Here is a 243,793-nt window from a genome sequence, read left to right on the forward strand (position 1 = left end):
ACAAACTTTATGAATTTCATGTCCTTAGTAGGCATAATAACACGTCCTTGGAAGCGCAACCAACTTGAAGCTTTGCTAAAAACTCGCTTTTCGAAAAGGCATTGAGGCACTTTAAGCAATTATGGTTTTTACACCTGTGTTTACTCAATCGAGAGAATGGGAGTCGGTATATGTCCTTGATCCAAACATAATGATAATTGCCTTTCTCTTTCTTTTTCTAATCTGAGAACAGCAGCATGTTTACATGCATCTTACGCTTACTGGCAAATTTTTGGAATTGGAGGGGTCCAAAGACAATATGCTTGTTCTGTTCATCTGACTTTTGTTTCTCCAGACCATAAAGATGAACCAATATTCCGGTATTCTGCACCTCAAGTTTAGGTATGTCCTGGATCTTGATGGGGAACTCGATACCATCAAAGTTATACCCTCCAGGGACAGTATCTTTACCCACATGGTATCTATCTGTATGCTGCGGAGTTTTCATGTAATTTCTCTAGCAAGCCTGGATTGACCACGAAAAACAAGCCTGGTCCTCTTTATTTTTGACATTAATACGTAACTTCTTATTTGATATATATTTAGGAAGATCGATATATGTATGTATGTATCAAACTGGGGACCTAGAAACGATGGAGAGGCTTCGACCCACCGTAGCCTTCAGTGGTTCACAACCCCCCAAACAGACCACAGCAGTCCACCCACACCATCGCCACCCCACACTGAATCAAGGGTTATTGGTGCAGTTCGGCCCCTTCAGACGGGTATAGCCTCAAATGTTTGCGTGGTAGAATAATTATAGTGTACGCTTATGTGGAAACGGTGTTCGCGCAGCAATCGCCGACATAGTGTAACTGAGGCGGAATAAGGGGAACCAGTCCGCATTCACCGAGGTAGATGGAAAACCGCCTTAAAAACCATCTACAGGCTGGCCCACACACCGTACCTCGACACTAATCCACCGGGCGGATTCGTGCTGGGAACCGGCAAAGCTCGATATAACTTGACCCACCATTTAAAAGATCATAGATGTGTGTATGGATGTTGAGATGTAGTACTCTGAGAGCTTTACCTGACCCTGTAACTTCCATCTCACAAAAACAGGCCAGTATAACACTCAAGAAGGACTCATCACATGACTTGACGACTGATATGCTCCGAGATATCACGCCATTCTCCCCCCCCCCCCCCCCGCCCCAAATGTATTGAAGACTCTTTTCCTCAAAATCGCCTTGCTGTTTGGGGGGGAGGGGGGGACGCATTAACTCACAGCTTAGAACAGCAATACATTTAGTGACAGGATACCACAGATCACTAAGGACTTGAGGAGTTCTGCATCTAACAGGGGAAGGCATACTTCCAGAAACCTGGCTCGGTGTCAGTCCCCTCCTGCTGGATTCTCAGCTCTGATGAAAGAGATTCACCCCTCAAAGGCCTTAGCAACCGCCAAGTATTGTAATGGTGACATGACGCCACTGACCAGCTGTGCTTCGCTAAAAAGACAGGAGAAAGAATTGACACTAGTCACAGCTTCATCATTGTTACCACTACTAATATTGTTACTACTACTGCTGCCACCACTACTAGGAGATAAGGTCCATCTGGTTGATGATGACGCTGGGGAGGAGCAAAGGGGTATGCGCCAAGGCACACATACCTTTCGTTGACGAGGATGAGGTAACGGAGGAGAAGTAGGAGGAGGAGGAGGAGGAAAAGGAGGTGCTTCTGGATCAGGCCAGTGGGAGCAGCCTTGCTGTGGTGACAGCTCTTGATGCTGCTGCTGTTGTTGTAGGCCTGACCTACTAGACTGAGGGTGAGAGCCTGTCGCTCTCCCTGATGCCCAATCCACAGACGCCAGAGTGGCGCTGAGGCGGCGGCGGGTTCTGGCTGAGCGGCAGGCTCCCGCGCCACTACAAAAGGAGCCATACATTTTGAGACATGTCTCGTTGGACCATACTTCATGGCTGTTGTTTTGACCGCCCCCCCAGCACCAGCGCCACGGCATGCTGCAGCTGTGGACCGGCACCACTATAGAAGAGGCAATAACGAAAAAAGTATAATATTCCAAAGAAGAAGTAGAAGATGATGATGAAGACGAAGAATACAAACGATCACATCATTATAAGCAGAGTGACTGGATATAAAACATACATTTTACACTCTGGGTCCATGGCACGAGTATTTCATCCACATCATCAGGTATCTCCGCCACCCTATCAGGAAAGCCGTCCTCCTCTAAAAGGGCCAAATCATGACGCCTTTGCTTTCCATGATATTATTCTCACATAGTCTTGGAGAGCAAGACATTCCAGATTCTATAATATCCCAATGCCATGTAATTTACAAAGAGTAGCGCATATTGCATTGTAACGAGAAAAACATGCCTTTATTCTCGCCCTAACGTAATATTATCGATATTTGACAGCAATTAACCATGCTGTGATAAATTTGATCGGCAGGTGAGAGTAGCAGGAAGATGGGGCTGCAATTTTGATATCAAATTGATACACAAATTAATCAAATTGATCAATTAATTACCCCCAGTCCACTTACACCCGCCCATCCCCATCCCAACCGCAGATGACATCACGTCTTTCCGTCAACTTGCACGTGGGTCCCCGGCCCCTCCCCTTCCCTTCCCCTCCCCTCACCAACCCTATTGGCGGGAATTCCGAATTTTGACGGGAATTTCGAATTTTGGTGTGAATTTCTTTGTTCCATGGCTGTGCTAATGTCCTACCCTAACCCCCACCCTGGAATTGGCAGGAAATTCAAAATTACGGTGCCCTGTTCGGGACTCGAACCCTGTTCCTTCTGGACGCAAAGCCCAAGTGCACTCCTGACACGTGGAAACTGTCCAGATGCAGGAGAGGAATATTAGGTTAGTGTACTTTATTTATTTTGGTTTGGAAACTGAAGTAAAGATCGGTCCTAATTACGTAATTAATCATGGAGATCGTTCCTAATAACACTACTATATGCATTGTGTTACACAAGGACTGCCTAAAATTGCAATACAGCTCAAAAATTGACGATACCATACAACTGGTGTTATCCTGCTGGGAGGAAAATTCCCAATACGACTCGAAACTAGTGGCAGACATACTAAAACTCTACCCTTCACCTGCAAGCTGGCGGGAAGCAGAGGCGGAGTGGCAAGTTATATCTCTATTTCTTTGATTGGAATTGTGTTCAACTGACGAAATACTGGTGTTGGACGGAGAGGACTTTAATACATGTATTACCTGTAAGCATACAGCCGAGGAGTCTACCTATCGCTGTTTACTGTTACAGCTCTCTACAGACGCATGTTTGACAATCACCCTGCAGCCCAGGTATTCAAAGCCAATACACGCTACCACTACTGATGGGTTCACTGTTCTAATTACACATTGAAATTGTCGTGAAAAAAAAAACAGCACTTGTGATCAATGGGTCATTATGCAACACATGTACTGGCGAAAATCGTCGTCATAAAAGATTGCAGAGGGAGTGGCTGTTGCAGCCGTGTCCTCCTTGTCGGGTACTCATGAACTAATCATCTTAGACGCAGTCTTACCCTCCCCCCTAATCACTCCTCATCCCTCCCTCCCCTCACCGTAGATAGGGAAAGAGGCCTGTTCTATATCGCCACTGATCCTTCTGGTGGCACTGACATACTGTCTCCAGTCTGCAGAAATCAGTTACAGATAGACAAAAGACAAGAAGAAGACACTTCATGCAATCTGTTAAACATATTTCTCGGAAAGAGTAGATCCCCTCTCTGGAACAACAACGAAATTCTGGAGAACTCTGCAGATGTCTGTTGTTTGGAAACACACCGCCTAAAGGGGGCCGCAGCCCCCGGAACTGCCTCTCGCCGGTCTGGTTGCGGAGTTTTCAGTACGATGCGTCCCCAACGAGCACGTCGCTGTGCGGTCAGCGCTATCGACGCCGACAAAAGCTACACGCACAATAGACTGTGGCGCTGGCCACCTCAGAACAAAAACATGATAAATGACTGCTATCCCAACCATGGATTGTTTGTCTAAAAGGGCAGTTGTGACCTCATACGGTACACGCCCACCAAGCCCCTAATAGTGCCCCAGCAAGTGCATACTGTTCTACAGGGGAAAACAATTCATTGTAACAGTTGTATTTAACGTCAACGCATCTCTTTTAATCGAGCATCTATTAATAGGGAAAACACAATCGTGACGTTAATAAATGTCCTCTTTCCACGAACACAGGCGCAGTCCATTTTCTTTTAGTTTTGTGTGCAAAATCGCTATATTTTTTACGTTTGACTGCAGGACACAAAGCGCATCTCATTATTTTGCGACATCAAACGAAGTGAAAAAAAGAACTACATCACCGCCGCCGAATACAGATGACCCGATTGCAGAGGTCTATACATGTCCACCCTGCATAAAATCGGAAAAATACTTCCGCTATTTTGCTGCGACAACTACCAATCACTGCAGAATGTCCTCATTATTTCTAAACCGTCATCGGAGTATAGAAAAAGCGAGACTTTAAAGTCCAAAGAAAAAACATCTATGCTAAGCAATTTCTTTCAACTTGATGGACAAATTAAATGACCTGAGAGTGTCTCTCGTGTTCAAAAACACTATCATTCGGATTCCTCAATGAGCTATAATTCAAGTGGTGTACACTTTATAATTAGACATTATGAGGTATGAAATAACATATGACTAGCGGTAACGCCTATTTTTAAACACACAATCATGACGGCAATGATAAAAACAGTCATGATTCCACGGGAATAGTTACAGACGATTTCAATTACTTTTATGTGCAGTATCTATGTAGTTTTGATAGAACTATATGCATCCGAGTTTTAACCAGTTCTATCACCGTTCTAATAGAACCTCATATAAGATTTTACCACGTCTCTCTCCTCCAACATATCGAAAAACAAACACTGTCTGCATGATGATATTGACCATATTACGTGTTCACGTATCACTCTATTGCTGTACTGGAGGAAGCAGTTAAATACATTGTTTATTCACTTGTAACAAATCCACGCAGTGTACGACTACAGCTTTATACACCCCATACACTTTGTTTTTCTACCATAACTTCGAGGTCTATGTTAGGTGGTAAACTGACATTAACATTTTAGACCCACTGGCTCTCACAGAAAGCTGAAAATCGCATGGTATAAACTATACAGCTCCCGCCACACATAGGTTGGTAGAAATAAAATACAGAGGCGATGTTTCCCATTGACAAAAATGTGGAACATAAGGAAACTGGAAGAGTTTGCTGCATTGAAGAGCGTTTCCAAGAGTTATCTGAAGGTGACAACCTATACTGTTGATCTCTTCTTCCACAGTGATGGGGTAGTGGATGTCTCAGTGCTACATTTTGAAGAGCATTGTTTCCTCATTTTGCAATCATGTACGTGATTACTGTTCCAGATCGCCAGAAGATGCTGTTAATAACACATGTGATGTAGTAGAAATAAACAGAGGTACTGTTACCTTATGGGTGAAAAAAAAATGTAAAGGGGATAGCAGCATATGGAAAAGGACAAGCCTGCAGCATTGAGGAACGCTTCCAAACAACAGTCTCAAAGTGATGACTTCTACATTTAATCCCATGATCCACAGTGACAAGTAACAGATATCCAGTGTTCCGCCTAGTTTCTGTCTATCCCAACCAAGCGGTGTCAGCCAATCTTTATGTTGTAATGAACAGCATACTAGCGGATGGGTGGTATGGGAAAGACACTGTTGATATGGGATGATGTACTGTAATATGCACCGCAGTTGATAACATGATCAATTTTAGCAATTTTACCAATTGTTCCGTAATTTCAATGCCAGCCAACGAAACAGCAGAATGCTTCCCAGTTTCTGTATCATCGTTAAATCAGCGCTCCACTACTTTGAAAGTACCATATACTAGATTGCGAATGCAGATAGACGGCTGTGCAGTACGGTTATACACACAAAGTATACCAGACAGCGTCCTATACCGATGCAATTAGGTTATCTACATTATTTCCAGCGCATCTATCGTAGTGCAGAATTTATGATTACGACTGGCCATGTTTCCGTGTGCTTGGGCGACACGGAGTGTTCTCGCATTAGTAGGATAAAGTCTGAGATTGACAGATCCTTCCCACATTTTCCTTGACCAATTCTCCATGTAACACGGTCGCCAATTTAATCTGCAACTGATCAGAAGTATGAGGGTTGTACACCTACTACATTCCACGTCTCATGAAGGAAGCTGTGTCCATAACTGCTGTTCAGCGAAGACTGTTATACAAATCAGTCTTACCAACAGAACCCATCCAAATACACAAGATCTGTCCGAGTGCCTGAGTGTCAAGGAGGGTAGCGCCTCTTATGGGTGTATAGCAGACGTGAGAGTGCTTTAACAGATGGTTAAGAAGAAACTTGTGGTTTATACATGTTGGGGCTCCAGATGATGGAGTTTGAAACATTTCACACAAATAAGCTGTGCTATCAGTTCTGAAACATTAGCTCACTGTCTAGAGTCAGTACCAGGAAAGTACCAGTATGAGAGAAATAAATGTACAGCGTAAGCACACACACTTATGGCTACACGGTTCTGAACCTAAAAATGCTATATTGATAAAGTCATATAGTTTCCAAAGTATTAGTCGTACGGAATGAAACGTTTTTAATACTTTAATGCAGGATGTATTTGTCCAACATCAGACATACAACCACCCTGCAAGTTTCCTACCCCAATCACTACGGTGACAAACTTTAAAATGATAAAACTACTTCCATCTACACTATTCTGGTGTCCTAGGAAGGCATTTTCAGTGTATATATACCGAACGAGCTGCTTATAAACCAACTAGAATTAAGTTAGTAGACTGCTGTTCTGTTTCTTAGGAAATTAATGGTTTTTACATGTCTTTTTAAGTCAGAAACGTATGTGGCCTCAATCACACTTGGCCATATCAGTTGTGCTTTTTATTTGTAGTAGTATCAGTTTAGATGGGTGCAGCTATGTGTCGCTAGGAAAAGCCGACATGAATGTTTCCGATAGCTGATAAATTGAGGCACCACCGACGCCCCACTGCACGAAAATGCGCACAAGGAAGCAGCAACTTCTTACGATCGAGTAAGCACAGTCTTTATTGCTGTTTGCAGTAGCATCACCACGACTCTGGTAGCATTCCTCCTCCACAAAGAAGTCCCGGTTTGATGGTAGGTAGTTTTGCTCATGTTTAGAATAATGTAGCAATTTCATCCTAACACCACGTCTCTCGAGTACACCCCCATCGCAAAATTAAAGGTGATATATGTGACATCGGTCCTCTCTCCTACAGAACATTAGGGAATGGCTTAAGTCTGATAGATGCATTGATTCTTCTCCTTAATACTTAATGAATAACATTGCTTGTGAGGACCAACCATAATTCTGTAATACCTATATCCGACTGCATGTGTGAGAACACAGTTATGGATTGGGACACATATGTTTTGCCTGCTTTAATATAGCATCTCTGCGTAATACTTATGTGGCCTCTATTGAAGTATGTGTTACGAAAACCCATGTAGTTTATAGGGGGAGGTAGAGGGTTGAAACTGAATGCAGCCAGAGCATAGTTTTTAAGCTTTTCTCGGTCTTGAGTGTCTAGGTACCCAACTCAGTTCCTTGCATTTCATGGCACTGTTTCTCTAATTTTATGTATTCTAGGTCAATTTACGTAATTTTGCAAAGTTTTTAGTGATTTTGCATATTTCGTCGTATTTCCGTCAATTTTACGTATTTACCATAAATTTGTCGTAATTATACCAGATTTTCCTCAATTTTTACCGGTTTATGTCATTTTTTCAAAATTTTTTGATATTTTTCCGTATGTACACGGTAATATTGCTCGCATACCGATGCGTTGTTTGATTTTATACAAGGATATTTGCGTGTCCTATAGACTAGCCTACTAAAAAATCCTAAGAATTCCCTTTTTACCGATGATCTACACGCATGCATTTTGGACAGGAATATCACGGAAAGTACAGTAACATTCGCCTTGTACCTAGATGAGACTCAATGAGTGGTGCAGATTGGAAACTCGCAGTCTGGGAAGAATCCATGTACTCTTTGGACAAACCAGAGAGCTTGTCTGCAGGCTAATGAGCAATGCACTTAATGGAAACTCCAAGTCTGGCACAGTTCTACACATTCATCTGACTTCCACTTTACTGTGCAGGTATCTGCAACAGAGAGCTGATAGGTGTACAGAGTTGATTTTTGCTGCTGGTCTGATTTCTTCCCCATAAGTATATGCTATTATTACTTATCAGATGAGCTTCACCGCTTTTGCTTACATCTTCCAACTCTGATACACACCTACAACCATGCCAGGACATCTACAAACTATAGATTTTGGGTATTTTTTTATCCTAGTAATAAGTTATTCGTTGGTTGCCTGTGTTTCGACTGCAGTTAGCATCCTGGAAAGTGAGAGTTTCCCTTTCCCATACTTACAGAGTGCGCATGCATGGCAACACAACTTATAGACAAAACAGTCAGCAAGTTATGAATTCTAACCACAACCGTCTGCCGCTCACAGCTCTACACACATACATGTAGAGACTATGCATACATATTAACAATCCCGAAGTCTCGATTTCAACCACTTGTACGTTATTTTCGACAGTGCTGCAACACCGCAAATATCGGAAAACTCTTCGCAAAACTATTCTGTAGAGGATGTAAGCACATTTAAATTCGTACGCTAAAGAGCGTAACATCTGCAATGCAAGTTATATTATCAACATTTCGTAACAATATTGTCTAGTGATTCTTGAGTTTCTCCCGGCGTATTTGATAATCAAAATATCCACGGGTGTGCTGCCGGTCAATAGTGTCCAACGGGCACAATATTTCGGCGATCATACATGTCGCCATCATCAGGTGAACTGACGGACTGAGCTCCTGTGAACGTGCCGGCACGGAGATCCGTACGCTATGGCTGCTCAGAGGGAACTGGGTTCGGTCGCGGTGGCGGCCGATTTAAATACCTTCCGCCCGCGGCGCGCACCCTCCGCCGTCCGCGCCCCGCGCCACGGTCGTGCGGTGGAACAGATTGCGACGGCGTCTGAGATGACGTCGGTGTGATGGCTCTGTCCGCCGTGGTCGTCACAACTATACGTTTGCTCGATTTACTCTTGATTAACCCAATCGCTGGTTCCCAAGCCTTGCTAAGATTATAGCCACAGTCACGGTTTATGAGGTCGTCATTGGTGCGAATTTCGATGGCCTCTCTAACAACGCTGTCCCAGTATCTCGACGTCTGTACCAGAATCCTCGTGCGGTCACACTCCATGGCGTGATTTTCCGACAAGCAATGTTCAGCGACCGCCGACTTGCTCGGATACATCAGTCGAGTGTGCCTCTGGTGTTCACGGCATCGATCCTCGACGGTACGCATCGTCTGACCAATATACGACTTGCCACATTGACACGGAATCTGGTACACGCCGGCCTTCCTCAAACCGAGGTCATCTTTGGCGCTCCCCACCAGTGCACGAGTTTTATTTGGAGGACAAAACACAGTTCCGACCCGGTGTTTCTTCAGAATGCGGGCGATTTTCCCCGAGAGTGCGCCTGTGTATGGAATAAATGCAGTGCCTACCTCCTCCCTCGTGACTTCATCCATCTCAACAGGTTGTGCTGCAGTGGTTGGGCGGAGAGCACGTTGAATCTGCCGCTCTGAGTACCCATTTTTTCGAAATACAGTTCTCAGATGTTCCAATTCCTGGGGTAGACTCTCTGCGTCAGAGATAGTGCGCGCCCTATGTACTAGAGTTTTAAGTACCCCATTCCTCTGTGAAGGGTGGTGGCAGCTGTCTGCGTGCAAATACAGATCAGTGTGCGTTGTCTTCCGATACACCCCATGACCTAGGGTTCCGTCAGCCCTTCTCTTCACCAAGACGTCAAGGAAAGGTAATTTGCCCTCCGTTTCAGTCTCCATAGTGAATTTGATGTTGGGGTGTATGGAGTTTAGATGTGTAAGGAAGTCAAGGAGTTTATCCGTACCATGTGGCCAGATGACGAACGTGTCGTCCACGTAACGGAAAAAACAAGTAGGTTTCCATACGGATGACGACAGGGCTTCCTCCTCGAAGTTCTCCATGTACAAATTCGCTACCACCGGTGAGAGTGGGCTACCCATAGCGACTCCCTCCGTTTGTTCGTAGTATTCTCCATTAAAAAGAAAGTACGTGGAAGTCAAGAAATGCCTAAAAAGTTCAGTGGTCTTCTCGTCAAACTTCTGACTAATCAATTCTAGTGACTCTCGCAGGGGCACCCTCGTAAACAAGGAAACGACGTCAAAACTCATCATGATATCTGACTCATCCAACCTGAAGCCATCAAGGCGTTTAACAAAATCCACGGAATTACGGATGCGATGAGGGCATTTACCCTCTCGGTTTTGCAGAAAGGTCTCAACTTCGCTCCCACCCCCAAGTTCACTCCGGTCGCAGAAATTGTTAGTGCTGTTGAACAGGTTGCAGCTCGACTTCCGCCAGAATCAGCCAAGGAAATACGTCGTGAAACTTGTCGTGCGTTCACGAAATCCAAGCCTATGAAGTCACATATCAGCTGTAAAGAGAGGGCGGCCATTCGTGATCTGAGGGAGCGCTCTGAAATTGTTGTCTTACCAGCTGACAAAGGCAATGCTACAGTTGTTGTCTCCCATAAGGACTACACTGATAAGATGCAGAGCCTGCTAAATGACGATTCCTACCGGAAGATCAGCGTTGACCCTACAAAGAAGGTGGAGAACAAGACGAGGGCGCTTCTCAAGGACGCAGATTTACCGGAGGGTGACGCTAAGAAATTGTTACCCCAAGGTCCGGTACCGCCTAGACTATATGGACTCCCGAAGGTTCACAAAGAGGGGGTACCATTACGCCCCATTGTCAGCAACATCAGGGCACCTACATATTTGTTGGCCAAATACCTGAAGGGAATATTAAGTCCTTATGTGGGTAAATGCCCTCATCACATCCGTAATTCCGTGGATTTTGTCAAACGCCTTGATGGCTTCAGGTTGGATGAGTCAGATATCATGGTGAGTTTTGACGTCGTTTCCTTGTTTACGAGGGTACCCCTGCGAGAGTCACTAGAACTGATTAGTCAGGGGTTTGACGAGAAGACCACTGAACTTTTTAGGCATTTCTTGACTTCCACGTACTTTCTTTTTAATGGAGAATACTACGAACAAACGGAGGGAGTCGCCATGGGTAGCCCACTCTCACCGGTGGTAGCGAATTTGTACATGGAGAACTTCGAGGAGGAAGCCCTGTCGTCATCCGTATGGAAACCTACTTGTTTTTTCCGTTACGTGGACGACACGTTCGTCATCTGGCCACATGGTATGGATAAACTCCTTGACTTCCTTACACATCTAAACTCCATACACCCCAACATCAAATTCACTATGGAGACTGAAACGGAGGGCAAATTACCTTTCCTTGACGTCTTGGTGAAGAGAAGGGCTGACGGAACCCTAGGTCATGGGGTGTATCGGAAGACAACGCACACTGATCTGTATTTGCACGCAGACAGCTGCCACCACCCTTCACAGAGGAATGGGGTGCTTAAAACTCTAGTACATAGGGCGCGCACTATCTCTGACGCAGAGAGTCTACCCCAGGAATTGGAACATCTGAGAACTGTATTTCGAAAAAATGGGTACTCAGAGCGGCAGATTCAACGTGCTCTCCGCCCAACCACTGCAGCACAACCTGTTGAGATGGATGAAGTCACGAGGGAGGAGGTAGGCACTGCATTTATTCCACACACGGGCGCACTCTCGGGGAAAATCGCCCGCATTCTGAAGAAACACCGGGTCGGAACTGTGTTTTGTCCTCCAAATAAAACTCGTGCACTGGTGGGGAGCGCCAAAGATGACCTCGGTTTGAGGAAGGCCGGCGTGTACCAGATTCCGTGTCAATGTGGCAAGTCGTATATTGGTCAGACGATGCGTACCGTCGAGGATCGATGCCGTGAACACCAGAGGCACACTCGACTGATGTATCCGAGCAAGTCGGCGGTCGCTGAACATTGCTTGTCGGAAAATCACGCCATGGAGTGTGACCGCACGAGGATTCTGGTACAGACGTCGAGATACTGGGACAGCGTTGTTAGAGAGGCCATCGAAATTCGCACCAATGACGACCTCATAAACCGTGACTGTGGCTATAATCTTAGCAAGGCTTGGGAACCAGCGATTGGGTTAATCAAGAGTAAATCGAGCAAACGTATAGTTGTGACGACCACGGCGGACAGAGCCATCACACCGACGTCATTTCAGACGCCGTCGCAATCTGTTCCACCGCGCGACAGTGGCGCGGGGCGCGGACGGCGGAGGGAGCGCGCCGCGGGCGGAGGGTATTTAAATCGGCCGCCGCCGCGACCGAACCCAGTTCCCTCTGAGCAGTCGTAGCGTACGGATCTCCGTGCCGGCACGTTCACAGGAGCTCAGTCCGTCAGTTCACCTGATGGTGGCGACATGTATGATCGCCGAAATATTGTGCCCGTTGGACACTATTGACCGGCAGCACACCCTTGGATATTTTGAATATTGTCTAGATTCTCCAGTAATAACAACAAACCAAGGCATCCTGCCGCGCCTATCGCACCTCCTCTTATACTCTTAAAGATACACGGCTACTGCACATGATCATTCCAGTTCCGCTATTTTGTGTGCTAGATGTCTGTTGGATAGAGGAAAAAAAATGGAAATGAACGTTTGGCGTCATTGGCCGGGAGGCCACCTTACGCGGCAGGTTCGGTGGCCTTGGTGCAGGTCTTATTACGTTCAACTCCAAATTGGGCGACCTGCCCGCCGGATGTGGATGAAATGATGATGAAGACAACACAACACCCGGTCCCTGAGCGGAAAAAATCCCCGACCCAGCCGGGAATCGAACGCGGGCCCCTTAGGCCGTCAGTCCGTCACGCTGACCATTCAGTTATCATGGCAGACGGATGGGGGAAGACAGTCCTTCATGAGTATTATTCTTATGGACAAGATGGTCCAGCACAGTAGTCATATGGTATAGTATAACACAGTACTCGAATGCACCCAGTGACTCACAACCATATATTCTACAAATTCAGTGCATTTGCTCTATTTTCTGGATGTGTATGTCTATGTGAGTGTCATGGATGGCTGTCATAAACCTCACCCAATCCTCTAGCTGGCGGATCCACCTTCGAACCCTATCACAGACATACTGCATTGCGGATTGTCGTCTAGACACTGTGCCGGATATAATGCGTGGTGGATCCAACAGTGGGAGGAGTAGGTTGGGTTTATTGGAGCCATCTGCAACACACACATGGACATAGCCATACAAAGAAATACATCAAATGCATTGCATCCGTAGAATATTTGGTTGTGAGTGACTGGATGCATTCGAGTACAGTGCTATACTATACTGTCTGACTTCTTGCAAAGTAGTGGAGGGGTGATTTAGTGATGATACAGAAATTGGAAAGCATTCAGCTGTTTCATTGGCTGGCGTTGAAATTACGGAGCAAATGGCAAAACTCCTAAAACTGATCGCATACCAGCTGTGATGTGTATTACAGTGCATCATCCCACATCAGTGGTGTCTTTCCCATCCAATCCATCCACTGGTATGCTGTTGATTACTGCATAATGACTGACTGACACTGCTTGGTTGAGGTGGAGAGAAACATGGCAGAACCCTAGACATCTGGTATTTGACACTGTCGAGCATGGGATTAAATGTATATATCATCACCTTGAGACAGTTGTTTGGAAGTGTTCTTCGATGCTGCAGACTCGTCCTGTTTCCATGCACTGCTATGCCCTGCACTTTTTTTTTTTTTTTTTTTTGCATCCATAAGATAACAGTACCTCTGTTTATTTCCACTACCTCGCATTGGTTATGAACAGCATCTTCTGACGATGGTCGACACCAGAACAGCAATCATGTACATGATTTCAAAATGAGGAATATAGATCGTCACCTTTGGATAGCTCTTGGAAACGCTTTACAATGCAGCAAACACGTCCAGTTTCCACATGTTGCGATGTCTTCCACATTTTTGTCAATGAGAAACATCACCTCTATGTTTTATTTCTACCAATATGTGTGTTGTGGGAGCTACATAGTTTACACCATGCGATGTACAGCTTTCTGTGAGAGTCAATGGATCGAACGTGTTAATGTCGGTTTAGCACCTGACACAGACCTTGAAGTCATGGTAGGAAAACAAAGTGTATTGTGGTGTACAAAGCTGTAGTCATACGCGGCTTGTGTGTCTTACAGGCGAAAAAACATTGTATTAAACTGCTTATCAAGGAATAATACAGGAACCGACTCTTATGACAGTTAGTCTGTTGGATACGGTCTTCCTCCAGCGCAGTCAACAAAACTTTGCACAGATCTGTGCAAGTAACTTCGAGTATTTGCCTCCAGTTCCAATGGAGCAATACGTGTATATGTAATATGCTCAATGTCACCATGCAGACAGCATTTATTTTTCTATATATTGGAAAAGAGAGAGGCGGTAAAATCTTACAGGAGGTTCTATTAGAAGGAGTGGTCTAACTGGTTAAACTTTGGATGCATATAGTTCTATCAAAACTATACTGATTTTGCTTATAAAACTAATAGAAATCTGCTGTGTCTATTCTCGTGGAATCTTAACTGTATTTATTATTATCATCATGATTGCACTTTAATTATAAGTGTTACCGCAAGTCGTATGTTATTTCATACTTCATCATGGGCGCGCGGGATTAGCCGAGCGGTCTATGGCGCTGCGGTCATGGACTGTGCGGCTGGTCCCGGCGGAGGTTCGAGTTCTCCCTCGTGCATAGGTGTGTGTGTTTGTCCTTAGGATAATTCAGGTTAAGTAGTGTGTAAGCTTGGGGACTGATGACCTTAGCAGTTAAGTCCTATAAGATTTCACACACATTTGAACATTTTTTGAACTTCATCATGTCTAATTATAAATGGGGGAATTAATTGATCAATTTTATTAATTTTCATATCAGGTTGCTATCAAAATAGCGCCAGCACCCCTATCTCCCTACTAGTGGTGTGCTTCCTCACATCTGATTGATGCAGACCCACCACTGCTAATGCACACAGGGGCAGAGTAAGAAGTGATTCCTCCGTAAATTCTGGTATATAAGTAAAAACTGCAGTAGCTAGAATCATTCTAGTACTAGATTGCTCACCTGAGACACGTAGAATGAAGCTATCATAGAGTCAGCCTGGTGCTGAGAGCATGCGTTCATATCAACCAGGGGATGTATTGAGTGTGCAATCCAGTACTACAATCGATGATGTGGTACTCCATCGTCAGTACAGCCATTCGACAGTCCATGTAACGTGTGATTTTCTTTTCTCCAGCTTGTGTGTGTGTGTGTGTGTGTGTGTGTGTGTGTGTGTGTGTGCACTTGCAGCTTATAAATTGTTGCTTTTGTTTCAGAAATACCGAAAGAATCCTCATCCAGCACACACGGTAAGAGGCACTATATGGGTCACTACATTAAAGCTAGCCAAATATCATCCACTGACAATGACATGACGGATGATAATGACAATAACTTAAATATGTGAGAAAGGGTACAGGAAGCACCCGACAACTTTGAGCTGAGATCGCAATGTAGTGACACTGACATCAATGATCCTTAGGTAAGCCTGACACATCTACTGCCTGCTTGCCATGGCATCATTCATCACGTGAGCACTGGGGATCGACCTGCCAATGTCCTGAGACACCTCACTCGCCACAGCTTTCAACCTCTGCCACCTCTAGTTACAATGGTACTCTGGCTAGCAACAGATTTCTCTACCTGCTTACTAAAAATGTAGTCATGCTTCAGGTTTAAAAAAATATTGTCAGGTTTCAAGCCACGTCAAGTGGTTAACAGCCCACGAGCTTTTGGCAGCGATCTTCGCTGCCATTGTCAAGTGGTTGACTGTCGTGTGAATGCCGCTGCCGTGCTTACACTGCACTCACACCATAAATGACAATGTTTTGGTTTTACTACCGCCGTACCCACTTAAATCCTCCTATTAGAGGATGCCAGAGCGTATTCAGCGGCAATCAACCGTCTTTATTAAGGGTGTTATCCGATATTTTGATCTCTATTGCTTCCTTTAATACGCTATTGCAGAAGCCGTTGGCCTGTTTAATAACAGAAGTATCGTCCAATGTAATTAGATGTCCGTTCTCGAGTGCACGCTCCGCTGCATCTTATTTCTTTTATCGCTACGTCGACGATACCTTTGTTATATGGCCTCGCGGACTTGAAAAACTGGAAGAGTTCCTTCAACACATTAACAACATCCACAAGCACATAAAGTTCACAACGGAAGTAGAGAAGGATGGTTCCTTGCCATTCCTGGATGTCCTTGTCTGCCGTAAGCCCAGTGAGTGTCTCGGTCACAGCGTTTACTGCAAGCCCACCCACACGGATCGATATCTGCACGGCACCAGCCACCACCTCCTAGCAGAGAAACCGTCTGTTCTGAGGACCTTGATACACCGAGCTGAAACCGTTTCAGACGCCGACAATCAGCCGAGGGAACTGAGCCACTTACGGAAAGTTTTCAAGGAAAACGGCTACAACAGACAAATTTCGCAAGCAGTTTCTACATCTACATCTACATTTATACTCCGCAAGCCACCCAACGGTGTGTGGCGGAGGTCACTTTACGTGCCACTGTCATTACCTCCCTTTTCTGTTCCAGTCGCGTATGGTTCGCGGGAAGAACGACTGTCTGAAAGCCTCCGTGTGCGCTCGAATCTCTCTAATTTTACATTCGTGATCTCCTCGGGAGGTGTAAGTAGGGGGAACCAATATATTCGATACCTCATCCAGAAACGCACCCTCTCGAAACCTGGACAGCAAGCTACATCGCGATGCAGAGCGCCTCTCTTGCAGAGTCTGCCACTTGAGTTTGCTAAACATCTCCGTAACGCTATCACAGTTACAAAATAACCCTGTGACGAAACGCGCCGCTCTTCTTTGGATCTTCTCTATCTCCTCCGTCAACCCGATCTGGTACGGATCCCACACTGATGAGCAATACTCAGGTATAGGTCGAACGAGTGTTTTGTAAGCCACCTCGTTTGTTGATGGACTACATTTTCTAAGGACTCTCCCAATAAATCTCAACCTGGTACCCGCCTTACCAACAATTAATTTTATATGATCATTCCACTTCAAATCGTTCCGCACGCATACTCCCAGATATTTTACAGAAGTAACTGCTACCAGTGTTTGTTCCGCTATCAAAGGATCCTTCTTTCTATGTATTCGCAATACATTACATTTGTCTATTTTAAGGGTCAGTTGCCACTCCCTGCACCAAGTGCCTATCCGCTGCAGATCTTCCTGCATTTCGCTACAATTTTCTAATGCTGCAACTTCTCTGTATACAACAGCATCATCCGCGAAAAGCCGCATGGAACTTCCGACACTATCTACTAGGTCATTTATATATATTGTGAAAAGTAATGGTCCCATAACACTCCCCTGTGGCACGCCAGAGGTTACTTTAACGTCTGTAGACGTCTCTCCATTGATAACAACATGTTGTGTTCTGTTTGCTAAAAATTCTTCAATCTAGCCACACAGCTGGTCTGATATTCCGTAGGCTCTTACTTTATCAGGCGACAGTGCGGAACTGTATCGAACGCCTTCCGGAAGTCAAGGAAAATAGCATCTACCTGGGAGCCTGTATCTAATATTTTCTGGGTCTCATGAACAAATAAAGCGAGTTGGGTCTCACACGATCGCTGTTTCCGGAATCCATGTTGATTCCTACAGAGTAGATTCTGGGTTTCCAAAAGCGACATGATACTCGAGCAAAAAACATGTTCTAAAATTCTACAACAGATCGATGTCAGAGATATAGATCTATAGTTTTGCGCGTCTGCTCGACGACGCTTCTTGAAGACTGGGACTACCTGTGCTCTTTTCCAATCATTTGGAACCTTCCGCTCCTCTAGAGACTTGCGGTACACGGCTGTTAGAAGGGGGGCAAGTTCTTTCGCGTACTCTGTGTAGAATCGAATTGGTATCCCGTCAGGTCCAGTGGACTTTACTCTGTTGAGTGATTCCAGTTGCTTTTCTATTCCTTGGACACTATTTCGATGTCCGCCATTTTTTCGTTTGTGCGAGGATTTAGAGAAGGAACTGCAGTGCGGTCTTCCTCTGTGAAACAGCTTTGGAAAAAGGTGTTTAGTATTTCAGCTTTACGCGTGTCATCCTCTGTTTCAATGCCATCATCATCCCGGAGTGTCTGGATATGCTGTTTCGAGCCACTTACTGATTTAACGTAAGACCAGAACTTCCTAGGATTTTCTGTCAAGTCGGTACATAGAATTTTTCTTTCGAATTCACTGAACGCTTCGCGCATAGCCCTCCTTACGCTAACTTTGACATCGTTTAGCTTCTGTTTGTCTGAGAGGTTTTGGCTGCGTTTAAACTTGGAGTGAAGCTCTCTTTGCTTTCGCAGTAGTTTCCTAACTTTGTTGTTGTACCACGGTGGGTTTTTCCCGTCCCTCACAGTTTTACTCGGCACGTACCTGTCTAAAACTCATTTTACGATTGCCTTGAACTTTTTCCATAAACACTCAACATTGTCAGTGTCGGAGCAGAAATTTTCGTTTTGATCTGTTAGGTAGTCTGAAATCTGCCTTCTATTACTCTTGCTAAACAGATAAACCTTCCTCCCTTTTTTTATATTCCTATTAACTTCCATATTCAGAGATGCTGCAACGGCCTTATGATCACTGATTCCCTGTTCTGCACTTACAGAGTCGAAAAGTTCGGGTCTGTTTGTTATCAGTAGGTCCAAGATGTTATCTCCACGAGTCGGTTCTCTGTTTAATTGCTCGAGGTAATTTTCGGATAGTGCACTCAGTATAATGTCACTCGATGCTCTGTCACTACCACCCGTCCTAAACATCTGAGTGTCCCAGTCTATATCTGGTAAATTGAAATCTCCACCTAAGACTATAACATGCTGAGAAAATTTATGTGAAATGTATTCCAAATTTTCTCTCAGTTGTTCTGCCACTAATGCTGCTGGGTCGGGATGTCGATAAAAGGAGCCAATTATTAACCTAGCTCGGTTGTTGAGTGTAACCTCCACCCATAATAATTCACAGGAACTATCCACTTCTACTTCACTACAGGATAAACTACTACTAACAGCGACAAACACGCCACCACCTTTCGCATGCAATCTATCCTTTCTAAACACCGCCTCTGCCTTTGTAAAAATTTCGGCAGAATTTATCTCTGGCTTCAGCCAGCTTACTTGCCCGAGGCCATCTAACCTAAAAAACCGCCCAGTCCACGCCACACAACCCCTGCTACCCGTGTAGCCGCTTTCTGCGTGTAGTGGACTCCTGACCTATCCAGCGGAACCCGAAACCCTACCACCCTATGCCGCAAGTCGAGGAATCTGCAGCCCATATGGTCGCAGAACCGTCTCAGTCTCTGATTCAGACCCTCCACTCGGCTCTGTACCAAAGGTCCGCAGTCAGTCCTGTCGACGCTGCTGCAGATGGTGAGCTCTGCTTTCATCCCGCTAGCGAGACTGGCAGTCTTCACCAAATCAGATAGCTGCCGGAAGCCAGAGAGGATTTCCTCCGATCCATAGCGACACACATCATTGGTGCCGACATGAGCAACCACCTGCAGATGGGTGCACCCTGTACCCTTCATGGCATCTGGAAGGACACTTTCCACATCTGGAATGACTCCCCCCGGTATGCACACGGAGTGAACATTGGTTTTCTTCCCCTCTCTTGCTGCCGTATCCCTAAGGGGCCCCATTACGAGGCCTGACGTTGGAGCTCCCAACTACCAGTCTGAGGGGCAACCTCTGGAACAAGACAAACAGCCATGTCCGGCCAAAGATCAGTATCAGCCTGAGACAGCGCCTGAAACCGGTTCGTCAGACAAACTGGAGAGGCCTTCCGTTCAGCCCTCCGGAATGTCTTTTGCCCCCTGCCACACCTCGAGACGACCTCCCACTCTACCACAGGTGAGGGATCAGCCTCAATGTTGGCAGTATCCCAGGCAGCCACAGTCGTAGCCCGATCGGGGGATGCGTGGGACGAGCTGGCCGTCCCCGACAAATCCCCATCCGGACCCCCACAGTGATGCCCATTGGCAACAGCCTCAAGCTGTGTGACCGAAGCCAACACTGCCTGAAGCTGGGAGCGAAGGGATGCCAACTCAGTCTGCATCCGAACACAGCAGTTGCAGTCCCTATCCATGCTAAAAACTGTAGTGCGAAGAACGTCTGAACTAATGTACAGAGAGCACAAACAAGTCGACACAAAATTTAAACGGTTATTAAAATACAAGATTGCCTAGTATATGCAGTAATGCTGCTACTTGCGCACTGCTGACACACTGCTCGGCGGCGGAAGGAGACTACGCGATTTTACACTATTCAGGTACTAAAACGCGATGCTACAACTCTCAAATACTATAATGCGCCCGAAATTTATGAATTAAACAATGCAAGTACCAAAAACACGCAAAGAAATTAAGAATTAAACTGTGTAACAAATAACTGAGCTAGGAGTATACGACTTTCTGCTGGCAGCTGCTTATCCAACGGCGGCAGAGAGAGTTTCATCTAACAAGGGGAGGCCGCCAATTGTGAAATTCAGATTCGATTCATACTGCGCATAATAAAAGCTCATGGCCAGAGGTGTAATGTGGCAAAGCACCAAGATGCACTTCTCAGCCGTTGTCGAGAAAATCGACAATTAAAAGAAACCGTTGCGCTGAAATACTCTCTACGATTAATTGTTTTCTACAGCGTCGGAACGCAGCGGTAAGCGCTCGGGTTTGTAATCGGAAGGTCGCCGGATCGAATCTCGCGCCATGCAATTTTTTTTATTGTTAGTGTTTTGTAATTCAAATATATATATATAAACTATTAATGAATTGCTTATGCATGTTGGTGAAGGCGTTTTTTTAACAGGGTGTACCAAAACTCTCCCGTCCGCACTGATTTTCGACGATGTTATAAGTTGCGCTAGGGACCGCATCTACCTTCTTTCGAAGTTAGCAGGCAACTACGCTGTTATGCGGCGACTCGTTTCGGCCCATTCAACATCTGTCCTTCAAGTGTAACGAGCGAGTAACGGAGTTTATATTTCATACCTGCCACAGCGAATTTGTGTTCGTGGGGTCTCATTTCTAATTCGAACGTTTGACTTACGTTATACGTATTCGTTTCGGAATATCGTTTCTGCGTCTTCCGTTAACATACGTGGTTAACATTATGAAGACAATTAATAACATTTGTGAAATACAACTTTGTTTGCGGAAAACATAATGATGTTCCAAGTCGCCAGTTTTTCCACGACAAACGACTTTCAACAACTTTTTATATGCATAATTGTTGCAACTGATTGCCAGGAAATATATATATATATATATATATATATATATATATATATATATATATATATATATACATCTGAATTACAAAAAACAAATACTAAAAAAAAAAAAATTGCATGGTGCGAGATTCGATCCGGCGACCTTCGGATGATGAACCCCAGCGCTTACCGCTGCGCCACGACGCTGTGGAAAATCCTCAATCGTTGAGAGTATTTCACCGCAACTGTTTCTTTTAACTGTCGATTTTCTCGACAACGGCTGAGAAGTGCATCTTGGTGCTTTGCCACATTACACATCTGGCCATGAGCTTTTGTTATGCGCAGTATGAATCGAATCTGAATTTCACAATTGGCGGCCTCCCCTTGTAAGATGCGAAAGCAGAAGGTCTCTGAAGAAAACATAAAGAAGATTGCATTTTTACCCTTTTGTGGCTCAATAACAGGGAAGATTAGCCGGCTCCTGAAGAAACATAAAATCGACACAGCCTTCAGAACTCCAGCAAAGACCGGGCAACTAATGAAGCCTGTGAAAGACGGTATAGGCCTCAGAACACCTGGAATATACAAAATACCCTTTGAGTGTGGGCAGTTTTATGTCGGTCAGACTGTTCACACTATTTAACAGCCCCTCATGGAACATGAAAGGTGTTTCCGCCAACGCTATTCCGAAAAATCGGATGTAGAGGAGCTTGCACTGGAGAACGGGCGCCGAATTGCATTCGACGATACTTTTGTCATTAATCGGACAATAGCTTCTGGAGCAGAGTAATAAATGAAGCAACAGAGATCAAAATACCAGACAACACTCTCGGTAAAGACGGTGGATTGCCGCTCAGTATGCCCAGGGCCCCTGTGATTGTGGAGTTGACGTGGACTCGGCTGTAGCGCAACCAAAACATTGCCATATATGGTGCGGAACTGGGCACAAGTGACGTCACTGGCGGCGACGCGGCTGTATATGCACAGCAGTGGCATTCACACGACAGTCAACAACTTCACAGTGACAGAGAAGATCTCTGCCAAAATCTCGTGGACACTTAACCACTTGATGCGACTTGAAACCCGATAATATTTTATTAATGGACATCGCACTCGTACATTACTCAGTGGTTGCAGGTGCATTTGAAGACCAGATTTCATTTGCTTGCATAGGTAACTCTACTGCTGGGTTCTGAGGTCCAATCCAATTCTCGAATGCATGTTTACCTATTCTGGGAAGGGAGCTTTCCAAAATCTTCAGCAATCTTTGGTATTCTGCCATTACGTGTGGTTTATTTATATACTGTGAACTGATGCAACCTGCAAAACAAGCTGATGGTTTTCAAGAGAAGACAATTGTCTATATTTAGGGGAAAATGGTATGATATTGCACGGGACCTCGTATTGCTGAGTGGTTTTGAAATTTTATTTTAGGTGTCACACAGGTTCATTTCTGTGAAGTGGAGCTACGAAGATCCAGTAAGTCACTGAGCCGAGTACTCCCCCTCTACTTCCAGTCACATGTTTTTGATACATTAAATTGGGGGTTCGCCTATATCCAGATTCCAGATGAGCAACAATGCCATTAGTAATTGGTCAAAGTCTTTAAGTTAATTTTGTTTGGTTTGATATATCCAGGCTTGTGAGAGAAATTACTCGACTCATCCTGAGCATCTAGGAAAATACCATGTGTTAGACACATGTTGGCATCGAAATACTGACTGATGTTGGCCTGCAGCTCTGTTTCAACGTACAATCCACAGGGGACTTTGTGAATGTATCCATAGGCATGCCACAGCAAATAAACCACAGGTGAGTGAGAAGTTCAGTGCATCTCAAGATTCGAGTTACATCCTGTATCTGAATGTAATAGACATATACAGGCATGCTATGCAACAATCTCTGCTGACTGGAGAGTTTTGATGACTGTCTGATGAATAAAACACTGGATTAGGTCAATTCAAGGATGTGGCTATGAATTATGGTGTGTGACATGTTGCTGAGGCAGAAATGACATATCCTAACCGTTTGGATGATGCGCACAGCGGTTTGTCACTATGTCCAGAGCGACTAGTTCTGAAAGATAGTTCCCTGCCAAAACAGATGGCGACATTTAGGATAGAAAGGTATACATCATGCATTATAGAAACCTCCAGTAATGTCTTAGTTTGGAAATAGAACTGATTAGAGTCATCTGCACAACTGAATTCAAGCAGTCATGCTAGTTGTAGTAGTATATTGATTTAAACACCAAACATAAGGGTTCCACAACATGAAATTATAAAAAATCCTTTTTAAATTTAATGATCTGCTTGTGATAGGAGCAAGTAGGATAGGAAAGTAGACTAGTTTTTTTTTGCATTTTCGGGGTCTATGGGATAGCATTTAAGGTAAAACTCATTTTTAACAAATACAAATTCCGATTTTCTTATTTATATTTTACAATTAAATGTTGGTTTTTAACTAGTCATAGAGAAATGTGTTGTTTACTCGTTCCAGTATTCCTTGATGAATTATTTATAGCATCACATTGAAGTTACTACAGTGAGTGGTGAGCCAGTCCTTAAATGAATTTTTAGAAGTCAGCAATGCAAAGATGGTTGAAAAATTTTTCCATTATTCAGACACTTTACCCTATTTGGCTACTGAACAGCAGTGCTGGAAGGGGTGGCCTTCATGCTGATGCTGCTATTAAAAAAATATAACAAGCATAATTACACATCCCTCACCTCCACTGCTTGACCTTGGCACATGGCCAGATGTCATGATTCGTGCTATGGCCATGGAGATAAGTAAGTGCTGATAATGCTGTAAGCGAAATATGACAAGTGCAGTTGACAAAGTTGTATCATGACACTGTCAAAAAGTGCTGAAAGATGCTGAATCAGAATTTTCTGCCAGATTTCCTACTAGCCTACTACTGTAGTGTATGCAGTATCTTGCCCTCTGCATGACTTGTCCAGCAGATTAATCCCCTTATCACCTTATTATAACAATTTTGAAGTTCTGTTTTGTGCCCACAATAGTTATATGTAGAGATGTATTGGACTTGTACCTTATACAAAATACTACTGCCATCTCTGATGCACATTCTATCACTCATGCTATGATACAGTATGGTATGAGGTTCATGTACTCTGTTGTATACCAGATCATGGGCATTCACCCACCTGTTGTCTGATGATTCCACAATACTTGCTTTGAAACTCTCCCCCATGGTCAATCTGAACATTGTCTGGGCATTAATTCATCCGTGTCTGCATCAACTGTTCAAACATTTGTACAATATCCTCTTTACAGATAATGCTACAGCAAATTTTGAATGTGTGTCAATAACCATGAAAGTAAATTTGAAACATTTATTTACCCTTGAATAGTGCATCATGACTGTAATATCACCCTACTACAGGCCATCTAGCCCATGTATTATAACATGACTATGAGGGAATGTTTTGTGTGCTGTTTTGTGTAGTTCTCGGATCTAAATCCCCTATTCAGTCACTCGTTGACCACGATGGCACCGAAACAGAGGACGACCGAAGAAAGGCAGAAATACTGAATTCAGTGTTCCGAAACTGTTTCACTGCGGAAAATCGTAACACGGTCCCTGACTTCAGCCGTCGCACGGACGCCAAAATGGAAAATATTGAAATAAACGATATCGGAATTGAAAAACAACTGCTATCACTTAGTAGCGGAAAAGCATCCGGACCAGACGAGATACCCTTAAGATTCTACAGTGATTATGCTAAAGAACTTGCCCCCTTTCTATCAGCAATTTATCGTAGATCGCTGGAAGAACGTAAAGTACCTAGCGACTGGAAGAAAGCGCAGGTCGTTCCCATTTTCAAGAAGGGTCATAAATCAGATGCGAATAATTATAGGCCTATTTCGCTTACGTCAATCTGTTGTAGAATAATGGAACATGTTTTGTGTTCTCGTATTATGACGTTCTTAGATAATACAAATCTCCTTCATCATAACCAACATGGATTCCGCAAACAGAGATCATGTGAAACTCAGCTCGCCCTATTTGCCCAAGAAATTCACAGTGCCGTAGACACTGGCGAGCAGATTGATGCCGTATTCCTGGACTTCAGGAAGGCATTTGATACGGTTCCGCACTTACGTTTAGTGAAAAAAATACGAGCTTACGGAATATCGGACCAGGTTTGTGATTGGATTCAGGATTTCCTAGAAGAAAGAACACAACTTGTCATTCTTAACGGTTCAAAATCTGCAGATGTAGAGGTAATTTCGGGAGTACCGCAGGGAAGCGTGATAGGACCTTTATTGTTTACAATATACATAAATGACTTAGTTGACAACATCGGTAGCTCCGTGAGGCTATTTGCAGATGACACGGTTGTCTACAAGAAAGTAGCAACATCAGAAGACTCGTACGTACTCCAGGAGGACCTGCAGAGGATTAATGCATGGTGCGACAGCTGGCAGCTTTCCCTAAACGTAGATAAATGTAATATAATGCGCATACATAGGGGCAGAAATCCATTCCAGTACGATTATGCCATAGGTGGTAAATCATTGGAAGCGGTAACGACCGTAAAATACTTAGGAGTTACTATCCGGAGCGATCTGAAGTGGAATGATCACATAAAACAAATAGTGGGAAAAGCAGGCGCCAGGTTGAGATTCATAGGAAGAATTCTAAGAAAATGTGACTCATCGACGAAAGAAGTAGCTTACAAAACGCTTGTTCGTCCGACTCTTGAGTATTGCTCATCAGTATGGGACCCTTACCAGGTTGGATTAATAGAAGAGATAGACATGATCCAGCGAAAAGCAGCGTGATTCGTCATGGGGACATTTAGTCAGCGCGAGAGCGTTACGGAGATGCTGAACAAGCTCCAGTGGCGGACACTTCAAGAAAGGCGTTACGCAATACGGAGAGGTTTATTATCGAAATTACGAGAGAGCACATTCCGGGAAGAGATGGGCAACATATTACTACCGCCCACATATATCTCGCGTAATGATCACAACGAAAAGATCCGAGAAATTAGAGCAAATACGGAGACTTACAAGCAGTCGTTCTTCCCACGCAGAATTCGTGAATGGAACAGGGAAGGGGGGATCAGATAGTGGTACAATAAGTACCCTCCGCCACACACCGTAAGGTGCCTCGCGGAGTATAGATGTAGATGTAGATGTAGATGTACCATTTCCATAGTGTCTTTCCCTAAGCTTTGAAATGACTGATATAACTTGATTTGTATCAGTCATATTCTTGGCAGTGACTGATTCTGTGAGCAGTCAAAGGAGTTCTATAATTTCATTGGAGTCACCATAACATATATACTCCAGAGATCGATTGTTCATTCTGTTATGCTGAATGTTGATACCATTATGTATGCTACCAGATAAATCCCTTTCATAATATTCCTGTATTTCCTACTATTAGGGATTTTTTATTCATCTATTTTCGTATCTACATTAGCCATATGTATTATTTGACAATATTTATTGGATCTTTGGGTAAATAGTTTCAGGGTTTGAGGTTTTCAAGAACATTAGCTTCAATTAATCCAGCACTCTTTCAGATTCTTTATTCCCAACATATATGTTCAAAATGGCTCTGACCACTATGGGACTTAACTGCTGTGGTCATCAGTCCCCTAGAACTTAGAACTACTTAAACCTAACTAACCTAAGAACATCACACACATCCATGCCCGAGGCAGGATTCGAACCTGCGACCGTAGCAGTCGCGCAGTTCCGGTCTGAGCGCCTAGAACCGCTAGACCACCGCGGCCGGCAAACATATATGTATTACATACTTGGTTAAACTTATTGGCTGCATACTCAACATATACGGTTTTTCCCTGACAACCACTTATGCCTAGTCTATCTCGCTATCCCTGTAGTGGCTAATGAAATCAGCAACTGTATATCCTTCTTCCTCTTCTCTGCCTCTTACTGAGTGCATGTGAGAGTCATTCAAGAGATTCAGCCACTGGTTTAAACGTTTCTCTGACTGACTGACGTCGTTCCAAATGCGCTACCCTTAGCAATCGCAATTTCTGTCGAATAGCCTTCTCTACCTTGATGAATTTTTTTTGTTGACATTGTGATGCATACTAAACTGACGTCAGAATAAGTGCAGCTTATATAATTTTTCATATATATATAAAACTTGTTCAGTATCTTTAACTTTTGCATTCAGTACTTCGATTGACTTCACAATCGCTCTAAAATCACTAATATTTTCAACTTCTACTTTTTTTTTTCTCCAGTTCACAAACCTTTCAGTTGCCTTGTGGCGTCGTATCGACCACGATTAACACCATCTTTGGACTCTTATTGCTCTGCCGAGCCTCCATGTTAGTTTTTAGTTCTGTTCTGTATCTCAAGCTGTGTACACGTTTATGACTAACTACAAAATATATCTCTATATGGAATTCGACCGATAATCGTATCCCGTTCCAATACTGGTGACACCGAAGTTTCTACGTCTTCTGCGCCGGGTGTTGTAAATCAACAGGTTATGCACTGTAACGTTCCCTGGAAAACTCACACAATTAATAAACTAAAATTTAATTGTACCACATACGCCGCTATGAAGCAATTTGTATATACTGTAATTATTTAACAAAAAATTATTATTTAATTTTGTGTAAAGGACATTCGTTATTATTGTAATATTTTCTGTAGTAATATTCTCGATGTATTTATGATTGTAATATTTCTGTACTCATAATGTAATTGCGAAATGTGTCAATATCTGCGATAACAAAAATGTAAAATTCAGCCACAGAGGAAAATAATGTTGTAAGATTACAAAGAGATGTTAATGGTCAGCAGTAGTATAAAAACCACCACGTAGTGTGTATTCTTTGTCGTCTCCCTGCAGAGCTGAAAGTGAGAGGAACCTGTGACGTAGCATTTTATGAATGGGTAGACTTCTTTTGTCTGAATCTAGATTTAGCCACCATTAGAGGAGAAATTACAAACTAATGTAAGTTGAATTGTTGTTGTGGTCTAAATACATTATAATTTATCAAAAGTGTGTATTATTAATGTAAATTAGCCTGCCCATGTCATCTATAATATTTCTTTAAAGAATTTTCAGCATTTTTAGCGGTGTTGCTGGGCTGTGCCGCGACCGAACGATTTGCAGCGGCGGCACATTTAAAAAATTGTTCCGCTAGGAAAAATTAACCAAACCCGGAAATCGGGAGCAGATATTTAACCATTTTCTGCTAATAGTGACAGTCTTGTGTTCCATAGCTAACGCTGGGAAAGAATTCAGTAAATATTAAAAAAAGCCACTGCATTTAGAAAATGTGTGCCAAGGCCGAATTATGTAAAGGATTTAATTCTCAACTAAATATTCTTAATCAGTTAATATGAATTCACGTAATTTTAAATGTACTTAATTCTGTGTAAATGAATTTTTATCACCACACGTAAATAAGGGGTTCTACAACAAAGTTCGTACTGACTGAAAGAAAGAAAACAAAAGAGCAAATAACAAAAAACAAATTAAAAAAAGGTAACTATTTATTTTTTAAATTTTTTTTTATTTCATTAAATTGGCGCCCAACGTGGGGCACGAATATGCAGTGGCCACAAAATACCCATGAGATAACTGGGGAATTATTGTAGTCGAACTTTGTTGGAGAACAACTAATATTTTTTCATGTATTGTATGTATTGCCTAACCAATATTGTGTGGTAATACCTGTATATGATTTTTTGCATGAGAACACTATATACCCAGAGGCAAGCTGAAGCAGAGAGCTCATTATATCGAAAAATTAATTACCTACCACAATACCAGGGGGCAGCTGCACCCAAGATAGATCACCATAAGGTAAAGCTACAGTGTAGTTGTCCTGTGGGTAGTAAAGTAGCCTCAGTGCAGTGTTCTCGGATCATTGGTGGTGTGCTTGTTGTTAGTGTTCTTTTTTAAAAATAGCAGGACATTTGAGTAGTTAGTCATTGTAGTATATAATAAGTGTGTTTCAACAAATGACCATTTCTTGTGTGATTATGTCAGTGAAACCTGAGTGTTAGGATATTTAGTTCAGATTTTGTTTCTTTTGTTGACTATGGTTAGATTGCGTAGTCAGAAAGATATAAACATGGATAATGAACAACAGTTAGCAAGCAGTGATACCGAGTTAGGAAGTGAGGCACAAAGTAATGTTAGTGGCGTAGTTAAGGAAGTACAATGTGAGAATCTGGTGGCAGAAGGGCAAGAAACGTTGCCACTGCCAGCCAGTGATTCAGTTGATAGTAGAAATACTGTACCACTGACAAGCACTAGACACGGACCAGAGAGTGGTGAGGTGTCAGAAGTGCAGTCATTAAGGGTTATGTTCGAGCGCATGCTTAATTTCCAAGCTGAATTTGCACGTATGCAAGCAGAACGCGATAGAGAACGTGATGCTAAACAAGCAGAGCGTGATCGACGCCTGCGTGAGAGAGACTTGCAGTTAATGCAATCTTTGGAAGCTATGCAAAGTGAGATTGCTAGTTTGAGACAAAACTATGAAACCATACCCAAAGCGGTGCAAGAACTGAGCGAAAGAGTAGATAGTATCCAAGTGGCTAACGCCAGTATCGTAGATGAAATTAGTGTACTGGCTAACAGGATAGAACAATTAGAAATTGACACAAGTCAAGTAATTGATCAGAAAATGTCCGAACAAGTGCACAAAATTGAAAACGAATGTATAAAAAAAATAGACGAGAAGGTGCACGCCGCGATTGAGGCCAAAGACGTCGGCTCCAATGCGGAAATGCAGGACCTAAAAAAGGCGGTGCACACTGACATTCCGCTGTGGCGGCGGAATGTCAACCGTCGTCTTGCGGAGCTGGAAAACAGCTTGCTGCACGGCGACGCACAGGCGTGTGTCACGCCAGCCAGGTCCAACAATGATAGGCATATAAGTACAGCAGTGAAAAATTGCGACTGCGAGACAGAACAGGCAACCAATGTTAGCGAAACAAACAAATGTCACTCCAAAATAGTGATTGAAGAAAGCCTGATTAGAAACCGACAGTTTCAGATCTTTACAACGGAGAGAATATCTGTTCACCCTGTAGTATTTATCAAAGGATTTAGAAACATTTTGCCTAGCGTTTGGAGTCATACACAGAAAATACAGTTCATTATGTCTTACATACAAGGAGATGATGCATTATGGGGAACCGAAGCAGCTGACAGTTGCGACACATATGAGCAATTTGAAAAGGCATTCTTGGCCAAATATTGGTCAACATGTATTCAGGAGAGATTACGGAAAGAGGTATATAATCCAGAGCCGTATTCTCCACGATTAGGCAATTTGCGAAAATATTTTGAGAAATACATTAGCAAGACCCGTTACTGGGACGAGCAGATTTCATCCCGGGATTTGAGCAGACTTTTGAAATCACACTTGCCGATACACGTAAAGGAAAAACTTATACACGTACCGGAGAACGACATGGAACATTTCTTGTCTGTTCTGGACTCAATTGACCTGATTCAGGAGGATGTTAAGGCAGCCTCTGAACAGGCTAGAAGTAACGGAAACGGTTACAGAAATGGTCGAAATAACACGCTTCCACCAAATAACGGAAACGGCGGAGGTAACTGTAGGAGACAAGATTATGTACAAAACGGGAATAGAGGTAGAGACCGGAACGACAATAGTCCGCCGATGAATAATGACCGGAAAAGGAGGTCTGATGACCGATATGAAACAGGCCCACCAAGCAATAGTAGATGGAAAAATGCCAGGGGGCCGTGGAACACTAATACCTATAACGATGCAAACCGAACTTGGCCACAGAACCAGAGGCCCAGTCCGGACCGGCAAAACAGTGAAAGATATGACAATAACCGACCGCCACCACAAAATGCGCCAATTGCGCAACCGTGGCGGCCGACGCAACACAACTTACACATAGTGGAGGTCAGCTACACAGAGCAGCCACACCCATCCACCAGTAATAATCCAACAAACTAGATTCAGCCGAGATACGCTCTCCATCGTCGGCTGAGGTTTGGAGTGAGAGCAGCCCAACACAGAACAAAACATCGGGAATCTGTATCCTCAGGTATAATGACGGGGTACAAATGGGACATGAATTAATAACCGAACCACCCACGTGCATAGAGGAGCACAAAGGCAAAGTACAAGCGATAATAGAGATCAAATTTAACAATACTGATGTGCAAGCAATCGTAGATACAGGTGCTACTGTCAGTGTCATGAGTATGGACTTATTCAGAGTACAGAGGAAAGAAAAGCGTATGCTGACTTTTCCTGTGAACAATTGCAAAGTCACTGGAACCATCAGTGCACAGCGACAAATAATTAAACTCCAAGTGCGGGTAGAGATGTATATAGAGGGAGAAGCCATAGCGTGCTCATTCCTGCAGCAAAAAACTTGACGCAATTCGTGGGTTTCCTAGCCCGAGAACTGAGAGGCAACTCAAAGCGTTTATAGGTCTTGCATCTTCTTTTAGACGGTTTGTTCCAAATCAATTAATGAATAACGAGTCGTTATTGAGCCTGTTGCGTAAAAATGCGCACTGGGTGTGGACAGAAGAATGTCAACACGCATTTGACGCTATCAAAAACGCCTTGGTGAATGCAAACATACTGCGACACCCAGACATGACAAAAGATTTTTGCATAGCAACAGATTCGTGTTCATACGGTCTGGGCGCTTGTTTGTTTCAGTGGGACAGGAGCAACGACCACACAACAATCAATGTAATCGGATTTGCCAGCCGCACACTAAACAGCTGTGAGAGAGCATATTCCGCTACCGAGTTAGAGGCTCTTGCAGTGGTTTGGGCGGTAAAGAAATTCAATTATTACATCTATGGCAAAGAAATCAAAGTATTCAGTGACCACCAGGCTCTGAGCTATTTAATGTCTTGCAAATTATACCATACCCGCTTGCTAAGATGGAGTTAGCATTGCAGGAATATAAAATTAAGATTATGTACCTAAAAGGACAAGATAATGTTGTAGCTGACGCCTTGTCGAGGCTCCCACTAGCGCAATCCTCAGTGTCAAAGATTTTGGAACAATCGGAGGAATATCGAATACTCTTAGTACAAGATAAGGTACATAGGAGGGACTTTTTACATATGTGTAAGAATATGTCTATATTGCAGGAAACTGATCCGATTTGGCGAGATGTCATTAGCAAAATTAAAGAAGGAACCAATCTTAAAAGTGTTCAGAATTTCAAAATAGTAGATAATATTCTGTATTATAAAACAGGTGTGTCAAATGACCATGGAGTCGTGTGTATACCGCAACAGGCTATCCCAGCTGTAGTGTGGCACACGCATTTAGCGTGGGGTCACGCTGGGATAGGCAAAACAATAAGGATTTTATCCAGATACTGTTACTTTAAGTGAATAAGCCAGCAGACTCCCACCATTATCAGGACTTGTCCTCTGTGCCAAAAAGCTAAGTTTAAAAATAAGTCCACAAGGTTTGAACTGCATCCTATAGTGCCTCAGCGGCCACTTCAGTTAGTATCTATAGACATAGCAGGACCCACCCTCGAGCCAGGGGTGGATTAAAGTACATTTTAGCGGTATATGACCTTTTCTCTAAATACTTAAAAATATACTGCCTTAAATCAGCCACCGCTCGTGGAATAGTTAAATGGTTAGGGAAAGAATATTTTACACAGGTGGGTAAGCCTGAAGCGATAATATCGGATAATGCTTCCTATTTTACAGGTCATACCTGGAAGAACTATTTACATGAACAGGATATAAAGCACATACTAATATCCCGTTTTCACCCACAAGCAAGTTTAATAGAGAGAACATTTGGAGAGTTAAATAAATTTTTCAGGTTATACATTGCATGTAAGCACACAAGATGGCCAGATCTGATACCTAAGTTTTTGGAAATTCACAACGCAACCCCGCATGTTTCTACGGGGTATCCACCAAACGAGATTATAATGAATAATAATAGAGTTCTGAATGAGTGGCTGGCACCTTTGCCTAAGGTCCCAGTCATTCCTGAGCCTAAGGAAGAGAAGATAAGGAAAGCAGGGTGCAACCTTACCAGGTGCGCTCAGAAAAGGAAAGAAAAATACAATCGACATGTGACGAATAATCAAAAACTTAGTGTTGGGGACTTGGTGCTCTTACGCAATCATCCTAAGTCCTCGGCATCCTTGAAACAGAATAGCAAGTGGCAATTGGTGTACAATGGACCTTTTAGAATAGTAAGTGTGCCACATGAGTGTAGCTATCTCTTAGCAGATCCCCATTCATGGAGAGTACGGGGACTGTATCCGCGTAAGGATGTAAAAATATTCCTACAGTAAATGACTAATAGTCCTATGTGTTATGTAAAAAAAAAAGGGACACCATTCTTTTGAAAATGAATGAACATTAATGATGTGTGATCTGTAGAGATAATGTACTAGTGTAGAAGTATTTAGTTATAAGAATATGATTGACTTTCTCTTTTGTTTATGAATATTTGTGTTATGTCTTTTTTTAATTAGTGTTAGCTCAAACATGCTCTAAATGTCTGCACAGATTACCTGATTAGTGCAATTATTTATAGTGTTAAATTGTGACAGAGTTCAGTCAGGAGGAACATTTTAGTAGTGATTAGTTTGTGTACTGCATAATATTCTATATGTGTGTCAAACTTGAAATATTTCTTGGTACAGTCTTTTCTATTATAGATATATATGTATATATGTGTAGCTGTCAGATTGACAGATTCGAACCCAGAATAATATCAATAATATGAGACCCTGAGAACTTTATTTTCAAACCAGTGTTATCAAAGAGAATAATGCACCCAGTAGTGACCCGAGGGCACCATGGGAGGCAAACTTATTGCAAATTTAAGTAGAGCAAGGTTACGCACAAAGAAGCTTCAATTGAAGCATGTGCAGATCCAATCAGTAAAAAAGAGCTAGCCTGATACAGTCCAAGTCAATTTTAGCCTACAGAGACTACACTGTAGTTACGTAGGACCTTGCAAGTAAAGTGAGACATAATTTCAAAGGAGTTATTGAACAATATGCCTGAATCCGGCTGGAATGCACAAATAAAATCTACTCGAACATAAATATAGATGATTTTTGGGCCAACTAATACGAAATTTTAATATTTGTTACCATGTACGCAAATATCACACACCTTGGTAAAGAGCGAACAAAGAAGTTACGAATGTGCTGTTACAAAAATTGCACAACGGACACTGTAAATGAAAAAAAAACTTAAACAAAAGTGCAGTATTATGTGGCAGAGACAGACAGTGACTGTTAAACGTGCAGCAATACGTCACGAGATTGTTTTGAACAAGCAATATGAAACTATATCATCGCCGTGTGTGCAAGTGGACAAGGAACTAGCACGACACGAACAGTGAGCCGATAACGGACGGTGGACCAAATTAGTGTCAAACTATAACTCTTTGTGTGTCAAGGGACGCTAGGAAAGCGCATTGACTACAGAGATGCATTTTGTCCTAAGGTGAAAACTTGCGTGTGACTAATGACAAGTCATGACATGGTGAAAAAATATTGTGTGCCCATAAAACGTGTTACTGTGACAACGAAACATTGTGCAAACCAGACTAGTGAAGGCCTACTGAATAATAACTGCCAATAACTGTGTGCGTTTTTTTCCCACAGCAGGAAAAATGCCCATGAGGAGAGAACACTGTTTGTGAACTTGTTGCATGTTTGCTGGAGCACTGCAAGAAGATGTCACACGGGCGAGCTGATATACAACGCGCATCCGGCTACCTCAGCCATGCAGCCGCCGCAGCAGCCCGTAGCAGACCTGACAGCCACACGCCTCTCCGCGCCGTAGCTGTCAACACCGGGGGCGGTAACCTACACAGAGCCGACGCACCGCGACGAGCGCCGCTCAACAATCACTCCGCACCGCTCACCAACTACAGCATTATTGACATATTCCAAAATATTTACACAAACTGCATAACATGTCGATGAACTCGATTTTTGATAAACATTGAACATATATTATGTAACCGTTGATGACAAACTGCTAAATCAATTCAAAAGAATGACTGTTAAAGAGACAAGATTAATCATGAACCAACTGGGATGGCTGGGCTCCGGCACAGTTTTGCCCAGGTTTCCTGTCTGCCTTCGCCCAAATGGGGGAGCCATGAACATATATAACCCTGGGACTAATTAAAAGAGCCATTCCATAAAAAAATACAGAATTGTAAAGAACGTTACTGGCACCATTGTGTCAAAGTATAGAAACTCTTAGCCAAATACTGCCAGGGGGCAATGTAACGTTCCCTGGCAAACTCACACAATTAATAAACTAAAATTTAATTGTACCACATACGCCGCTATGAAGCAATTTGTATATACTGTAATTATTTAACAAAAAATTGTTATTTAATTTTGTGTAAAGGACATTCGTTATTATTGTAATATTTTCTGTAGTAATATTCTCGATGTATTTATGATTGTAATATTTCTGTACTCATAATGTAATTGCGAAATGTGTCAATATCTGCGATAACAAAAATGTAAAATTCAGCCACAGAGGAAAATAATGTTGTAAGATTACAAAGAGATGTTAATGGTCAGCAGTAGTATAAAAACCACCATGTAGTGTGTATTCTTTGTCGTCTCCCTGTAGAGCTGAAAGTGAGAGGAACCTGTGACGTAGCATTTTATGAATGGGTAGACTTCTTTTGTCTGAATCTAGATTTAGCCGCCATTAGAGGAGAAATTACAAACTAATGTAAGTTGAATTATTGTTGTGGTCTAAATACATTATAATTTATCAAAAGTGTGTATTATTAATGTAAATTAGCTTGCCCATGTCATCTATAATATTTCTTTAAAGAATTTTCAGCATTTTTAGAGGTGTTGCTGGGCTGTGCCGCGACCGAACGATTTGCAGCGGCGGCACATTTAAAAAATTGTTCCGCTAGGAAAAATTAACCAAACCCGGAAATCGGGAGCAGATAAAAATTAGCAGTGATTTAAGAAAATGTTTTTCTTTTACAGCGATCCTGAGACTGACGGAATTTATTACTAGTTTCACATTTGTGCATTCATAGGCGGATAGTTAACGTTGAAATTTAACAATTTTGGTTCTTTCAAATAACTTAAATGTATAGTGGAGTGTGTTTTATCAGTGATAATTAAACGTCGGCTTGGCAAAATTTAACCATTTTCTGCTAATAGTGACAGTCTTGTGTTCCATAGCTAACGCTGGGAAAGAATTCAGTAAGTATTAAAAAAAACCACTGCATTTAGAAAATTTGTGCCAAGGCCGAATTGTGTAAAGGATTTAATTCTCAACTAAATGTTCTTAATCAGTTAATATGAATTCACGTAATTTTAAACGTACTTAATTCTGTGTAAATGAATTTTTATCACCACGCGTAAATAAGGGGTTCTACAACAGAGTTCGTACTGACTGAAAGAAAGAAAACAAAAGAGCAAATAACAAAAAACAAATTTTAAAAAAAGGACTACTTATTTTTTTTTAAATTTTTTTTATTTTATTAAAGCACACAACACCATGGCTGCTTCACCCAACACTTTGTTCAAAGATTTGGAAGCCCAACTATGACAACCAGGCCACTCCAATCCTTCGCCAACGCCCAGCTCTCCACTAATCGACAGTGATTCACGATCTCCAACCAAGTTAACCTCAAACTTTGTTGTTCTACAATGGTCGAGTGCTACACCGTTAACTCAAACAATGGACTCGGGTTTCATGTCGCCAGACTGTGCTCGCCAACATGTGAAATGCCAAGTGGATAATTTTCAGAACTGTGTAACTACCGATCGATCGTGTAATGTTCGAAGTGATCTACATTCGCACACACACTTTGACTCTCAACGGGCCGCAGCGTCGGTTACCGTCGTGCCGTGCGCAACGCTTGCCATTTATGCAGAAAGCACACGCTATCAACCGTTATCAACCTATTCCGGTTTTGCCTCACTCACAAACTAACGATGGATATTTTCATGCACCAAATTCCCCTTACTCACCCACCAGACCTGTTGCTCAGTTTTTTGACCATGTGGGCACGAGCACATCTTACAGCGCTTCACCTTCCAGGAACGTTTTACCGCAACAATGCGATCTTCAGCACGTTTCACCAGTAATTTATAGTCCAACCACACGTGGTGTGTTCCCGATGTGCACAGAAAACTCACACTTTTGTTGCAGGAAGTACCAACCCACCCTTCCCCCCTCACTGCCCCTCCCACACGCACTCAGGGCCCCGATTCCGACCATTCAGCCGCTAGCCTCTCCCACAGTTCCACCTGTGTCTGCCGAGCCGGCCTCCACGTCATTTCCGAGGTGGACAAATTCAAATCTGTACCTCTAACCTCTGGTCCAGTTTACAGGAGTGCCACACATGTTGCACAACCGCTCGTTCCCACAGTACCTCGTCGTGTTTTCGCTACACGTCAAGGTCAATGCAACCCGCCGTTCTTTCAGACGTGCTTGCCAATAACACACCTACGCCTATGGTGCTGGGCTGCAGTACGGCCCCTCCTACCACGGACCAGCAGGCCTTCCAAGATACACCGAAGCTGCCTTCGTCTCCCCCCCCCCCCCCCTGGCCGTCTGCCAAAGCTGCCCCCTTTATACAAGTACAACCCCGTATCATGGTTTGTGCTTTTGGAGCATCTGTTCGAGTTACATCATGTGTCCAAGGACAACTCTAAACTCCTATGTCTCATCACGCACCTCCATGATCACTCAGACTTAATTTGTGATCTACTCCTCTCACCACCACCTCCACCGAAGCACGAGTTCACAAAGAAAACAATATTGGACCGGCTCGCCTGGTCACTACAAGAATTAATCATCAAGATCAATCACAACTCTGGCGCCATCTTCCATTGCTTGTGAGTGAACATACGATGCCGGACTTTACTCTGTGGGCAGTATGGTCCACCAAGTTACCTACCGACCTACAGATTCAGCTACTACCACACTCCTTTGAGTCAATCGCCTCTCGTATTCGCATCACAGACCAGCTGTATGCACTGCTACTACAACACTAACCAGCACACCACTCACCACTGGTTGGCACAACTGCTCCTGTTTACCGTCCATCTGGCAGTATCCGCTCTCTCTCACCTCCATCCGAGCACTCAAGAATCACCCGCACACACATACATGTCAGTATACATCCCGGAACAAATCAGTGAGGACAAGCCTCCTCTGCTGCCGCAGTCACCGCCACCACCACATCCGGCTCATCTGTATTGTTGGTACTACAAGATTTTCGGCAATGATGCCAAGAAGTGGCGATTACCTTGCCAACACACAAACGCTGACCGCAGGATCTAGAAGACGCTGAGTCCTGCGGGGAACCTCACAGGCGTCCTCACACATTGCACTCCATCCATACATCCACCCGGCCGAGCGGTCGTTTATACGTGACCGATATTTCGTCACGGCTCGTCTTCCTAGTCGACACAGGCGCTGATGTGTCTATCATACCCACACCATTGGCTCCTCCCACCTTTCACTGACGAGGTCACTTCTACGAGCTGTCAACGCATCAACATTACAAACTTGGCTCTGTCTAAGTTACGGTGCACCTATTTCCTTCTCTGTGTTTTCCGTGGACTTTCTACATTGCTGACATTGATGAACCAATTCTTTGGTATGGATTTTTTGTCACATTACAAACTCTCTCCGAACGTGGTTCAGGGCTCAGTGCTACATCATCCCACTAACACTCGGATACTGTGCTCCCACACTTATGTTCCACATTCTGTTTCTCTTGCAACATGTGAGTTAGTACACGAGTGTTCCGCCGTCGTGGGCGACATTGTGACCTGCGTCATTAACCTACTGTCAGAATACGACTCGGCGGCAAAACTCCGCTGGGAAAATGACGAGCTGAAACAAAGAATAGCACATACTTATAATGAGCTTGTTGTGGCTCGTACCTTGCTGCTGAAACTGCAGTCCACAGTGCTGCCACCTAATCATGTTTCTCCAGCAGAGGCCAGCTCGGACACTCCTCAGCAGGTTAGTCCAAAAACATTAATTGCGTGTGACAATTCGCGTCCGGTAGACACGGAATCCCCGACGCAGTCGCCACGTTCAGTGCCATGTGTTTCAAACAGTGCTTCTAATGATAGCCGTGCGTGCGATACGACCACTCCCACCGCACAGGCAGCCGCCCCGCGTGTTGACAAACATTCCTTCTCTCTCGCTCACCAGCCACGTGCCTCGTCAGCCATCGCTGTTCCCCACGTGATGCCAACGCCTCTCTCGCCCGTGCCAGTTACCCAAGGCTAGGCTGACAACAGACAGTCGCTGCATGTCCCGACCCGCTCCGCGCTGCGTGCACAGCCGACCTCTCCAAGCAAGTGCACGCCATGGTCACATAATAGGCATGTGACATTCATGCCACCTTTTCCCATTCGCGCTAACGGTTCCGCCTCGTCGCACCCCACTCATCCAAAAACTTCACGTCACGACATTGGTCAGTCTCGTGTGCACTTCTCAGTTTCTCCCATCACTGACAGAATGACACACAAGATAGTTACCACTGCTGGCCCTACTATTAAGCACAAGGTTAGATGCCTCAACCCCATTAAGTTAAGCATGGCCCGGCAGCAAATTAATGAACTTTTGGAGGCAGGTATCCTGCAACCGTCATACAGCAATTGGTCTTCACCGATTCACCTCATCACCAAACACGACGGTTCTTTCTGAATGTGCGGTGACTGCAGATGCTTAAACGCTCATACCGTCATGGACAATTACCCAGTGCTGAACATAAACGATTTCACTCATATGTTATCAGGCGCCACAGTCTTCAGTGCTATTGATTGTAAATGTGCCTACCACCAGATTCACGTAGCACCAGAAGATATTTCAAAGACAGCTATTATCACGCTGCTCGGTTTGTTCCAATACAAGTTCATGCAATTCAGCCTGAAAAACATGGCACAAACATGGCAACATTTCATCGACTCAGTCTTACGACAGTTCGAGTTTTGCTTTGCCTTTCTGGTTGACATACTCATTTTCAGCAACTCAGCTGAGGAACACGAAAATCATTTATCCAAGGTCCTCCAGACCTCGAACACCAACGGCGTTGGGGTCAACAAGAACAAATTCCAATTGCGCCAGTCTTCTGTCACATTATTAGGTTACACCGTCTCCACAGACGAAAAACAGCCTCCCAAATCCTGCATTCAGGCCATCACGTTACTGCCGCCTCTGGCTACTCACAAATAACTCCGACGTCTCTTGGGCACAATAAATTACTACCGTCGGCATCTGCCTTCTGGCGCCGCCGTGAAGGCCCGCTGACAGACCCGCTGTCGGGCAAACAGACTTGAGGCCTTAAACCAGTTCGCTGGACTGGACCAATGCTGGAGGCCTTCAAGGCCCTAAAAACTTCCTTAGCTCATGCCGTGACGCTCGCCCATCCCGACCCGTCGGCCGAGCTGTTCATCAGTACGGACGCCAGCGACATCGCGGTTGGGGCAGTACTACAGCAACGCAAAGGCGACATGGTTTCTCCCCTTCATCTCTTCTCTAAAAAACCGTCTACCGCTCAGAAGAAATATTCCGCTTTTGATAGGGAACTTCTGGTGGTCTATGAAGCCGTCAAACACTTTCGCCCCGATGTCGAGGGCCGTTCTTTCTTCATCCTTACTGATCACAAACCACTAGCGGACGCTTTCTGCAACCCTCCTAAGAACCCACCCCCTCGACGTTTCCGCCACTTTGATTTAGTCTCTCAATTCACAATAGACGTTCGCTACATCAAAGGCACAGAAAACATCCCCGCTGATTTTTTCTCACAGATCAATGCTGTCTCATGCATCATCGACTTATCCAACCCGGCCACTCTCCGGGCCTCTGACAAGGAATCTCAAGCTCTCCTCAAAGATTCTCAAACATTTCTTGTGTTTACCAAAGCCAAGTTCCCTGGCGTTTTGGACGAGGTGTGATGTAATTCTTTTATCAGCATCCTGCGGCCGTTGCTCCTGCCCACATTGCGGTGGCAAGCCGCCGACGCCTTGCATAACCTCGGTCACCCTGGCGTCTGCGCCACCACATGGCTCACATCCGAGTGTGTCTTTTAGAAAAATATTAAATGGGACTGGCAGACCTGGGCATGCAGCTGCGTCTCTTGTCAACGCAACAAAATCGGCCGCCACACCTCCCCTCCGCTGTTTTTCATACTGTACTCGTTAAGCTACAATGGCTGCACGTCTCTGCCTGCTGTGGATACCCTACTTGATATGTAAGGCAGTTTAGATATAAAAGCATACATTTTGTTTCTTTTTTTAATTTCAGCTAACATTGTAGTATATATGAACAAGTACAAATATGCACATATTTCTTTAGCATCACCAAGTAGTAGTGTTGAATCGTGCATAATGTGTACAGAAGCAGTTCACATACAGAAATTAGTAGTGAAAACGTCCTCTGAAGTGTTCCTATCAGACAGCTATCAAGGCACATACCATACATTTCCAAAAATCCATACACATACTCCTACCACCCAAGATGGTCATTCACAGCACACTGGATGGTTGAGTTAGCAAATATTAAACTTCTCAATGTTCTTTCTTGAACGTGAGTGCATTTTACAATATTCTAGATGTTTTATATTTTAATGGTTCTTTGGTAGTCCCCAACACATACTGTATGACATCCCAGTAACAGAGGGGCCATTTGAGATTCGATCTACATCTACATGTATATGGATACTCTGCACACTTAAGTGCCTGGCAGAGGGTACACCATACTACCTTCACAATAAGTCTCAATTACTTCAATCTCGAACGGCAAAACGAACATCTATAACTTTCTGTGCGAACTATGATCTCTCTTATTTCATTATAATGATTGCTTCTCCCTATGTAGATCGGTGTCAACAAAATACAAGAGTCCGCCAGAAAAATGTGTACAGTCTTTCATTCCATGTAGGCTTTCACGGCCAGCGTCTTTATCAGTAAACTCTTCCGGGCTAAGTTGCCGTGGTCGATCAGTAGAACTTCTTCTCCCTGACGTTTTGTTCTCAACTACGGAGAACATCTTCCGAGGTGAGTCGACTCACCTCGGAAGAAGTAGAACTTCTTCTCCCTGACGTTTCGTTCTCAACTACGGAGAACATCTTCCGAGGTGAGTCGACTCACCTCGGAAGAAGTTCTCCGTAGTTGAGAACGAAACGTCAGGGAGAAGAAGTTCTACTGATCGACCACGGCAACTTAGCCCGGAAGAGTTTACTGATATGTACAGTCTTTGTCAGGCACTATCTAAATATCGACACTGTTGTTCGAATTGAGTTACGAGTGTGTTGTAGTATGGCCTTTGGCTCAACAGCTGTTGTTACTTTCATCTCAGTATTGAGAAAACAATTTGACTGGAGCACGCTTGACATTCGAACAACGAAAATGTATTGTGAAGTGGTTTTTCAAGTTTGATAATGCCGTTGAAGTGCAACATCAGTGGAGGCGGGAGTTTGTAACAGAACCGTCAACCCACCTAACAATGAAATGCGCCATTGACAAGTTTGAATTGCATGGAACGATTTGTGATATTGACAAAAGAAGATCAGGAAGACAGTGTACAGTTACAAGTCATGCTTCATCGGCTCTCGTGTTGGAAACGTTTGTTAATTCTCCACAGACGTCTACAACACAATGTGCATGTGGAGTGGGGGTTAGCAATGCAAGTGTATGAAGAATTCTGAAAGCAGCAAACTGGAAAGTTTACATCCCACGACTACTGCGTTAATGACCATGATCCTGATCGCTAAATGCAATTTTGCTAATGGTATTAGCAAATGGTAAATGATGATGAACAATTTCTGATGAAGATAGTATGAAGTGACAAGGCACAATTTAAACTTAGTAGAACCGTGAATCGGCAGAACAGTGTGTACTGGGCACCAGAAAATATGCACGTTTATGTGGCTAAAGTGGTCAATCCACCAGGGCTTCAAGTGTGGTGTGGACTATCATCTAGGTGCTTAGTATTACCCTTTTTCTTTGATGGTACTGTCACTGGAGAAGTATACCTGGAAATGTTATGCACATCAAGTTTGCCAGGTATATGTCTGCTTTATGGAGCTGTTGAAAAGGTCTTCTACCAACAGGATGGGGTGCCACCACACTACCACCAAGCTGTATGAGCTTTCCTGGATGACAATTTTCCAGGACATGGGATTGGACAAAGAGGGCCCACAGAGTTCCCTCCACGGTCGCCAGATTTAGCACCTATGGACTTTTAGTTGTGGGGAACTGTGAAAAATAACATCTATCGACGTAAGCCACGCATGCTAGACGAACATTGCCAGGAGGTTACAGCGACGTGTGCAGCGATCTCCACTGTAACATTGACTGTCGTAGTTGCAGGGATCGCTCGTCGTTCTGTTATGTCTATAGCAGCCAACAGTGAACATTTTGAACATTTGAAGTCACCATGTGCTAAACTGGAGGTTGTACAACATGTGTGATCAATTATTAAATGCAAAATAAACACATAAGTAATACTTTTCGTTCCTGAAAGGATGTATACGTTTCTCTGGCGGACTCTGTATTTTCACATTCTGAGGAGAATGTTGGTGATCGAAATGGTGCTTTAAACATTCCTCAACAGTTACTGAAAGATGAGAATCTTCCACACAATTTTATAAGTCCCAACCTTATGCTCTTCAGGCACTACCATTCTAGATGTTAGAATGCTATCTGTTGCGCTTCAAACTAGTACGAATTTTACATGAGAACAAGTTTCATGTCTTCGAAATATTCAATTAGCAACTTAAGTGTTATGCAAATGCTAAAGTCTTTGCAATCATTTGTCGATTTTGTTTTCGTTCTTTCTTCTTTTTATGTTAAGCATCCTGCATTTTCGAAGCGATTTAGGTGCAATTTTAATATGGAAACATCTGTTTAAAGGATGATGTGATCCCTACATTTCTCATACAATTGAGTTCAATACCATTTAGTGGGCATGTTATTTCCTGAAACAGGAATGCAAAGAAGTTAAGTGTAAGATGGGATTTTGCTGTGGGGGTTCAGCTTAGAACTATTAAAGCAATCTAGTGCTTAATGACAATCCTAATCTCATCATTATTATTCAACTTTACAGATGTGAAACGCTTGTGCAAGAAATATTCCTGTGTACAACCCATTCATGATAGTCAACTGGGACAGTTATATCGGTCAACATCATAGCATGGTTCCGAACCTAGTGATTTAAGAAAGTTTTAGTTCTTCAGTGCTAACATGTTGCATTTCATCTGTGAAGTGGTTGTTTGTGTTGATTTTATACCATGCCTTCATAGTGCCCCAAGTGTAAATCTATTATGACTTCTTCACCATGAAAGTCAATGAGTTATCTGTCGCGGTGTACAGTATTCGCCTCAAGATTGTCTTATGTCTCTACAAGTCACTGGAAGGTGTACAATGTATTTCACAATTCCTATTACAAGCTCCTAGAGGTCGTAGAAAGGACTTAGTAGAGAAAGTTTTGGTAAGAAACCTATGTCTGGAAATGTAAAATAAGTTTGGAGATGAGATCACTTTCGAATCTCCTGCTTTACAGAGTACACGCAGCAGACAATGAGTTCTGACATGAATGTGGTAGAGCAGCCCATGGTAAAGCAGTGTTCCGAGAAGTAATCATCGGGTTATCTTCTACATGATAAAGGATGTCCTCATTGAGAAAGCAACATGGTTCGCCCATGGAGAACCATAATCAACACTCCTAGAATGGATGTCATGAAATCAGGCACCTCAAGGTCACACATGTTCCCTGCAGCCTGCAAGCACAAAGTGCTGTTATTCGCTGGCTTCATAGGTTTGTTGCCACAAGCTCACTTTTCACAGTGCAGTAGGTCAGCGCCAGCTGAATTTTCAGTGTCTGTGCGATATTGTTTGTTCTCCTGTCGTCTCAGTCTTCCTCGGAACATTGTACTGACGTGTGTTTTGTAATGAGCGAAATGCAGGAACAAGGGCCTACATATAGTGCTATTACTGGTGGTGTACATAAAGGGCAGAAAGCCATTCAAATACAATCTAAAATTGTCGTATCAAATCTTGTGAAGTTTTTTACTGATCTGACTACAGCGACCAGGCCAGGAATAAAACAAATTTTCCACAAGTTCATAGAACGTAAGATGTTTCAATAGGTTCTGTCTCAGTTTCCATTTTCTAGCTCACTCACTCATTTCACTTGTTCACTCCCTAGAAAGTGAACACTTACCCAGTTCCTACTGAGACATCCTACTATAATCCACATTACAGGTCTAACTCATTTAATTTCATTTAAATTGCTCAGAAAAATTACTAAAAATGAATATTTTTTCGTATCACATTCACCAATTTTCAAAATAATTATTTTTTCATACAAAATGTGAATGTAATAAAATGAAATGTAATATCTTTATAAAAGTGAACTTAAAAAATTAAATTTAATACTGTTGTATAAAAGGTGAATGTAAGAAAGTAAATAAAATGAGTGTTAGAAAATTACTCATTACCCAAAATTTTCCTAATTCTTTCTTCTTGAGCAACCATGAGATTTTTATGAACTGTCGATTGTACATGATTTTTCAGTGTTTTTTTATCTACAGTTCTACCACATTCACAAGTAAGTTTAATTTTCTGATGTCATGATACACATTCTTAAAAATCCAACAAAATCCATCTTCTCGATACTTATGTTTATGAAATTCATTAATATTCTTTTCCTCTAGACAAAACCACACTGTTTTAGCTGTTTTGTATTGTCCATTTAAAGATTACAAAATTTAATAGGAAAAATAAAAATGCATTCTCAAAAACTCTGAAACTTTTGTTATCGAACACCTTCCACTCATTTAATCCTATAGACCGAGTTTCCAGCCTCTGACCTCCTGTACGTCAGTGCTCACGTAGATTTGCGTCTGAGTTAAGAGAGTACTCCATTATTTCAGCCTGAAATGCAACACGCACTCTTTAGGATAGGCCTCAAACCCATTGGTGGAATAGCGATAAATCGAACAGAAGAGAGGCTAGAAAACGTTTTTTCAGATGGCTAGCTCTCCTCCAACTACTGACGTTTTGATGACTCTATGAGATAATGGCCAAAAATCCTACAGTCTACCTACTCAGTTTAGAGGTCTGACACAGTAAAGTAGCTCTAAGATTGTATATATCATCATTTTATTTTGGATGTAAATAAACTATTTTCTTCACATTTTCGTATTTTACCATATCTGAAACGATGAAATGTAAGTAAGATGTAAAAGTTAATATGAATACTGAAAACAACTTTAGAACATAATTAATTTATGTTTAAATTGAAACATGTTCCCCTGTTATTTTCAATCTATCGTACATCAGCGTCATCTCTGAATGAAGTTATGAATTGCTTAGTTTGGCGCGAGAGAATTCATACCATAAACAGCACAAGAGAATGTTAATGTAACTTCACTCATCACGCGACCTTGCTTGTGGTGATGGAAAGTGTTGCAATGTCTTTATCTAGAGGCAACATACTGTAGATAATTAGGAATTGCAACCTTCCATCGATCTCACGCAAATGCTAACAGATTTTGAAAATTCAAAAAGAGCTATTCCGAAAAATGAAAATTAGATATCATTTTCTAATTAACATACTAAATTCATCAGTTTTTATATGCTCTTTCTTCCTGAAAATACTTCTAAACGAAATGCAAAAAAACTTTAAATATTTCTTTACTTTTTCTAATTTTTTATTCATTTATGTAGTTATTAATTTTCAGTAATTATTCTGTGCTTTGCATTGTAACTTAAATTATTCTTACCATACATTGTTACTTATGCTAAAGTATATGTAGCAATTCTTTCATTAAAAGTTGCACAAAGTTTCTTAGACATTTTCTGTGAAGATATAATGTTCATTCTATGAGTCATGTTAATCACATAGATGCGATAGTTCATTATGAAATTATATGGAGTTATGTTAGTGTTTAATTTGAGTAGTGTAACTCTGTTAAAATCTAGAAATGCATTGTATGTTTTGAGACAATTATTTGGAGGATTAACATTCCACATTCCACATTTCGTTTCTTCTATTCTTCAAGTAAATACTCCATAGATAAATGTGGTGAATAATGAAGAGTCAAGTAACTGATTATTTTTACGATTTGTCTGAATTGTAATGAATACAAAATATGGCATATCAGATTCCACTGAGTTATAGTAGTTCATTATATCTAGTTCGAAATTTTTCTTGACACTCATTACTGCAGCTTCTGCAGCTTGTATTTCATAAACAGATTGGAACCCTTTGGATTTTTCAGAATATTTTCTTGTTGTTCTAACCTGTAAGTTGGTTCATTTTTAACAATTGGCACACAAATTTCCATCGTTTCTAATACAGTTTTCCCTTCCTTAGGAAGTGTATCTTCAATTTCATCTCTGTAATCAGGCCATCTAAGAACTGCATCTCCAAAACAAGGAGACCTAGTAAAAATTACTATTAAACCTCCTTCCCACATAATTCCTTTATAACCTTCAAAAAAATCCACCAAGCACTGATAATGGATAAAGTCCTTTTTTTACCCCTTATGTCCCCATTATTAAGAATATGTCTTTCCAAGCTTACTTTATCAGTAACTGATGAAGTCAAGTATGACATAGATGTTGATGAAATAAAAGGATGCTCGATTCTAGATAAAATATAATTTCCTTTCTTTATGCTCACGAAATCGAACAGTTTCGCCACATAATTATAGATTAATTTTTATTGGATTTTCTGTCATTTTCTGTTGGGTAATATGATTATGGTCCATCTGAATTAGCGATAACAATTCTAAAGTTCATGTATAATTGCGCATGATTCTGATTAAACATTCTGTCTCCAATATTGATTTCAATCTCTTTACACTTGTTGGGTGCATTTAAATCATTTTGTTTTCTCATTCACACAGAATGAGTACAACTGATAACTTTCGATTTTCTTCATGATTTATTAAGGATGAAATTTATTAAGACATTTTAAAAACAACTGTTACATAAGCACCATTTCAGTCAATCAAATTATCATTTTCATCAGTGACAGTAATTTATAAATGTTGAGTATAGATCAAAAATTGGAATATCTACAGAATAATTCTGTTCATTAATTATTGGTCTTCCAAATTCAACGTTTGGTTTAAATGAAGCAATAACATTAGTTTCTCTATGAAAATGACCAGTATGTTTAACAAACATTCCATCAGAAAAATTAAAATTTATATTAGTTAATTCATTTAGAATAATTTGCAGAACATTTTTAGCAACAGTTTTTTCATTAGCTTCAATAATCTGATTATTAAATCCCAAAACTTGCCAAATACAAACTTCTTTATCCATAAATAATTTAACATCACTTTTAAAAAAAAACTCCACTAAAAATTTCATCTACTTTAATATGCATATTTGGCTTTTTCGATTGAATAAATGTTTGTAAATTTTTCTAACTAATTGGCCAACAGGCATTTATATCATTGCTACATGAGTATATAGTTTATCTTTTGAAAGAATTTTTATTTCAGCTTCACATTAAAGTCCATAATTTTTCGGTGTAATGTTTGGAGAAAAAAAGTAGAATAAAAACTAGCAAAACATTTTTATAAGTTTCTCTTACTGGAAAAGTTAATCTTTTTTTTAAAGGTTAACTTACACTTAACTGAAACAATTTAGTCATTTACTATTAAAAATTTTTGTTAAATGAATGACCGATTGAGAACCAAAAATAAGAAATCCAGAAACAAATCGAAAATAAACATTCTAAATTTTTACCAAATTTTATTTGATGTACAATCATAGAACCAAGTGGATGCGAAAAAAGACATGAAGCTGATAAAAAACTTCAGTTTGCTGCAAAAGAAAGAATTCATATATGTGATGCCCCCTCAAGACAAAAAATAGCTGCAACTACAGTTAAGGAAATAAAGCATTGAAAACGAATATTAGGAGTGGGCATCGATGTTGATGAAAATGCTTGGGTTCTTAAAATTTCAGTAGTGGTTAAACACTGCTATCGAAAACATATTAATCCTCATAAATTTTTTTATAACTGAATGACCCCTTGATTAATTTTACTCTGCAACCAAGTGGCAATAATAAACCGAAATCAATTAAATTCAAACTGAATAATGAACAGTTAAGTAGTATTCAACCACATTTAACAGATGTACAAAAAAGAAAGGCAGAGGAAGCAACAAAGCGTCCAAAACTGGTGGAAATTTACATATTATGTAACTTATTCCTGTTGTGAAATGATTATTGAATATCTAACAACAAAGAAAGTAGGTAAAGGTCTAACACAACACGAAGGTGGATTTCTTCCCATTACTGTTAGCTGTATTACCATATCTAGCATCCAGTGGTTCACTTTCTGGTGGTTTTGAAGCAACCGCAAATGCAGTAATTGACAAGAAAAAAGCTGACGCAGAATTGGAAGAACAAAAAAGTAAGATGACCAAATTTATGTTAAATGGTTGGGATTTGAAAATTTACACAACATTTGGGTAAATGGAACTAATGTAATTTTTTTTTTTAAATTTTTATATATAAATGGTAGCCATGATTGAAACTTTAAATCAGTTTCATAGTGATTATAATATTCATTCCACTAAGTGTTTTATTAAAGCAGATAAATGGTAGCTAAAGCAGCCTTTGAGGTGCTCCCAAGTACATTTTGATATTCGAAAAAAGTTAACAAAACCAGGCAATGTCAGAATTTTTTAAGGATTTTAATTCTGAATTGATGGAATTAATTGATAGCTATAGTGAGTTTTGTTTACTAATCATATATAAAAAAGTTATGAATGTTGTATGAAATTTTATTATAAAAAAGGAACTGAAAAGTTACTTTTATTGAGAAATAATTAATTTACAGTACAAATGAGAAAATTGAATCTTTCATTATTTCTGTCTATATGTGATCCTGATGTCAATGAAGATATAGTCTCTTAATTCATAAATCAATTAACAGATGAAAATGTGAATTACTTATACAATCTCAGTGGAGAAGAAATTCGTATTGTTAATGAATAATGTAAAAAAATGTTAGTGTATAAAGTTTATTCTTAAAATATCTGTTTTCTTTTTCCATATCTATATCTTTACCTTAATTTTATACCCCATTGACTATAGAAGTTCTTTGAATGTTCCTTTAAACAGACTATTTTTACCTGGTAATTCTTCAGACAATTCAGAAGCAATAGAAGCCAGTTTCTCTTTAGGTAAATTATCTAGCACAATACTTTTTATTTTATTTCTTTTGATCCAGTCATTAACTGTACAATAATTTCTCTTTGAATAACAATTGAATCGAATTCTATCAGTTCTTTATTTTGAATATTTGAATAAATTGTTTCTCTATTCGAATTAATTAGATCAACGTATTAGCTAGTATCTTGACAAAATAAATTAAAACTATACTTTAAATCCTCAAAATAAATTTTACACATTTGGTTTTCTTTATTATCTTTATGAACATCTAGAAATGTTCCATCTGTGTTTTCAACTACTTTGTAATTATAACATTCTCAACTGTAACAACTTAAAAATAGTTTTTTCTAGACTAATATTTAGTAGTGGCAACTTAAAATATTTTCATTTTAATGGTGTTATTTAGTACAGCTTTTAAATATAAACATTCTTCCTCTTTTTCTTCTAGTTGTAGTTGTAGTTGTTTTTCTTGTACTTAATTTTTTTTATTTTGAAAATTAATAGGAAGTTGTTTTGTTAGAATATGTTCATATTATTTTGTGTAGTTAAACTAATCAACTAATATATCCTCAGTCTTTTATTTCCTCAACAACTTCAGTTCTTAAACTCATTACATGTTTTTTTTAATTTCTAACAAACTCCATGTTTTTTTTAACTGAATTATTTGGTGTTAATGATTTGATCTCGTTTTGAATATCTTCATATTCTATATCTTGTGGACCATCATATTTTATTTTAGTATGTTCTAGATTATAATTTGTCAAAGATCTAATTAAATCTTGTTTGATATTTTTAAAATTTTCGGGGCTGCTGCTCCACACCGCTGGTTTTAATCTTTCAAGTGCCAGCGGCATAGCTCCAGCAAATCCACAATGAATAAAACATAAAATATCATCAGTGATCAAAACATTTTTGTTCAAATTAATGAATCCAAATATCTTTAAACCAAGAACCTAAATTTAATTGATAATTATACTTTTAATGAAGTTCAACTATATTCAGCATAAAAGATTCTGAATTAGATTACGCTGCAATAGCTGCCATTTATTAAAAGCAATTTTAATTTGCCTTCTAATTTTTAATAAAATTATGGTTTTTCTCAGTCTTATTTCAGTGGTAAAATATTTGACTGCTGAGTTTTATGTAAATTATTTAGTGTTTCCTGTGTTAGTGTCAAATATTTGACAATATGAAAATATGTATTACTCCAGGTTCTGTAAATCTTGCCATATCTGAAAATGTTCATAAATAAGGTTTAAAATTTTCAGAGTCTGTGAGCCCAGACTCTGCATTTCAGCAATGAGCAAAATTAAAAATTCTCACAGATATAGTTGGACTCCTCTGTAAAATAATTAAATCAGTTTTTATGTATATTTTTTGGTGTTATATTTTTGATTCGGTTTTGAATATATTCATAGTCCATAGTCTGAGGATCATCATGTTTGTTTTCTTTGTATTCAAAATTGTAAGTTTTTTTAAAGATGAATAAAATTTGATTTAATTTTATTATTTATTACAGGTTCTCTACTCTGTATTATTGGATGAATTTTGAAGCCCTATGCTGGGCTATTGGTTAAATTTCCCTTATTATTCTTTAAATTTTCAAGGTTGACGAATCTTGACTGTAGATTATTCATTAAATTTTCAGCTGACGCCACCACATTGACTGAAATTCCATAATGAATAAAACTCAAGATTTCATTTGTAATTAATCAATTTTCTCTTTTACAGTTAGAATTTTATAAGATTAATCTATTCACAAACATCATCATCTTTATCAGTCTGAGGATCATAACCAATAAACTGATTTGTAATAGACTTTTCATTATATGTTTCAATAACACTTCTACATTGGACATTTTATGTGTTGTTTTAACCATTCATCTATACACTCTTTATGAAATATATGATTCCAGCATGTTTTTATAAACTGGTGATTTTCAGTGCTGAAGCATATAGAAAATTCATATTTTTTAAATTGTTCCATCAATATTTCATTATGTTTAATTATTTTCTCTAAAAATTGTCTGATAGATTCTAAGTTCTTGAAATTATTCCCCATCAACCCTATCTTTAAATGCTATCAAAAATATTCTGACAATGTTTTTTCACCTGATATGCAATCTCAGTTAAATTTATCTTGAAATTCTCTCACAAAATCTTCAGACGTTTCTTGTCCATCTGATATATTCTCCCAGTTTCATTCACCTTGAAATTCTCTCATAAAATCTTATGATAATTCTTGTCTAAATGGTATATTCTGCCACTTTAATCTGTCCTTTAATTCTCTTATGTAATCTTCAGATAATATCTGATAACTTGATACGTACTTTATCTTAACATTCTCTTAGAAAATACTCTGATATCTTTTGTTCCCTCGATATATCTGTCCAATCAAACTTATCTTGAAATTCTCTTATGAGGTTCTCAGATAATGTTTCCATTCAAATGCACAGAATGGTTTTATTTTTTAATATAATCAACAACTATTAGACATTATGTTTCATTTGTTAAATACAATTTCTATCATTGTTTAAAAATGAATTTTCTACAAATGAAATGTATCATCTGAATAACTTATTGTTGGTTAGTTTTTATTCATTCACTATTTCATTGCACTGGCAAGAACTTACACTATACTCATTAATATTATTAATCATTCCTTCATTAATGACATCAGGACATTGTTGTTTTCTCATTTTAGAATAACCTGTAAGTCTTTATTCTTTTGGTCTAATTTTCAGTTCGTTGGCTTTCAGAATATTTACGTTCAGCATTTATTAGAAATTCGTATTATTACATTTCTACAAAAATGAAAATTACAAATCTAAAAAATAAAAATCCTAATAAAAAATTCTCTCTTAAATGGAATGGGTTATAGATCTGATAGACCACAAACCTATATATAATAATAAAAAGTATTTATGATTATTGGTGAAAAAAATAATCAATGATTTTGTGCAAATAAAGTTGCTGATCTTTTAAGGTATACTCATTCTCGAGATGCTATTAAACTCCAAGTTAAAGAATAGTATTGCAAAAAAGATTAAAATTTTACTAGTGATGAATCTACACTACCTAAATACATACAATATTCAACAAAATTTACAATCAAGCAGGTCTGTATTACTTACTTATGAGATCTAAAATTCTTTTTGCAGAAAATTTTCATGATTTGGTTTATGAAGAAGTTTTACCATCAATAAGAAAACATGAAGGATATATAATTAATAAGAACTAATATCTTTTTATAAAGGTCAGATCAATCATAAAAATTATTGTATAGAACAACTAGAAAAAAATAAACAGACTGAAAACTCATTAAAATAGAGAAGGAACAAATAGAAAATTTAAGAGAAATAATAAACAAAAGAAACAAAGAAATTTATTATCTCCAGTTGCACCTCAAACAGTTAAATTATTTGATGATGATTGTGAATGCATTTACTACGTTATTAAAACTCACAGAAAAAAATTACGAAAATAGATAGATATAAAAATTGTGAAGAAATGTTCAGACATAATTACAATCATAATTCAGTAAGTTTGTATTACAAATGAAAGAAACTTTAAGAATTATTTGTTGACACAAACATTTTAATATTTTAGATGATTACACTCAACAAAAATTGATTAATGATATAATAAATTTAGGCACAGCCTTAGGGCTGCTTAAGCAGCTGCACAATATGGTAAATTGGATTTGTATTTCCTATATGGAATATTGTATGGAAAATTTACCCTTTGCAAGTTTTAAACAAATGAAAAGAGATTTTAATTGATTAACAAAGCTATTTTATATTTTCTCTATGGAACTAAAGGACGTATGAGTATACTGCTACATATTTTAAAATTTATTCGTTATATAAGAGTAATCTTTTCTGTATGAAAATCCAGATGGAATAAAGATCCTAGCTGAAGACTTTTAGGTCTCTAAAAATTTAGATAAATGGAGTAATATATACTTTCAGGGTTCAACATTTTGACCTCCTACAATAATATATATTTTCATTATCATGAAATACATTATAAAACTTGTCCCCATAAAAAGTTTTGATTACAAATGATATTACAATATTAATTCATTATTGAATTTCAGGATTATAGGCTGGTGACCCTGGGAATAGAAAATAAATTAAATTTATCCTTTGATTATGAAGATTTCCAGGTGGCTGAAGGTTTGGCCACCTCTGAAAATAAAATTTTCATGTACTTTCCTGAGGTAAAAGTTTACCAATGTGTAAAAACACAAATTATCATGTGAATGAGGGTTTGTTAAGAGAATCAATATTGGTATTTCAACTAATACACAATCTTGGGATAGCTTGTGAGTTAGTGAGGAAACTTTAAATTCTGTGAACAGACCTCAATGTGCCAAAAAAGATTTTTTCGGTAGTTACAGAACTAGTATGTTACAAGATAAATTTAAATGGAATTATAGACTAGCAAATTAAAAATGTTAGAAGTAACAGAGGCAGCATTTCGTTTATGGGTAAAATTTATAAATATTCAGTTTGTTCATGATATTAATAATACTGATATTTTAATTACAAATAAATGATGAGTATATACACTTGAAATATCTAGTCATCTATGTTCAAAGGAACTAGATGAAAAAGGCGATGTGTAGGTCATGTATTTTTTCCAAATAAGAATAATGATCCTGTAGACATACATATGGATAAAGATGAGAATTGGTGTATGTAAATTGATGATAATACACCAAAATATCAAACAAATTTATTTCAAATTTTAGTACATGAAATTGGACACTCTTTAGGTGTATATTATTCATTGACTTAGGAATGAATAATGTGTCCATTATATAATGGTTCACATTTAGAATAATTTCAAGATGCTACTGTTCATATTCAGTTTTTATATAGTAAAAAACTATCAACACAAATAACTATACCAAAGTCTACACCAGTTGTACCAACAGTAAATTTAAATGAATCAGATAGAGCACCAAGTGAAATTAACAAATTTTATCACTTATTAATTATGAATGGAGTTCTATATGTTTTTTATCAGAAGTGGGTACAGTCAGGTGACAATATGAATTCACAGTTAATAACTAATTGGTTAAAACTTTTACCTCAAGATTTACAAAAAATACATGGAACGTATCAATCACCAAGTGGTGAAGTTATTTTGTTTACTGACAATATGATATATATGGCTAATTAACAAACATTACAATTATTCTGGGATATTTTAAGTCAATATCTGGTGCTGGCATACAAAATTTTTATTAAACAGTGTAGTCAGATTTATTCAGGTACAATATTTTTATTTCTTAATGAAGTTTTCTATGTGCTATTAGATAAGTATAATTTTATATATAAATCACGAGGAGTTGTAACTAGAGAATTTCCAGGGATACCTACCAGAAAGAAATCTACATTCAGATACTTAATGAACTGTTGCATTTTCAAGAACAATACCTTTTATGAATATAAAGAATTTATGAAAAAAGTAGTTAGAGCTCATACAATTGATTTAACTTCGTTTGGTATTAAATGTACAACATCAATCCGTAGTGTAATAAAATTATTAAAAGGTATAACATAAAAATTAAAGAATTTTGCATTTTTACAATTCTAATAATTTTTTTCTATATAAATGGAGTAGGTTCCACAACAACCAGAATAGTTATCTGTGAAATCCAAATTTTGTAAATACTGTAAGGCTGAGAAGTCAAGTTATAATTTGACTTCACAGAAATTTACAAAAGACAGATACATAGCGATGTATATACAATGTATAAATGAATATCATGTAAAAATTACATCTATAATCAAATTCCTTGCATATGTGGAAAAAATATTTCTAAATATTATTATGAAAATCATGTACAACAAATTCCTAGGAAGAACATTTGAAAGTATTAAGTCAATCGAAAATAAGAAACCAATACAGCAGCAAAGAATTATAAAGCTTATCAAGATATGAAAATTTTATATTGTCTCTATGTTAATACATCACCCAAATATAAGAACAATAACAAATGTAAATAATATGTTTTAGAATATGTGAAAAATAAGAAAGGGCAATCATCTCGTACTTCATTTTAAATATCTATTAAATTAGAATTCTCACTGATCGAATTCTGAAAAATTAATTTTTATAAATCTAATGTATTTTATTTTCAATAATAGTATGACCAAATGGAGCAGTTTGCATTTGTTCAACTTCATGATTACTGGAACAGAAACAATTTAAGAAGATACATAAAATTAAATTTGGCCAATCTATTTAGATTTATAAAAAGACATCAAGTCAGAAATTTAAATTGGAAACAATTACCTTTTTGTAAAATTAAAAATGATAATGATGTTTTCGAAACTAAAAAAGATAAAGCACTGAAAAAATATTTGCATTTTCTAATGACATCTTTGAGAAACAGAACTAGGACTAGTAATGAAGATATACCATTCCAAAATAAATTCCATTTTCTACCAATGTGTTTATGAAACAGAAAACTAGAACTAATGAAGAAATATTATTTCCTTTTTACATTAATTTCTTTGAGAAACCAGCAGAAGAAGAACAGTTAGACATTGTCTAGTTAATACAGCATTTAAAATCAGATTACAGACCACGAATATTGAAAATAATATAAACTCAAATGATCCTAATCATTTCTTAACTGTAGTGAAACCAAAAAGTTTTTTGTGAGTACCGAATGCAGACAAGCAGAATATTATGGAATTTCAGTTCCAAACAGATAATTGTAGGATCACAAATCACCTTCGATTTCGAGGACACAAAGAAAATATGCAGTACAAACGGATTTTGGGACTCAGTAATCAAAGAGTCCATAGAAATACGGTTACACGACAACCTAATCAACCGCAACAGTGGCTACCATCTGAGCACAGTCTGGGAGCCTGCAATCAGGAAAATCAGAGAAGAACGTTCCGTTCCACCAAAGGCCGCTGACGGAGCAGACAGAGACGGACTCCGGGACCCGAACCCCGTGTACGCGTCCCCCCCACCATCGGGCGATTCCGCGGGCGCGTGATTGGCAGGCCGCGACAAGCGGAGAGCGGTCCAGCAGAGACATAAGACCGCGACCGACGATATCCCGACACGTCGCCTGAAGATGATGGAGACGCATTCCATCGTAACGTTGCTATGAGATGACGATGCTACTCGGCTGGCAACCCGTGAAGACTTCGTATATGAAATTCGCCGAGAGAGCCTTTACTCGCATATAGATCGCTGGTAATTCAGTATAAAATGCTCATACACCATGGAAAAATAAAAGATACTTTTTACATTCGCCATAATGCATTTTATTTATTTTCTTACTTTCGCCTTTTATACAAAAAATTAAATTTTATTTTCTTATGTTCACCTTTTATAAAAAAATTAATTTTATTTTTTTACATTTACCTTTTATAAAAAATATTAAATTGTATTTTCTTACTATCACCTTTTGTATGAACAAAATAATTATTTCAAAAATTGGTGAACATGATACCAAAAATATTTATTTTTATTAATTTTTCTAAGTAATTTAAACGAAATCGAATGAGTTAGACCTGAAAAGTGGATTATAGTAGGATGTTTCAGAAGGTTCTGTATAAGTTTTGATTTTCTAGTGAACAAGCAAATTAAACGAGTGAGTGGGCTAGAAAATGGAAACTGAGCCAGTGCCTACTGAAACTACCTACTTAAAATGACAACAAAACTTTGTGGTATTACAGAATTGACAGTATTCGTATTAACAGTGCAGTAACATGAACAGAAGGATGTTAGGACTTGTTCTGCTCTCCAAGTAAGAGATATAGATGAAAACAGGAATTACTGTATCTGACGATTTCGAGAAGAAAGTTAGTGTTCAGAAATGTACTTTAATAGTACAACATAGGACAGTATCCGACAGCTAGAAAAATACAGCGTGATCTCTGTCAAAAAATTTATTTTTCTGGGTCAGAGACCTCCATTGTCTGTCTTCGCTGCTCACTTGGTGTGTTTGATTCAGAAAGTATAGTGATGGACAAAAAATTTTAATGCAATGCAAAAACACATTGCACCAATAACAACGAAGTTGTGTGTAAAACGCACTTTCTGCGTACTGAGGAGAATAATCTTCTAGCATACTTCAGTAAAACTTACGCTTCACAAGATTACTAACTAAAATATATTTTTCTCGATTTCATCGGAATTCTTGGCCTAAAAAAAGCGTAAGTTACTTTTGTATAGTGTATATTGGCGATTCAGGTGCAGTGATGAAGTGTCAGTAAGGGAATATTCTGTCATATTAAGAGGAGCCATCGGAACTAAAATCTTGGTGGCCGCACAGGAGTTGCCTTGCTCTGTTGTACACGGAGTCTCTCGTGAATAAAATACGTTCATAGGTGACACGATACATTAATAACGTCTTGGATGTTACCAAAATCGGTTTCGTAGTTTTCTTAACAACTTTCTCGCTGGAAGTTTCTACAAAGTCCAACAGAACGAAAATCCATCAGCGACGACATTTTTTTGTTACAGAGGCCGAAGAGTTTCATACCTCTTACGGTATTCTACCTTTTGCCCCAGAATTCTTCTATGTCATCGTGATAAAATATGCATCACATGCATCTATCTACTTTGAGAATGTACGTGTAGTATTTTCAGTCCAAATATGACAGTGGTTCTGTTTTTTCCTCGCTCTGACTGTCCCATTCTAGTACTGCCAAACCGACATGATCATCAGCCTCAAAAGATTCCAGATTGAATAACACATGCAAATCGACTTCTACAGATTCACTTCTCTGCATCTGTCTCTCTCTCAATTTACTATCGTGCTGCCTCCAGCCTCTCCACAATTCTTCGTTCCCCTATACCGCCTCCACGCCACCCGGCGTAATCAAGTAAATGCTGCTACAATTTGATTTGCACACCTCCGATCTCCCCACGATCATTACTATCATAAATTCATCTTCGGTCCTGTCTCCCTCATATCTAGTACTCAGTTTCTGGACCACAGTCGGGAGAAAATCTAGTTTCACACTTGCTGTCGCTGATTACGCCCATTTTGCTGCCCATTACTGCAGCATCTATTATTTTCCGGCGCATCTCTGCTCACTTGACCTCCACTATTGTGGGAATTAGGCTGAAAATTATTTATATCATGCTGGAAGCGCTCCCGATCAGTGCCTTCCCAGCTCCTATCTTCTCTACTATTCCCATAATATCTTGTAGCTCTGCTCCAGTAACACATTGCACCATCCTCCTGTTCCTCGAATTCAAGAAAACTCTCCATAGTTTCCGTGGGTTGTGTACCAAATCCCACTGTAAATAATCTGTCAAACGCCTTAACAGAGATGAAATCTCTGTCAGCATACCCAACGGTCTGTCCGAATGCAACAGTTTTTGCAGCTCAGACTCGCAAAATTCCCGCATACTGCCACGGTTACTGCTGTACCATGCACCGTTCAGGAACACGTTCTGCAGTTGCAGCTGATTTCCAACACCCCAATACTTATTTAGCAGTAGCGTGTGAAACCCGGAATAATAAAGTAAATGCTGCTACAATTTGATATGCACACCTCTGTCAAGCTGCCGTTTTACGAACTTGTCCTTCACCTTGTCGGACATACCCTTCACAAAACGATCCTTACACGAGGAAAAGTCTACCACGTGGTATTTTCCTTCCCCAAAAAGTGGATCAAATGGCTTTGAGCACTATGGGACTTAACATCTGTGGTCATCAGTCCCCTAGAACTTAGAACTACTTAAACCTAACTAACCTAAGGACATCACACCATCCATGCCCGAGGTAGGATTCGAACCTGCGACCGTAGCGGTCACGCGGTTCCAGACTGAATCGCCTGGAACCGCACGGCCACACCGGCCGGCTTCCTTCCCCACTAAAAGATTTTATTTTGGGACTTGCCACGAAATGCGTAGTCCCTTCATGATTCATAACATTACTTAATGTGTCCGCCAACCGGCCTGGGTGGCCGAGCGGTTCTAGGCGCTTCAGTCTGGAACCGCGCAACTGCTACGGTCGTAGGTTCGAATCCTGCCTCGGACATGAATGTGTGTGATGTCCTTAGGTTAGTTAGGGTTAAGTAGTTCTAAGTTCTAGGAGACTGATGACCTCAGATGTTAAGTCCCATAGTACTCAGAGCCATTTGAACCATTTTTTTCGTGACCGTAAGAGACGCAATGTCTGTCTTTCTTACTTCTGCATCTTTCGGGACAGCAAATGATTGAAATGGCTCTGAGCACTATGGGACTTAACATCTGAGGTCATCAGTCCCCTACAACTTAGAACTACTTAACCTAACTAACCTAAGGACGTCACACACAACCATGCCCGAGGCAGGATTCGAACCTGCGACCGTAGCAGCCGCTCGGTTCCGGACTGAAGCGCCTAGAACCGCTTGGCCATCACGGCCAGTCGCGACAGCAGCCTACAGACCGCTCGTCTTCTATTTTACTCAGTCCAGCTCTGCCTTCGACTCTGTTTTGCACTTGACACGTGGCCTATGCTGTATGTCATCGATTTCTGCACAGACTCCGTCTCTTTCTTCTTTTCGTTGCACTCTGTCTGCACCGAATCTATTCTCTGTCCCAAATAATTCTCGACAACAGTTATTCAAGCTGGCAGATTCTTCTCTACATCACTAACTTGCGACTTAAAACCCTCTAAAATGTTTTGGGTTCCCTCATTTCGATCTTTTAAATCCTTTCTAAGTTATACATTTTGTTCTTTCAATTCATCAGTCCCCTTAACCTGATTTTTAATCTCATCAGTTACTCCCAGTTAATGCATAACTTGCAAATGCGCATGAGAATCTTCTGATACCAACATCCCATCTCCTTCCCTAAAAATTTTCTTCTCAGCAGCTTCAGACTTATTAGGGCTCGTCATATTGCTTTCCACTCGATCTGCCCCACATTCACTGGGAGACTGCTTGATACCATCTGCCATAGGTATCAAGCTGCAAACGAAATAAAGCAAACAACGAATGCTACTTACCTTAACTTTGATCAGCGACTGTCGTGCTGCTGCTGGTGTGAAGTTGATGGCTGCGTGCGTCGCGTTGGCTGCCCAGAGTGGAAAGGAGAGCCGCACTGGAAGCGAACATTCATCGCCGAGATACGCTACGGTGGGCCGGTGGGAGGCAACGACAGCATGGCTGCTGCCTTGGGGCCCTATTCTGTGTCGTTCATACCGAGCGGTGAAGTCGGTTAGTCTCGGTAGTGACGTCATTTTCGGTTCTTTATCGAAATATCCTATTCAGTAGGCTTCTGAGACTAGTTACTGAACGGCCCTCCCATCGATTTTACGACAATTGTGTCGAGAGGTTTTGGATTTCGGTCTGGCCCTGTCGAAAGGTGAGCTGTGGTTTATGTACAACCATAATTTGTTATTTTAAACATTTTAACGGTTTTAGCTTTGGATTTAGTGATTGTGTTACTAAAAATCACCAGAGGACGCATCTGGTTGGAAAGTGATTTCATAATAGACTATTTTCCTTTGTTAGAAATATGGTTAGGTTAGGTTGTTACTGCGAATGATTACATAAAAAAAAGTTTTCGGTCAACATTCTCTCAAAATAGGTGTTATTTTTATGAAAATAAGAGTTTAAACATCATTAAATATCAAGATATCGGCTCTGCTTACGCGTATTGCGTGAGTGTGAACTGACGTTACTAGTGCCTTTGTGTACTTTTTCCCACAAATGGGTTGGTTAGTAATTATCGAAACGTGTTTACAACTTTCAAGTAACAATGGAAAGCAATTATGTGAAGCCTGATATTGGAAACCTTCCAAGCTATCACGCATTTATGACTTATGCAGCAACGTTTGGCCACGAAGTCAGCCTACGTTCCTCTACACAATACTACAAAAATTGAGTACTACATGTCTGTTGGTTGGCGTGGGGAATGCGATACGCAAGGTTATGGGTTCGCGCATGGGTGAATTCAAAGATTTTTTTTCCTCTTCACATATGCAGCATGTTCTGAGACATTGTTATTCGTGTTATTCGTGTAAGTCAAGATTTTTCTGCAATATTCGTTATACTTACATTTAAGAGCGCATTTCCACAGTAATGATTTCATGATTTCTGTGTGTCTAAAATACGAAATTTGAAGTTGCTGTGAATGAAACAACCGACAATGACCTTTATATTTTTTCTGGTCAGAAATAATTCATCATTTTTTCCGAATATGTAGCGATTTCCGAGTATGTGGTTAGACAGGAATCTCAGAGCACAACTTAAATTATTGGGAACGTAACTAGCAGCAGTCATCTTTATAATCTTGCTTGTCACAAGCACTTATCAGCTATCGAATCCTCAACCACAGTAGACAGAGATGAATGATCTCTGCCGTAATATTGTTAGGCTGTAGCACCATATACGAAACATTTTCTGTTGTGTCTAGACAAGACAGCCTAGACACAATGAGAGGAAGCCGAAAGCCACGCGCTTAAACTCACGCAGGTTGGCGTGAGGTCTGAAATAGGATACGTAATGAATGCTATAAAGAAAAGTACGTAGCTTCTGGAATACTTAACTTTAATCCACAATTGTAGAACATCGCTCTTGATGATACATGTTATAACCACAATATATATAGCAAAGGATTATGGCGCCTTGCTAGCTCGTAGCAATTGTAGCTGAAGGCTATGCTAACTATCGTCTCGGCAAATGAGAGCGTAGTTGTCAGTGAACCATTGCTAAGAACGTCGGCTGTACAACTGGGGCGAGTGCTAGTGCGTCTCTCTAGACCTGCCGTGTGGTGGCGCTCGGTCTGTGATCACTGACAGTGGCGACACGCGGGTCCGACGTATACTACCGGACCGCGGCCGTTTTAAAAGCTACCACCTAGCAAGTGTGGTGTCTGGCGGTGACACCACATTCCTCCCCCGCAAATCGGCGTACGGTTGTGTTATAAGGCTTCCGCCCGCCGTGGGGAGGACCCCATGGTGACGTATGCGACGAGGTGGGGAGCCTAACAACAGGCGAGGCTGTGCCACCCGCACCCGGCCATTCGATCCGAGGGGAGCTAGGAAACGCCTGAAAACCTAGTCCAGGGTGCACGCCAACATGCGGTGTATGCGCCCGGAAAGAGACAGGAGGGGCCGAAGATTCGACCTCCATCTGGTCGGGGCACCCGACGGGCGAAGACGACATCTGGTCCGGAGCGGGCAAGAGGTCCATGTCGGAGGACAGCTGGTCACGGGTAGCGATCGGCGGCGCGTGACCCAGGGAGGCGCTTGGCGCCTGCAGCGAAGCGTCCACTGCGGGCGGCGCCGGCAGGAGAACAGGCGGCGGCGGCGGCGGCCATGTGGCAAAATGGAAGGCAGCGTCGGTAACACCTGGGGATGAGGCGAGCCAGTAGATGGGTCCCCAGGGCGCTGACCGGACGGCACCGTCGCTGAAAGCAGACGGGGAGCGGCAGAACCCGTGCGACTACAGAGGCGCAGCTGATTGAGATGCCGACGCACCTCACCAGAGGCCCCCAAAACCAAATACATAGCGCGGCCGAGGCAGCAAAGAATGCGCCCTGCGAGCCAACGCCGTGAACCGCGATAGTTGCGATAGTATACAAAGTCGCCTGGGACAAAAGCAGGTGACGGCCGCTGCACAGGAACCTGATGCGGCGGATTCAGCAAAGACATCAAGGTTCGATGAGGACGACCGTGGAGCAACTCAGCCGGCGAGCGACCATCTCGAGGCTGAGAGCGATACGAGGACAAAAAGAGCAATAACGCGTCCTCCCGAGAATGCGACTCTTTCAACTTCAACATCTGTGACTTGAAAGTCCGGACCAATCGTTCAGCGGCACCGTTTGACTGAGGTGAAAACGGCGCGGATGTCAGATGTTGAATACCATTGGCCTTGCAAAATGACTGAAATTCTGCGGACATGAATTGTGGGCCATTGTCGGAAACAATAGTCTGTGGAAGACCTTCTATGCAAAAGATAGCAGATAACGTTTGGATGGTGGCTGAAGACGTCGTGGAAGACATCCTGACAACTAAAGGAAAATTACTGAAGGAATCGACAACAATCGATGTGTAAGCGTTGCCAAGGGGAAGTGGCTTTCGGCCATGCAAAGAATTTCCGCGGTGGTGCGGATTGTTGTTCAGCACACGCCATGCAAGAAGAGCACATATTCGTAATCGCAGCATCGATGCCGAACCAAGTACAGTGCTGACGAGCAAGTTGTTTCGTTCGCACTATACCCCAATGTCCTTGGTGGAGAAGCCGTAAGACGGAGGACTGTAACGAACGTGGGACCACGACCCGAGACTGATCATTATCAGAACGCAACAGCAAAACACCACGTCGTACAAAAAGTCTCTCCTTGTGAGCAAAAAATCGGCGAACCAACGGATCCTCGATCCGTGACTTTGACAAGGGCCATTGAGTAGCAACAAAACGCAAAACTGTAGCAAGGACAGGGCAGCAGCTGTGGCTGTAGCTATACGACGAAAATCAATCGGATACGATTCGACCACGTCATCGGTTTCCGCATCAATGAACATGCAAGCACGTTCGGACGAATCGAATGCTCTATCCTCAGCAACAGGCAAACGGGACAACGGATCGGCGTTTCCGTGCTTAGCAGTGGACCAATCGTAGCGGTACTGCGAGAGGAAAATAGACCAGCGAATGAATTTCTGAACCGTACGTGGAGGTACAGGCTTGTTCGGATGAAAAAGCGACGTCAAAGCTTTGTGGTCTGTGATGATGGTAAAGTGACGACCATACAAGAAATCGTGAAACTTAGTAACACCAAACACGAGAGCCAAAGCTTCTTTCTCGATCTGTGAATAATTTCTTTGCGCAGACGAGAGCAATTGGGACGCAAAGGCAATAGGGCGATCAAGCGAGCCATCTTTGTGCGCAAGCACAGCACCGATCCCGAAATCCGATGCATCTACCATCAACAAAAGGGGTCTCTGGGGATCGAATGGCGTAAGGCAAGTATTTGAAAGCAACGCCGATTTCAACTGGAGAAACGCGCGTTCGCATTCCGTCATCCAGATGAACGGAACACCTTTACGGCGTAAGCGACGAAGTGGAGCTGAAGTGGAAGAAGCACGCGGCACAAATTTTTTTTAATAATTAATTTTTCCCAACACACTCTGTAGCTGCTTCAAATTCTGTGGCGAAGGAAAGTTTGTATGGCACGGAGGTGCTCTGGACTCGGATGTACGCCTTGGGCATTGATTACATGTCCCAAATAGGGTAAGTCACGAGCAAAAAACATACATTTGTCCTTCCGCTGGTGCTCTGGACTCGGATGTACGCCTTGGGCATTGATTACATGTCCCAAATAGGGTAAGTCACGAGCAAAAAACACACATTTGTCCTTCCGCAAGCGACCATTTTGTCGCAAGACCTGAAATAATGTTCGGAGGTTGGCTAAATGTTCTTCTTCTGTCTTTCCGGAGATCACAATATCGTCCAGATAGTTTGCTGCAGTAGGGACCGAGGCACAAACAGTTTGCAGATATTGCTGAAACAATGCAGGGGCGGATGCACACCCAAATGGCAGTCTTTTGAATCGGTACAAACCAAGATGCGTGTTAACCTCCAAGACGCGCTGGGATTCGTCGTCCACTGGTATTTGCAAGTACGCATCTGCTAGGTCGAACTTCAAAAAATATTTACCCGGGCACAGTTTGTCAAAAAGATCTTCCGGGCGGGGTAAAGGAAAAGTTGCAATCACTAGTTGTGGATTCACCATAGCCTTGAAGTCCACACAAAGTCTCAATTTACCGGAAGGTTTTGGCAAAATTACGAAGGGTGATGCCCAGAGAGAAGCCTGCACACGTTCAATCACACCTTGTGATTCTAAATCGTTTAATGTTCTTGTGACCTCATCACGCAATGCATGGGGAACATTGCGTGCTCTGAAAAATTTTGGTTGCGCGTTTACTTTCAGTTCCAAATGTGCTTTATAGTTCTTAGCGCAACCAAGGCCCGGTGCAAAAATGTCTGCAAATTCTTCACATAGACTAGAAACACTGGCGGAAGGCACAGTCTGATTCACTGATAGGACCTGATGGACTATAGACAAGTTAAACAACTGAAATAAATCTAAACCAAACAAGTTCACAGCAGAAGAAGAACGAAGGACGTAAAATGACACAAGTTTTGTTTGTCCCTTGTATGTTGCAAGAAGGCTGCACTGTCCTCACACAGGGATATGCTGTCCTGAATATGTAGTTAGCTTAACATTTGCGGCACGCAAGGGAGGTGTGCCCAGTTGTTTGTACGTGTCTTTATTGATCAATGAAACTGCAGCTCTGGTATCGAGCTGGAATGGGACCACGTTGCCATGAATGTCCAAGTCTACAAAAAGTTTATTGTCCTGCTGACGACAAGAGCGACTGTTTTGTGCAACGTGAACAGACACTGGTACAGAATCACTCGCTACTAGACGTGATTTCCGTCGATGTCGACGCACACCATGTGTGGGTCGAACACAGTCACTGTGAGAAGGAGCGGCACTGGGCGGAGTGGAATTAACAACATGAATGTCCATGGGCGAAGGTTCACGAGCCTGAGTATTCTTGGTTCGATTCTTCGCGAAGCAAAGGGCCTGGAAAGGTTTTTAGTGTCCGCTCTGAGCTTTTTCTAGCAAACACTTTGAACATGTCCTTTTTTATTACAGAAAAAGCAAATAGCCTGGCGTGACGGGCAATGCTCACGCGAATGTCTAGTAGCACACCGCGGGCATGATTTCACTGCATTTGCTTGCTGCCGCGGGACACGTGGTTGAGATCGTGGCGGCAGCTGCGCGGACGGGCGCGAGGGCTGTTCACAGTTCCGTGCAGCTCGCCCGGCGGGCCGGTTAATGTGACACACGGCTGACGAAGTTTCAAATGATTCCTGAGCAAAGTCAAGTGTGTCTTGCCTATCCAATATGTCTATCACTTGTTGAAGGGAGGGATTGACTAGTTTCAAAATTTGCTCCCGTATACGAACATCAGAAACGTTCTGTGCAATTGCATCACATACCATAGTATCTGAATAAGGGAGTCCACATTCACACTCAAAAGCACAATCCCTGGTAAGGCCTTGCGAAGTTGCAACCCACTCCCTATTAGTCTGACCGGCCGTACATTTTGCACCAAAGAACGTATACCGTTTTGCAACTACATTAACTGATTCCTTGAAATAGGCATCTAAAGCAGACAAAATTTCTTCGTAGGACAGAGTTGCTACGTCGCGTCGGGGAAATAATTTCACTATCACACGGTACGTTTGCACCCCTACGCACGCCAATAAATGAGGCTGCCGCTCGTTACCTTGAATTCTGTAGGCGGCGAGATGAAATCCAAATTGGCGTGACCACTCCGTCCAGCTTTCCATCGCTGCATTGAATTGTCGAAAAGATGGTGCAACTGCATGTTGTGGCTGCGGTAGCGGTGGAGCTGTGGCTGCCGCATCGGTTTGCATTGCACGTTGACCCTGGACGAGCTGTCCAAGGGCATCCAATAACGCCTGCATCTGCTGATTCTGCAAGCGATAAAATTCGGACATACATCTGGAGATTGTGGCGAAGCCATGACACAAGTAATCTAAGCAAATATAAAGAAAAAGACCCTGTTTTTCTCGTCGCCAAATATGTTGTGTCTAGACGAGATAGCCTAGACACAATGAGAGGAAGCCGAAAGCCACACGCTTAAACTCACGCAGGCTGGTGTGAGGTCTGAAACAGGATACGTAATGAATGCTATAAAGAAAAGTACGTAGCTTCTGGAATACTTAACTTTAATCCACAATTGTAGAACATCGCTCTTGATGATACATGTTATAACCACAATATATATAGCAAAGGATTATGGCGCCTTGCTAGGTCGTAGCAATTGTAACTGAAGGCTATGCTAACTATCGTCTCGGCAAATGAGAGCGTAGTTGTCAGTGAACCATTGCTAAGAACGTCGGCTGTACAACTGGGGCGAGTGCTAGTACGTCTCTCTAGACCTGCCGTGTGGTGGCGCTCGGTCTGCGATCACTGACAGTGGCGACACGCGGGTCCGACGCATACTACCTGACCGCGGCCGATTTAAAAGCTACCACCTAGCAAGTGTGGTGTCTGGCGGTGACACCACATTTTCATTCATGAGATGCATGTTATAAACTTCGATGAACTGCAGGAGCTCTCGAAAATGCGTTTTTTTTTTTTTCAATTTTGTTTTTAAGACCCAAATTGTTGACGCATCATATAGGGAAGTGGGCTACTTAATCATTTGGATGTCTAGGAGGGTGTTGTGACCACATTCTGTTTATCTTGTTATTCTTTGAAACTCTCAGAATCAATTTTTCGAGTGTTTTTATAGATGTATTAGTACAACGTGGTACTACACACTATTCCTAACTCATTTTACGAAACGTAAAATCCAAAACACGATGTCAGTGTGAATGAGAATAAGATGACATAATGCGGCATTTACGACAATCTGCAGAATACAGTCAATTACGCTATCGTTATTATGCATGCGTGGAAACATGCTGTTAGACAAACTGTAAAAATTTTTATGCATTTGAGCTGAGAATCATGGAAATGGATATACTGCGCCTGATACTGTTAAGGAGGAGGCAAGGGCGATGAAAGCGGGAACATCAGCTCGATGGAATGCGGCGTTATGCCTTATGGCGATGTAAACGCAATTTTCCGCACTTGGTAGAACAGCGCGCCTATGTCGTCTGCTAGAGGCTTTCTGTTCGTGGCGCTGTGCATGCTGTGGTGCGCATGCGCGGATCTGCGGCCGCTTGCTTTTGATTGGCTTTCGTGACACGAACCAACAACAGCGCTTCGGCTCTTTAGACCCGAATGGTATCGCTACCGAAATGCATACTGAATAACGCAGGGACTCTAATCCGAGTACTAGACCGTTCGGTGCTATTGAGTACCGAAACGATCGGCACAATGACGGAAAGATACAGAATTGGCACCCTGGCTAGAGCCCAGAGTTTCGGTGTGTGTGGCTACGATGTGTTTATCGGACCGACATGGAGGAGACAACGATGGTGATGGATGCATTGTCACGATGAAAACAAATTGAACATGTGTCTGTAGCTCGTTTGTTGCAGTTCGCACCTAGTAATCCTAGCCTTCGAGTCTAGTTGCCCAGCGGCCTAGATTCTGGACGAGCCCCCAGTTGTGATGGTACGGGGAGGAACATATGTTAGGCTGCAAATCAAATACGATGGCTCTTGTTCTCACTGGGAATGATAAACTCAGCTAACCTTTCCCATGTGCATTAGTGATAGAAATGATGTAACAAAATTGCTCCTGTTGCTGTTAACCAGTATGACAATTAATCACTAGGTACTGCAGACCTAGGTGCAAATTGTGTGAAATGACGACCCACAACAACAATGTTCAATTTTCACTAATAAAAGTTTATTGTCTCTAAAACGTTCACATAAACTCAAAGACTGGTGAAATCAACTATTTCAATAAGTGGTTAAAGTGACTTGAGCCCCCAGTGTAGCAGCAGGTAAGCTCGCTATGTAAAATTTAACAAATTGAAAAACTGCTGACAAATTTTTAACTGTGTTCACTGCTGATCATTAAAGGAGAATAAACTGCAGACTAACTCGCACCTAATTAGAGTCAAACCGACGCACAATGCTAAATTCTAGGTGTTGATTTGCCTTAAAAATCGTCGCAGTCCTAACAGGTAAAACTGAGACAGAGTCCAACTTTAATGTTCAGAAACATGGCCTGAAACAAACTTCACACGAGACTCACAAGTCCAGACGTTCACCTAGCAGAAAATAATCGGACGTCTAACTAGGTCTTGAGTTTTCTAAGTCCAGTTACTGGACTACCACAAAACGTTTATCTTCCTAAAGCGTGCACAGCTGAAATCACCACTCAGCCTGACCTAGCTGTTGATTCAACTAGCTCGCACAGAATAGTCCCGGACCAGCATAGGTACTGCCCCAACCACGTCGTATGGTTGGCTGACGCCCTTATATAGCCTCGGTCCTTCTCCTCCTCGAAATTCTCATATGCATCACGTAATGAGGTTCACACTTTCACCAGCCTCACTTACATCTTTTGATACCGAGAACTTGTGAATGGTATGATTGCGTCATTAGCTGTGTGCTAAAATTCTAGTCTAATATGATATATTATATTAAATCCTACGTGTAATAGTTCGCCCATTAACAAACTTGAATAACTACAGACTTCATAGGAATGCTCAGAAATAGTTCTCTCTTTGTGCCGTTAAATATTATTACAATTATTAATTTGTCACCACTTCCATAACAGATTTTTATTGCTATTTTCGTTGCACTAGTCAGAATTCATATATCTTTAATAGTTCATTAGTCACGGACGAAACTAGGCAAAATTATAAACAAACAAAGGAAACACACGATAAAAATTATAAATCTTAATAACTAAAGATTTTAAACTGTGTGTTGCAACCTCCGCAATGCATACTGCCTTGCTGTATATGTACTTGGGTAGTAGATTTTATGTCAATTTTCAATTAATTCCAGTTAAAATGTGTCCCACTGCTAAATTAATTGCGCTATAAATCGTGTGAATGTACCAGTTGAAGCGTGTCGCTGTAAGCTATGAACTGATTTTTCGATTCATTCTTCATTCAATAATAAAAAAAAAACTTATTATACTTTTGCTGGTTGTCGTTACAGTGGTGTATCTTTCTATATACGATGATTGCAAATTGTATCTATGCGATGGCAGCTTCGTGGTGCTCTCCTCTTTCATATGACGTGTAGTCCTTCGTTGCATGGTTAACCAATGGCTTTGTATGATCTCAAACACGAAAATAGTTATCTGCCGTTGTGCGTTCAATGGCTGAGCTGCCGTCACGTTCGTATACCTCAACTCTGACACAGACACATGGCCCAACCAAATGACAGCACAGCAATCAGCATGGAAACGGGGCTGGCACTAGTTACTAGTTAGCGAACGGAGCAACTCAAACGCAGCAGCCCCCCCCCCCCGCCCCCCCTCCACACACACACAAACAAACAAACAAGCCCAGTTTGCACCTCAGCTATCACGTCATGGTGCAGGCGCCATTCAAACACCGCTCGCAAACAAACCCTCTATTATCTCAGTATTTCACTTGACAGGAATCGTGTTATTTGGCTGTATGTCTACCAACTGAGATGACTTATAAAATTTATCAGAATTTGGTTTTTAACAATATTCCTTTGAAGAAACCCAATAGGGATCCTATAGACCCTTCTGTCCAAAGCCTTTGTCTCTTTTGTTGTGAATTTTCAGTTTCAAGCTTGTTGGCGATTGCCTGTACTGGTAACATTCATATATACTGTTTTAAAAAATATGTTTAAGCTATCAATATCATATGCACCATAGGGTACTTGCACATATTTCCCACCACCTAACAATGTGATTTTAGGAATGCTGTTATGTATCTCCAAACTAGTCAATGCAATATTCCAATCTCCTCTCCTTAAATCAATTGGTGTAAAGTAATTTGCATCTAGAACTGAAGATCATCCTCTTAAAGTCAGAGTGGGTGGCAGCACATGTAAAGCTTAACAGCTGAGCAGGAGTATAATGATTGCTTTTATATATAATTCCTCTCTGCAACCATCAGATAGAACATGAGGCATAAATGTCTGCACACGTATGCATAGAAGTTTTGATAGCCTCAAAAATTGTGGAACTCATGGCTGCTGATAAAGTGGTAATTTAATGTTTCATGTGGGTGTAATAGATGCTATTTGGATTTTTCTTAACATGTCACCCAGTGAGGAGCGTGTCTTCCCACAACATCTAAATTTATAATCCCACATTCTTTCGTTTTTTCAAATTGTCTTAGGCAACGTATCTTTTATAATGTTCCACAATATCTTTGGAATGCAGAACGTTCTGAAGAATTTATATAGACTGATAATCGTAAGTGGCCTGTTGAGTAGTATAGCTTAAAGCTTGTTTTTCACTAATGAACAAACTTGGTCCATGTTGACATGGTTTTAAATAGAGTCTTTTTTCAATAATCACAGATTCCAACATTCTCTTTTATCCTTTAACTTTATCTAGCTGTCCTTGAACCCTTTTTGCATTTTTGACTGTTCAGGCAATGGTTGCTGCTCCTTCATCTAATGAATCAGAAGCTGAAAGTCCTGCCAGTATGCGAATTATGAATTGCACCCAATGATGTCTGAGTTATCAGTGTAACCTGTGGTGTCTAAACAAGTTTTCTTCGTCTTATTATTTTCTATTTCAGGGTGCATTTAGCTGCTAAAGATCATGATTGAATACATGATTTTAAACCTTTTTCGGTTTTCTTTAATAGACGACGAGTGGCATTCGTAACTTGCCAAAAATTTATCCCAGTACCCAGCTGAAGTTTGGCACACATTGTTTTATCAATGCAAAACGCAGTAGTATGTTGTCCTATCAAACTCGACTTTCAGTGTCACGTTCTGCTTTATTTTTATTTGAGGCAAATGCGAGATCATGTTATCTGCAAGTTTCACCCAACAGACTAACTTCTTTATCTGCACATGCTAACCATTACTTCAGTTTTGTTCCTAGCCAGCAACAGTGATATGTACAAATGTGTAATTTTACAGTCATTGTCTCGAAAATACAACCACTATCATTTATAATGCACTTCTTGTAGTAACCACAACCAACAGCGGGAACGCCTTGGGCTGCGGATCGGAGCCGCCAGGCGGGGAAGCCGCCGGCGGTGGAGCATGCACCACCGGGTAAACACAGGACGAGTCGGACGACAGACCAACGACAACTGACAACAACCGACTATGACCGACACATCAAGGAAGAGATAAACAACGGAGGCTTGTGGAAACCACAACACCAAACACCAACAGTAAATCCACTCAGAACCAGACCCAGGCAAATGTCAACAACCAGCAACGACCAGAACGCAGTACCGCCGAGATAGAAACGAAATCCAGAGCGAGTACCAGACTGGCTGGACTAGGGCAGAGCGGATCCCTATATACGAAACCGGAGGGAGCGGCTATTGGGCGCTGTCTGCACGTGGCTTAGCGGTGGCGCCCTCGCTGCGCGAGAGCCGCTGCGCGGAATAGCCGCCGCGGAGGCGGAGCCCTCTATGGGCTGACCACGTCCATTTGTTCTACCGCGTGTTCGACTTCCACGGCGGAAGGTACTAGATCCCTCCCCCACGAAATTGGTGCATAGGGGCGGAAATGCCCCAGACGATGCCGAGGCGGGTGGAACGAGGGCACGGGTTGTGAGACGTCCGGAGGGACCACTGGGAGAGGGGAGGGCAGACTGTCTGCGGCATCCATCAAGGTGTCACCAGAGGGCAGGGGGTCAGTGGCCGTCTCTATACCCCGGCGAGGCGGAAGGGGTGTTTGCAGAACCGGTGAGGAGATGGAGGTTGAAGGGAAGGGCATTGATGGCTGCGACATTGCGGTCCAAAGGGCGAATGCCATCTTTACTGAGCCAATGTCCTAAGTACTCCACTTCCGGTTAAAAAAAACTGTACATCTCTAGTCGACAACGTAAACCCGCAGCCTGCAGGGAGTGAAATAAGGTACTGAGGTTGCCCAGATGTTCCTGGCGCATGCGCCCCGTGACTAAGATATCATCGAGGTAATTGACACAAGCCAGTATTGGTTGCGTAAGTTGCTCGAGATACCGCTGGAAAATCGCAGGGGCAGAGGAAATGCCAAACAGAAGACGCTTGTATTTATAGAGACCGAAAGGCGTGTTGGTGACGACGATGGCCTGCGATTCCTCATCCAACGGCAATTGGTGATAGGCTTCTGCCAGATCAATCCTAGAAAAGTACTCGCCACCTGCCAGTTTAGCGAGAAGGTCTTCCTGTCGAGGAATGGGATAAGTTTCGACCAAAGGCTGAGCGTTGACCGTAGCCCCAAAATCCCCACAAAGACGAAGCGATCCATTGGGTTTCATGATGACCACTAACGGCGTTGCCCAGGCACTCGATTGTACTGGCTCGATAACCCCCGCAGCCTGGAGCCGATCGAGTTCCTGCTTGACGGCCGCACACAAAGCTACCGGAATAGGCCGAGCCCGACAAAAGCGAGGCCGTGCGTTCGGCAGTAAAGTGATGTGTGCCTGGAAATCAGAAACGCAGCCCAAGTCTGCCGAAAACAGGGAGGAAAAGGACGCACACAGATCGTCTAGGTCCTGAAATGGAACTGTAGTTGAAACGAACTGCACGTCGTCTTGAATGGAAAAGCCAAACCGTGTAAACGCATGTAGTCCAAAAATGTCCGAAGCCGACGGGTGGTCCACCACAAATAGGGTAAGGGGCCGGGGAACGTTTTTGTAGATGGCCAAGGCAGAAAACTGTCCACGGAGAGGGATGGAACCGTCGCACCCTACGAGAGGGTGGGGACAATTCTGGAGACCCGAGACGTGCATACGTCGTCAGATTGACCAAAGAAACTGTGGCCCCCGTATCGACCTGGAAACGGATGTCCTCGTTAAAGATGCGTAGGGTGAGGAATAACTTTTGAGCCAATGTGTCGGTCCGAGAGGCGACTGCGTGTAAAGCATGGACGGCCTCCTGTTGGCCCGCAGGGGCGGGACGGGGGCGGGTCGAGTGGCTACGACAGACTGATCGAAGGTGGCCTTCTTTCTTACAGAGCGAACAGGTCTTCCAGCGATGGGGACAGTCAGCTCGAGTGTGGGCCGAGAAGCACTGGGGGCACGACAGGAGGGGGCCACGCGGCCGACGTCGAGGGGCGACCGGCGGTTCGGACGCCATAGAGACGTCAGGCAGCGAGGAATCTCAACGGCGGTGCCCTCTGGAGACTGCGCCGCGCCGACGGCGGGAAGGAGTGGATCGGGAAGTGGACTCGACCGCTGCCACCTGGGGCCGCGCCATGAGACGTTCGTTCGCCGCTTGAGCAATTTCGAAGGAATGGGCAATACGCAGAATGTTTTCCAACGAGGGGTTGTCCAACTTCAACGCCGCAGTGCGGACCTCTGGATCGGGCGCCAGTTGAACGACCACATACCGAATTAACGAATCTGCATATGACTCCTTGCACTGCTGATTGGTGCACGTGAAGTTACATTTGCGGCTGAGGCCTTGCAAATCCGTCACCCAGGAACAATAGGACTGACCCGGCTGCTTGTAGTATTGATGGAATTCCAAGCGAGACGCAACCACGTGGTATCGCTAGGAATAATAGTTAGTTAGCAACACACAGATCTCGTGAAAGGAGAGAGCCACGGAGTCGGCCAACAGTGCCAACTTGCGGAGCAAGAAAAACGTGTCCGGTGAGGCCCAAGACAAGAACAACGACCGCTGCAGAGAGTCATCCGACACCTGAAAGGCCGTGAAATGTTGCTTCAGACGATGCAGGTACGTTTCCCAATCCTCTTTTGCGTCGTTGAACGGTGGGAACGACGGCGGACGTGGGAACGTGTCTGAAAGCAGGGTACCTGGGGAAAGAGGTGGGAGGGAATCCCGCTTATTGACCCTGTCCGAGAGCAACTGCAGTGAGGTCTGTAAGACCTCCAACTGCTGCTGCTCCTGTCGCATGAGCTGCTGCTGTTGCTCTAAGAGAGTGAGTAATTTCTCTTCCATATTCCTATGTTCCGTTTACCTCGTCACCAAATGCAGTAACCACAACCAACAGCGGGAACGCCTTGGGCTGCGGATCGGAGCCGCCAGGCGGAGAAGCCGCCCTCGGTGGAGCACGCACCACCGGGTAAACACAGGACGAGTCGGACGACAGACCAACGACAACTGACAACAACCGACCACGACCGACTATGAGCGACACAACAAGGAAGAGATAAACAACGGAGGCTTGTGGAAACCACAACACCAAACGTAAATCCACTCGGAACCAGAGCCAGGCAAATGTCAACAACGAGCAACGACCAGAACGCAGTACCGCCAAGATAGAAACGAAATCCAGAGCGAGTACCAGACTGGCTGGACTAGGTTTTTTTTTCTTTATTGTGATTTCATTCCCCTGCCCCATATGGGCAGGGGAGGGCTGTCAGAGGCACAATCCGCCGCTCTTCAGCCGAGTGACACGACAACTAAAACAAGAATAACATGATACATATATAAGGAGATAAAAAAGGGGAACATAAAACAGAGTAAGGGGAGAAAATGGAGGTAAAAATACACTGACATGTAGACGGTCATGGGGGACAGTTAAAAAAGTCACCAGAAAGTTAAAAAACACAGTTGGCGATTCTTAAAACACAGAGATGACACTGAATGCGCATGTACAGGTTAAAAGTTGGCCACAGTATTAAAAACACTCCGAAATAACACACTTAAAACCCACTTGGAGCACACACGATGAAGAATAAAACTACCAGGTGGGACCTGCCGAGGGAAAGGTCAGAGAGGATGGGAAAGGGGAAAAGGAGGGGAGATCATGGGGCAGCTGGGGAAGCGGCGGGATGAAGAGAGGAGGGGCAACCGTGGGTTCATGAAGAGGCAGGAGACACATGGGGCGGGAGAGGAAAAGGGATGACAGGGCAGGAGGGAGTACAGAGACACTGAAAGGAGGTACAAGAGATGGAGGGGGGAGTAGGAGGGGAAAGCCGCTCAGAAGGAGAGAGGGGAAGGAGAGGGAGTCCTGAGGAGGAGGCAGGAAGAGGGGGTTAGAGTTGGTAGGAAGGGTAGATGTCAGGGCAAAGCTCATCATCCGGGAAGGGTAGACGGTGGAAGTTGTGTTGGGAAAGGAGATGGAGGGTGTGGAGATGGAGAGAGGGAGGGACACAACGGTAAAGGCGCAGCAACTGATTGGGGGTGGAGAGAAAGGGAGACACCAGGGGGTGAGGGGGATCAACACGGTGGACAATATATACTGTGCGGATGTGTTCAAGGAAAAGGAGAAGGTGGGGGAAGGGGATGAGGTCGTAGAGGATGTTCATGGGGGACGGAAGGCGGATGCGGAAGGCGAGGCGCAGTGCATGGCATTCGAGGATTTGGAGGGCTTTATAGAAACGGGGAGGGGCGGAAATCCAAGCGACGCTGGCATAACAAAAGATGGGGCAGATAATGGATTTGTAGGTGTGAAGGATGGTGGAAGGATGCAGACCCCACGTCCGGCCGGACAGGAGTTTGAGGAGGCAGAGGCGGTTGTGAGCTTTGTTTTGGATGGTAAGGAGATGGGGAGTCCAGGTGAGGTGGCGGTCGAGTGTGAGGCCAAGGTATTTGAGGGTAGGAGTGAGGTGGATAGGATGGCCATAAATAGTGAGGTAGAAATCATGGAGGCGGAAGGAGCGGGTGGTGCGGCCTATGATGATCGCCTGGGTCTTGGAGGGATTAACACGGAGGAACCACTGGTTGCACCAAGCGGTGAATTGGTGAAGGTGGGTTTGGAGGGTATGTTGGGACCATTGAAGGGTAGGATAAAGGGCTAGGAAGGCGGTGTCATCAGCGAACTGGAGAAGATGAACAGGAGGGGGAGGTTTGGGCATATCAGCAGAGTACAGGAGATAGAGGAGAGGGGAAAGAACAGAACCTTGGGGCACGCCGGCAGAGGGGTAGAAAGTACGGGAGTTAGAATTGTGGATAGTCACATAGGAGGGACGATGGGAGAGGAAAGAAGCAACGAGACGGGCGAAGTTGATGGGGAGAGCATAGGTCTGGAGTTTGAAGAGGAGCCCGGGATGCCAGACACGGTCATAGTCGTTCTGGAGATCAAGGGAAACAAAGATAGCGGAGCGACGGGAGTTAAGTTGGTGGGAAAGGAGAGTGGTAAGGTTAAGGAGCTGGTCGTCGGCAGAGAAGGAAGGCCGGAAGCCACATTGGGTAAGAGGAAGGAGGCGGTGCTGGTTAAGGTGGCGGTGAATACGGCGAGAGAGGATGGCCTCAAAGACCTTACTGAACACGCAGGTGAGGCAGATTGGACGATAGGAAGAGGTAGCAGAGGGGGGTTTGTTAGGTTTAGGGAACAGCAGGACACGGGAAGTCTTCCACAGGTCAGGGTAAAATCCAGTGGAGAGGAGGACATTGTACAGGGTAGCAAGGACAGACAGGAAGGATGGGGGGGATTCCTTGAGGTGACGGTAGGTGACGCCATCATGACCAGAGGCGGTGTTGCGATTGGAGCGGAGGACGAGTGTGATGTCTTGTGTGGTGATGGGAGTGTTAATGTCTGAGGGGGGTAACCGATCCAAGTACTGGAAGCTAGGGGCGAGCGGGGGGACAGAGGTGTCAGTGCGGTCAAGGACGGTGGGGAAGAGGGAGTAATCAAAATGGGGATCGTCAGGAATGGAGAAGACCTCGGAAATTTTGGGAAGCAAAATGGTTAGCCTTACTGAGGTTGTCAGGAAAGGGTCGATCGTCATGGAGGATGGGGTAATGTGGGGTGGGATGGCTACCAGTAAGGCGGTGGAAGGCTGACCAGTACTTGTAGGAGTTGACAGGGAGGGTGGAGTAGAGACGTGTGCATGTCTGGCGCCAGTCCCGGCGTTTCTTTGCTGTGAGGAGGTTCTGGATATGTCGCTGTAATTGCCGGTGGCGGGTGAGAGTATCCCGGTCACGTGTGCGGAGGAAGGAGCGGTAGAGCCAGCGGGATTCACGCAGAAGAAGGACAGCCTGTGGAGGAAGCGTTGGGCGGTGAGAGTGGACGAGTTTGGTAGGGACATCAGCCTCCACAGCGTCAGTGATGGTCTTCTGAAGGAAGGAAGAGGCATGGGTGATGTCATCAGGGTGGTGAAAGGTAAGGGGGTGGCTTTCGACCTGTAAGGCAATGGATTCCCGGTAGGCATCCCAATTGGCATGGTGGTAGTCATGGACAGACTTTGGAGGGGCAGCTGGGCAGGTGGCTGCAGCAGCAAGACAGGTAGAGGAGATGGTGAGAAGGGCAGGGAGATGGTCACTACCGATGGGATCGAGGACATCAACGGCAATGCGACCAAGGAGGTTGGGGGAAGCGAGGATAACATCAGGGGTGGAGTTACTTTCAGGGCGGGTGTGCTGTGGGAGAGGAACAAGGTCACCATGGAGGGTGGCAAGGAATTGATGCCACCGCCGAAGGGTGGCAGGGTCACAGCTGTGGATGTTGAGGTCAGTGGCGATCACATAGGGGGAGAAGGTATGGTCAACATGGGAAATGAAGTCAAAGGGGAGAGGAGCTGCGGGGCGGATATAGATAGTTGCACAGGTGACGGTGAGGGAGGGAAAAAATAGGCTGAGGAGAAGGTGTTCGGTCGGGTCATTGAGGAGGGGTTGTGGCCAGACAGGGAGATGCCTCAGGTGGTCTATAGCGACCCCGCCTCAGGCTAGGGGAAGGGATTGTCAGTGCGGTGAAGGAGATAAGGGGAGATGCGGACAACACGGTGGGGTTGGAGGAAGGTTTTATTAAGGATGAAGGAGTCAACCTGGTGCTGGGAGAGGGTATGCATGAAGAGATATTTGTTCGCAGGGTGGGAGCGAATGTTGAGGTAGAGGAGACGATACTGTTGACGCGCCATGAGGTTGGGGGTGGGAAGGTTGCGGGAAGGGGAGAGAGGGGCTTAAACGAGGGTGTCTAGGCAGGTGAAGGTAAAGTGGGCCTGGTTGTGGGAGTACTTGGCGTAGGTGTTTAAGTGGAAAACTGAGCAGGTGGCAAGGGAAATCTGATGGAGTTTGTGGGGGCGCTGGAAGGGGTGGATGTTCTGCAGGACGACGGTGAGGAACCAGATGATGTCTTCTGCTGTAGGGGGAGGGCAGAGGGAATTTTTAGGGTGGATGGGTGGGTCAATGGGGCGAACGGGAACAGTAAGTTCAGGATTGGTGGGAGTGGGCTTGGCTTGGCATTTGGAGGAATAGGTGGGGTGAGGTTCATGGCAGGTGTTGCAGGACGGGGGGAGGGGGGGGAGGCGAGGTTGGGACACTGTTTGAGGAAGTGGGAGGCTTTACAATGGGGGCAGGTGGGTGGGTTCTTGCAGTTTTGGGTGAGGTGGTCATTGTACAGAAGACAACACTGGCAGTGGTAGGATTGAGGAGGGGAACAGGACAGGTCAACAGGGTGTCAGCGGTTGACAATCAGGGCTCCCTGCGTGAGGAGGTGGTCGATGGAGGAGGTGGACTCTGTAAATATACGCATGAGGAAAGTAGGGCCAGAGGAGTTGTAAATACGGCGGGCAGAGCGGACTTCCAGGGCGGGGTGGGCATTTAGTTCCGCCAACACCTCAGCCTCCGTGACCACAGGGTTGAGTTTTGTGATGATGACAGTGAGGGTCAGCGGACGACGAGGCAGTCGGGGTTGACAAGGAGAGGAGGATGTAAGGAATGGGGCGAGGGATGTGTGGGGCCCAAAGGTGATGCGGGGAAGGCGCCAGAGGAGATCAGTATGGAAGGATGGAGAGGGGGACTTGATGAGAACAGAGTCTCTGCGAGGGATAAGTTGGGTGATAGGTGCACTGAGGATGTACTTCCGGATTTCAAGGGTGAGGGCGCGGGCATCCAGGAATTTCGGATCAGGGTTGGCTGGGACAAAGGTATACAGGGAGGGGGCTGGAGAGGAGGGAGGTGGGGTGGTATCCATAGTGGGGTCAGCGGGAGGTGGGGCGGGCAGTGGCTTTTTGGATGAGGGAGTAGAGGAGAGGTCGCCACTGGGCCGTTTGGAAGATTTTTTGGCGGGTGTTGCCTGGGAGGAGGGATGAGGGACTGGATGAATGCGGAGGTGTTGGGAGGCAGGGCCCTCCTGTCAGGCAGTAGCACTGGATGAGAGGGTAGGGCGCTCTGTGGCGGCGACTGTGGCGCGGCGGGCGGAGACTCTGCCAAGGGAAGCAGTGGTAGTCGCAGGGGGGAGAGGGGGAAAGTCGTCTCGGCGGGCGACAGGAGCGGGAGGGGGGTTCGGAGCAGGGACAGAGGCAGTAGCAGGAGCAGCAGCAGGTGCAGTAGCAGGGGTAGGAGCAGGAGTGACGTACAGGTGGGGATATAGCGATGGAGATGTGACAGATGGGGAGGAGACTGTGAGTGGGGGAGGCGGATGAGACGGGTTAATCCCAGAGGAATCACTCCATGACGTTACAGTGGGGGCAGGTGAAGGGGAGGTGTAGATGATGGTGGTAGTTGGGGCGTCCATGATTGCAGGCGGCAGCGAACACCGAGAGATGGCGGCAGCGGCGGCGGCAGAAGCGGCGACCACCGAGAGACGGCGGCAGAAGAAGCGGCGAGTACCAAGAGACGGCGGCGGCGGCGGCGGCGGCGACAGAAGAAGCGGCTACCAGGCGGCGTCGGCGGCAGAAGAAGCGGCGAGCATCGAGAGGCGGCGACCAGGCGGCGGCGGCGGCGGCGGCGGCGGCAAGCACCGGGCGATGGCGACCAGGCGACGGCGGCGGCAGCAGCGGCGGCGGAGGAGGCGGCGGCGGCGGCGGCGGCGGGCAGCAGTGACGGCGTGCAGCCGGGCAACAACGCGACAGGCACGGTTGGGGCTCTTCCACGTCGAAGATACACCCTGAGAGTAGCCCAGGCAGTGCGAGTCCTCGATGAGGAAGTGAGGGAATCCAACCCTCGAATCCGGCTGGACTATGGCAGAGCGGGTCCCTATATACGAAACCGGGAGGGAGCGGCTATTGGGCGCTGTCTGCACGTGGCTTAGCGGTGGCGCCCTCGCTGTGCGAGAGCCGCCTCGCGGAATAGCCGCTGCAGAGGCGGAGCCCCTCTATGGGCTGACCACGTCCATTTGTTCTGCCGCGTGTTCGACTTCCGCGGCGGAAGGTACTAGACTTCTTACCATGCATGCTATTCTACTGTATAGTTTGAGAGTTTTCAAGCCTTGTTATGTACCACATCTTTGACATCCATTCTATAGTTACGTGACGAAGGAAAACCAAGCCATCAAAACAACATCTTGTTGCTCAACATCTCATGGCACACTCTACAAGAAACACATCAAGTCTAATGCTCCTTCATAATTAATTAGTGTAAAAACTTCCAGCTGTTTCGTTACCTCTACTGTCCTTTAGAATGTGTATTCTCAGATTCGTCTGCTGCTCCTTGCGTACTATAAATATCATTGTTCACCAGTTTGGTAAGTATGATTTCTCAATGAAGCTTTGTATTTTGAAATATGTACCATGTCACCTATGTTAAATTTATGTTTGCGAAGATCTGCCATTTTAATATGACTGTATACAGTACTTAGGTGCTCATTATCATTAATGTCACTTGGTTTCATGTTTGTTATTCATTGTACTGTTATTTTATACTGCTTAATTGTTTGTAAAAGGACATCAGTTTATTTGTGTGATACATAAAGATTAAAATGCATCCACATATGGGTTCTTGTCATTCTGTTCAAATGTTCCTCGATACTTGCTTTCATCTGCAAGAATATTGATTAATGTTCTATGTGGTACCACTCCATTACTGCCTTGAAATATCTATTACAAAACTCACTGCCATAATCGGTTTAAATGTTTGCTAGACAGCAAAGCGTCCTTGCCTGCAGCAGATGGTGCACTGCCTATGTAGTTGCCTTCCTCATCTTCTTGTATCAATCCCAAGCAAATTTGAAATAAATATCGATAGGCACTAAAATATTTATTTACCCAAGTATTATCCTTCATATCTAAAATATCATCGTGCCATAAGCCGCACAAGCTACATATTGTTATACAGCACGTTGTGGAAAGCAGAACAAACCAGGAAGATACTGCTTCACCTCTCACAAGCGAGGGGCTTGGATCGTAAACACTGCAACATGACCTTAATAAGGAAAAGATATCACGTCATTGCGACAGCGCAGTTTGATTTCGTAAGATATGGCGGAAAAACAACAAGTTGAAGCCCTGAAAGCCATTCTTGCGAAATAGAGGGGTGGTGAAGACCACAGATGAGCCCAGAAAAGTAGGCTACATTTGATCATTGTTGGCCAGACATAACGTCATTGCCTCAAACAAACAGTAATAAATACTCCGACTTCTGAGCATTGGTATCCATCTTTATTTGCAGTACACCAGCTTAGAGGCCGAACCTGTGATGTGCTGCTACTGTTTGCCAAGATGACTTCTTCTTTCGACACTGCTACCTGTCTGCCCTACCACACTCAGTCGCTGTGAGCTGACAACCTTGCAAAGACTGATGAGAAGAATTGGAGACTTCTACCTCCATCTTGCTCAGCCAGACTGATGGTGTCTGGCATAATATCCACCTGCCGCAGTAATCAGGAGGTCCACTAACTATTGCTGTGCCTGACTAGCACTTGTAAGCAGGCATCAACACCGTCAGCCTTTCTTGGTGGAAATATTGTGCTTTTGCTCATTTCCACACTGTGCAGAGCTGCTGAGAGATTACCAGAGCACACACCTTCGATGTCTACGAGAGTCCTCTAGTAAAGCACAGTCTCCATCCTGGACAGAAAGGTCTGTTGTGCGGCCTAAGCTGATCACCAACACACCCTACTGTCCGCCCGACACTGCGGCTAGGTGAGACCGACGCCGCAGGGCAACATCTGCCACAGATTTCTGAGACAGAGTCATCATGTTATCAAGTCCCTAGGCCACGCACTGCACTGCTGCCAGCCTTGGTGCCAACACACAGAAAAATACATGACTGTAAACTTTTATGTAGTAAATTCTTGCCCCGTTAACGTTGTGTCATTAGTGCCCAGCGCGCTGACCGGCCTGCTCCACCACACTTCACGCTCCTTCATCCCATCACAGTAGGATCCTCAATCCTGCCCCTACAAAATTGGCGTCAGAAGGATTTACGTCAGTGACAGTGGAGCCACGCTGCATCATCGTCATCACCATCTGGACTTTCATCCTGATATAATACCGTACGATGAGTGAGCATTTTTCTATTTGTCCTTCTGACTGCGTTCTTGTTTTTGGCCATGTCAAAGCACAGAGACATTAATTCCACTCTCACAGGGTCGTTTGTGAAACTGCAGGAACCTGCAGGCTTATCATTGTTTATAGGAAATACCAGGGACACTTAATTAAAGCCAGTGGGGTGCAAATTTTGTAATTTGTCAGACCATCAGTTTCCACACACTAAGTCAGTACCATTTATGTGTGATATTTGTAGAAAGTTTTGACAGGAGCACGGGTCTACTCAGAGTTACAGTTGGCTATGTTCCGGCGTAGGAAGTCGTTTATTATATTGTTGTATGCGGTATAAATGTAGCTTTCCTATATCTTTCTTTTGTAATGGCAGTAGTAGAATCCCCAAAATCGTGGATGCACGTGCTGCTACTGTGGGTAAAACTATCACTGCTTTAACAGAGATAGTAAAAACGAGCATGCAGGAAAATGAAGACCTGGATAAGCAAGTCAAAACCCTACAGGCTGCGGTACAGCAGTTGCAAACCAAGTCAGAAAAGGCTAAGATCGTATTAAGTCCACCCTCTCCTCCTCTGGATCCGTCAGCACCAAATTTAATAACGCCATTTTCCGGAAAACAACAGTGAATATCATTGTGTTCATTAGAGATGTATTAGCTACCACTGACTTGTGCAACTGGACGAATGAAACACGTTTACATATTGCTAACTTACAGTTAATGGGCAAATGTGTAATGAGGTACTTAGCAAAGCAGAAAAGTTCCAGGAGTTGGCTCTTCGTTTGCACCTGCGCTACCGGAAGCTGAGTAACTCGAGATTTTTTACAGAGAAACTGAGTAGCTTAAAGAAGAAGACGAATGAGTAATTGGAATCTTTTTCGGATAGAATCAGGAAAATTAATGCGTAAACATAAGAACCGACACAAAGGGCAGAACCTGATGCAGTTACTTTGCTTGAAGCTGATTATAAGCCTCTCAGAATTTTCTTATAGGGTACCTCTGTTTGATATGCCACCCAGAGGACGGAGAATTCATCTGAGATGGCATTAAGATCGCCACACGATTAGAAAAATAGATATTGCTACAGCAGGGCATAATGACCATAATAGAGCTAGGAGTTTTCGAGAATAGATATAAGTGTTACCAAATGTTGGTGAATGTTACTCTGCGTTTCTCCGACTAGACTTTTTGAATAAGCATCATGTCCAAATCGATCTTTCACCGTATACAAGTGAACTCAGTGGAATTTTGTTTCTGTCAGGAACAACAACTGCAAGAGAGGAAATGTCGCAAGGGGCACAAAACATGAAGGTATTACCAATTGAATTGCGAACACAGACACTAGAAACGGGTTCCTATGATAACATATCACCAGGTACAGGAAAGCTGCTTCGAATCATTGTAGATGCCGATGTACCCAAAAAGTGTTGTGTGTAGAAGAACCACAACAAAGTAACGAAGAGTTAGACCAAATGCACTGTTTTGTACACTGACGTATAACATGCATTATGGTTCCTTTTAGCCTAGGCAATGTTGGCATGGACAGGGTCAGTCTACCAAAAGGCTAGGACAATCTGGGTCAATGCAAATACTTTTCAACGATGGACGTAAGAAGTGGGTATCACCAGCTAGAAGTACTTCCAGGAGATAGTCTGAAAACTACCTTCACAACGCCGTCAGGCTCCACCACTACCATAGAATACCACTTGGACTTAAAACTGCACTGACTACATTCCAGAGAATGTTGGATGGCGCACTTAGCAGATTGAAACCTAAAAAAATTATAGTGTACTTACATTACAACGTATTATCGAGAACACGGAAGAAAACGTAAAACATTTGAAAGTAGTGTAGTGGGAACTTCTGCCACCGAATGTATCAGGATGACCAAATGTAGCGGGAAGAGGTAGAGGGCACCTTATGAAGACTCGTCTGAGCTTTCCAAGTGATTTATTGTTTCCACATAGAGTGCCATGTTCCCCTTGGTCTGCGTCACCGGGTCTCACAATGCTGAGGTCACCACTTCACTGTCTTCAAAACGGCTTGGCGTAGAATGGCTCCCTCACCGACCCGTGCACGCACTATGTGTCGGCCTTGTATACCAGCAGAATTGTGGCACCGTCAGGATGCCGGCAGTCGACTCAGCGGTCTGCGTCTCTGTCGACTCAGCACCGCTCGGTGTGAACCACAGGTGGCCAGCAGCGTGCCTCTCGCTGGCGTGGCTGAGATCATGCGACAACCAGTGCCCGTGATCCGGCGTCCGAATCTGCGGCCCTCGCCTCGGGATGCCTCCGGCGCGTGTTGCAAGCCAGGATAGCTGACCGCAGTAGCGAGCCGTGGAGTGGCCTGCCACTGACTGGCTACCGACCCTGCATTGGCCTCATAGGGTCGAACCAGTGACCCGCCGTGGACTGGAACACTGGCGCCCCTTCTGCTGCTGCGTGGAGCTGGTGGTGTGACACACCCCACCGTCCAGGAGAGCTGCCACACTTGAATGAATCTCGTTAGAAACCCGCACCTATTTATAAACGGCTGTGCGCCTCTGTTTTGCCATACGTGCCGCTTCGCGTCACATACTCATAACATGCTAGGTTGGCCAGTGGGCCCTTCTGCCTGTGATTTGCGACATGCAGCACCGCTTCATATACTCTTTCAGCAATTTCACGCCCCTGTGGCCTCTATTCTACTTCGCAACTGTTGCTATGCGTAACTCACTGCAATTTGGCCCACACCTGGCTGTAACTTGTGCTCAGAATATTGCACATAACTAACTTTCCCTGTCCTAAACGGTCGTGCCGCTACATTATTCCCCTCTTTCGAAAGACCCAGTCCCTGTGTCGACCCTTAACTAGCTCTTAACTTGTTTGGCACGGAACCTATGGCATATTTCCTTACTATCAGAAAACTTGAATGTGGTCTAGTGCCCCTTAAAACCATGACATCAAACAAAACGCAAAAATTCCTTACTGGACGACCACTGCTCGATCAACCCCTTACCTACTCGTCTCACGCCCTCGGTACCCAATCCACTGGGACTTGGACTACCCTTGGTTCCCTCTTGGAATTAGCTCTCCACCTGATCAGAAAGAACACAATACATAATAAAGTTAAGGCTGAGATGACACCTGGCACAGTGGTGCTCAAAATGAACATTATTTGCCGTTGCCTTTCCCTAGACTGAGCGACATGTTGCACAAGCTGTTCGGCTGATATGCGCCCGTCTTGCTCTAAAACGAACTGGTTTACGGATGTCAACAGATCTGGCTCCAGAGTTTGATTTAACAAGGTCAGATTCTGCCTTGGCTTCTGGCCAGTACAGCTGTGGCTGTGTACAATTCAATTGCGCGACTCCTGAAATTGACGCTGGCAGGTGGAAGGGTGGTCCTATTATGTTACACTTAGTTCCATTGATTAAAATTCCGCTCTCCTCGAGCTCTCTATGTTTCGTTTCTGCAAATACTCCCCGCTCAAGACAACTTGCTACTACCACCAAATTCTCATAGTTAGAGAAGATCCAATGCATCCCGGCCCGTTGCAAGCTCAATTTTGGCTCCACGATGTCCCTTGGACAGTCTATTCCTTTCCCCCTGTCTAAACATAACTGCACCATTCGGGTGTCCGAATTGGTACTTACTACCCTAGCTGGACGTACCGTTAACTTCACTCTATGGCAGCTTCGTAATTCCTCCCTTGCCATCTCAGCATACCGGTTTCTAGTTGCCGAGATCAGCAATACCTCTTCAGTTTTCACTTCTACAAACTTGCTCAATGCTCTTCTTTTCAGTCACCTGAGGACAGTGATCACCATCAGCCTTCCTCCCTCTTCAAAAGACTGTTGTCCCCAGCAGGCTCACAATACTCGAAAACACATATACGAAAATACAATGCCTAATTAATCTACGGATACCCGATGATACACAACAAGAAAACAAAAAAACTACAAATACGCTACTCCTTTCTGGATGGCAAAGCATATGCTACTTCATGCTGTACTCTACCTTCCTGGTTTTCTCTATGCTTACCACCTCTCCACTGTCTCTTTCTTCCTCTTTCCTTGCTGTGACACGCCTGGTATCACATCCAGGCAACCTTTAAATGGCTGCAACCGCCTAATGTGTACTATCGTTGTTCTATTTGGCAGTTGAAGCTTAACATTAACGGGGGATGTGGCTTCAACAACTTGGTATGGCCCTTGATACCTCGTGAGGAACTTCTTCATTTTCCCTTTTTGGGTATAGAGGCTGGACAGCATTACACATTGCCCCACTCTATACTGCGATAAACTTCCTTTCCGCTTTAATGCGTCTTCTTGCCTTTCCTAAGCCTTTGCATTCGCCTTTTGTACCTATTTCAAAACATCCCGAATTGTCCTTGCAAACTGACGTACAGATTCACCGGTCCTTCCTTTCTGTAGCTTCACTAAATCAAACGGTAACAGCATTTTTCGCCAGTACCCTACCTTGGTATTTGTATGGACTTTTGCATTATATGCACATACAGAATGCTCAACATCTTCCCGATTGTTCTGCGTACCCGTTCTGTCCTCCTGTTGGCCTGTGGATGCAACGCGCTCGTCCTCAACTTCTTTACGTTCAACAATTCACACAGTTCCTTCATTAAATCCGACATGAAGTTGGTCCCTTGGTCAGTAATTACTGTCTTTGGTACACCAAACTTGAAAATCCAGTTGCTTACTACCGCTTGCGCGACCATTGTTGCCTGTTGATTTGGCATAGCCACCATCTCCACATACCTCGAAAAATGGTCTGTTATTGTCAGAACAAATCTGTTCCCTGATGGCGTTCGCCTGAAAGGTCCTAAGACATCAATCCCCAACAAAGAAAACCCTTCCCGTAATCGTTTTAGCTTTATCCGTTCCCGACTCAGATCTGCTCTCTGCGCACATGGTACACAATTCTTGACATACTGATGCACATCTCCTTTCCTACCTCTTCACCAATACCTCTCCACCACTCTCCTATTCGTCGCTCTACACCCTCCATGACCACATAACACGTGATTATATGCTTCCTTTAAAATCTCATCTCTCAGCTTCGCTTGCACTACCACCCTTGTCCCTAACTTAGTTTCCCTCCACAGAAGACCGTCGTACATATTAAATTGTGGCTGTGTCCAATACAATTTAAAATCGTTGTCCACGTCCTGTAATTCTTGCCATACCGCTAGGTCGTAACCTATGACTTCTATTTTTGCCACCTTCTTACTTAGTGCATCTGCATTACCGTGCTTCTTCCCAGGCTTGTGCACCACCTCATAGTCGAATTCACTGAGCCTCAGAGATTATCTAGCTAGTCTAGTGGACGGATCCTTCAACCCTACCAGCCACTTTAATGCAGCATGATCTGTCACTGCCCGAAATCTTCTCCCATATAAATAACATTTAACATATGTGATTCCATAGATTACGCTAAGCATCTCCCTCTCAGTTGTTGAGTAATACCTCTCTGCTGCATTTAACTGCCTTGACGCATAGTTTACAGGATGTTCTTTCCCGTCTATTTCCTGACTAAGAACACGCCCTAGTTACTGATTCGGTGCATCGCATGCTAGTATAAGCTCCTTTTCAAAATCTGTAAACACAATAACCGGACTTGATGTTAACACTTCTTTCAGTTTGTCAAACGCTTTCTGACACTCTTCTGTCCACTCAAATTTCACACCCTTCCGTAACAATAGCGTCAACTGCTGCGCTAAATCTGCAAAACCCTTCACGAACTTTCGACAGAAATCGCAAATTCCGATGAATGACTGCACTTCCTTAACTGTTTTCGGTTCTCGAAAATCCCTTACAGCCTGCACCAACCTCGGATCTGTTCGCACTCCGTCCTTACTGATAATGTGAGCCAAATATTTTACTTCTTCTAATGCAAAATGACACTTCTCCAGGCTCAACGTCAAACAAGCTGCTCTCAACCTCATAAAGACTTCCCTTAACCGCTGTCTATGTTCCTCCATACTACTTGAAAACACTATAATGTCATCCAAATAGGCCAGACACTGCCGTGGTTTCAAATCCCCTAAAAATACTGTCTAGCAACCTCTGAAACGTTGCCGGAGCGTTTTTCAAACTGAATGACATTCTAATGTACTGGTAATGGCTTCCAGGAGTAGAGAACGCAGTTTTTGGACGATCCTCTGGAGCCACCTCTAACTGATTATAACCACTTCTCAAGTCCATCATAGAAAAGTATTGGCACTGTCCTAAGTAATCCAAAGTCTCCGATATGTTTGGAATGGGGTATGCGTCCGTTATTGTCATATTATTGAGGTATCAGCAGTCACAGCAGAACCTGTATTTCTTAGTTCCATCCATAGATTTTTTAGGCACAACGACAATGCCCACTCCCCAGCAACCATTACTATGCTCTATAATACCATCCGCAAGCTGCTGATCAATGAAATCCTCCACAGTCGGCTGCAAATACCCCGGTATTCTGTATGGTTTACGGTAAACAGGTGCTTCATTCCCTGTTGGTATCCTATGTTGAACTAATGGAGTTGCTGGTAACGGCCCTTGTGGAAAAAACAAATCCTTAAATTCCCACAATAATTCTTCCATATGCTCTCTTTCTCCTCCTTTCAAATGCTTAATTTTGTCACGCAATGCAGTTCTATCGGCAGTTTGTGGTTGATCGCTTTAGCTACCTCTCGAACACCAGTCTTCGTCGTCTGGCACATCCAAATTTGCTACTGAAACTCCTTTCCTCAAATCTGCGTCTACAGCACGTTCAAGTGAACTACTCGCCTGTCGTTCGCCTCCTGTATGCGTACAACACTAAGTTTCACAAAACAACCTGTGCGGCTGGTCCCAGCGAACGTTCGAGTCCTCCCTAGGTCATGGGTGTGTGTGTTTGTCCTTAGGACAATTTAGGTTAAGTAGTGTGTAAGCTTAGAGGCTGATGACTTTAGCAGTTAAGTCCCATAAGATTTCACACACACACACACACACACACACACACACACACACACACACACAAAACAACTCAATGGACCCAAAACTTCATTATCCTCCAATGGTTCAAAAAGACATACTGTACCCACAGGTAGATTTGACTCCACACTTACCAAAAGCAAGGTTTATCGTACACTGGTTGCACATCACATACACCCCTTTATGACGATCATTTTCCCGACGGCAGTGGCGTTTTTCAACACGATAATACGCCATGTTACAAGGCCATGAGTGTGATGGAGTGTTTCGAGGAGCACCGTGGCAACTTCCGATTGATGTGCTGGCCCCCTAAATCGGCAGATCCGAACCCAATCAAACACATTTGGGATGTGATTGAACACGATGTCAGAGCTCATCATCCCCGTCCCCAGAATTTATGTGAATTAGATGACTTGTCTGTGAAGATGTGGTGACAACTCCCTCCAGCGACGTAGTAAGGCCTTATTTCTTCCATGACACAATGCCTCGCACTTGTTATCGAAGCCAATGGTGAACGTACAGGTTATTAGATAGGTAGTCATAACATTCTGGCTGGTCAGTGTTAATCACATATTAACAATACTAAATCACTTTTCCCAATACATTGAAACGGTAGCAGTCCCAGACAAACAAGCCTTAGTAAACATTTGTATCCTCAAGTTCAGAATATCAGATATCATAATAAAAGACCAAAGCACAAACTTCATATCGAGTTTAATAAAATAGTCCACACATGCAAGTTAATAACAAGCCCTTTCCATCCACAAGCAAATGAATGAACAGAAAGCGTTCACAGGTCGATTTTCAAAAACTGGAGCCACTATGTTAAAAGCCCACACAATAATTGGAACACGCACCTAGCATTCATAATACGTTCACACCAGTAGCAACGTTTCACCATATGAGGTGGAATATGGCAGACAAATACTATCTCCTTTTGACATGATGAAGTCCAAGCTTGGAGCTAACAGTGAGTCAGTAACAGAATTCACTAAACGCTCGCATGGAGCCTGTAAAAGAGTAAAACGAGCCATTACAAAATCTGTCGAATCTCAGTAACAAATAGGTCAACGAATAGGGAAACTGCCACCAATTCACAGTTGGTCAGTGGATACTGTCAACCAATACATGTACACCAAAAGGCCAAATCTAAAAGTTTCACTGCTGTTCCCAAGTCACTGAAATGACATCAGCAGTAAATGTTAAGTTGCAGTTGCCACCGAAAACATCCGTTCACATAAGCAAGCAGAAAACATTCAAATGAAGTATTGATGCTTTACTACGAGTTTCATCAGTTGCACCAGACTCGAGAAAAACGTCCAAAAACGACAAGAAGCAGGTATCTAATGACGATCGAGAGACACTATATGCGTTACACAGCGAGATTGTAGCAGCAAGTAACATTGATCAGTAGACAGATATGGCAGTGATATGTTTCACTGTGTTTTATCTTTACGTATGTACTTCTTTGTTCTATTGTTCTGGTGCTCACTCTAAAAATGTTTTGGAACTAACTTGCCATGTTTGTAATTTGTGCTTTACTGTAAATATATTAAGTTATCTTGCAAGTACAGTACTTATTCTTTCTCGCCATCAGTTCTTTTTGCTTAAGGTAGATAGCTAAAGTGGTGACTTCAACTGCAATTTCACCATGCAAAGCTGCTAAGAGATTACCTGAGCACGCCACCCTTTCGAGGACTACAAGAGTGCTCTGGTAAAAGTGCAGTCTCCATCCTCGTCAGCGAGGTCTATTGTATGGGAGGTGCCGAACGGCAATGCAGCCTCCCTGGCCTCCCTGGTACTGAGGTTATGCGAGCCAGATGCCTCAGGGTGATGTCCCCCAGAGATTGCTGAGATAGCTTTAACAAGTCCTGAAGTAATAAGCTGCACTGCCGCTGGTATGGGCGCCTACATGGAGAAGAATACATGACTGTTAGCTTTAATGTAACAAATTCTTATTCCTCTAATGTTGTGTTATTAACATCCAGCATGCCGACTGGTCCGCTTCACCACACTACATGTTCTGTCATCCCAGTGCCTAGGGGCTTAGACTCAGGACAGTACAAAATTAGAACACGTGTATGCAGTAATGTTTCACATGCTTTGTAGAGTTCTGTAACTACCACTTTCATAATTACTTGATAATGCGTCTTTCTCCAAGCCCTGAAGTGACTAACATGAATTCATTCATATGACCAGGATTTCCTATGGTCACTGAGTCTGTGAACAGTCTTAATCATTCTACTAATTCATTGGGATAAATATAACATATGTACTGCAGAGATCGACTTTTAATGCTGAATGTCAACAACAGCACCTCATTCACGTGCCTCTAATGATGGTTAAGTAACGTTTTTGTATTTCTACTATGTGGCCTTTTTATCTGTCTTGCCGAAAGATGGTTCTTGCTATGTAGATCAGTCGTATGTAATATTCCCACATACATTTTAATTCTTGCGTCAAATATTCGTCATGTTTCGAAATCTTTAAGACTATTAGATTCAGTAAACCAGGTATTCTTTCAAACTCACTGTTACCAACCCTTATTGTGTACTTCCCAAGTGATTCTGTATCTTCCATCCATCTCGTTATTGCAGTAACGTTTAATGAAATCACCACTAGTACCTTATTCTTCTCCTCCCTTTGCATTATTAGTTGTTTGCAAAAGCCAGCCAAGAGTTTCAGTAACAGGCTTAAAATTGTCTCTGAGAGACTGGTCTCTCCTACTACGTCAGTCTTAGCAAATCTAATTTCTGTCATATCGCCTTATATGCTTCAATGGCATTGCATTTTATCTACATGTTGTTGTGCACCAAAAAGACTCTGAGACAGTATGTAACTAATATACTCTCAGACTATTTGTGACATTTTTACATCACTGTTTTCAATTATAGAACCCTTCTAGCTACCCTATTTATTGTATTACAAGATTTCTTGAATTTATGTTAATTTGTTGATCATTTGTCTTGGATTTTGTATTAATGCTCGTAGTATGTCTCTCTGCTTGGACATTTATGTTCTGAAACTTTCACTGATTATTTCAATTTTCGAGTCAACATACAAATGGATGTTCCGTCTGTGCAGCCTCTCAGGCCGAATGTGTGTGACATGTGAATTTGTCCATAGCCTATTGTATAATAGTACCATTAAGTCTTTACATTCCCATTTCATCTGCTAGTTTAATTTCAAGATCTATCTTCCAGTCTCTTAACGTTTTAAGTTCTTCTGTGGTGTTCCAACCTTTCCATTGCGGATTTCATGCTTTATATCATCGTATTAAATACTTTTGTACAGGTCTATATGAATATTGATTTATACAGGTTGGAGGGTTACAAACAGCCACTTGGAGGGATGCATAATGTTATGATGCTTCTATGAAGCACTTCAAAAATAAATATCCTTTTCTTTTTGAAACATGCCTGGTATCCACCTTTAGCACTATAAAGACCGATTTTGTGGTACATTAATTATTAAATTATGTAGTTGACACATTGGATTATATTTTTCGCCTGTTTATTTCTACACAGAAATACATTGATTCATCATCACTAATTCTCGCCCAGGACTGACATGAAACCAAGTCAATGTGGCTACCGCCACTGTTGCTTGTATGGCATCCTATGACATCCAACAATTACAAAAGGTTCCTATGTATTGTTTGAATTGTATTTAATTAAACTTACAGTCGAAATCTGTGTGCTCTCATAGAACCGATCACAGAGTTTAGTTTTAAATATTGTGGCAAAAAGTTGAAATAAATCGGGTTTTGCACCGAAATTACATGAAATATGCACTGTTGATAATTGATTGACTACATATTTTAATTACCTTGCAGTTATACTATGACTTTTGGTACCAACATGATTTCAGTGACTTTACATTTAGTGCTATTATTATTAGTACTACTTTTTTGTATTCTGTCCTTACAAATTATATTCACAGTATTTATTTACATCTAGTTTAACATACTTGAGTTTTCAGTACAACATTTCCATAAGTAGTTGAATTTGTATACTATGCACCTAATTTTTTCAAAAGTTAATTCATTTTCATAGATATGTCAAGTGTACGACAGCTGACGGTTCTGTATGTATATAATATCACATAAACATCGTGTAATAATACCATAATCCCCTAAACGCTTGGTATCAAGCTATTAGTTATATACTGTCTACTACATTACGATACCACTGTTTCTGTCGACAATGTGCTGTGTGTTGACGTGCTTACATATCGGTACATTATCTTTAAGAAAAACCCCTGGAAGGTTCGTCTGTATCATTCATCATTTAATTGTAATTTTTATCAATAACTTAAAACCCACACTGTGTGTGATCCAGCGAGCCCCACACAGAGTTCTAAATTCAGTTCCTACATGTGTTTAATAAATGTTTTAAATTGATATTATGTCGTTTGAAAGCAATAATGAGGTTTGCATTACACTTTACCACTTTACCAGCTGTTTTGGAATCCTGGAGTAGGTCTGAAACAAATAAAAAGCGTCTCCCCCATGTAATGATCAAAACAGAACTTATGAGGTAGACAAATATATGGAAACACTGAAAACACATCACTTTAGTCTAAGTTAAATATTTTCTATTTTTGTTGTGTTATTTTACTATCTGGAATATCATATTTTCGTAAAATGTTCTTTTTATTTCCAGTACTTGTTGACACGACTTGCAGTGTTCCATTTTGTTGGTAGGAAGTGTCCTTCAAACCGTCTTTTTGGACGCATATTGTTTTCAAGTCTGTACAACAAATATTTCTCTATTTTTATACATTTATTTGGGAATTTTTAATTAGCAGATTTTAGAAATAATATAAAGATCATAATGTTAGTAAAGAATGTCAAGTTTATCCTACCAAATCAATCACTTGCTTGCATTGCCCCTACGAGTCTCCTTTTTCTGCATTGTTTTCCTTTCAGGTAGCTCATTCTCTAAGTTTCAATAAACCAAAACATGGTGAAGAAATTTTTAATGTGTATTAGTTTTTTACCTGGGGAAGGCGATTAAGTAAATGAAGGAGATAAAGTTGCTGTCAGTGAACTGAATGCTTTAGATGACTCATTTGCAGGTGATTCAAATCATTTTTCTGTGAAGCAAAGCACTTTTGGTGGTGAACTTGACACTGAATAATTTTTGTTTCCTGTACTGATACGTTGGACAGTGATAGTGAAGACGAATGGAACCACGATTGTTCTTTCTTTGACAATGTGAAGAACAACTTTCAAGTAAGAAAAGAAGGAAAAGAAAATTTCTTTTTAGTCAGTAATCAAGAGCTTCATTAATTTTCTAAGGTCCTTGATGATGATATTAACACTCTCATTGTAAATGAAACAAAATTATATGGAAAACAAAATTATAATAGTAGAAGCCCATCAAAACGTGAGTGAATATAACTATTCAAGAAAGAAAAGCTATTATTGGATACGTCATTGTAATGGACATTCAACAACTTCCTACCCTCCCTAATTTTTCAAGTTCGCCCCCAATACTAAAAGTAAATCCAATCGCTGATGTATTCACGAACAAGAGATTTAAAAAGATTGTAGAGAATATTTACTATAGTAACAGTGAACCTGCAAAGCCTAGAAACCTTGCATAATATGATTAATTGCATAAACTGCAGCCACTGTCAAAAAGCTTCTGCAGAACTGCAGGAACAGTTACGAGCAATCAATATTTTTGTCAGCAGATGAATCGATGACTCCCTTCAAAGAAAGATCATCAGTGAAACAATACATGCCAACGCAGCAAGTGAAACGAGGCTATGTAGTGTGATGCTTGTCAGGTTCACTCACTGAATACATAATTCCCCAGTATGCTCATTCAGGCAAGTATTAAACAAATAGGCACATGACATTGGGTGAAAGGGTTGTTGCAGAGCTAATGAAGTAAAAAAAAAACCACTAAAAATAATGCAGTTGCTTTTGATAGATTATTCACTATTCTAAAATTAATGGAAACACTTTTGAAGAAGAGTGTGTCTGCATGCAGAACTGTGAAGACCAACAAGAAATTTTCACCCAAAACTATAAGGGAAAAGAAAATTGGCAAGAGGAGAATTCTAATTTGAGATGAAAGGAGCCATTTCTGCTGTGAAGCGTACAGATAACCAGAATATTATAATTTCTGGTTGATGTTGCCATAGTAAACAGCTTTATACATTGAAAATAAGTAAAAGAGAATGTGGACAGCTGCTTAGCTCACACACAAAACCTATATAGCCAGGCAACTGATCACTGGTTTCTCATCCCAGAAAAGATGAGACCAGAAATCTGCTTTTCTTACATAAAGTGCTAAAGTATGTAACGATTTTCGTCTTGTGGCTGTAGGGGAACACCAAGCTATTTTAGGAGAAACCTACAGTAGATGCCATCATTTTAGTACCAGGGCAGCAGAAAAGTTCACTTGTTGTGTTTGTGCAAAAAAGCAAATACCACTTTGCACAGACCCATATTTAAGAAAATTTCATAGCAAGTAATTAATAACAATAATTGTAACAAAACAAGTAACTTTTCCAAACAAATATGAAAGACATTCAAAATTATACCTTCATCATTTAACTCCATAAAAGGGCAGTACAAAGAATACTTCCCACTTCATTGTATGGACACCATTTTATAACTGCAGGAAATCTGCCTATTAACTACTGCCTGCTTTTCAATTATTAAAAATAACTTCTCAGTAAATCTATGGCAGTTCTGTGCATATATCTAGAGTGGTGGTGTCATATATGTTATTATGTACTAACATACAGCATGTATCAATACGGTGAGTAATATCCTCTTCTGTTGGCTGCATATTCTGACAAGCAAGCTGCACCAAATTCATATATAACTTCTCACAGAAGCTGTCTGCATATGGTTGCCAGCTGATGCATTCATAAACAGCACACTGGACTTCATAGCTCACATATGTTAAATCCTTAAATACATGTTCTTGAAAATGCATGCATTCTGTGTCATTAGATACTTTCACTGTTCATGAGAATTACTGTTGCAGACAGTACGATCATCTAGCACAACTCAGGGAGTCTGAGTATTTCTGATGAACATACCTGCAATTAGCATGAAATTATTGAACAGGTAGAACAACTCATTTCTAGATAATGTCATTTTACTACCACAATATTGAGAAATTCTGAAAATCATCACTGGATTGAAGAGGTGTTCTTATATCATTCTGACAAGAACTCGTTTACTCTCCCTGACATTCAAACTCTATGTTCTATGAAACAGCGATACTTTTGCCACTGAAGGTTCAGACTGTGGTTTCACTAGAGGATATTAAATGTCACCTGCAACGACGTCAACAAAGCATTAAATACATGTGTGTGCATGACCACACACACAGTAAGTGGTTGGTTTTTTGTTGTGTTGTGGCAGGTCGTGCATGTTACATGTTTACAGTTTAGCAGTTCATACATAACTGAAAACGTGTTTACTGTGGCACTGTATGCAGCCCATCAAAAAGTTCAGTGCAGTGTAATAAACCAGTCTATTGGAACATCTCATTAACACACACATCGCAATGGCTCATGACACACAGCGCTATCCCCCAAGGTACCATTCATCTTCTTTAAGATCATGGAAGTGTGTTGCTCATGAGGACTTGTGAAAAAAATTGCAGGTGTGCAGCACAGTCGTAGTTCATTGCCCTGACCCCGGAAGGAATGGTAGTGGCAAACAAGTCGATACTTGTAGGTGGCTGCATGAAAAAAAATACAAGTGTGTTCCAGGTCTTTTCACCTTGTGACACAGTCGTAGATCATCTCCCAGACTCTGGTCATGGAGTGAGGAGGTGCACATGAGGGTTCCTCTGCTACCCCCCTCCTGGCCCCAGTCAAAAGACAGTTCAGCAATTCCCAGTGCAAGCAAATGGCTCTGAGCACTATGCGACTCAACATCTTAGGTCATAAGTCCCCTAGAACTTAGAACTACTTAAACCTAACCAACCCAAGGACACCACACACACCCACGCCCGAGGCAGGATTCGAACCTGCGATCGTAGAGGTCTGCAAGCACTTTGTGGGTGGATGCTGCCTGCTCCAGTCCTCATGACGCAGGCTGTTCCATCATAATTGTGTATCTATATATATATGGCTGCAGATGGCTGCGTGATGCCTTTTCAGGGAGCGTTTCTTGTACCACGACTTGGGTCCACTCGTTCAGATAACTATGAACATGAACTATCATGTTTATGTCAACATTTTAGGTTACGAGATATTACCTTCTTTCCTGCATCTTCATGGTGATTATGATGCGTATACTTCTGTGCTCCAAGATGCAAACAACCCTGTTCACAGGGGTCCACACATACATCACAGGTTTGGAGAACATTCATGTATCCAGTTGTGTCTAGACTGGCCCTCTAAATCATCTAATCTTAATCACACAGAAAATGTCTGAGATTATTTGGAACAATGAATGAAATGTAACACTCATCACGCATGCAGTTTGGTAGTCCTATGGGATGTAAACATAAATGAGTGGCTTCCACTGGATATGGCATACTATTATAAGCTTATGGACTATTTCCCTTGGCGAACTTAGGCAGTTATCAATGTTAGAGGAGGCGTTACATACGATTAACATATTTTCTTTTGGACAATGGATAACATTTTGTGTGGTGTCCTTATAAAGTTTTTCATGGTTCGAGATCAACCCAACATGCACAGCTCATATATGTTACAGGCAGGCCAAAAACCGAGCACTTGAAATGAAATGCCCAAATTACTTTTCCAATATGTATACAAGACGATTCTTACTAACGTTTTCGAACCCCCAAAGGACTGTACACGACACTGAGACAACTAATTTAATATTTATTTATTTGTCGGTGGATCATTTCTTATAATGATATTGGACACTTCATTTTTACATAAATCTTGCATATACATAGCTAGTTACAAAAAGTAGTACCTATGCATATATTTCATAGAATATTCACAGAAAATGTCATTAAAGTACATTACAAAAAATGTATACATACACACACTTTAATTTTTTATTTCAAGATATTCTTTTACACTGTAGGGGCAGATATTGATCAGGCGTCTTATTAATTTTCTTTTAAAAAGAGACATACCTTCTACCATCTTTATACATCGTGGTAAACTGTTGTACAGTATGCGCTCAGCTTTTACAGGTTCTTTGTATGTTAATTTTAGCCTGCTTTCATCTATATGATAGTCATTTTTTTTTCTTGTATTATGTTCGTGATATTCACCATTTGGCAATGCAGTGCAGCTAGTTTTTAAGCAGATAATTGTTTCATATATATATATATATATATATATATATATATATATATATATATATATATATATATATTGACACTACTGTTAAAATTTGTAGCTCCCTGAATTTATTTCTGCAGGGTTCTCTTGGTGATACTTTTGCAATGCATCGTATGGCTCTCTTTTGTAATCTTTGTGTGTGTACATTTGCAGCATTTCCTCATGCCAAGATCCCATATGAGATGTGTGAATGGACTAGTCGATAGTACATTGTTTGTAGAGTGTGTCTGTTTACTAACTCTGACATTTTTCTCATGAGAAATATGCTTGAACCTATTTTGCTGCAAAAGTTATTTATGTGATTCTCCCATATCATATACCTATCCACTTTTACACATAGAAATTTGTAGCTGTCCGTCTCCTTTAGTTCTAGGTCTCCAAGCCTGACTGTGATGTTGCCCAAAGTGTGTTGTTTGTTTGCATGTATCTGTAAATATGTTGTTTTGGTTCCATTTATAAAGAGATTGTTTTCCCTGAAGTAGTTGTTTCCACTTTTCATACTTAGACTTCTCTTGCAGGTCATCTGTTGTAGAACTGGTAACAACAGTTGAAGTGACATCTGCATACATGACTACACTATCGGATACTGATTTGGTCATATCAAAAGTAGTGGACCAAGAACGGATCCTTGGGGAACTCCATATTTAACAATTTCATAATTTGAAAAGACACTTGTAATATTATTTTTCACTTTTTGCTTTATTTCTACACACTACTTTCCAGTTTCCAAAAACGATTTAATGATGCCTGCTGCTTTCCCCCTTATACCATAAAGATAAAGCTTGTCTATTAGGATGTCATGACGTACACAATCAAATGCTTTAGATAGGTCCAGGAACATACCACAGACTTTCTTCTGTTTATCAAGTGCCTTAGTTACCAGTGTTATGAATTCAGCTATTGCTGTTTTGGTCGATTTGCCCTTTCTGAATCCATGTTGTTCATCATTTAGAATATTGCATGTGTATGAAATTTAATATACTGTCTTTTATTATGGTTTATATTATTTTAGAGAGTACAGATGTAATGGTTTTAGGTCTGTAGTCTCCTGGATATTTTTTGCAGCCTCCTTTATGTATAGGGATTACTTTACTCTTTTTCAGGCTCATTGGGATTATCCCTTTTTCTATAGATTAGTTTATCAGACAGGTTAATGGCTTTACTACCCACTGTGAGCAGCATTTAATTGGTTTATTGGATATACCATCAAGTCCCTCAGTGTTTTTTTGTTTTTAGGCTATGTATTACTTTTACAATTTCTGATTCATTAGTTGGGGTCAGGAATAAGCATTTTGTCTCATGTGGAATTTTTATTGTGTTTATTTTGGAAATATTATTTTGAGTTATTAATTTGTCCACAACTTCGATATAGTGTTTGTTTACAGTATTGCTGACATTTTGTGCATCCCTCAGTAAGACACAAGTGGCAGCAACTGTTGGAAAATATCCCAAAAGTAGCAGACAAGTGTTGAACATGTGACATCACCACATCATGTGCTTGGCCAAACATGGAATGGCTGGGCTTGTCGATCTTACACTCACTAGTAGGGGAAGTGCAAATATCAGTGCTCTAGGCTACTCTGTTTTCGTTCTTGCATTATCTGGTGTGATGGAGTTTGGGGTAGTGGTAATGAGCCTGTAGACATTCACCTCTGTTACGGTGCTGCTAATTCCAATGAACGTGCAGAAAGACATATTGCAAAGAATGTTTCCCACATTATGTTTTACCTTCACATGTATTGTTTGCTACTGCGGATCATCGAATATGTGAAAAGGGGGCTCTGCACATAAGTAAACACTGAACCCAAAAAATGTATTGAGGAAGGTAACGAATTGGTCAGACATGCGGTTTTCTCCAGTCAATGTTAATTAACAAACAAGATTAGTGGATGAAATTATTTCTAGTTAGTTGCTGTTTGGGTTTTAAAGTGAATGCTGAAAAAGCATGTATTGTACATATGTGCAGTAGTGTGAAATCTCGTTTTTGTTTTGAATGTTTCAACATAAGTGTCACTACAACTTTTCCACTCGTACTGTATTTCAAGATGTTCCTGTCATGTGTGGATGTTTATCATTAATTTCAAGGTACCAAGGTTTGGAACTTGCCAGCAATTTTGGGCCTCACCTACATCTGAGAGACCAAATAGTGAAAACTGCTTTGGTGTGAGTACAGCAGGACTTTGAAACGAGTACACAACAAGGTGTAGGCCAATTGAGTGTTCTTTAAATTAGGTATATCCAGGTAGGTCGACTGAACAATGTGAACCAATTTGCTGCCCGTCAAGATCGCTGGATTTAAACCCACTACAATATGGTAAGTTTTTGGTCTACTGTACTTTACAATAAATCAGCGGATATCGCAAGACTGGTAAATTGTCTAATGCAATGAAAATAGTAATAACCTGACAAACACAAGACTCCCATGCGCTAAAGTTGCACATGTACATCCAGAGCCACACCGACATGAATACTTGACCTGGATTGGGATGATCAGATGTAACAGACCATATGGTGAGGTACATCATCTGGTGACCTCACATGTTCAACGTTTGTCATCCACTTTTGGGGTATTTCCGACATTTGCGGCCCCATGTGTCGTATGTTAAGTTACTTGTCTCACTGTCATCTAAGTCAGTTTGGAGGTTTTTAAACGTTAATAAGTATCGCATCATATATATAAACACCACAGATGTCCTTTCTGTAGACGTACACTCACACACCCATAAGGGTAAACTTGGATGTACGCATGTCAGCCTGACTTATAGTCCTCACACATACATACAGTTTCGTCAAAAGACATGATTTACTTTTATGAATGTTTGATGCATGATATCAAGGTAATGGCATATTGTCAAACTGACCCACGTAGATAGCTAAATGCGTTAAAGTGGCGCTTCCAGTATATGGGGAGGCGAACCTGATCCGGATCGAATCTGTCTCATGGATTAATGATGAGCGCTGGTGAGCCAGCCATCCTGGATTTCTTTTTCAAGCAGGTTTCCGCAGCCAACTCCATAAATACCATGCTGGTAGCCATGTCCCACCTCAGATACACACTACACAAACGTTTAAAAAAGTTCTCACAGTTGCATATAGGTTTACTCAAAATGCAGACAGATGGGTTGCTCAGATTCCATGCAAGGGGAATGGCGACATCAGGGACGGCATTCAGCCACCAACTCGAATACTTTTAAAGTGCAGTGAGTGTTCATCGATACAAGAGTATCATCAAGAGTGACCCAGGAAAGTATAATAGAACCTAACTTATTCTCTGTGTACATAAATGATCTTATAGGCAGGGTGAGCAGCAATTTACAGTTGTTTTATAATGGCGGTGGGGTGTATGGGAAGGTGTCACTGTGGAGTGACTGTAGGATGATGCAAAATGACTTAGACAGAATTTCTAGTTGGTGTGATGACTGGAAAAATGCTGTAAAAGTAGAAAGTGTAAGTTAATGAGGATGAGCAGGAAAAACAATCATATACATTCAAATACAGCATTAGTAGTGTGCAGTTTGACACAGTCACATCGATGACTAGTGGTGGTATGTTGAACCCTCTGCCATGCACAGTATGGTGTCTTGCGGAGTATGTAAGTAGAACTACCTCTTACTATTACTCTAACCCACATAACACAGTTGACCCCACAGGAGAAACAGGAAAAGGTAAAGATCGAAAATGCTGTTTTGCACTTTGGGATTAATATGTGATGTTAACGGTTCTCAGTGATCGATAGATCAGAATACAGCTAGTAATGCCCACTACAAATGTTGCCTCATGTAACTGTCCATCTCAGTCATATACTACTTTCGTGAACTATTCTGTTGTGCACAGCACTCCATTACATCATCCTTCTGGTGGAGCAGCGAGTGCAGGTCATAGCCATAAGTGAGTTATCAGCCTTTTACTTTGGAACATTACACTAAATACCACTCGTAGGCCTTGCTTTCATTGGAAGGTTCTTCTGGATGCTGAACGCCGCATTAAAAATGTTTGCCACAATCTATGAAATGGAGAAGGACGGAAGATTAGCAAACTAGCCCCTCTGTTTGACTCTTAGCTGTCTACAACCTTCCAATGACCCTCCAACACAGGTCAGCCATTAACCGATTCTAGAGAGCGATTCGAACAAGATGGTGATCCCAGTTACTTTTTGTTTATTTCTAACACTAACAGCTTTCGTCCTCATAATTATGTCGTTGTCTGCTATGTATAGCCTTTGACAAAAACCTGACAGCCGCAGAGACCAAGTCCAAGTAATTCACTTAAGGTGGTAATAAAATTGGCTAACCACTCAGTATCCTAAGCGCAGCTGTTGGCATTAACTGGCAACGCTCTAGCATGCAAAAGTCTTGGAGTAAATGTTGTTTTCCATTCGAGCTGTTCTAATGCTGAATCATCTCGTGGTACAGTGGTAAACGTCACGCAGTGTAAGCACAAAGTAGAGAATTAGAGCCCACTCCATCTTCCACTTTTAAATCGGATTTAGTCTGTCTCCTAAAAGTAAAAGTCTGATGGAAGGGCAAAGATAAATTACTTCACTTTCTATCCCACCAATAATATCAAGAACTTCCAAAAACATTTGAGTGAAAGAGTTCATGGCTCTCTGTCCAGATCAGTGCAATACCTGCTTGACAGTTTCCTCACGAGGCAGTGACGTCTGCAAACGGCCACCTAACGCCAGCTGTCATCTACTTAGGTGATACGACACATCTCTGCAGTTGCCTTATATTCCGTAGTGCATGTTTATGCACTCACATTAGCAATCGTAAAATTATTTATCATAGAAGTTCGGTATTCTGTTCAAAATATCTTTACAAAATCGATGTTAGTAGATGGTTCCATTATTCTAATTATTGCAGACTGAATGAGAGTTTCACTTTAGGATGACAAGTTCAAGGACATACTGCCAGCATTTTGTGTTACTTTTCATATGTTATGATAACTGCTTATCGGAGGCTGAAATCGAATTTTCGCTGCACACTTTCGCTGGTTTCATTTCTTCACGAGCTTGTAAGCACACTTCTTTTGCCATTACACATAGTTTTCAAGTACAGTTCACTTCTCTGATTTGAAATGTTATGTTATCCACAGCTTTCGGTATAGCTCCAACGACAGCAGTCTTTACAAAAAAAATGTTGTTAAGTACATAATAATCAAACGAACAAAATGTCTTAGATACTCAAGATGTTTATGGTATAACCACTGATGATTGTCTGCTCGTTTCTTATCTTGACCCTCGCATGTTTTAAGTTGAAACTGGATTTACCAAGTGCGAGACTCTCAGGATACAGATCAGCTATGAAAGAGTATTCTTCTTTCCACTGCTGTAATTGACACATAGCAGTATCACACAATATGTTTAAGACTCTGTGACAGTCAGCATACTTGCTCGAGCGGCTCACAATGACCTTTCTGTATTCACTTGATATTTTCTTGTCATTTCGGTTAAATATTCTGCATTGTCCTAATTTAAGGTGCGACATCGAGATAGTAAATTTAAGTTTATGAGTCCAGCCTATGTTTATGAGTCCAGAAGGGTCGTTACACACAGAAGCTACAACTAAACTCATCTTTTACGTTGCATATTATCTGTCACAGCTATCAATGGTTCAGTGAGGGAAATGAATACCATTTCTGGTCCTGTATGAGTGCTAAAGTGGTCGCACAGTAAACTGAAAGCTGTGTTAGCTGTCATTTCTAGTCTTTCTGGAGAAGTCCCAGTCTTACTGGAGAAAAGCGTTTTACCTCATCTGTGACAGAGCTACGAAGAGACAGGTCGAAAGTCAGTAAGGAATCTTAAGGAATCTTAGTTCAGTACCCAACAGATCTAAAGGTGAAGGTTTATGACAATACACAATTGCACTCTTGTTAATACCTGCTTAATATCTGCTTATGCTGATATAATCTTTAGTTTCTTTTGAATACATAATTTTATTGATGAAATTGTAGCGCTGAAAAGTTTGGTTATTGAGTTTCGTTACGGGTCTGCTCCTACTGTCGCATTTCAGTACTGTCATGGTAATCCTGTAATGTGACTACAGTATGACACAGGACTGCATCTAGACACAGGCAGTTTATAGATCAACCGTGCATAGTATTCTGTTAATTTATGACGATATGGGCACGCTCATGCTACAGGTGCCTTACATTTTATTAAAATCATCTTTCATCATAAGGTTATCAAAATAAGATGTAATTCATTTGCGCTAGCACAGTGCAAATATTACAGTGTTTTTCGTTTGTTGAGACAAAAGAGAAACATAAGAAAGAAATTAATAATCAGCAATAAATTCTCTTATATTATTTAAAACAATCTGACAATACTCAAGTAGTTTTTCAATTTCCCACCTGTACAGACCATGTGGTTCAGAGTTAATAACGTCATCAAGCGAAGTCTGAAGCGCATTTTTGCTCCAAAACGAATTTTCCTTCTGGTTCTTGTAGCAAGCTGCATGACAACATCCCAAGCAGAAACGCCACAAAATTTTTACACCAATTTGTTTTTTATAATAAATTTTTCCAACAGAGTTCAATTATATACGATACTTCACTGTTGATCACGTCACGTGGTGCATGAGCAATGGTTATACCACTGTATTAGCCCACAGTTTCGTGTGGAAAAGCAAACTATAGTAAAAATAACTTCGTGAGTGGCATTTTGAGTGCAGAAACATGCACTGCACATTATAGGCAACAAGTGCAATGCATTGTGACAAGATAAACAGACAAAACCTGGTGTAAGGAGACCAGTGACCAGCGTCCACTGCACACAAAGGAAACTCTTGAGCAGAAATTGTTCTGACCGAGACAGACAGCCACGAGCTCGTTAACAGAAATGTTTTTGAAAGATTTTCATACTACTGATTGTTAGAAAATGAAGTAATTTATTTTTTCGCTTCCATCAGACTGACATATTTGGGAAACACACGAAGTGCAATTTAAAAACTAGAGGAAGGAGTTGAGCTCAAACTTTCTAATTTGCGTTTTCATTCTGTGATGTTTAGTTATAAATCATGAGTTTATGCAGCACCAAAACAGCGTCAGTGGAAGAGAACACTTAATCCAGAAACTACCATATCCTGCAGCATTGCCAGTTCATGAGGGTGACGAGAATTGGAACTCCGAGCGACAGCCAATTTTATTGTCATCTTAAGTGAATGATTCGCATTTCATCTCCATGGTGGCGAGGCTTTATGTACAATGCAAGACGACTGCAGGGACTCTAGTTTGCTTGTAGATGTTTTCTTCAGCCCTGTTGTAGGAACAGCTGTCCATTATCAACAACTGTTTTTGTGATTTTTCCTGATTCATGGAACTATTTTAGCTCAAAAGTTTCTGGGCAACAGCTTTCATGTGGCATGTGGGCGATGGTACGAAGATCTAGTTGCTGGAAAACTGGATGTCACAATAAGACTCATTTAAAAAATTATTGGAAAATGGAACTCATCTAAGGAGATTATTTGGCACAGCCAATGGTGGACACGTTTATGAACAATATTCCTCTTTCTGAGTATCAGTATTTTACTCCACTTGTGAGTCATATACAGGGACAGTTGCCTGTACATACTAAGTGAAGGACACACTGGTTGAGGTGCTTAATTCATATCCAACTAGAACATGATGTAAGTACAAATAGAACCATTCTGATTTAGCTTTCATATCTCTTCAAGAGAAAGCCATAATGACGTCTTTGTGCAGGCCACAGCTGTTTTCATGCCCCATTCATTTACAATCATAGGACACTAAAATGCCAAAATAAATGAAGAAATTTGAGCACCTTATATTTGTGAGATGACTGGTGTCCTCTCACAGAATAGAACACACGTAAACAACTTTTCAGATAAGAACATAGATGAAGGAACCATTTTGACCCTGAATAGACTACTGAATTCCGCTCTTACTCCATCCACAGCACCTGTTGTGGATGTTATTTAGTGGCAAGAACTCAGAAAATATTGTACACAAGTTTCTGATGCGTTGGCCATTAATCTTGAGTTGTGACTGAGATCCTGCATGGTGTTTATTGCCCTTCTGATCCCACTGATTCCACATTTGGATGTCAGTCACGGGATTCCACATACACGAAAGCAATATCTTGGAACAATAAACTGCAGTCCCAATGGGCGAAGACCTTGCTGCTGTCAGATGTCGACAGATGCTGGCAGACATTTCGCCTTCTTATCTGTGGTATAAATAAATTTTCCCACAAATAAACTACATTCAAATACGGTTACTAAGTGAGAAGTTCAGTGCATAATCTATGCCTATAGACAGAATTTTGATAGTGTTACTCCTATTTGCATTCTGCTGTTGTGCTGGAATGCTAATCATTTGCATATATCTAAAAATTCAGCCAGTGAGTAGAAGGAGTTATCTTCTAGAAATTCTTTTAATTTATTTTTAAATGTTAGTTGGCTATCTGTCAGGCTTTTGATGCTGTTTGGTAGGTGACCAAAGACTTTTGTGGCAGCATAATTTACCCCTTTCTGTGCCAAAGTCAGATTAAACCCTTCATAGTGAAGATCATCCTTTCTCCTGGTGTTACAGCTATGCACACTGCCATTACCTTTGAACTGGGTTGGATTATTAACAACAAATTTCATAAGTGAATATGTATACTGTGAGGTTACTGTGAGGGTCCCTAGATCCTTAAATAGATGTCTGCAGGATGACTGTGGGTGGGCTCCAGCAATTATTCTGATTACACATCTTTGAGCAATGAATACTTTCCTACTCAATAATGAATTACCCCAGAATATGATGCCATACGAAAGCAGTGAATGAAAGTAGGCATAGTAAGCTAAATTACTGAGATTCGTATCAGCAAAATTTGCAATAACCCTAATAGCATATGTAGCTGAACTCAGACGTTTCAGCAGACCATCAATGAGTTACTTCCAGTTTAACCTCTCATCAATGGACACACCCAAAAATTTTGAAAATTCTAGCTTGGCTACAGACTTCTGTTCAAAGTCTATATTTATTACTGGAGTTATGCCATTTACTGTATGGAACTGTATATGCTGTGTTTTATCAAAATTTAAAGAGTTTGCTGGGAACCACTTAATAATTTTGTGAAAAACATCATTTACAATTACATCACTTAGTTCTTGGTTTTTATATGTTATTACTATACTTGTATCATCAGCAAAAAGAACTAACTTTGCATCTTCATCAATGTGGAATGGTAAGCCATTAATGTATATCAAGAACAGTAAAGGACCTAAGACCGAACCCTGTGGGACCCCGTACTTGATAGCCCCCCAGTTTGAGGAATCAGCTGTTGTTTTAACATTACATGAACCACTTATTTCAACTGTCTGCATTCTTCCAGTTAAGTATGAATTAAACCATATGCACACTGCCATTACCTTTGAACTGGGTTGGATTATTAACAACAAATTTCATAAGTGAATATGTATACTGTGAGGTTACTGTGAGGGTCCCTAGATCCTTAAATAGATGTCTGCAGGATGACTGTGGGTGGGCTCCAGCAATTATTCTGATTACACATCTTTGAGCAATGAATACTTTCCTACTCAATAATGAATTACCCCAGAATATGATGCCATACGAAAGCAGTGAATGAAAGTAGGCATAGTAAGCTAAATTACTGAGATTCGTATCAGCAAAATTTGCAATAACCCTAATAGCATATGTAGCTGAACTCAGACGTTTCAGCAGACCATCAATGAGTTACTTCCAGTTTAACCTCTCATCAATGGACACACCCAAAAATTTTGAAAATTCTAGCTTGGCTACAGACTTCTGTTCAAAGTCTATATTTATTACTGGAGTTATGCCATTTACTGTATGGAACTGTATATGCTGTGTTTTATCAAAATTTAAAGAGTTTGCTGGGAACCACTTAATAATTTTGTGAAAAACATCATTTATAATTACATCACTTAGTTCTTGGTTTTTATATGTTATTACTATACTTGTATCATCAGCAAAAAGAACTAACTTTGCATCTTCATCAATGTGGAATGGTAAGCCATTAATGTATATCAAGAACAGTAAAGGACCTAAGACCGAACCCTGTGGGACCCCGTACTTGATAGCCCCCCCAGTTTGAGGAATCAGCTGTTGTTTTAACATTACATGAACCACTTATTTCAACTGTCTGCATTCTTCCAGTTAAGTATGAATTAAACCATATGTGCACTGCCCCACTCAAACCATAATGATTTAGCTTATCTAAAAGAATTCCATGATTTACACAATCAAAGGCCTTTGAGAGGTCACAAAAAATACCAATGGGTGATGTCCGGTTATTCAGAGCATTTAATATTTGATCAGTGAAAGCGTATATAGCATTTTCTGTTGAAAAGGCTTTCTGAAAACCAAACTGACATTTTGTTAGTACTTTATTTTAACTAATATGGGAGGCTACTCTTGAATACATTACTTTCTCAAAAATTTTTGATAGAGCTGTCAGAAGGGAGATTGGGCGGTAGTAGTTTTTATGCAATGGTTTTACAATGGTATATTTCAGTCTATTGGGGAAAACACCCTGCTCCAAAGAGCTATTACATATGTGGCTGAGAATCCTACTTATCTGTGGGGAACAAGCTTTAAGTACCTTGCTGGAAATGCCATCAATTCCGTAAGAGCTTTTACTTTTCAGTGAGTTTATTATTTTACTGATTTGAGAGGGAGAGGTTGGTGGAATTACAGTTGTTTCAAACTGCACAGGCATGGCCTCTTCTATTAGTAGCCTTACCTCTTCTAGTGAAGATCTAGATCCTATTTTCTCCACAACATTTAAAAAATGATTATTGAAAATATTTTCAATTTCTGATTGTTTGTTAGAACACTTGTCATTCAGTTTTATGGCACTAAAGTCTTCCTGTGCTCTTGGTTGCCCTGTTTCCCTTTCAATAATATTCCAAATTGCTTTAATTTTATTATCAGAGTTACTGATCTCAGACATGATACACATGCTTCTGGACTTTATAATAAGTTTTCTTAGTACCGCACAATAGTTTTTATAATATTGAACAATTTCAGGGTCAGTACTCCCTCTTGCTGTTAGATACAGTTCTCTTTTACAGTTGCAAGATATTCTTATTCCTTTAGTTAGCCAAGGTTTTTTATATGTTTTCTTGGAATTATGTTTAACTATTTTCTTGGAAAAACAATTTTCAAATACCCTTAAAAATGTATCATGAAATAAATTATGTTTCAAGTTTCCATCAGGTTCCTTATACACTTCATCCCAGTCTAGCTGCTGTAGGCTTTTCCTAAAGTTTGCAATATTTGTATTGTTAATTGAATGCATTGCTTTGAAAGTCTGATATGATATACTGCATGGAGCTGTCATGTACTGTAACTAGCTGTGCACCATGATCTGAAAGACCATTCTCAACAGGATAAGCATTTATGTCCTTAAACTTATCTTGGTCTATAAAAAAGTTATCTGTCAATGTACTGCTGCTCTTTGTTATCCGAGTAGCAAAATCAATGCAGAGCTCAAATGGAAAGAACTGAGTAATACTACAAGGTCATTCTCCCTATTACACTCTTTCAGGGAATCAACATTGAAATCCCCACAAATGATAATTTGCTTCCCCCTGTCTGACAGATAGCACAACAAAGCATCCAACTTATCTAGAAATTCCCTGAGGGGGACCTATACACTGTTACAATTATGAAAGTGCCATCATTTAGTTTAAGTTCAGGGGCACATGCTTCCATATGTTGCTCTACACAAAATTGTTTAGTTTCTAAATTTTTTACATTGTGGAAGCTTTTGACATATATGGCAACTCCTCCTGTCATCATATTATCTCTACTTACATGTGCAGCTAATTTGTACCCATTGATGCTAACCTTTTGCATATCAGTTACAATGTGATGCTCAGACAGGCATAGTACATCTATTACATTCTCGGTTTCTATATCTTCTAAACAAAGCAGACGCTCATCAATTTTATTCTTCAATCCCCCAATATTTTGATGAAATATACTAACATCATTTTTCACTTTACTTTTGTGAGTATCTTGAACTTTTTTAACATCTTTAGCACTTGCTGGCTGAGTTTCCCACTGGACACTGATCTTACACTAAAAAAGAGTTTTCACCATGAGATGTAATTCCTCCCCCCTTTAAATTTCCTGCTATCAGCCCAGCCAGTTTACCCTTCCCTTTCTTGTTGAGGAGTAGGCCATGTCTAGTATAGTCCCACCTACAGAGTGAATCAACAGGAACCACACCAATGTGTGACCCTGTACCAGATCCAAGTAGCCGTTCCAACTCCAAGTTAACTCTCCTGACAGAAGAGCTCAAATGAGGTCGGTCGTGGCGCTCCAGAACCGACACAAACCCAACACTGGCATGACTCGATGTTGATGCAATCTTTGCCAGGTCACACTCTATGCTGTACCCCAGGTCTCTGTCAATATATAGCAAACTGAAAGGGGCCACATAGATGCCGCTATCTGTGGCTAGAGCGGTTGATAGCAGATCCATTCAGCAGTCCGCAGCACCCATATGTAAATACGGCCAGAGAAGCCGATAAAAGAGACGCTTTGCACCAAGATATCAATCTGTCCCTGTCAGTCAGACGCGTGTGTGCACTGTGCCTCAGATGGCATCACACCCGGTCATCTAGCAAACGCGTTTTCAGTAAAAGTAGGAAGTCATCTCTCGAGGACTGTACACCGACCTGGATCGCTTACATTTCATGGAAGTAAGTGTTTGTGTGCCGCCTGTATTGTTGAGAAAACTGCACGGCAAGTGGTGAGATCATTTTACACTTTTAAGGCAAACAATAACTTGAGGTGAATAGAAGTCAGGGCGATAGACCATTTTATCTGGTACTTCTCGTAGAGATCGTCTCTGAACTGTTAATAGTGCTGTTTCCGATAGGGACATTACTATTATTATCAGGAATATTATTATGTTTTGTGTGTGTGATCTTTTACTGAATGTATGAATTAGTTAAAACTCAAAACAGTTACTCATATTCATAGTTCCTGAGCCAGCTTAGTAAATAGGAAGTAAGGATATTATCTTTCAGTGAGCACAATGACTAATGTGGACTTGCGGACTAGAAATTATGGTCAGTATATTCTCCATCACTTTCTGGCTGACTGCAAAAATAGTTTCCAGGCACTTGTAAACGGCGCAGATTTTATTTGCCCACCACCCCATTGTGCGTGTATGTGTGTTTGCTTTGAAACTGGTTTTTTGCTCAGAAAACTGAGTCTGTGGAAAGTTTTACATCAAGATTCTTTGATTACTATAATCGCTTTCTAATGCAGTAACAGGATATCATGAATATGATTAGAGTTGCCAACACCATACGATACAATTCTTTGAGAAATAGAAAATAAGGTTTTCTAATAGGAACTTCAGTTGCCCTATTCGTGAGACATATTAACAAATAAATTTGCCATTAATATATTTTACACATCAGACCGATGATTATTTATCTTCTAAACATACATGCAAGGACATGACACATGTAGGGTCATCAGAGGTAAGTTTGATTCTGAAACTAAAAACAACCTGCAGTGATGTATTTTCATGAAACAAAATTCCATTCAATCTAAATCAATAAGCTTTTTATAGAGTGTACTGTCAAGAGAATTTTTGCAGATTGTTGAGGCCAGTATCACAATGAGTGAAGAACATATCGTCTGCATGTACTGCGTCGGATCTGATGAACGAGGATCATGTCATTAATAGTTACCTGAAACAAAAGATTGCAACACATATCCTTGTGGGTTCAGTGACTGACGGTATGTGGTATGTACCAATATTTTGGGAATTGATTTGCAATTAGAAAGATTTTTATCCCTTTTTATGTATTCTATTCACTCTAGACAATTTACGCTCTTCGGGTGAATATCTTGTTTGTATACTCTTACATATGCAATACGTTGAAGTTTAGACAATACAGTCCATTTACCGCAGGAATTTGGAAGACATGTCAACGATATCTGTCTAACGCAAATTATTTCATTTTGAACAATAATCACGTCGGTGCTGCAACGATATGGTGAATCACATCAAGTTCTATCCAAAATTCGGGTTAAACTGACGTGGCAAAGTAGACCGTCGCGTGTTAAGCTTGTATTACATGGTTGCCTACCGATCACTTACGAAAGTTATCTCTGAAATTAAATCACAGATCTTATATGTTTCAGGAGTTATTGTAGTGTTAGGCCTTACTGTCGTATAGGATGCAAACAATAATCAGATTCGTTTAGTTTGTATTTCGAGTGTAATTTTATTTTAGAACAAGTTGACGTTTGTAAAATAATAAATAAATAATGCTGCTCTGGGTAGATTGAACAAGTGACTCACAGATCTTGTGAATTCGAAAAACGCGGTTAGTGATCTCGGGAACTTTGTAATGCTTTCGCTTCGAAGAGAACGTTTAGGCCAAGAAAATTTCGTATACCAACTTTTAGACGATTGTCGCAATACTAAACGCAACATAGAAAGCTGTTCTTAATATAGTATCGTAGACACAAGTTGACTTCAGTTGTGGATTGATTCATGCCTGCCATATTGAAGTCTTCATGAAGGTTATTGCCTGTGTATACGTTTGTCCCTGATATGGAAGAAACCAAAATTATATATCACATTGATGACGAGGAAACGCCATACCTAGTGAAACTTAATATTGCCCCTGAACGTGTTACGCTTGCTGACTTTAAAAATGTACTTAATCGCCCCAACTATAAATTCTTCTTCAAGTCAATGGACGATGATTTTGGGTAAGCAACTTCAGTGAAGTATATGCGTGTGTGAATAAATAAAAATTGATAGACGTGTGTCATCGTGCTGTTGTTACCTTGACGCTGTTTGTAAAATGCTAAAATGAGGTTTTGAAAGTTTGTTGAAGTGTACGTGTAGCTATGGTTGCAGGAAGGAATGTTTGTTGACAACACACAAGAAATTGCTTGCCCTGCTGTAATGTGTTACATATATTTCGTGAGTGTTACATTGACCTACGCCTTTATTTTCAGTGTCGTGAAAGAAGAAATAATAGATGATGATGCACACCTCCCATGTTTTAATGGAAGAGTTGTTTCCTGGGTAAGTGAACCCGAAACTCTTTATTTCTTAGCTCGCTCAACAGAATAGCAACGCAGCTTGTGATATTTTCCTCATATGTCTGTACTACCTATGTTATGGACTTTCGGAAAAGAGAGATGACATTACGCAAAGGTCTCGGGTGAAGCGGTGGCTTGACAGTTACTTGGCCTTCAGTGTTTCCCAGTTCATCCTGTGTTAATGGTTATTAATTGAGCCCGGTGGGAAACTTTCACTACGGTCAGCTTCCTCTTAACATTCGTTTGTATGTAATTAGCAACCAACCAGCCAGCTGTTACTAAATAATAACTGTAGATGTGATGACAACCTTATAAACTTCCTTGCAGTTATTTTTCTGGCTCAAAACCTAATTTTTTAAGCCAAATACTTTGTGTATGTAGCAGTTCTTGTAGTTTAACCAATATTAGAGTCGTTTACAAAATTGTGTGTCAAACACTTAACACAGAATCATATGGATGTAATTCCAACAATATTGCGGTTTACTGTAATAAGAAACACAATTTTGCACTTATTACCTTGATCCACTTTTAGTTTAAAATATATAATTCAGAAATTTGGTACATTGCCTACATGAATGTACTGAAACACAAGCAGCAGAAACATTAATATACAAAAACACACAATTTACGTTTTAAACATGTCCTGCATGCTTATGTAGGTGTACTTTCTTATAATATTTTTGGAAAAAAAATCCCCCACTAAACTTGTTACTAAATACATTTACACCATATGACAGGCCCAGAGTAAATAAACTTTCATTTTTTAATGTTCTCAGTCATTTGTTTGCTTTGTAATGTGGATGTACTTAGAATTTATATGGTCCTTTCCAGTTAATCTAAGGTATTTAATTCCAAGATTCTAATCACACTCCTATTTTATTTGTTGTGGCAAACTGTATGTATACATTTGTTCAACAAGACTGCACTGTTCTTTTCAATTGTTGTGTAAACCTACATGGATTATACCCTCAGTAATTTGCATTTCGAAATGTAGCGTGTAGTAAAACCTCTGTAATAAGTTTTTAATGCATCTGATACCCTTTTTCTATGACATCACTGATCTCTATATTTTTGTGGAGGCTGCATATGACTTTGAGTTGCTAAGAAAAGTGTAAGTAGATTAGGCGATAGTAGATTATGAAAAGTGTGTCTGCATTTACTGTTTGGATACTTCCCTCATAAGAAATATGCTGGTGCTTGTTTTAGAGCAAATTTAATCAATACTCCCATATAAGATGATTTTCAGTAATAACCAGTAATTTGAGTTCCCGATTTCTTTTAGATCTGTATTTCTGGGCTTACGGCAGACTTCGTTTGTCTCTACTGATGTTTTTGATGAAATTGAGTATTAATGAAAGAAAAGATGACAATTACTGTACAGCGGTAGAGGTAACACCTTGTTGAAGAATGTTAATACTAGCACAGCTATCTGCAGTAGATTTGCAGTATGTGTCTATCTTTCTATAATCAGGTATTTCAAGCGGAGCAGGTATTGAACATAACAGTGGCAGTGTTTCTTTTGGCCTCAATATTATTTTGTAGACAAAAGTTTGTGACGACAGAGCAATGTCGAGTATAGCTCAAGGTTTATAATAGGTTAGAAGGGGATAGTTTGATTGTAAGTGAAGCCAGCAGTTATCATGTCACAAGTATTTGTTTGGCTACAGTTACTGAACAGGTTACTTTAAATTGTAAATTCAGCGTTATATTTTTTTTCTACGAAAATCTGTTTGCTGTATGGTGAATACTCCCAAACTCTTTTGATTTGGCTATTCATTGGTGTTGCATCATTTTACTGACAACATAACAACAATAATATTGATTGCTTCCAATTCTGACATTGTTTGTCATATGAACTATTTAGGCAGCTTCTCAATTTTTCCTTGAAAAAAGAATTCTTAATTCAAATATCTTAGTATCTACATTGATACTTCCAGAAACTCTTAATTCTATTTCTTCTTTTAGTAGAAGTGTAGAGTCACCTGCAAACATGTCAACGTAGACATCTGCTACTGAAAACAGTATTATTCGCACAGAAACTGAAGAGCAGCAGTCCCAGCAGTGATCCCTGAAAGATACTGTACTTAACCAGCATGCATTCACCCATTTTAGGATTCATTTTGCCACACTGCCTTTTTTCTGTGTATTTCTACAGATTATATCGTATCAATTGAGTAATTGTGTTAATTTCTTGTGGCAAATGCAATAAAGTGACTTTCAAAGCTTGAGAAGACTTTCAAAGATCGAGAAACAAATCATTCCTCACAAAGTAAAAAATTGATTCTGGTACACTCCATTACAATCTTCTGTACTTCAGTCACAGTGTTTGTAGTTTGCCACGTTTTACTGTTAATTAGTATTGTTAATAAGTCTTTCATGTATAACATTTGTTGAAAAATGCCAATTGAGTTGGTGTATTTTGACTTCTATCTTTTAATGCTTCGTTTAATTGGGAAGCATTATTTGGTATTACTCAACATGGTGAATTGGTTATCTGGCTGTAGCAAAAACTAAAGTGGTCACTTGACTCGGTACATTCTCGTTCCAATTAAAAGGAGCATGTATTGTTACCGCACAGTATGTACACCAAAAAGTGATTACAGGAAGTATCGTCACAGGATACTGTGACAACTCCCTTTTAATGCCATTAATTTTAGTGAGAATGTGAAGAGTGTGATAGTGTTCAAGAGAATGTGCTGGAAGGTGCTACTGCATGTTGACAAGCAAAAAATGGTGACATGTCAGATGCAGCAGGATTCAAGTATCTGCCAGAAAGTGGAAAAGTAAAGAGACCGACAACACTGCTAGTGATCTAGCAGTGCTCTCTTATTCTACTTGGATTGACTGGTATGTTCTTCCCTTCCAGATTCTCAGTCAGAGTTTCAGCTGTGTACAGCAATCTTATGATTTTTGAGATCACCATCAGTGATGTTGTGCTTTTGTTATGCCATCAAGTTTTGTGTTTAACTTGGAAAATCCGCAAGTGTGGCCGTTGAAAAGTTGAAACTGGTGTATGGGGCACATTTCTTATCAAGAGCACAAGTGTTTCATTGGCACGATTCATTTTTGGCATACCGAGAACACGTTGAAGGTGAAGTTCACACAGGGAGACCTTCGACTTTAAAAGCCGATAAAAACGTCACACATGCATGCGTTTTTGTGATCAGAACAATGATTAACAATAAGAGTGATACACTTTCACAGCACTACAAATTTTGACTGAGGTTTTGTGCATGTGAAAGATTTTTGCCGAAATGAGGGCAAAAAGAAATCACAACTGAGCAAAAGGGCAATCAAAGAAATGTTTGCACGTTTGCATTGATCTTGAGAGGATTGCCAATAATCAAGAATGGTTGTCATGTGATAAAAGATGATGAATACTGGATTTCTTAGTACAATCCAGAGACAAAGCTGCAAAGTGAGGAATGGCACACAGAGACATCTCTTCGACCAAAAAAAGCTGGAATGAGCAAATCCAAGATCAAAACAATCCTGATTTGCTCTTTTGACAATAGTGGTATCAGGCATAAAGAATTTGTTCCTTCGAGACAAACTTTCAACCAAGTGTTTTACAAAAATGTTCTTGAAATTATTAGGAAAAAGGTGAGTCAAGTGAAACTGGATATTGCAGACAAGTTGATGCTGCATCATAACATCCAAAGTTTCACAGACACTTCTATCACAGAAATTTTGACCTTAGAAAGCATTCCTATTATTCCACAGCCCCCCTATTCAACTGATGAGTCCTTTTGACTCTTTCTTTACCTGAAGTTGAAAAAGTCTTAAAAGGGTGTCATTTTGTGACTCTTGTGAACACTCAAAAGAATTTGGTCAATGTGTTAAAGGCCCTACCAGTTGATGATTTTCAGTGCTGCTACCAAGACTGGTAACAACTACTTTGTCAGTGTATTGATGCCAGAGGGAACTACTTCGAAGAGGACAATATTATAGTTTGAAAAAAAAGTAATAAATTAAGAAAATAAGAGCTTCGGTAGATCGAAAATAAATCTTATTACTTTTCTCACATCTCTCGTAGATTATAGGTAGATGTGTTATTAGACAACAGTGTCTTGTGATGTAATGAACAATACAAGGAAATACCATTTTCTGCAAAAACTTAGCTTTTGACACCCAGATCTGGACCTCCAGGCTAGCAAAAAAGCCCCAAGGAAAACTGTTCCCTCTATGGGCTATGATTTTTATGTACCAGAATGAATTTCATTATGTGTGGACTAGTGAACATAATTGACAAAAGAGGGTATTACATTATTTTTTATGAAAAAAAATGAAGCGTCAAAATTAAAGTGGCCAGTGTTTATTTAAATGAACCATGCATTCGCCCACACTATACTGAATAACTGTTGCAAAATGAAAGTGTGTTAAAGACTATTGTCAAACAACAGTGCCAGGCAGTGTTTGATTGTGGGTACAAAGTTTCATTTTTGTTCACTTCTGCTCTCTGAATTTCATGTAGAAATGGACAGATAAAATCAAAAATATGTGGAGGAAAGGTAAGCCAAAATTTTGCCATTAATTAAGGAGTGTCAGCCTTCTTCTTTTTATCCCATTGACAAACTTTTGTTAGAAAAGGCTCGCTTGCAACTAATGCTGTACCATTGAGACCTAAATGCTGTAGTACTCGTATGGAATCTTGCAAAGGATGAGACCAGTAGTTGTAAAACATCAGTCATCTGAAGTGGAAAAAAATATTTCCTGGTGGTTTTGCTGCTAATAAATAGTACGTCTTGCCTTGCCTGATTCAGGTCTTTCAGTGCAATGCTGATTCAGTGATTTGCATATCAGTCTTGTTGCTTTTATACCCAAAAAACTTTTTAGTTCACCTCACAGGGCTGAGGAGAGCTCCTTCGACCTTTTCAACAAAGAAAAAGTTGATATGGTCCTGAGGAACAAGACCTAGGACTTCAGCATTACTAGCCAAAAATGCTAACCTTCAGGACATACCATTAGTTTTCTTTTGATTTTGTGTTATTAAGTGTTACTGCTATGACATCAAAAGAATAGAAAGGCCATGTATCGTGCCAAAAATGTCTGTGATTACAATGGAGGAAACACTTTGGATGGGCAGGAAAGCTGAAAATAGCATAGATTAGAACAGTGTGTCTGCTGTTATCTGGAACTTAAACAGCAGATTACAAATAGAGAGACACAGCTGTGGAAAGCTGCAGTAGTTGCAAGGAAGGTAGTTTTACGGATTCTCCAAGCGAACTTTGTGAACAGCCAACGTGAGAGACACTGTTAATCTTGATTCTGTTCTTTTTGTAAATGAGAACTCCATTCAGTGACACACAAAGGTGTGTAGTATGGGACAGTGCTTCACTTGTAAGAGCACTGGAATGTATGGTAGTACTGCCTCCCCCTTCTGCTTCTCGTGCCTGCCATCCTGGCTAGGTAACCAGTTTGGCTTGCCGAGTAATAATTAGCAACTGGTTTTATCGTCATTATCCGACATGACAGCTTTTAGGCCTTATGCTCCTTAACCATTTTCTACCCACCCCCCCCACCCCACCCCACCCACCCCCCACCCCACCCCGCCCCGTTCCAGTGTAAGCACTTTATCTCCTTCCTTCTTAGGAGAAAATAAAATGCTGTAGCAAGATGCCTTTGTTTATTTGTAATGAAATAGAAAATACTGCGGTTCTAGGCACTTCAGTCTGGAACCGCGTGACTGCTACGGTTGCAGGTTCAAATCCTGCCTCGGGCATGGATGTGTGTGATGTCCTTAGGTTAGTTAGGTTTAAGTAGTTCTAAGTTCTAGGGGACTGATGACCACAGATGTTAAGTCCCATAGTGCTCAGAGCCATTTGAACCATTTTAGAAAATACTGATCAGAGAAATGAATGAAACGTTTAGAGGCAGGGGTAAAAACGATAAATGTTGTAAGGAAAGTGACTTTAGAGTAGTAACAAATAAGATTGTTCCATAAGTTAGTGTCAGATTTTCAGTAATTGTTTTTATTGCGTATAGTACAATACGTTTGCATGTAGACTTGTATACATGATTTCAAATCTTTGGCATATGTAACAGTTTTATTTCAGTGTTGTTCTTGTTCCTGTAGCTGGTGTCTGCCGAGGGTAGTAACATTTCTGATGGAACCTCTCAGTGCACTGAAAGTGTTGCCCCATCAGACATCAAAGTTCCTTTGGAAAGATCAGCTGACATCCAGTGAGTAAATGCACTTCAAATATATATATATATATATATATTTAATATAAAACAAAACTTCATGATGTGTGATTGGTGCCATTAACTGCTGACATGTAAATAGGCACTGACAGTCCTTAAAAATCTGTTTTTTTGTCGACTTGATAAATGGTTCGTAATGTTGTTTTTAACAAGATAATGCCAATGTCTCTCATTTGTAAATTTACTTTAGCACATTGAGGGATATTGGCTGAGATTGATGAGATGATAGTGAGTTCTTTTGTTTTCAGGATTTATTCTGTCCATTCATAAAATGTACACTCACATTGCTTGTGAGATGTGCTGATGTTCAAGGAAAAGAGACTATAAAGTTAACATTATTAAACATGACCAATAGAAACTTGCAACATATTCTTTTACTAGTAACAGTATTATCATTGGGTGTAATTACCATGATTTTAGAATACCCAAATGCTGTTACTTGTAACAATAGTGAAACAAAAATAATAGTCGTATCAGTGCTAGTTGGCGAGTAAAAAAATTAGTGCGCACTAACATTTTGACATGTTTTCTCGCCAACAGAGTAAATGAACTAAGATTATTAATTACAGATCTGAAGTCCACTATGGGCACCATCAAATATTAGATGCTGAGTTTCCACATGTTTATTAATTCAGCATACGACATGTAAATCTAAGTAATAATTTTGTACATGTCCCATTGTGGTGTGGTGTGTAATAGTGATGTCATAACTCTGCTTTATCGATATTGTGTTTATCCTACCAAACAGTATTAGGACAGTCTGTGCAACTTTGTCTTTGACTCGCTCATTATTGTCAAGCCACCCCAGCTGGGCACACAGCTTAAATTCCCTTCTCGTAATTGTGATACTAGATTCTAGAAAGATCTACACTACAATTTTTATAGATACTTCTCTGGGCTGGTATCTTACTATACCTACAGCCTTGCACATGTACCATTAGGTTAATTTTATTTATTTAGTCGTGTGTCCAGGCATCACTTTACAGTGAAACTAGATTTGTCATTGTAATACAGTGACAAAATAGACATACTCGCTGTCATAATTGTATGTTTATTAACTTCTATACCATTGGTCTTTTTAACAACCAGAATTTGGTTAATATATGTGGTATTGTGAAATTTTTGTGTTGTGCAGTTTTGTAAACAACAGGTAGCAAAATATATATTTGATTATACCATTATACAAATATGAGTCTTCATTCTGTTTTGTTAAATGTTTTGGCATTTTCTGTGAAGAATTTGTCATAAAATTTCACATTCAGAACTACAATCCATCTAATATTAAGTGAAATTAAGGGAAAAAGTCACATAGCTCAGGCTGTAGACATTTTTTTAGAACTTAAGTTTCTGAGAGATGTTTCTGTATTGTGCATAGTACATCTGGAAACATATGTGTGACTTCATTATGTAATAAGACATAAATGTTTTGCAATGGGTGTAATTGTGTACATGCTGCTTATTAGCTTCTGTTTCACTCACAATACCTTGTTTCATCTTTTTCCCTTTACGTTAAAATCATGTCTAGTTTATGGATTAAAATTATAGTGGCAGTTAAGGCACTGTTTCCCTTTAATGATATTTGTAGCAGTTGCTCACCCATGAGTGATTCAGTCTTTCCTATTGAGCAAGCAAGACTGGTGTCTATTACATGTGGGTGGCAAAGTTTTACAAAGGGCCATCGGTGCTCTTACCTGCTGCAAGCAATGGTAGGAAACTCAGGTTACAGAATAGTTGATCTTAGTAGCCAATAACAACGATATTTCAATTTCAATTGCCGGAGAAGCATGTACAGCATTTTGACATAACATCCTTTAGCGTAGTACATACCATTGTGCAATGCAACTGAGATTTTGCAGAAAAACATTTATATGCACAAGCACATAATAAATGATTTAACACAAGTGTTATCATTATTATATTCTTGCAGATGAGGTCAATCCATGCAACTAAATAAGACTATATTTTTGTTCTACATGCATTTCACTTTCTTATGACCTTTTGTTTGGTTACACGGATGGACCACATCCTCAAAATATGGAAACAACTAAGGAATATCAGAAAATATAAAAATGATAAAAACACCAGAGTTTTATTAAAATGAACGTATCGCACAAGGGCTTGTACACTGGTGATGCATACCCCATAAAATGCATAAATAAATTCTGCTGCACCACATACATATTCAGATAAATAGCTGCTAAAAAGTTTTTTGCCCTGTCTATTTACATGCAGTGATCGTATTGTTGACCAAGCGCCTTCGATACTGTTTCTGTTTGCACCTGTTTCAAGATCTTTAAATGTCACTCTGTGATTAATAGTGAAGTGCTTGGAACCTTCATCATTCAAACTTTTGTATTGCCTAAAACTGTTGGAAATTTCTGTGGTTCCTGGAAGTATGCACTCTTTGATTACACTCAGCAGCATCTTCTTTCAGTGTCTTTGGAACAACTTTGAAAAAACACTTGTGAGTTCCTCTTTTTTTAGTGTCTTTACCAACTCTTCTCCTTTGAAACATTGCAGTATTGATTTTGACAATAACTCTTTCACCACCAAGTTTCTCACTTTCCTTAAAATACATTTCTGTCACCCATCTGTGCAGAAGCTTCTCTAGTCTGCAACTGTCTTCTCAGATAATTGCAGCTCAGCAGGAATAAAAAAAAGTTCCAGCACCTTAAGCGAAAATTTTTGCGAATGTTGTAACTCACTCTCTAACCAGTCCTTTTGCAGCTCTACTGCACCCCATCTGTACTTTTCGTATGAGAAATAAGATTGATATCTCCACCACACTTCAGATGTATTCCGTGTGACATTAACCACTTGATATCATTTCCTTTGTGTTCCTTAAGGGCAAGGTCCATATGACAGTGTTTTTTGGAGGCCACAGCTCAAAACTCGATAGAGTGATAACAAATTGTCCCCATGAAAGAGTGCACTTTCTCAGGCTGAAGTTATGTTTCGTTATTTCTCATTTAATGTTTACGAGAATACCAAAAATGCAGCATGAACATCTATGGTTGCCTTCTAAGGTGATTAAAGACTGACAAAGTTGGCTTAGAAAATTAAAAGTTAATATCTGTAAAAATACACACACTTTCAGTAGAATCTTTGCTTGGGTTGCTAGGATGTAACACCCATGAGACAGCCTCATTCCCTTTCGATCTTTTCTGATGAGAAAGATCTATGCAGCACATAAGGAATTTATTAATGGAACTTAAATTAAAACCTATTCATCACTGCAAATAGTGTGTCAGGTTGAGAGACATCACACTTACATAGGCCTTGGACTATGCTACAGGTCATTCTGGGACCTCCACCTACATTTCGTATTCACATGCTTTGACTTCACCAACTCATAACCTGTTGCCTTCCGGTGTGACGTAGACTTTGGGCTACAGCACAGATTGGTCTGTTACCACAACCAGTGTTTTTGATTTCACAGTCGTTGACTTCACCAAATCCCAACCAAACTGTTTCCTTTAAACTTAACCTAGACCTTGGACCATTCGTCATGTCATAATAGAAATCCCAGCCATTTTGCAGTAGTGGGAAATAAACAAATGACTGTCCATTTGACAGGATTATTTCAGACAGTCTGTCATCAATATCAAAATTGCGTATTTTATACAAATTACTTGAGATCAGTCTGTATCAAAACAAAAATTTCCATAATTTAGACAGATCCCATAATAATTACTTCGACATAAAAATTGCCTAACTGCTACCTACATCTATAATAGAAATGACAAGATGAAGTGAAATTAGAAAAGACCACCCATATCGTAACTAATATTTCAACACACATGTTAATAGATATATGAATAATAGAAATGCCAATATGCGGCAATAGCAAAAGCTGAAGAAAGGACCATCTGCACAACATGAGTAATTCATTTGTGTCTGTCACCACAAGTAAAAGTACATATTTCGTATCAATTAAATAGTATCAGCCTGTCACCACTACAGGTATTCTTTAGTTTGTATGTATTCATTAATATCTATTTCAATATAAAATTGTTAAAGTCATACACATCAACAGAAATGCCCAGAAGGAATCTTTATTTATTTCACAACCATGAATATCCAGCCAAACCAGTATTTGAAGAAATAATGTGAGTAATTCATATTTTCTGGAAACCGCTTATAATTTGCTCTGGAAACAGTTGCCTCCAATTAGCTGCCACCAACCATAAAAGCACAGGCATTGCCAACATTTGTGCTACACTGCAAACAAGAGCAGTGTGTGGACGACACACAGTTATGTTTGCTCATGTGGACTATTGACATGTGGCAATTGTCATTTGGAACAGAACAATTATTTTCAGAAAAAAAATATGGAATGGCAAACTCTGTGCTTTGAAATTGCCATCAGTAACTAAATTAGCATCTTGACATGTGGCTCCCAAGTAGGTTCATACCATCTGGCTGAATGACTTTTTTATTTTCTGGGCACAAATTTCCTGCCTATTTCCTCTCACAACTTCTCCGTGGCCTCACAAGACTGAGAGGACTATATTGTAGATTTTCGAGGCACAGGCAAATTTGATTTTCTCTGGGAATCAAGTTCAAGAGGGAGTATCTCCCCGGAGTTTCACAAATTTCATTATATTGTAACTATTTGCTGACTGACACTGTATCTGCAAGGAAAGAAAGGCTCATCTATTTGGAGGTGGTCAAACATATGTAAGAGGACACACAGTAACAACTGAAAAAAGCTTCCCATGGTTTCTCTGAAAGGCCAATTAACTTGGGTTATTTGTAAACAGGTGACTGGGCACCTGTTCAAATTCAAGAAATGTGCTGCTTCTTGCAACATAATGGCTGGTTATAATTAAACTGGCAGTATTTCAAGTGCTGCAGTGTGGGCTGTATACATTGCAGAAGCTAAAACATCGTAGAGAGGGTCATTAATCAGTGTGCTTGTGGAGTACGCTGAAAATAATAGTTCCACTTTTTGCCACCAGGTGAAGATAATGGCACTGTAGGCATTCAGAACATGAAATGTTTCCTGCTTTGACGTCAAAGTGTGCTGTTTGTCGTTCGGCAACATGTGTTGATTTCTTTAGTGAAATGACAGTTGTGTAAAAAGTTAAGAAGGTTGAAGTTTTCCAACAAAACACATTAGCTATTGAGAAGAAAGACCATGCTTTGGTGGTAAAGTTGTTTTGTCAGAACGGCAGCAATAGCAGTACCGCATTGCAGGAATATTGCTGACAGTAACAGCTGCAAAGAGGCCCCATGTCAATAAATGGGCTAAAGAATATGACCAGGAAGTCTGAAGAAACAAGTGAATTAGGTGGTGCAGTAGGGAGAGAGAAGTGGCACATTCCCATGGCATTTGTTGATGAAGTTGATTTAGCTATAACCAGACGTGCAGCACATACCTCAAATTCTGCTGCCAGTGCTCGAGCTGCATCACAAGAATTCTCTCCCCCGTGGTCAGTAGTTCCCAAGAGCTTTCAGCAAACTTTGCACTGGTATCCCCACAAGATTCAAAATGTGTACCAAATGAAACTGCAAGATAGGCTACAACACAGTGACTTTGCCCTATGTTTTTTGGCATGCGTAGAAATGGATGACAGGTGGCTGGAGAATATTCTTTGCACAGGCGAGGCACATTTTACTCTGCACAGTGCCGTGGATTATACAGAACTTTCATGTGTGGGGTTCTACTCCACAATATGTGCAGGAACATCCACTGCACTCAGCTTATGCGACTGTGTGGTGTGGTTTCACAGGCTCCTTCGTTCTTGGTCCATTTTTTGTAGAGGAGATGACAGCTTGTGGTCCTGTTAGGTGTACAGTGGCATCTGCACATTATTAAGGACCTCCTTGTGCAACATGTGAGTCCAGCTTTGCAAGAACACAACTGTGTCAACACTACTATTCTCATGCAAAATGGGGAAACACCGCATGTTGCTTGCCAGGTGAAAGATTTGCTTCAAGAAATCTTTGGTAATAACCACTTCATCTCTGGGCAATTTCAACATGCGTGTCTTTCCAAATCCATTTGACTTCTGATTGTGGGGATATCTGATAGATCGTGTCCATCAGAGATGTATCTGGGCTACTCCTGCTCGGAAGGATAGCTTATGACAACATATTGCCCTGATTACAGTGAATATGCTGTGAGCAACTGTCGACCATGCCATGTTAACGGATGCAGCAAATTGCTGAGTAAGGAGACTATTTTGAACTCGTGTTGTAACTTGTAACCACGTCTTAATACATGTGTCAGAACCACTGTTGCTATGTGTTTGATCGTTCCTCCCCTTTTCCTGCATTCACATCGCGTTCCAACTGCTTACAGCACCATATTTTCACTCGGTAGCAGAAAGTGGAACTATTACATTTTTCAGCATACTCCGCAGGGAAGGGTCGTACTTGGGAGTTTCAGCATCCTGTGATGTATGCAGCCCACACAGCCACACTTGGAACACCACCAGTATAATTATAACCATCCAGTATCTCACATAATAAACATGAGAGGAAAATTGGAGAAATTTGTGTGTGCAAAGAGGAATACTAACAATCTCACTTGCCTCAAACCATCAGTGAATAGAACAGAAAGGACAGAAATGATTCTGTTACACCATATATTCTCTGCCACAAGCTATAAGATGGCCTGTGAAATACAGATGTATATATAGCTCTTAAACTGGAGTAGGTAGGTTTATATATAATACTGGTACTACCTGTCCTCCACAACTCAATGTACTGGAATGTGAAAGCAAATGTAGGTAATCCAGTAAGCATGTTTAAGCTCTTATTACCTATGAGTAGACATGCAATATTGCATATGATGATTGTTACTTGTTTCTTAATTTGCTATGTATAATTGTCTGCCAGCCCCCCCCTCCCCCCCCCCCCCCCATCCACCTAGTGGCGAATGCTTGAAAAATGTATGCACCTGTGATTGTATATAGGATAGCAGTGGGAAGTATTGTGATAACTGACTACTTGGCATTCCTGGGTTAATGACTCACGTAAATGCAGGTTTTCTGGCAGATCCCTCAATTAACTGAGGCCAATATTTCAGCAGTCCACCCAGTCATCATCATCTGTGGAATAGCAAGCAGCAACCAAATCATTCACACTGTCCAGTACAGATAAGTGGAACACATTAGTCATCCAAAATACCAGGCCACCTTCATCATACAAGATTACAATAATCTGAGAAATCACTGGTGGTGAAGCACTGATTAACTGAGGGACATTACATGAAATATGATGAAACACGAACTATTGCTGCATTTCTAATTATTAGGACCCGGTGCTTAAAGAGTTTATTGACAATAGTTTGGTTGAGAATTCTAATAATAGAAGCAGAGGTTCTCCATGGTGTTATGATATTGGGGAGCACTGCTAGCATGGAATTTGGTGTGTGTTCAGAATCCTTTGCTTGGTCTGAAGGTGGTGGCTGGCGTATGGCATTCCGTTGGTGAGCTACAGCACTGTTTAATCAGAGCATGGTGATGAGGTGGGCCACTAAAATATGTTTAGTTAAATACAGAAGAATAAAAATGTCATAACTAGTGGGATCCCTTCTTAGAAAACTGTTTGCTTGTAAAATTGAATAATGCATTAAAAGAAACAGGAAAAGTAATTTTTTAAAGAAATCTGGAGAGATAAACTATAAGAAGAAACTACAGGGTGTACATAAAGTCCAGTAAACACTTTCAATTATTTATTGCACAAGAACTAAACATTGTACAGATGTCATGCATATTGCATTTTGAAGAGAAACTCTGAAAGTTTTTTGATATGCAAACCATGAGTGACCCGGTAGATGTCAATATGGTAATCGAATTCTTGCCATACCTGTCCCAGCATGGCATCATTTCGAACTCCAACACACAGAAACCTCTCTCTGCACCTGAACTCGCCATGTTTGCGACTAGTGACCTGAACTCGCCATGTTTGCGACTAGTGCTGACTATTGGAAAATTAAATTACCAAACTATGCTGTGGCAGTATACATGGGGGGGGGGGGGGGGGGGGGGACCCTTCAGGTTCTCTCTTCAAATGACATATGTATAATATCTGTACAATGTTTGCTTCTTTTGAAGTAAATAATTGAGAGTGTTCCTGGATCTTATGCACACCCTGTATTTGTACCTCTTTTCTTTCTTTCTCCACTGTGTAGGTAGCATTGTTCATTTGCAGTAGTATCATTAGCGAGAACAGTTGTTGATGACCGACACCTCATTTTCAGTATCATTAACCCAGTTCATGGTGGGAGAACCAACATAGAAGACACTACATGCACAGAAACAGAGTCCATCATTAGCTCCAGACAAGGTATGTACAACAACTTAAACCAACATAAGTTCTTTCAGTGTGGACCTCATAAGAAGTTCAATCAAGTTACAAATTTGAAAGTAGTTTATATACAAACATGAAACCATTTTACATTATGTAATTTGTTTCATGGTTTTCTGTGATACATATTTAAGAGCAAACATGATGTGTGTGTGCAACCAGCAGCATTGTGCTCTTAGGGAGAGAAGCTACAGAGGATGGGCCATGGTATGAGATACTTCTCCTACATTTTGATGAAACTGTGATGGCGATACCTGACACAGTTGTCACACTGTGTGCACAAAGAATACAGGCAAAGGCAGAAATTCTCAGTGCATTTTTGTGAAATGCAATTTGCATAGTTTTGGAGTGTGTGGTTTTCATTGGTGATAGTGTGAAAATTAAAAAGTGTGATTGTGTGTAATTTTTAGAAATGAATAGTTTATTAGAAAGGAAAAAAGTTAATGTTGCCTTACCTTGCTTATTTCACCACAGACTGCTGAAGGAAAAACATTCAGGAAGGTTTAAATGTAATACTGTCATTAAATTACTGAAGAACTGATACAGAAATTTAAGTATTACTTTATAGAAGCTTGTTTTTCTTGTTGAAGTTTTCTTTTTATTTGTGAAGATTGGAATACCTATCATACAATGTTCCCACCTTTTCCTCTACAGTAAGATTTCGGCATATTTCTTAAGTGTGTGGAACAATTAGTCATAGATGTAATAACCATTTCATTAGCAATAAAGCACAATGAAAATACTATGAAATTTGAATCTGGCACCATGGGCTATAAACTCTTTCAAAAAATACAACTACGTAGAAGAAATAGACGAAGCATTGAGTTGTCGAGACACGACTGAGAATGTTACTTTTTCTAAGCTTTAGTACGAATCCTCCTTCGGAGGTATCAGAAAAGAGAGATGCAGAATCATTTGTCTGCCAAAAGGGCAATGCGCGAACCCTTAGATGATAACACTAGATGTGTCACAAAACTTAAAATAAATTCTACTCATATGTGAAGGCTGTCAGTGGGACCAAAGCTACTATCCAGACACTCTTGGGTGGCATAGGAAATGAAACCAAGGTTAGGAAAGCAAAATCTATAAATCTGGACTCAGTTTTCAGATGTTTCTTTACAAAGGAAACTCTGGGAGCAATGTCCCAGTTTAATTCTCATATCACTGGAAGCATGAACCATTACAGATACTAGGGTCAGTGGCACAGAGAAATACCCGAAATCACTAAAATTGAACAAATGTCCAGGGCTTGATAGGATAGGATCCCTGTCAGATTCTGAACATAATTTGTGTCTGACTGAGACCCTCTTTACAAGAAGTGCTATGTGAAACCAAATCATCTCTCTCTCTCTCTCTCTCTCTCTCTCTCTCTCTCTCTCTCACACACACACACACACACACACACACACACACACACACACACGCGCGCGCGCGACACCCTCAAAGCAATGACTCAAGGCATCCAGATGGATACAGTATTTCTTGACTTCTGAAAAACATGCTTGCTGTCAATTGTTTGATGGTATTATTCTCAAGTGAAATTTGTGATTGGATTAAGGAGTTCTTGATAGGGAGGATACAGCATGTTACGAGGGTTATTTGAAAAGTTCTCGGAAAGGAATAGAAGAAACTTTTTTTTTCCAATTTAGTTTCCTTGTAGATTAATGCACTTGGTCCAATGACATCCCAGTGCCTTGATCCCATCTCAAAAATGAGTTTCATCCTGGCCTGCAAAATAGTTCTCAAATCCGGCTATCAGTTCTTCATTTGAAGTGAATCTTCGTCCACCAAGAAAAAGTTTCAGCTTTGGCAAGAGATGGAAGTCTGACAGAACCATATCGGGTGAATAAGGCAGGTGTGGCAGCAATTCAACCATAGTTCATGTAATTTTGTCATGCCGACTGCACACGTGTGCAGGCACGTGTCAAGAGTCGCAGCACCCATCTTGTAGATAGTTTTTTCATTTCCAATTCTTCAGTTAAAATGTGATAAACCCTTTCATATGACATCTGGCAAGTGTGAGCAATTTCACGCACTTTCAATCACCAGTCCTCTGTGACCATTTTGTGCACTTTTGCAATGATTTCTGGAGTAGTGACACATCTTGACACAACACTGTGCAGATCATCATCTAAGCTCTCATGACGAAATTTAAATTCATTTGTCCACTTGACAACAGTTGAATATGAAGGAGCAGAGTCTCTCAGTGTATTCTGGAAATAGACATGAATTTCCTTTGCTGTCATACCTTTCTTTATGAAGTGCTTAATCACTGCTCGAATCTCGATTGTTTTTCCATCTCTGCAAATCACTACACCGGAACAACAGTAGAGCCACGTCACTGCCACAGCTCTCTTCCAAGAGCACTGATGGGCCATGTTTTTACAGACAACAGTCCAATAAATATCACATGAACAACTCATTACGCTAGTGCTGACCTCTCGTGGTGATTCAGAGAACTTTTCAAGCTACCCTCATATTTTGGATGAACAGTCACAAATAGCGGTAGAATTGGCTACAGTAGTACCCCTACGAAGTGTACTGGGACCCTTGCTGTTCACGTTGTATATTAACATCTTACTAGACAATATTAATTGTAACCTTGGATTTTAGTAGATGAAACATTTATCTATAATGAAGTGTTATCTGAGAAAAACTGTACAAATAGTCAGTCAGACTGTGATATGTTTCCAAGTGATGCAAAGATTGGCAATTTGCTTTAAATATTCAGAGACGAAAACTTTTGCACATCAGGAAATGAAAGAACGTAATATTCTAGAACTACAGTTTTGATGATAATGTACGGAAAGTTGTAGGTGAGAATTACGAATTATTTAGGAATAAAGGAGACGACTCACAAAAAGGCAGAATCGCTGCGTCGTCAAGAGTTACACAAACAAAAGGTACAGGTCTCTGCTAGCTTTCGAAATGAAATTCCTTTTTCAAGCTTGCAGGAAGACCATGTGCACACACATGTGCCCCCCCCCCCCCCCCACACACACACACACACACACACACACACACACACACACACACACACACACACACACCTCGCTACACCTACACCTGTCTTCCTACATTGTGCTTAGTCGACTGCCATAACTTTCCTGGGCCCTGATGACTGTACTGGGGTGGGGTGAGGGATGGCGAGGTGGGAGGCAGGGAGGGGGTTGGTGGGAAGTGTCTGCAGTGGGACTGGAGTTGGAGGTGCTGACTGGGTGGATTGGGCAGGTCTTTCACCTGGGTCTTCCATAAGGATATGATCCCTGTTGCAGGGAATTGGGGCTGGGAGTGGCATAGGGATGGACTAGGATGTTGTGAAGGTTGGGTTGGTGGCTGAACACTATTTTGAGAGGGAATGGAAGTATCTTGGGCAGGATGTCCCTCATTTCAGGGCATGATGATAGATAATCAAAGCCCTGACGGTTCAGTCGTTCCAGTCCCAGGTGGTATTGGGTGACAAGGTGTTCATTAGCTTCTTTATGGTTGGTTCTTGGGATGTATGGGAGGATCAGGTGTGTGGAGGGGGTTATGGCATGGGAGATCTGTTTGTGTATTAGGTCTGTAGGCTATTGCCGTCTGCGAAGGCCTTTGTGAGGCGTTCTGCATACTGGGCAAGGGAGTTCTCATCACTGCAGATGCGTCTGCCGTGGGTTGCCAGACTGTATGGGAGGGATTTTTGTGTATGGAATGGGTGGCAGCTGTCAAATTGCAGGTACTGTTGGTGATTGATGGGTTTGCTGTGGACTGAGGTGTGGATGGAGCCATCTGAGAGGAGGAGATTGACATCTAGAAAGATGGCACAATGGGTGGAGGGATTGAGGAGGATCAGGTGAAGTGGATGGGAGAGAAGGTGTTGAGATTTTGGAGGAATACGGATAGGGTAACAGCAATGAGGATAAGGTGTCCTGGCTTTGGGTCCAGATTATAAAGATGTCATCAACAAACCTGAATCAGACCAGGGTTTGGGATTTTGGGAAGCTAGGAATGTTTGCTCTAGGTGGCCCATGAAGTTTGCATAGGAGGGTGCCATGCAGGTGGCCATGGCTGTGCCATGAATTCGCTTGTATACCTTCCCTTCAAAGGTGAAGTAGTTATTGGTTAGGATGTAGTTGGTTAGGTGTACAAGGAATGAGGTGGTGGGTTTGGAATCTGCAGCGTGTTGGGAGAGGTAGTGTTCCATCATGGCAAGGCCATAAGCATGTGGGATATTGGTGTTTAAGGAGGTTGCATCAACAGCGATGAGTAGGGTCCCGGGAGGTAATGGTGTGGGGATGGTGGAGAGCTGGATCAGGACGTGGTTGGTATTTTTAATGTGGGAGTCTAGGTTTAGGATAATTGGCTGCAGATGTTGGTCAACAAGGGCGAGATTCTTTCGATAGGGACACTATAACCAGCTACAGTGGGGCATCCAGGGTTGTTAGGTTTGTGGATTTTGAGGGGCCATGTAGAAGGTGGATGTGTGGGTTGTTGTTGAGGTGAGTAGGGAGATGGATTCAGGGGAGAGGCTCTGGGAAGGGCCTAAGGATTTCAGCAGGAATTGGAAGTTTTGTTGGACTACTGAGAAGGGCTCACTTTGGCAGAGTTTGTAGGTGGAGGTGTTGGACAACTGGCAGAGGCCCCCTGCAGATGGTCACTTCGGTCCATCACAACAGTGGTGGAACCTTTGTTTGCCAGGAGGATGATCAGGTCAGGATACGTTTTTAGGTTTTGTAGGACAGTCCTTTCTTCTGCTAAAGGTAGAGACCTGGAGAAGGATGGTGATGCCAGGTTGGAAGTTAGGATTTCGTGAAAGGTGACCAGGGGTGGTTAGGTGGGAGGGTTACGGTTGGATGGTGGTATGAATTGGGACAGGCAGGGTTTGATGTTATGATTGGATTGGCTTTGGTTGGAGGGGTTGGTGGCAAAGAAGTGTTTCCACTGTAGAGAGTGGGAGAGAAGATCTTTGACAAGCCCATCATGGTTCAACCTAGGAGGAGGGCTGAATGTAAGGCCTTTGGATAGGACTGAAACTTCTCTGGGGCTGAAGATTTTGGTGGAGAGGTTAACAACAGTGTTGTGGGATTGTTTCAGTTCTAGATTGCGTGGAGTGTTGGTAGGCGATTTTGGAGGATGGGGTAGGCTGAAAAGGTCAGCTAGGCAGTGTCTTGGTGGTGCGAAGGGTTGACAAAGAGGAACACTGGGAATAGGATTGTGGTTGGATAGTGGTGCCCCAAGGCAGATCTAGAATTTCAGCAGGCTGGATAACTTGTGGAGGTGGTGTTTGGAATGTTCCTCTAGGTGTTAGAGTGTCAGGTTTTCAATTTGGGTGATGGAGGTGTAGGTAGTGGGGATTGCATAGTTACAATATTTTATGGAGGGAGTGAAGGTGTTTCATGGGCCATGGACAGATGTCTTTGTAGTACCAGGTTTGTGAGGAAAAGGGATTGGTGGAATCTGAAAAGGTGGAGGTCGACTATCCCATGAAGTCCTACTTACAAAGTTTCAAGAATCAGCATTAAGTGAAAAATCTAGGAATAATAGTGGTATGTGTGCAGTCTAACTTGAAACCCTAGGTGAGGAACGGTGAGAGGTGAGGAGTAGAGTAAACTGTTTGTGGTTGAACCCAGCATCTCCCACAAATAGTCAAGTGAGATTGCTCCCTATGTATCACTCCTCCAGGGATCATGGAGACTATTTTTAACCAGTTACAGCACTTGCAGAAGCGTTAAACGATCATACAGGAAGAAGCCCTAATAACTGGTAGACTGGGAAATTCCCTCTGCCATGCTCTTCACAGCAGTTTGAGGACTATATAGATTGTTGACTAGAATCGAAGGAGCAGTGTGGCCTTGTGGACTTCCATAAATCTACATTTGTATTCCACAAGCCACCATATGGTGTGTGGCAGAGAGAAATTTGTTGTATTTTCAGTTGGAGTAAACAGTGTAACGGTTGAAACAGTATATAAGGATGCTACTTTCTGGGATGAGTGGCCTTTGTGCTTCAGGAATGGCTGATTGTTGCTTGCAAGCCTGGGAATTCCTGGACTGCTGAGAACATTTGATAATTTGAGAACTTACCTTAAAGGAGCATCATGAAACAATTCATGGACTTCTTCATTTGTGAGATGTCAATAGATTTCCGCAAGAATTTGCGCTAATGTTTGTACATTCTGTGCTCACAGATAATAAGAAGCTGTCAGTATTGCACATTTTGAATTGAATGAATACTTCAGATTGCAACAGATGGACATCACTTTGAAGAAGATTCATTGTGTAACACAGAAATTTCAAAACATATTATGAAGTCATTTGTTAAGATAGTTGTGAATAAAAATAAGGTTTTTTGTTATGCGGATGTAATTCTAGTGTAACAATGTTCCATTGTTACAATTCATGAAAGGAAAGATGACTGAACAATTCCTGGTGCTGCTACACACTGGGACTTACTCTCAAGTTCTTTCCCCTTTTTCTTTTCTGTTGCTGTATCCATAAATTAAGAAATAGGTACAAAATTCCCTTGAACATAAACTGTTTTAGTCTCCACATCACAAAATTTTATAGCCGTGTTAAACATGTGTTCATTGTGTTTTATTTGTCATTCACCTGTGCTGGGTAAATTGCCATTTCCAAACAGCCTCCTTAAGACTAAAGGCACAGTGCCACATATTTCCATCCCATATTAAACTGAAAATTATGTAGCTTTAAACTTTGTGGCCATGGAGCCCCAATAAAAGAGTACCATTCCTGTTCTGCATTCTACTTGATGTCATAAAAGTCAGAGAGAGGAGAAATGTCCTCAAAGAAGATATAGTGTGACAGTGCTGTAGAGGTATAAATATCTTCATAGAATTGAACAGGAAAGTCACTCATTAATCATTAATGAGTAAATAGGTAAGTATGTAGGTATTCTTCTTCCAGAACATTGTATTTAATCAACACCAAATTTGAAGTAAATGGAATGGCAATGATACTGTTGGTCCCAAGTATACATCTTAATATGGGTAAAGTAATGGCACTGCAGTTATTTGCTTTTTAAATTCCCTCTTCAATGTAAAACTTATAGACCTACATGTAGACAAATGCAGACTTGATGTTGAGTTGTTGAACACCTGAAGTGCCAAAATTAATGATAGTAAAGGTGAACATTCCAGATATGGTTTGGTTAAATTCTTTCACCTAGTAGTAAGACAGTAATAAAGTTTGTTTCACTGCCACCTTCTAGTAAAAACTGGATGTTCACTTGTATGTTTAGAGGCATGCCACTCAGGGTAGTCAACAGCTAAGGCAGCCCACACATTGATCCTCAACTATGGCAGATATCTAGCTTGGCTGCTATATTTTTTTCCATATTAAGAGACTTGTTGCCTAGCATTTTAAAACAGGTCATATATTTCACAGTTTTTCATGTGACATAATTTGTTCTATTATTCCAAGCAAACATTGTATTCAGCAATAAAAATCAAATTATTAATAATGAGTTACAAAAAATTAAATTAATGGAAACAGAGGGTATTAGAAAAGATTATTAACAAATTGATGAAATTGAAAGAAGTTTAATGATAATAGGAAAGGTTAGAGAGGAGCTGTAGATTCCTGCTATCGAAGTCCAGCAGTGGGGAGTACCCTGGAAAGACATCTGCTGGTTCTTATTGTTACTAGGCTATGTGCCAATATCTGCTGTATAGGTTTTACATGACTGTAGGTACAATAACGTGTCACAACTTATATTCTAATATTCTAAGTGATTTGGCCAGTGAAGTTATCATCATTTGGTCCCCCCCCCCCCCCCCCCCGGAGCTAGTTTCGCCATCCTCCCTCGAAGTGTCTGTCCTGTTGATAGTTTTCTGTGTCCTGGGTATCATGTCAGGTCTTTTGTGTCATTTGCTTACATGTTGAAGGTGCAGGGCCTTTGAGATAGAGCTTGCTATGCTGTTGATGTATTTATATGCTGTTTTGTCTCTAATTGCATTGTACAAGTCCTCTTGTGTGTGTGTCTTAGTCGTCTAGCCCATGTGAGGAATGTACAGTGTATTACAACATGCTCTGGGGAATCTCTCTACACAAGTACGTTCTTCCCTTTCACCGAGATGCATGTGGTGTAAATGCATTAGGGAAGGGCTATGTCCAGTCAGGAAGTGGACCATCCTTCTGCGTTCCCTGATGTTGGAAAATAAGGCATAAACTCTCCAGCCCTTATCACTGCTATGCTATTCCTGTTGCTAGCCACCTCTGTAAGTGGTGCTTGTCTCTATTTCTTCCTCTATTATGGTAATTATCTTGTCAAGTCTTCCAATCTTGAAACAGTATGCTGTGGCCCAATTTCCGAGGGCGTAGTCTATTGGGTAGATTCCCAATATCACACACGGAGCTTAAAGTGGTGTGGTCCAGTCCTGAATAGCATGAGCAGCACACTTCTTTGCGATCGACTAACAGCTGTTCTGTTAGTAACAAAATGCAGATTGTGTGCCCATACTGACTGCAAAGCAATGATTAACTCAGAGATCGTGCAGTGGTATGTACAAAGTGTGACCATTGGTAATCTTAAGTGTTAATTGTTTACTGGCTAGTTGGTGTAATAGTCACTCAGCCTTGTCAGAAACTTTTGTTTGTGGTTACGAAATTTTAGTCATTCATCAGTGTGTATGCGATGGTTGTTGTATTATCCGCTACGGAAGTGTTACATAGTTGGATCATGGGATTTCTTTGTAGTTTGCCTTTTAAGATTGTGTAGACTGTTTTGTTGGCTGCTATGTTTAGTTTATTGTTTTTACACCAGTTGTTTGTCTGTTTTAAAATGTTGTTTGATTTATGTACTAGATTTGCTCTCAAGTTGGCTGCTACTATCATCAGTAAATTTTCTGCGTATGCAGTGACCCCAGTGGTGTGTTCACTTTGCTCTACCAGTTGTAGTAGTGATTCAGAGGCAATGTCCCACAAAATTGATCCACAGATAGTGCCCTGTGACTATCCATGTAGAAATTTTCTTCAAGACCGTGCGATCTCCAGCACGCCACTTTACTGTTCTGTCTTTACAGTAGTTACGGAGACTTAATGTATAACATTGAAGGTACCTGAAAATCTCTAAGGCGTGTAAACATTACAGGCCACCATTGATCATCAAATGCACCTGTGGTGTCTGTTAGGATTGCCACAATGTATTTATGTACTGAATCTCGAACTAAGTGAAGAGAACAGTTGATTGCATCATCTGTTGGTTTATTTATTCTATAGCCATATTGATGTTGACTTAGGCCCCTGAGTTGCCTGTGTGCCTGTAGGTGATTGCACAGGAGCTGTTCTTGGACCTTAGCTAGTACATTTAGTAGACATATTGGTCTATATTGTCGGCTACAGATTTTGGGTGAAATAGTACGTTCTACAATTCCTTTTGAATGTTGCTTCATCTGCGAAGAAACCAAACACTGAAACAGAAGTATAATGGTGAAAACACCACTCAAAGTTTACAGATTTTGAGTAATTGTTTGTTCAAGAGCCTGTTTACACTGAAGGGAATAGGGGCACATAGACAGTCCATTAAGTCCCTACCACGTAGTACTATGGCTTGCTGTTAATTAGGCAGACAGTTTTCTTGTATTATTTCATGGATTATTGACAACAGGCTGTGTGATACCCTTCTCCAGTCAGGTATAAATGTAATAAGGCACATTTTCACAGTTTATAATGTTAGAGACCCTGCCTCTGCAAGTTGCCTGTAAACAATAGCAAATTGATGTGTCCAGTGGTCTGGTGCACATGGAGTAATCTGAGCTCCTAAGTAGACAAGGATACTCTTTATTGGGAATAATGTAACATTGGAAACGTAGAAATTTCAGCATGTAGCATAATTAGGCTACTGTGACACTACTGTCTGTCATCATTTAAGAGATGAGATAACACTTGGTAAGTAACTGCCCAGTTCTTTAGTGAGTTACAAGAAGTGATAACACTTGCAAGTAACCACAGTTGTTCAGAGCATTACAAGAAGAAATAACACATGCCTAGTACCCACAGTTCTTTAGGGAGTTACAAGAAGAGAGAACACTTGGCAGATAACTGTTGGAATTCTGAAACCCTGGCTGGTGTCTGGATAGGTGTTGGAACTGCTACTGGGTGAGTGCTGTTGCAACCTGTGCTCATGCTCAGACAGGTGGGTTGCTGGGTGCAGCCATCACAAGGCCCAGAAGGTGAGTGTAGTTCTGCTTCTGAGTGTGTGCTCTGACTGATGAGCTGCTTGGTGCGGCGGGCGTTAAGCCTGAAGTGTACACTGAATGATTGCTTGTGCTCTAGTGGATGGAGCGTGGCAGCCTGCTGGTTACAGATGTACATCAGGTTGCCTAAGCGTTTGGCAAATGGCTGTACACACTTCACCCCTTCGTCCTCACAGAAAGATGATTGATCCATCTTGATAATAGCTGAAGATCCTAGACAGATGTTCGATGATTCAGCTGATGTCAGTGTGGAATGGATCTTCAGTACTCTGCCGTGCATTTACGGCCATGTCTGTAAATCCCACCTTCCTGATAGTGAAACGTGGGTAACCAACTACTGTTGAATGTCCACATGCCACTGCACTACAGCACAGTGCAGGTTGTAAGCACCCAAAACAACCAAAAAATGATTATTATTTAATGTAAGGGAGGTTGTTATAATATGTCTGGATGCTACTCAATTGCTTAAGCTTGGGGCATCATCATTTGACTGCAACTTCAACCAGATTCAGGGAGTTTCCATTCAGTATCGAATGAAGCTAATGTTTACAATCGGACCCAGAATCGTACATTCTTTTCTGTGTATGTAACTGGTAAAAGAAATATTTTTTCTATCTCTGTGTGTGTAACATTAATAAATCATACTGAGGTAAGCAACCTTTTCTCAAAATGTGTACAAGTATTTCTGACTCATCCTCTGCCCAATTTATTTGCTAACATTAATGTTGATGCTTTGGATGTGTTTTGTTGTTGAGTAACTTGAATAAAATATCTGTTTGGTATTGTAGTGGCAGCTACAGTAAATATTAATAATCACAAGATAATGCATATGAGCAGGAGGAAATGTTGCCAGTTTAGTCTCATCAAATCTGCCTTAGCCAGAGCAGATGAGAGACTTCAGTTTAATGGGACAAACTGGGAAAGTGTAATGCTTTTCAAAGTGAGACCACACAGATTGCTGAAAAACTTTTTCCATCGTCATGATTTGTGTAGTCCTTTTCATGTCGGAGACCTCTTCCTCAGTTCTTTCTTTATGGCTAGAAAATGCTACAAACAGCCAGCTGTGTAATGGTGATAAAAGTAAACCTCTCTCTCTCTCTCTCTCCAATTGTGAAAGGGACTTTGTAACATGGGTACATTGTACACTCTGTCAACATGCTTCAACGGGTCATTTCAAGCTTAGACTAAGTGTCCATAGTCATTCCGTAATGAGAAGGATTGTGAGCAAGGGAATCAGTCCATCCATTAAATTGGCATACACCACAGCTACATCATTTGAGAACTGAATGTCTGTTGTGAGACACACAGCCTTTGAAGACCTGCCCAGAGTGGTTGCCAGTGATAAAACACAAGCTGCTGAATGCACAACCCACGAGTTATATTCCATCCAGCATAGAATGCAACAGAACTGTACATTGTCTTTCTGGAGGCAGCTGGGAGGGTTGTGTTGGTGAGACAGTTCACAACCATCTCCGCATGATAAAGCTGGACTTTCTGTGGTGCATGAAGAATGTGGACAAGGGAGCACCTGGAGAAGAACGTGTATCAGTGGTGTTGCATTCTTTTCACTGACTAGTATAGGACTGGCTGACTCCTGGCGATTGTCATAGAAGGTACCAATTCATTTCTCAGTTGTGCAGTCCTATGAGAGCAGGTACCGGGATCAATCGTGTTTTTGGCCTGTATCACGTACTGGAGTCAGACACCTCTCATCAGCATTGTCGCAGAAAAAGCTGAGTAGCACTGTGGTGTAGTGGTTATGATACTGAACTGTTGCATGGAGGGTCGTGTTCCAAACTCACTTGGACTGTACAATTTAAATTTCTATATTTGGTTTGAGTACATTCTAGAAGTATCCACAAATGTCAAGAATCATTCTACTGGAATGTTCTGTAGCTGTGTGTGTTCCGGCCGGAGGCAGTTCGCTCCACGTTCTTGTATGTGCAAGTGCTGAGTAAACCTTCGTTAAGTGAAGTTAGTATTCGTCATTCATCTAATTACACCTTCTTCTATGTGATATTATTCTGGTGGAGACACCGGGTATTGGAACTTGTGATAACGCACATTATCGACGACACAGTGGCTCCCATCAAGCCACAACAAGAGCCACCGTTAACATGGCGAGAAACCAGAGTTCGAGCCATATTCAGCAGATCGCAATCTATTGGGGACAGAAGAAGAAGACATTACAATGACAGCAACTGTGTGTGTCACCACATGAGACATCCTTCCGGGTTCTCTGGTGGTGATGGCAATGATCCAAACAAGTGGCTGAAGGTAAATGAGCACATAGCCAAATTTAACTAATGGGATGAAACCGTGTGTTTGGCTAACGTATTTTTCTACTTGGATGGCACTGCCAAGCAGTGGTATGAGAACAACGAGGAGAAGTTCACAACCTGGGAAATATTCCAGGCGGAACTGCACAAGTATTTCGGTGACACACGATGACAGAAGTGCAAGGCTAAAGATAAATTAAAGTGCAGGGCACAGCGTACAGAAGAAACGACAGCATCCTACATTCAAGAGGTCTTGGGGCTGTGTAAAATAGTGGATCCTACAATGGAGGAGGAAGACTACATTGCACATCTCATGAAGGGTGTTGCTGAGGACATGTATCAAGCCCTACTCCTGAAGGAAGTTTCGACAGCAGACGACTTCATAAAATGGTGCCAGCATATCGAGACAGTGCATCAACAAAGAATTACACACAAGAAGTTTGAATGGCTTCCAAACGTTGTATCGATGTGTGTGATGGAGGAAGCAACTGATTTCACAAGTGTTCATCAGATAGCGAGAGAGGAAGTTCAGAAGGCACCTGGATTGCACGGCGAGCAAAAAACCGAGATGCTTCTAGAGGTCATAAGGGAGGAAGTGGAACAGACATTGAACCCAGTCTCTCGTCTTTCATTTCCCTTTAAAACGGTGAAAAAGTCGAGACCCAGATGGGGTTACGTTCCTACAATGCTGCATGAGGAACCTACTTGGCCACCAATGAAGACTGACATCTGGAGGACCCAGGATAGCCAACCACTGTGTTTCCACTGCAGACGACTGGGACATGTGGTGCGCTATTGTCGAGAAAGGCGGCGGATATTTGATGACGCCCGCACCAGAAGACAGCAGGCCGATCTTAGCTGACGCCAACTCCAGGGCGACGAAGAGGAACAAGATGATGTGGGTGCAGGACGACCTAGGTCACCATCACTGCAAGCTAGCCGCTGGAGAGGATGCTCCCCAACACTCCGATCAAGGTCTCCATTGACATTTAGAAGCTCCAGCCGATCACCTAGCCACTGCAACCTGGAAAACTAAAGGGTACGACCTTCCTTGGAGGTGAGGCCGCCAAAGAGGAAAAATCCTCCGCCATTGATCACTACAAAAATGATAGGAAACTACATCGATATCCTCATGGATGGCCGACCAGCCCAAGCTCTTGTGGACTCTGCAGTATCATATTCAGTCATTTCGGAGAAGTACTGTCGCCAGTTGCAGAAAACCGTATTCTTTGGCAACAAAATGTCTCTGCTGAAGGTGGCTAATGGGAAATATGTAAAACCTGCAGGAAGATCTGTCATTCATGTGGGTATAAGTGGCCAGACACAGCCCTTAGAATTCATCGTCTTACAAGAGAGTAGTCATGACGTCAATTTTGGATGGGACTCTTCAAAAGCTTCTCAGGCAATTATAGATTGTGGTCGCTCGAAGATTATGCTAGACGAGATGAGATACTGTGGACAGGAAGATGCGCATCCGAGTGTGTGGAGACTGTATGTGCTGGATGAAGTGATAATTCCGGCAGTCAGTGGTAGAAAGGTAACTGTCACGTGTCATGCCGTGCATCAACCCTTGGATCTCGTTGTGGAATGTAAAAGAAGCATACCACCGAAGAATAACTTGGTCATCCCAGCCTCTGTCGTCTCGTTTAAGAACGGATTCGGTGAATTGTGGATAGTTAACTGTTGCCTTGAACTGCAGATCCTTCCAAGACACATGTGCATAGCAAACGCTAAACCATTAATTGAAGAATAGCTAAGCATCATAGAAACCCCTCATGACAAGTCTGTGGGCAAAATTAGCGCTACCACTACGAGACAAGATCTTCTAGCTCAACCATCTCCAGATCTCACTAAGGAACAACAGAACAAGCTACTTGCCATTCTTCAAGAGTTCTCTGAATGTTTCAATCCACAGGTGAAGAGTAAATTAGGCAAATCGAGGATGAAGCACCGGATTAGCAGTGGAGACAATCAACCAATAAGCCAGAGAGCATACCGTATGTCAGCAATGGCATGTTGAATAATTCTCGACAAGGTAGAGAGAATGAAGAAGAATGACATCATTCAGCCTTTGCAGAGCCCATGGTCATCACCCGTGGTCCCCGTCAGGAAGAAGGATGGCACCTGGCCCTTTTGTGTTGATTACAGGAAGCTTAATAAGATAACTAAAAAGGATGTTTGCCCTCTTCCACGAATTGACAATACACTAGATTGTCTTGACAATACACTAGATTGTCTTGACAATACACTAGATTGTCTGAAGGGGGCTAAGTGTTTCTCAACCATGGACATGTACTCAGGATACTGGCAAATTGAAGTAGATGATGCTGATTGTGAGAAAACTGCATTTCATCACCCCTGAGGGCCTGTATGAGTTTAAGGTAATGCCGTTTAGTTTGTGTAATGCACCAGCAACTTTTGAATGGATGATGGAATGGAATTGATTGAATGGATGACATTATAGTGTTCTCAGACACATTTGATGAACGTATAAAAAGACTGAGGGCTGTTCTTAAGTGTCTCCAACAAGGCGGACTGAAACTTAATCCAAGAAAGTGTCTCTTTGGAGCAAAAGAAATGAAAATACTTGGGCACCTTGTGTCAAACGAAGGTGCGCAGCCAGACCCAGAAAAGGTGAGAGCTATAGTGGAATTTCCTATTCCTAAAAGTATTAGAGATATGAGAATCTTCGTTGGATTGTGTTCTTATAACTGTCATTTTGTCGAAGACTTCTGTATCAAAGCCAGGCAACTCCAAGAGTTGTTAAAAGCTGATGCTAAATTTGTCTGGGGTGGTGCTCAACAAGAATCTTTCGATGTGCTGTGAAAAGCTGTAATGACTGACCCTGTACTTGTTCAGTTTGATGAGAGAGCACCTACAGAACTACACACACATGCCAGTGGGTATGGGATCGGTGCTGTTCTGGTGCAAATTTCAGATGGAAAAGAGAAGGTTATAGCCTATGCTTCTAGGACACTTACAAAAGCCAAGAGAAACTACTCAACTAAAGAAAGGGAATGTCTTGCTGTGCTCTGGGCCATGTGGAGATTTCGACAGTATCTCTCTGGAAGGCCATTCACTTTGTTGGCTGACAGGTCTCAAGGATCCAACAGGACGACTCACCAGGTGGGCACTACGTCTTCAAGAGTATAACATTACCATAGTGTACAGAAGTGGGAGAAAACACCAAGATGCTGACTGTCTCTCAAGAAACCCTTTGCAAGACCATCAAGACTTTGACAAAGATAGTGACTGTCTCGCTGCACTCCAGGATGTCTGTGCCGAGCAGGAGGACGCCAAGATATCTCAAATTACACTTGCATTAAATTGGTCAGAGGATGTGAAAGGACAATCTAAGGTAATTAATGGATTACTTTGCAAGAAAAACTGTGATCCGTTTGGAAAGAGGTGGCTACCGGTGATTCCTAAACACATGTGCTTAGATGTTCTACGGAAATTCCGTGACACACTTGAGGCCGGACATTTAGGATGTATTAAGACGTACGATAGAATCTGCAAGAGATTTTTCTGGCCAGGTTTATTTAGGAGTGTCAGTAACTATGTGTCGCACTGTAGAGTGTGCCAAAGGAGAAAAGCAGTTCCTCAGAAACAACCTTGCCGACTCATACCAATTCCACCAGCCGAAATGCCTTTCCAGCGTGTTGGGGGATTGACCACCTTGGATGATTTCCAACGTCTGCTAGTGGCAATAGATGGATTATTGCTAGTACTGATTATCTGACACACTATGCCGTTATGAAAGCCGTGAAACCAGCTGAAGCATCCAAGGTAGCCAAATGCATCGTGGAAGACATTGTATTAAAACACAGTGCCCCAAGGTCGTTAATTACGGATCGAGGGAAAGTTTTTCGATCAAATCCTGTGACAGAGATAAACCTTCGGTGCAACATTACCCATTACATGACGACTGCCTACCATCCGCAAACTAACGGGCTTACTGAACGCCTTGATAAGACGTTGGCCGACATGCTATCAATGTTCGTCATTGTTGAGCAGAGCAACTAGGATGAGGTGCTACCTTTCTTGACATTTGCCTACAACACCACCAAACGAGACACCACAGGATTTACGCCATTTTTCGTGGTGCATGGGCACGAGGCGATGACGACGATGGACACTGGGTTTCCGTTACATCCTGATGACGTGGATGATGACTACGTCAGCCAGGTGTTAACCAGAGCTGAGGACCCTCGGCAGTTAGCTTGACTCCGCACGCTGCAGGCTCAAGAAAATGATTGACGAAGGTATGACGCGAGCCACCACCCTTTTGTCTACCAGCCTGGTGTCCTCGTCTGGATTTTCACTCGTGTTTGGAAGGTTGGTATCTCTGAGAAGCTTGTCAGGCACTACTTTGGACCTTATAAGATTGTAAGACAATTGTCTGGTGTTACTTATGAAGTTGAAGATTTAGACCCCGACGCAAGACGATGAAAGATCAGAGATATAGTTCACATCCTTCGAATGAAGCCATACAAGGATCCTGCCACCCAAGGTATATTCGAAGCTCTAGCGACAGGCAACAAGCAGAAAGGTGACGAAGAGTGTAGTGTCAAAAGAAGTTCGAAGATCACCACCAGGGCGAGCATCAGTCATCAGGAGTCGGAGTATGCTGGACTGGTGGCTCGTTCCCGGACTAGGAGAACGTAACACTGAGATGCTGTTCTCTTAAGGAGGGAGCAGTGTGACAGAAGAAGCTGAGTGGCACTGTTGTGTAGTGGTTATGATACTGGACTGTTGCATGAAGGGTCATGAGTTCAAAACTCACCTGGACTGTACAATTTTAATTTCTATATTCGGTTCGAGTACATTCTAGAAGTAGCCATAAATGTCAAGAATCGTTGTACTGGAATGTTCTGTAGCTGTATATATACTGTAGGTGTTCTGGCCAGAAGCAGTTCGCTCTGAGCTCTTGTATGTGCAAGTGCTGAATAAACCTTTGTTAAGTGAGGTTAGTGTTCATCATTCATCTAATTACACCTTCGTCTACGTGACAATATCCAGAGCAATTTGAGAGTTCCTCATTATTGTGATAGGATCCCCCGGCCTATTGTTTAGCCCTACAAGACAATATTTCATTTGTGGGTTTGTTTTTTTTCCGTATAATTTATGCGCATATGGATTTCAGCAGATAAACATCTTCTTTCAAGTGACAAGAATCAACTAAATGCAATGGTCGGCTAAAAATGCTGATATGAAACTGATTGAGCATAGTTGGGATCAGTTGCGTCTTTACTACAGCATTACCTGAGTCATCCTTACATGCTGTATAACATCAGGAGGGCCACTATCAAAGAATGGAATTGGCTTAAGCAACAATATGTTGACCACCTTGTGGACAACAAGCCAAGGGGATTCCAAGTATGTTACAGTGCACAGTTTCAAGCAACACGACATTGAGTGTTATTTTGATTACACAAATGAGCACTTTCAAACATACTTTGTTTACCTTTATTTTGGTTATTGTTTTATTTTTAATTTATGATAAAGTTATTTTTTGTTTTGTTTTCATTCCCTGCTACACTTGAATCTAATCCCCCACACATTTACAGACATGTAGATGGCACAAAACATTTTTTTATTAGTTTAGAATATGCTGGTGTAACTTACCAACATGTACAGCTTTGCTTCTTGTGATGTGAGAAATATGCTGGTGTAACTTACCAACATGTACAGCTTTGCTTCTTGTGATGTGAGAATCAGATGGGAGAGTGTATAGTTAGACATATGGCACCTATTAATGCAACAGATAGCAGGTAGGAGATATTGTTATCACGATTCTTCCAATATATGCTGATCAGAGATTGTCTCTCATATGCTGAAGGAGGTAACAGAATACTATACAATACTCCATATTCTCGACATCTAAGACCTGAAGAAAGTGCTTTCCACACTTGGTATCTTATTACACAGCTGGCTGTTACTGTCAAAGTTTCCTGTTCCTGTAACTGAAGGTGGCTGGGTTCTGCTGCTGCTCTAATGTGGGTTAATATTGACCTGTGCATCATGATGGGCATTGCTATTCAAATTTACTATTGTCTGCTGCAGTCTATAAGGGCATTGATAATACAACCACACCCACCAGATGCTTTGCTAGATTACTTCCATATCAATTCTTGGCTTGTGTTTGTGAACTTGGTACTAAATCACCACCTGCTGAACAAAGGCACATCCACTAGGGCAGAAGATGTGGACAGGCTATGACCGTTGGTTGTACAGGCAGTGCACATCATGTCCTTTGGACTTAAATCAGCTGAACCTCAATGTGTCAGAAGTACTAGGAGATGACACACTTTGGTACTTGTCCACATTTTTCTTTGCTAGTTATTCCAACTGCACTCTTATCCTCACTGCTGTATGCTGCCCACTGGTAAATAGTGATTGAGTTATATTATGGATGCTTTTTCCCAATATACACTTCTGTTTGTGAAAACGTAAAACATTAAGAAACAGTGGTCAGCAACATGCCACAATAGGAGGACATGTAGAACAGCGAAATCATAATAAGTGATTTAAATGGCAGAGAGGTGGTGTACACGCAGTCTGAACAGTGCCTTTTTTTTTGTGATCGGACAGGTCAGTGGCAGGCAACATTGTCAGTGCAGACCCATCATACAAAGTGGAAACATGTAACCAAGTGCCACAGTGCCTTCACCAACATCGTAGGGTGGAATATCGGCATGTGAGTGTGCTTGAATGGGGCAGATGATTTGTCTCTGGGAAGAGGGGCTGTCATTCTGTGACAGTGCGGCTCATAACAGGGCATGCTGCTTTTACAGTGTGGTGTATGTGGAGCCAGTGGAGAGAAGAGGGTCATACACAGTGCCAACAGGGTACCGAATGACACCATGTGACCACAGCAAGAGATGACTGCCATCTTGTCCGCTACACCGTAACAGACAGAATAGCATCGTCCACAGTGTTGGAGCGATGTTAGAGCACTGCAACAGGTGCCAAGAAGTCAGTGGCTCAACACCATCTTCTGTGAGCTGAACTGGTGGCACACATGCCATTGTGTCTGCTTTCATGGACCAGGAACACAATTGGGCAGCATAGCAGACAAATGTCAAGTGTGATGATTTGGGCTAACATTGCGATCTCACCTACCATGTCTTGAGGGCAATCTGAAGAGTTACCACCGCATTAGGGAGGTTTTACGGCCCTAGACACTACCCCTCCTGCAGGTTGTTCCACTTGCCATATTTCAGCAGGACAACACCCAGAAACATGTAGCAAGGAATGTGCAAGCATTCTTCAAAGAATGACAGGTACCACTGCTTCCCTGACCAGCCCATTCCCCTGACATGTCACCCATCGAACATGGCTGGGATATGCTCAGTCACCAGTTTGTTCATTCAGGTCCTCCTGCTGCCATAGTTGATGCTTTGTGAACACTCCTACAAACCGCGTGGTAGAGTATTTCCCGGCAGCATATTCAGGCACACTTTGATTCCACGCCACAGTCTCTGGCAGCTCCGATTGCAGCATGTCGTGGTGCTACCCCATACTGAATGTCCGTAGTCGCAGTGCATGTACATGTCGGTAATGCAAATCATTTGTGTCGTGTCATGTCCATAATCAGTGGAGTTGTGTCAGTGATCACATCTCTCAGGCTTAGTGTTTAACTTTTTTCCAAACAGTAGTGTAGCTATTATGTTGTCTTTTGGTCCACCATGTGTAAATGCAGTAGGAAACACCTCATATGCTGAAAAATTATGCCAGCAATAAATTGCACACAAAAATTCAAAGAGATTCCGGTCATAAGTCTGTAGAAGATCAGAATCAATTACAAAATAATTTAGACAAAATATCTGTATGGTGCTATAAGCAGCACTTGACTGTAAGGATGGAAAGTGTGTGCACCCTCCACGACAGCATTCTGTGTTGTTCAACTTCAGTAACCACACACAGCTTATCTGCATGCATCTCGATGTCCTCTGGTGGGGATACTATAGCAGCCTTGCATAATGATTACTAGATCTTCACCTTTTTTTTGGTGTTAGTGAAGCCACACTTGTGCATCACTTGGCTACGATGATTAGGCAACTCAGTCAGTCACCTGCATTGGCCTGACACAGCTGCAACATTTCTTGTGGTACTTTGTCGTGGTGGTTATTTTAAGTTGTGAATACTCGGAGAACCCAGTGGGTGGTGACCTTTGTCATGTGCAAAATTTTATGCAAGATACTGAAAACTGATCCATGACTTTTGTTCACTTCTTCCACTGTTGATTCAGTAGTAACATTATTGAGCACCAGGGCCTCCACTTACTTGTGATTATCAGTTCTTCCTGTAGAGATGATCTGCCACTTGTTAGGCTACATCGAAAGTGTCTGTGCCACCTAGTCAGTCATATGATGCTGCAGTGTTGCCGTCCAATTATCTCACAGTATTCCACTTCATCAATGAGCAGCACCTTTTTTTCTGGTATAGAGGCACACTGTGGTACAGTGGCAGAGGATTTCAATCTTGACTAGGACTGCAGATAATTACCTGCAAAGAGACTAAAAATTAATTACATAACTTCATTGTTTTGAGGTTATCATGCAAACTGTAACTGCGCCTCATTCAAAGCCCGTGCACATGATCTACAAATAGCATTATTACTAAATCTGCTGCATTATCACTACCTTGAGCACAATAGTATGTTTTTGATTTGACCCCGAAATATTTGAGGAAGTATCATATGTTAGTGGATCTTTGTTCTTTTGTTTGGCCGTCCATCAGTTTTGTGGTTTTCACTGTCAGTATTCATTTTTGATTGTGTTTGTCTTGTTACTGCCTGCAATGGTTCTATTGTGGTGACAATTTCACTGTCTACAAAAGCAGCATATGTAGTATACTGGATGCACAGTATCTGCATTGGAACAAGAAAGCCCTTTCCAACTTTGCACATATGCTCCCCGTAGAGCTCTCCGCCTAGTACTGGATTAGCAGCATGCAGAGGGAAAACTGGTGACATTGCAAAGTATTTTCCCTCTAACTAACTCTGGTTGTTGCAGCGATCCCCAAATCGAGATATTAAACACTCTTTATAAAATGGCATGTAGAAAGCCCTGTGCTTGTAAATGCTGTGGCCAGTACTTTGAATACGGACACCGAGAATCCACTCATGGCAATGATAGGATCCACTGCAGTCATTTCCAATTCAATTGTTCAAGAGTGTACTTACATCTACATCTACATTTATACTCCGCAATCCACCCAACGGTGTGTGGCGGAGAGCACTTCACGTGCCAATGTCATTACCTCCCTTTCCTGTTCCACTCGCGTATGGTTCGCGGGAAGAACGACTGCTGGAAAGCCTCCGTGCGCGCTCAAATCTCTCTAATTTTACATTCGTGCTCTCCTCGGGAGGTATAAGTAGGGGGAAACATCCAGAAACGCACCCTCTCGAAACCTGGACAGCAAGCTAAATCGCGATGCAGAGCGCCTCTCTTGAAGAGTCTGCCACTTGAGTTTGCTAAACATCTCTGTAATGCTATCACGCTTACCAAATAACCTTGTGACGAAACGCGCCGCTCTTCTTTGGATCTTCTCTATCTCCTCCGTCAATCTGACTCGGTACGGATCCCACACTGATGAACAATACTCAAGTATAGGCCGAACGAGTGTTTTGTAAGCCACCTCCTTTGTTGATGGACTACATTTTCTAAGGACTCTCCCAATGAATCTCAACCTGGCACCCGTCTTACCAACAATTAATTTTATATGATCGTTCCACTTCAAATCGTTCCGTACGCATACTCCCAGATATTTTACAGAAGTAACTGCTACCAGTGTTTGTTCCGCTATCATATAATCATACAATAAAGGATCCTTCTTTCTAAGTATTCGCAATACATTACATTTGTCTATGTTAAGGGTCAATAAATTAACTGCAGCCACAGATTCAGTTGTGCTTTGGTAAGTTGTTATCCTAAACTTTTCTTTGTGTTGTTTTGATCCTTGGTTCATTTATTTGCTTGATTTAATAACTTCTGCTATTCATTATACTTGTATTGTAAAAAGACAAATAATTTCAGTGCACATACTGAAAATTTGTTCTTTACACATTTTTTAGAGAATTTATTTGCATATTTATTCTTTTGAATGTTTATTTTTATGACTTACTTTAGACATGCTTCATATATTTTGATTGCATTATTTTTATTGTTCAATATTTCTAATTACTGCTGTTATTTATTTTTTATTTTTTATTATTATAGGCCATCATAACATTCATAAAGGCTCTAGACATCATGGCGATAAATATGAAAAATACAATAAATACAATGGTAAGTGCATGGAACATGGAACACATTTTTTTAGGCTTTACTTAGGCTGTTTGTGTGTATAAAATGTCTTTGCCTTTCCATTACGTTACTGCTTTTGTCCCTGTCCACCCTCCCACACCTTTCTCTCACCCCTACCCTTCCCTCTCACACTTCAAGGGGCTCACAACTGTTTTGTGAGCATATGTGTGGTGAGCATGGGACTGCAAGCAATTGCAGTACTACTTCCTTTTCTGTTTTGCAATTTTATTCTACCGAGCGAGGTGGTACAGTGGTTAGCACACTGGACTCTCATTTGGGAGGATGATGGTTCAAACCTGAGTCTGGTCATCCTGATTTAGGTTTTCCATGATTTCCCTAAATTGCCTCAGGCACATGCCGTGATGGTCCCTTTGAAAGGGCATGGCTGACTCCCATCCCAATCCTTCCCTAATCCGATGGGACCTATGACCTTGCTCTTTGGTCCCCTCCCCCCAAATCAACCAACCAATTCTATTCTCTGGCTATATCTTTCCTCTGGCTTATTCTCAAGGACAGACTTCCTGCTGACAACCTAGATCGATCTTAGGATTTCATTTGTGGCTTCTCCTACATTATTTGCACCAAATATTTTGGTTAACTTTATTTTGGCCCCACGTCTGGATTTGATCTCCACCTTCACAAATACTTTACAGATTGTTCGAGCTGTGCGAGGAATGTGACCCAATACCAAGTATGGTAACCAGTCCACCATATTTGCTCCCAGAAAAGGTCAAAACCGTGTGTTACCGCAGTGATGTGGAGCTGTATTTCCCTACCGTCAATACCTTGTTTTAAATGCCGGCATTTAGTGCATATATCTCTCCGGTGTACATTTGACTCAATTTGTGGAGAGTGTGGTTGGTCACTTCATCAAAACTCACCATGTGTGCTACCACTTGTCTGTGTCAGTTGCGTGAACAACCACCATACCCAATCATCAGAGTGTGCTAACCTACTCAAGGAATGTAAAATCCAGCAACTGAAGGTCACAGATTGTCTCTCATATTTTGAAGCCAGAAAAAAAATGATTGTTTGTATCCAGTGTCAATGATATTGACATTTGCAAGTGCTGTGGCCTGGTAGTTGGCAGTACATGGTGTATTTACTGTTTTAATGTGGACACCTGGTAGTTTTACCAATAAATTTGACTATGGGGTTCTTTCTTGGGAACCCTCTCCCTGGAAATCCGTAAATCAGAGGCCCAACCCCAACCCCAACCAGTGGCTGAAGGAGCCAGGAACTGTGGTCTCATGGCTACCCACTCCTCTTCTTTTCCTACACCCACTGTGGGTAAGCCCTCACAAGAATTTCAGCTATGGACCTGGAGGTGCCAGATCCCCCCATCCCGTTGGGAATTGGAACCGATGTTTGATGATGATCCACCCCCACCAGTGACAGGCAGTGATCTTGGGATACGACCTGTCCTGGCTGCTTGAAGCCTAACCAGGACACCCTCAACAGTGTGATCCAATGGAACTGCAGTGACTATTACTGTCACCTGCCAGAACTACAGTGTCACCTGCCGGAACTACAGGAACCAATTTCCTTTTGTTCTGTGGTATGTGTTGCTTTCCGAGAAACACACTTCACTTGTGACTACTCCTCAACTCTTCATTGTTACCATGAAATCTGTCAGAACCATAGTGGGTCCAAAAGAGTGTCTGGTGGGGTATGTACATTGGTTTGCACAGATGTCGTCAGTGAGTGGGATCCCCTCCATACCGTATTGGAAGTAGTAGCAGTACAGTTGTAAATGACCCTCGCGATCAGCATTTGCAACATTTATTTGTGCCCATATAGGGTACGTACATAACTTATGACCACCATAATCCAAAAACTCTCCCAATTTTTCTCCTACTTTGGGATTTCAATGCGCACCACCCACTGTGAGGAAGTACTACTTCATGTGGTTGGCCGCCTTTGATTGACCACCTTCGTTATGATCTTGATCTGTGTCTTCTTAGTGGGCAGTACTTTTACCCACTTCAGAGGTGGCTATGCACTGTATCAGCTGTAGACCTTATGATCTCTTCCTCCAATCTTGTGGCTTTACTACAAGGACCACTACACAACGATCTTTGTGACAGTGACCACTTTTCAGTGATACTGTATTATCACCGCCCAACACACCAATGATCACTTTGAGCTCTTTGAAGAGCCAGTTGGTAGTTCTGTACCTGTGTTGTCACCTTTGCGCCCTCTGTCAGATTGCATCAACAAGATTATGCGGGTCAGTCACCAGTGAGATCACCCATGCCTCTGGAACTGCTATTCCCCTTCCTGCAGTGTCACTTCCACCACTGGCTCATGTCATGGCGGACAAAACACTTTGCAAGCATTATTCAGGATTGTCAGCGAATCTTGTAATGTCTCAAGTGACATCCTTCATAGACCACCCTCCTCACCTTTAAGTGGCTTTGTGCTAAGGCTCACCATCTGATTAAACGCAGTAGGACTGAATGCTTGAGGCACTAGATTCCACCGGCCGGACTGGCCGAGCGGTTCTAGGCTCTACAGTCTGGAACCGCACGACCACTACGGTTGCAGGTTCGAATCCTGCCTCGGGCATGGATGTGTGTGATGTCCTTAGGTTAGTTAGGTTTAAGTAGTTCTAAGTTCTAGAGGACTGATGACCTCAGAAGTTACGTCCCATAGTGCTCAGAGCCATTTGAACCACTAGATTCTTTTCTTGGGAACATATACCTCTTCGCCTCAGAGGTGGTCCAATCTCTGTAGTCCTGTGGACCACCCAAGATCAATGACTAGTTTGGTTGCTTCTTTCATTGTGATATTTGTACTAGTGCGTCAGATCTTGCTGAACACCCTGCAACCCACTTTGTGACAGCTACAGCACCTATTTCTTAGCTGTCTTATCTGTCAAATGAACAAATGACAAGTAAGAGGCATCTCCCTGTATGAACCTTTCACTGACAGGAAACTACTTCAGGCTGTTGACTCATCACATACCGCCACCTCAGGCCCCTATTCAATTCATAATCCAATGATACATCATCAGAATGTTATTCAAAGATTCTACTCAGGATCTGCAATTGTATTTGGTTAGAATCTGTTTTCTGTTTGTAATGATGAGATATCATCATCCAAATCCATAACCAGTCAAAAGTCAACGTCCATTGACAGCTACCACTCAGTTAACCTCGCCAACATGTGCTGCAAACTGCTTGAAAGGGTGGAGGTCTGACAATTGTGCTGGGTTCTTGAATCATCGATTGTTTTGTCCCTCAATCATCATGGTTTCGAGGAGGGATGTTCCAGAATCAATCATCTATTTGGGTTGGAAATAACGATCTGGCAAGTCTTTCCTAAATGTGACCACCTCATTACAGTCTTAGGGCATGCAACACAGTTTGGTGCAATCACATTTTACTTGACATCAATGGCGGGGGCCTTTGAGGCTCCATATCAATTATTATTCATCAGTTTTTATCTCACCAGTTGTTTTCGGTTAAAGTTGCTATATCACTCAGCTCCACTAGAGTCCAAGAGAACGGTGTCCCATAGGGCCCTGTGTTGCCACTCTTTTCCTCGTTACCATTGACAGGTTAGTGACCTATTTTGGACCACTGGTCATCCCTGTGTTGTATGTCGACGACTTTCACATTTGGTTCAGCTCCCAATCTGTAACCTCGGTTGAACATTTGCTCTGAGGTGCCTTTGGGCTTGGATACTACCCCATCGCTGCCATATATCTTGTGTGAAAACATATGTCGTGCATTTGTCGTCTTACCACGGTATTAGTTGACCACAGTATTATTGCACCTGGGAGTGAGGGAGGTTTGGTCAGCTTAGCATGAGGCAGCAGGTAATTGAATTTGATAGTATATGCACAGCTGACCTGACTGGAACTGAAAGAAGCATTGACATTGTGATAAGCTTTACTTAATCACTATTTTACTTGTTTACTGTAATATCACTGCATGTTTCCAATAACGGTAAAGTGCAGTAATGTTGTGGTTGAGTAGTTCATACTGACCCAGAACACTACTTGGGCACCCAGCACTTGGACATTGTTGCAAAGTCCAGATTTTTAGGATTCCTCTTTGATCAAAAAATGACATAGCTGTTCTGTATTTGTAAACTAATGATAGCTGCATGTGAAAGCTTAACACTATCTGCTTCCTTGCCCACACATCTTAGGGTGAGGATTGTGCTACTTTCCTCCATATTTACTGGCCCCTGATCTCATCCTAACTGAACTGTGGTAATTAGGTTTATGACTCGGTGGTGTCTTCAGCTTAAAAAATGTTGGACTCAGTCCATCATCTGGCCACTGATGCCTTCTGGACTAGTCCAGTAGACAGTCTCATCAGTGAAGCAGGGATTTTTCCCTCTTCATTTCAGATGGTACCAGCTCATACTGACTGTTGCAGTTGCCAACTGAAAATTTCCTAATCACCCAACTTACCAAATTCTTTTCACATAGGAAGGACATTGACCTACAGAAACCCGCCCTCAGGTGGTAATGCCACTTTGACTGCACATCCTCCCGTTTTTTTCCTGCAAGCACCCACCCCCCTCCCCCCCCCCCACCCCCAAATCCTTGCCCTTGTTTAGTACTCAAACCACAAATTGTCTGATCTTCTTCAAGGAGCTATAGTTTGTCACCCTCAGACATTTCGGCATCTGTTCCTTTCAGTTCTTCTTCAAGAGTTTCAAGGAGTTAGTGACATTTACACTGTTTGTTCTAAAACCACATTTACTCCGGTTGTTCTAACACTACGGATAAGATGGGAGATGTAACAGCATCTCCCACTGATCAGAAACATTTGTTGCTGGGAACATATAGAGTGTTTATAGTAGAGCTGATTGCCATTAAAAGAGCCCAGTATTTTGTCAGTAACCTGCCCCAACCATTTCTTAATTTGTAGTGACTCTGTGAGCAGTCTCCAGGCTAATGATCAGTGTTACTCTTGTCACCCTGTGATAACTGCTGTTCATGACCTTAGTCATACTGCCTGCTCATTTGTCTTTCTCTGGATCCCAAATCATGTGGATATCCCATGGAGTGAATAGGCCAGCCATTTAGCTACTGAGCCAATTACTCGCCCAACATTCGTTTTGGCAGTCCCGGATGTAAATAAGACCTCTCCTCACTCGAATGTGGAACATCATTTGCTAGGCTACTGCTGCCACTAATATACTCTGCACTATCAAAGAGACTACTGATGCATGTTGCTTCTCCTCCAGTTTCTCCCAAAAGGAACCCACCATCCTAAATCATACTGGGTTAACATGGTGTTTCATCGTGTATAATGAGCCGCCGGTGGCTTCCCCTTCTCCGGTGGCTTCCCTCTCTCATTCCTTCCCCTTTCCGTCCCACTCTCTCATTCCTTCCCCACTCTCACCCCATCTCTCTCTCTCTCTCTCTCTCTCTCTCTCTCTCTCTCTCTCTCTCTGGATGAGTATTGTGAAATGTAATTATTAAAGTCTTCTTTACAATTTGGGAACTTTATTTGTTAGATGCTCTTTCTCTTTTTGTCACCTCTCATGTAAAATCGTGTTTTAATTGATAAACTTTATTAGCATGTGTACTAATTTATTGATTAACTGTTCGCTGTTCAATGCTTCATGTATAAGATTTTATCAATTTATACAAAAATATATTAGAAATCTAATACTTTCTTAACTTTTATTTGTCTGTCCTTGTTGAAATTCATAGTCCTTATGTGTATTTGGAATAAACTGCCTTCAACTATTTACATCAGATTTTAAAATTTTATTGAAATATTTTTATTTGCAGGAAAAGTTTGCTATTGTTTTCCATTTTAGCTCTCCCCTCCCCCCCCCCCCTTTTTCCCTTTTTTTCTGCATATGGTCTCTTGGCATGTGTTGTATTAAACTGTTCGAAGTTCAGGGTTTTTTACTGTCCTCTGGAGAGAAAATAACATTATTATTATTAATGTGTGTGTGTGTGTGGGGGTGTGTGTTTAATCTTAGAAAGGTAGCTATTAAACAAAATTCTACACCCATATGTACAACTGACATTCAGTGCCCTATCTGTATGCTGCATGGTAGGTTATAATCAGAGAAAATGTATGCAATAATTGATTTTATGAAATTATTATTATTATTATTGCTGCTATATTCTAATCTCTCTCTCTCTCTCTCTCTCTCTCTCTCTCTCTTTTCTAATTGTCTCTCAATCTCTCTGTTTACTATTACTGAGAACTGTAATTTAACAGATGTTAATAAAAACCATGTTTTTTTTTTTTACGTGAACAATGGAAATTATTTTGGTACAGCTTGTTACTTGGTATATATCTTTATTTGTAAAAAATATGGTTTTTTGATGATTAAAATACTCTGTTTAATATTGGTCCCTGATTGAGAATAAAACTACAGTGTTATTCGAGATTGTAACAAATTTTGGTTTTTGTTTTGAATTGTTCATTACATGTGCATACACTTTACTTGGGTCTTCTCTTGCTTCCAGTATGTGTACATAACAAAAACTTCACGTGTTATCAAACTTGCTGAATGTCTTCCGATCTTGGATCTTCAGGCAATTTCCATTAGGATTATAGGGCCTTGTTGTTGACATCATGCTGGCCGCGGTGGTCTCGCGGTTCTAGGCGCGCAGTCCGGAACCGTGCGACTGCTACGGTCGCAGGTTCGAATCCTGCCTCGGGCATGGATGTATGTGATGTCCTTAGGTTAGTTAGGTTTAAGTAGTTCTAAGTTCTAGGGGACTGATGACTACAGCAGTTGAGTCCCATAGTGCTCAGAGCCATTTGTTGACATCATACACATATACCCATGTTCCATCACCTGTTATAGTCTTCTTTAGAAGCTCTTGATCATTGTCAGCTTCATTCAGCAATGCCTTAGCGATGTCTACCAAGTCATTTTTGGTCGAAATTCAACAATTTCAGAACAAATTTTGGTGATACATGTTTCATGCCCAAAACATCTGAAAAAAATTACTTGGCATGAACCAAATAATATGCCAACATCATCAGCAACCTTTCTAATGATGATTCGGTGGTTTTCCAGAACCATTTCCTTCAATTCTTCCATACTGTCATTAGTAATTTATGTGCTAGGGCGTCCGGGACAGTCATCATCTCCAACATCTTTTAGACCCTCCTTGAAATGTTTTTATCCCTTGTAACTCTTATCTTACTCATAGCGGATTCACCAAGAGCCACAATCAACATTTCGAGTGTGGTGCTGCACTTAATTCCATTTTTTTGAGCAAAATTTAATGCTAATTCTTTGATCCACCTTTATCTAAAGTAAAAATTTGCCTGGTGCTTGAAAAGTTTATAACCTTTTCAAGTGTGAACAATAAACTAAATTGAAAACAGCTGAAAATACAAACATACATCAGGAACATGTGTACCAACAAGATAAAAAATTTGAAGATCAAATGCATAAAGCCTGCAAGCTTAGAAAACTTTCTTTACTTTTTGATCGCACCTCGTATAGTAGAAATTATTTATGATAATAGTTTTAAAATATTTTCGTGATTAATTTTGGTCTGTATGTTTAAAACAACCAAGTCAGAAAGCAACTTTAACTGAAAACAATCAAATATTTTGCTTGTTGGATTGTTCAGTGTTCACATTACCCGTGAAGTCTTCTGTGCTTGACAAGATGTCTACCATGAAATTGTTTAGTGCTGTGTTACTACTGTCTCACTTTGAGAGACTGAAAGTGATTTGTGATGTCATTTAGATGTATACATGTCCTGGACACTATCATATAGTATACTTAAAACACACAGACAGCTTTCCAAAGTAAAAACTGTCGGTTATTGTGCAACAGTGTAATTTTACCAGATGAATAAGTTGAGTCTTTGCAGAGTGAATGTCATTGTGTATTGCTCACAAAGTGGTGGTGGTGTTTATTTTATGATTTTACACAGAAATCCATCATTTGTTATCACCTTGCTGGTTAATTATGAAGGTCCAATTTATGGAAAAATCATAAAACTTGTTATTTTTCTTCATAAGATGTGACTTTGTTAAATTCAGTCTCACAGGAGCTGCTTGGTGGTTTACTTTTTTGTAGCTGGATTAGCTGTGTTCGAAGGGTTGGAAGCGCAAGATCATCATCTGTGAAACAGATTTTTGGAAAAATTAATTTTATATCATGTAAGAAATGCGGAAGGGACAATTGGCAATGTGCACAGGATTTTTTGTGTGCCTTTACAATAACTGCACAATGACTGGATTCTATAACTCTTCTCAATTGCTTTGAAGCATCAAATTTCACAGGATACATACATGTCCTCAGGTTTGGAGGCGATATTCAAAAGCTGTTACCCAGCTCAGCACATTTGTGAGACATTGCCATTATTACCGACATAGATGGAAAGACAGATAATAAATGTGGCACCATAGTTTTGGCACTGCATTTATATTCAAGAAGAATATGGCTCAAATATTTTCAGGCTATTGTAATTACACTGTTGGCCATCAGAATTGCAATGCCATGAAAGTGATCTGCAGCAAATGCCAAATTGGTATTAAGTATACTACGTGCTTGGGTATGCAGGTGATCAGTATTTCACTGCAACCACACACAGTAGATAGGAATAACGCCTTCTACATTCTGTATTTAAGGAAAGATTACAAAGCAATTTCCTCATTCAAAAATCTTATTTGTATGTTGCTGGTTTGTGACAAGATTGTGTTATTCCCTGTGTAAGGAAGAGAGATTTTGACGATCGTGTTGCAGTTGGACAGCAGCTGTATTGTAGTGTATTGTGAATATGATTTATCATTCCACAATATTACTCACTTTCCTCCAACTGGTGAACTGATCTATCCACACAGCTATAGAGGGACATACAGTTAAATGAGGACTCTGAACTAAGGTGTAACTTCATATTTTCACATTGACAAAAATTACCAGAATGTAAGATGTTTCAAGTAACACACAAAAATCCTAGGCCAAAGAAGGAAACATAGGGTCCGTTATCTGGCACATTGCCACTGCGTCACTGATTGGATATTATATTTATTTTCCTCTGTCCTATAAACGTGCATACCCAGTGAATTTCTTTATACCTGTTGTGCAATCTCTAATCCAAACCATGGTTCAGTTTGCCATTTTTCACGTGTACAAAGTAGTGCATAGTTTTATTTTGTACCCATAATGTCGCTTCTGAAAGTGTTCTCTAGCAGAGTAATTAGTATACCTTTTTGATATGAGGAAACTTATAATGATTTGCTAGAGTAGCATTTGTGTTGTGATGAAATAGTATTAGTTTTATTACCATTTTGATATGAGGAAACTTATAGTAATTTGCTAGAGTAGCATTTTTGTTGCTATGAAATAGTATTAGTTTTATACTTTTTTAAACTTTGAAGGTGTTTAAACTTAACTTTCTGTATTATTTTCTTTCTGACGTGTTCTATTAATTGTGCTCTTCTGTTTCTTCTGTGATGTAATCTTCTGTGATGTAATCATCTGTAATATCACTCTGCATATTTCTTCTCTTCTCTCTCTCTCTCTCTCTCTCTCTCTCTCTCTCTCTCTCTCTCTCTCGTCAGCTTAAACTTTTTTTGAATTCTTATAAAATTAATATATGCTGTTAGCTTTGTAAGTAAATATGTATTACATTGTTTATGAACAGTAAATGTTACGAGGATTGCAGAATTTTGTAAGTATTGTAAAATTTTTCAAATAAAGTATGTGGATCTGTTATTTTGCATTGCAGGACTCCGCATAAATGGCCACTCAAAACATCGTTCTGGGCATGGATATGAGTCATCATCAATGCTCAGTTCTGACTTGGAATCCACTAGTTTCTTGGAATCTGAGGATGATGTATCCAGTAGAATTACGACAACAACAGGAAGAGCAACGAATCTGTCGGTTGACAGGCAAACTCTTGGAACAGGTAAGTGCATTAAACCCGTTTTGAGCTGTTTATGTTTGAACTCTTATAATTTGTCACGATCAAGAATTGCATGTATATGTTGATGTCTTCAGCTGGTGTAATATAATTCTCTCTCTGATGGAGAAGTTTCTGCTCATCAATTTGACACACAATTAGCCTGAGAAGCAAGTGGCTAACATTTTGAATCTTTGGAGTAGTAGATTTAATTTTTTGTGCTTACTCTAAAGCACAAAAGCTAATTTCTTGATGGTTTATAAAATGAGAATTCATCAGTTTTCTCTCTTTGTCCATTTGTGAAATGAGTAAGTGCTCCATGTCAATAAGGGCTATTAAACCCAAACAGAGAAATCTGAAGAGCCTTGCTTTGTGTGATAGTCTGGTGGTGGTGGTGGTGGTGGTGGTGGTGTGTGTGTGTGTGTGGGGGGGGGGGGGGGTGCATGAGCGTGCGTGCATTTTTTCAAGAACCATTAATATAGTCTGCATTAAAGCATTAATTGATAGTCCCTTTCATCTTTTTCTTAACAAGTTATTGTTCAGGAAAAAGACAAAGGTAGTGTACATTAAAAAGAAATACTTAAGTTTACTACAAAAAAAGAGTTCACTAACTGTTTAAATTTTCTCACCATTATTTCATAGGGCTTTTTGCAATGTAAATGAACAAAGCAGCCCTGAAGGATAGTTATTGACTACCTAAATATAATATGCAGCTATGAAAATAAACTTATCACTATTTAACTGTAAAGGATACTGCTGATTTGTTGAACACTTAGTAAATTCAGTAGCTAATCAAGGAGAAATTTGGAACAGAAATTGAAGTTTTAGGGTTTGTCACTGGAATTCTGTGAGACAGATCAAAATAATTGGAAGATAAGTTGAATGGTATGGGGTCGCAAAATGAACTCCGACAAAAGTAAAACAAGGGTAATGGAATGTAGTCAAATAAATAGAGACGCTGGAGGCATAAGATTCTGGAATCAAACCTCCAGACCTTTGGATCCATAGTCTAGCAGCATGGGGGGGAGCGGGAGGAAAATTTGACTAAAAGAAGGAATATGCAGGAGTCATCCTGAGGTAACAAAGTGCAGTTAATTTGATAATGTAAGAAAGTTAGGGGTAAAAAATTATCGAGGTAGACTGAGACTTGTCTGTTATAAGTGGTTTCAAGAGCATGTAGGTTACTGAAGTTATGCAGTGATGACAAGACTGGTACAGGATAGACTAGCTTGGCACCACCTCCTCCTCCTCCTCATTAAAGTCTGGGCATTATATGTGTTGTGATGTTTCTAAACACAGGAAGCAAGTGTGCTGGCATGAATTTGTTGTTGTCTATTATGAACCATATTAATACATGTTATAACAATGTTCAAAGTGAAATTTTGACAGTAGCATTCAATCTCTTAGTAAATTTGGAGACCAATGGGCCTAAAGAGGCTCTAAGAATTCTCTCGCTTTGACAAAGTATCCAACTTTTGTTTTATGTTAGTTTTTTTTTTTTTTTTTTTTTTTTTTTTTTTTTTTTTTTTTTTTTTTTTTTTTTTTAAAATTGGTAATTCCTTGAAAGTAACACACCTACATGTAAGCTGTTTGTCCATCCTTGCCTAACTCAAGGTGAAACTGTCTGATTTATCTAGGGTAATATCCTTTGGTTTTGGATTACTGTAGTTCATTGTCGTGCATTTATTCCAGAATGTAAGAGATGCATCTGAAAAGTTTGGTGAATGGTCTCATAAAATACGTGAAACAAGTGTTACAAATAAAATACTTTTACTGACCTTGAAGGTAATCACCATTTGCTACAGCACCGTTCTGACATCGGTTGTAAAGCTGTTAGAAACTCAGTAAACACTGCTTGTGGAATCGGTTGAAGCACCATGGTCACCTATTGTTGGAGATGTACAATGTCTGTGACTATTCATGAATACTTTCACTGTCTCTACGTACCTTCAGCCCTTCTGCTTTCATTATCAAAGACAACCGTTGATTGTCTGCAAGTGTCTGTCATACATTTGTGTCATCGTAAAATGGAGCAATGCATTAACATGAAGTTTTGTTCCAAATTACAGAAAAAGCAATGGAGACTCGAGGACTGTATCTGCAAGTGTATGGTGTTGAAGCAGTGAGTAAAAATGGCGATTTTGAGTGGTTTAAGAACTTTACAGGTGAAAATGATGGTGTCGAGGGTGAGCCACATTCAGGTCAACGCACACGATCCCAGAAAACATTAGACTAGTGCGACAGATGCTTGCAGATGATTGGCAGCTGTCTTTCTGAATAACAGCAGAGGTGTTGAAGATAAACAAAGACATTGTAAGCACTATTGTTCATGAACATTTCCAGACAATTCAGATATCTAACAACAGATGACCATGGTGCTGAGAGCTATTCTACAGGAAGCGTTTGCTGACAGTTTCCAACAGCTTTACAACCGATGTTAGAACTGTGTTGTAGCTAATGACGAGTGCTAGGAAGGCCAGTAAAAGTATTTCGTTTCTAATTCTTGTTTCCTTCATTTTGTGATACCATTCACCAAACTATTCAGATGCACCTTGTAGTTTGATAAGTTTTGTTTCCGATTGTATGTAACTCTTCAGAAGCACAAGATGTAGGACACAATTTGACTAAGAACAAAAAGAAATTGGGCTGAAATGAAATGTCCTCAGTTACACATTCACAAAATCCAGTTGCACCAGCTGTAATGATTTGTCTTGCAGCTTGTATCACCAGAATGAACTTAACTGAATGGCCTCTTATGTGGCCAGGGGGAAAGGTTTCATCAGACATGATCATTTCTTTGAATTGTGTGAAGTATTGAGTTCTACCACACCACATTCACAGTCTTGTTGCTGTGGTTATCCTAGGAGTCTCTCACATGTCCTAAGAAACTTCAGGCTTATGTTGTAATAATGCTTGGTGATATACAGAGAATGAGCTTAAGATAGTGTTGCTTCAGAACTAAGATATTAATTCTAGTGTGTTCCTGTAATACAGCCACAGAGTAAAGAGAATGGTTTAAGTTATGGAAGTTTTAAGATCTTAAAATTTCTATTTATCACTGACAATGGGACTGCACTTAATTGTCATGACCAATTTCGCCCAAATTTGTAGTATATGCAGAGCTTGGCCAGAAATGAAAGTAGCATAAGTGGGAGCTCCAGATAGCCAAGCATTTAGAAAAAACACATTTTTGGTGTGGGTCGGGTGAGATGTCAGCCACTAATGTCAGCTTAATTTATAGCCAACTGTTGGTGCAGTGAAAAGAGCAAAGCACGGTAGTCCAAGGGTCGTGGGGGCAATTTCAAATTGACATATGAAGGACTCTGCAAAAAGTAAGTCGTAGTGAACATATCTGTGGAAACTTAGGCAGAACCCCTCATGGTGATTGCCCATGTGAAAAACTTTCACTGTGCACAAACTGCCCAGACCTACACCATCCCAAGTTGTAAGTATGCTTGATTTTTAAAGATAAGACCTTTAAGTGCTGTCATACTTTGAATCCTAAATAATACGAGCAAAAGTTTTGCTAAATTTAATAGTAGCAATTTCTCTGTTCAAATTCAATGACAATTCCATAAATTAGTATGCTGTTTGAGGGAGAAGTTACCACATCCCTGGAACATTTCCAATACCTTATCAGTGGAAACCACTCTGCTGATGCGGCTGGTGGCTCTCCATTCTTCTCCAATGTCAGTGGAGGGGTGGTGTATCCGCCCCCTCTCCCCAATATCCCCATAGCAGTCTTCCTCAATTATTTTAACTGCCTCACACATAGTCAGTGGCAGAAAGGAGTAAGAGCTTTGGGCCATATAATAATACCAATGTATTCATGCCCAGATGTACAACCAGACAAGCCCCCAAAAGAATTAAAATCTTTGAACAAAATTGAAAATGTAAAGGAAAAGAAAAGAAGTAAGTCAAGAACCTGTGTGACAATACCATTATATCTTGAGTCTTTCCCTACAGACCAACTATCTGTAGATATTGCTGTTCCACTAGTCGTACAGGAAGCCTGGGAAGCAACAGTGATTTGAGAGGGGATTTTGGGCAAGGCAATTTGTTTAACGATGAGACAATGGAGCTGTAACAGCTATTATCAACATCTGGCTAAAATCAAGCAGTTAGTGTGTGTTTTCCCCATAATATGTGTTGCTGTGCAAGAATCTTTGTTATTGGAGGGTCACCTGCCTACATTCAGGAACAACCATGTTTTTAGTAACAGTAGAGATATCGCAATGAGGGCTTAGAAGGTATTTGCACATTGGTACAGTCATCCACTTTTAGTAAGAAAGTACTACAGAATACTGCTTTTGAGGTCGTAGTTGTTAGAATCTACCTACCTTGGTAATGATTTGCAACTTGTACCTCCAACCCAGATAGATATATACACTAGGCTGACAAGTCATGGGATACCTCCTAATATCGTGTAGAACCTTCTTTAGGCCATCATAGTGTGGCAACTCGACATGTCATGGACTCAACCCAAGTCCTTGGAAGCCCCCTGCAGAAATATTGAACCATGCTGTCTATGTAGTTGTCCATAATTCGGAAGTCTTGTCGGTGCAGCATTTTGTTCACCAACTAACCTCTCAGTTATGTCTCATAAATGTTTGACGAGATTCATATTGGATGAAGTGATGGGCCAAATCATTCACTCGCATTGCCCAGAATGTCCTTCAAACCAGTCGTGAACAAATATGGCCTGGTGACATGTTTGGGAACATGAAGTTCATGAATGGCAGCAAATGGTTTACCAGTAGCTGAACATAACCATTTCCAGCCAATGATTGGTTCATTTGGACCAGAGGACCCGGTCCATTCCATGTAAACGCAGCCCATTTCATTATGGAGCCACCACCAATGTGTACAGTATCTTGTTGACAACTTGGGTCCATGGCTTTGTGGGATCTGCATCACACTCGAACCCTATCACCAGCTCTTACCAACTGAAATTGGGACTTGTCTGACCAGGCCACAATTTCCCAATTGTATAGGGTCCAACTGATATGATCACAAGCCCAGGAGAGGTGCTGCAGGCGATGTGCTATAAGCAAAGGCACTCACGTCAGTCATCTGCTGCCATAGCCTATTACTGCTAAATTTCACTGCACTGTCCTAAAGGATACATTCGTTTACATCTCAAATTGATATTTGTGGTTATTTCACACAGTGTTGCGTGTCTGTTGGCACTGACAACTCTCCTGCAAACACCACTGCTCTTGGTCATTAAGTGAAGCCAATCGGCCACTGTATTGTCTGTGGTGAGAGGTAATGCCTGAAATTCGGTATTCTCGGCACACTCTTGACACTGTGGATTTCGGAATATTGAATTCGCTAATGATGTCCGAAATGGGATGTCCCATGCATCTGGCTCCAAGTACCATTCTGTGTTCAAAGTCTGTTAATTCCTTACGTGCTGCCATAATCACATTGGAATCCTATCCACATAAATCACCTGAGTACAAATGACAGCTCCGCTAATGCCCTGCTCTTTTATAACCTGTGGACACAATTCTACTGCCATCTGTGTATGTAGATATCACTATTCCATGACTTTTGTCTCCTCACCTACACTAAAACCCTGTATTTACAAATATTCTTTTAAGGAATCCACACTTTTCATGAGTATTCTGCCAGTTCCTATTACATTTCCATAAGAACATAGTTACTGACATATGGGTTTAAGAAACTGTGCTTTAAGGGAAACTCTGTTTTCAAAAATTATATATTAAACAGTTCTCAAACTGAAACCCAGTTATGACATTCTTAACATTTTTTAACAAGTTTTGTGAAATTACTGTTACAGAAAATGTAATTCACAATTTTTCCCCCATCAGATGTTATAGTTTTAGATTGATAATTTCAAACATGTCGATTTCCACGCATAGGTCACTTTACTCAACATCCCAGAAAATGTTTCTATCTATTTCTCACATTGTGTTATTTATTGGAATGTTGAATTCTACACTGCAAAGTTTGCGTAGTTGTGGCTTTCAAATGCCACTACGCAGATTCAGCAGAAGCTGACAAGCATTTGTGATGTTGAAGACAATTAGAATGTTAAACTTGTCGACTTTTTAAATAAATATGATTTGGCACCATCTTCTCTGTAGGCCATGAAATGAAAAAAAGAAGGCATTCCTGAATGCTGAAAATCACTGTCCTCCTACACTTAAAAAAGAGAGAACATTCATGCTTCAGATTTTAAATGAACCTACATACTTTTCAGTTAAACTGCATAGTTATCTATTAAAATCAAAATTTTTGTGGTTATCTGGTATAAAGCTACATTCAGTTTTCCCCTCAGTTCTGCCATATCCACGACGCTAAAGTAACAATGGAGAACAGAGAAAGAATAGCTGCAGTTTGTTTTGTGGTTGAAGCTGTGTTGCTTCTTTATTTATTTCTGGATAGCAGATCAAAAGTTGTTTATTTTCTGCAGTACAACTTCATGTCAGCCTACAGAAAGTTCTAGTTTTTGTATTAAAATTTCTTATACAGCTGCTTTTTTCCCCACACAATTGGAATATGAAATACATAGTCATGAACATTCCAGAAGCTTTCAGTAAAATCCAAAAGCTCATCTTTTTTTCTATGGAGTTAATGATGGTAACAGGATAGGTTCAGGTGACAGACAACAGTAAGTGTAAAAAGTGTGGAATTACTGGAGGGAACGGAGTAGTTGACAGTCACTAAAGACTAGTCTCTCGCCCAAGCAGATAACCAGTTAGATCTGGTAATTTTACAGTTTATTACTTAGGTGTGACACCATACGTGATAAACTGCCCAGCTTAAATGTAGATGTGCAGGCTCCTTAAGGACTTAAAGACCATCCTCTTAAAATAAATAAAATAAAAATAAAAAGGAAACTGCCATAACCTTTCTTACCAAAATATAAGTGTATAAAGGTAAGCAGTAGACTTGAAAAGTAGCGAACATTGGAAAATGAATATTTTGATACAGTTAGTATCGGATTTGGGTCTAGAAAATTTTTGTTGCTGATGGAACTGTGGTTTACTGTAATTTATAGGATGTTTTAAAAATTGCTTTCACAAACTTTAGGGGCACCGTGTTTCTTCCTGGTAACTGTACAAGTCACCTGTAGATGTGGTCATAATTCATCCTGTGTAAGCTAAATACAGAGAGAAGAGATGATGATTATTATTATACTTCCGCATGCTGTTGCAGATATTCGAGCAAGTGTGGCATTACAGGACTTGGTTGCGATGATGACATCCTAGCTTTTGCACATCAGATTTATATAAGTGACTGTATGATGCTTGTGGAAAGAGCTAATCAGAGATAGGTGAAAGGGGGGAGGGGGTGGTGGTGATTGTGATGATGATGAAGAGGCAAAGAAGAGGAGTATTCAATTGCACTAAGCTTTTACACATTCCATGTAGATGAGTTGGCTCTAGCCAGTGTCAACCACCTACAGCAACACTTCATGTCAGTACGTTATTCTGACGCGGAAAAGGAAATTACACTTACTGATAAATGCCTATTGAGTTTGTGAAAAATGTGTGGTATTAAAATATATTTTAGAACTTGCTAGGATTAAGTCATGTGCATTTGTGATTAAATAGTGCTACCTATATGTCTTAGAAATCTCCAAATTATGTTTGTGAGTCACTTAATTAGCATGCTGGAGCTAAATCCAAATTTAACTGAAAAATATTTTAGTCCCCAGAGATTTGTTAAAAAGTGGTTGTACTGTATTCATACGTATTATAAAAATGGATCTATGTATACATGTACATATGTTCCACCTCTCCTCCTAAACCATTTGACCAATTTCAACCAAACTTGGTATACCTATCGCTTACTGTCTGGAAAGAATCACTGTGGGGATACAAGAACCTCCTACCTGTCAAGGGGATGGTTGTGGGTGTGAAAAAGCAGTATAGCCCACCACACGTGAATACCCATACTTTAATCAACCATTAATTGAGGCTGAGAGCACTTAGTGAATTGCCACAAACTTTACACGCTACTGTAATTTCAAACAATCGTGAAACTTTTTCTCACAGACAACCTCCAAAAAATGATAAAAGGAAAAAAGTTTATCGCTTACTACATTTTCACTGTTTGTACAGTAAAACTGCAAAATGAAGAATGATATTTTAATTTATTACTTCTTTACTGCTAATTACATTAGACCCACATTTGCAGACAGTATTTTCATATACCACTGAATGTACCTGCGAAATTATATCATTGTATGATATACAGTTCAGAAGATATGGCATCATAGACATTGACCAGTATGAAAATGAAACTACAGAGTAAAATTCACTAAAAATACCAGTGAAATATGTGTGGTACATGTTAAATATGTGTGAGGTATATTTGGATGTGCATATGTGGGCAAAGGCCCAGAGGGAAAGCTCATCTCAAACCCCTGGAATTATTTCAACCAAATTTGGTACACACATGGAGTTATACTCTGCAAAGAAATATTGTTGGGGTAAGAACCACCAGCCTCCTGTTGGAGAGGGGGTGGTGATGCAGAGAGAGAAGGAAGAGGAGGAGGTTGGACACAGATGGGAAGAGGAGGGATTGACAGAGATGGGAGGCAGGAGGAGATGGACAGAGAGGAGTAGGAGGAGATAACAGAGATAGGGGAAAGAGGAGATGGATCAATAGAAGATTAAATACATACCTGGGCAACACTGAGTACTCAGCTAGTATTTAGTAAAGACATGGAAGAACTATATAATAGTTACCCCTTCCCTGGTGGGTGATTTCAAGGAGACCTCACACCACTAGTAATCTAATTTTAAATGAATGACAGAGAGCAAAACTAAATCATTTAATCAAACAACAGAAGCAGAATTATTGAAACAGTATGAAGTGTCGATTAATGGATGTAAAAAAGATGCCAAAGTGTGGACAAAATTGTGACATATTGACAGACCTTCTATCCCTGCAGGAATATCTGCAGTGTTAGCTTCAGGAGTATTTCATACTAATCTTTTCAACATAGCCAAACTACTGGTGAGTTGTTATGCTGAAATGCCATCTCAAAAAAACCACAGATTTTACTTGGAATCAAATTTTAGCAGGACATAGTATTGTATCTTTTAACACCTGACAGATAGAGATGTATAATGCCCTTTTACAGACTTCACCACCTTTGTGACGATTTTTGACAACATTTGGCAAGGGGAAATTTTTCCCAACCAGTGGGCTGAAAGTACAATTGTACCATTGGACCAAGATTGAAAATTGGTAAATCAATCACTCACTCACTCACTATAGACAACTTCAGACCAATCATTTCAGTGATGACCATATGTAAAACCGTGGAATGAATGAATGATTGGTTGGTCATAGATTTCTTTGGTGTCTGGAAAAAAGAAACCTGCCTTTAACATTTCAGTGCAGATCGAAGGTTCAGATCCACAACCAACCAACTTTTATGACTGGAGTTTGCTGTCAAAGAGGCCTTCACACTTGGGTGACACCAGCTTGTAAGGCAACTTACCATCTGTTGTTAAAAATTTGTCATCCCATTGGCGTTTCTGAGTTAAAGTTGGTACAGCCATTATTTATCAACATGTACAGGATTCTACAGGGTTCAGTCTTAAGTGTTACCATCTTCGCAGTTACCATAAATAGAATTTCTACTGTTTCGGGATGAAATATGTTGGCATCCATGTATGTCAACAACTTGTGTGTGTACTACAGTTCCACTTTAGTATTCTCAGTGGAATATCATCTTCTGACAGCCTTTCAGAAGACATAGGCGTGTGCCCAAAATCAAGGGTATAGTTTTTCGCCTACAAAATCCTCAGTCATTCACTTTTGCAGAATTTGATCAGCCCACCCGCACCTTGTCAGCTTACCTCAGTCCAGACAGTAATGACAAATCATACCTCACTATACTTGAAGTCTTATGTTATTAGTCTTTATCACCTGTTTTACAAGGTTGGCTTGATATGTCTGGTAAATTTCTGTGAAAGAATTGAACATTTTTGTTGCGACTTCATGATTGGTAAGCTTGATTATTCCAGGGAACATATAAAGAATTTCAACAATGTACAGCATTCAGTTCATTGTTGACAGCCATCTGAATTGATCAGTATGTCGACTGCGATTGAAAATGGAGGAAACAGAGTTTCATGCCATTATTAAACATTTTCATGCTGTGGCTTTCCAGTTATGGTCACCGCAAAGGAAACTAGTGACAGAATCCCTGATATGGTAGTGAAAGACCACCAGATGAAAATTCATGAGGTTGCTGAGACTGTAGGCATCTCAACTGAGGGATGCATAATATCCTGCTTGGAGAATTGGCTATGAAGAAGTGTGAGGGGTAGGTGCCGTGATTGCTCAGTCAACCAAAAGCAGATCCAGCACAATGTTTCAACACAATGTCTGTTGATGTTTTATCACAATTCGCAAGGCTTTTTGTGTCAGTTTGTGACGTTTGATGAAACCTGGATCCATCATTACACACTAGATCAAAACTGCAGTCAAAACACTGGACAGAGGCTGGTGAAATTGCACTGAAGAAGGCAAAGGCCATTTTGTCAGCTGATAAGGTGATGGCCAATTTTTTTGGGATTCCCAAGGAATAATCCTCATAGATTACTTGGAAAAAGGCAGATCTATAACTGGACCCTATTATCCATCATTGTTGGAGCATTTGAAATTTGTGGTGGCTGAAAAAAGACCAAGTTTGACATGCAAAAAAGTGTTCTTTCACCAGGATACTGCATCATCTCTCACATCAGTGATGACAACCTCAAAAGTGCATGAATTGGGCTTTGAATTGGTTCCTCGTCCACTCTATTCACCAGACTGAGGCCCAGGTGACTTCTTCCTGTTCCCTAATTTGAAACTTTGTCTTGCTGGGAAGAAATTTTCGTCAGATTAGGAAGCAATAGTTGCAATCAAAGAGTATTTTGTAAAGTTTGACAGAACCAATTTTTCCAAGGGAATGAAAAAGCTGAAGGGCCACTGGACAAAGTTTATATCTCTCAAAGGAGACCATGTCAATAAATAAGGTGAGTTGTTTATGAAACCAACATTTTTCTTGCTTTTTTACCAGACTTATCAAATCACCCTTGTATATCAAATTATTTTTCCTGTGTGTGTGATGCCTCTCGTAGTGTCATTTCAGAAGGAGGAAGGAGGTATAGTTGGGACTGTAGGCTATTGTGCTGAAGAAATAAAAATATGAATTTACCATAGGATATGTTTTGATGATATTGAAAATGTTTTTGTTGTTGGTGGAAGCATGTAATACCATGAAACCTGTATACTGCATGTCTCTTATTCTGTACTCAAAAAAATTATCATCTTTTGTGTCATAGTGCAGTCAACAGTTACTGGTTTTTTTACTGTATAGTGAATGTTAATTGCTGTACATTCCCTTATAGGCTCTCTTACAACCCCAATTGAAGAGTATAGCAGGTAGTATGTTTACAGCATGTGTCTTAGGATTTAACTTTATTTTTCTTCTCATTTTGATAGATCACAGTAGTGTTTCAAGACTGCATTTGGGACGAAGGCGGCCTCAGCGGAGGAGAAGACATAGAGCTCCACCAGCTGTTTCCAGAACGTCATCATTTTCGTCCATCACAGATTCTACAATGTCCCTGAACATCATCACTGTTACACTCAATATGGACACTGTAAATTTCCTGGGAATAAGTATTGTTGGCCAGAGTAACAAAGGAGGTGATGGAGGCATTTATGTTGGCTCTATTATGAAAGGGTAGGTCATCATTTTCTTATTGTTGTGAGTAACTACTACTTTCTATAAACACAGTCTTGTGGCTTTTAAGAATTCTTGACAAATTTAAGAATTTGTGCCGTTTAATTTCTGGGAAGAATTAGATAATGTGAAGTTATGTATTTCTCACAGCTTCAGTGACAGTGACCCTTGCGTTGGGATTGTAAATAAACGTTTCTCCATGAAAAATGGCCGTAAGATGGGAGTTCAGTTACTCATAGTAAATGTCATAAAGTATCACACTAGCTAGTAAACCAGAGTAAATTTTGTTAGGAATGAGTAGGCATGATTTTTTTTCATGCAACCAACCCTACCACTGATATATGCATGATGCTTTTGTGACTGTGATGCATGCCACTTATGTGACTGTAATCACTTTCACACTTTGTGTGCATTTTAGAACTGTTCTCAGATTTTGAAAATAGTGAATTACTCAATCATATTTCCAATTAGACATGGATTTGCCCACTCCTTCCTTATTACTTCTTTTGTGTTTCACACCGTTGGCCCCATGTGATGACAAAACATAGTTTACAGTGTCCTTGCTCAGTCCTTATATTCTACCACTGTGGATGTTTATTGTCCTTTGCCATGTAGCCCTTAATTTCAGACCTTATAAGCTGTGCGATTAAAAGGAAACCGTGACAATCTTGGAATCCTGGGACCATATTTTTTAACTAGTTCATCTGTAACCTATTAGAGGCAACTATTGTTTATTGTAAGACAAGAAATATAATAAATTACCTTTTCTGCAGTTTTCTGATATTGGTTTTTTTCTGTTGCAGCAAGTTTTGCTGTAACTATTTGAGTGTATATTATCAGTAAACTCCTTTTTTTTCCCCATGAGCTATTGAAAGCCATTAGAAAAAAATGTTTTATACTGTTGAAAAATATAGTTATTTCTGAATCTCAGTAGATAATAAATGTGTTGTGTGTTTACTGTGTACTATCACTTACCAATGCAGTGCACTCAAAACATATTTCCACCTGATTGGAATGAGATATGCTGCCCATCCAGCGTTAAAAATAATTTTGGTATGTTAGCCACATTCTGTACACAGAAACATATGACTAGGTGTGCATTGAACGCAAGTACTCAAATAATATGTGCAACTGGGGGAGGAGAGGGGCCCTCAAATGTTTGGTTGTGATCTCTCCACCACCACCCTTGCCCTTCTCATACCATTACACTCTGTCCTACGTGACAGGGCTCTTCATGTGTTCAGTATTCAGTTTCAGTATATTCACCATTGACTACTTACAGTGGAATAGGTCTGAACATTAAATATGCAATTAACAATAACTTTACAGCAAAGTTTTTACAGTTTAATTCCACTTCTTTTAGGAATATTCTTATATACTAATGTCAATGATTATTTCAAAATATTCTGTTATCTTATAAAATGGGTGTTTGAGTAACCAGTCATAAATCTTACGTTTGAAAATATTCCTGGTCAGTGACCGAGCAGATGCTGGAAGTTTATTGAAGAGTTTTAAACTTATTATTTTGTGTGTGTTTGCCGTCTTTGTGAGTCTGTGTCTTGGTTTGTCGAAGTCAAGTTTGCCTCTGGTGTTGTGGGGATGTATGTTCTCTCTGGTCTCGAACTCGTTTAAGTTGCTTTTGACATAAAGCAGTGCTGTGTAGATGTATGGATTCACAACAGTTAATATCATGCAAGACAAGCAAAACACAGCATGTGGCACACTAGTAAGAACTGCAGTTAGTTACTGCATTACACATATCATTTTATGCAGTGAAATAGCAGCCACAAAGATATTTTAATTGGAGTTTAATCTTCCTTTGTTCCTTTCAAGATAGTTTTTTTATATTTTTTTATTTCAGAGCAACATAGACATGTTTGTGCTACTATGAGAAAATGTAATTTCTCTCTCTCTGTCTCTCTAATAAATAATTTGAATTGTTTTAGGGGTGCGGTAGCCTTAGATGGTCGAATTGAACCTGGTGATATGATACTTCAAGTTAATGATATTAATTTTGAGAACATGTCCAATGATGAGGCAGTTCGTGTACTTAGAGAAGTTGTTCAGAAACCAGGGTAAGCCAAATATTTGTACTACACTAATATAGTATATATTACCATTTAGTTTCATGATAATATGTAGTGAAAATTAAGAGCTCCATTAAATTTGTTTTTGTGTGATGTTTTTTTTTAAATCTAATGCAATTGAATAAACAGAGTGGAACTGTTATACATAAATCCTACTCGGTGAAAAAGTATTACAGCTGTCGATCACTACATACCATTATGCATTGTGTGTATCATTTTACTAATATTGTATTTGTCTTTAGAGTCAATGGCAGTGGTTGGATTTGTAACCATGATACAGTCAAATTTATTTTTATTTTGTAGACTTACTCAAGACAAGAATGTCAGTAAAATGTGTAATGACAACACTGGGCACAGTGCAACAGCTGGAATATGCACCAATAATATTGTTTCCAATGTAGGAAAAAGAAATGCATGATTTACATATTACAAAAGATAATTTTATACTTGCATAAAGATTTGAACAAAGAAAAAAAAACTGTATATACATTTTCTCTTTGATTTCCTGTTGCAATTTAAAGAAATCTTATCAACAGCAATGGAATGAATCATACCAAATATTAGACAGAACTGCCCCCCCCCCTCCCCCATGTTACACAAAACAGGTCGGAACACTGTTGCAGAAGCAATGAAAAAAACATGCCAAATTTAAAAGAACGCATTGTTACAGAAGCTCAAAATTCAGTGTGAACTTTAATGTGAGATGCTTTTAATAGTTTCCACAGTGAAATTCTGGCAGAAAATTCAGAGAGATTCTGGTCATATGTGAAGTTAAGTAGTGGCAAGACAATCAATACATTCACTGCACTGTAATGGTGGTAATGTTACCAACGAAGTGCCACTAAAGCGGCGTTATTAGAAACTATTATTGGAAATTCCTTCATCAAAGATGATGAAGTAAATATTCCAGCATTCAAATCAAGAATTGCTGCCGATATGAGTGACTAAACTAGAGATCCTCAGTGTAGCAAAGCAGCATAAATCACTTAAAAAAAGTCAAGTCCTCTGCTCCAGATTGTATATCAGTTAAGATTCCTTTCATAGTATGCTGGCACAATAATCCATACTTGTCAACCATATACAACCACTTGCTTGACAGAAGATCTGTACCTAAAGACAATGTTGCACAGGCAACACCAGTACTCAAGAAAGGAAGTAGAAGTTATCCAATCAGTTACAGACCCGTAGCATTGCTGGTGATTTGCCGCGAGATTTTGGAACATACACTCTATTCGAACATTATCAATTACCTCAAGGGTAAAATAAAAAAATAAAAAATAAAATAAACAATAAACTGTTGACACACAGTCAGCCTAGATTCAGAAAATGTTATTCTTGTGAAACACAACTAGTCCTTCATTCTCACAAAGTAGTGTGTGCTATTGATGGGGGACCTCGGATTGATTATGTATTTCTAGATTTCCAAAATGCTTCTGATATTGTTCCTCACAAGTGGCTTCTAATGAAATTCCATGCCTATGATGTATCATTTCAGTTATCCAACTGGATTTGTGATTTCCTGTCAGAAAGGTTACAGTTTGTAGTAACAAACAGAAAATTGTCAAGTAAAACAGAAGTGATACCTGACATTCCCCAAGGAAGTGTTGTAAGTCCTCTGCTGCCCTAATCTATCTAAATGATTTAGAAGACAATCTGAGCTGCCCTCTTTGATGGTTTGCAGATGATACTGTTATTTACCATATATGTAGTAAAGTCATTGGAAGAGCAAAACCAATTGCAAGATGACTTGAGACAAGATACCTGTATGGTGTGAAAAGTGGCAGTTGACTCTAAATAAGGTAAAGTGTGTTGTTATCCACATGAATACTAAAAGGAATCCATTACATTTCACAATAAATCACACAAATCTAAAGGCTGTTAATTCAGCTAGATACACAGGAATTACAGTTATGAACAACTTAAATTGGAACGATCACATAGATAATTTTCTAGAGAAGACAAACCAAAGACTGTGTTTTATTGGCAGAACACGTACAAGATGCAACTGGTCCACTAGAGAGTGTCTATATACTATGCTTGTCAGTCCTTTGGTAGAGTATTGCTGTGCAGTATGGGATCCTTGCCTCCTTCAAAGGAGGACATCTCATTTTCTATTATAGCAAAATTAGGGAGAGAGCATCACAGGTATGATATGCGAAATGGGGTGGGAATCATTAAAACAAAGATGTTTTTTAGTGTGGTGAGATCTTTTCGTACAGTGTCAGTCTACAATGTTCTCCGAATGTGAAAATTTTTTAGTGACGCCCACCCCTACATAGGGAGGAATGATCGTTGTAATAAAATAAGAGAAATAAGAGCTCACATGGAAAGCTTTAGATGTTTATTTTTCCTGTGTGCTGTCTGAGAGTGGAATGGTAGAAATACAGCATTAAAGTATACCCCTTGGCATACACTCAAGTGTGAATTGCAGAATAGTCATGTATATGTAGAAGGATAGTGTCAGAAAGTGGGAATAGAATTTGTTTATGGTACATTTTGTAACAAAGTATTGATTCAGAGTATGTGTGCATTAGTTGTAAAACCTGTATGAGAAAGACTAAAAAGATAGTACTTAAACAATTACATGTGTGTTATGCTTTAGGACATGCATACTTAGAATTAGTATTTATTCCCTTATGTTACTTGCAGTCACATGCAGTGTTAAATTATTGTTTCACTTGTAAATTTTTGTTTTGCCTTTATATTAACTCAAAGACTTTTAGTTACATTATTAATTTGTGTTTAAAATTTGTAACTTTCAGTCCTATAAAACTAGTGGTTGCGAAGTGTTGGGATCCAAATCCAAAAGGTTATTTTACAATTCCAAGGACAGAACCAGTACGACCAATTGATCCTGGTGCCTGGGTTGCCCACACAGCAGCAATAAGAGGTTGGTGTTCACATACCATAGGATATCTCATGCTGGCAGAAACATGTACAGGGTATCCCAGAAGGAATGGTTGAGATTCTGGGATATGACAGGAACAATCATTTGAAGCAAAAAAAGTCTAGTAAGCATGGGTTGTAAAATACATACCTTAAGAGCCATGAGCAGTTCTTCATCTTCACTACCGTGAAACACATTTTTTCTACAAGTGTTCATAGCACTTAAGGTATGTGTTTTAGACCTCATGATTTCTAGACTTTTTTCCTGTTTTCGTCCATACTTTCTAAAAAATGGAAAACAAAGCGCTTGCAGGAGAGAGATGTCTCACAGTATCGAAGATTTAGTATTGCTCATGGCTCTTAAGGTATGCATTTTAAAGTCCATGTTCATCAGACCTTTTTTGCTTCAAATGACCGTTCCTTTTTTATCCCCAATACTTATCATTGGGCCTGTGACACCCTGCATATACAAGATAGTCACAAAAATTGTTTGTGATAATAGTGTCATTGACACTGTGTGCAGAGTTGATTTGTAATTTTTGTTAATGAAACCTAAAATTTAATTCTTATGAATATTTTAGTATGACATTCTTAAATAATCCTGCTGTCAGATTGGAAAATCACATGAACATTTGTCAGTCTCATAATTATGTAGTTCTTGTTATATTTTTAACTGATTTCTCTGAGTATGCAATGTGGCGTAGTTGTTAAAATACTTAAATTCATGGTCAGGAGTACCGGTTCCCTATTGGGCCATCCAGATTAAGGTATTCTTTGGTTTCCATAAATTGATTGACAAATCCTTCGAAAAGGGCACAGCTGATTCATTTCCCAGTCTGAGCTTATAGTCCATCTGTTATGAGATCACCAAGAGAATATTAAATCCCAGTCTTCATTTGTTAATTTCTGTAAATGTTTCTCACTTTGCGTAGTGGGAATGATCATAAAAAAACTATTTCTGCTTCCTGTGGTTGCTCAAATTGTGTTGTCTTTTGTGCCAATTTCTGTTGCTTTTTTAGGTATGGTTATCTGCTATCCATATTATTATTCAGTATTGGGACGTCATCGACAGCTAAGAATGGCTCCATTATTTCTCATATCTTCATATATTTGCCTCAAATATAAAAATGACAGATAGAAGTTTGGCTCAATTTCTCTTTAAAAAGACTGTCTGTCAAGGACAGAATAGGAAGCATTATTTTTAAGGGATCAACCACTTAATTATATACCTATAGCTATTTATGACAATTTTACAAATTTCAAAAGTTTACTTCAGTATTTATACAGTTTTTATATTCTGTTTTGTTTGCTTCCAGCTTGATTTTTTTACTGCCTTTGGCTATTTTGTTATGAATCCTTTCATAGACTTTTAATGCATATTGTATTGGAGTAATTTCTGTGTTAATTACATATCCTCCCTAAATATAAGCACATGTATTTCACTTCACCATTTTATGGTGTATTCATGTTTCCAAAATTGCTTAAATGTTTTACTTAACCAACTTACATCTGAATGTTGAGCTTAATTTACCCATTTTGCTAAATGTTACATCCATTATTAATGTTTTCTCATTGCTCATTTCTTTTAACACATTTTTGTACATCAAGCATGATTTTTCCATTAGTGTGGTCTACTCCCATTTCTGTTCGTATTTTCCTCCTGACATTAAGTGTGGTGGTCTCTCCCCTCCCCCATTACAGATGGAAATTAAGTCACCTTACTGCTTCTGTCAGGTTATGGAATTGTGGTTGGTGATGTTGGCTCCTGCCCCCCCCTCTCCCCGGGCCACATCTTACTCCTTACTCCTTACCCATGTTGAATAAGCTTTGACCAAAATTAATGTCTGCATGTCTGTCATCTTTATTTTACCCACATTGCATTGTGGAATTGTAATATCCTTCCTCTTACATCTTACTTGTATTGTTGTTTGTTTATTTATTTTTCACTCCATATTTTGATCCCCAGATCCAGCTTAGATATTCACTGTTCATCCCCCCAGTTTAATCTTACCAGGCCGGGTGGTCTAGCAGTATGGCATCTGCCTCGAAACCAAGAGGTTACGGGGTAATATTGTAGTCGAGCCACAGAAATTTTCATTGTGCATTTGATCTACTCTTCACAACTCAGTGACATGATGAGTCACCAGATGTGACACATGGTTCAGATTCCATGTTAAACAGTAGGTCTTGTTTCCCAAGTTGGTGAACCGGGATAGATTAGGGACATGCAATTCGCTGAAGTGGCGTCCAATTAAAGGTATTGCATGTGGCCATTGTGCCACATGAAATTAATAAAATGGAATCTTGCACAGACTTTCATAAATGGGTCTTCTGATATCTTTCTGGTGTTCATATTATTTACATCTATTTGTGGAAGTTTTATTTAATCTCTCCTGGTTTCCTGTCCTTCCCACCATTTCATAACTTGATATTTAATCTCTGAATTTACGTTTATTGTAGGCCTTAATATTGCAGTCACTGCGCTGAGAGCAGCGCAACCTGTATTCTTCAACATTGCTGCCCCATCCAGTATCAGTCCTCCTCTTTTTTTTCTTCACAATATAGTTTTACTGTATAATAGACTTTCCTGGCTATCAGTTTCCTGTTGCTAGCTCATTAGTCCAGTAAAAATATAATTTAAGACAGGTAACTTGTGAATCAGTGAGTAGAGCTGTTGGAATCAGTAACAAATGTAGAATTTTTTAAAGGTTTCAGCTTGGTACGTAAACAGTAATATCCCACTTTTAAAAATATTTGTCTCTATAAAGATACTCTTACAATTAAAAATGTAGGATTCAATCATAGAAGTATAGTGTTAAAGAAATGGTCCACATTTGTAGTTTGCCCAGATTGGCTGCATATTTACAAATATATATCTGAAAGCAGTGCAAGTATCAAATTTGGAAGGAAGTTAGAAGATCAAAATTTGGAGAATTTAGCCAGAAGATGTAAAATTCATGTGTTGTTTCAAAATTCTGTTGGTCTGTAGTAAATGAAGACAGAGAGTATGCTAACAACAAATTATTGGTTGCATTTATGCATCAGCTCCGGAGGATCACACAGAGGTACAAGACTCCTCTTCTGTTGGATTCTATTTCCTGCTTTCTGCCACCAATTACTTGTGCTTGTTTGCAGCAAGTCCTTGGGATTCTGTTTAAACGCCTTTTCTTTTATCTGTGCTGGTGGTATTCTTCTGCGGGAAATAAAATCCAAGGATTTCTAAGGCCATCAAAGTTTGTCCATTTTTAGTAGTAAATTAATTATTATTATTTACATTTTATGGCCTTCATTGGGCCACTCTAGCCAACTTTATACAAGGAATTTTTCAGTTTCCTGTCAGCCCAGCACTTCTTCATTCTTTTGGATGTCATCCTTCTTTCTTCATCAGAAATCACCCTTCATATTGTCTGTTTGTTGATTCTTGTTTGCAGTTTGGTTTGATTGTTTGTGAGTTTCCTGATTTTGTCAGTTTTGTTTCTTAGGTCTTCCAATGTAATCTGTAGCTCATCCATATCTTCGAGTTCTGTAATCCACTTAATGTTGCACTTACTGTTCCACAATTTTTCTATTGTTCTCCTGATGATCCTGTTCTCTGGTGTTCTGATTAGATGTCCGAAAAACGAAATGTGTTTCTTCCTGATTGTACTCATTACTGGTTCTATTTCTTTGTAGACTGTTTCATTTGTAGCTACTCTCCAGTGTCCATCTTTCTGGTACGATTTGCTGATGCACGCTCTGATGATTCTTCTCTTTATTTTGAGTGTTTTGTCTATTTGTACAGTGTTAGTTGTTTTGAAGATGGTTTTAGTTGCATATGTTATTTCTGGTTGAGTGGCTGTTTTGTAGTGTTTTAATTTTGTTGCTATTGACAGGCTCTTTTTGTTGTAGGTGTTCTTCGTGATATATTGTGCTCTAGTCAATTTGTTTATTCTGTTACGCCATTTTGACTTTTCATTGAGGTTATATAGTATGATTTCTCCCAGACATTTAAATTTATATACAATTTTGATTTCTTGGTTTCCTATGGCAATGTGATGACTGTTTTTTCAAAGGATATTCCAAGACCAATTTTTTGTGCTATTTCCTGTAGTGAGATAACTTGTTGTTTGGTTTCCTGAATACTGTTGGACAAGAGAGCAAGGTCAGCAGCAAATCCTAGTAAATTTAAGCTTATGTTGTCTTTGGGTCTTCCAGTTTGGATGTTCTTTGGGTTAGTCTTGTACCATTCCCTCATTATGTATTCTAAAGCATAGTTGAACAGCAGGGGTGTCCAGTGATCTGCTTGTCCTAAACCTGTTTTTATGATAAATGGCCTAGAGAGTTCCCCCCCAGAACTTGACTTTTGATACAGTGTTGGTTAAGGTGAGTTCTATCAATTTGATAAATTTTGTATAGAGCCCGAAATTTCTTAAGAGTTTTAATATTGAAGATCTATGGATACAATCATATGCCTTTTTAAAGTCCACGAAGGTTATTACAAGAGGTTTATTTTGTTTCTTGTAATATGCTATGGCTAGTTTTAAAGTGATGATCTGTTCTGCACAGCTTCTCCAAGGTCTGAAGCCTCCTTGGGATTCATCTAATTCTTCCTCTAGTTGTTCTTTGATCCTTTTGTATATGATTCTGGAGAAAATCTTGTATGTGCAGTCTATGAGAGAGAGACCTCTGTAATTATCTGGGTTGCTTTTATCTCCTTGTCTGTGGAGTGGGTGGATTATAGCTGTGGTCCAATGTTCGGGAAACTTTTCTGTTATCCAGATTTTTGTTAGGGCTATGTGTAAGTATGTTCGAACTGTATCTATGGCATATTTCCACATTTCTCCGCATGCCTTATAATTTTTTATCTCTATGAGTGCTGTTTCCACCTCTTGGATTGTTGGAGGATTTATGAGATCAGATGGAGTCTTGATGGGTGTGTCTGTATTAATTGCTAAAAGTTCCTGGGATTCTTCACAATTCGAAAGTTTACTAAATGCTTTTTCCATGATTTTGGCATTTTCCTTGTCATTATGTGCCATTTTTCCATCTTCCCTTTTCAGCATTAACGTGGGAGGGGCAAATTTTTGTAATTGTCTTACAAACATTTTGTAGAAGTCTCTGGAACTGGTTTTGTGGTAATTTTCTTGTATTGAGTCAATTAGATCTTTCTGTGATTGTCTCTTGGTTTGGCTGATAATTTGTGTGAACTTTTTCCTGATATTTTTGAGGTTGGTTGCATTTTCTTCTGTGTTGTGTGTTTGAAATTTGTAACCATGCATGATGGCTTTCTTCATTAATTTTGTCACATTCAGAGTTCCACCGGATATGTCATTTACGTGGCTTCAATGGGGCTCAATTTTCTGCTTGTTGCCTGAGAATTTGAACCAGTCCTTCTAAATTATCTGTCAGTTTTATGTTTTGTGTGACTTCACTATATTTAGCATTTCTAATTAATTGGTGGGAATCGAAGTTACGCTTTCGTTTATTGCACTTTGGTTTCTTTTTTAGTGGTGTGAACTTAATTTTGATTTTGATAATGTAATGATCTGAACGTGTATCTACCCCTCTTAATACTTTAACACCGTAGACTTCTCCGTGGAAGAATTTGTCCATAAATACATGATCCAGCTGCCATTCTCCTTTATCTCCAATCAGGATGTTTCCAAGTTTAAAGTTTGTTTGGCCTCCTTTTGAAGTCTGTGGACTTTGAGATCAGTTTGTGTTCCCTACAGAGTTCAACAAGTCTTTGACCATTCTTATTTGTTTGTTTATGTTTAACCGATTTCCCAATGATATCCCGGTATTTCTTTTCTCTTCTGAGTTGGGCATTGAAGTCCCCTAACAGGATCTCAACATTGTTAATATTTACTTGGTTTATTGTTTGACCAATGAGATCCCAAAACTTTTGCACTTCTTTCCTATTCTTTGTTAGAAAATGCTTCTCGTTAGTAGGGGCATGGACCTTAATGATGGTATAAATTTTGTTGGATGCTTTTAAACTCAAAGTTGCAATTCTCAGGAAGATGGCTTGAAAATCGATAATTGAATCTATTATTTTCACATTGACTAGAAACCCAGTTCCAAATTGGGGACATTCTTTCATAACCCTTATTCTAGGTTTCCCATTGTAAATTTTGTAACCTTATGATTCGAATGGTTCTTCTGTAGTATTTCTCATTTCCTGGAGTCCTGCTACCAAAATTTCTGTTTATCTAATTCACCCGTCAACTAATTTAGTTTTCCTGCTTTAATTAGAGAATTAATATTATGAGTAGCAATGTAGTTGACCTGATCTTGTTTGATCCTGTTCTTATGAACTGGCATAAGAATGGACGATTGCTAATGCTCCGACTCATTGACGCCTTCTAGATGGCTATTCACTGAATCCGATGTAGCCTTCTCCTGCATTCTTGGACAGGACGGTGGAAATTTTTTTCCTAAAAGACCGTTACATGGTTGACTTTTGAAGGTAGTTAACCTTGGGTGGAGCAAGCTCCGATTTACAACTATGGTTGTCAACTGCAGAAGCACAATCCTAGATTTCCTCCTAACTCACTAAGGTATCATTTTCCCGCCAATACTCAGGTGGCTGATTGCAGTGCTTTCCCATTGGGCGATGGGGTCGCCATGTTCCTATGTCAAGTAAATTAATTATTAATAATAGTTATATTTCTGAACCTTTTCTTGATAAGTCCCCTAAATGGTAATTTATTGATGTTACTGAAGCTAGAGTTTGTATGAAACAAGAAAGGACAAAATTAATATGAAAAATTACAAGGAGACAGTATGTCTGGCCAGTACTTATCCTTCTGGAGACAGAGCTGCTGTATTGCTGATGTACACATCAAAAGTAGAAAAAACCTGTAACTAACTTTCGGCACTGTCATTTCACTCATTGAGAGTCTTCTAGGACATAAAAGGGGTGTACACACCCTGGGAGATCCCAGAAGAAACTGGGATTTTTTTTAGAATTCTATGAAGTTTTCATTGTTTTAGTTTTCAGGTAAATTTTTGTAATTTTGACTTACAAGAACGGATGCTGTAATTACGAATTTTACTCTAGCCCGCTATTGCAGAATAATACTGCAGTGATAAAACATCAATGAGAGAATAACACCAAAATAAAACTTTGCTTTTGATGAGTGTGATGTTACAACTGTTTACAATTTTAACAGGCTGTGGGAAAATGTTGCAAATGATGATTTGAGAAGCGTTAATTAGAAATTTTCCTTTTATGCAAGATGAGTTATGTTACATGTGAGAATGTGCGATGAATTACTTAAATCACGGAGTGTTTGACTGTCATTCAAAACTGAACATTTTGAGGACCACCCACTTAGAAAAAATTAGGGCCTAGAAGACCAGGGTTTATGCCATTTTTTAAAATTTTTTCTGGGTCACTTGTGTTTGACATATCTTAAAAGGTAACACACACTATAAATGACCGAGGCTCAAGGTTAATTTTTCATATTTATTTTAGTTCTTTCGTAGATAACAAATTATGCAATAACGATGACAAAAAATATAATACTCCTTAAAAAAAAGTGGGGGGGGGGGGGCCAGGAGTGGAGTGAGTTCTTGAGAAGTTTCACACGTAATTGGCTTTTTTATGGAAAGGTCAAAGTGCTCTACTTGACAATTCAGCTAGGTAACCCACAAAATGTTCTGTTCACAGGAGTGAAATTTGTAATCGTGCTTGTCAGAAACATTCAGCTGCTGCAATTTAAACTGTGCTCTTAGGATCCTGCCTAACCACACTCTCGGAAGAAAATAACAAAAAATTTTTGACGACCATTATTATATGTGAAAGCTTAGCTTTTCGTGTAGCTATATTGACTTTGATTATTTACATGTTTGCGCTATTTAACAGGGATTTTGCTTGCTTGACTACATCATATGTCCTATGCTGTGAATTTCTGTTGTCATTGGCTGGTGAGATTACGTAACACGAGCTATACTGGCTGACAAAAGTGCATTTTGCAGTGCATTCACAATTTTGGTGCATCGGAAGCCACTATGCTGTATTGTGCTTCAGAAGCCACTATGCTGTATTTGGTAGAATTCATATTTATACTTTCGAAAAATATGCAATGTATGTGTTGCTGCATATTGGAGATCTTTCCAACACACATCGTTTTGTTGCTGGGTTGCATTTCCTAAAGTGCTGGGAAGTTCAATGTTGGTGTATAAAACCTTTTATCATACAAAGGATTGGTAAGTTTTACAACTCTGAGGGAAAGTATATTATCACTTAACATTGAAAAAAAAATGCACTTTCACCTGGGAAAATATGTATTTTCACCCCAGAAAAAGTGTGTTTTTAACTGTGAAATCTGGGAAAAGTTGTGATGATCCCCCTCTCTCTCTGCGTATACCCGCTGGAAAAACGAGAGAAAGAAAAATATCTGTAGGGTTTTATTTTGAAGAAAATTAAACAGGAGTTAGCAGCACCACAAATTCACGTAATAAGTTGTGTTCTAGAAGAAGTTACTTTCCCTGGCTAACTGAAACTGAGCAAGATAGTGAAGCATTTAGCGCACTGGACTTGTATTCATGGCAATGATGGTTCAGATCCCCACTCAGATCTAAGTTTTACATACATATATAGGACATATACCAGCATGGTTTCATTGAAATGGGCACTGCCTGTTTCTGTTCTTATCATTCCTGAGTCAAATGTTGTGCTCTGTCTAATAACTTTGTTGTTGTTGCAACTTCACATCTTAATCTACCTTCTTTTCAAGCCTTAGTTTGAAAAAAGACACATGATGGTGTTCAGAACAACAGATCTGTTGCATCACTGTGGCTCTCAGTAAATTAATAATAAAATAATGTTGAAAAGTCTCTTGGAACACTAAGTGATGATGGATAATGCAATTTTACAGCATGCTTTAATAAGAGGCCGAAGTATTACCTCAGCAGCTGCACAGTTTGTCTGTAGTCCACTTAAAAAGACGAAGTACCAAGCAACTAGAATGTCTTAAGTCTCTCCAGAGGCCTTGAATTGGTTACATCATGGTATACTTTTATCAGAACTTGCAAATTGCAGTGCCAGTGAAGAATTTGTACCATTACTATAATCATTCATAAAAGACAGAAAATAAACTATGGTCAGAAATAATATAATGAAGAAGTAGTAGAAAGAGAAATATCCATAACATGAAGCATAAATGTTGATTTCCTCCTCCCCCCCCCCCCCCCCCCCCCACCCCCCCCCCTCATGTGGGAATAATTTAAATCTTCCATTAGCATAATCTTGTTTGCTTCCTCATCAAGTTAGATTGTAGATAAATCTATTCAGAGTACCTTTGTACCTACTGAATGCGTGTGGAGCTGTATGAATACCATTGGTTCTCTGTCTGGCTTACAGGGACTGGAATATGTAGTGCCAGCTTCTGTCAAAATTCGCATTTATTTTTGTCAAAAACATTTTTGCACAAGTTTAAAAGGCTGTCACACTACACGAGTGAAGACAAAGCTGTAGTGCTTTGAAATTGACAGTTTACAAAAGTGCTGATTGGGGAACTTTTTGATCGGAATGTTTGCTTTTGCAAAAAGTGTAAGGGTTCTCTTCTGAAATGGCCTTTGTTTTTTTTCTGCATTCAAGCTTTCAACAAATGAGTGTTTTGTTGAGAAGCAGCAGCATTTTCTGACTGATGAACTGAATTAAAGTGTTTCTTGACATTATTTTTCTTTTCTAACCTGATTAAATGATTACATAATCTGAAAAATATTGGTTTCAACCTTTCATGGGCATTCATACTCGTGACCCTATACTTGACAACGCTACAAATAGAACTGACAAGGCACTTAGCATAGAATTAGAACTGGAAATAAATCTATTCAAATTTTAGGAGAAGAATTGCAGTTTGGTTGAAATACATGGGAAGTTCTGTTTTCCAATCACGATAATGCTGAGTGCAGACATTATATACTGGCAGACAGCCACGAGCATAAACAAACTAGAATTCTGTCTTCCAGAGGGGACAGGAGCAATGTGAGGGAAATGAGCCCCCCCTCCCTCTCGTGGTCTACACCCATATTCTGTGAAACCAAAACTGACACATTGTCACAGGGACCACTGATTCCTTCTAATGTCATGAGTTTCATAATCAAAATCCATGATGGACCAGGGTCAGTCCTTTCACTCATTCCAAAATAAGAAAAGAAAACAAGCAAAGCACAACACAACACATTTGGGAACAGCTACCATGCAGTTGCTTGTTGAGGTTGGCAGCATATTGTTAAAGGCCTGACCTCTAGTGTTGTTTGCTGCAACCACAGTTCATGACACCCACCACTTCAAACTGGCACATTGTGTCCACATTATACCAACTTTTGAACTTGAGCTAGCAAACAAATGTAGTCATTTCTTTGTTCCAAGAAGCTAGGTCCAACAGCCAAGTACGATGTTGAATTATGTGACATATTTTACAAACCATTCAGCCACCCATAATTGCCATTGCAGCATAGCGTGGAGTGCACTGATACATTACTACGTTCATGCACTTTTTATTTTGCAGATACATTATTATGAACATTATCTTTCCAAATTAGGTTTCACCAGCTTATATTCAATACCAGTAACCAAAAATTGGTTATGTTTTCAATATTTATGTGCAAGAAAATAGTTATTTAAAACACTCTCTTTGAAGCGGGGGTGGCACGCACGAGGGAGAAACTGGCCATACAGGTGAAGGTGCTGTTGGAACTGTGCAAGTCTGTCACACTTTTGGTAGTCCCTCCATTGCAGTAGGTAGTGCAGGCCATTGGCTCATTGCACTGATGGGTCTGCAAATTGTGAAATCATACAAAGATGAGTCTGACAAGAAACAGACTATTTGCTTTTAAACAGCATCACATATCACTTTAAGGATACCACATGTTAATTGGTGGGTGGTAATCCAAGTGTACTCCAGACTTCATTGTACATAGCTGTTGCACCAGTTACCACAATCCACCCCATAAGTTAAACAGTGTATTATGATCGTGCAATCACTAATACACCGTTGCGACTGATTCTCTTGACGTTATTGTGATTTCATTGCCATTTATTGTGTCATCTTTTAATATTTAACTGTTCTTTAGAAGTTTGTAATGATTGCATTCAGCATGCGTCCATCAACATCGGATGCCCAGTCAGGATCTGGCATTCACTTCATTTCCATATATGGTAGGGCTCCTCTCAGCCAATGAGACATGAATACTACAATTCACGTCACCTGGCTGTCATGTTTACAGTGCCACGTCACTGAAAATTATGAGCCCCACCTGCAATAACCCCAGTTGGGCACCGGTGCACAATGTTACGCAGTCTTATCCATAGAATATGGTATGCTGCATATATTGTATAGGTATTACACTCTGATCAAATAGTTTATTTGGATACAATTCATTAAGAAATAGTGTGTATTAGGTAATATTAAATTTCCTCATATTGAGGCAGAATTCATATGTATATTAGCATTTACCACAAAATGCTAATTTCTCAGGTCCCTAGTTAACCCTGTAACTGCTCTGGATGTGTTAACGCATGCCTTTGTACCTGTCCCTGTGTGCTCTGATGAACGTGTTTACGCTCACCACCAGTCCTTCTACCTGAACGTTTCTACATGTAGACACGTTTAGAGTACCAGGTAGAAGGACTGGTGGCACGCGTACACACATTCAGAGCACACAGGGACAGGTACAAAGGCGCATGTTAACGCATCCAGAGCAGTTAAAGGTTTAAGACTGTTTTTATATTAAACACCAAATACAGTACACTATACTTCAAGAGTTGTTCTTTTTCAGTTTATATTTGTATTTGCTACCACTTAATGAGAGTTTGAACCTCTTAATTATTTTCTCCTTTTACCCAACTATTTTCCATAAAATGTATGTAGTTACAGAATTCTAGTGTGTGTCTGCATTAGGTTTCAATGTACTCATTCGGATGCAGTGGGCAAGATATATACTCACTAATCAGTAAGGGCAACTTAACAATATCCTTATGCAGCTTAGGATGTACTTCCAAGAGTTACACCCAAGTACAAAGGAGTCAGAAATGCCCAATAATTTTTCGTATTTTCAGTTGATATGTTGTGGGAAGTTCCAGATTTGATGCCATAGACTTCACTACAATCGAAATCTTCTTGTGCTTTTTAATTGTTTATGCAGATTATGCAATAAAAAATTATTAAAATTTCAGGGAAGTCACAGGCATATGTCTGTGGTGTGAAGAAGTTGGACTGTGTGCAATACTGCTGCCAGAAGCTCCTGTTCATGCCTTAATAAGGCTAGTGATATTTTGTAGATTCCTAAGCTCATCCTCCACCCAACTATTCAGTTCCCTCATCTCCCACTACAGATCCATCCTAGTGGTGCCTGTTGACAACTTTTTGAATGAATGCTCTTTATTTACAGTAAACGATTATAGCTAATGAATATTCCCATATCCACAACCTGACTCATATTCAGGTGGTGATGAATTTCATATTTCCATACACAATTTTAACTGTAAAGTCCATAAATCAATTGATGCAGATATGGGAACAGCTCCTTAAATAGGGTCACATCCAATTTCCATCCCCATCCTTGTCCAATCAGTATTGATAATCTCCCTTTTCATCAGACATTAAAGTTTAACTTTTCTGCCTTAGCACACTCTCGGTTTTTGGTAGTTAGGTTTACACTGGTGGTTTTTCTTTTTTACAAGCTTTGATGCACTGTTCAGTGTAAGTTTTATGAGTATTGGATGCTAGGTTACAGAAGTTCTGCAACTACAATATTCACATATGTGTCAGTATGGTTTATCAATGTTACAAATACTTCAAATTTATTTTCAGGAGAATCATTCCCTGTGCGACCACCATCAGTGACTACCCTGACTTCAACCAGCTCGTCCATCACATCGAGTATGCCTGACACTGAACGTAAGGCTTTTTGTGTAATTCTTTATCCTACAGGACACTGAAACTAATAATAATAAATAAAAAATTAAAAAGCTACACGGTTCTATAAAAGAACATTGACATGTACTTGTGTCAAGGTTCTCCAATTATAAATACAGATTTTTGGCATAATGCTTTTGTTTGCTGTTGTGACGGTGTGGGATTCAGTGTCACCGTGTACACTATTTATTGTTCATGAAACTTTGAGGCACTGTAAAAGAATAGTCAAAATGAATAAAGCTGAGTTTCCTAGTTACTGCCATGGAAAACTGAAAAATTAGAATTTTGTGAATCTGTCATGTGAACAATACGATTATCAACTCATTGTGGCATCAGATGTGCATCCAAGCAGTTGCATTCCAGATTACGTATGAATCTAAAGCTCAGTTGAAGACATAACTAGCCAATTATCACAAGTAAATAGCTCACTGAAAAAATCATAGATAGGCAATGGAATACCACTCTGGGAGGAATTTTTTGTAGGAAATTCCTCATTTCGAGGCAAGATGATAAGTAAAATAAGGGACTTACCTGTAGGTGATTGGTGCATAGCATACAGAAATATGTAATAGGAAACAGTTAACCAAGTTTTTGAGCTCTTCCTCTTTTTGTAGTGAGAGAATGCGCATGCGCGCGCGCACACACACACACACACACACACACACACACACACACACACACGAAAGGACACACTTGAGGTAGCAAAAAGACAGATTATTAAATATCAATTATCAAAAGTAGTTATTTGGATAAATGGAGGTGAAGAGTAGTTTGGGAAGGACGTATGAGGGGAAGATGAGGTACCAGGGTAGTGCAAGGCATGTCTTTTGTCAGATGACTAAACAACTGCACAGCAAGACGAAAAGTGGTAAGAAGGGGAAAAAAGGAGAGGAAGGTGGTAGTGAAAAGAGAGACAGCGAGGAGATAGAGAAAGGGGGGGGGGGGGGGGGAGAGAGAGAGAGAGAGAGAGAGAGAGAGAGAGAGAGAGAGAGAGAGGAGGGGGGGGGGGAATCTACATGGGAGGGAGGGGGGTTGGTGGGAGAAGGAAGTACATGATCTGGATGTGGAAGGAATGGTGTGTACAAAAGGGAAAAGCTAAGTGAGGAAGTGGGAAACAAGTTATCAGAGATTTACGCCAGGTGGGATTGCAAGAGCACATGATATGCTGAAGAGACAGTATAGGAATATAGTTAAGTAATTCCCCTGTGGAGTGATATTGGGTAATAACGCGGACAGAGTATTCATTTTCAGTTGGTTCATGAGGATTTAATCATGTTGTATCTGTCATCTGCTTACACAAAAGCAAAGCAGCAAGTATTCAACTTTTTCTGTGTTTTTCTTTGTAGTTAACTCCATGTGTGTTCTGCTATTTAAGAGGTGTAGTGTCACGTTTTTGTAACTGTCAAGTGCAAATTCAGGCAGTCTCTAGCAAAGTTGTCATTTTTTTTTTTTTTTTTTTTTTTTTTTGAACGGCTAGCTCAGTAAGCCATCAGATCAGGAAGGCAGCAAGTTCCTTGTTTAGGTTTTCTTGTATGCTTTAGCATTTAACTTCTTAAGTTGTTATGCTAGGATGGATAGTACGTGCTAGGATGGATAAGATGTTTGTATAGTGGGTGCAGATAGAGTAGGAGCTGGTCACAGTTTGCGAACTGCAGAAGGCAATTTTGGCTATGGCCCTAGGTCTTCAAGCTGCTGCCTCAGGGTGTGGGGGGTGGTGGAGAATCCTGCACTTCGCATGGAACACCTCAGGTATCACTTGTTTAACCCATGGAACATACAGTCGTCTGCAAGAAGTGGCTCACGTCGGCACCAGTAACATCTGTCGCTTGGATTCTGATGCCATTGTCATGTAAGCAGAGTTCACAATTTGCAGCATTGTTCTTAGAATTGATCTGAATCCTTTGGCTTGGAGCAGAGTGGAGTGGAGGGTCTTAAGAAAAACTTCATCAATGCTACAGATTTATGGACTTGTGTTGTTGAGGATATGTGTACCAGAGTAGTGGAGTGCTCATTGCAGATTTTTTAGGCTAGGCAGTAGTTTGAGGTACTCTGACGAATACTTGCCATTCATCATACAGATAAAGAAATCAGACTGTGTTGAGAGTAAAGGTGCTTGGATTGTCAAAATTTTATCAATAAACTGTCGAAATGTTCATAACAAAAGTTCCCAAATTTTCTGCCGTCCAGGAAATTTGTTGTGCTCAGTTTATTCTCAGGACCAAGTGCGCCGGCCGCTGTGGCCAAGCGGTTCTAGGTGCTTCAGTCTGGAACCGCGCTGCTGCTACGGTCGCAGGTTTGAATCCTGCCTCAGACATGGATGTGTGTGATGTCCTTAGGTTAGTTAAGTTTAAGTAGTTCTAAGTCTAGGGGACTGATGACCTCAGATGTTAAGTCCCATAGTGCTTAGAGCTATTTGAACCATTTGGTGCAAGTGCTGACTAAAACACATATAGAAAGCTCTGAAATAATTAGCAAGTCATGTACATCAGAAGGACAGATTGGACAAGATAGGAGGGGGGAGGGTTCATTGCACTCATGAAAAATATTCCCTCTATTGAGATCGAATTTGAGTGCGACTGTGAAGTTATCTGGATGCATATAACTGCTTTAGGTGAAATCAGATTAATTGATGTGTGTTTTTTAACGGCAACCCAATTCTGCAGTGACAGTTCTAGAGTCATTCAAAGAAAGTCTAAGCTCAGTAGTGCAGAAATATCCAGATCATTCCATATTAGTTTCGAGCAACTTCAACCCACTGACTGTAGGCTGGGATGTCTATGGAACCATTGCAGGCATACAGTCAGCCAGTCTTGTGAAGTGCTTTTGAACACAGTTTGCTGAAAACTGTCTTGGGCAGTTAATTCAACAGCCCACATGCAACGGAAATATTTTAGACCTTGCAGCTACAATCAAGCCTCACTGTATCAGTGTCAGTAGAGGCAGGGACTAGTGACCATGGTGTCATCACAGCATTGATGGTTACTAAGGCTAATGAATTGGTCAAGAGGGCGAGGAGAATATTTTTGCTAGAAAGAGCAGATAAACAGTTATTAGCATCCCGCTTAGAAAATGTATGGACACAATTTAGCTCCATTATATGATGGATGTAGAGGAAGTACGGGGAAAGATTAAACAGACAAATGTTAATTAGAGGATATCACCAGGAGAGCCCCAGGAAAGTGTGGAAGGACTGCTCTTGTTTTCTATATATGTAAACGATCTGACAAACAGGGTGAGCAGTGTTCTGTGACGGTTTGTTTATGAGACTGTAGTACACGAAGTATGATCAAACAGTAACAACAATTTTTGTTTTTCTTAAAGAATCTTTATTTATTCATCAACATCAACTTTGTCCCCTTCAAAGGAAACCCCCTCAGATATAATACTCTTGTGCCAGTGCTTCTTTTAATCTTGGAAGGACTTCTGGAACTCACTTTTCATTATGGTTTTCACCTCCTTCAGTGATTCTGTTTTTATCTCATAAGTGGTGGCCAAACGACGTCTGTTCATGGTTCTCTTCAGCTTGCTGTGGCAGTTTGAGTCATTCAAAAACACCTGTGGTCAGTAGTGTGCAGATACCAAGATCATGCATTACTAGTTGGAGATGACTTTAACCTACTTGTTATAGACTAGGATGTCTATGGATTCATTGCGGAGGGCACAGACAGACAGTCATGCAAACTACTTTTGATCGCTTTTCTGAAAACTGTCTTGAGCAGCTACTTCTGCAGCCCTCATGCAATGGAAATATCTTAAACCTTGTAGCTACAAACAGGCCGGACCTTATCGACATCATCAGTGTAGAAACAGCGATTAGTGATCATGATGTCAGTCATTATAGCAACTATGGTTATGAAAGTTAATAAAGAAGTTAAGAAGGCTAGGAGAGATTTTCTGTTAGAAAGAGCAGATAAGCAATGTTAGCATCTCACACAGACTGTGAAATGACATCACTTAGCTCCAATAATATGAATGTAGAGGAATTATGGGCAAAGTTTAACCAGATTGTAAATTGTGGTCTGGAGAATTATCTGCCTAGTAAGTGGATTAAGGACGGAAAAGACATATCATGGTTTAATAACAGATTCGGAAAATGCTGAGGAAGCAGAGGCTGTTGCAGTCTTGGTTCAAAAGAGAACATGCGAATGACAGCAAGAAAAGGTTAATAGAGATTTGTGCATCTGGGGAAAGATCTGTGTGTGAAGGATACAACTACAACTACCTTAGCAAAAGACCTTAGAGAATCTGAAAAAATTGTGGTCCTATGTAAAATTGCTAAGTAGGTCTAAGGCTTCCATCCAGTCACTTGTTGACCAGTCTGGTGTGACAGTTGAAGATAGCAAGATGAAAGCCAAAGTCATAAATTTCACGTTCATGCAGGATAATCTTACAAACATACTATCGGATGTTGAAAACAAATAAGTCAGCAGGTCCAGATGGAATACCAATTCGATTTTTTAAAGAGCAATGTACGGCATTGGCTCCTTACCTAGCTCGCATTTATCGCAAATCTCTCACCCAGTACAGAGTCCCAAATGACAGGGAAAAAAGCACGGATCAGTCTTGTGTATAAGAAGGGCAAAAGAACAGACCCGCAAAATTACAGACCAATATCCATAACATCAGTTTGCTGCAGAATCCATGAACATGTTCACAATTCAAATATTATAACTTTGCTTGAGACTGAGAAGCTTATGTCCATGAATTTTAGAAAGTGTTGCTTATACAAAATTCAGCTTGCCCTTTTCTCATACGATATACTGCAAACTAATGATGATGGGCAACAGGCTGGTTCCATATTTCTAGATTTCTGGAAAGTGTTTGACGCAGTGCCGTATTGCGGGCTGTACAAGCATATGGAGTAGGTTTACAGATATGTGAATGGCTCGAAGATGTATTAAGTTATAGAACCCAATATCTTGTCCTCAATTGTGAGTGTTCATCAGAGACAAGGATATGGTCGGGAGTGCCCCAGGAAAGTGTGATACAACCAATTTTATTCTCTATGTGCATAAATGACCTTACAGACAGGGTGAGCAGCTGTTTGATGATGATGCTGAAAGGTGTTGAAGTTGAGTGACTCTAACTGGAAACAAGACTACTTAGACAAAATTTATGGTTGGTGCGATGAATGACAGCTAGCTTTAAATGTAGAAAAATGTAAGTTAATGAGGATGAGAAGGAAAAACAAACCTCTAGTGTCCTGCTTGACGCAGTCACACCATTTAAATATCTGGGTGTAACGTTGCAAATTGATGTGAAATGGAACAAGCATGTGAGGTTTGTGATAGGAAAGGCAAATGGTCAACTTTAGTTTATAGGAAGGTGTGGTTCATCTGTAAAAGAATCGCATATAGGATGATAGTGCGGACCTATTCTCAGGTACTGCTTGAGCGTTTGGAGTCCGTGCTTGAGCGTTTGGAGTCTGTACCCAGTTGGTTTAAAGGAAGACATTGAAGCAGTTCAGAGGTGGGCTGCTAGATTTGTTACTGTATGTTCGAAGATCACACGTGTTGTGGAGATGCTTCAGGAACTCAAATTAGAATCCCTGGAGGGGAGGCGACAGTCTGTTTGAGGACCACTGTTGAGAAAATTTAGAGAACCAGCAGTTAAACATGACTGTAGAACGAGTCTACTGCTTCCAACATACATTGCGCGTAAGGACTGCTAAGATAAGACACGAGAAAGTAGATCTCATTGGGAGGTATATAGACATTCGTTTTTCCCTTGTTCAGTTTGTGAGTAGAACAGGAAAGGACATGACTAGTAGCGGTATGGGGTGTCCTCTGCCATGTGCCATATGGTGGATTGCGTAGTGTCGATGTAGATGTAGATCTGATGTAAAAAGAAGTCACACGGACCATGTCTGGCAAATACGGTGGCTGAGACATCATAACACTTTCGTTTTTTGCCAAAAAATTATGCACAACCATTTAGGTGTGAGCGGGAGCATTATTGTGATGCAATTTCCACGAGTGGTTTTGCCACAGTTCTTGCCATTTTCTTTTGGATTGCTTCATGCAAATGGTGTGTAACTTCAAGGTAATATTCCTTATTGACCACACGACCATAAGACAAAAACTCATGATGCACTGTGCCTTTGTAATTGAAGAAAACCATGAAAAGAACCTTCACATGTGATTGAACTTTTTGAAATTTTTTCAGTCTTTGCTCTTCAGGCAGTTTTCATTGGAATTATTGGACCTTGGTTTCGATGTCATACCTGTATACCCATGTTTTGTCACCTGTTATAATCTTCTTTAGAAGTTCTGGATCATTGTCGACATCATTCAGCAATTCCTGAGTGTACGCAATGTTGTTTTTGTCAAAATTCAACAATTTCAGAACAGATTTCACCGCTACACGTTTCATGCCCACAACATCTAAAAAAATTGTTTGACATGAGCCAAGTTATATGCCGACATCATCAGCAACCTCTCTGATGGTCATTTGGCAATTTTCTGGAACCATTTTCTTTACTTCTTCCCCATTTTCATCAGTAATAGATGTGCTAGGGCATCCAGGGCGGTCGCTGTCTTCAATGTATTCTCCAGCCCCTTTGAAAATTTTATACCACTAGTAAACTCTTGTCCTACTCATAGTAGATTCGCCAATAACCACAAACAGCATTTTGAATGCGATGCTGCGGTTTGTTCCATTTGTCAATCAAAATTTAATGCAAATTCTTTGATACGTCTTTTTCTAAAGTAAAAATTCACCAAGCACTCGAAAAGACACGCGACCTCTTAGACTGTCACAATAAACGAAATATTCAAAATGGCTGAAAATGCAAATATCTGATGTATAAAGCTCGCGAAATTAAGAAATCCCTGTTACTTTTTCATTACATCTTGTGTGACAAAGTGTTGTCATTGAGCGTAGAAGGATACAGGATGACTTAGAATTTCTATTTTGTGTGATGAATCATAGCTTGCTCCGTCTGTAGAAAAATGGGAGGTAATGTACAGATGAATAGGAAAAACAATCCTGTAATGTTAGAGTACAGTGTTTGTGGTGTGCTACTTGAAACAGTCACCTTGATTAAATACTTAGTTGTAACATTGCAAAGCTGTACAATATGGAACTACCATGTAAGGACGGTAGTAGAGAATGCTTGACTTCAATTTATTGGGGAAGTTTTAGGAAAGTGTAGATAATCTGCAAAGGAGACTGCATTTAGAACATTAGTGTGACCCCTTCGCAAATGCTGCTTGAGTGTTTGGGACCCCCACCAGGTCGGATTAAAGGAAGACATTGAAGCAATTCAGAGGTGTGCTGCTAGATTTGTTACTGTTAGGTTTGATCAGCACAACTATTACAGAGATGCTTCGGGAACAGGAATGGAAATGCCTGATGGGAAGGCAGTGTTCTTCTCAAGAAGTCCTATTGAGAAAATTTGGGGTCATTCCGTGTTAACTCACCAAGGCCTCCCTGCTCGGCCACCACAGATTTCATAGAAATTTTATGTGAACGTTTGCACTTGTCCCCAATGAACATTGGTCAAGTTTAACATTCGACGAAGCAATACTGGCTGAAATATAGTCACTTGCTTGGCTCCGTGCATGATATTGTGCAGAGTGAACAAGAATTCCTGCAACTGTGGATGTTACATCTCAGACAGTATTTTGTTGAAAGATATGAAATTTAGCCATCTTGTACAACTTTATGCATTCTCTTAAGAATAATAATGAAAAGAATTTTACGAGCCATATTTAGTCACAAAATTTTAGGTTTAAGCACCCAAAAAACTTTCGAAGTTCAGCTTCTTATATCTCAGGGGCTAAAGGTATGATAAATGTGAAACTTGTCATGGAGTAACCTAACAACACAAGGTTCTCAAAGGTAAAGATTCATTTATTTACCACTTTCCAATACTGAATAAACTAGTGCAAAGTTGAAGATTTTGCAAAACGCTGTGTTCTGTATAAACTAGGCTCATTAGAAAGGCCATGGTTTTAACTGGGAAGAAAAGTATATTTGATTATCCAACATGGGCCAACAATGCTGGATAATTTGAATCAAATTTGGGCACAAAACAACAGCACAAAAAATATAAACTTTGGGTTCTTGTATTTCGTAGAGTAAATGTGCGCTGAACATGAAGCTTAATACACAAGGATGTGGAATACAAAATTTCATTTGCCTACTGTTTTCCAATAATGTCAATAAATTTGTCAATAATGTGATTTTTGTGAAAAGGTGAAAATAAGGTATGTTCGGCATTTCTTTTACAAATATCATTTGATTATTATTAAAGCTTCAAAACCACACTCATTCGAAACATGTTTAAGCCCCCCTTCCCACAACATTGGGTTAGCTTACAACTTGGGCTAACAATATTACGTAAGTTGAGGCAAAGTATCTGGAAAAATTGTGCTGCAAATGAAATTTTAACTTGGTCTCTTATACCTCATTGAGTAAAGGCACAATAAACATGAAACTTTGAACACAACTTCGCATCGTAAGGTCTTCCAGTATAAAATATCATTCTCGTACTGCTTTCCAAACTGCTACAAAATCAGTTCATACGTAATTTTCGTGAAAATTACAAAAATAGATCACATTCACTTTGCTTTTAGAATATATGTTTTCCATAATTAATTTCAAACTAATCATAGTTGGAAAGAGGGTGCCCCCCCCCCCCCCCCCAAGCATTCAGAAAATAACGTTGTATGCAATCAGACTTTGCACATATAGATGGACTCTTTGTAAAATTTAAATAATAAAAAATGCTCGGGTTCGGGATCTGGGGGCATCTAGTACATTACATTAGTAGGTTTATCCCCAACAATTAACCTTTGAGTTTTCAGTGGAGAAGTGCCTAGAGAAGTTGAACTTTGACTCAGTTTTTCCAAAGTATCTATTTGTAATTCGTGTGTAGATGGAGAGTCTGGATGGTGAACTATAGTTCGAATGTACTGCACTTTGCATGTAGTGCAAATTTTCTGGCCATGCTTTACATTCAGTTTTGCAACTTTTTAAAATCACTTGACATGGTAAGATCCACTTTAGACAATGAACTTTTAACACACTGAGTTTTTCCCCAAATGGATTGCAACATGATTTTTGCACTATTTTGTGTGTGTTGAGGTACTTTGCTTTGTGATACAGGCAGACTTGGTCATTATCGTTAAGCTGGACATCTGATCATAGAGAAACATGTGATTTTTGCTCCACTGACCCGCTGTTCTCAGACTCGAACTCCATTTTTTTCAAATAAAATTTGCCAGTGTGGCATTTTGATGATAATTCTTTTCTAATCACACATTCAGGCATTGGATTATCATTCATGGACGCACTGGTATCCATTTAAAACAGAATTTATGTTACTGGAAGGTAATTCTACTAAGTTTTACAGTACTTTGTCAGGATCGCTATAATTAAGGAGACCTGATCTGAGTAACCAGAACATCGCTTAACCCTTTTGTGGGCAAAATTATTGGGCAGTTTTTTTTTAATGAATGAATGGAGAGCAGGTAGTAGTTAACAGATAGGTATATTTATCATACAGAATATCAAATTTGCTCCAACTGTGAAAGTGAGGTCACACAGCAAGGTGAGAAGTATTCTTCCCACTGCCCTTCCTTGGAGTTAAACTTTTTCAGTATATGTCGTATTTATTTGATAAATTTACTTCACTTGTTACAATGATTGTTCACAAGTACTTGTCATGAAATTTTCTGAAACATGGGTCTATGCAAAGTGGTATTTGACAATATGTACAAAAACAAGTGCTCTTTTCCTACCTCCAGTAGGTTTCTCCTAAAATGGGTTGATGCTCCCCTACAGCCTCATGACAAAAATCTTCAGGTACTTTACCCCTTTTTGCCAGAACGACAGGTTTTTGTCCATGCCTTTTTTGGGATGAGAAGCCAGTGATCAGTTGTCTGGCTAGTTGGATCCTGTATGTGAGCTGATCATGCTGTCCACTTTCTCTTTTACTTATTTTCCACAGGATAAAACTGTTCACTGCAGCAACGTCTACCAGGAAATAAAATATTGGCTCTGAGCACTATGGGACTTAACATCTGAGGTCATCAGTCCCCCAGAACTTAGAACTACTTAAACCTAACTAACCTAAGGACATCACGCACATCCATGCCAGAGGCAGGATTCGAACCTGCGACCGCAGCGATCGTGCAGTTCCAGACTGAAGTGCCTAGAACCGCTCGGGCACTCCGGCCGACAAATAAAATATTCTGTGCCACCATTTTACAGAACGTCTGCCAATAGCATACCTTTCTCGTAATTGATCAAACTTATCGACACCACCCATTATTTTGTTGTATTCTGCCACAACTTCAGGACAAGAAATCTGTACTAGTACTATCCTTGTTTTTCCTTTTCACTGTGGATGTTTCTCATGGGTCATGAATTGAGGACAGGAAAATGACTGGACGGTTATCCATCCATTTTACTGCAGAAATGGCTCGTTTTGTTTCAAACTGGAATTCTCCTCGTTCCAGTTTTACATTTTCCTTCATAAATTTGGGCAAATCAAAAGTATTTACCTTATACTATAGCTTTGAGGAAAAAAATTACAAAATGTCACGCAAACAGCACTGAAAGGTCCTCTACAGAGCAACACTCAGCTATACAATGCCTCTGCGTGAAGGTACAGCAAAAACGGTGGGAACTTCCGATTGAAAGTAGTACCCTATACTGTTCACTAGGTCGTAGCACCATACAGAGGTGGGAACTGGGAATCCCATGGCACTAGGAGCGAGTTCATTGCAATGCTGGGAGTGTCACTCAAAGACTGACGTGACACACTATTCCCCGTGTTAAACAAACAGTGAAATACACACTTTACACTGAATCCCGTGAGTCTACAGGCCGCCGCATCATGTAGGCAAATGATAAGAATTTTCACAGTGAACGAGGGATGTTTTGTGGGCCAGCTGGCAGGAACAGGGGTGCATACCTGCAAACTAGTCAGTTCAGATGCAGAAGGGCTGGCCAAAGGCAAAGTTAATGCAAGGCGGCAGGATGAGGGTGGTCACAGGAAATTAGTTCCGTGGTTGATTCTATGTTAGTTCCTGGAAGAATATTGATTATCTACTGTGGCCATTTCTGCAGGTGGTGGCACACAAGATACAATCATGACTAAAAGATAAAGGCAACAGAACACGGTCAACAGGTTCGTGAAATGTAGCCCGTTGCCGTGGTACATTCCCTCTAATACCCCATTGATTTTCAGGTATTGTTAGCGCATGTTGGAAAATCGAACATTATTTTCTGAATGGGTCATTCCATGCCAAAGGGACCAATATTAAAAAGTGTCCCCACTCAACCATCTCCATATCTAACATTTGGTGTGAAATTTCCATATGGTCTTCAATGGTTATATACCGAATTTCACTCCAGTTTCTTCGGTGGTTGAATTTTTAGGGGCTTTTAAAGAGAGCCTACTCATCTTTGCATCACATACGTAGGTGCAAATGTGCCAAGTTTGCTACGCTTTTTTAAAATTTCTAGCAAACATTTGGTCATTTGCAGTAATATACAAAGACAACTTTTTATGTCAAGTCTCACCATGACAAAACTATCAATTTAACCACATCTAAATATAGATACAAGACTCTAAAGTGGTTTAAAAAATTCATCACACTATTCTGAGAGTCAAGGTTTGACTGACCACTGCTAATTTTCATATGAACCAGTCACACCTGTGATGTCTGTACATGGATCAAATGTAATTGACATTTGATGCCTAGATGAAAAGATACGGATCTGCAAAGTTGGCCAAAATTTTCTATGTGCAAATTTGTGTATTTTTGGGGGGCAATATCTCAGTTGTGTCTTGTTCAATTCTTTTTTTTCTTCCCACAGCTGGAAAGAGCATGCTTTAAGCTTTCAAAGTTATATTGTTTAATTTGTGGATCTTGCATGTTGATGAGTCAGAATATCTATCAAAAGTAGAGAAAATGGATTGTCAATAAATACAAAAAATTAATACAATTTGAAGTGGTAAATCAAAAAATGTGTAATTGCACATTGTACAATCTTCGTGTTGAGTATTTGAATAATCAGTATTGTTGTTGTAGCTGAAGGTAAGCACTCAAACAATATGTTTTGATAGGCTAATTTGTATATTTTATATACAAACAAGTCTGAATCTGCTATGCTTCAAGCCAGGATATTCATGAGCTTTCAAAATTGCTTGTTATAAGTTAATAAACTATTGTATAAAAGCATAAGATTTGCGTGTGGTTTAGGGAATGTAACTATGCTAATAAGAAATATTTTTACATTATAAAATATATACAAATATAATAAAACCACAGAAAATGCTCGTAAGATTATAAAATCTAGATCATCATAATGGAATGCTATGTTGCTTTAGAAGGTTTAACCCCGCAATGCATGTTGGTGCATATATCCATTGTCGCCCAGTTTCCATCGTCATTATAAAGCAACAGTAGTTTTTTAAGGCTCTATCTTTGCAGCAGTGATACATTGCTGAATCGCCACTTTCAATTGTTGTTGTCATTATTGGCAATTTTCACAGTGTCAGTCTTCTGTGATGACATTGTACAATCTTCGTGTTGAGTGTTTGAATAATCAATATTGTTGTTGTAGCTGAAGGTAAGCACTCAAACAATATATTTTGATAGGCTAATTTGTATATTTTATATACAAACAAGTCTGAATCTGCTATGCTAGCAGGATATTCATGAGCTTTCAAAATTGCTTGTTATAGGTTAATACATTATTGTATAAAATGAACTAAGTGACCATTGCACCCTGCTACTTTGGTGGATCAGATGGAGCTGATTGTCATAAATCATCACCAGCCATTCTATTAAGACAAAAGTCAACTGTAATCAGTTAAGGAAATGTCACAAGTGGACAAGAAGCTTCTACAACTTAGGTCTGTGCATGATTTTACTGAAGATGCCCAAATTTGTTCATACCGTAATACCTTGTTCATAACAAAATTTAAGTTCCTGCAGAAGACTTGCTGCACCCGTTTGGTAAAGAAAAACTCGTAATGAAGAAGGCTTTAACACCAGTAATCATTTGAAATGTCTGATAGGTTGAAGTTATTGACTAATGAAGCTTTTCAACCTCATCAGAACATTTGTACCAAATGTAGATGATAAATGGCCCAAAAGGAATCATCCCACCAGGATAAGCAAGAATCATCCACTGAAGACATGGATGTTGTTGTTGCTAGCTTTACTGCTAATACTTCATCGTCGTCATCAGCTGGAGAGCCACAATTTAAGCTTCAACATATCAGCAAAAGGTATTCAATGGGATACATTAAGCGCAAAGTTCTGAAAGCCCAAGTCAAGATTTCTAGGGTAATTGCCACAGCTGCTGGTGTGAGCTAAGTAGATATTGCTCAAATACAAACAGAAGAATGCCAAAAATGTAAAGATATGGACATCTTAATTCAAGAACTTAAGATTAAGCTTCAGACTTAAAGCAATTGCAGTAAATTTCAAATTTTGACCCTGGCCCCAAATTGCTGGACTATTGAAAAATGGCCAAGGAATTTGCTGCTTCAACTAAAATAGTGAAGAAGGCTAGGAAACTAAGAATGGTACATGGGGTTTTGGCGACATCTGCAAACCGGAGAGGGGGAAAAGGTCAATTACGAAGTAAAACAAAATGTACCCACTTTATTTTTAATTATATGCGAGTTTTATCATTTATGCTCAGGCAAGAAATGATTGTGTTTCAGTAAGAATAAATGGGGTAAAGATTCACAAGCAGAAATGCCTACTCCTTTGTAACCTGTAAGAAATGTTCATTGCTTGTTGTAAGCATCATGGAAATCAGCTGAGCCTCTCAAAATGTTGCAAGCTCAGGTCGAAATGATGTACTACAGTTGGTGCTTCTGGATCACATTCAGTATGTGTATGTGCAATTCATCAGAATGTCAAATTAATGTTGGCTTCAGCAACATCCATCCAAGATGACTACAAGGATTTGATAAAAAAAAAAAAAAAAACTGTATGCAGTTTGGAATCAAAAGATTTTATGCCGCAACATTGTGAAGAATGTCCAGAAAAAATGTAACTAGAGGCTTTTCTTGAAGGTGCTTTTAAAGACAGTGACCCTGAAGAAACACTGGAACACAAACAAGCAATGGGTCTATACCAACAGAAACACATTATTAGACACGTCAGAGTGGGATTTTGCTGAAAATCCCCCCCCTCCCTGCAAGATGCTGTGCAAGGATTTTATTGGGAGAATAGTTAGGCCACATTACATCCATTTGTTTTCTATTTTGGTGGCAAAGAATGTCACAGTATTAGTGTTTGTATGACCAGCGACTGTGTCTGTCAAGATGCCATTGCTGTCCATGCCTTTCAAATAAAGTTAATTCCTTGTTTAAAGACAAAGATTGAAAACATTAAGAACATATATTACTTTAGTGATGGTTCAGCTGCTCAATATAAGAATTTCAGAAATTTCATCAATTTACGTGTGCACGAAAAGGATTTTGGCATCACTGCCAAATGGAATTTTTTTTTTTTTTAACAAGCCATGATAAATCACCTTGGGAAGGCACTGGAGGAACATAAGAAAGACTAGCAGCCCATGCTAGTATGCAGAGACCCTTAGACAACCAAATATTGACTCCATATGATCTGTTAAAATTTTGTGGTGATAATATTCCAGCATAAAGCTTTTTTTGTGTACTAAAAGAAAAAATTGAAAAAATTCAGTCTAATAAGAAACAAGGTTTGCCATGGGACATATAATCTCTGGAAAAAGAGAAAATCGTCAATTTAAGCCATTTAATTGTAATCACCTATGAGTAAGCAGAGTTTCCAATGATGCTACAGCATTCACAGTTAATGCCGTCGGTGCAGAAGAAGAAATTTCAGCAATCTCAATTGCAAGTTAACAACCACGACTGTATGTTGCATGTGTGTATGAGAATTTTTGGTGATTTGGAAACGTGTTAAGTCTGACATGAACAACAAGATGTCCTCATCAGCTTTATGAACCCACAAGGTCCTGCTCTTTCCTTCCACTGGCCAACTGCTAAAGACACCTGCTGGATTCCTGAGCAACATATTTTCATGACTTTAGAAGCACCATCAACACCATCATCAGGAAGACAATGCAGTTATCCACTATCTGTCCTTGACAAAATTGTAGAACTGTTAAACAAAAATGGAACTGACCCTTTAGTATTTTTGTTTTGCAAATTTGCTGTTTTGTGTATTATTCTTGCTTTTATGGCATGTGTTAAATTAATGTTTGAAACTGATTTATATACTCAAATAAAATAAATTAATTATGGGACTTAATGAGTAAAATATTTCACTTTTCAATTTTCTCAAAATGCTGAAATAATAACTTCTGAATCATATTCTTATTCATCGATATGCAAGATCCAGAAATTAAACAGTATAACTTTGAAGTCTTAAAGCATGCTCTTTCCAGCAGTATCAAGAAAAAATGATTGAACAAGACACAGTTGAGATATTGCCCCCCAAAAATACCCTAAAATTTGCACGTAGAAAATTTTGGCCAAATTTGCAGAATCATATATTTTTATGGAGGCATCCAGTGTTAATTAAATTTGCTCCATATATAGACATCATAGGTAGGAATAACCCTCTGAAGTTTTGGTGTGATTGGTTCATATGAAGAGTAGCAGCGGTCACTCAAACCTTGGCTCTCAGAATAGCGTGATGAATTTTTTAGCCACTTCAGAGGCTTGTATCTATATTTAGCTGTGGCTAAATCCCTAATTTTTGCCACGGTGTGATTCAGCATAAAAAGTTGTCTTTGTATATTAAAGCAAATGACCAAATGTTTGCTAGAACTTTTAAAAAAGCGTAGCAAACTTGCCGCATTTGCACCTTCGTATGTGATGCAAAGATGAGTAGCCTCTCTTTAAAAGCCCCTAAAAATTCAGCCACCAAAGAAACTGGAGTGAAATTTGGTATACAACCATCAAAGACCATCTAGAATCTTCACACCAAATTTCATTAGATTTGGAGATGGCAGAGTGGGGCCCTGGTTCCCTTGATGTGGAGTGGCCCGTATGCTATTTCCAACTATGATTATTTTGAAATGAGTTATGAAAACAGATTTTCTAAAAGTTGACTGAATGTGATCCAATTTTTGGTATTTTTACAAAATTCAAGTTTGATGTTGTTGTTGTTGTTGTTGTTGTTGTTGTCATGTTCAGCATGCATTTACTCTACCAGATATAAGAATCCAAAGTTTACATTTTTTTGTGCCAGTCGTTCATGCCTAACTTTGATTCAAATTATCTAGCATTGTTAGCCATGTTGGAGAATTGAATACAATTTTCTTTGCAGTTAAAACCACAGTCTTTTCAGTGAGACTAGTTTGTAAAGTTTTATAGAACCCAGTGTTTTGCCAAATCAGTTCGAAGATACTGCATTTTTTATGTTTTTACAAAATCTTAAAGTTTGCAATACTTTATTCAGTACTGGAAAGCAGTAAATAAATGAATCTTTCTATTTGAGAACATTGTATTGTTAGGTTACACCATGCCAAGTTTCACGTTCATCATACCTTTAGTCCCTGAGATATGAGAAGTCGAACTTTGTTAATTTTTTTTTGGGCAACTGTGCCTAAAATTTTCTAGGTAAATATGGCTCATAAAATTCTTTTCATTATTATTTTTAAGAGATCACATTAAGTTGTATATGTCGGCTAAGTTTCATTTCTTTCAACAAAATACTGCCCGGGATGTAACAGCTCAAAATTGTCAGAAATTCTTACCGGCTCTGTGCAAAGTTAGACATTGAGTCAAACAAATGACTATATTTTGTCCAGTATTGGGGTCGCGTGCTGCAGATTTGTTTGTATGTCTTCCCATCAAAGGGTAAGTGTTAATGTGTAAGGATGTAGTTTGTCAGGTGCATGAGGAATGAGGTGATGGGTCTGGTGTCTGTAGGACATTGGAAGGTAATTTTCAACTCTGTCTTAAAGCTTAGCGACACATACAGTCTTGTTAACACTGTGGTGAGGAAGGTCATGGGATACCTCCTAATATTGTGTTGGAAATCCGCTGCAGAAATATTGATCCACGCTGCCTCTATAGCCATCCATAATTCAGAAAGTGTTGCTGGTGCAGGATTTTGTGCACGATCTGACCTCTCAGTTATGTCTTGTAAACGTTCGATGGATTCATTTCAGGCAATGTGGGTGACCAAATTATTCACTCAAATTGCCCAGAATGTTCTTCAAACCAATTGCAAATGTTTGGGGCTCTATGACATGGCACATTGTCATCCATAAAAATTCCCTGATTGTTTAGGAGTGTTAAGTCCGTGAATGGCTGCAAATGGTCTACATGTATCCGAACGTCTACATCTACATTGCTGCTCTGCAAATCCACTTAAGTGCCTGGCAGATGGTTCATTAAACCACCTTCACACTAATTCTCGGTTTTTCCACTCTTGAATAGCGCGCGGAAAAAGTGAACAACTATATCTTTCTGTGCAAGCTCTGATTTCCCTTATTTTATTATGATGATTGTTTCTTCCTATGTAGGTCTGCATCAGCAAAATATTTTCACTTTCAGAGGAGAAAGTTGGTGATTGAAATTTCGTGAGAAGATCCTGCCATACTGAAAAACATCCATTTTTTAACAATTTCCACCCCCAAATCTTTCCATTCAATGATTGGTTCAGCTGGACCAGAGGACCCAGTCCATTCCATGTAAACACAGCCCACACCATTATGGAGCCACCACCACCAGCTTGCACAGTGCCTTGTTGACAACTTCGTTCCATGGCTTGGTGGGTTCTGTGCTGCACTTGAACCGTACTGAGAGGTACTGTGGGCAGTGTTATGCTGCTAGCAAAGGCTCAGGCTCTTGCGTCAGTTGTCTGCTGCCATAATCCGTTAACGCCAAATTTCGCCTCATTGCCATAACGGATACATTTGTTGTACATCCCAAACTGATTTCTGCAGTTATTTCACGCATTGTTGCTTGCCTGTTAGCACTAACAACTCTCCCGCAAATGCTGCTGCTCTTGGTCAATTACATGAAGGCCGTCAGCCGCTGCGTTGTCTGTGGTGAGAGGTAATGCCTGAAATTTGGTATTCTCAGCACTCTCTCGACACTGTGTATCTCGGAACATTGAATTCTCTAACAATTTCTGAAATGGAATATTCCATGCTTCTAGCTCCAACTACCATTCCAGGTTCAAAGTCTGTAAATTCCCGCTTTTCAGTCATAATCATGTCGGAAACTTTTTCACGTGTATCACCTGAGAACAAATGAGAGCTTCCATCCATGCACCGCCCTTTTATAGCTTGTGTACGCAACACTACTGTGCATATCGCTATCCCATGACTTTTGTCACCTCAATCTATGTCCTTATCGCTGTCTCAGCACCTCATCCATACAGGGAGCTGCTACCTTTATAACTTTCATTATTTATTCACCACCAGTGACTGTCTATTATCAAATTAATGAGAGTGGTAGGTATCTGCAGTGGTGAATATGAATAAATAATGCATTGCAACAAAAGGTGCTAAACTATTGCAAGGATGTGAGGGTACCACAAGGAAGTCATTAAACTTGAATTAAAAATGTGAAGTTTATCCCTCATATTTTTCAGTTGCGTTGGAAATGTGTTTATTGATGCAGTACATATTGATTTAACACATGTGATGTGGTTAAAAAAGTGTCACCAAATTGCAAATACTTTTGTGATCAGTGTTCAGGTCATTCTTTTGGAACAAGCTGATGTTATTAGGTACACATCCCACTCGCAGATATAAGTTACAGGATTACACAGTCAGAATACAGTGCCATATAAACAATCTCCCGAAGTTGTTATACTGATGTAGCAGATCGTACAGATTATGCTTTCTAATTTAAGAATATTATTTGTGAATACAGAGCTATTACAAAAGGGCATATAGATTAAAAATAGGTGAAGTAAACAAGCTTCACATTGATGCATAGTGATGATTGAAATTTTTCTTATAGTGCAGGTAGTAACACTAAGTTTTGAAGAACAATGTAAATGTGATACATCCAAGTTATCTTATCATCGTTCTTCAGTTCTAAAAATTTCAAGCATTTAGTGTAGCTGATCATTTGATCATCCCATGATGATAAATTTGCACTTAATCCAGAGTTTTGTTTTGCAAACTGTACACATCTTATTTTGTTACAACTGTGCAATGAAATGTTCTGTGTAAGTCACAAGTTGATATTTGACACTATCCTATATGCTAGATCATTTATATTCCACTCCACGTCTTTCACAGTGACACTTGTAAATAGAAAACTTTTAAATTTTTTGTCACATTTAACTGTATATAATTGATACAGATGAATACAGACGAAACAAAAAAAAAAAGTGTCGGGCTTAGAACAAAACCCTGTAGTACCTGTCTCTGTCCCTCACCCTCCCTGAACTTTACAATAGCCGTTAAGAGCAAGCATGTCTCTTTATGTCGACTCTCGAAGGTATCTTTTTGCTTCTTATTTTCTAAATAGGAATAGATTCATTGGTGAGTGTTTCCTATTTCGTACAGAAGTGTACCACAACCCACCAAATATGTGCTTTTAACAAATTGAAAAAGAAATAAACTGTCTTCATTTCACTGTTTATACACTGCGTTCTCAGACCCCTTTGGGAACAGTGTTAGCAAGAAAATTAGTCTATAATGGTCTGCATTACCTTTGTTTCTGTTTATAAAATGGTTTTGATTTTTTAACGTGTATGGTAATTAACTGCTTCAGAAAGACACATTGGACAAGGGACGTTGTATCCCATTAATGTATGGTGTATTGATCTTTTTAAGCCTAGTTATGGTATTTTATCATAGCCATGTGAATGTCTGCTCTTCAGTGATTTATGAATTGATTAGATTTCCTTCTTGCTTGTTCCCTTAAACTGTGTGATACATAACTACATGGAACATTACCTTATAAAAGTGCTGCATACTTTTCTATACCAGTAATATATATATTCAACTCACCAGCTGCTTGAAAAAGAGTGGTTAGTGGAACTCTTTGTTCTGGTCTTTCCTGCGGGCAAGGGTAAACAGTGAGGAAGTCCAAGCATATGTGATAAGCTGGCAAGAGGAAATGGCAATGTGATTGGAAGACTCTGATGTGACAGCACTCATTCATCAGGTTCTCAACAGTTCAGGCAAATAGAATTAAACTACTTAATGGGGATTTTGGGCATATTCAAGAAACTGGTGAACTCACTTGCCTTGAGGCTGCCAGAAAGACATTTGCTTTACTAAAGTATTGTACGTCTGGAGGCAGTAACAGATACTTTTTAGTCGTTCTCCCTCCTTACTATCCTCACTTCCCCACCCTCCCAGGTGAAAAGGATTGTGTTACTTGCCGTATGATTTAAGGTACTCTCGACAAACTAGGGGCATGGTGAGTAGAAGAGAGAGTGTGCTGACTCCACTAGTCCACCGGTTCTGTTGCTAGATGTCAGTTGCTCCGCTTGTGATTCACAGAAGTACATGTTACCATGGCAAAGGTAGCACACGAACTAATTCATTCATGAAATTTATGTAATGAAATTAAAAGTGCATGGATTTGATTAACTGACCTCAGTGGGCATCAGTTCTCAGCTAGTTTAGAAAGTTTTTGAAGAGTCTTGGACATTTTCAAAGACTTCAGCTCCTTCTGAATTTGTGAAAAACTGGCATTGGATATAATGAAGAATCAACTTAGGAACATTGTCCATCCTATGATCTTCACACTGTCCAGTGTTTGATATTTCAACACTAATGTCAATTAGGTTCAAACTATGTAAACATTCTTTTAAAAAAGTCACCACATAAACTGCCCTCATGAAGTTTTTTATCATGACTATTCATTTTCCATCTGGATAAGAAATTGAAAACACCTTTCGATGGGCACGTAAACAACGTCTTTCCTGTAGAAGAGCCATAATCTCTAAAGAGAGTGGCTTGTCAGATAAATTCCCATTTAGAAGGCACAAACACTTTGGCCATTTTGTGACTCTTCTTGCTTGATGCACCGTGTAACCTGCCAAATAATAAACTGAACATTCTTTTCCTGAGGTGGTTTCAAGACTCTGGCATGTGTGATGGATCAAGACTCTGGTGTATGTGTTGGATCAAGTTGAGCCTCTGCGAAGTTATGTGATACATGCAACATTTTTTAAATCATGTCTTCCAGTTTCAGAACTCTGTATCTGTTCTTTTGCTCCAAATCTCTTAGCTAACATCAACATCTGGCTTACATATGGTTTCAAAGAACATTCACATTTATGTTCAGATTCTATCAGAAGATAATGCAAGTTTAAAAGGAGTGTAAACACACTGTAACATGTACAAGTTGAAGAAGTCTATTTACTGCCGGAAGATCATTGTGTCTCGGAGACCTTATGATACCAAAATGACATTCAAGTGAACCCTTATTAAATTTTGCTATCAGGACATAGCTGAAACCTCTTTTCCACAAGTATTCAGATATTTCTAAGGTACTTTCAGTGGTTACTCTTGGAGACTGGAAAGTTCTTTTGGAATCAAATCCCTTGCTTCTACCTGCAAGGATGTCGCCATTTCATTAATATTTTGTGAGCCTCTTTTCATACATGTTGCGAATGATTCCATTGATTCACTGCCTTTGAATCCTGTCGCTTCAATTTCGCTGAACGGTTTTTTATTCTGTTGCCTACTGAGTTGCTGAATAATGCTGAGCTAATCGTATGTTCTTACGTTGAAATCACTTCGGATCGGCGTGGGTGGAAGTTAATTTGTGGCAAAGTTTTAATCCTGCGAACTCTGGAGAATTATCTTATTCATAAACTTTTCAATAGAAATTACAGTTGATCTCATTGTTGAAAAGTACCTCACCTTTATCACAAAAATTATTTTGTGTTCATTTTTATCACATGAAGAGTGTCTGAAAGTGCCCAGATTATTCTGGTTTCCTTAACTGGATTTGATATAAATCAAGTAACTTTATTTCTTATACCACTAATTTCCTAGACATTGCAATTAGAAGTGAATGCAGTAAATTGCATTGCAACTTGCATACACCACAACAGGTTGTATCCATTTGTGGAGCAGAGGAACCAACATAAACACCAGAGCCTAATTTACAGCTTTATTCATACAGTCATATGTAATATATTCCACTAACTTGGTGAAACCATCAATTTTGAATGAAGATGTTATTGAAATGCGGTTGTTCTTGAAGCTTAACTTCATCAAAAATCGGAACACTTGAGTTTTTCTCTTCATCTTGTTCTTCTTGAAAATAATTTTTAATTGCTTCCACATCGTGCGTATTGCTTCCATATGGGCGTTTGAGACTTTCAATAAATTTCGGAGGTGGGTTTCGGAAGGAAGTGGCAACAGTCCATGCTTACAACAATGTCTGTATCTTTGGGCAACTTAATTTTAAAAGCACACTGTTCAGCAGAAACTCATTATCTTACTACATTCCCTTATTGTTTTCCAACTGACATTTCTTTATTACAGTGTCTTCTGTGTTTTTCTGTTTCTTACTAAGTTTAGAATGATGAGATGTGATGGAGCCATCTTACACTTCATGTGAGAGCTGCTTTCGCAGAAGTATGATTTCAGCATTCACTTTTCGTTTATTACGTAGTCACACGACTTCCTGTTTCTTACACTTCTATGTTCTTTTTATTGAAATTACTGGTGTGTCCAGTACCATTTTATTCCGTAAATTTTCCTTGACTGGAGAAACACTGAGAGACATTGTCACTTTTTGTTCAATGTTTCCTTTTCTGCAGCTTCTCTTTTGCAAGTATTTTACTGGTGATTTTATTTTGTGTAATGTTTTTGGTAGATATTTTGGTAAATTGGGAAATAAATGAGGGACCACTCCTGGTTTTAGAGATCACCTTTGTCGTAGAATTGTAATTTGTTTACCATCGGTGGCAAACTTGCTTGGCTTTGTGATAAATTCCTCGCCACAATATTAATCTCTCACAATTGTGAGTCAGATTTTTGTTTTTCGTAGGTATTGCTCTCACCCGTTTGGAAAATTATGTTTAATTTATTTATTTATTTTTTTTTTTTTGGGGGGGGGGGTGTCTATTTAATGTTTATTTTTATTTTACCTGATGGCAGATCTGCACATTGGAGTGAAACACGTGGGCATTTCTTCTTCTTCTTCTTCTTCTTCTTTATGGCCACCGCCTTCAACTGTGCAACATTCACTCACACCACCATAAAGAAACTCACAAAATAAACACAGTTACTAGCAGCATACATCTTCCGATACAGCAATCACATCAACTTGAATCTCAAGTGACAGTGTTGATCATAGTTCAGACACTGTACTGAAATTGCAGTCCTATGCACCTATGTTGGACTGTTAGCACACTTTCTGTTCTACTTGTTATGCTAGGGGTTGTATCTTATATTCTAGACAAGGCATCAAGCACATTCTCGAGCGCATTGTCATGTAAAACTGAAATGCTTATGGTTTGATTCAGTGTGATATAAATTATATTTACCATTTAAAGCACAACTGGATCATTTGTGTGGAGCTGAAAATGATTAACTTTCTAAATGGACTACAGAGATGCTACCTGTGCATAATGCATGTTGTTAAAGAACTTTTATACTTCTTTTAGTAAAGGAAAAATATTTTTGTTGGGAGGGGTGAGGATGAATTGAAGGTAGTACTAAATTGTCAATATTGAGAAACCTAACATGTTGCATTGTAAAAAAATTGCAGTATGTAGAGGGAAACCAACTTCATATCTGAAATCAGTATACCAAATTTTGTGTTAAAGAAGTCTCTGATGACAGGGAAACACAACTTCTGTCCCCCAGTAAGCAGTTTCATTACAATGTTTTCAGCAGTACCTGAAGAGAGAGAGAGAGAGAGAGAGAGAGAGAGAGAGAGAGAGAGGGGGGGGGGGGGGAGGGACAGGAGAGAGAGAGAGAGAGAGAGAGAGAGAGAGAGAGAGAGAGAGAGAGAGAGATATTTAATGTGTGGAATGTGAATGGACAGATGTTTCTATAGTTGGATTACAAATTTTGATGGATAATGCAATGGAGAATTGCATCAGATACATACCCGAGACCTAAAAAAGCCTTGGTTGAAATTTAATAACTTTAATTAAAATATGTTAATGTTACTTAAAAGTAGTAACAAAAAGTTCAGAAAGGTACCACTGTAGGTACTGACGAGTTAAATATTTATTTCAAATACATGAAAAATACACTGATGAGCCAAAACATTATGACCACTTGCTTAATAGCCTGGTAGTCCACCTTTGAAATGTAATGTAGCAGTGATTCTGTGTAGCATGGATTCTAGAAGTTCTTGATATGTTTCCAGAGGTAAGTGGCTCCAGATGTCCTTGCACATGTCTCGAAGTTCCAGTAAATTGTGGTCCAGTGGTTTGTGTATGTGGAGCTGGCATCTGATGGTGTCCCAGATGTGTTTCATATTGTTCAGCTCAGGTGAATGTAGTGGCCAAGACATGAACATGAGTTCACTATTATGCTCCTCAAACCTCTGTAGCACGATTCTGGTGATGTGACATCGACAAGGAAACATCATGTACGAAGGGATGCAGTTGATCCACAATAATGTTTATGTAGTCCACAGTTGACATAATGCCTTCAGTTACTACCATAGGTCATCTAGAAGCCCAGGTGATTGTCCACCATTGCATAATACTACCACTATCTGCCACCATCCACCACGGTGCATGTTTCAAGCAGCTGTTTGCCTGGATGACAGTGTATCGAGACATGACTGATTACTTGATGTGAGAAGAAACACAATTTGTCTGAACAGGTGATATGTTTCAAATGATCCATTGTCCAGTCTAAATGATCATGTGCCCACTACAGTCATAACTGAAGATATGATTTGCTCAACGTACAGGGATTGTCTGCTGTGGAGCCCCACATTCAGCAATGTGCACTGAATAGTGTACTCTGAAACACTTGCACAGGCACCATCATTCCTCTCTGTCATAAGATATGCCACAAATTGTCACCTGTCCTGTTTTACAGAGCAGGCAAGCTGCTGACCTCCACATTCTGTAAAGAGGCATAGGCATCCAACACCTTGTCACCTACTTTTGGTTTCTCCATCCTTAACCAGTTTCTATAGGTGCTCAGGACACTAGAATACAAACAGCTTCACTGTTTTTGAGACGCTTGTTCCCACATGCCAAGTCACACCAATCTGCCCTTTGTCAGTCAGTTATCAGTGGATTTCCCTGTTTGTGGCCTGTATTGTCACCAGAATAATTCCTAATTTGCCTCTGCTCCCTTTATATACTTCCCTAAACATGTCATGTGCCTGCAACACCACCAGGCAGCATTTTGGTTCATCAGTGTATATTATCATTGTACCTGTAGAGTTGACAGGTGACCATCTGGAGTTGCTGTCATAAGTTATTTGATGCTCATGTTTACACATAATTTTAGAATGAGTTTTCCTCTGCAGTGGAGAGTATTCTGTATTTAAACTTCCTGACAGATTGCGTGACAGGCCTTTACTTGAACATTAAAGACTGACTTTGGTGAGCAGTGCTATTCAGGCATGACTTGTGATCTGCCCTCACAGCCTTAATCCTTCAAGCGTCCAACTTGAATGCCTTAGAAGCATTTTATGTGTTACTCAGAATTATTTCTAATTTTGTGGTACACTGAGATAAATTTTTCCTCAGATTCATGTTTGTTACAGTGTTTTTAAACAGTGGAAAGTTCAGGTTGGAATATTGACAATTATGAAAAGGATAGGTTGCTACTCACCTTTCAGATGACATGTTGAGTTGCAGATGGCGGCAACAAATAGACTGTTACATACTGAGCTTTTGGCCAAAGCCTTCTTCAGAAAAGAAGAGAAAACAAACACAGGCACAAGCAGGCACATTTACTGCACACATGACCACTATCTGTGCCCACTCTGGATAGCGGTCGTGTGTGCGTGAGGTGTGCCTTCTTTATGTGTCCATATGTGTGTGAGAAAGCTAATTTTCTTTTTGATAGAATTATGATTGCCCTTGAACTTTATTTAGGTCGGCATTTTAATTGCTGATTTTCCTGTTTTCTATTTTAGTGGTGCGACTCTGTATGCATTCCATTTTCTTGTGTATTTAAATGTTTTCGAGGAGTCCTGGAAAAAAGGCTTTTGTACATTCTGATCATAAATAGGGAATAGGTGCACAGTGCAGTTTCATTTTGGGCCCTGAATTCTAACACTATAACCAAATTATGGCTGCCTACCTCCCCTGTGTGCAAGTCTGTGTAAAGCACCATAATGGAAACCATTTGCCTGGTGTAAGCTCTCATAAATCTGTGTTTCTTTTATCGAATAAATTTTATATTTGCAGGCCCTTTTGAGGATCTTCAGCTCTCAGTTAACACAGACATGTCAGTAATTGTCAGAGCAATGGCACGACCTGATTCTGGGCTGGAAATTAGAGACAGGATGTGGCTGAAAATTACAATACCCAATGCATTCATAGGTTTGTATGAAATACTTTATTTTAATTTATCTGTAGTGAAAGTAAAAATAACACTTTTAATCTTTGTAATAGATGAGAGGTGTTCATTTCTCAGCTGCCAAAAAAAAGGAGCATTTACAGCAGGAAAGTCTGTCAGACTATAGAATTATTTGTGTGTCATTCAAACTCAGCAGTGTTTATTGTCTCTCTCATCAATATTATTAAGACCTTATTTATATGTATCAGGTTTTCTTTCCTGTGACAAACAGTTTAAGAAAATGTGTTTGCACAATCAGTAAATAAAGTTTTAACTGTGCTTTTAACTATATAGTGTTGTAAAGTTTTGTTTGAGGCTTGCATTTTCTAAACAACTGGCTAGTGAAAACATTCAATGAAGCTACATCTCTGAAGTCATTGACTATTAGCTCTAAAATATTAGAGGTATGTATAAAAGCTAAATGAAACCAGTCTACATCCATAAACTTCAGGCTATAGACCATCCCTAGTCATGGTTTTTCACTTATTACCTCATGTGTTCAGATCTTGAGAGACTGCTACAGTATACGTCAAATTGTAGAGATTACAGGGAAGGTGGACGTGTTGCTACCTTTGTTAAAAACTTTGTCAAATGTAACACAATTGATTGGAGGTTTTGTGTTTGGAGCAATGTTTTGAAGCATGTGCCTTTGGGTTGTTTGTAAATAGTTCTAGCTATGTAATTGTAACAATGTATGAATACTGTTGGGGAATCTTGATCTGTTTGTTTAAATCTAAGATAAATGTCATTGCTTGGAAACTTAACAGTAAATTTCCCCACACACTCCAGTTGCTAGACAGAACAGGTTCTTATAGTCAATTTTCCCTCTGGAATAACTCCAGATATAAGCACCCTAATTGACAGTGGTTTTATAGGCCAAAACAAAATAAAAATCACCATTAATAAAGTTCTAAGTGCTCTCTCTGTGTGATAAACTGAGGCTCACTGTTAATAACACAAATATTTGACGGAATAAAACTGTATCCCATTGATGACACTTCAAATCATGTGTCCAAAATGTAGACTAGAAACTTGGCTGTAATGAAAGAGATGTCAGTTACTGTACCAATTATTTAGTGAAGAAATTGCAACATCATTTGAAGGAGCTTTTCCGTAATGGACTAATAGGAAAGAACCCAAAGAATAGTAAAAAGAAAAGGTAAGTGTGTCTTACACAACTGAAAGTCGAGTAAGGAAAACTTTTAAAGCATTATAAAGCAAAGGATTAACAAGTGTAGATAATATTTCTAGCCAAAACGAAAAGCCTGATCAGAAAAATTAAGTAACTTTTTGGAACACACATTTAACACTTCCTCATGTTAGGGCATATTCAGATACAGAATTAAATTTACGGTAGCATAGCACCTAAAAAAAAAAGGTAAAAAAAAAAAGACGATGATGCAGATCACAAGCTAATGTTCCACTTTTCTTCTGATTACATGTTCTAAAGCCCATGGGGAAAGTACTGTATTTGAAAATTTGGAAGCACTTTGACATGTTCAGCAAAAGAAAGTTTAAGTATATACAGGGTGTATCATAATTAATGGTGTAAACGCATACAGTTGAAAGTACACAATACTAGAAGCAAAAAAGTCTCGGTAAACATATGGTCGAAAACGCATACCTTCAGATCTACGAGCAACTTCTCATCTTCGATACTGTGAAACAAATCTTTTCTACTGGAAATTGTTTGCTTTCCATATTTTGGGAACTGGTAGTATGAACCAAAACAAGAAAGAAGAAAAAAGTCCAGTAAACATGTGCCCTAAAATGCATTCCTGAAGAGCTATGAGCACTTGTTCATCCTTGCTACTTTGAAACACAACTCTTCTAATGATAAAGTGCTAGTAACTTTTAAGGTATGTGTTTTAGAGCACATGTTTGCTGTGCATTTTTTTCTTATTTTGGTCCATACTACCACTTCCCAAAATATGGAAAGCAAAGAACTTGCAATAGAAGAGATTTGTTTCATAGTATCGAAGATAAAAAATTGCTCGTAGCTCTTAAGGTATGCATTTTCGACTCCATGTTTACTGAGACTTTTTTGCTTCTAGTATCATACTTTCAACTTATGCGTTTATGTCATTAATTATGATACACCCTGTATATTCTTATTCACTTACAGTTTCATAGTTTTTATGTCATGTGGTCAGTTGTCTCAAAGTATTGAGCACATGGAAGTTCATTGCTGGAAGAACCCAGTGTTGAAGATGGCTTGTTATTTTTTTGAAAAATTGTGCATAAAAATGAAAACATTTATTTGGCCAAACATCCAAAACTACACCAAGCATGTGGTGTCGGGTATCTTGTCTTGTGTTCAGCAGTACTGATGTGGTAGTGACAGTTGACTGAAGAACACAGGAGTTTTGCATTTTGCGTGCTCGTGTATGCAAAATACACAATGGATTGTATTCAGATTTCCCTAGCAAAACATGACCAATCAGGGCTACCAGCTGTGACATCATTAAGTAGACAGTTGCTGGCTGGAAGTTTTAACTAGATACAATCCAGAAGTAATGTTGCTTTTTTGTGAGGGTGTGTGTTATGCTTGCTATTTTTCAAGTAAATATTGAATTGGTAGTGAAGCGAGTAAGAGAAAGTCTAATTGTACAGTTTCTCGTAGCACAACTTTGCTTACAAAGTTGGGGATATGGTTTAAAATCAGTGTTATTCTTAAAAATGTAAGTATCTCACTGAAAACAACTGATAAATTAAATTGATAGTACAAGAATATGCACAGGACGTTTCATCCCAGAGAAACATGAGGTGTGTGTGTGTGTGTGTGTGTGTGTGTGTGTGTGTGTGTGTGTGTCTATCAACATACCAACGCTTTCGTTTGGTAAGTTACAGCATCTTTGTTTTTAGATATATTTTTCCCATGTGGAATGTTTCCCTCTATCATATTCTTGTTATATACTTTGTAATTTCAACACTGTGCAATTTTCATGTATAATGTGCACCACTGATATTGGATACTCAATAACGAATGTACCCTCCTCTGGCACTAATGCACATTTTGCACCTGTTATTCATGCTGGCTACTAAACTGGTGAAGAGTTCTCGGGGGATATTGTCCCACTTCTCTCTTAAGGCAGTTTTCAGTTCCTGCACTGTTCAGGGAGTAGATGTTCATTAAGAAACATGTCTGACAAGAGCTTCACACCTGTGCTCTATAGCATTTAGGTCCAGGGAGTATGAAGGCCATTCCTTATGTTGAATTTATTTACTTTCCTATGTGTTCAACACCTCAGTGGTCCTGTTTGGGTGGGCATTGCCATCCATAAGCAGAAAGTCACTACCTGCCACACCCCTAAATAGACAGACACAATCACTGCAATAGTGCGGTGCTATAATGGTATCTCATGTAAAGATACGCATCAGCATTTGGCCATTGTGCATAAAGCCTGCAACCACACTTCAAGGCCTAGGCCGTAGCGATGAGGTTCAATAACGTTCTGTGGTTTGTAACAGCTTTCCTTCTCTCCCCACACTAACTGGTGGCCAGAATCACTTGCCACAGTGAAGCAGGATTCGTTGGAGAACATTACTCTGGACCATTGTTGCTGACCCCCGAACAACATGGTCCCTTCACTGACAAACTCTTTCACGATGGTGTGGTTGAAGTGGGATGTATTTATCAGGCTTCTGAGCATACAAACCAGTCTGATTTAATCACTATGAAATGGTTCTGGCAGAGACATATGTACCAGTAGCAGCTGCAAGGTCTGCACCTATCTGCATAGGAGTGAAATGTCTGTTCCTTTTTGCCACTAGGGCTACATATCGATTGTCTGATGATGTAGTGGTCCATCTGCAACCACCAACATGCTTTCTAATAGCATTTCCACCTTCAGCAGCTGTTTTTCATTGTGAGAAGACATTGGACACACTGATTACCATGGCCACAGTAGTGACACTTTGGCTGGCTGCAAGCCTGTCCAACTGCTCATCCCACAATTGTAAGCAATCAAATGATGTCAAACTATTCGGTCCAACAACAACCTTCATCAAACACCGTACTGCGTGACGTGTGAATGCGTGCAATGTGTCTGTGTACAGTCTTTGCTGCAGTTACCATGTCCCACCCTGTACAGTTCCTTTTACTGTCATTGGTCAGGTGTTATGTAGCAATTATTGGTTGTTCTGTAGAAATTGGCAATTGTTCCAGAGTAAGCGTAAGTTACTCCTTCAGAAATTATCAAACAGTGTATTAGCCACCATGTTTCAGGAAGTCGTTCTGCCATGGTCTGGAAAGCCAGAGAGTTCATTAAAGTTTTGTAACCTGCACAATTGCTGAATTTCTCTTTGAGATCATGCCTGCTGTGTGCTCAGAGTATAAATGCACACACACAACTCAAAAATAGATTGAAGATTGGTCCATCTGTAATGACATCAATGTCAATGGGACATTAAACCCTAATCTTCCTTCCTCCTTGAAGATTAGTGTACACATTCTAACATACCTTCTGTAACTTTGCTGTGTTTTGTGTACATTTCTGTATTTGTTCACTTGTGTAATAAAGCTTTTTCCGTCCAAGTTCTCCATGGCATATACCTTAAGTCATATGATATTCCAAGAATTTTGTGACGATGGAGAAGGCTTCCATCATCATACTTTGTAACATTTCTCAAATGTCAGGAGCATAAATTTGTAGGTTTCTGTTGTGACAGAAAACTTAGTTGTTGGATGGAATGTACACTAAATTCTCTTTTTGTATGAGTATTATAAAGTAAATGATTCAGTTTTTGATATTTGCAATATGCATTACTCCAATAATTTTTTTTTTTCTTCTATAAATTTTAAGTGAAGTGTGCTTTCACGTTAGAAAGTGTGAATTACAGGCATAATGCCTGTAACTTCATGTGAGCAATTCAAATTATAATAGGAGCTGTCTGTATGCAAAGTAAAAGTTGCAAAGTACTCCAATCTTGATATGCTTTTAAAACGGGTAGTCTTTTTGCAAAGTGGGACCTATATAATGAGCGGATGATAAACTAATTCAGGAGAAAGCTAAGTTAGCAAGGCAGTGCCTTGGTAATAATTTCATAATAAACTTACGATCATCCAGCAACTTCACTGTATATTAAACAGACTGTGTGGGTTAGGTTGTAAAGTACCTGATCCGCGAGTCTGAGTTTACATATCTGATCCACATAACACACAGTTTATTTCACTTATTTCAAATTTGAATATAAAATTAAGGATATGTTACATGTAATTTGTTTTTATATGAACTTTTTCTAGAAAGTTTTTCTCTTAATTCTGTTCTCTGTGGGTTACACATGTCTCTAACTGATTTTGGAATTTTTCTGTGTTGGATTTGTTTTATTTATAGTGAAGGGTGTATTAAACTACACAAAGACTGATCTTCAAGTGCATTTCCCAGACTATATCTTCTTATGCTGACATTACTGGTGATAATTTCACTTCTTCTTGTAACTGCTAGAAATGAACAACTGGACATTGTCTAGGTATTTGACACATTACCTGTATCCTGGTTTTGACAGCTTAAAAATGGAGGGTTGTTCAATTAGCTTCACTGTTGTCACAGTGTTGTCTCTCTTTGGTAATCTCTCTCTACAGATGTTACCAATATTGGTGCTCCATCTCAAGGCTCCAACAGCTTCATGTTGTATGCAATATTTCAGCTTGACTGGTGACCTGTGGCCAGAAAATATATAGGAAGTGCTGTTTTTGAAAGATTGTGTTCATACATATGGTGCGATTATAGTTCCTCAAATTAATCACAGATGTGTTAGTGCTTTATATCCCCAGACTACAGCTGTACATTTCATCAGTCTAATGACTGTCATGTTTGTGAACCTCGTCACCCAGTCAGTCAGTGTCCTTTGCCTATTCAGTATTACTAGGGGCATTCAAATTAAACCTGGTCACTAGTGTAAAGTAACGGTAACGATTTTATTAACTCAAAAATGTAATTGTACACTATACACATTCTCAAAAAAAACTGCGAAAACTGTTGGCACATTTATCCCAATGTGACACTAGCCAGTCGATTCCATCCTTGACGAAGCTAGTAGGCTGCCGTCGGATCCAGGCCTGGACCCAGTCACACACTTCATCATCCATTGTGAATCGATGTCCGTGAATAGCTTGTTTTAGAGGCCCAAACACATGAAAGTCACTCGGTGAAATGTCAGGTCTGTACAGTGGATGCTCCAGCAGTTTCCCACTAAAACTGCTGCACTGTCATCTTCACCGCATTGGCCGTGTGTGGGCGGGCATTATCATGCAGGAGGATAATGCCATTGCTCAACATGCCTTGGTGTTTCGACTTGATTGCTTGTCTAAGGTTCTGTAAACTGGCTTGATAACGCTGGGCATTGATGGTGGTTCACCTTTCCAGGAACTTGACAAGCAGTGGGTCCTTGTGGTCAAAAAAGGAGTACATCATGACCTTCCCAGAACTGGTGTGCACAGCCTTTGATTTCTTTGCGGGTGGTGAAGTTGCATGTTACCACTGCTTGCTTGGACACTTGCTTTCCGGTTCAAAATTGGGACACTGTGTTTCGTCACCTGCGACAGAATCCGACAGAAAGCTGTATTCCTCCTCCTGATAATGTTGCAGATGACTCAAATACAGCGCAATTAGAGTATTGCACTGCTCGGCGGTCAGTTGGTGGGAAACCCACTGCCCACAGATTTTTCAAAACTTCAAGTGTTGATGCATTATGGTGTGGGTGTGCACACGCTAATACCTAGTAGCCGATGGATCTCATCCATGGTGATTCTGTGGTTGTCAAAGACTAAAGCATTCACTTCCACAACCATTTCGTATGTGATGACACGATGCATCTCTCCAAGACCATCATCGTCTTCCAGTGACTCTCGCCCCTCAAGGAATCGTTTGCGACATTCCACAACACTTGAAGGAATCGGACTGTACTCACCATACACAGCCTTCATCCGTCGATACATTTCAAGGCATCCAACTCCCTCCGCCACCAAAAATCGAATCACTCCTCGTTGTTCCTGCTTACGCGCCTGCACGTTCGATATTGGACGATAACTTGTGTGACTACCTGCACTTCGGCGTGTAGCCACAGTGGTGCCACCTTACGTGTAAGTCAGAGGTAGATGCTCTGACCAGGTTTCATTTGAATGAACCTCATAGATAAATTCATATGGTGTGGGATGTGCCATCATAACTGAATTAGAGATGGATTTTTTGGGGGGGGGGGGGGAGGGGGGGCAGTGGTCTTTTGAGGGAGAGGAAGGTGGACTCCCAATCATCACTAAGAATGGAATGTCACATTCTGGCATAACATCAGCTCTTGTACTGGCTGTCTATGTGACACAGTTGCTCATAGGGATGTCAAGATACACGATATTAATGTATGTGTTCACATTCAGGCCATAAGTGCCCAACACAGGAGACACTCAATCTGAAGCTGAGGAGACACTGTGGTTTTCAGATGACATGTCAAGAGTGCACCACAAATACCTCAATTTGGGGAAAACTCTCACTGCCAGAGTCGTCTGCTGGGCCCTAAAGGGTCAGCAATAGGTTGGCATTGACTATCATGATCAAATGGAACACCGATTAACATAGTCACAAGAACATTGCCACTGGGTGCTCAAAGTATGAAAATTGTGTGTGTGTGTGTGTGTGTGTGTGTGTGTGTGTGTGTGTGTGTGTGTGTGTTGCCTAATTGCAGTCCTATTGAACACATCTGGTATGTCATTGAGTGAGATGTGCAAGGTTAAGGCAACTGTGTGTTTGAAACTCACAAGATATCACAATGATTCACTGATGCTCCAGCAGCAAGGTAATGTATTTGCTTACACATTGGTTGCTCTGATGTCAAAAAATTGCATGAAGCAGACTTTTATATTAGTGCCCTACTCACTCTATTCCTCACGTTTGTACCATTTCACCGTTTTTAGTAGCCTAACTATAAGAAACAGGCTGTGTGGAAGCAAATTCTGCCAAACGAAACCTCATATGTGGTGTGAATGAATATGAAGCAAAATTGGAAACAATTTTTTGAAAGAAGATATAATGTCCCATTACACCAAATTCCTTGAACTCAATGGGGATTATTTTCCAGTTGCTGTAGTGACATTTACAAACAGCTCCTAAAATAGACAGATTTAATTAGAAAGTTTTTCAGGATTCATGAGAGAAACAATTATTGGAATTGTGAATTTGGTGTTCATTTGTATGTTGTCATAATCAATAAAATCTGTTTACTGCAAATGTAAGGAAAACATTTTTTGTTTCAGGTTGTGACGTCGTTGATTGGCTTCATAGTCATGTAGAGGGTTTCATTGATAGACGAGATGCTCGTAAATATGCATCTCAAATGCTCAAAGCTGGATACATAAGGCATACTGTTAACAAGATTACGTTTTCAGAACAATGTTACTATGTTTTTGGTGATGTCTGTACAGGTTGGTATTCCTGATAGTCTTGAAATTTAGTTAACCACCACTTCTCCATCAACATTATTTTGTTGTTGTTCTCATGAGTTATGTGAAAATTAATGTTTATTGTGCAATACATGTGAGTAAGTAGCTTTTACCTTCATGTCACGAAAGATCAAATTTTACTTCGAGAATATAATTCATGTGCTGCATACATTTCTCCTTACCATTTGAGATAATACATAGGATAAAGACTTAAGTTTAATGTGGAATTTAGATTTGCCATGTCATTATTAATCATATTTGTACACCTTTAATGTGTGGTATCATAAGATTAATTTTCACCTTGAAATATTTGCGACTTTGTGCATCATCTCTCACTTTACCACACACTGGCTATTCACAGTCAACCACTTACAACATATCAAAATATTTGACTCCCCAAATCTATTTTTCTCACAGTACTACAATGTTGCTCATGTAGAAGCCTTAAAACATTTATTATATTGAGCATTTAATAAATAAATTTTCACAAAGTCTTACACTTGAGTAGTTTGTGTTCCTCTTTCATAGTTTGGTTGTAAAAATTAAAGAACAACAGATTTTCCTGCTGAATGTAACACTTACCTGTGAAAGCCTTCTCTTGTATTTTCGTGTCATATTAGTGCTATCACCATGAAATTGGTGTAGAGCTCCGGTGAGAAACAGCAAAAGTCATGTGGCAATGGAAGTAGAGCATCAAAAATGTAGACAGTAGATTACTGAATGTATTGACTCACATCTGCAGTATGATTGCCCCCAGATCTCATTGTATATGATTTAATTAATTTGTGCCTTATAAGTAATCGTAATTATTCTTTCCTGCTTCCAACAGCCATGTCGTCATTGAAAATACATGAAGACTGCGTATCTTTGGACCATGATACTGTTGGTCCACTTCCACCTCCAAATACAATGCCTGCTTCATGGGGTGGCTCCCATATGCCTTATTCGGGTACTTACCTCCCGCACACTGCCTCTGGATATGCACCTATGCCATTCAACTATACCAATGAACCATCTGTGTATGGATACACGAGAGAAGACAGTGTACACAGTGGCTCAGGTAAGACCAAATTAGTTTTATCTCTAGTACAAAACAAGTGTATACAAGACCATTGGCACAAATTTGGTTCCTAAGAAAATAGGGTATGTACAACAGTTGCTTTTTAGATTATGTACTAAACTAAATTCACAGCCCAATAGTGAGAACAATAATCTCTCTCTCTCTCTCTCTCTCTCTCTCTCTCTCTCTCTCTCTCTCTCATGTAATTCAGTGACGAGTGACGTGAATTTCAGATAATCAGCTGGTTGTATATACTGAATACTGGTTATTATTATGTGTGCATAGTTAAAGCTCACTACTCGCATGGATAGATTAATAGCAAGTGTGGTAAGAGGACTGTGTGTGTGTGTGTGTGTGGGGGGGGGGGGGGGGGGGTTGTATTTTTATGTTCCTGTTAGTCATCTGCACATGTACATGTGTATGCTATAGTACAGTTATATGCACTATATAGCTGTAACAAGTGTTGACTGAGGAAAATTGTGTTGTGGTTAAATGACACTTGCATTCAGGACAAGTGGGGTTCAGATTTCCATCCAAGCAGCCAGATTTATCATTTGTAATTACCTTAAATTTCTTCAGGTAAATTCTGGAATGTTTCATGTTAAAAGAACAGAGCCAATAATCTTCACCGACCTTGTCCGTGCCCTGCATTGAGTTAATCTCTAATTACTTCTACATAAGTGGAACATTAAATCATCATTAAGAAACTGTCTTATAATCAACCAGGAATGCATATTTTATACATTGTAATGAGGGATGCTCATTATGCTACCTAAGAGAAGAAATTATTTCGTCGTTGTAGGTTTAATACTTGCCATAACCAGCTTAATTTTCTGAAATCCACTAAGGAGACAAAATACCTCATGGCATGATTGTGCGTTCATTTACAGAACTATGTGAGGAATGTTGTCTTATCAGAATGTGGCTGCAGACATTAATTAATAGGGACTCCTAGTAGCAATGTATTTTTAATCTTTCTCACATTTTGTGGTTTGCAACAAAGGCAAAAAAAATTTCTCCTTGCACGTCTGAATCAGCTTCAGACTTCTTGAGTCATCTTGATGGAAATATCAGTGATTTCTTTTGTTGAATTATGCCATTTTTCTGTGTATTCCATTAAAACACTGAAATAAGGTATGTTGTCCCTAAGTAAGTCGAATGTAGCCCTCAAACTTCTGAATGCATACGCTACTGGCCTGCCAGTTTCACTTTCATCTACTTCTCCACATTCACAGTGCAGTGTGTAGAGCATTTACCTTGTCTTTGGTGGACCCTAACGTATCCTGAATCTTACGGGTACTGTAAAAAATGGGCTGAACACCATCTCAGCATAGATGCTCTCCTGTTTAGTTACTGGAATCCGTCACATAAAGTAAGCACACTGCTGGCTGCTATTTATCTGCATCCTAGCTGCCTTCTGGCTCTGCTTATCAGTGTGAGTTATAACCATTCATCAAAAAAGTTGTTCACAACATTTTAAGTTCAGATTTTATATTGTATCACTTGGGCGCAATGTGCATTTAGTCAGCGAGCTGATGGCTGAATTCTGTGCTGTGTAGTAGTTTGATTCAGCATGTTAATAATAACTTTGTTTGTGTGTGTGTGTGTGTGTGTGTGTGTGTGTGTGTGTGTGTGTGTGTTGGCTTCAGGTGTACTCTATGCCCTGGATGTGCCTTACTTCCACATCTATGAATGGAATAGCATCCTGTTTCTCTGCCTCAAGCACAAAAAGGAATCTTCTTGTGCAGGCTGTTCATATAGTCCTGTGTAGCTCTGACTTGCCATGTGACGACTGTGTTATCTACGTATCTAAACCAGCAGTGTAAGTGTAACGGAGAAAAATTAAGTTTCATTGCTTCAAAGGCCTCCATGAATGCATCAGCTGCTAATGGGGATGATAGATAACCCATTGCTATGCTGTCTGTATACTCATGTTTCCTCTGACATTTGTAGTAATTTGTTGACATAGCTGAACCAGGTTGCAATTGTCTGGTGGGATAGGCTCCTGTAGGATGCAGAGTTTCGTCTGCTGGCATATAGGTAAAGAGGAACTTTACATCATTGCTAACTGTCAGATCTGTTAGTAAAATTCTCTCCCCATTATGTGTTCTGTAACATACATAAAGTTCTTCATGTAACAATCTGTTATGCCAACAAGATTTTGTAATTTCAAGGCTTCCTTTGCCAAGTTGTACATAAGTGAGTTGATGTCATTTAGTGTTGGTCTTACAATGGTGGCCTTCACGTATTCTTGTACTCCATAAGTTTTAGGTTGAATTGTAGTTTTGGGCACAAATCTTTGGCTGTGTCGGTATTAATTCTCAAGTCTTTGATGAAGATCTACATCATTGGAACTATCTTGGTCTTGAAGTCTGCCTTAGTTCTTTGTAAATGGGTTCATTTAACAAGCCTTTTTCATCTTGTCTTGGTATTGTGTGCTGTTCAGAATGCCTTTATCTGCTTGCAGTATCACAATTTCCTTGTTCACGTACGTTCTGTGAAGATGTTCCTTTTCTCACAGCTAAGGTTGTGCTTTGGTGGTGTGCCAAATGGTAAAATCTGTACAGTTTCCTGTCTACACTCCTCTGCTTCAATCGCAGATGTGTGGTGGAGTGCTGCTTCATTTCTTCGGTAGTGAAGTGAAGTGGGTAGTGAAGTCTAATTCTCTTGCCCGTGTTTCCATGGCCGAGTTGCTAAAGGAATAAAAGGAAAGATTTACCACTGTTCTAGAAGTATCCAGTTGGGGTTTATGAGGGTAGGCTGAAAAGTAACGCACTTCGCTTGAGGAAACTGGCTTAAAGGACTGATAAACACACCAGGTGGTAGGTAACTTTGTCATCTGTATGCATGCACAGTTTGAATGTGTTGTGTTCATCCAGTGTACTTAGAGTATCGTAAGTATGGAAATGTGTTAAAGTGCTATGTCTATTCAGAGTTAAACAGCATTATGTTAGTCAATATTTAACTGTTGCAAAAGTTACTCCTAGTTAGTCATCTTCAGTTAAATGGTGTTCATGGCGACAGTGCCATTGATGTATGTACTGTAAATCAGTGGGTAATGAAATTTTGTGGTTGCCTTGGAAAAGGCATAATTGTTATTGAAATGTGCAGTGTACGTCCTATTGTTACCACAGGCGATAAACATTGAAAATGTGTTGATGATTTGATTCAAAATGACTGGTGAATCACTCAGTATCACAAACCATATTACAATAGCCAAGGAATGTTTCGACTTCATTGTTGAACAATTAGGATTCCATGAAATCTGGGTACAATGGGTGCCACACTGTCTCAAAGACAGAAACAACTGTTGTCAATTGTAATGCTCCGAGCAACTTATGTAGGACTACCATGATGAAGCACAAGACTCTCCTATTTTTAAATATTGTGACGGGGGACAAGTCATGGGTCCAAAATTGTGACCCAGAAGAAAAAAGACTGGGCGCTTCTTCTCAGGCAAAGAAGTTCAAAATACAGCTGTCCACAAAAAATTCTTTCACTGTGTTTTGGGATGCTCGCTTATTTTATGTGACTGATTATCTGGTACGAAGGGCACTGGAAAATTCTTCTCAGTACATTGAGACTCTAAAACACCTCTGACATAGAGTTTGTCATGGTAAGAGGCAGCCTGGCACCCTTAATCTTGCAACATGAAAACACTCATCCACACAACTCGCATCCAACTGGAGGGGCTCTGCGAAACACGAAGTTTGAACCAGTTCCACACCCTCCCAAATCCCCCGATGTTGCACCTTGTGATTTTCTCTCCCTCTCTCCTCCCTCCCTCTCTCCTCCCTCCCTCCCTCTCTCCTCCCTCCCTCCCTCTCTCCTCCCTCCCTCCCTCTCTCCTCCCTCCCTCCCTCTCTCCTCCCTCCCTCCCTCTCTCCTCCCTCCCTCCCTCTCTCCTCCCTCCCTCCCTCTCTCCTCTCTCCCTCCCTCTCTCCTCCCTCCCCCCTCCCTCCCTCTCTCCTCCCTCCCTCCCTCTCTCCTCCCTCCCTCCCTCTCTCCTCCCTCCCTCCCTCTCTCCTCGCTCCTCCCCCCTCGCTCCTCGCTCCTCCCCCCTCGCTCCTCGCTCCTCCCCCCTCGCTCCTCGCTCCTCCCCCCTCGCTCCTCGCTCCTCCCCCCTCGCTCCTCGCTCCTCCCCCCTCGCTCCTCGCTCCTCCCTCCTCGCTCCTCGCTCCTCCCCCCCTCGCTCCTCGCTCCTCCCCCCTCGCTCCTCGCTCCTCCCCCCTCGCTCCTCGCTCCTCCCCCCCTCGCTCCTCCCCCCTCGCTCCTCCCCCCTCCCCCCTCGCTCCTCCCCCCTCGCTCCTCCCCCCCTCGCTCCTCCCCCCTCGCTCCTCCCCCCTCGCTCCTCCCCCCTCGCTCCTCCCCCCTCGCTCCTCCCCCCTCGCTCCTCCCCCCTCGCTCCTCCCCCCTCGCTCCTCCCCCCTCGCTCCTCCCCCCTCGCTCCTCCCCCCTCGCTCCTCCCCCCTCGCTCCTCGCTCCTCGCTCCTCCCCCCTCGCTCCTCCCCTATCTGGCCATAGATTTAAATATTTTCTGTGTGCTATTCAATTGAATGGTGGTGGGATGGTTTCTTTAAAGAGGATGCAAATGGTTTCCTACTGGATTCTTTGTGGTTGAGTATAATGGTCTTGATGTGATGTTAAAGTTTCAAAAATATTTCAGTAGTTGCTGGTCAGAACTTCATATTCACATTTCGGTTTCTGAAGATAACTGCAGTTACGATGGTGTAACTGATTATATGGTAACATGTTCCATTAAGTTGTTAAGGAACTTGGCAAAATATTGATATACAGTTTGATATGTGAAGGAACATTAGTATAGTTATGCTCCATTAAAGTTACAAAACCATGGGCAAATGGAAACTGGCTTTTTTTCTAATTTAGTTTTTAGTTTTTGTGGTTCTACTTTTCTTAGGCTTAATTTTGACTCCAATAAAGGTGGTTTAGTGGCGGCCACAGCTAATCAAAATACTACAGATAAAATCTCAATTTTTCTGTTATTACCTCAGTGTAAAACTCATTCTGTTGATACTAAGCTGTTGTCCATGCAGAAGTCATTAAGTCTTTTCACCAACACTCAGCTTTACTGAATACTAAATGTTACAGAATTTACAGAAACAATTAATAGAGAGAGAGAGAGAGAGAGAGAGAGAGAGAGAGAGAGAGATTCCCCAGTTCCTTCAGTACATATAAAGAGCTTTAAAAAAAATAAAAATTGTGTACGCACATTCTTCTTTTTGCCTCCCAACACTTCAGTCCTGAGTCAGATGAAACTAGCACGAATATGTCCAAATTAGTTTTTTGCCAACATTTGTCTGTGTTTTTGAATCTGTTGGGTGAAAACAAATAATGAAGCTATTTCTGGCCAGTTACAATTATCTCTCGTGACTTTTATTGTGTGAAGCAGTATTAACTTAAATTACATGAAACTTTAAACCTTTGTTAGCATTTCTGTTAAAATTAATGAGATGCACCGACCCGTTATTCTCGCTGCTGTTACCATATGAATCTGCACTCAGTGCATCTCCTGCTGAAAGCTGTAAAGAAAATACATTTGGTTTTACGTTTTCAGAGGTATCGGATGATTTGCCATATTCTTTTGAGTAAATTAAGAAAAGGATGTAACATCCTGTTGGTTACGAAGTCATTAGAAGCAGGTAAACTGAGCAAAGGATTTACAGCTTTTTACGTAAGAGCAGTATTTTGGTCATTAACATTGTATTCTTTACTTGTCCTGATAGTCCTAATATTTTTTATTCAATGAATTTCATATTACTTAACATGTAACAGTAGTTCTGTGTGTCAAATGTAACCCCAAAATTTACTTAAACATTGTTTCTTCAGTTGATGTGTTATTCTTAATGATGATCTTCAGATGGTACAGTTTCAAAATCTCCAGAATGATTGTGAGAATCTATCAAATACTTCACGATAGAAATGGAGGAGAAAGATGACGACGATGATCTGAAAATTTTATTCATTTCCTCTCTGCTCTCTGTGTTACACTTATTAAGGATAAACTTAGAATCTTATCACTTGTTATACATGATCAAAATTACTATTACCCTCAATTGTGAAATTCAAAGTGTTTGCTATTTTTTCATAATCACAAACATCTGTTAACCGTTACTGCATTTATTGATGCCCGGTTTGGAAAAAAGATGAGATTCCTACTGTGTGCTCTGTGGAGGTGTATGCAACAGTGGGGTAATAGGAAAAAACTAACATAGACTGTCAATCCTTATTTTGGTGTGATCACTAACAAACCTTATTTCCTTATTATTAAAATGGCACAATATTTGTTACTTTTCACTGTTATTATAATAACCTTAGTAAATGCCATTCTATGTCCATAGGTGGTAGCAGCAACGATTCGGAAGCTGCATGCAAGGAAGGCAGTGGAGGTGAAGCAGCTGTAGGGGGAGGAGGAGGAGGAGGAGGAGGAGGTGGGGGAGGAGGCAGCAGTGGCGTCGGGGGAACTGGAAAGTCAGCGGGCAGCTCTGGCGGCAGCGAGGGCGAGGGCGGCGGTGGTAAAGGTCGTCGATCCGGAGGGTCTCGCTCACGTTCCAGTGGCTCAGAGCGCTCTGTGGCCACGGCTTCCACAGCAGGACCACCACCTTCCCAACATCGTCATCCCCTCCAGCACGCTCAGGACCTCTCTGGTAGTAGGCAGTCTTTTCGTATCGCTATGGGCAACCCTTGTGAATTCTTTGTGGACGTGATGTAGCTCATCCACAGTGTGCCTGCACATGATTAAGCTGCAGAATCCCCAAAACTGATGTCATTGGGTGGACTGAAATTATTCTTCTGTAATGTAGCACTATGTGCAAGAAAGAAATATTGCTGCATGTATGTGTACAAAGAGATGGGCAGTTACTGGTGGAATTATAGTACAGCTCAGTTATAATCTCGTCAATTCTGTTGTATATATTATAACATTGTGCCTGTCTTCGACTTATTTTCAGGCATGTATGTCTTTTTGTGGTTGATAGACAGTCGGTATAGCTTCAGGAAGTATAGCGAAACAGCTTTACTAACTTGTACATGAAGAACTGTGATTATATTTTATGAGTTTGTTGGCCAGATACTTTCGAAAGTAAGTGATTTCATGTGCGAGGTCATTTAAATTTTTTTCTGTCATAAACTGAGGGTATTTTGTATGCTTTTCTTTAGTATATTCTTGTCAGTTTGCATTAGGCAGATTCAGTGGAACAGTGATTGTTGTAATTGGAGATGATTTATGAAAACTTTGTGATAAAGTCGTACTTACTCCTCATTTTTATAGGGGACAGACCTTGCATATTTTGATTAGACATTTGTTGTTCATCCATCCGTTCATTGTTTCACACTTACCATACATTTGTAGGTGTGTGCCATCGGATAAATTTGCATTTTACATTGAAAGTAATTTTTTTTTTAAAGTCGGTGTACTAAGACTTCATTTGATGACTTTGAAATCATTTCAAGTTGTGTGGTTGTGTGTGTGTGTGTGTGTGTGTGTGTGTGTGTGTGTGTGTGTGTGTGTGTTTTCTACCATGTTACTTAAAGTGGCAGTTTGATTTGGTACATTCCATCTTTCAAGAAGTTGGTTATTTTTTTCTGAAATAGGCCTACTGAGTTGCACCTCATACAACAACTACTGAAGAAGTTATTACTTCAGTATGTAGCAGTTTTCTACACAATATATGTGTACTCTGTCTCATTTTAAGTCATTTTAATGAGAGTCTCCTGGAACTAAATTTTTTATCATCAATTTTCCACGACAGAATTTTGTTCTTGTGTGTGTATCATCATAGAGTGTAATTTATTTTTCATATCATCAGCCCTTTGTTGGGCTGTGTATGAGGGATTCAAGATAATGTGAACAATTGCCAGAAACCATAATACTTCAGCCTTTTTTGGAAATTGTGTATTATTTATCTACACATTTCCTCATCTTGTTACCCATCTGTAGTTCACAGGACAGATTCACAGACAGATGTTGTAGTTGAACTTAATATTGTGAGATTTCCATCACAATGAACACGAGTCAGAAATGTTTATTAACTTAACAATAAAATCAGAACTTTTCACTGTTTTGGAACCCTTTATGTGTGCTTTGCTTGGACTTCTGTGTCATTATCATACCATTTGGCTTCTTCTGAGAGCTGCATTTCCCTTTTTTATGCTTGGAACTTCATACTACAGTGGTTATTGTCATGTATCTGTCAGTTTGTTTTGTACTGTTGTTATCAAATTTTGAAGGTGTCATTGGGGACAGAAATTGTTTCCTGAACTTTGATCATTCCATTTTTCACAGGTGGGAAAAGACTAAATTCTAAATAATTTTTTTAAAAAAGTGTGTAATTTGAGTCAGTTTTCAGAATAGAGATTTTTGTCATTTTTACTTATTTGATTTGTGACATTGTTGTATTGTAATATGTACTTACGATGTATTTAATTTTGATACTGCCAGTGTATTGTGTTAACCTAATGGATGCAATGAAATCACTTATGAAATCTGTCTTATCAACAATAGAAAGACTTTCTTATGAAGTGGCAGTCTTGTACAGAGAAGAGTGTTCTTTGATCTTCACTCTCTGAATATTTTCTGAACATAAAATTTTTCTTCTACATTGCGTAATTTAATGCATGTGAATTAGTTGCCTTTGAACTATGGGTTACTTTTCCTTGCTGTTACCGTATCTCTTGGTTTTAGTCAGAAAAGAAACAAGGTATCCTATTTTTCCCATTAAAATCATGTACAGCCTGACAAATCTTGTTTAGGATAAGAAAGAAAAAGTGTTGTTGCTATTGTAGTGTTTGTTCAGTTTCTTCTTTTGTAATGTCAATAATTGACAGCATTTTCTTTCTGTCATCAAATTTTTCATCTTGGTTACGTTTCTTTGTGAAAAGTTGAGTGACTTAAAATGAATTGTCATGATTTTTCAGACTCCAAAATTTGATCCATCCCAATAAGTAGCTGTAGACAACAGTTTCAGCATGATGATTTACTTATAATGTCTTAACCTTTGACCATAAGTACAAAATGCACTTACCATAATACAGCACTTAAGATGTTGTTGTACTTACATTTACATTTTATTTCATGAAGTACCATCATGAAATTTTGTTGAGTACTTAAGACTTCCTTGTATTTCATATACATTATAAGTATCACCTTCTTCAAGGTGTCATTGGAATCTACTGTGAAGGGCAGAAATTTGTAGAATTCTTCATAACAGCTATGAACACTTTTGAAATCTGATACTTAATATGCAGTTGTGATAAAAGGATGATGATATTTCGCAGAAAGAGAGGTGCAGCTAATTTTTTGCCGTTTGTACATGATGATGTAAGATTTGAGGAGATATCTGGCAGCAAGGGATAAAACGTGAAGTGTAATATCAGTTACTGTGATAATAAAACATGTAGATTATTTCATAACAGTGGCATATTTGAAACATTAAAATTTGACTGCACAGAGCATGTGTAAAAATTGTTTTAACATTTATATTTTTACATTCAAATTTGAGCACGCTTCTTGTAATATCATCATGCAGGATAACATGAATGGTATAACATGGAGTTCATAACAACATTTCACAATCACTTAAATTCTACTTTGTGATGAATTAATACAGCATAAACTTTGTTATTAAAAAGGTAATTTTTGGATGATGATGACGATGATGAATAGTAGATGCCACAACCATTAAGTTTGAGGTGTTCCAGTGCTATGTTTTTGCTTTAATCAACTGTTTGTGTCCTGTTCATGCATGTATAGATACCCATATAAAGTCTGTTATGAATGTTCCTTTGAAGTTCATGGGAGCTATTTGAGTTTTCATGTTCTTCTACATAATGTCTACAGAAGCACAATTGTCAAAATCTCTTGAATCATAAAGAGATGATGTGGTAAATGTACCACCTAAATAATCATATGTTGCATTAAGAAATGCTCGTCAGACTTTTTAATGTAACTAAAAGGTTCAGGACTGTGAGTGATTTTTAGTTAGAGCTATTTGACTGTCTTCTCAGGAGCAGATTTCCTGAAACAGCTGGGACAAAAATGATGATACACTGATGTAAATAAAGTCATAATACATAAATTTGCTTTTGTTTCTTTTTATTTTACATTGGCCTGACATCAATAATGAGAAATACATTTCATCATACCGAAATTGTGCATGCCTGCTTCCTCATCCTTTTGCCTGGTCCTCATTTATAATTGACACCAACAACAAAATTGTTTTCTTTGACTCAGTGTTAAATTGTTTTGGATTTGCTGTATAATTCAACTTGCCAACTCACTAGGAGGCAGCTTAACCGTGTGAGTACTAACAGACCATATTTCATTACTCACTTTACCACAGCCTCTCCAACTGGTGAAATGAATTTTCTTCATGGGTGTGAAATTTTCACAAACTGATTTCCTGAAATGATCTGTCATTGTGCATAGTCGGCACACAGTTTGGGTCTTCCCTTGTATACATTTACTTTTACAACTTTGATCAACATTATTAATAGTTATGATAGTTTTGTTGATACTGATGTTTGTGTGCTGGGAATATAGAAATTTTCTTTGTCAGTTAAACAGAGGAGATAGCATTCAAGTCATGCTAAGGAACTTGTACACAATCAGATAAGTTGCGGGCAATGTAAATACCTGCTGTGAAGTCATAAAGTGATCATACTTGTTCAGTGAGTGTGCAATAGCATGTGAGTAAACACTAAAATAGTAATAATATCATCATATAAACATCACACGTTACTGAAAAATTTGTTGCAAAATTTCTGTTTAAAGTCATTATGTTAAATGAATAATGTTGAGCTCAACAGGGAACAACAAGAGTCAGGTCTTCTGAGGCTAGTTCTGTAGACAAGCAGAGCTTACTCAAAGCCAAAAAAAAAAAAAAAAAAAAAAAAAAAAAACTGAGGCAGTGCCTATAATTACATCAAACAAAAAGCATGATGTTTTGGAGTGTGAAAAAATTGTAGAAAACTGGCAGAGAGAACATGAAGGAACTATTGAACAGTTCTGGAATTTAATTTTGTTATCAAATGCAGTGCCTTTTTCCCCAGAATGTATTCTTCATCTCTTACAACCCATAGTTGTTGATGAAATAGTCATCTCAGTTACATCATTATAACCTTTGTTCTGATTTTCTCTTTCTCTGCCATCTCCATGTAAATAAATTTTACTTCAAAAAGCTCTGTACGTCTCATAAGCATTTTGTTGGCAGTGTCCAACTGTGAGTATGAGCTTTACCAGGTGAGTGAGTGGTGGTCCTAACTCACATTCTTTGCATCATGTTTGTGTTCTGTGTTAATCAGTTTTTTTTTGTTTAGGTCTCATGTTGCTGTGTAGCTGGGTACCCTGACTTGCATTAAAATTGTGTCATGTTTAATCCAAATATGTAATGCACACACACCCCTCATCCTTTTAAATGAGTCGTACAGTATATTATATTTGGCTAATTATTCATTTCTATGTTTTTTTTACCATTCTCAGTAGTCTGTTACTTGCTTCCCAAGACACATGTATGCATGCAACTTGTGCACTTGCAAATGTTCTTAAAAAACCACACACACACACACACACACACACACACACACACACACACACACACACACACACACTTTGATAGCTATAAATTATTTACTAGTGATCATTTTTTGTCTGGGTTAGGTGTATTCATGAATTTTCCCTGTCTCAGATATTTAAAATACTTTGGGTATGTACTTGCTTGGAAGTGTGATGTACTGCCACATTCACTGTCTAAAGAATAGACAAAGAAGACAAAACATAAAGAAATATACATTATTGACTCCATACTTAACCGTTACCACTGCGGATTTAATAAGATTGCTATAGTCTTATAGTAATTTCTCCTGCTCAGCATGGGACTGTAAAAATCCTAGAATCTTAAATTGCTGAACCTTTTTCAGGTGGACGATGACACCATTCCCAAGAGTAAAAATTCCAGAATTTGTTGTGGGCTTTGGGTTGAGAAGATATGTGAAACGCACAAGATGGTGCAAATTTTGTGGGGCTAGTGAAATGTGGTGAAACTAATATCTTAGTGACAACTGTGAGTCATCTCAACAGTGTGATAGGGACAGGAGAGTGCAGGTCAGATTAAAGTTTTTCCATGTTTTGTATAAAACTACAGAAGAGTACAATCATCCTTTCAAAGTGGAAAATGAAATTTCAGGTGCCCACTGCTCATCGAGAACAGTTACTGAATTTTGTACAAAATTACATGACTTAAATAGAAAACAATGTCATGACAGTGTCTTCTAATAAGTTAATGTAATAAGTGTAATGTTTCATGTATAACTGTAAGAGCTATTGATGTGATATTGTCATGAAGCAGTTTATAGTGTTGGCGTCATTTTCTAGTCCATTTATTCTAAACATGTTGCATTTACACTTATATTTGGTAGACCTTCTGATGTGATGTTTTTGCAGTTTCCAGGACAGTTACTTACAAGAATTTGCTATGCAGCATTTCTAATTTATTTTATGCCAAATATGTGATTTTCTTTGACTACATTGATATTTAAGGTGGTGTTCAAACAAACTTTTTTTTGCATAGACTTAGAAATAATGCTTTTTTGAGCATTTAGTGACATGACCTGAGTTTTAATGAGCCTGTGCAATATGAAAACATTTGTTGGTGCAAATGGTATTTTATGCTGTACTCGTTTTTCTATAAAATTACTGAATTTATCATTAAAACATTTTAAAAATTGTTTAAAATGAGGTAGGTGCTCAAGACGTACTTACCTATGTTTATCTTCTGATAATTAGCCTTTGATAGGTGTGCAGTTAAACTCAGGTTGAAAGATCACTTCCATGTTATAACCACATTCTGTAAAGTGCTTATTTTACTTTAGTCAATAGGAAACATTTTGTAGTTTGTGATGGTTACTATATTGTACCCCCCCCCCCCGGTGACAAGTTAAACATTTGATGAAAACATGACATTGCTTCGGGCTTGAGAACTGTGAAAGTAATTCAGTAGATTTTCACAATTTTTTGTGGGGCATTGCATAAATTCTGCAGCTTCTGTTTGCTAATACCTGTCTGTTAAGAATTGGCATGTACCCCCAAAAAAGTCATCTTGTAAGCAGTTCAGTACTCTGTAACAGAAATTTTCGTTTCTTTTGAGTTTAGTGATTTGTAGCTCCATATGTGCAAACTTAACGTACATTGTAGAGTGAGTAGGCAAAACAAGTCAGTTTGTTGGTACTGAACATCATGGAATTTAAATAATGTCCCCCCCCCCCCCCCCGCCCTTTTCCCTGAGTTCATACCCTCATGATTGCAAGTTCAAAGAAAATATTTTGTACATGTCTGTGTGCAAAATCTATGTGAGAGGTATCACTAATGCTGCATCTCTCAACAAGATACGGATTAAGATGGTATTTTAAATGTAATATGCAGACAAAGTTGATGATTGCATCATTACTGGACTGATGTAGCACAGAGAATATATTAGGAGTATGGTTCTTCAGAAAAATATACGACGAAGAGACAATGCCGTGAAAATACATGTTGTGCATGGGTGTTTTGTGCATGTGGACTACATATTGTTTGAAATTCTGCATGTCTTTCGAATGTGCATGTTGTCGCATGTCTTGCCAATTTGTAAAGTTTCGTGGCAATTTTAGCCAAGTCATTGGTTCTTCAGAGTTTAGTGGAAATGAATAGATTGCTGAGGGAAAGACACACAAGTGAAATCTAATAATAATAATAATTATTATTATTATTATTAATTTTATTATTGGTATACAAATTTCTAAATGATAAATGTAACAGCGGTATTAGTACTTAGGCAGGTACAGTAATTGGAGATCATATTCTATAAGACAACAACAACTTAAATCACTCATGCCCTTTTTGTGATGCACTCACCATAAATTATTATTTAATTTGGTATAACTGCCAATAAACAGTACTTAATTTTGTGTTGCAGGAGTTGAACATAGTAAATACCTAACAATGATATATTGCTTCGTCAGCACGCTCAGGTGTGTGTCTGTCTGTGTGTGGGTGGGTGGCGAGAGGGGGGAGGGGAGAGAGAGAGAGAGAGAGAGAGAGAGAGAGAGAGAGAGAGAGAGCACACACACACACACACACACACACACACACACACACACTTACTTACTTCTGCATGCATTGAGGGAAATATTTTATCATGTTGGGAATGTAGGCTGCTTGCTGTAGCATTTCTGGGATAAGACAAACGTGGTTAGCATGCATAATGTTGTGATACTGACATTCATTTCTTGCCATGAAATTGCTGTGTGTAATTGCATCAAAGTTAATGCTTTCCATTGTTAAATGTGCCTTATGATACAGATGTGAACAAGGAATTAACAAAAGATAATTTATACGTAACTTACTCGGATGTACTGTAGGCACATCTGACTTGTAATATCAAAACATTCAGATCACCAACGTCAGATTTAGTGTGGTACATTCCGTGAGCTTAGTGTGAAACATGAGTTCATTCATCTCAAGCCAAGATAATACAGCAACATTTAAAATCTACAGTGGCTGATTTTTTTTAATTATAGGTTTGTGTATATGCTTGAGTTAATTAACCAGGTAAATTTGTTATAGTGGTGACTTGGTTTAATAACAGCTTGTGATGAGTGTGCATTATCATAAGAAAATATGGTGCCTTATTTTGAAACTGTTTACAATTTCAACAGTACATGTTTGTAATGGACAGTGACTGTTTTGTCTTCTAGTCAGTCATTTGGCATTTACCAGCTTCCCTGTACTGTTCAGATATGAAATAAGATCACACCTGTGGAACAGTTAGGTAAACTGTAACTAACACTGTTAATTGTTTCCATACTTTTTATAGAATTTTCTATCTGTGCAAGTTAAATTGTGCAAGATAAGTTTTATTAGTCTTGCAATTTGCCAACATAAGCAAACCACACTTAGTTTATAAATAATGCCTGTGTGCAACAATAAAACGCAAAATAACCAGTACACAAGTAAATAAAATGAACCATGGATCACACTGTAAATTAAACCGATTTGCAACAAAACAATATAAGTGTTCTTGGGAAGAATGGCTTCAGAAAGAATTTCTCATACTGGTAGCTGTTACAGGTACTTAGTGAAGTGTTTTTATAAAATGAATTCCTTAACTATTTTGGTTTGTACAGTTAACACACTGGTATGTCATCCCAAATTTTCTCAGTGACATCATCTCCTACTGATTCAGCTAAGTATTTGTTAGATCTGTATTCTGACACACACTTTTCATTCAAACCAATAACCCTGGAATATTACAATATGACCTTATAAATGTACACTCCAACAGCTTCATTGGAAAGTTTCAAAAATATTACCACTCACAGACTT

General features: G+C 40.2%; 1 protein-coding gene across 2 annotated transcripts; it reads left to right on the forward strand.

Moving 5' to 3' along the window:
* Positions 1 to 114,778: 114,778 nt before the first annotated feature.
* Positions 114,779 to 240,875, forward strand: LOC124555092 (segment polarity protein dishevelled homolog DVL-3). Of its 2 annotated transcripts, XM_047128887.1 has the most exons (15): positions 114,779 to 115,346; positions 115,599 to 115,668; positions 121,762 to 121,868; positions 130,102 to 130,187; positions 152,906 to 152,974; positions 162,681 to 162,863; positions 174,339 to 174,582; positions 176,529 to 176,657; positions 179,432 to 179,559; positions 192,362 to 192,448; positions 218,773 to 218,907; positions 227,172 to 227,339; positions 228,187 to 228,417; positions 234,777 to 235,082; positions 240,352 to 240,875. In XM_047128887.1, the coding sequence occupies exons 1-15, from the start codon at positions 115,186 to 115,188 to the stop codon at positions 240,360 to 240,362; spliced, it is 2,115 nt and encodes a 704-aa protein (XP_046984843.1). In that variant the 5' UTR covers positions 114,779 to 115,185; the 3' UTR covers positions 240,363 to 240,875. The 2 variants fall into 2 exon arrangements, with proteins under 2 accessions (XP_046984843.1, XP_046984842.1); XM_047128886.1 differs by lacking the exon at positions 240,352 to 240,875 and having other exon boundaries at positions 234,777 to 238,511.
* Positions 240,876 to 243,793: the final 2,918 nt, after the last annotated feature.

The sequence above is a fragment of the Schistocerca americana genome, chromosome X (assembly GCF_021461395.2).
Source record: "Schistocerca americana isolate TAMUIC-IGC-003095 chromosome X, iqSchAmer2.1, whole genome shotgun sequence".
NCBI lineage: Eukaryota > Metazoa > Arthropoda > Insecta > Orthoptera > Acrididae > Schistocerca > Schistocerca americana.

What these genes read in the sequence shown, in the direction of transcription:
- LOC124555092 (XM_047128886.1), top strand. Translation starts at nt 115,186, where the DNA reads ATGGAAGAAACCAAAATTATATATCACATTGATGACGAGGAAACGCCA. An exon ending in TCAATGGACGATGATTTTGG is followed by an intron (nt 115,347 to 115,598) that starts GTAAGCAACTTC and finishes CTTTATTTTCAG; the next exon opens with TGTCGTGAAAGAAGAAATAA. An exon ending in CAGGCAAACTCTTGGAACAG is followed by an intron (nt 162,864 to 174,338) that starts GTAAGTGCATTA and finishes TCATTTTGATAG; the next exon opens with ATCACAGTAGTGTTTCAAGA.